The sequence below is a fragment of the Callithrix jacchus genome, chromosome 6, assembly GCF_049354715.1.
Source record: "Callithrix jacchus isolate 240 chromosome 6, calJac240_pri, whole genome shotgun sequence".
NCBI lineage: Eukaryota > Metazoa > Chordata > Mammalia > Primates > Cebidae > Callithrix > Callithrix jacchus.
Genome location: NC_133507.1, coordinates 38,931,119 through 39,219,476, shown reverse-complemented (window position 1 = coordinate 39,219,476; position 288,358 = coordinate 38,931,119). Strand labels below are relative to the sequence as shown.

The 288,358-nt window shown below is 37.2% G+C and overlaps 6 protein-coding genes across 43 annotated transcripts; 4 read left to right on the top strand and 2 right to left on the bottom strand.

Moving 5' to 3' along the window:
* The first annotated feature begins 61,194 nt into the window (after window positions 1-61,194).
* Window positions 61,195-66,927, top strand: ASDURF (ASNSD1 upstream open reading frame). Of its 2 annotated transcripts, none has more exons than XM_078327123.1 (4): window positions 61,195-61,352; window positions 63,612-63,665; window positions 65,143-65,172; window positions 65,722-66,927. In XM_078327123.1, the coding sequence occupies exons 1-4, from the start codon at window positions 61,263-61,265 to the stop codon at window positions 65,737-65,739; spliced, it is 192 nt and encodes a 63-aa protein (XP_078183249.1). In that variant the 5' UTR covers window positions 61,195-61,262; the 3' UTR covers window positions 65,740-66,927. The 2 variants fall into 2 exon arrangements, with proteins under 2 accessions (XP_078183249.1, XP_078183248.1); XM_078327122.1 differs by having other exon boundaries at window positions 65,097-65,172.
* On the top strand, window positions 61,195-70,994 carry ASNSD1 (asparagine synthetase domain containing 1). 2 transcript variants are annotated; one of them, XM_035304266.3, is made up of 4 exons: window positions 61,195-61,352; window positions 65,722-67,277; window positions 67,869-68,050; window positions 70,623-70,994. In XM_035304266.3, exons 2-4 carry the CDS (start codon window positions 65,814-65,816, stop codon window positions 70,906-70,908), a joined length of 1,932 nt encoding a protein of 643 aa, XP_035160157.3. In that variant the 5' UTR covers window positions 61,195-61,352; window positions 65,722-65,813; the 3' UTR covers window positions 70,909-70,994. The 2 variants fall into 2 exon arrangements, with proteins under 2 accessions (XP_035160157.3, XP_078183217.1); XM_078327091.1 differs by lacking the exon at window positions 61,195-61,352 and adding an exon at window positions 65,107-65,172.
* Window positions 70,995-74,769: 3,775 nt separating this feature from the next.
* On the top strand, window positions 74,770-136,421 carry ANKAR (ankyrin and armadillo repeat containing). Its single transcript, XM_078375626.1, is given in 21 exon segments — window positions 74,770-77,404; window positions 93,660-94,034; window positions 94,037-94,096; window positions 96,347-96,510; window positions 97,161-97,264; window positions 101,414-101,520; window positions 101,523-101,593; window positions 102,914-103,133; window positions 112,710-112,911; window positions 114,614-114,822; window positions 118,528-118,632; window positions 120,192-120,433; window positions 120,747-120,943; window positions 121,737-121,780; window positions 122,325-122,431; window positions 124,604-124,872; window positions 129,790-129,796; window positions 130,443-130,589; window positions 130,591-130,640; window positions 131,891-131,937; window positions 133,555-136,421. Coding segments are annotated over 21 exon segments (3,630 nt in total). The 5' UTR covers window positions 74,770-76,749; the 3' UTR covers window positions 133,803-136,421.
* On the bottom strand, window positions 115,888-154,845 carry OSGEPL1 (O-sialoglycoprotein endopeptidase like 1). 29 transcript variants are annotated; one of them, XM_078327102.1, is made up of 12 exons: window positions 147,785-154,845; window positions 147,589-147,699; window positions 147,173-147,473; window positions 146,753-146,824; window positions 145,152-145,387; window positions 141,135-141,522; window positions 140,097-140,301; window positions 139,872-140,020; window positions 138,823-138,953; window positions 138,582-138,698; window positions 136,847-136,953; window positions 133,839-135,341 (listed from the first exon to the last, which is right to left on the bottom strand). In XM_078327102.1, the coding sequence occupies exons 6-11, from the start codon at window positions 141,300-141,302 to the stop codon at window positions 136,875-136,877; spliced, it is 849 nt and encodes a 282-aa protein (XP_078183228.1). In that variant the 5' UTR covers window positions 141,303-141,522; window positions 145,152-145,387; window positions 146,753-146,824; window positions 147,173-147,473; window positions 147,589-147,699; window positions 147,785-154,845; the 3' UTR covers window positions 133,839-135,341; window positions 136,847-136,874. The 29 variants fall into 29 exon arrangements, with proteins under 29 accessions (XP_078183223.1, XP_078183240.1, XP_078183227.1 ...); XM_078327118.1 differs by lacking the exon at window positions 133,839-135,341 and adding an exon at window positions 121,099-128,500 and having other exon boundaries at window positions 138,627-138,698; window positions 147,589-154,845; XM_078327099.1 differs by having other exon boundaries at window positions 147,589-154,845.
* Window positions 153,288-166,842, bottom strand: ORMDL1 (ORMDL sphingolipid biosynthesis regulator 1). 3 transcript variants are annotated; one of them, XM_035304249.3, is made up of 4 exons: window positions 166,320-166,842; window positions 164,904-165,084; window positions 158,328-158,479; window positions 153,288-154,872 (listed from the first exon to the last, which is right to left on the bottom strand). In XM_035304249.3, exons 2-4 carry the CDS (start codon window positions 165,075-165,077, stop codon window positions 154,737-154,739), a joined length of 462 nt encoding a protein of 153 aa, XP_035160140.1. In that variant the 5' UTR covers window positions 165,078-165,084; window positions 166,320-166,842; the 3' UTR covers window positions 153,288-154,736. The 3 variants fall into 3 exon arrangements, with proteins under 3 accessions (XP_035160140.1, XP_054113336.1, XP_008997328.1); XM_054257361.2 differs by having other exon boundaries at window positions 166,399-166,842; XM_008999080.5 differs by having other exon boundaries at window positions 166,765-166,842.
* A 96-nt stretch (window positions 166,843-166,938) lies between these two features.
* Window positions 166,939-257,753, top strand: PMS1 (PMS1 homolog 1, mismatch repair system component). Of its 6 annotated transcripts, XM_035304246.3 has the most exons (14): window positions 166,939-167,079; window positions 167,809-167,930; window positions 174,475-174,626; window positions 178,656-178,838; window positions 188,204-188,306; window positions 200,387-200,550; window positions 224,069-224,185; window positions 233,068-233,190; window positions 234,064-234,207; window positions 234,356-235,245; window positions 243,026-243,508; window positions 246,679-246,809; window positions 252,628-252,788; window positions 257,405-257,753. In XM_035304246.3, exons 3-14 carry the CDS (start codon window positions 174,495-174,497, stop codon window positions 257,567-257,569), a joined length of 2,796 nt encoding a protein of 931 aa, XP_035160137.3. In that variant the 5' UTR covers window positions 166,939-167,079; window positions 167,809-167,930; window positions 174,475-174,494; the 3' UTR covers window positions 257,570-257,753. The 6 variants fall into 6 exon arrangements, with proteins under 6 accessions (XP_035160137.3, XP_002749606.3, XP_035160136.3 ...); XM_002749560.7 differs by lacking the exon at window positions 167,809-167,930; XM_035304245.3 differs by lacking the exon at window positions 167,809-167,930 and having other exon boundaries at window positions 166,939-167,100.
* The last annotated feature ends 30,605 nt before the right edge of the window (window positions 257,754-288,358 follow it).

Genomic DNA, 288,358 nt, shown 5'->3' with positions numbered 1-288,358 from the left:
CCTGAGAGGTCAGGGGTGTTTCAGTGTTGAGAGGTTCCAATAGGACACATTCAAGCACCTCCTCTACTTTGGCTGCTTAAATCTAGAGTAGCCTTGAGTATTGGTACTTTAGCCATTTCCAGGCAACCCTCTGAGAGTCACTTGTTATTGCAACACTCAAAGGCCCAATTTATAACTGGTGCAGAGCTACCTGTCTTCGCTGCTGAAAAGAGGGAAAATGCTCAGAGAAAACCAAAGAAGCCATGAGCCAATAATAGATTCGAAAAATGCTTATGTCTGTTTAAAAACATTTTTTGAAAAATCTACAGTACTTATGCACATGTAATTTATTTCAATAAATAATAATAAAGTGACTTTTATAGGTAGGAGATACATCAGCACTATAAAGATTAAAAGGGTGACTAAAATAAAGATTCTAATCCATGACAGTTATTCTTACACTTAAAGGAGAGGGAGTTGGGAATCCAATCCTTCTCCTTTAAAGGTAAGAAGGGGGTTGGGAATTCCAACCCCCTTCTTTCAAACAGAGGCAGGAAAAGCCAAAGACTCACTTTACCAAAGTCCCTTAACTGTTAGATGGATGAGTCCCTCAACTGCCGTGTGACCGTTTTGGCCAGTGAGATGTAAGAAGTCTGCTGGAGGTGTTGGGAGATATTTTTCTTTTGTGTTGTGCCTAACCCCTGCCCCTTCACCTCCACCTTGCCTTGAATGCTGACATGCTGCCTGGAGCTGTGGCAGGCAACTTGCAATCAAATGGGAAAGAATGGGAGTGTCGCCATGATGCTGGACCTGACAACACTGAGCTGCTGATGCAATGTCATCCGCCACCTCTTCCCAGCTTTTCTGTCATGTGAGAAAAAAATAAAGCCTTATCTTTTTAAGCCACTGTCAATCTTTGTTGCTTAAAATGGAAAAGCATTTGTAACTGATAAAGAATTAGTAAAAGTATTTTTTAGGTACACAAATAACCAGGTTCAAAGAAAGAAATTACATGAAGTAGGTGCCACCATACTCCAGCCTGGGTGACAGAGTGAGGCCCTGCCTCAAAGAAAAGCTGCTTGACTTTGAGTAGCTTATATTTATTAAAGTTCATTTTATGCTTATTTTATTTATCTTTCTTTCCTGTGTTTCTTAAACTTGAAAACAAAAACATCATAAACCCATTTAATCATGATAAATTATTGTTTATTAAAAAAATTAAACTATCGGTAGCCAATGATTCATTTCACCCTTCACACAAAACTGATTATTATATGTATATATTCTAAAAATAAATACAATAATGAGCTCCTTGCTTCTGCATAGATGCGACATCAAAATTATAGGTTATGTAGGCTTAAGGTCAGAGCAGTAAGTCAGAACTCTGATCCTAACCAGCCCTGGACAAAGCTGTTGATAAAAAGCAAAAATTATTTTAAATAACATCAACAAAAATCCTATCCCAGTGCAGGGAAATGCATTGTGACTAATTATTAGATTCAAATATCTTTGCTGCTTATGGGCAAGTCCATTAAAGATGCTAATGAAAAGCCAATTTTTCTTTTAAAAAATGAGAATTCTCCAAATTTAATCCAATGGTGAGGATGATCAATTTAGTTATTTATTTAGAGTGTAAGAACACATCACTTGAATACTTGGCATTAGCAGGAAGGATTGATTTATATTCTCTGAAATAATCTCTACATAGATAATTTTGGAATTTTCCAAATCTGTACATTGTCAGATTACTGTGAATATGCTTAATTCTGCAACAGTAATAATCAGGGATATTTTGTGCCAAGGTATCAAGACTAAAAATTCTGTTTTGTGCCTTAGTTTTCCCAAGCAAATTAGTCTTGAGAAGTTATTTTAGTATAGAGTTAAATACTAAGTTACATTAAAAAAAAGTTGACGTAACTTTGGGAGGCCGAGGCGGGTGGATCACGAGGTCAAGAGATCGAGACCATCCTGGTCAACATTGTGAAACCCTGTCTCTACTAAAAATACAAAAAATTAGCTGGGCACGGTGGTGCATGCCTATAATCCCAGGAAGGAGGCTGAGGCAGGAGAATTACCTGAACCCAGGAGGCGGAAGTTGCGGTGAGCGGAGATCGCGCCATTGCACTCCAGCCTGGGTAACAAGAGCGAAACTCCGCCTCAAAAAAAAAAAAAAAAAAAAAAGCTGATGTATTATAGCCTCTAATATTGCTATGCATTTTTAGTATTCTGAATAGTTCAAAACAGAGATGACAGATTAAACCTGTTAACATACATTCCCTGTTTTTAGGGGAATGTATGTTAACAGGTTGAATCTACAAAATATGTGAAATCATTTTTAATAAATAAAATTATGCTTCAAAAAGGGTACATGCTAGAAAAATGTCTAACTTTACTATGTTAGTTAATGGGCATCTAAAAAAATTAAGAAAATAATTTTTTTCTTCTTGCTTAATTCATATTTACTAATTTGCATTTGATTTGATTTTGTTAGTATTTACTTTAAATACTTCACCCATAGAACGTGTGTGTGTGCATATATGTGTGTGTGTATTTGTTCTTTTATCCCTCCATAGCTTCAGAAAGCTGATCTATTTATAGCTAAAATACATTAGTCTTGGAATATGCAAGTATTCATGACTCTCAAGTATCCTAAAATCAAAAGTTAATTTATTTTACTTTTAAAATATCTTTAAGCCTCTAAACATTATCCATATTTGCTTGTGTCTGTTACAGACTGAATTCTATTTAGCAAATATCGCACAACCTGAGAGCAAGGGACTGTCCCTTCTTACATGCACATCATTCTCAGCCTCCTCCACTCCCAAACTAACAACCACAATATATGCACAATGTTTTTAACAAAACCGAAGAATCATACCTTGTTTTTTTCAACATTTCTTTGCAAACAAAAACTAGTGGCTCATGTTTAGGGGTGAAGGTGTCCAACTTCTCAAGAAAGGCACAGAAGCTGTGGATCTTCCATCCACTCCTGGCTGATATGGCGGAAGTCAGGCAGAACTAGTCGAGAGCGGGATCCCAAATGTGTGTGCATATCTGTGCATACATATACATCTCTCTCTCTTTTTTTCTGTCTTTCTTACACATTTCCGGCTGGCTGTCGGCCTAAGTAATTTGCTCCATGAAGTAAAACTGATTTCAGAATAAATTATGGAGACTACTAAATTACCGAATTCAACTTTGATACCTAAAGAGTTTAACAAACCTTTCTAAATTTTTCCTAGTCAATTGCAATCATTAGGTTTCCATTTAACTTCTTTCATCTCATTCAGAGGCTGATCTTTCATGCACCATTACTTGTTAACACCCACAGTTATCTTCTATTACAGAGGGAAATTTTTATAAATATATATATTTAAAACTCATTCTTCAAAAAAATTTGAATCATAATCAAATTCTTTCAACTCTTGCTAGGTTCACCTGAGCCCATATTGGTGTTACCAATAACTTGTTCCAAAGCCTCAACTTTTTTGACAGAATTAACTGGCACTGTCAGGATTTGGTTGGGAGTTTGTTTTTCTTTTGATTAACTGTGTTTATATTTATTTTTAACCAATTCAATAAAAATAACCAAATTAAAATAATATATTACTAAATTAATCGTTTGTTTGATTGAACTGACCAATTCAACCATGAGTGTAATCAAATACAGTGCAAAATACCAAGATTAAAATTTAAATTTGTTCAGAAATTTGGAAATTCAGAATATGTAACTACATTTATACTACACACACACACACACACACACACACACACACATGCATATTATGGTAAGGTATTCTCATCAGACAAAAAGGTACTACCATAGGACATGATTAGATAACCTGAAAATACTGTGTGCTTTTAAGAGCTTTGAATACATGGAACTGTACAGAATAATATTTATGCTACTAAACAATGTGTAACAAGGTGTGGCTCTTGAGTGCCACATCATAATTGTTATTTAGACTTTTGAGCTTGTTCAACCATCATTTATAAGTATCAGGAGAGAAGCTAAGCTGAGAGCATGGCAGACTGTAGCCTGGATGGGTAGATTGTCAAGTGGTCCAAGTTTGTCTTCCAAGCTTCCCTTCCCTTTGCTGGGCCTTCTTGGTGTGTCTCCCTCATTTGCCCTCCAAGTACACCCCCATATACTTCCTCCACTACCAAACCAGTCTTCTGCCCCTCAGCAAAACATGCTCCAGAAAATGATGGAATACATCCCCTTTCATGTGTAAATAGCTAACAAAGCTTCATTTGTTATCACCCCTGAATTATTTAAATTTTAGTTACACAACACATAAGTAAAGAATAAAATATTTAATTTTCTAATTTCAGGATCCTGGCAAATGAAGACAGTATTTTTGTAGTAGGAGGTGGCACTCTTCCCAGCGAAAGGGTTAGGGGAAGCATAGTAACCTCAAATTATTTTCAGAATTTGCTATAGATATTCATATAAACTTGGATCAGGTCAAACATTTCCATGTAAGATGTGAATGCCAATATTTGCTTACGTCAAGTAGTTGGTAACTTTTAACTTGATAACTTAAATGATGATTACTTTCAAGACTCATTTTACCCTGAGTCGCCTCCAAATTACTATAATGTGTAGAAAAATATTTGGTTGTCCACTTCCCAGGGATATTAATCTGTCATTTTTCACTCTGTTCCTGTTGCCTATTTTGACACATTATAATTTGGCTCACAGACAAAAGAAAAAAGTTCAGTTTTCTCATGTTAATATTAAGATAATTAAAATAGTAACTGTGTACCAGGTTAAGCAAGGAACATCATGTGAGACAAAGGGCAGGAAAACATGTTAGAATTAGGAGGATGATTGCCATACAATTAAGCATTCAAGTTTCCCAATATGTTGAGGCTGTTAAATCTTTCCAATACTTCATGAACCGCATAAAGAAAGAGCCACATCCAAAGCAGCATTAACCGATATCCCAGTACCCATCTCTCTTGTCTCTGACACTCGACATCATGGTGTGAGAGCTATCCAGTTCTTCAGCAGTTTGTGTAGCTAATGAGAGATGTTCATACCCCAGGGCTGCTCAAGTTCCATGTTTTTAACATGAGCACTGAGGATTGTTGGCGTTTTAGGCCGCATTGTTATAATGTGGCTTTCTCTCCCTCTTTTTCTTTCTTTTTTTTTTTTTTTTTTTTTTTGCTTCTTATCACCTCCATCCAGTGGCCCTTCAGTGATCCCCACTGTGGTTGTATTTACCAGGAGATCCAACTAAAACAGGGACAAGGGTTTCCGGAGGCTTCCTCAGAATTTAAAGAATTTTTTTTCTTAGATGGAGTCTCACTCTGCCACCCAGACTGGAATGCAGTGGCTCCATCTCAGCTCACTGCAGCCTCAACCTCTCAGGTTCAGCCAATCCTCCCACCTCAGGTCCCTGGGAGCTGAGACTGCAGGCACACTACACCGTGCCTGGCTATTTTTGTATTTTTTTGTAGAGACTGGGTCTCACTGTGTTGCCAAGGCTGGTTCCAAACTTCTGAACTAAAGCAATACACCTGCCTCAGCCTCCCAAAGTGCTGGGATTACAGTTGTGAGCCATCGCACCCAGCCTAGGCGCAGAATTTTTAAATGAGCTATGTTTGGGGCATTCTGAAGTGTTCTTCCTAACCGCATACCAGTTTATTTTGGCAAGGGAAGCTACTGTAGGTCTCAGGTGAAGAATTCAGACAGATCGAATCTTTAGTGAGCAGTCAACAAGCAAGGGAAGCAGCATGATATGCTGAAAAGAACACTGGTCCAGCAATCAGGAGATCTGAATTCTAGACCTGGTTCTGCTGCAAATAGAGTAATTTAAATCAGCATTTATTTTCCCTGGGCCTCATTTTCCTCATCTAAAAAATAGATGATCATCAAGATCCTCTCCAGTATAACATTTTTTTGAAATCTATAAATTCTACCAATCTGTAAGGTCCTATAAAAAAGCAACCGATTAAATTATTAGGTAGAAGTCTGACTTTCCAAGTAATCATAAAACCTTCAGAAAGGAAGAAAAAAATGACCAAAACGACAACAGAACAGCAAAGAAGATTCACCCCATTCTTTTGAAATTATTCACTGTCTTTCCAGTAACAGCTTTGACTATTACAGGCTAACACTTGTCTTTTGGCCTACTCATATGTTGAATAGTTAGCATCTGAGTCAAAGGAACAGAAGTAGTTTCAGTTATTGGTACCATATTCTTAAAGCTTATACCACAGTTATCCAGTTTGGAACTCTGGCAATATAAAGGAAATTCTTCTCTTATATAATTCACAGAAATAATTTGTTAAGACAGAAAACAGACTTACCAATTTGGAGATCAATGAACTTCTTGGTCGATTTAGAGATGGCTTTCTAGAAGGCTTTAGGGATCTTCAATTTCCTAGTAATAATATGTTGCCCATACACAAAGCACTTTAATATAATTCTTTATGCTGTGTTATTTTTGTCTTTCTTTTCATCAAGTTGTACTATTTAACCTCCTTTGTAATCTATATTAAAACATTGCATGATGTTCTAATAAAAGTAATAATGATCAAAAATTAAAATTATTTAACAGGAAATTCATCATTTTCTGACTTTTTAATTGGTTGCTTAGTATCCAGATAAATTAAAGACATGTTCTCCTAAAGAAATTAAGCTTATATTTATTTATACTAATTCACTTGAGGTTAGAACAGTTATAAAACAATGTAGGGCAGGTTCCTCAAAGATAAAACTATCAAATTTGGCCTTCTACTTGAAGATAATACTGTGGTTTGACATAAATAATGGACATTATAAAAACACACAGGAGAAACTGACATAGAAAAGCTGTCAAAATCTGATAGGCAATGCAAAAACGGTGCTTATTGGAAAAACAGAACATACTTGATTTAAATAAAACTGGAAAACCATTCTAAAATAATAAACAAAAAACCAACAATTTTATTTCGCCATCTCTGAATATTTCATGATTGTGTCATTGGATTTTCTCATTCATTCCGGTGACTGTCTTCCTCTGCCTTTGCCCTTATTTTGTAGGGCTCAAATGTACTCAGATCACCCTGTTAGGAGTCTAGAAGATCACATTCCCGCTGAATCAATTTTTAAGAAAAAAAAAAATCTTACCTATAAAACCCAGTAGTGTAAACAGATACAAGAGTAGGGGTGTGTGTGTGTGTGTGTGTGTGTGTGTGTGTATGTCCATGTGTGTAGCATCACAGGATGAGAAAGGGCAGAGCCCTATCCACTGGGCCTCTCCTCCTCTACTTGATGACCACTGAACCATCACAAAGTTTGAGAATAACCGTGATCTCTTAGCTATTTCTCCATACAGGCTCTGACATTTGACACATATTTGCACTCTGTTTAGTACTACAATTATTACTGCAACAGAGCCAACTACATAGCAATGTTTTCTCAATTCTACAGAGGTACCTCTGGACTCTTGGGGGTAATGAGATTCAAAAAAGAAGCCTCGTACCTCTGGACTCTTGGGGGTAATGAGATTCAAAAAAGAAGCCTCACCACTGGGGTTCTGTAACTTTCCTATCCCCCTCCCCGACCATTTCAACCAGAGCCTGTTAGTTTGAGAAAAAGACTCCGTGGCTTAAAAAGTTCAAAATCTACTGTTCTGGAACAGTGTTTTAACCATTGTTTTACCTTGAAGTACAAGAAAAATGGCATTGGCATGCACCTCACAGTTTTGTAAGCAGAGACATAGGCAGTAGCTCCACTCCTTTTCCTCCCTCTCAAGAACACATAAAAACTTTCAAGAGGGTAACCTCAATATTACTACAGGGTTTGCCTTGAATATGTGTATTTGTTCCTCCTTTGTGGCTTTTAAAATGATTGCTGTTCCCACCATTGCTTGTGAGCAAGAAATGAATTGGATATATTAACTTTAACTTAGTTCTTTATTTATAGAATTATTGTATCCTGATGCAGGAAGTTTAATAAACACAAAATCTAAGTTTCGTAGTTAAAAAGAACTAAAATGCACCACTAAGTACATTCTTAGTTGCTTCATGATTTATAATTCACCTTTAAGGCTGCATTGGCAAGTCAGCAGGTCAAAGGGGCCTGATAGTAGCTAGTTTCTTTTTTCAATTCTTTCTAAATGATAAGATTTAAAAGAGATGAGAATCACCAATACTTGGAGCAAGGTGAAGGGACAATATGGAGGATTTAAAGATATGATTTGATATGTTCCTGTTTTTAAAGCCTGGCATATTTAAAAATGCATGTGTGTGTAAATATATATGTGAAATATTAACTGATATTCTAATTACTGCCTACAAATGGTAATCATCGAGGTTTTTAAAAATGAAGTTGTGTATATAACCACAATATTCATAATCAACGATCAAATGTATAAATTAATCAGAGCAAAATCAACCATTACTAAATTTGAGGCCGCACAGCCTTTCCTTCTCTTCCCAGTTTCTTCATGTACTGTATGCACTCTACATAGTATTGGGGTGGGATGGTGTACCCCACCACTCCAAATTCGGAGTGTGTATCTGTTGTCTCTGAGAAGCTACACAACTTGGAGCTAGAGGGAAATATTGGTGGTTTTGATACCTTCCTGACCTACCTGAAATGTGAGGTGAGACGTAGTGACTCCCTGAACTCTGTTTCATAACTTAAACATGAAAAGGTCTTGACTGCTTAGGAAATGCAATAAATAAATAAATAAAAATAATTTTTAAAAATATGAAAAGGTCCATCAAGTGTGTATACAGGATGACTTAGGGTTATAATCCAGGTCTTCTCTTTCAGATTATTTCTTAAAATGTCCAACCTTCACATATTATCAGTTCCAGGGAAATTATTATCCACCATGCCTGAACAAAAAGAAAAGTCAATCTGGCCTTTTGTTTGTTTGTTTGTTTTTGATAGAGGGATACCATGATCTAATAAAAATCTAATTTAAAATCAGCTAATCACAAATGTATTAGAAATCAAATCAATTATGTTTGTATTAGATAGGGTTCAGCTATAGAAATATATATACTTATTATAATAACATATATACTTCTTTTTCTTCCCTTCCCCCAAAACAATTTTTTTCAGAAGACTAAAAATTTCACAAAAAGAAAATATCTTCTACTGTGGAAATTTGGTAAAATTAATTTTATTGCTATGTGCCAAGCTTTCCATGTAAAGTTAGATACCAAATGATACTGGCAATATTTAAATTTTTATAAATTCATTTTAAAATTTACATAACAGACAATTTAACTGTAATATGTTTGTTTTCCTAAAAATATGAAATAGTTGCTTTTAGAATAGAACGGAATCTGAATTTGAAGGAACTACTGAAGTCATTTTGTATTTCTCTGTCTGTGTGTGTGTGTATATATGTTTATATATATGGTTATACACACAGAGAAATACAAATATGTATATATGTATATGTACATGTATATATGCATCTTTTACAACTCTCATTTTTTCCCTTGCCAATCAAGCCAAAATTCCATGAAATTATGGTATAGAAATAGTGAATAAAATCTGTTAGCCAATAACGTTAACAAAATTGGAACCCAGATTTTGGCTACTGAATTTGGAAATATTACAACTTTAAAGCTGTGGTGAAAAGCATCAAGAGAGTCTTTATATATATCTACCTGATTTGAGCACTGTGAGCATCCAAGTCAAGTAATAGGGGATAGAGACCTAAGAACTTGGAGAAAAGGAGGCCAGGAAAAAATGTTTCAAATATACAGGGCAGCTGAACCCAACAGCAGGCTTAGGAACCAAGGAGAGAGCCTGGAAACACCTCCTGTTGGAGCCTAGGGAGGGAATTTAAGACAATCTAGTGTCCACCTGTCCTCACACTGCCTGAGAACATGAAGGAGGGGCTCTGGCCCCATTTGGAAGCTGTGAAAAAGAGGATTGACATGCAGTATGTCAATGGATCAAATGGCCAGTGACAACCAAGAACTGAGAAAATAGTTTAATAAAAAGTGGCAAGTGACAATAAAACAGGCAAGATTCGAAGTAGCTCTCAAAAATACCCAGAAGGAGACTCAGTTCCTTGTGGGCAAGCAAATGAGAGTGAACAATTTTTATTTGATTTTTAATAAAAAAGGACTATCCCAGAAGGCTGGAAAATGTAAAGCACTCCCGTTACATTTGTATTACCTAAAACATTCTATGTGCAATTATGAGTTGTATTCTCAATGAAACTGAAGTTACACTGTGAATACATTATGGCAACAACTTGTTAAAACCATTCTAACTTCTTTACTTGAAGAAAAAAACACTACTCTTTCTAAAAATTAAGTCATTTATGTCTCTTTTGTGCTCCTATATATCCCCTGAAGAATGAGGAAAAGGACCTCACAGAAGGAAGACAACTATTATTTATGGAGCACCCACTAAGTCTCAAGATGCTTTATAGACATTGTCTTCACTTAATCCAAAGCAACCTTTGGAAAGAGTTACTATAAATCCCACTTTATTGGGCAAGAAATTGGGGCTCAACGTCAACTCACTTGCCTGAGGTTGCACAGTGTTTCCCACACTTGAGTATAGAACAGACTCCTTTTATAAACTATCACCAAGAATATGTCAAGTCCCTGGTTTAAAATACACTGATTTATGACATAATTCATGAAAGCATCGTTCAGTTATGAATTATCAGTATGAAAGAAAATTTTCTTTCATGTAAGGGTAAACAATAATTTTATTTTATTTATTTATTAATTTGAGATGAGGTCTTGCTCTGTCACCTAGACTGGAGTGCAATGGTATTATCTTGCAACCTCCACATCCCAGGCTCAAGTGATCCTCTGGCCTCAGCCTCTGGAGTAGCTGGGACTACAGGCTTGCACTACCACCCCTGGCTACTTTTTTTCTTTTTTTAAGAGATGGAATTTCATCATGTTGCCCCTGGCTAGTCTTGGACTCTTGGACTTAAGTGACCCGCCAACCTCAGCCTCCCAAAGTGTTGGGATTACAGGCATGAGCCACCGCGTCCGGCAGTAAACAATAATTTTAAATACCATCATTGAACTGAAAACAGCCACATGCATGTGTACGTGCATACACACCCCAAAATTCAAAATACAAGTATCTGAGAATGTCTTCAGACTCTTAGATGTCAACAAATCCTTAAGAAACATTTCATTTTTACCATACTCCCAACATTCAGGCATCAATAAGAGGACTGAGCTGTGCTATACAATAATAAGTAGACTGTAAGATCGTTAGAACTCATTTTTAAGCTTATAATCTGCAACCAGACATGAAAATCCATACCCCTATTTTCTAATTAGCACACAAACTTCCACTGTAGCCAAGTTGTTGCAAAGCTTTGCTAAAATGGGTCAGCATCAGAAGATCAATGTTAGGATACCCTCACACAGTGTAAGGCCATTATTTTTGGACCTAGTTTCATCCATGGTGCTTCCTGCTTCCGTAAGCATGTTTGACTGGTTTGAACAGTCTTAGACCCTTGCTGGCAGGTTTATCTCACCCTTCTTTTCCTCCCCCTCACAGATCTGCCTTGCACTAGCCTCTGTGTAAATAAACTAGTTAAAAGTGGCTCTCCATATATCCTATGCTTTAGGAGCAATTTCATATAGAGTCATACCTCCATGTCCACTGGGGATTGATCCCAGGACCCTCCTCCACACCCTGATACCTAAATCTACAGATGTTCAAGTTTCTTTTTTTTTTTTTTTTTTTTGAGACAGAGTCTTGCTCTGTCTCCAGGCTGGAGTGCTGTGGCACGATCTCGGCTCACAACAACCACTGCTTCCCAGGTGGTTGCGGTGAGCCGAGATCGTGCCACTGTACCCAAGTGACTCTCCTGCCTCAGCCTCCTGAGTAGCTGGGATTACAGGTGTGCACCACCACACCCAGCTAATTTTTGTATTTTTAGTAGAGACAGGGTTTTACCATGTTGGTCACACTGGTCTTGAACTCCTGACCTCATGATCCACTGGTCCAGGCCTCCGAAAGTGCTGGGATTACAGGTGTGAGCCACCCGCCTGGCTGAGATGCCCAAGTTCTTTATATAAAATGATATTTGCATTTGACCTACACATACTCTTCTATATATTTTAAGGCATCTCTGGATTACTTAAAATACCGAATACAATGTAAATCCTATGTAAATAGTTATTAAACTATTTTTAAAATTTCTATTACTTTCATTGTTACATTAGTCTTAAATTTTTTTGAAATATTTTCCACATGTTGTTAGTTGAATCCATGCATGCAGAATCCATGGATATGGAGGGCCAACTGTACAAATTCCAGGATACAACTCATGCAATACAAACTTAAGATATAGGAACTCTTTTACACTGTTGGTGGGAGTGTAAATTAGTTCAACCATAGTGGAAGACAGTGTAGCGATTCCTCAAGGATCTGGAAATAGAAATTCCATTTCATCCAGCAATCCCATTACTGGGTATATACCCAAGGGATTATAAATCATTCTGTTATAAAGACATATGTTCATTGCAGCACTGTTTACAATAGCAAAGAGGTGGAACCAACCCAAATGCCCATCAGTGATAGACTAGACAAAGAAAATGTGGCACATATATACCATGGACTACTAGGAAGCCATTTAAAAAAATGAGAGTTCATATCCTTTTTAGGGATATGGATGAATCTGGAAACCATCATTCTCAGCAAACTGACACAAGAACAGTAAACCAAACACTGCATATTCTCACTCATAGGCGGGTGTTGAACAATAAGAACACATGGACACAGGGAGGGGAACGTCACACACTGGAGTCTGTTGAGGGACAGTGGGGGGTGGGAGGTTGGGGAGGGATAATACTGGGAGAAATGCCTGATGTAAGTAATGGGGGGATGGAGACAGCAAACCACCATGGCATATGTGTACCTATGCAACAATCCTGTAAGATCTGCGCATGTACCCCAGAACTTAAAGTACAATTTAAAAAATTTTTAAATTAGCATGATGGTCCACACCTCATAGTCCCAGCTACTCAGGAGGCTGAAGTCGGAGGATCATTTGAGCCCAGGAAGTCAAGGCTGCAATGAGCCAAGATAGTACCACTGCACTCCATCCTGGGCAACAGAGTAAGACCCTGTCAAAACAAAACCGACTAGTTATGGTGATGGTTGTACAACTTGGTGAATTTACTAAAAATCATTAATTGTCTATATAAGATGGATGAGTTTGTGGTATATAAATTATACTTCAATAAAGGTGTGTTTTAAAAGAGAAAAGAAAAAAAAAAGAACAAATGGGTCCATTTAAACGGGAATTTCCTTTATCCCAGAGACTGTGCAGCCTACTTTACCAAATATGTGATTTGGCAGTCTCCCAAAACTTCAGTATGATCCCTTTTTGCACTGCTAGAGATAGAATAAATATGTATGATAAAAATGCATGTAATAACTAAAATAAATGGAAGTAGCAGAGCCTAATTACATTTCCAATAGGAAAGAGGTAGTTATGAAACCATAAAGACATGAGTTTTTTTAAACAGTAAAATGGGAATTGTAATTTACAGTCCCCAAAAGTATGTTTTCAATTGCTTTCTAGGAATTATTAAAGGTTGACTTTCTGACTTAAGAGGTTATTTCCATCAAAAATGTCTAAACATGCCAGTTTAAATACATGGTGTCAGAAAAAAATGAAAAACTGCATATATTTTTCCTCTCATTAATAAGAGTTGAGCCAGGTGTTCTCATGTGCCCACTCTGGCAGGGAAGCTGAAAGCAAGTATGTGAGAGGGAAGGAGTGGTGTCAAGGCTCACACTTGCCTGCAGATGCCATAGTTGGCTTTCAAGTTGTAGTGATTCATATATTATTATAATATTGCAACCTCACCAACTGATTTCAACTAAAAATATAGTTTGAGTTATATATGACTCTTTCACCTCTATCTAGGGAAGAGAATGCATATTAAATTAGTTCATGTATGATATTTTTTTCCGTTGTGGTAAACCCTGAAAGAGCAATTTGCCAAAAAAAAAAAAAAAGAAAGAAAGAAAAGTATAGCTAATAGGTTTCTTCCTCTTTCTTCCTTCGTTCTTTCTTTTTTCCTTCTTTCCTTCTTTCTTTTTTTCCTAGCAAGAAGAAACCTAACCAAGGACATGTACTTTCCAAATATCCATATATTGACTATTAAGTTAGTTCAGAAAGATGAAATTGACAAAACACTTTTTCCCTTAATACTAAACTCCAGGCAACGACTGAGTTGTTTTCAGTCTGGAGTGTGTTTGTTTTTGACCAGTATGAGTCTGCAGTCCTTTAAGAGGCTGCAGCTGATATCTGACACACGTCACTGGGCATGTCAGATAGTGAGAGTTCCAAGCTTGTGGAAGGCTGAAGCATGCAAGGTCGTATCTTCTCTTTGCCTTCTACTATTCAGAGCTCCACTTCCTGCAATTCTTTCCTAATGTGCTTCTTTGCCATTTTGCAAGTGTTGATCAAAAATGTCAGGATTCTTTGCTATCTCAAATCCCAAAATATCCATGACCTTGAACAGCATATACATGATTTCTAAAAGGAAAACAGCAGAACTGATGGGAAGCATTTTTATATAGTCTTTTTTTTTTAATTTCCCTTGGGAATAATAGATATCTTGAAAGAATAACTTTAAAAATGTTATGCTTTATTGGGAGATTGATAACTATAATTTGAATAAGACTCAAATAATCAATTGATAAATATCAAGTTTACAACTTTTAAGTTAAAAATGAGATTTTCACCCTCCCTGACCTACCTCTTAAATTAACCCATTTAATTCTCACAGCAACCCTATGACCTCCTGCTTTATTTTTCAGTCTATATGTGTAGAAAATGAGATTTCTACCCCTTCCCTCAAATATGAGCCAATTTAAAATAAAAAACGTACAAATGCTTGTTTCCTCAAGCAAATCTCAAGGATAGTTTAACTTTCCACCAGAAAAGGCAAACGAACCTGATTTGAGAAAGATAAGGCTGTTTCTAATGTTGAAATAAAGTATCAATCCAGAAGCTAGCCCAAGACAAGATGTCAAGGTATGCATATTTTGCTGGGCATGGTGGCCCACTCCTGTAATCCCAGCACTTAGGAAAGCCAAGGCGGATTGATCACTTGAAGTCAGGAGTTTGTAACCAGGCTGCCAACTTGGTGAAACACTGTCTCTACTAAAAATACAAAAATTAGCCTGGTGTGGTCATGGGCACCTGTAGTCCCAGCTACTCAGGAGGCTGAGGCAGGACAATCACTCGAACCCAGGAGGCAGAGGATGCAGTGAGCTGAGACCGCATGACTGCACTCTAGCCTGGGTGACAGAGCAAAACACCATCTGAAAAGAAAACAAAACAAAGTATGCATATTTTTGTGTGTATATTTCTCCAGCATTTCGGATCTGCATTGTGCAACCCACGTGATAACACCCTTTCCCTGGCCCCCCAGCTGCTGGGAGGGCTCCACCAGGTTTCCTGTACACCACTCAGCCCTTTCCAAAGCTACTCTCAAATGAGGACTGAAGAAGAAGATTTCCTTCAGTCAATGTAACTATTGAGTCAGTCTGAGTAAACCTGTTAATCTCACAAAATGTGTTTTGAGTCTTATCTTTAATCATAGAATGAAAGGTGTTTGCTTTGTTAAAACATCTTCAGGCTTTGTTGTATAGGCCTAGAATTGTGATAGGGGCTACCAACCAAGAATTCCCTGTACTACTCTCCAGACTGACTTCTATAATTAGGTTGAGATCCAGGACCAGCAATGGCAATGAATCTGTGCAGACATATCCCATACAATCTGCATTTGAGAGAATTTTGTGAGTTTGTGACAATTGCACTTTTCAAGCTCCATTTCCCTGGCAGAATAAAAACACCTATTCTAAATTTCCTTTCCTTGAAAATACAAATAGTAAAGCATTTTGCCAAAATGTTTTCACAGCCATCAGCCTCACAACACCTGTGAGGTGGGCAGAGCTGGCCTTGTTTCTTCATTCTGCAGATTGGGAAGCCAATGCTCAGAGACACTGATGATCATGGTAAGGCTAAGAGAACCCAAGTAATCTCAGAATTCTTCTGTTTGCCACAATGCAACCCAAATACAACATCAGGGTCAGATTCCTGAATCCTGCCCCAAAAAGTTCTGGAATAGATCTGGGAATCTGCATGTTTGTAAAGGCCTCCCTAATGATTCTACTGCTCAGACAGTTCATCCTAACGAGGTCATCATCAGCCAATAAGTGAAGAGAATCCTGACCTATCATGGTGAGGGACTTATCCCCTCATCAGCTCTATGTTCCATTGGATTGAATCTCAATGGAACCTACTGAGGGAAGGCAGAACAGAGATACTAAAAAAGCAGAGAAGTAAGTGATTTGGTTCCAGACTGCCTGGCTTCAAATCCCTGCACCTTGACTTAATAGTGTGTAAGCCAGATCAAGTTACTTTTCCTCTTTGACCTTCATTTTCTTCAGGTCATACATAGGGTTTCTGTGCAGATTAAATGGGTTAATCCAGGTAAATCACCTAGAGCAGTGGCAGGTACTTAGTAAATGTTATTAGGTATTATTATGATTCCAGTTTTTAAAGCTAATGAAAAAATAGAATATTCAATGTTTCATTTTAATGAAACACATATAATCACCAAATATATCAATTGGGGTTCTTTGTATACCAACATAGATCAGCTCTGGCTAACAAAAGCCAAAAGAGGAATTAATATGAAGTCATGAGACAACTTGCATAAAAGAAGGAAAAGCTGAAGAAGGGGATCTCAATTAGGACAGTATCAAGACTGCTATGAATATTTAGATGTCAGGAACCACTTGACAGTCCCTTAGAGTCCTGTCCTTGGCCTCACATACGGCCTATCCTTGAGAAACATTAATGTGCTGAGGAGAAAAATGTGTATTCTGCAGCTGTTAGTTGAAATGTTCTATAAATATCTATTAGGTTCATTTGGTCTATAGTGGCTATTAAGTCTCATATTTCTTTGTTGATTTGTCTAGATGATTTGTTCAATGCTGAAAGTGGGGTGTTGAAGTCTTCAGCTATTATTGTATTGGGGTCTATATCTCTCTTTAGTTCTAATAATATTTTCTTCATATATCTGGGTACTCCGGTGTTGAGTGCATATATGTTTACAATTGTTATATCCTCTGGCTTAATTGACTCCTTTATCATTATTTAATGACCTTCTTTGTCTCTTTTTGTAGTTTTTGTCTTAAAATCTACTTTGTCTGACATAGGCATAGCTATTCCTGCTCTTTTGTGGTTTCCATTGTCATGGAATATCTTTTTCCATCCCTTTCAGTCTATGTGTTTCTTTATACATGGAGTGTATTTCTTTTTTCTTTTTCTTTCTTTTTTTTTTTTTGAGATAGAGTCTTGCTCTGTTGCCCAGGCTGGAGTGCAATGGTGTGATCTCTGCTCACCACAACCTCCACCTACTGGGTTCAAGTTATTCTCCTGCCTCAGCCTCCAGAGTAGCTGGGATTACAGACATGTGCCACCACAGCTGGCTAATTTTTTGTGTTTTTAGTAAAGATGGGGTTCCACCATGTTGGCCAAGTGGGTCTTGAACTCCTGACCTCCCAAAGTGCTGGGATTATAGGTGTGAGCCACCATTACCAGCCAAGTATATTTCTTGTAGGTAACAGAATGTTGGATCTTGCTTTTTTAAAAATCCATTCAGTCACTCTACATCTTTTGATTGAATAATTTATTTACATTCAGTGTTGTTATTGGTAAGTAAGAACTCACTCTTGCCATTTTGTTATTTGTTTTTTAGTTGTTTTGTGGTCTTCTCTTCTCTTTTCCCTTCCTTTCTGTTTTCCTTTTAGTGAAGATGATTTTCTGTGGTGGTATGTTTTAATTTCTTGCTCTTTTTTTGTCTGTGTGTATCTTTTGCATGTTTTTTGAATTGATGTTACCATGAAGCTTACAAATAATATCTCATAACCCATTACAAATAATATCTCATGACTTTAAACTGATGACAACTTAACATTGATTGAGGGTCCTGTCCTTAAGATGAAAGAACGACATTCACTGTTTCAGATGACACATTACTCATTTAAGACTCAAATTCCAGATCATCTACTTATCTGGTTAAGGTCATGTGCCCACCCCTTGCCTAAGAGATAAAAGAGCATTTTAACTAAAACTCCCACTAAGACTCTAAAGATAAGTAAGTAAAATCAGGGTACTGTTACTAGATGAAGAGATACATACTGGGAAGGCAAAGAAAACAGATATTCATCATCTAACTAACCTCCAAACTTGATTGGTTGGAATTTGTTTACATTTTGCCACATATGCCAAAATAAGTGTGCTAAAGTCCTCTGGCTAGCCCCAAAAGAAATCCAGTTTGACTTACAATATGCTAGAAACAATATTAGCAATATTCTAAAGCTAAGATACTCAAGGATTCTTAAGCCTTACCCTAAATATGAGCCCTTCTCTAAAAACTGTGTAAGAATGTTGGAAAACAGGCTCAGGAGTATATAGACCTATAAAAATTTCTAGGAGGCTGGCTGTATTAATGACATGTTGATGTAGAAAGGAAATAATACCAGAATAAGAGATGAGGGATGGGCAGGGCCTGGATTCTGTGGCTCCACTGGATATAGCAATGAGAAGCTTCAAAGAAGACATAAAGTTTTCAAAAAGTTAAAACATAATTCATACAAATTAAGAATGCAAATGCATAAAGGTTTTACTCAACTTATTAACTAATGTGAGAACCAGGAAAACAGTATAACTGGTGCAGAGAACATTTTGAAGAATTGAATATTTATAAGCATTTTGAGGAGGAATGCTAGAATAAGATTCCTAGATTAAATAACAAACTGGTAAATACCTTTCAGGAAAATAAAACCATAATCACCATAGTCTTTGAGTTCCCCTTTATGCCAGACAGAAATAATGTGCATCTCTATGGGAGACAAATCTATAAATTAAAATGTAAGTTCCCAAAGTCTGGGCCAAATAATAAGTAGCTCATCTCAAACACAGGTTAATGACTCTAAGATAATTGAATAATCCTTGATGATGGGTGAGAGCTTATTATTAGACATTGTCTTTTATGACAAGAAGGGTATGTGAAGAATTCTCTTGATTTTATTTTCAAGTTCTTATAATGTTTCTTAACAAAGATATATCAACAGGAAACTAGAACTCAGGGAGAGAAAGCAACAGTGGCTGCCAGGGTATCACAGGTAGGAGAGGTCTTTGACTAGTGGCCAGAGACCAAAGGGGAGGCCTTCCTTCACACAAGGTGTTCCTATGTCAAGTGTTTTTGAATAAGAAACCATAATTAATATTTGCAGTGGTGACAAGTCACAGTGTGTGCTTCATGATTAAAGAAGAACATCAAAAGTCTTGTGTGTGTTACATACTAGAATAATTGGATTTATTAAAATGTTCTGGTTGATTAAATATCCTGTGTGTCTGATGCCACAAGAATTTATTAATTATTTAGGTTTCTGAAGCAGAAAGCATTTTTCTTTCTTAGTTCTTTGGTTTTTGAAATTCCTAAAAATCCAATTTTCTCTTTTTAAGTTCTGTAATTCAAGGATAAAGCAGAAGAAAACCAACAATATTATGCTGTGATAACTTTATTACCCCAGAATAAAATCATAAAATCATTTTTAGGAGGTTACATTTCTCAAGACATTAAAATGAAATGGATTTTTATTTTCTAGAATTTTTTATGCTATTGTGCTCTGACACAGGGAATGAATTCAATGGTCTCCAGGATTCCTTTATTTTATTGTGATCCAAGGAATCTACCTTGACTAGGTTTTCCAAATGGTCACATACACATTTTTGTGACAGATAATTAAAACTGTACATGTGGCAGATTTTACCAATTCATCTTTTAAATGTCATGTCATTAACACAATTAAAATATGAAATATATCCTGGCTTATTCCTAAGAACTTTTACAAATACCATACTTATGTTGGTCCCCCAAAAATTGAAAACCGGTTTGTGAGAATAAAGATAAAACACATAATTGAGAATAACCTCTGCTTCCTGGGTTGTCTCAGCCTTCCAAATAGCTGAGACTACAGGCGCATGCCACCATGCCGTTAATTTTTATATTTTCAGTGGAGACAGGGTTTTGCCATCTTGGCCAGGATGGTCTCAAACTCCTGACCTCAAGTAATCTACCTGCCTTGGCCTCCACAAGTCTGGGATTACAGGCATGAGCCACTGCACCTGGCCTGCAGCAGCAGCATTTTTTTAAGAGGCTGTCTTTTCCCTATTTAATTCTCCTCTGACCTTAATTATGTCTTTTAGTCTTTCCCCAGTGTATATTTTTTGCACCTTCATTGAAAATCAGTTGGCTATAAATACATGGATTTATGTCTGGGTTCTCTATTCTGTTCCATTGGTCTATGTGTCTGTTTTTATACCAATACCATGCTGTTTGAGTTACTAAGCCCTTGTAATATATTTTGAAGTCAGATAGTGTGCCTTCAACTGTGTTATTTTTGCTCAGGATTGTTTTGTCTATTAGGGTTCTTTTTTTTTTTTGGTTCTATATGAATTGTAGGTTTGCTTTTTTTCTGTTTCTGTGATGAATGTCATGGGTAATTTGATGGGTATTGCATTAACTCCGTGGATCACTTTAGGTAGTTTGGTCATCTTAACAATATTACTTCTTCCTATCCACAAGCATGGGATGGCTTTCCATTTGTTTGTGCACTCTTCAGTTTCCCTCATCAGTGTTTTGTAGTTTTCCTCGTAGAGGTCTCTCACCTTCTTGGTTAAATTCGTTCCTAGGTGGGTTTTTTTTTTTTTTTTTTTTGTAGCTACTGAAAATATATTATAAATTTTTGTGGAATTGCCACACTGTCTTCCACAGTAATTGAACTAATTTATATTCCCGCCAACAGTGTAAAAAGTTCCTATTTCTCTGCAACCTTGCCAGTATATGTTGTTTCTTGACTTATTAATAATTGCCATTCTGACTGGCATGAAATCGTATCTCACTGTGGTTTTGATTTGCATTTATCTAATGATCAATGATGTTGAGCTTTTTTTCATATATTTGTTGGCCACATGTATGTCTTCTTTTAAGAGATGTCAGTTCATGTCCTTTGCCTACTTTTTAACGAGGTGGTTTTCTTTTTGTAAATTTGCTTAAATTCCTTGATATTCTGGATATTAGACCTTTGTCAGATAAATAGCTTGCAAAAATTTTCTCCTATTCTGTTGGTTGTCTATTCGCTCTGGTAATAGTTTCTTTTGCTGTGCAGAAGCTCTTTAGCTTCATTAGATCCCATTTGTCTTTACTGGGTATATATCCAATGGAATATAAATCATTCTATTATAAAGACACATTCATGTGTGTGTTCATTGTGGCACTATTCACAATAGCAAAGACATGGAATCAACCCAAATGTCCATCAGTGATAGACTGGATAAAGAAAATGTGGTACATATACACCATGAAATACTAAGCAGCCATAAAAAGGAACAAGACCACTCCTTTACAGGGACACGGATGGAGCTGGAAGCCATTATCCTCAGCAAACTAACACAGGAACAGAAAACTAAATACCACATGTTCTCACTTATAAGTGGAAGTGAACAATAAGAACACGTAGACACAGGGAAGGAAAAAAAATATACTGGGGCCTGTCAGGGGAGGGAAAGGGTGGGTGGAGAGCATCAGGAAAAATAGCTAATGCATGCAGGGATTAATACTTAGGTGATGTGTTGATAGGTGTGGCAAACCACCATGGCACATGTTTACCTATGTAACAAACCTGCCCATCCTGCACATGTACCCTGGAACTTAAAATTTAAAAAACAAAAAAATTGACTTCTTTATTTCTTTTTCACATAGTTCATTATTGGTGTATAAACACACTATTGATTTTTGTATGTTGATTTTCTATCCTAATCCTCCAACTTTACTGAATGTATCAGATCTGAGTTTTTTAGTGGAGTTTTTCTTGGTATCTGCAAAGAGGAACACTCTGACTTCCTCTTTTTCAATTTGTATGCCTTTGATTTTTTTTTTCTTTTGCCTAATTGCTTGGCTAGGGCTTCCAATACTAGGTTGAATAGCAGTGGTGAAAGTGTGCATCTTTGCTTTGTTCCACTTCTTACAGTAAAGGCTTTCAGCTCTTCCCCATTTAGTATATGCTAGCTGTGGGTTTGTCTTAAATGAACTTCTATACATAGTTTGCTGAGAATTTTTATCATGAAGGGGTATTTAATTTTTTTTTTTTTTAGATGGAGTTTTACTCTGTTGCCAGGCTGGAGTGCAGTGGTCCAATCTTAGCTCACTGCAACCTCCGCCTCCTGGGTTCAAGTGATTCTCCTTCCTCAGCCTCACAAGTAGCTGGGACTACAAGTGCACATGACCACACCCAGCCAATTTTTGTATTTTTAATAGAGACAGGGTTTCACCACATTGGCCAAGATGGTCTCGATCTCTTGACATTGTGATCTGCCCACCTCGGCCTCCCAAAGTGCTGGGATTACAAGTGTGAGACACCATGCCTGGCCAGGATATTTAGTTTTATCAAATGCTTTTTCTCTATTGAAATGATCATATGGTTTTTGTCCTTCATTTGTTGATATATCACATTTATTGATTTGCATGTTAATCACCCTTGCATTCCTAGTGTAAATCCCATTAGATCATTGTGTATTATCTTTTTGATGTGCTGTTGGATTCAGTTTGCTAATATTTTGTTGAGGATTTTTGCATCTATGTTCATCAGCGATATTGGCCTATAGTATTCTTTTTTGTTGTTGTTGCATCCTTGTCTGGTTTAGGTATCAGGGTAATGCTGGCCTTGTAGAATGAGTTAGGGAGAATTCCCTTCTCTTTAATTTTAGAATAGTTTGCAGAGAACTGACATTAGTTCTTCTTTGTAAGTTTGCTAGAATTTGGCCGTGAAGCCATCCAGTCCCAGGCTTTCCCTTGCTGAGAAACTTTGATTACTGATTCAATCTCACTACTGGTCATTGTTCTTTCAGGTTTTCTGTTTCTTCCCGATTCCATCTTGTTAGGTTGTGTATGTTTCCAAAACTTTTCCCAGTTCCTCTAGATTTTCCAGTTGATTCACATACAGTTGTTCATAATCATCTCTAATGGTTCTTTGTATTTCTATGGCATCGGTTGTAATGTCTCCTCTTTTTTCTGATTTCATGTATTTGAGTTTTCTCTCATTTTTTTTCTTAGTGTAGCTAACAGATTATTGATTTTATCTTTTCAAAAAAACAATTTTTAATTTTATTGATCTTTTGTAATTTTTTTAGTCTCTATTTCATTTAGTTCTCATCTTACCTTTATTATTTCTTTTTAATCTATTAATTTTGAGTTTGTTTTGTTCTTGCTTTTCTGGTTTCTTGAGGTACACTGTTAGATTGTTTATTTGAAATATTTGTATTTTTTTTGGTTGCAGGTGTTTATTGCTACAAATTTCCCTCATTGCACAGCTTTTGTTGAATCTCATAAGTTTCTGAATGTTGTATTTCAATTCTTATTTGTTTTAAAATTTTTTTATTTATTTCTCCCTTAATTTCTTCAGTGACTCCATGGTCAATCAGAGCATGTTATTTAATATTTATGTATGTGTACACCTTCCAGAGTTCCTCTCATTATTAATATATTCAAAGTGTGATTAACTACTCACTATTGTGGTTATGTAAACTCTCTTTTCTTAACACAAAAGGTAATTGAGAGGAAACATGTCAGTTCCAGGGTAACCTATCAACCTTGAATTGACTTCCCCATATTCAGATATTTTCCTTGGCATAATAAATAACTTCATATAAGCTAGATTAAATAATATATGATCATAGTCTAGCATAAAATGTAATATATAAAATTATTCTATATAAATCCTATATGTGATCATTATTCAGGCAAAATTATGAAACTTCTGAGTGAAAATAAATTTTCTTGAATGAGTTGGTAAAAATTTGCTTGAATTATGGAGTTAATAGCAGCAACAACAATTGATTTTGTAATATATATAGTAAAATGAGCATTAAGTGGACAGTAGCATGGGCCTCACCTTAAATGCTGTATCATGAGTTAAACTGAAATTGAGTATTTTAGATTATTATTTGGTTGATTTCTGAAATTGCATAGTTCAATGGGAAGAGCTGGACTAATTCTGAAGTCAGATAGGGCCTCAATTTCAGCTTAGCCACTTAACAGCTGAGTTTGAGCAAGTCGGTTAAGCCATCAGAGCCTCAGTTTGACCATCTGTAAAATGGTGCACCACTATGCACTCCTCCGACATGTTTTGAAGATTAAATGACTGCATGCATGTAATAGCATCCAACACATAGAACATGCTCAGTAAATGTGGTGGTTTCCTCTTCTTCTTTCCTTTAGAAATCTTGAGCTGAAATAATGATCATTAAGTGAAAGAAAACTAAATTAAGTAAAATATGTTTCTTCTGGCAAGAAGATCAGTTTAAGAATCTGATTTAAGAACAACCTAGCTCTCAGAGCACATAATGCTGAATTCCCTAAGAAACAATATACAAGTATTTGACTTCAGCAATCTTTAAAATTGAGTTGCACTACTATAGCTGGTGCTGAAATTTAAGGCTTCAACAACTCATACCTTAAAGAAGCTTTTCAGTTCCTACATATGAGTTATTTTCCACAATGATAACGACCAAAAACCCACAGGTAAATGAGAGAACAGTAGATAAGAAGGAAAAATTTATTAACTTTTGTACTTTTGGGAAAGAAAAAGACCCTGAGGGATTCTTAGAAATATGTATGAATTTGGGAATATCAAACCTTTAAAAAAGTTACACAAGTATATACCCATTACACAGATTTATCATCTTAACCATTTGTCCTTTGGACTCTCTTGCTCACTCACATTCTCTTTTTCTCTCTATCCAGATGGATAGAGAAATGATTTTTTTTTCAAACATTTAATGGTAGGTTGCATATAGCCCTTTCCCCCAAACTCCTAAATACTAGTTTCTTTGTATTATAAGAAAGATATTCCCTTAAATATACACACAAAACATAATCAATTTAACATGGATACAAGATTTATCTATTGCCTATTAAAATCTTGGCAATTTACACAGTAAAGTCCCCATGAGGGTTAGTTTTTTGTTGTTTTTCTTTTTTGTGTTTTGCTTTGAGTTTTGGCTTTTAGTTCCTCAGTTTTTGCCATTTAGAACATGATCCAGTAGGATAATTACATTCAGTTTTCATGTCTCTAGTCATCCACCACAAAATTTTCAGATTCAAGGATCAGGCAGTATGTCCAGATCATCCCCATTCCAGGAGCCCCAGGGAGCCCATTTACCCAGTCAGGCTCTGCCAACATGAGTGAAAGAGGAGAGGTTCCTCAGTCTGCCCTCTTCACTGTCTCTGGATTTGTCTTTAGGGATGGTCATCAAGAAAGTCTTTCATCTCCTCTGAGGAGAGAAATTTCCATCAACAAAATGTTTCTGTACAATTAGACAAGATTAGCCATATGCTGCCACATCCTCTGAAAAACATGGTCTCTGTTATGTTTCTCATAACCAAGGATATTTATTCTTTCCAAATGTATTTGTTCTTCTAGTAACTGAGTCCTATCTTCTATCTCTACTGTGTTTGGAGCATTGTTTTGGGAATTACAGAAGTGTGAGCTCAGGGGAAGGAAGGAGTCCTCTTCAGCTCTTCCTGAGTGCCTGCTTTGGCTTCTCAGAGGTGATCAAAGGTTAGGAGGAGGTTGACAGTAGGTTTGCAAACCCTCCCAACTCACTGATAAGTAGCCAAGAGAGTAGGCAGCACAGGGGCGGTACTAGGTCTTTTTCACCCACCTAGATCAAGTGAACAGTGACTCATTCCCAATAGTCAGTTTTGCAGGTTACAGACCTTCCCTTCTTCACTCAGAGAAGGTAAAAAGGGCTCAGTGTGTGAGGCACTGATATGTATGTGCATAGTAACCATGACCTTGATTATAAGATTCTGTGTACTCGTGGTGGAATGAGAGGAGTAAAGCAATATCTATGGTTTCCTTTTCCTCTTTATGTCAGAAGGAGGACAAAGAGAGGGGAAAAAAAGACCAGGAGCCACAAGAAGACAAGGACTGTGAATCTCTATATGTTTTCATGTAGTACCAGGTCACTTTCCACCACTAGACTATGACCTGGATTCTAAGATTGGTACATAAAAATGACTCTTGACCTGGGCTGGCTCTCCCCACCTCTTCTCCATGCTGCCGTCTCCACTCCAAGAAAGCCTAGCTTCATAGTGGGTCAGGAACAGAAATATTTCTTCTGAATACTGTGGGTTTTTGCATTTTAGAGAAGGTCTTCAATATCTTTGAACCCAGAGCTGCATACACATTGGGTGAGAGTTTGGGTGGTGGATGATATTGCTGTGTTAGATTGTGGGCTGGCCCAAGGTACAGTGTATGATCAGGGTATGTTTCATTAAGGGTCTGTCATATCTGTAGTGTTAATCTGTCTGGGAAGCAAACTAAATTCATCACAACAATATCCCTCTGAAGTAGGCCCCCTTAGAAAATGAAACTTTTCCCCATGGAGTCTGCCCAAGGTGCCTGAATTGATGACATCATTGCTGAATGAAGGTATCACCTGGGTATCAATAGTGGAAAGGTTCATGATGCCACCTCTTTGTGCCTAGTGGAAAATGAGGCAGAAAGTGAAAAATTGGCTTGGGTTTCACTAAATAAGGGGAAAGAAAGAAGAAGAAAAGGTGTGGAAAGAATGATCCAGCTGGTAGGGAAGAAAGGTAATGTTGCTGTTATCCCCAGTGCTGTCAGCTCCATACACATACAACCTGGATCCCACCTCCTGGAGCCTCATCAGGCACTGTGAGTATATTGACACCATCCTGGAGGAAACATGCAATGGCCTAGTTTTTGAGCACAAAAATAATGTTTATAGAAATATTCTCAAGTATGGCATGCCCTCTTTCCTCTCTGGGGATGGTGGCCTTGGTATGTGCCTTCCAGCTATTCTTGATGACAAGATGCAGAAATTATCTTCTGTACACAGTTCAACCATCAGGGTTGAGGCATCACCATGTGATTTTCATGCTCTGGGTGGAGCACTGACAGAAATCCTCCAGAGATAACCACAGTTCATGTACCACAGGTGAGTCCTACACCTTGCTCTCAGCAGGCAATGTTTCTACAGGTTGCCTTGGGCCCCACTTCAACACTTTGAAGCCAAAGCAGTCAAAGATACCAAGTGAGTCCTCATCCTTTCCTACTTGTAATCATTTTTCTGTCCATTGGACTCTCTTGCTTCTTGTCATCTGGATTAAAGCCAGAGACTTCAGGGGTGTCAGAGAAGGCAAAGAAGCTGTCAAGAGGATAGAGCTGCAAAGAATGGAGCAAAGGATGAAGCAAAAGTGGTTTGTAGAACCCAGGGAAAGGTAGAGCAAGAAGAGCCCCTTGAGCCACCAGATACACCACCACTGCTATTCTGTAGGCTTGGCAGGAGACGTTAGGGCAGTGTCGTTCATTCAGTCTCCACCCCAGTCTCATCACTCTACCCAAGCTCTAAATGGGTCTAGAATAGTAACCATTATCTTTTACAGAGAGAGCGATTCTTAAAAGGAAACGAAGCCTACAGACTGGCAAGATTAATTTCAACTCTTAATAATATCACCTAGTACTGTACATCCTTCATTTTATTTGAGTCTCATTTCTGACCTTTAAGTTCAGAAAGGCTGAGTTATCCAATAGGTGTAAAATCAGTACTGAAGAACTCAGGGGATGTGACTGCTTATTTGCCGATGTTCAGCATGAACAATATAATTAAAGTCATCCCTGGCCCCCAGATTTTTGCTTATCTCTAGAGACACAAAGATGAAGCAATCAGGCAGTTTTTTGTTTTTTTTTTTTTAATTTTTTATTGGATTATAGGTTTTGGGGTACATGAGCAGAGCATGCAAGACAGTTGCGTAGGTACACACATGGCAGTGTGCTTTCTTTTCTTCTCCCCTTCACCCACATTTGGCTTTTCTCCCCAGGCTATCCCTCCCCACCTCCCCCTCCCACTGGCCCTCCCCTTTTCCCCCCAATAGACCCCAGTGTTTAGTACTCCCCTTTCTGTGTCCATGTGTTCTCATTTTTCATCACCCACCTATGAGTGAGAATATGCGGTGTTTCATTTTCTGTTCTTGTGTCAGTTTGCTGAGGATGATGTTCTCCAGATTCATCCATGTCCCTACAAAGCAATCAGGCAGTTTTAAAACAGGATTAAAGGAAGGATTTCCCCAATCTTACTCTGCTTCCAGCACTGTGTTTCTCCTTCCCAGGATCCATTCCACATGAAAAAGCAGGAAAACAGGCCAGACACGGTGGCTCACACCTGTAATCCCAGCAGGTAGGCTGAGGCAGGCAGATCACAAGTTCAGAAGATACAGACCATCCTAGCCAACAAGGTGAAACCCATGATGAAAAAGCAGAACAGTCCGGTTGTGGTGGCTCATGCCTATAATCCCAGTAGGTAGGCTGAGGCGGGCGGATCACAAGGTCAGAAGATAGAGATCATCCTGGCCAACATGGTGAAACTGTCTCTACTAAAAATACAAAAATTAGCTGGGTATGGTGGCGCATACTTGTAACCCCAACTATTCCAAAGGCTGAGGCAAGAGAATTGCTTGAACCCCGGAGGCAGAGATTGTAGAGAGCTGAGATGGCCACTGCACTCCAGCCTGGTGACAGAGCAAGACTCCGCCTAAAATAAACAAACAAACAAACAAAGCAGGAGGATGCTGCATACTAGTGGGAGAGATGAAGAGCTCTTTCCCATGTAAAATACAATGTTGAAACAAATTTTGCACCTAGACCTAGGTCTTACAGTGTTGCTTAATTCCAGGGGTCATCTTTCACTTTGTATAGATGACTCTGATATAGAATACAATGGGAATGGGCTCCCTGGAGTCATAGGATACTAAGCCCTATACCCCACACCTAATAGAGGGCCAATCAAAAATGCATAAAGGGACTAGCACAGTGGCTCATGCCTGTAATCCCAGGGGAGGCTAAGGCAGGTGGATCACCTGAGGTTAGCAGTTCAAGACCAGCCTGGCCAACATGGTGAAACCCTGTCTCCATTAAACATACAAAAATTAGCTGGGTGTGATGGTGGGCACCTATAATCCCAGCTACTCAGGAGGCTGAGGCAGGAGAATCGCTTGAACCCGGGAGGTGGAGGTTTCAGTGAGCCAAGATCATGCCATTGCACTCTGGGCAACAAGAGTGACAATCCATCTCAAAAAATAATAACAATAAAATAAATAAAAATTTTAAAATGCATGAATGGACTGGAGCTTGGAGATGGAGTGGTTGTGGCTTACACATTTTGGGAGGTTGGTATTCTAATGTTTTAAGAATGTTTTACATTCTTTTATCTATTATGAAAGAAAATAGAAGCATCTAAATGAGGCTCCAAACAATTACATTTTTACATTTCATCTGCCATCATCAGAACAACCCTCTAAAGAAATTTCCTTTAAAATGTTCCTCTTCAACAAATGTCCACATAAAAACTTGTACATGAGTCTTCACAGCAGTATTACTCATAAAGGCAAACAAGGGAAACAATAAAATGTTCATCAACTTATAAATGGATAACAAAATATAGCATACCTATACAATAGAATATTATTTGGCAATAAAAAGAAATGAGTAGTGATACATGCTACAACACAGACGAGTCTTGAAAACATTACACTAAGTGAAAGAAGTCAGTCACAAAAGCCACATATTACATGATTCTATTTCTATGAAATGTCCAGAATAGGAAAGGAGATCAGTGGCTGCCGTGGGTGAAAACAGGAAATGACTGCTAATGCTGCTAATGGGTTTGGAGTTTTGTGCTGAGGTAATGGAAATGTTCTAGGATTGTATTTGCTGATTGTTGTAAAACTTTTTCAATATACTAACTCAATTAATTTATACAATTTAAAGGGTAAATTTTATGGTATGTGAATTATAGTTCAACAATTAGATGCAAAACTCAGAAGTACTAGTAAATAGCATTTCAACAAAGCAAAAAATAAATGAAAAAAGAAAACCCTGCCTGTACCTTAAATAAAGATAGAAAAGAAAAATATCAGAATTGGTTTACTTTGAGTTGTGGAACTCTCAGTCAACATTTTCTTTCTACGATTCTGTATTTTCTACATTTTAAAAAAATAGGCAAGTATGAATTTTTAATGAAAAACAAACACCAAAACTAATGCACACAGAAAAAAAAAAATAAGTACACCAAGAAGTTAACAGACTTCAGTTTGGGGGAGTGGGATGGTAATTGATTTTTAATTTCGTCTTTGTGTGTATCTTTATTCCCAATTTTTAAATATAGCAAGTATGCATTGCTCACTTAAATAAAGGAAGAAAATTCCTAGATTATGGACATGGCTGAGCTGATTTTCATGTGCTCCCAGATCGCTAGCCAAGGTGCCATAGGCCTTCATGGAAGGGCATGCACCATCATGCTAGGCTTGAGGATTCCTGAAAAGGCACACTCTGGAAGGAACCCCTCATGACCAAACAGAAGAAGGTGTGACTTGCCCACATAGAAATTAGCCTTTAACATGTCCATTTTGGTACAGCGGTACTTGCTGTTTTGGTACAGCGGTACTTGCTGTTAATCCAGCTTTTATGCTGGGGATAGCCGGCAGTCCAGCATAAAGGTAACTCTTCAGTAAATATCTCCAAAACTGAGAAATTGCACTGGATACTGGTTGTAGTAATTATTATTTTTTTTTTTTTAGAATGTAATTTTTCTTTTTTTTTTTTTTAATTTTTTATTGGATTATAGGTTTTGGGGTACATGAGCAGAGCATGCAAGACAGTTGCGTAGGTACACACATGGCAGTGTGCTTTGCTTTTCTTCTCCCCTTCACCCACATTTGGCATTTCTCCCCAGGCTATCCCTCCCCACCTCCCCCTCCCACTGGCCCTCCCCTTTTCCCCCCAATAGACCCCAGTGTTTAGTACTCCCCTTTCTGTGTCCATGTGTTCTCATTTTTCATCACCCACCTATGAGTGAGAATATGCGGTGTTTCATTTTCTGTTCTTGTGTCAGTTTGCTGAGGATGATGTTTTCCAGATTCATCCATGTCCCTACAAACGACACGAACTCATCATTTCTGATTGCTGCATAATATTCCATGGTGTATATGTGCCACATTTTTCCAATCCAGTCTATTATCAATGGGCATTTGGGTTGATTCCAGGTCTTTGCTATTGTAAACAGTGCTGCAATGAACATTCGTGTACATGTGTCCTTATAGTAGAACGATTTATAGTCTTTTGGATATATACCCAGTAATGGGATTGCTGGGTCAAATGGAATTTCTATTTCTAAGGCCTTGAGGAATCGCCACACTGTCTTCCACAATGGTTGAACTAATTTACACTCCCACCAACAGTGTAAAAGTGTTCCTTTTTCTCCACATCCTCTCCAGCATCTGTTGTCTCCAGATTTTTTAATGATCGCCATTCTAACTGGCGTGAGATGGTATCTCAATGTGGTTTTGATTTGCATCTCTCTGATGACCAGTGACGATGAGCATTTTTTCATATGATTGTTGGCCTCATATATGTCTTCTTTCGTAAAGTATCTGTTCATATCCTTTGCCCACTTTTGAATGGGCTTGTTTGTTTTTTTCCTGTAAATCTGCTTGAGTTGTTTGTAAATTCTGGATATCAGCCCTTTGTCAGATGGGTAGACTGCGAAAATTTTTTCCCATTCTGTTGGTTGCCGATCCACTCTAGTGACTGTTTCTTTTGCCGTGCAGAAGCTGTGGAGTTTCATTAGGTCCCATTTGTCTATTTTGGCTTTTGTTGCCAATGCTTTTGGTGTTTTGTTCATGAAGTCCTTGCCTACTCCTATGTCCTGGATAGTTTTGCCTAGATTTCCTTCTAGGGTTTTTATGGTGCCAGGTCTTATGTTTAAGTCTTTAATCCATCTGGAGTTAATTTTAGTGTAAGGTGTCAGGAAGGGGTCCAGTTTCTGCTTTCTGCACATGGCTAGCCAGTTTTCCCAACACCATTTGTTAAACATGGAATCCTTGCCCCATTGCTTGTTTTTGTCAGGTTTATCAAAGATTGTATAGTTGTATGTATGTTGTGTTGCCTCCGGTGCCTCTGTTTTGTTCCATTGGTCTATATCTCTGTTTTGGTACCAGTACCATGCTGTTTTGATTACTGTAGCCTTGTAGTATAGTTTGAAATCCGGTAGTGTGATGCCCCCCGCTGTGTTCTTTTTGCTTAGAATTGACTTGGCTATGCGGGCTCTCTTTTGGTTCCATATGAAGTTCATGGTGGTTTTTTCCAGTTCTGTGAAGAAAGTCAATGGTAGCTTGATGGGGATAGCGTTGATTCTGTAAATTACTTTGGGCAGTATAGCCATTTTCACGATATTAATTCTTCCTAACCATGAACATGGAATGTTTCTCCATCTGTTTGTGTCCTCTCTGATTTCGTTGAGCAGTGGTTTGTAGTTCTCCTTGAAGAGGTCCCTTACGTTCCTTGTGAGTTGTATTCCAAGGTATTTTATTCTTTTTGTAGCAATTGCGAATGGCAGTTCGCTCTTGATTTGGCTTTCTTTAAGTCTGTTATTGGTGTAGAAGAATGCTTGTGATTTCTGCACATTGATTTTATATCCTGAGACTTTGCTGAAGTTGTTTATCAGTTTCAGGAGTTTTTGGGCTGAGGCGATGGGGTCTTCTAGGTATACTATCATGTCGTCTGCAAATAGAGACAATTTGGCTTCCACCTTTCCTATTTGAATACCCTTTATTTCTTTTTCTTGCCTGATTGCTCTGGCTAGAACTTCCAGTACTATATTGAATAGGAGTGGTGAGAGAGGGCATCCTTGTCTAGTGCCAGATTTCAAAGGGAATGCTTCCAGTTTTTGCCCATTCAGTATGATATTGGCTGTTGGTTTGTCATAAATAGCTTTTATTACTTTGAGATACGTTCCATCGATACCGAGTTTATTGAGGGTTTTTAGCATAAAGGGCTGTTGAATTTTGTCAAATGCCTTCTCTGCGTCAATTGAGATAATCATGTGGTTTTTGTTTTTGGTTTTGTTTATGTGGTGAATTACGTTGATAGACTTGCGTATGTTGAACCAGCCTTGCATCCCTGGGATGAATCCTACTTGATCATGATGAATAAGTTTTTTGATTTGCTGTTGCAATCGGCTTGCCAATATTTTATTGAAGATTTTTGCATCTATGTAGTAATTATTAGTAAATACCTTCAACTTCTCTTTCCTTTAAAGCCACTCTTTCACCCTTTGCTTAGCTACTTTTTATCCCTTCCTGTCTCATCTGAAGTCTTCCCATCAGCTTGCCCTGACCTCTCTGTGTTCACCTCAACCCCTCTCTGGTTTGAGGCTCCTCCTATGTGCTCTCACAGCAAACTGCACTTTCCACATCACAGCATTTAAGAAGGGAATTTTCTGTTCAGTTCTCTGCCTCTCTAACTACATCATGTGCTACTTGAAGCAAAGACAGTTGTCTGTCTTGTTTATTATATTCCCAGCACTTAGTTTAAAACAGAGTAGAAGCTAATATTTACTTGTGGGATGGATGAATAATATGTGTATGGCTCTATAGGAAGCACTGCATCGGTCTCATATTTTCGTTCTGCACAGGAATTTGGAAGGCATAGTGGATTAAAAGTGGTCTTCCATGATATCACAAGACACGCCCTCTGGATGGGTAGTGATACAGACTGTCTTCAACAGAAATCCAGAGAACTACACAAACAAACATGTGGTCATTTGAATCAATCTCCCTGTTAGTTAGGGAGAGCTCCATTTTCATTCCAGAGAATCACCCATGTTATTCTTATTGTTTGAGTTGTTTTGTTTTTGCTTTTGTAATTGAAACCTGAAAATGAATCAAAACACTAACAGGAAACATACGCTGCTAAACAACATCAAGAGCTGGGGGCAGGGAAGAAGAGACAGAATTGGGAAGGGAGAATGAAAACAAGCTGAATAAAACAGCATTCCAAAACATACTCTTATTCTAAGACAGCAGGAAGTTATCTGACTGTGGTTCTCATGATGTAAAACATTTGACAAGTTGGCTGATCTTCAAGAGAAAAAAATGAAAACAACTTCTAGATAGAAATCTAGACTTTTTTTAGACATCAAGCAGATAAAAAAAAAAAAATCTTTCTTTTTCCAAGCTGGGATCTTAGCCAAAAAATGAAAGACAGAAAATTCTGAAATTTTGTTTTCATTAATAAGATTATGTCATCTAGGTCAGGCCTGGTAGCTCCCACCTGTAATTCCTAGCACCTAGGGAGGCAGAGGTGGATGGATTGCCTGAGGTCAGGAGTTCAAGAATAGCCTAGGCAACATGGAGAAACCATGTCTCTACTAAAATACAAAAAATTAACTGGGTGTGGCGGTGCATGCCTGTAGTCCTAGCTACTTGGGAGGCGGAGGCACAAGAATTGCTTGAACCCAGGAGGTGGAGGTCACAGTGACCCAAGGTCACATCACTGTCCTCCAGCATGGGTGACAGAGTGAGACTCCTTCTCCAAAACAACAAAAAAGAAAGGATTATGCTAAATAAGCTAAACAAAAACACTGAGAAACAGTGAAAACACTGGATTAACAGAATATCAGCTTCAGAATGAACATTAAAATGTTGGCTGTTTATCTTGATGATTTTTTAAAAACCCTTTTAATGCTCTTAGAAGACAAGCATGCTCCTTCATTGCTTGAGTTCAGCAGTTACTATAGGAGACAGATATATTTGTATATCTGGCCCCTTCCCATTCTCTCCTCACTCACCCTCCCATCAACACTTGCTAGCACCATATCCCCTGTAGGAAAGATGAATCCCATGAAACAATGTGATACCTCCTCCATGACCACAGGTGACTAAATCAGCATCAACACCTTCCCTCACTGTTACCAAACAGATGTTCTCAATTTAGAGCATACAGATGGCAAAGTCAATTTGGTTTTCATTCTTCCCCCTTTATAGCAAGAATAAATGTATGCTGCTTTGAATCACTAATTTAAACACTATTCCATTCCAATATAAAGAAAGAAGGAAAAGGAAGGGAGAAAAACAGAAGGAAGGAGGCAGAAAGAAAAGGAGAAAGGAAGGAAAGGTGGAAAGAAGGAAGAAGGGAAGGAAGAAAAAGGAACAGAATCAGATTAACCATTTCCAAAGAGGTGGAACAAATACACATTACCCTGAGTTATGTTCTCAAAGTGAGTCAATACATTTTGGCCTTTCAAAAGTAAAATCTTGTTATTGGGATTGAGAATTTATAGATACTAAACATATCTATAAATTCTGCTCCAATTTAAACAATTGTACTATATTAGGCAGTCTAAAATTGCTCATGAACTTTGAATTTAAGTGTGAATCCAGGCAGCAAAAAAATGAAATAGCTCTCCTATTTTGAGAAATAGGGAATAAAACTCAATAAGATAAAGCCATTTTCAAGAGAATTTATCTACCTGGTAAAACCAAAAAGAATCCTTTAATATGTAATGATGTGAGAAATTTAACTGAATTCTAGTTAAATCCAACATAAGTAATAATAAAATTACATTCGTTTATTTAACAATCATTTATTAAAATCTACCACACCAGGCCCTGCAGTAGGCACTAAGGATATAATAACAGACAAAACCGACATAAATTACTGACACGCGGAGCTTATATTTGAGATGGGAAAGATAAACAAAATTAATAAAACATACAACATAGTCTGTTATTTGTGGTGATAAAAGTAAAATAGAGAAAAGGAAACAAGAAAGGGATGGTCAAGAAATTCCTCAATTAAAAACTTACATTTGAGTAAAGGTCTGAAGGGACCTTTAAGTTTATCCGCACAGTCTAAATGTTTAGATTGAAGTGACACTTTCTGAAAACAAAATATGAAGGGCAACTCTTCCTCATTAAGAGTAGACTTTCTGTCCCTAGAACGAGGATACCATCAAGGTGGCATCATCCAGCCTTTGTCCAGCTGACAAACACCATCAAAGTTTTGTGGAGCTTTGCCAGACTCCCTTACTCTCAGACAGACTTAATCATCCCCTCCTCTGTCTGATGCCTCCTCACTACATACAGACTTCTATGACATACCAGGCATTCTTCCCTAGTAAATTATATGCTCCTTAAGGTTTTTTATGGCTCTGTTTATCCCTAACATGTAGCACAAGGGCTTATTCATTATAGGATTCATTATATAACTCTTTTTTTTTCTTTTTATATTGGGTCTTGTTCTGACGCCCAGGCTGGAGCACAATGGCACAATCTTGGCTCACTGCAGCCTCCATTTCCTGGGTTCAAGTGATTCATGTGCCTCAGCCTCCCAAGTAGCTGAGACTACACACATACGCCACCACACCTGACTAATTTTTTGTATTTTTAGTAGAGACAGGCATTTCACCATGTTAGCCAGTCTGGGCTTGAACTCCTGACCTCAAGCGATCTACCTGCCTTAGCCTCCCAAAGTGCTGGGATTACAAGCATGAGCCACTGCACCTGGCCCTGATTTTTTTTTTAATTGAACAGATGCACATAACCAAATAGTTACAGTAAACACAATTATAAAACAAACATCTCAATATCCAAAGTCAGTAACCACTAAATAAAATATCAGTTGGCTAGATTATCTTTGAATTAGAGAATAGAGCACTCCCACCTATAAATTCTTCAAGCGTTTCTCATGGCTTGTAGGAGAGACCATTCAGAGACCTTAGCCAGGCATTCAAGGCCTACGGCAGCTGGATCTTGCCCATTTTCCCAGCCTCCTCTCCAACCACCATCTTCCATCTCCCCTATTCCAGTCATACCACCACGTTTATCATCCCTTAAAAGCCATGCCTCTGAGCCTCTGCAAAGGCTGTTTCCTTTGCCTGGAATCCTTGTTCTTTCTGTGTGCCTGGGAAACTCATAGTCATGTTAAGCATCTGTCCCTGCTTGGTTTCCTTTTAAAAGTCTTCCCTGATGTCCTCAGGTAGAGTTACTCTTTCCTCTTAGCTCCCAAATTTCCATTCCTCAGCTACAATATTTATTATGTTGTGGTATAACTATTTCCTTGTCTGGCTTCTCTACTTGGCTGAGAACTCTTTGAGGATAGAGACCATTTTATTCATCTTTGTACCTTCAGTAGGTGGCAACAGTGCCGATCATATAGTAGTAGCTTAATAAGCCTAGGCTGACTGAATGTTGAATGTATTTTAAGTGCTTGATTGAGAACATTCAGGGACATATTGTCAGAGAGAAGAAAAACAAGTCTCTAGTTACTTTTTTCTATATACCATTCGCCACTTTGAGTAAGGTGGCTCACATTGTAAAAGCGTAAAATCTAAACCAATAACATCATTTATCTAAAAAGCAAGAATCTCTTAAATCCCTGGTGATAGAGCATGTATGTAGCATACTCTATTGCATATGGCATTAAAGATTTAAAATATATTCAAAATTAGAAATGTAAATAAGTGTAAGAACTTTATAAGCAAGTGGTTTTGACTGGGGATGAATTTGCCCCCTAGGGGACATTTGGCAATGTCTGGAACCAGTTTTGGTTGTTACAACTTGGAGGATGGGGCTGCTACTACCATCTAGTGGGTAGAGGCCAGAGATGCTGCCAAACATCCTATAAAGCAGGGGTCCCCAACGCCCAGGCCATGGACCAGGCTGTGCAGCCGGAGATGAACGGCAGGAGAGCAAGCAAAGTTTCACCTGTATCTACAGCTCAGGTGGTAACCTGAGCTCCACCACCTGTCAGATGAGTGGTGGCATTAGATTCTCATAGCGGTGCAAACCCTATTGTAAACTCCACATGCGGAGAATCTAGTTTTCGTGCTCCTTCTGAGAATCTAATGCCTGATGATCTGTCACTGTCTCCTATCACCCCCAAATGAGACCATCTAGTTGCAGGAAAACTATCTCAGGTTTCCCACTGAGTCTACATTATAGTGAGTTATATTATTACTTCACTATATATTACAATGCAATAATAATAGATATAAAGTGCACGATAAATGTAGTATACATGAATTATACCAAAACCACTCCTGCTCACCACCTGTCTATGGAAAAACTGTCTTCCATGAAACTGTTCCCTGGTCCCAAGAAGAAGATTGGGGACTGCTGCCATAAAGCATAGGACAAATCCCACAGCAAAGAATTATCTGGGCTTAAATGTCAATGGTGCCAAGGTTGAAAAACTCTGACCTAACCCTTTTATCTCGAAAAACAATATATTTTTTGCAAATTAATTTGCAATTAATGACATTGAAGTTATGATGGGTTCTTAGGGTAATGCAATTGGTTCACTAATCAACTTTTAGGAATGTACAACTTCTAAAAATTATTGTAAAATGTTGTACTCTGAACTCAGGGAAACATCAATCTTGAAAAAGGGAAGGGCTGGGTTTCATCTTCCGCATTTGATCAGTAGTAATCTGAACTCTGCTAAAACAATTAGATGATAATAAACATCATATTCAATCTCAAAAACATTTGGATAATTATTAATAAGCATTAATGAAAGCATTATTGCTGATAAAATGGATTACGACTTTGGAAAGAATCACTTGGCTACTTAGCAATAAGCTTACCAACCTTTGTAACATTTCAGCAACACATACAAGACTAGGGTAGTTTAAAAATCAGAAAATACATCAAAGCAGAATCAGAAAATGTGAAAGTACTCTAAATGATGACAACTAAGGTAAACTTGTCATCCAGACCCCAGAATATAGGTTAAGAATGTGGTGAGAGTAGCAACACTTCAAACTTACTTACCTTATTGCAGTGACACAATAGGAATGTGATGCAAAAGAAAATCTCTATCTCTGTCTCTAACTTGTTACTGGCCATATTTTGAGGACCTATATGTGGGCTTCACCTAGATTTACCTTTGATATGCAAATACAGATTGAGCATCCCTAATTTGAAAATCTGAAATCTGAAATGCTCCAAAATCCAAAACATTTTGAGTGCTGATATGACACTACAAGTGAAAATTCCACACCAGTACTTTTGCTTTTCGATGGTTCAATGTACACAAGCTTTGTTTCATGCACAAATTTATTGAAAATATTGCATAAAATTACCTTCAGATATATGTATAAGGTATATATGAAACATAAATGAATTTTATGTTTAGACTTGAATCTCATCCCCAAGATCTCATTATGTATATGCATATTTAATCTAAAATCAAAAAAACTGAAATATGAAACACCTGCCGTCTCAAGCATTTCAGATAATACTCAACTTGGTAACACTTCAAAAAAAATGAACTTATCATTTTTCCATAATGAAGTGAAAACTCCTAAATTATTTTCAATGGCGTCACCCAATTTCTGGGTACCTAGGCTCATAATTCTATTATCTTTCATTTCATTCTCTATATTTCAGCCTCAATATCCAACTACCCTCTGGATTTGTATCATACAGTAGCTTTTTGAATTGATCCTTTGCCCAGTTTATCCCTGCTCTTAAAGCCACTGCTTTAATGAGGTCATTATCATTTGTTTCTAGATTTTTGTAACAACCTCAAAGGTTTCTTATCTCTAGTGTCTCCCTGCTCCACTCAGGTTATTACATGATAATGAAATAATAACAACCACAATTATAATACTGACAATTCTAGGCTACTGTAGCTTGGGGGTTTATAGCCCAAGGTTTGGAATCAGATTGCCTGGATTTCAGGCAATTAATAACAATCCTATGAAGTAGCTACTGTGATTATTCACATTTTACAAATGAGAAAGTGAAAGTGTAGAGGATGGAAGTCACTTACCCTAGGTCACATATCTAGTAAGCATGTAGCCAAGACTTGGTCTAGTTAGTTAAGCCCATGCCCCAGCCTATTTTCACCCAGGACTTGGTGGGTCCTATATCCATACCATGGAGCTACTCTCCATACAACGTGACCAATGTGCCTAACTTGTTTTCTCTTTCAGTATCACTTTTGCATGTAATAGGCTAGTCACATTTGTTTCCTTTTGTATATGGGAGTGAATCATTTTGAAATTGTTCTCAAGTAGCTCCATTTATTTATTTTTTGTTTATTCATTTAGGCTTAAGTTTTTTTTTAAGAGTTTTGTTATTCTCTCAAATTATGTAGTATAATACCAATTATTAAGTACTTTGAGACTATCTTTAACTACACTTTGCAAGGCCGAGTCAGGTGGATCATGAGGTCAGGAGTTCAAGCCTAGCCTGGCTAACAAGGTGAAACCCGTCTCTAAAAATTAGCCAGATGTGGTAGCGTGTGCCTCTAATCTCAGCTATTTGGGTGGCTGAGGCAGGAGAATTGCTTGAACCCAGGAGGCAGAGGTTGCAGTGAGCCAAGATTGTGCCATTGCACTCCAGCTTGGGCAACAGAGCCAGACTCTATCTCAAAAAAAAAAAAAGAAAGAAAAAAAAACCCTTTACAAATAAAAAATGCAAGAAATTGAGGTGAGTACCTAATATGAGTTATTATTATAAAGATCGAATTAGAAATTCCCAACATTTCCTAACGAATAACCGCAGCAAGCTAAAATTGGGGATCCTGAAAAATAGTAAAATTTTTAGGCTTCATTTGCTAATGCCAAATACAAGGGCTGAAAAACCAAAAACTTTTTTCTTCCAATTAGTATAATGGGTCCAGTTCTTCCAGAATGTCATCTAGCTTGAGAGCATAAAAGCTTTTGACACTTTCAACTGAAATCACAACCTAGATTGGAAGTCAGCAGTGATAGTTTTTACAATAATTGTAAATCATTTGAGCAAGAGCATTTGAGCAAGAATCTCAGGAAGGATAGAGACTAACATTTTTCTCCATTTAATACCACTGTTAACACTGCGGCCACCATTCAGAAACCTTCCACTGGAATGACAGCTGCAACAAGTCTTCAGTGTGGCTTATAGAGATGAGAAGCTTAACTTATCCATTAACATAAGTTCAGTCTTGTTCATTGCCGTCCACTGTCTTATACCCAGAATGGACCTTGCTCATAGGTACTCAATTTGTTGAATCAAAGGCATGGGTTCAGATATTTACATTCCCATTAGATAACAGTAATCATAACAATAATATCTGCCATTCATCAAATTGATGATATAGCACGGTGGTTAAAAGCCAGCTCTCTAGAGCCAGACTGCCTGAATATACACTCTAGCTGTTTGTCCTTGGGAGAGTTATTTAATGTTTCAGACCCCCAGTTTCTTCACATGTAAAGTTGGCCCAATGAATGTAACAATCTTCCACCAGACTTTTGAAGGGATTAAAACAGAAAATCAATGCTACACACTTAGTATAGTATTATACAAACTCAGTGCTCTAAAAACTGCAGTTATTTTTGAGTGCCTGCTCTGTGTCAGGGACTATACCAGGGGTTCTCAAATTTACCACGATTGACATATTGAGCCAGATAATTCTTTCTTGTGGGGGTTGCACTGTGCATTGTGAGAGGTTTAGCACATTCCTAACCTCTCTACCCACCAGATGCCAGTAGCATATCCTCAGTCATGATAATCATGACTGGGGAGCAGAACCATCCCTGGTTAAGAGCCACTGCACCAAATGAGCTCTTTCTTTACAAATATCTTATTGATTCCTCAATACAATTTGACAAACATGCCAATAGTATTGTCTCTATTTTACAGATAACAAAACGGCAACTGAGAGATGTTATCAGCTTGGCCCAGGTGACTCAACCTGCCCAGCTTCAGCTGAGCCCCATGGTTTTTTGTTTTTGATTTTGTTTTGAGATGGAGTTTAGCTCTTATTGCCCAGGCTGGAGTGCAATGGCATGATCTCCGCTCACTGCAACCTCTGCCTCCCAGGTTCAAGTGATTCTCCTGCCTCAGTCTCCCAGGTAGCCCGCCACCACACCCAGCTAATTTTGTTTTTTGTTTTATTTTTTTTGTAGAGTCAGGGTTTCACCATGTTGGTCAAGCTGGTTTCGAACTCCTGACCTCAGGTGATCTGCCCACCTTGGCCTCTCAAAGTGCGGGATTACAGTAATGAGCCACCACACCGGCCTGACCCCATGGTCTTGACTATGCATTGCCACCTCTTTAATGTAGGTGATTTTTGGTTTTGTGCCTCTCTCTCTTGGTTTCTCACCCACAAAGGTACTACCTATAGGCAGAGGCCACAGAAGGACCTTCAGAAGATAATAATGAAGACAAATCTCACCTCTACAGGGCTGTGAGATGATATCGGGAATCCTCGTATTATGCCTAAAAACCTTGATCCATAATTTTTCTATGCAGAGCAACAGAATTTGGTAAATCCTACCTGGAGTGGGTAAATAAGGAAACATGGCATTATTCTAAAAATATATTTCAGGAATGTGAACTTTGCATAAAGTCCCACCTTTAATCCCCCCCTCTTCCTCAGTTTCCCTGCAAAGTTCCTCACCAAGTAACATGGATGGCTCTTCCACTCAGCTTCCTTTTCTGTTCCTACAAACTCCACTGCATCCCTGGCCCTCACAAGCCTGCATGGCACTGTAGTTTATTTAGCTTCTTGCTGCCAGACCAATCTTTCACAATAATTAAATTCACCAGGTTACTGCCCTGCTAGAAAAGCACTAATAAATCCTCATTTTCTGAAGCATCATCTTTAAATTTCACTAAATTGATATTCCAGGCCCTTCAAATGCTGTCTCTGTCTACCTCTTGTCATATTGTCTCTCCTCCCTGCAGCAAATTCCTCACTATCCTACATATTTGCTGAGGAGAATCCTGCCTTTTTAAGCCCTTCATCCTATGGCTTCCTTGCTTGTCAATTCCCTCCCTTTTCTGCATCTCTCTGTCAAAATCCTGGCCGTTCTTTTAGGCCCCGCTCAGCTGAAGGCCCTCCAGAGAGTATCGTTTGACTATTTCAGCCTCATCAAGGCCTTTAAAGATATTCACAGCCCTGACTGTCCAAGCCATACTGGCTAGAATCTCAATTTTAATTCGGTATCTGCTGGAGTTTCATGTTTGCCCAGATGGATTATAATTCTGTTGCATATTGGTACTGTATCTCACACTTATGTGCTATGCTCAGAGAAGGTCCTCAGTGAGCCCTTACTAATGGAATTCATAGAATTCGCCTGCTGCTGTAGGAATAGAAGGAATACTTCAGAGAAATCCGAACCTGTAATCTTATCTTTATGTCTAGGGCTCCACCCAACATGAGGTCACCTCATGTTCACTGCTACTTGGAAACACTATTACCAGCACACCTGCCAACTCATTTCCTGCTTTGGCCCTTTGTCAGTCCTTAACTTTCAAGACTCCTGGTCTCCTTTTCTTATCAGCACACTGTGACTTACTTCTGTATCAAGGTCTTTGACACTGGCCTTCCTTGGGAGTAAACCCAAATCATCATGTTGAGATTGTGCTTTATGGCCTCTTTACTGGTGTCTGGGAATGGAAATTATGACATCATCTAAGTAAATGAGTCCCAACATAACTGATTATAAGATCAGTTGTGTGCTTACTAAACATTCCAGTTCCCAGGTCCTGCTCCAGACCTACTGCATCAGAATATCCAGGGTAAGGGCCTGGGAACTTGAGAGATTAATAAACATCCCAGGTGATTCTTATGATCAGATGAGTCAAGGAAGCACTGAGCTCAGCTACTGGGTAATGTTTTACCAACTCAGCTGATGAGACATTCAGATTCAACTGAAAATCAGAAAATAGGCATCCTGGAGAAGGAAATCATTGATTTCAGGAGCCTGGCAGCATTCCTCTTTATCAATTTCCATTTTTCTAGCTATTAATATAAGGAAGTGTATTAGTCTGTTTTTACACTGCTGAAAAAGACATACCCGAGACTGGGTAATTTATAAAGAAAAAGAGGTTTAATGGACTCAACAGTTCCAAGTGGCTGTGGAGGCCTCACAATCATGGCGGAAGGTGAGGAACAACAAAGGCATGTCTTACATGGCAACAGGCAAAAAAGAAAGGGGAAACCCCTTATTTACAACCGTATGATCTCATGAGACTTATTCACTACCACGAGAACAGTATGGGGGAACCATGATTCAATTTTCTCCTAGTGGGTTCCTCATACAACATGTGGGAATTATTCAAGGTAAGATTTGGGAGAGGACACAGTCAAACCATATCAGTGAATATGTTTTATTAATGAACCACTAATATAGAATCTAGCTGTGGTTCCTTCAACAAGTCATCTAGGAATTCCAAACTTCAATTTGTTAACTTATACAAAAAGGGAGGATTGGATCATATCAGTATTTTTTTTTAATGAATACGCACTGCATTTGCCCTTAGAATCACCCCTGGGAATTCTGTTATTGATCCCATCTGTTGTATAATTGAGGTTAAAGTAAACAGGTGATTTTTAAGATGACTTACAGCTCTAAAATAAGCCTTTGATTTAAGAACTCCATTTTTAAAAAATACTTGTGTCAATTCTAGACATTCATTTCATACCATATGTAAATATATATACATACTTTTTATTCCATTTTTTTCAGTATCATTTTTGTTAAGTGACGTTTATGAAAAAAGAGGCTGAATAATTCTTTCTCTCTCTCTCTTTTTTTTTTTTGAGACGGAGTTTCGTTCTTGTACCCCGGCTGGAGTGCAATGGCGCGATATCGCGGCTCACCGCAATCTCCGCCTCCTGGGTTCAGGCAATTCTCCTGCCTCAGCCTCCTGAGTAGCTGGGATTACAGACACGCACCACCATGCCCAGAGAATTTTTTGTATATTTAGTAGAGACGGGGTTTCACCATGTTGACCAGGATGGTCTCGATCTCTTGACCTAGTGATCCACCCGCCTCGGCCTCCCAAAGTGCTGGGATTACAGGCGTGAGCCTCTCTCTCTCTGCCTCTCTCTCTCTCTCTCTCTCTCTCTCTCTCTCTCTCTCTCTCTCTCTCTCTCTCTGTCTCTCTCTCTCTCTCTCTCTCTCTCTCTCTCTCTCTCTCTCTCTCTTTTAAGATAAGGTCTTGCTCTGTTGCCCAGGCTGGAGTGTGATGGCTCAATCACAGCTCACTGCAGCCTCAACCTCCTGGACTCAAGTGATCCTCCCACCTCAGACTCCCAAGAAGCTGAGACTACAGGTGTGCACCACCATGCCCAGCTATTTAAAAAAAAATTTTTTTTTTTAGAGATGGGAATCTCCTTATGATGCCCAGGCTGGTCTAGAACTCCTGGGCTCAAGCTATCCTCCTGCCGCTGCCTGTACAATTTGTATGAGTTATTATTACTATACAAAAACATTCAGGAGTATAATAAAGTCTTTTAAAATATATAAGCCAAGAGACACATGAATAACAACCTAGCTGTTAATCCAATCAAAGGTAGGTGTATACTTATCCATTCCTTCAGTATTTTGACTAATATTTATTGTTGAATGCCTGCTAATTCATCAGCTCCAGTTACAGTTACTGTGGATACAACAATACATGAGAAACAGTCCAATCCCACATTGGAAAGATAAGCATACTGTCACTAAAACAAACATGATAAGTATCACAAAGGAATCCAAAGAGCTACATGAACATATAAAGAAAGACTTCCTCCTCTGCTCAGGAAAGCCTTGTAGGAAGAAGTGACAAGTAGGGCGAAACCTGAGAAGTTAATTGGAATTAAGTGTCTACCTTAGGGCAAGGTAAACAGCATGTCGGAAGAACCTGAAGTAGAAAGAGCTTGAGAGTACTAGGAAGAGAAGTAGGGTCAAAAAGGCTGGAAATAGTCAAGGACGGGGACAGTGGCACAAGCAACTACCATGTAGGCCCAGGTAAAAAAATTTAGCATTTAAGAGCACTAGGGAGCCACTGAATACTTTATGCAAGGGGCTGAAGTAATCTTATTTACATATTTAAAAGTTCCCAAAGTGCTTGGAGGGTAGAGATGCCTGAGTGGGTACATGGAAAACAGGCTGTTGCAGTAGTCAGGGGAAATACGACAGGCTAAAGGTTAGGAGCAGAGATGGAATAAGGGGAATGGATTTAAGAAATCTATCTAGGGCTGCGCGCGGTGGCTCAGCCTGTAATCCCAGCACTTTGGGAGGCCGAGGAGGGTGGATCACGAGGTCAAGAGATCGAGACCATCCTGGTCAACATGGTGAAACCCCGTCTCTACTAAATATACAAAAAATTCTCTGAGCATGGTGGCGCTTGCCTGTAATCCCAGCTACTCAGGAGGCTGAGACAGGAGAATAGTCTGAGCCCAGGAGGCGGAGGTTGCGGTGAGCCGAGATCGCGCCATTGCACTCCAGCCGGGGTAACAAGAGCGAAACTCGGTCTCAAAATAAATAAATAAATAAATAAAAATAAAGAAATCTATCTAAAGGAACTCAGAAGAGCTCAGTGATTGGCGGGCTGTGGGAGGTAGAAAAATCCATGAGTCAAGGTTTCAGACTTGAGTAATTGGGTGTGTGCCCATGTCATTTACTGAGAGACAAGAAATCCTGGAAGAGAAAACATAATGAGTTCAGTCTGGGACACATTGAATGTGAAACATCTGTGAGTCAATCAAGTGCAGGTCTTGAGTAAAATGAATCTAGAACTCAAATGAAATATCTAAACTCAAGTTACAAATTGAGAGTTGACAGCATATAGATTAAAAATGGAAGTCATTAGATGTGGATGAAATCATCTACTATGGAAGGTGCTGGAGCTAAACTTATATACCTGTAAGACCTATTCACTGTCAGGGGGTTCACAGTCCAACACATGCAGCCATGTATGAGCAAGGCCAGAATTTTAGTTCAATTAACATGCAAACTACGCTGAAAAGCCCTATTATTGCTCACTACAGGTACACCCCTTGTTTGTTCTACCCTCCTGAGGCATATTTCCCAATTCAACCCAAAACTAGAAATGCATCTAAAAGTGAACTAGCCACCACCTTGTTTTAGTAAAGTAGGCTTCAACAGAGAGTACCTCTTGAGTCACTAAGAGATTTCAGTTAACTCTTAAAAATAAAATTTAGAAGTTGAAATATATTTACATTGATGATATGCTTTTCTAAATCATTAAACAAGAAAATAGAGGGAGTGAATTGCAGATTTTGTGTGCAGACATTGTCACAGTGATGTGAACTTTACAGTTTACAAGGCTGTGATCACAAAGCCCAGTGTCTGCTGCTAGACTTGTGCTGCATGTCAGTCAGTCCACAGTCTAAGGGGTTTTGGGGACACGGTCTATATTTTAAATGTACTTTGTAGCTTGAAAGAGCAGTTAGGCTTTCTGTTTGAAAGCTCACTTAATATCATAAATAATTACTAATTAACCTAATGAATATTGACATTTTTGAGATTTGACCCAATTGTCCCTTTTCCTCCCTCCATTCCTTTCTTTCTTCTCCCACTTCTTCCCTCAATTATTCCCTCCTTCTCTTCATTCCTTTCATCCTACCTCTTCTTTTTTCCTATTTTTACCTTTCTCAACAGTTTCTCCTTCAAAGCTTTTTTATGGCATCAGACAGAGCACACATATAAAATCTACACACCTAATACAGCAATGTTAAGCAAGCTCTTCTATGGAAAGCACTTTGACGTAACCACAGATCAGTATTAAAATTAGAAGAGTTCTTGTGGATCATCTTACCCAATTCACCTATTTTACAAATCAAAAAAGGAAAACTTCTATCCCATTGATGTGCTTGAGACTCATCTTAAGGCTTTTTTGGCCATCATGCTAGATTTCACATAATAATGGCAGACATGCTTTTTTATTCTTTTATTAAGTTAGCAGGCCTAGACCTATACTAACGATACAGTTAACCATTGACACATGTGCCAAATGAACCCTTGAAATCCAGCAAGTTTGAATTGAAATGTGCTGTAGTATAAAATACGCAACAGATTTTGAAAACAGCATAAAAAAGTAAAATGTCTTAATAATCTTTATATTGATTTTATGGTGAAATAGTAATGTTTTAGATACATTAAGTAAAATATATTCCTGAAATTCATTTGACCTGTCTCTGTTTACTTTTTAATGTGGCTACTAGAAAATTATATATGATGCTCACATTTTGACTCATTTCCATTCTGTTGCAGAATAATAGTGACTATCTCATTTAAATTTTTGTTGGTTAGCTAATATTTCAGGCCTTTATCGTAAGTTCCTAAACTCATCCCACATTGATAAGTAAAGAAATTCAGTCACCTTACCAAAGAAAGGGGGGGAGGGATCACATGGCCTAAAGAATGCTGAGAATCCAAAGAATGTAATGATTTGTCCAACATCACAGATATTAGTACAGAGATGATTCCAGGGCTTAGGACTTATATTTTCTTGTTGACCTTTTATCTTGAAGAGTTCAGTGAATAAAACTGGGGAATGGTTTTCAATGGCTGCAAAACTGATTTCAGTTGAATTAGACAAATATTTGAAAGCCTAATAGGTGCCAGGCATTTTGCTAGGCAGCAGTAATTGAAGGGCTTAAGTTTTATCACTTTAATGTGTGGAGAACTTCCCTTGAGTTCTAAATGAAAAATAAAACTACTCTTCACACTTTTCTCATATGCTTAATTTAATTATGACCATGTCTGTGTGGGCATGTTTCTTAATTTTAAAGCTCTAAACAGAAAATTACATCAATGTAAAAAAGTTTTTAAAAATTTCATAAAATGTGGCTGGGCTCAGTGGCTCATGCCTGTAATCCCAGCACTTTGGGAGGCCAAGGTGGGTGGATCACTTGAAGTCAGGAGTTTGAGACCAGCCTGGCCAACATGATGAAACTCTGTTTCTACTAAAAATACAAAAATTAGCCAGGTGTGATGGTGTACACCTGTAATCCCAGCTACTCAGGAAGCTGAGGCATAAGAATCACTTGAACCCTGGGAGTGGAACTTGTAGTGAGCTGAGATCACACCACTGCACTCCAGTCTAAATGAAAGAGTGAGACTGTCTCAAAACACAATACAATTTGATTATATGTTAATAAAAAATTAGTTTTAACTTTTAAAAATACATTAAAGTCATTATCAAAGTTTTTTCACAAAATGGTCTATTTCTTCTGGTTATATTTTAGTTGAAGCTTGAAACTGAAGTGTATTATCTGAAATATACTATTTATTCTTTCCTTAAAAGACCAGATTTTGACATCTATTTATATCATCTGTGGTCATGAGATTTATAAATGTTCTGTTACCAAACAGCAAATTTTTGTTTTCAACTGTAGGCAACTCATAAATATCCTTGGCAAATTTAAAGGAATCGCACTTTTTTCAGAGTAATTCTTCATTGCAAGAATAGTAAAAGAATTACTTAAATAACTTGCCTTAAACATTTGGACACTGTGGCTTAGTTCTTCTATTATCATCTTGGCTTTGACCGCTTATTGTTTATATCATCAACAAGGAAATGCACCATCCTTAACTACAGAACTAATCCTACTTTGCTATGAGTCTCCTAGTATGGTGATGGATTCAACATATCAATATTTTAGTTAAGTATTTACATCTATATTCATAATTTTGGGGGCTATTTCTATCAAGTTTTGGTATGCAAACCATGATGCTGGCTTCAAAAATTGGAGGTTTTCCATAATATTTCATAATTATCTATGTATTAGGCCAATCCAAATACATGAAATTCAGTTCTTTGTAGATGAGAAAAATATTTTGACTATTTTGACCAGTAGTCAAAAATCACTCAGCCTTATCCGTTTTAAAACAGTATTTCTCCAACAATCTTTTCAATTTCTTCTATGTTTATTAGTCTTTCACCATTTACTTACTTTTCTTGAGTTACTTGTGTTCATTCATATTTAGCCATAAACAGTTTTATCTGGACTTTCAAATTTATTGCCACTGAATCACAAATAATCTTCTCCTTAAAAGATTTTCTTTTTAATTTTGCCATGCCTGTTCTTATATTCCCTTTCTCATTTCTAAATTTATATATTTTACTTTTTTTCCTTTTAACTTAATCAGGCTTACTAATCTTTTCTAAGAACCCAGGCTCGGTCAGGTACAAGCCTGAATCCTAGCACTTTGGGAGGCCAAGGTGGGCAGATCACTTGAGCCCAGGAGTTTGAGACCAGCCTGGGCAACATGGTGAAATCCCATCTCTACCAAAAATACCAAAAACTTAGCCAGGCATGGTGGCACATGCAGGTAATCCCAGCTACTCTGCAGGCTTATGTGGGAGAATCACCTTAGCTCAGAAAGGTGGAGGCTGCAGTGAGTTGTGATGGTGTCACTGTACTCCTGGGTGACAGACTGAGACCCTGTCTCAAAACAAAACAAAACAAAAAACTTTAAAAAATCTGTTTTGCACTTTCAAAGTTTATTATCATTAAATCTCTGTTCCTACTTGTTTTTATTATGTTGCTCTTCTTCAGTCTCTTTATTGGAATTTTAAAATCATATATTTTCAGCGTACCTGCTTTGAAAATAAGCAAATAATGTTTTAAACACTCAGATGGGGGGTGGGAAAGAGGAAAAATAACATGTTTTCCTTGGTACTTTTCTTTGTCATTTCACTTATTGCCGAAATATAATCTTATCTTGCCTCTGTAGTTTGACAGAAAAACAAAACAATAAGCATATTTTTTAATTTGTGATTTATTATCTCAGGTCCCACAGAAATTGTGGTGGGTAGGGAAGAAAAAAATCTTTGTATCCCACATTCATTCAATAATCAGCCCACTAAAATATCTGTCTCCAGTCAAAAATCTCTGTCCCTCCCTGCCCCCATGAACACTGGCATCTAGGCCCAATAATGGGTGGTTAATTTCTGGCTAAACTGGGTTGTTGGAAACATTAGTGTAAATAAAATGAAAACCTATTTCAAAGTGATATTACAAATGTCACAAGGCTGTGAAGTGATGTTTCTGGAATTACTGAAAAAGCCTTTGACTAAAGAGAAATTCAAGAAGCCATATATGTAATACAGTAGGTGCTTCAAAAGAGAATGTTTTGAATACCAAAATACTTAGAGTCAACTTTGAGAAAATTGATAAAGTATGAAGTCTGCAAATATTTTTGGAAAATCAGCACTTTTTGGTCATTTCAGGCAAATCAATTGTGAAGTGAAAGATGTTAAATCAGGTCCTTATATGTTGTTGGTTTTTTTTTCTGGTGCCTACAAAAGCCAACACAATTCATTCTTTGTTCAATCAAAAAATTATGGCATAGTTGACATAGAATTCTATTTTGTTAAATATCAGATGATATGAATTTATTTGCATAACTGTTCATATTCAAAGCTTTTTATGTATTCACTATAAAATTTGTTTTCACTATAAACATATTCAATTTAATAAAGCTTTCATGTACAAATTGTCCCATAATTAAACTTAGCAATGTTCCTAGAAAATTTAGCAACATTCCCAGAAACCAGGTGAAAACCATTCTTTCCTTCTTCATACAGTAGAATAAGAAGTAAAAAGGAATGAAGAGAGCAGGCATCGAGAAATAATTTAACTGCTTCCTAGTCCCTCTCCACTAGGCCTTTCTCACATTGCTTTATTATTAGTTTTTAGTTGAGTTCTGAAGACAATGGGAAAAAAAACCTGTAACCATATCAGGAACGTAGCTCCTGGAGCAAGGTTGCCTTAATTCATGTCTCACATTTACTATTTACTGACTGCATAGTGTTGGGCAAGTTAACCATTCCCTATGCATCCTCATTCGTAAAATGGAGATGATACTGACTGCACTTGCTCCTTATGGCATTATTACAAGGATTACGTGAGTTAAAATATGAAAAGTTATTAAATCAGTGCCTGGTATGTAGTGATAAGTTTCCAGTAAATTTAGCTGCTGTTTTAATTCATATATTCATGTTTAAATGCCAAGTATAAAAGCACATACCTTTAATTGTGTAGTATCATTAATTATCTTTGGTTGCCTGTGAGTGGTGTCATTGGAATAGATAAATGAGAGTTAACTGTAATAGTTCCTCAGAAGTTTTATCATATTTTTTTTTACCAAGTAGAAAAAATAGCACTAAACAACACGACATTTTCAATTATTTAATTTGGTTATAACAATAGATGACAACTTGATCTTGAAAATAAGATTATATTCCATAAAAAGATTATAAATAAATATTTTTCTATTTCAACAATAGCATCACTATTCATTTTCAATCTGTTGTTTTCTAATATAAAACAACTTAGTTTTATATTAGAAAAAACATAATTCCAAAGAACAGTGGAAATATCTGGTAAAATGTATTATCTTACTCTCTCTGTACTAAGAGAAGACAGTAAAATCTTAGGGATACACATGATCCTTTGCTATTAAGTATAAAAATACCATGTAATGGAAGGATAAGGACAGAAAACAACAGTATGGAAACACTAAAATTCAACTGTTTTCCAAGTGTATAATAAAAATGGCAAATATGTTTGCACCTGTGTGGACAATTCTATTCCTTCTGTCTTTTTCCATCCCTTCTACTTATTGTTTTATTCAAATACATTAGTTACAGCAACACGGAAGCTATAAATTGCTTTTAAAATCTAGGTTTTATTTTACTAGGTGTCATATTGCTACACCAAATCTATTTGAATGTATCTGAAAATGTTTTGATTGATTATTTTAAAACATACCCTAATAACTTGTTTCAGAGGCTCTAGGTTCTCTCTGGAACTTTTAAAAATATATGCTTGCTTTCCCCCACAAACCTGTCTTTTTACAAATTCCCAGGGCTACAAGTATAACATTCTGACTGGTTGCAAATTAAAACTATTTACCCATACATTTGGCAAATACTTAATAATGACCTATGTGCCAGATGCAACAGTCACAGTCTGCCCTCGTTGAGGTTAATTAAGTAAATAATTATGTAAATAAATACATAGTTACAAACTGCTACAAATGAGAAGGAAGATTTTCTAATATAATTCAGAAGGTCAGGAAAGGCCTCTCCAAATCTGGGAAAGCTATTGCAATAGTATATGCAAGAGATGATGAATTGGCCTTGGATGGTACCTATGTAATGGAGAGAAGACAGCAGGTTTGGATTTATTTTACCAGTAGAATAATAGGACTCTGATAGTTTGAAAAGAGGGATGAGAAAGAGGAAAGAACTGAAGATGACTCAAAGGTTATGACATGTACAACTTTTTGGATGAAGGCACCCCATTTACTGAACTGGGGAAAATTGAAAGAGAAGTAGGTTTTCAAGGGGATTACATAAAGTTCAATTTGGAATGTGTTTACTACAAGATGTTTGTAAGGCATTTATCATGTCATGAAATGTCAAATGAGGATTTGATATAACAGGCCTAAATCTCAGAAGAAAGCCATGGGCAAGATCAAGTTAAGCTGTTGGGATTTAAACACATTAAAAGCCTTAGAAGTAAATGAGCTGTTAAGAAGAGAGGAAGGCTTACAACTAAGTCCCAATTAATTTCAACATTTAGAGATTGGATAGGGATGGTCAAAAATGTCTAATTTGACTAAGAAATCAGATAAAACACTATTAAGTAGGAGTTATTATCCCCATTTTCCAAAGGAGAAAATCTAGGATTAAAGAGGTTAAGTGACTTACCCAGTTGACACAGCAAGTAAGTCATCCCGACACCAGATGCAAACTAGGTATGTGTGGTACCAAAACTTTATTCATTTCCTGCACCATATTGTCAGACACACTACTCTGAAATTGTTGCTTTTCCATCTGCTAATTTAGGGCTATATCTAACATGTTCTTCTATCAATGTAGACTTTTCTCTGTTCCCTAAAATATATTCATACTATAAGTTTAGTCACTAATAAGAATACATCAGTAGAATGCATAATTGTATGCCCTATTTTTGTAAATGAAAAATAAAGAACTTTTCCTTGAGAAAATAAAAGTCTTAGCCTCATACGCCCTTGAAGTGTGGACTTAAATACGTCATTAATTACTTTGAGCTACAGATTCCTCATCTATAAAATAAGCAAAAGAATACCCATCTCACAGGATTGCTAAACATTAAATGAAATGACACATATTAAAATGGTTATAAACTGAAAAGTGTTTTACAAGTAGCCATTTTTATTGATATTATTATTTTCATTTCCAAGGTCACTATAGGCTGCTTCTACCAAAACACTAAAGTTTTCTAATCCCACAGTTCATCTCTCTAAAACAGTATTATAACATGATATAAATACAAAATAGTTTACTTACAGTGAAAGAAGACACATTAGATTCAATATTTAAAACCAAATGAGCAATCATCAAAGCTAAAATAATTTCTAGATGTTATATGCTTTCACTTAAACAAGTTTTTAAACTTTTCTGTGACATTTGCCATTTTTATCCCTTAAATAATTTTCACATAGTTATAATAGTTTTATTCAACATTATTTTAGATGGCCATACCATTCTATGTGTCTAGATATCTTATGTTTATTATAATGAATGAACAGTGTTTCATACAGGTAAAGCCATAAATTATTAATTAGGCCTGACCTACAATTGAAAATTTAAAGTATTTTCAGTGGATATTTGATTATATTAAAGAATTACTTAATTCTTAATTATTTACCTGTGATAATTTCTGTGTTTTAAATGAGTCATTATTAAAGATTCACAATGAATGACTCATGTACAAAATGATGTAAAGTCTGGGGTTTGCTTCAAGCTAATGATGGGGGAAGATGAGTGGGTGGAGAGATACATGAAACATGAGGTCATGAGTTTATAATTATTGAAGCTTAGTGATGGGAACACAGAGGTTCATTGTCCTCTTTCTGGTTTTTGTATATGTTTGAAAATTTTCACAATAAAAACATTTTTAAATGAGAAGGCTAAATGTCCACTAAGAAAAAAAAAACTAAACTAAACTAAAGCTTAGGTGCAAACCAGAGCAATGCTTTTCAAACTGTGGTTGAATGACTGCATGCCTCCTCACCATCATCTGCAGGACTTACTACAAAATACAAGTCTTCTGGAAATCTAGAACTTCAGGAGATGAAGCTTAGGAATCTAATGGGGAACTTCAACTACAGACTGGATTTTGAGAGCTACCCTTTTATACCTAAAGCACTTGGGGGAAAAGAAGTCTTTCTAGGCAACATTTAAGACTGTGTTCTTAGAGATGACCTGAGTCCTCAATTATAGAAGAGAAGTTTAATAACTTTTGTTTGAGTATTCTGTATCCAAGGGAGTTGCAATATCAGTTTGTGTTTCTTCTTTCATCCCAGCTATGTTTAAGTAATCCTTTAGGAAGCTTCATGTCACTCTTATAATTCAGGTAAGGTACTAATTATAAAAGAAAATGGAGGCACAGAGTTTCTGGAACTTGCTCAAAGTTACACAGTGAATTAGGGCTATCTTGGATTTAGAAGTTATAATTTCACATTTTTAGACTAGAATATACTTCTTCTAGGGTATGAAATAACTTCCACTTTGAAGAGGGATCAAAGGGATATTATAGAATTGTTGTGACTGTTGCATTTTGTTTTTGTTTATCAATAAGGATTAAGTTAACTTTTTATGAGTATTTTTATTAGAAATTATAATTTTAGAATTAAAAACAGCAAAGCATAAACCGTAAAGAAAAAAATGAGATAGTGTAGAGTTCAGAAACGCTTATCACTCTAAGAGAGTTTATCACTCCAAAAAAGGACTACAAAAGATAATACTGGGCCAGACGAGGTGGCTCATACCTATAATTCCAGCACTTTAGGAGGCCAAAGCAGACAGATCACCTGAGGTCAGGAGGTCAAGACCAGCCTGGCCAACATGGCAAAACCTTGTCTCTTTTAAAAATACAAAAAATTAGCCAAGCCTGGTGGCACTTGCCTGTAATCCCAGCTACTCAGGAGGCTGAGGCAGGAGAATTGCTTGAACCTGGGAGGTGGAGGTTGCAGTGAGCTGAGATTCTGCCACTGTACTCCATCCAGCCTGGGCAATGCAGCAAGACTCCATCTAAAAAAAAAAAAGAGCCCAAACAAACAAACAAACAAAAACAACAACAGCACAAAGATGGTACTGGCTTCAGATGGCTGGTTTCCAGTGGATTTAGTTCCCAGCAAGAGTATCCCTTTCCTACAGATTCTTTTCTGGTTCTTCCTCTAATAGGTAACCTTCCTTGTATATAACAAGGGATATAATAGTCTGGTTTAGGACATGCTTAGGAAATTCATTAAATATTTTACGACCTTCAAGAAAGTAAAATTTATGAATGACAGAATTCTTGAATGGAATAAATGGGAAAAAAATGATCCAGGGACTTGTGTGTCTTGTGGGAAAAATGTTCAAACCTACATAACTAAGTTTTCTCTAAATAGTTTCACTAGATTCTTTAAACCATGTACCTTGTAGAAAAAAAAAAAACCAAACCAGTTATTGATTTGAATTCACAAGGACTCTCTCTACCTGCTTGTGTTTTGTCTTCACTAACTTGACTCCAAAATCATAACTAGTTCAAATAACAGTACCAGTGGTACAACAATATTTTCTGGTTCTTGGAACAAGTCCGCCAAGTTCTAACTGCTCAACTTCCCTCCTACCCTTTCACTTCCCCCCGTCCCCCTGCTCCCTTTATACATTTCTCCTTCTGCAAAAGCCCTCCTGTGCCCTTTCTTTCAAGAGGTTTCAATCACAGTGGCAGCCACACCTATGATTATAACACTAAACCAGCAGAAAGTATGGCTTTAAGAATTTAATCTCAACTTCCGTTAGAAAATAATCAGAAACGCAGATACATAAACGTGTTGTTTTGTTCTGTTTTACTGGGACAAGCCAACAACCACAGCATAGCAATGGTTTTACAACAAAAGCAACTGAACCTACAAGCAAACACAGGTGAACGGAGCTAACTTGCTTCTTTCACTCTCGTAACAGAAGTCGTATTTTTCTGACTAATTGTTAAGACCCCAACACACAGTTACTTGTGACCATAAACAGACATTAATTAATCATTTTGTAAAATTTTACAGAAATAGGGTAAAAACAGCTCAGCTATGAAGAGCTCTGCATTATCGTGAAGGCATTATGTGAAGAAAAACATCATCTGAATACACAAACAATTATCGCTAATATGTCACTTAGGCGCTATTTGTCTCTATTGCTTCACTCAGGTGGAAATACTTATACATGTTTTTTAAAGCATCTCAATTCGAATTCAGTAACAATAAATCCCTCATTATTATTTGCAACTCCTCGGATAGTAAACATTTCACAACTATTTTATTTAAAGGGACCAGCCACGTACTGTGACCTAAATAATAGACTATTACATTTAATTTTGTTTCTTCAATAATGTAGACCAAAATATTTCGAGCATGTCCTCAGTGTTTGGGAAAGAGGTGGACAGTGGTACCCACATGGAAGAGTTCTAGAAGAAGCCAAGATAATTTTGATTAACCTGCTTTATAGCTGTCTGACATGTAAAGATACAACAGGCATGGGCGGTACATAAAAGCATCTTTCACTGGTGTCATTCACAAGCCACACTGACCTCTAGGTTGTAAAACAAAACTACCAACAATGAAATCTGTAAATCCAACTGGCAGGAGAGCAGAGCTGTGACTGAGATGAGGCATGTGAGGCACCTGGGGCGGAAAATCTGAAGAGGCACTTATTGCAGGACTCTGAGAGTCGGTGCATCTTCAAATTTTGCGCCCTGCCTCACTCGCCACATCCTAACTTTCTGCCCTGCACAAAACCCCAAGGAGAAGTTGGCTGCAAGAGTCAAGGAGGCCTGATCTCCACATTCCACAGCTTTGAAGCAAAGCTTGAGAACCAGCCTTACCGCAAGTAAAAAGGATTTACTCATCTCTACACCAGTACTTGGAGACTGCCATTTCCCTTGGGACCAGCCTGTTGTGCCTTGTTAGGACAACAAAGCCTTCTCCCCTCATTCTCCCCACAAAGAGTTTCTGATAAGGATCCAGTAGTTCCTCTCCCAGATCCTAGAGCCCTGCTGGAGAACAGCAATCCAATATCTCAGGCCCTGTCACCTTCTGACAGAATTCACCTACAGATCACCTATTTAGACTGATATTACCTTCCCTTGACTTCACACCTTGGTCTTACAGCCTAGCTTACTTCCCCCTCCCCGCCCCGTGCAATTCCCAGTACTGCCTACTTGCTGAGATTTCCCTTTGGTCTCCTAGTCTATGCTTCTTAGAAGAGTCTGTAGTTGAGTCTGTCTCCTTTCAAATGGCTCCCAGTTTGTCCTACCCCATCAAAGTTGACAGAACCATCCAATCCCTGTGACAACCAACGGTACCTCCACACATTTATTAAAAGCATCTGCTAGGGAAACCGCTAGCTCTGTTGAGACGCCCTGGAAGAGAAGACATAGCGTCTGGTTGTATGGTGGGCTGCAGATGGGCAGTCCCGAGCCAGTTAGACATGACACATAGTACCAGCTAACCCTAAAGCTGACTTCAAGCAATGCAGGAGTTAGAGCAGCTGAGGGTGGAAATAGAAGCAAATAGGTAAATACTCCAAAAATAAGATAAATCATGAAAGCATTTTAAGACAGTTTAGCATCATATTAAAATGATTATCACCACTTTGTTGAGTACTATGTTGTCTTGGGCAGCCCCTGCTGTGAATAAACAAAAACGTCAGAACCTGGCAGAGCCATAAGCAACAGCCCACTTCCCAAAATGGGGCGAGCAGCTATAGACCAATCAGCGGTGTCGGGTGTTTCCGGCTACTCAGTATGGACATGATTGTGAGTCAGAACCAGTCCCAACTTTAACCAGAGCTTCCACTCTGCCAGACACTACAATAGAAGTTGGGGTACAAAGACCAATATGCTGGAATGCTCAGTCTCTTCAGCTTTACAGATAAGCCTCACTATTACCTCTAAACAAAGTGGAAGCCAGGGCCAGCAGCACACACCAGGAATCCCAGCACTTTGGAAGGCTGATTTGGGCAGACAGCTTGAAGCCAGGAGTTTGAGACCAGCCTGGCCAACATGGTGAAACCTCCATCTCTACTAAAAATACAAAAAATAGCTGGGCACGGTGGCACAAACTTGTAATCCCAGGTACTTGGGAGGCTGAGTCAGGAGAATCACTTAAACACAGAAGGCAGAGGTTGCAGTGAGCCGAGATCGCACCACTCACTGCACTCCAGCCGAGGCAACAGAGAAAAACTCTGTCTCAAAACAACAACAACAACAGCAAGTGAAGTGACACTTCACTTTAGAATTTTCTTTTTCCTAAACTTGGATTTCTAAAATGTTTCTAAGCTAGCAGTTTGTAAAACCTTTTTTTTTTTTTTCTTAAAAATCTAGCACATTTAAAGTATTGGAAATTCTAGGCTTTAAAAAATATTGGGATTATACCAGTGCTTATTTATCTCTGTAAACTAGTCAGAACAGAGGCCCTCTAACTAGAGACATTAGAGTAGAATTTATTAACACACTCCAGAAGTAGGGAAATAGTTTACATTCACATGGTGAGACATAAAGCCTGTTCTAAATTATAGACACACGACACAGAGAGGTTATTGCTTCTGTTTTACAACTTCAATCTCAGGTCAAAAGTAAACACAAAACCACAAAAATTCACCAGCACTTCTGCTTGAGCTGCCTTTATGTTAAAACAGACAGGCTAAGTGTGGTGACTCATGCCTGTAATCCAGCATGGGAGGCTGAGGCAGGCAGTTCACCAGGTCAGGAGTTCAAGACCAGTCTGACCAACATGGAGAAACCCTGTCTCTACTGAAAATACACAAATTAACTAGGCGTGGGGGCATGTGCCTGTAATCTCAGCTACTCAGGAGGCTGAGACAGGAGAATCACTTGAACCTGGGAGGCGGAGGTTGCAGTGAGCCAAGATCGTAGCACTGCCCTTCAGCCTGGGTAACAATGCAAGACTCCATCTCAAAAACAACAAAAACAGACAAAACAAAACCTCACCAGCCCACATCTCAAATACCTGTCCTCCTTCCCTCTCAGTGGACACAAAAGTAATTAATTTGAGCTCACAAATGATAAACAAAAAGACTTACAAACTGGATTCATCACCTCTCTTTATTTATTTATTTGAAACTCTGGCTTCAAGCAATCCTCCCACCTCAGCCCCAAGTGGCTGCGATTACAGGTTTGTGCCACTGCACCTATCTACCTCTCTACCAGTGGAGACTAGACATCCATCATCCAACAGGTATCACCAAATAGTTAGACCACAAAACCAAACTCCCAATCATTGCTGCTATCAGTGTATCAGTAATGTGTAACTTATACCTGAATAACGTATTGGGAATGTACAAATCAGAAACAAAAACCAAAATTTTAAAAATCAATAAAAAGGAAAACAGGATAACCACTTGGGATTTCTCTAAGAGCAAATAAAAAACATGCCTCAGCTTGAACAATCTGTGATGTATACATTTCTTTAGCCAGACAGTTTGATTCATCACATAAGTCCACTTGGGCATCTCTGTGGAATCTTAAGATTTCCAATATTATAGTATAATTCTCAAAAATCTAAAATCATGTCTCTAATGTGAACATAAAATGAATATACGTCAAAGTTTTATTCAACTCATTAGTTAATGAGGGAACTGATAAGACTTTAAAACCAGTACAGATATTAGAGACGCTAGGCATATATCACTAAAGAAATGTTAAGATAGAATTGCCGGGTTAGATACAACACTGACTAATGTGTTACAGAACAATAAATCATAACCTGTGTTGGTATCTGGTGCACCAAAAAAAATTATTTGCATCCCTATCAGACCAAAATTCCAACCAAAGCTAACCTTTGTCCCTACAGAATTGTCAAACAGCCCAGTCAATATAATAAAGTCCACAGCAGCACTGAAACAAAAACCAGTAAATCTCTTTTGCCTATTTCCAAGTTTTAGTCATTTTTTCCCACAGAAATGAGATATTGCAAATATTGCATGGAACATAGATGTACTAAAAAAACTATCAATTCATCTGAAATTCATACTGCATTTATCCGGCAACCATACCCACGAGTTAACCAAAACTTTACCAAGTTTGTACAGTTCTGTTGCCAACATGGTATCTCTTAAATCTGTTCCTCAGCTTCATCTTTCCGTAGATAATAAATAATACATTAAGTGCTATTTCTATTGCACGACTATTCTTCATATTTACCACTGGAGGGCGCACATAACTCGTAGTATACTAGATAAGAGGTCTTGAAGAAACCATCTGAGCGTTTCTGCATCCCAACCACTAGAGGGAAGTACAGGAACATCAGATTGTGCAACCAGATCCTTGACTCGCGCCCTAAGCAGCCATGCGCAGGCGCAAAACTGCTCCCCAGGCCAGACCCGGCCTGCGCATGCGTTTAAGTGCGCGCGCAGACTCTGTTGTTAACATTAGAGGAAAAAGGGTGCGCGCGGCTGGAAGCGCGCATGCGCCTTGGCTGCTGCTGTAGGCTCTTTTTGTGCTGAGCATCCCGCCTGTCTCGTGCCGGGTGGAAATGCCCAACCGAGGGACGCGCCCAGAGGACAGCTCTGTGCTGATCCCCACCGACAATTGGACCCCACACAAGGAGGATCTTAGCAACAAGGTGAGGGTGAGACGCGAGGAAAGGCTCTTGAACTCGGCACCGGGCGCCACTGGACCCTGAAGTTGGTCCGCAGGGGGCAGCCTGGGGCCTGCCCGGGTCTCGGTTTTGCCCTACTACTTTGCTCTTTTTATTCTTAGCACTTGACAGCCACAGTTAGTCCTTTTATTTTCTGAAAACAGTTGCGATAAAGGAGATCTTGAAATTTGTCCCGGGATTGGACCCTCCGGTGGCAGTGGGGCGGAGTTTTGGTTCAGGGTTGTCCTCCCTAGTCTTTTTAAACTTTTGGAAATACCTCCCACCCCAAACCTGTTCCACCGCAGATATTCTCCATCCAGTTAACCATGCCAGCAACCCGGGGTCCATCCTTGACGCCCCTCACGGAGGCTTATCAGTTCTACCTGTGAAGGTCATCTCAAATACGTCCCTTTATCATCGTCAACACTCTCAGCACCCCAAATAAGTCACCGTCATCTGCCGTCGGGAACTCCCCGCCACCCCCGCCGCGAAAGAGGAAGCCAATATAATATAAACCTTAACTGCCACAGACAAAACCTTTAAAGATAAATGGGGGTGGGTGGTGAGGAGGGATAAAGTGGGGAGAAATGCCTGATATAGTTGTTGGGGAATGGAGGCAGCAAACTACTTTGTCATGTATGTAACTATGCAACAATCCTGCATGATCTGCACATGTACCCCAGAACCTAAAGTACAATTTAAAAAAAGAACATATTACTATTTAGAAAATACATCTTTATTGACAAGTTTGAGGGGTAACTGCCCTCTGCAATATAATAGGTCAGCACTTTTTTTGGTTCAAATTTTATTGCATATTAGAAATCACCTGAGGAGATATTTTTTCCCAATAGTTTTTAGGGAATAGGTGGTTTTTGGCTACAAGGATACGTTATTTAGTGGTGATTTGTTAGATTTTGGTGTACCTGTCACCCAAAAAGTGTTAAAAAACAAAAACAAAAAAAAGATAAATGGGGGTGGGGAGGCTTATAGCCCTTCAGGTATTACACATCCTAGATGCTACTTCAGTTCGGTCCCAAACTTACAGTGACGTCTTGGGCAAGACTCTTTAATCTTTCTGTATCAGTTACCTTATTTGAAGTAAAGTGAAATGTAACACCTGTCATTTCTAAAATCGGAAAGCACTGTACAAATGTAAGTCTCAACGAATGTTTACAAATTCGGTCTTGGAATTCAGCCTCATTACTGCAGCTCTGCCAATGGGGACACAAAAAGGTCACACTCATGGGGATGGGGGCTGAATTTTCAAAAGACACACAGCCCATTCTGATTACCACCAAAACAAGCCACTTATGCGTACTGATGGATACAGATCCCTGAGGCGTGTGAGGTAGCACAAATATTGTAAAAGCTGCTTTTAGAGGCACTTATGACACTACGTAGTGAGTCATGTTCACAAAATAAAGAGTTGAAAAGAAACTTAGTTTTCACTTAGTTGAGCCCTCACCTACAAATAAATAATGCCACGGCCAGAACAGACACCCAGGCCTGTAGTCCCACCTACTCTAGGAGGCTAAGGTGGGAGAATCACCTGAGCCCAGGAAGGTCAAGGCTGTACTGGGCCTTGATGGCGCCACTGCATTCCAGCTTGGGCAACAGAGCAAGACCCTGTTTCACAAAAACAGAAGAAGCCTAGTTCAAGAGCACCAGCTCTTTGCTAATCATTGAGATAAAAAAAGGGAAAAATACAAGGAAGGAACGTGATAGGTCTTACTGGCCCCAAATAGGGCATTGCTTGATTTGAATGTTTGACTATACCACTTAGTACACAAAATCATGAAAATGTTGAAAAAAGTAACCCACCTCTCATTCTATTTGCCTTTCTTTTAAAAAAAATCTAAATCACAACTTAATTGAAAGACTGGAATGGCTTTTGGTGTATATCATATATTTTTAATAAAGATGTAAACATCATTTAGTAACTGTAGTCCTTGGCGTGATTGCTGGATACGAATACCAAATCCCCTGTCAGGACTTAATGGTTATCTAACATTTTGCAAATGTGATCACTGTTTTTTCTCCTCCAGCTTTTCCCCAACTGTACCCCCACACAGACTGCTGTGGAAAATAATCTGTATATTCATGAACTGCTCATTTGGAAAATCAGTACATCGTTGCCTCTTATCCCATCTCTAATTTTAAAACAACGCCTTAAGAGGGATTCTCATTGAGCATACTTTGAAAACATCTAACTTAAGGAGTTTTTTTTCCCCATTATTTCAATAGATTAAAGAACAAAAAATTGTTGTGGATGAACTTTCTAACCTTAAGAAGAATAGGGTGAGTTATTATAGGAATTTTGAATAATATGTGGGAGGTTTATTTAAGTTAACTGCATATTAAAATTATAAGAATTATATACAAGATATAATACTTTAATAAAATTTATAGTATTTCAGCATCTTTTTAGTTAAATTACAAGTGTCTAGATTCTTTTTTAAATGGATAGATCTCATGGTTGAAGATGTCTTTTTTTCTATTATATGCCATTCACATTGCCTTTGCAACAAATGATTCTAGTTGTATTTTGTTATCTTGGAGCTGTAATCATTAATGATGTTTATTTTATACTTGAATTTGGTGTTTTCTTTGGATATACATGAACTTTGTATTGAGATGAGAAGAAACTTTTAAATGAATGTGGATAATTAATGAACAAAAAAGGATACATTGCTTCCCCTTCCTCTAAAAAATTTTTACATAGATTTTTCTAAATGTGTAACATGGTTATTTAATGTCATTTCCATTAATATAAACAAGCAAACTACTGCTTTGTGTATAATTATAGTGTCAAATTACATTTTAAAGTTCAGGAAGAAATGAGTTTGACCTCTTAAAAGCATTTTAAAGATTATTTAATAACTGGCAGGTGAGATATTTCTCATATTGTCACTTATGGAATATTAGAAGTTGAGGCACATACAAAAATTAGCTGGGCACATCTTTGTAATCCCAGCCTTTAGGAGGCTGAGGCACAAGAATCGCTTGAACCTGGGAAGCACAGGTTGCTGTGAGCCGAGATCACACTACTGCACTCGAGCGTAGGTGACAGAGCAGGACTCCATCTCAAAAAAAAAAAAAAAAAAAGTCCAGGCACAATTAATACAAACTTTCTCTAGAGGCCAAATTGGCAGAAAGTCTCAACAACTCAAAACTATAACACTTTGACTCAGCAGTTCCATTTGTAGTAATTGATTCTTTGGAGAGAATCACGGGAGTGCACAAAGATTTGGTTACGGAGATATTCATCACAACATTGATTAACAGCAGTAAAGAGTTGGTGACACCTTAAATGTCTAGTATTTGAACGCTGAGCAAATAAACTGTAATATGTTATATACCTATATGGCAGGAAGTATGATTTGGTTGCCGCAGCTTGTTTTGGCATTTTAGTGTTCCTGTAAAAGAACACTTAAGAAAAAGTGTTCTCAATGTATTGCTCATTGATAAAAGCACAAATCTGCAGGCATAGTAAGAACCTTTTTTGGTAAAATGGTATATGGAGAGAAAATCGTTTCATTTCAGTAGTAGCAATTTCTGGTGTTAGGGTAATGGGTGACTTTTACTTGTCTTTTTGTTTATCTGTATTTGCTAAAGTATTGTGCTGAATATATATTACTGAAGTTCAAGAATTAGTGATAATAGGGTTAAGGATTTTAACATCTACTTTTTAGATCAAAACTTGATATTAGCCTAAATTATGTTTTGCAGAAAGTATATAGGCAACAACAGAACAGCAATATATTCTTTCTTGCAGACCGAAAAGAAATGCTGTCTGAGAGCAAAAGTAAGTTTTTTTTTGTGGGGGGAGCAGTTTGGGAGGGGTGCCTAAATTATACTCATCTGAATGTTAAAATATATATCTAAAGAATAATGCAGCAGTTTGGTTTTCTTTAAGTTAGCCTTCAAAGATGAGTCAACAGTTTTAAAAATATATATATATCATAATATGTGTTAGAAAGCAATAGTTATTAACATGTGCTTTAGAGTCTCAAACAGGTCTAAGTATGACAAACTGTAACCATCTTCTACGTTTGTAACTTCAGGTGAAATACTTTAAGCCTCCAAGGTATTGTGGGATCTAAATAAGATGCTATATATAAAGTGCTTAGCCAAGTGCTTGGGCCAAAATGAGCACTCAGCAAACAGAAGCTATTTTTCTAAAACATAAATATATTTTATTGGTAGCCTGTTGTTAATTATTATTGGCACTGGCACAGTGCGTGTGTTTATATGGTTTGATTTTGGTAAACAGACTTGTTTACCCTATGATTTACTAGGTAAAAGTTCAAAAATTTTTATTTTATTTAATATTTATTCTCCTTCCCTGCAACAGATATATTGGATGAACTGAAAAAGGAATACCAAAAAATTGAAAACTTAGAGAAGACCAAAATCAAGGAATAGTCAAGCTGATTTCACGTGGCAATGTGTGGCATTTGTTGTTCTGTAAACTTTTCTGCTGAGCATTTCGGTCAAGATTTAAAAGAGGACTTACTGTATAATCTTAAACAGCGGGGACCCAATAGTAGTAAACAATTGTTGAAGTCTGATGTTAACTATCAGTGTTTATTTTCTGGTCATGTTCTCCACTTGAGGGGTGTTTTGACTGTCCAGCCTGTGGAAGATGAAAGAGGCAATGTGTTTCTATGGAATGGAGAAGTTTTTAGTGGAATAAAGGTTGAAGCTGAAGAGAATGACACTCAAATTATATTTAATTATCTTACCTCCTGTAAGAATGAATCTGAGATTTTGTCACTCTTCTCAGAAGTGCAAGGTCCCTGGTCATTTATATATTATCAAGCATCTAGTCATTATTTATGGTTTGGTAGGGATTTTTTTGGTCGCCGTAGCTTGCTTTGGCATTTTAGTAATTTGAACAAGAGTTTCTGCCTCTCTTCAGTTGGCACCCAAATATCTGGAGAAACAAATCAGTGGCAAGAAGTTCCAGCATCTGGACTTTTCAGAATTGATCTGAAGTCTGCTGCCATATCCAGATGCATTATTTTACAACTGTATCCTTGGAAATATATTTCTAGTAGGGAGAATATTATTGAAGGAAATGTTAATAGCCTGAGTCAAATTTCAGCAGACTTACCAGCATTTGTATCAGTGGTAGCAAATGAAGCCAAACTATATCTTGAAAAACCGGTTGTTCCTTTAAATATGATGTTGCCAAAAGCTGAATTGAATACTCACTGCAGTAATATTTCCAATGTGCCACTTACGAGAGAAACACTTCAAGTCTTTCTTACCAATGTACACATGAAAGAAATAATTCAGCAGTTCATTGATGTCCTGAGTATCGCAGTCAAGAAACGTGTCTTGTGTTTACCTAGGGATGAAAACCTGACAGCTGATGAAGTTTTGAAAACGTGTGATAGGAAAGCAAATGTTGCAATTCTGTTTTCTGGGGGCATTGATTCCATGGTTATCGCAACGCTTGCTGACCGTCACATTCCTTTAGATGAACCAATTGATCTTCTTAATGTAGCTTTCATAGCTGAAGAAAAGACCATGTCAACTAGCTTTAACAAAGAAAGGAATAAACAGAGAAATAAATGGGAAATACCTTCTGAAGAATCCTCTAAAGATGTTGCTGCTGCTGCCTATGGCAGTCCTGATAAACATGTCAATGTGCCAGATCGAATCACAGGAAGAACAGGACTAAAGGAACTACCAGCTGTTAGCCCTTCCCGAATTTGGAATTTTGTTGAAGTTAATGTTTCCATGGAAGAACTGCAGAAATTAAGAACTCGGATATGTCACTTAATTTGGCCATTGGATACAGTTTTGGATGATAGTATTGGCTGTGCTGTCTGGTTTGCTTCTAGAGGAATTGGTCAGTTAGTGGCCCAGGATGGAGTGAAATCGTATCAGAGCAATGCAAAGGTATGACACAGTATTTCTTCTCATAAGAATTTCTGAGACCTATTTTTGACCCTCAAAGCTTTTAGTATTTTGATTGTAAGAATAGCGTATTTTACTTGCATTTAAGCTACAACACAACATGTATGACTTCTTTAGAATTGGATATATTTTACTTTATCTGGTTTTTCTCCAAAAGTGTTATCTTTAGGTTTGTAATTTTTTAAGCTTTTCTTTTCTTTTTCTTTTTCTTTTTTTTTTTTTTTTTTTTTTGAGATGGAGTTTTGCTCTTGTTACCCAGGCTGGAGTGCAATGGCGCGATCTTGGCTCACTGCAACCTCTGCCTCCTGGGTTCTCCTGCCTCAGCCTCCTGAATAGCTGGGATTACAGGCATGCGCCACCGTGCCCAGCTAATTTTTTGTATTTTTAGTAGAGACGGGGTTTCACCATGTTGACCAGGATGGTCTCGATCTCTTGACCTCGTGATCCAACCGCCTCGGCCTCCCAAAGTGCTGGGATTACAGGCGTGAGCCACTGCGCCCGGCCAGTTTTTCTTTTATTTTCTTTACTGTGTAGTTGATAACATTTTTATATGGATTTCTTTAAACTGCTTAGGTAGTTCTCACTGGAATTGGTGCAGATGAGCAACTTGCAGGTTATTCTCGTCATCGTGTTTGCTTTCAGTCACATGGGCTGGAAGGATTGAATAAGGAAATAATGATGGAACTGGGTCGAATTTCTTCTAGAAATCTTGGTCGTGATGACAGAGTTATTGGTGATCATGGAAAAGAAGCAAGGTAATTCTAATCATTTGAGTGTTGTTATGATATTTTTATAAAAAACAGCGGAGTGTAAATGGAGACTTGTAAGTTTCTTTTCTCTTGGAGCTTATTCAAATGAGTAACAGTAGCAGCAATTATAGCTTGCTTTATGTTATAAACACAGAAACAGAGCTGGGAAGAGCTAGGAGAGCAGTTGTTTTCTAAAACTCATTCTCTAAGAAATGTCTTTTCAGCAATTTTCAAAGGTGACATAATACGTGATTGTTTTTAAGACTATAGTGAAAAAGACTGTCAAAGTAGGCCAGGCATAGTGGCTCACATCTGTAATACCAGCACTTTGGGAGGCTGAGGTGGGCAGATCACCTGAGGTCAGGAGTTCAAAACCAGCCTGGTCAACATGGTGAAACCCCGCCTCTACTAAAAATATTTAAACAATTATTTGGGTGTGTTGGTGTGTGCCCATAGTTCCAGCTACTCAGGAGGCTGAGAATGAATTGAATCCAGGAGGTGGAGGTTGCAGTGAGCCGAGATTGTGTCACTGCCCTTCACCCTGGGCAATAGTGTGAGACTCTGTCTCCACACAAAAAATAAATAAATAAAAGACTGTCAAAGTAAAACTGAGTTGTGAAATACTAAGAGAAAGTATTTAGAGGGTTTTGTTCAGTTTTAAGTGTTTGCTTTCCTCCCAGTAAGGGCATAAGCTCCCCCTGCAAGCTTTTTTCTTCAATGTTATAGAAACTGGCCTTGTCTCTATAGACATTTCTGTATGTATAGATCCATACTGATTTGAAGGTAGTCCTTAAACTGGATATTCCTCTGCCACATGTTTTTTGAACACAATTTAGTCACATACTGCAGATTACCTAAAACCTTCAAAGAGACCAAGGCACTTTCATGTATGTATTCTTGCTTTTCAGGTTTGTTTTTACCTATATCCTATTTCTGGTGGTAGTGAACAAGTGCAATATTTAAATATCCTTAAAACCTTAAGGATAAAGGAAGATGTGACATTTAAAGAGCAAAAATCCATTCAAGTAGGCTAATTTATTAAGTGGTAGTTTATTACAAGGGTACAAGCATCCAAGAACAGGAAGTCCAAGTAAGCTTCATACTACACTTTCTCTTTCTCTCTCTGTCTGAGACTTCATTGTTTCTTGTCTCTACCTGAGTCTTTTCCTCTTTCCACTGACTCTTGGTTGTCTTTACACAGTTGTCATTGTTAAGTTTCTGATCCTGGTCCATGTAAAATTTTGGCTACTACGTCATTATTCTGTCATAATTTTCAAGATTTCACTATAAAGAGATAATTAATACAATAATTCAAAGTATGTAAACTGTTTTCTCTTTGAAGAACATGAGAGAGAAAGAGGAGAAATTTAGTTTTATTTCAGCTAGGTCATAGAGAAGGGAATTTGTCTAGTAAAGTCACTTATGAAAGTATTATGCTCAAATAAAAATGCATATGAAGAATGTTTAAAGCAGCTAATACAGAATTGTGATCTAACAAATATTATAGTGGCTGGATCTAAATAATTTATTATGTATCTTGACATATATATTAACAATAGTGTGTTGATTTGATTCTTTATTTAAATTTGCTTTTTGCAACTCATTGATTTTTATGTAATATTCCCTATAACAAATGTCTTTACCATTTCCAATCTCTTAACCTAGAATAAGATGTAATAAAACAGAAACACTAGTGTAACTGTATTGCATTTTGAGGCGTGGGATGGAGGGTGTTAAGTATTTTAAACAGAAAAAGAACAGAATTTTGTAAAAATTGGGGAAGCAAAAGGGCAGAAAGTTATTTTTTTTAATCTAATATTTTGTTTCTAGATCATCCCAGAATTTAGGGGGAAAAAAATCCAATATTTTGTTCTACCAATTTATCACCGTTTAGTTGGTTTAAGTATAATTTAAACAATTTTGATTAACAAAGTTTTACCATAGGTAACTGTTTTTTAGGTTCAGGACTGTGGAGCCCTTCTATATTCGTTCCATATCCCTAAAGTGTCATTTCTTTAGAAGGGATAAAGGTCAGACACAGATTGAATAGTTAACCAAGATCATGCTTGTAGGCCAGGTGCAGTGGCTCACACCTGTATTCCCAGCATTTTGGGAGGCTGAAGCAGGTGGGTTACTTGCGTTCAGAAGTCCGAGACCAGCCTGGGCAACATGGCAAAACCTCATTGCCACCAAAAAAATACAAAGATTAGCAGGGCGTGGTGGTGCTCACCTAGGCAGGACGACTGCTTGAGCCTGGGAGGCAGAGGTTGCACTGACCTTGATCCAAATCACCCCACTGCATTCTAACCTGGGCAACAGAGCGAGACCCTGTCTCAGAAAAGAAAATCATGCTTTTTTTCAGGGCGTCCACAAAGATACCTTGTAAAACAATTTGAAATTATTTCCGGACACCATAAACCTAATTTATTTGAGACTTAGACTATTTTGTAGTATATATATTAAAATTAGTCATACATTATGAAACACTTTTAATGTGACTAAATTTTAGCTATAAGTTATTATAACAGGTTGATTTTATTTTTATGTAGTGGTTATATTATCTGTCTGTTTATTTTAGATTTCCTTTCCTGGATGAAAATGTCGTCTCCTTTCTAAATTCTCTACCAGTTTGGGAAAAAGCAAACTTGACTTTACCCCGAGGAATTGGTGAAAAACTAATTTTACGCCTTGCAGCTGTGGAACTTGGTCTTACAGCCTCAGCTCTTCTGCCCAAACGGGCCATGCAGTTTGGATCAAGAGTTGCAAAAATGGAAAAAAATAATGAAAAGGCATCTGATAAATGTGAACGGCTCCAAATAATTTCCTTAGAAAATCTTTCTACTGAAAAGGAGACTAAATTGTAATGTGATTCACAATGTAACTATGTTTATATAAAAGTAAAAATACTCTGCTGCTTTATTGCTGTATAATATAGTAGTTTTAAAGGTTATTTGGGTGAATTTTCATTTTTTCTTGTCACAGAGCTCCTAAAACCATGGGATTTCCTTAGAGATAGGGAGTATCTTTTGTTATTCATAACAAGCCCCTTTTGATCACACCTGAGTTGATGCTAATGAGGTGACTTAGGGTGAGGTCTCTAAATAGCCTTTAAAACCTGCAGTTTGGGAGGCCAAGGTAGAGGGATCTCTTGAGTCCAGGAGTTTGAGATTAGCCTGGACAACATAATGAAACCTCATATCTACCAAAAAAAAAAAAAGTACAGAAAATTAGCTGGGCATGGAAGAATGTGCCTCCCTGTTTGGGAGGCTGAGGTGGGAGGATTACTTGAGCCCAGGAAGTCAAGGCTGCTGGGAGGGGTAGGATCACGCCACTGCGCTTAAGCCTGGGCAACAGTGAGACCCTGTCTGAAAAAAAACAAAAACAAAAACACAAGTGATTAGAAAAGTTGGAATTTCATCTCCACCCACCAGCCTCTGGGAGAGAGGGTGGTACTGACGATTAAGGTCTGTTAAACTCTATAAAAACTGTTGAACAAGATTTGATGAGCCTCTGGTTTGTTGAACATATATAGATGCTGGGAGTGTGGCATGCCCAGAGAGGACATGGAAGCTCTCCCTCACTTTAATACTTTTTTAATACTTTGCCTTATGCATCTCTTCCATCTGGCTGTGCCTGAGATGTATCCTATATTATAAGCCAGTAAACACAAGTATTTCTATGAGTGCTGTGAGCCATTCTAGCAATTTATTGAACCTGAATAGAAGGTCATGAAAACCCAATTTACATAGCTGGTCAATCAGAAGTACCAGAGATCCAGACTTGAAATTTCCATCTGAAGTAGAGACAGCTTATGGCACTGAGCCCTTAACTTGAGGATCTAACACTAACCAGGTAGATAGAGGCAGGACTAAATTGTAGGATACCCAGCTGGTATTCAGAGAGCTGGAGAATTTCTTGGTGTGGAAAAAATCCACACATCTGGTGTCAGAAGTGTTGTGTGAGAGTGAAGAGAAAGTTTGTTTTCTGAGACTCAGTCTTTGATAGCTCCATCCAGAAATGATTCAGTTCCCTCTCTTCGGGGATCATGGTTTAGATAGGGTCCTGTTTGACAGATGACAGAACTACAGGTTTAGAGAAGCTAAACAATTTGCTTACGGTTCATCCTCCTGAACAGTACTTGTTACTTCTATTACATTTAGGCAGTTCATTTTCCCACCCCAAGAACTTTTGAAGACTACAGTTGACCCCTGAACAACACATTTGAACTGTGCAGTTCTGCTTACATGTGGATTTTCTTCTGCCTCTGCTGCCCCTGAGACAGCAAATCCAGCCCCTCCTCCTCCTCAGCCTACTCAACCTGAAAACAAGGATGAATACAACTTCTACTTACTGTGTTTTGCCTCTCATCCACAGTCACTTTCTCCACCTTTTTGTCTATTCACTCAAACCTGATATCCACCCACATTGCTTAACTGTAAACTGCCATACCAATGTCACTGTGAAATTTGTCCCCAATTAGGGTCGACACTGTTTCTGGATCTGGCCACCCTTTGATTCTTTTAATCATAGTAGCAAAGAAATTTTAGGATCCTGACAAACAGGTCAGTAAACTGGCAAAGGCTTTCACAGGCCCCAAATTTATTTCCTGGAACATTCAATGTTCGGCCTAGATTTAGATACTACCTACATAGCTTTCATCCCTCCATCTCAAAATAGACAACTTCGAGTGTCTGTGTGATCCTGAGCACTAAATTGACATTGCTTATATCGGGACTAGATGAACTTCAGAAGTTTGCCCCATGGCCTAGATAGATTATTATAACAATACAGTTCAATACTGAAAACAGCTATGACTTATATAATACTGTATTTTAGGTGCTACTCTACAAGATTTAAATGTATTCATCAGTTGAACTTTTATAAGGAATTTCCAGGTCATCGGTTCCACCAGGATACTGTGAGAGAGAGAGAGGATAGACATGCATTTATGTGAACCCCAAGAGGGCCTGGGTATTTACAGCCTTCTGCTATTCAATCCCATTAGCTCTGGGATGAAGTTCTGTGTTGATCCTTTAAAAAAGGAGGCAACTTTTTTCCAAGATTTGAGACATATGGAACAAACAATTTGGCTATCTGGAAAAAAAAAAAAAAAAACACACAAATCCTTGAAGTAGGAGATTCATATTTCATGAGGCAAACATGCAAATCTTTGTTTTAAAAAGTCCTGGAATAGTCCTCATAAGTTTATTAATATTTATTTCCATAGTAGCTAAAATAATGACATGGTTCCTGGAGGAGAACTTATGCCCCAGTCACCAAGAACTGCTGGTGCTACATTCCATGCTGCTACATTCAGTGTCAGAGTTTTTGTTCTCACCTCCCCTGACCCAGCAGCAGCATCCAACAAAGTTGGCTTTTCCTTTTTTTTTCCCCCTTTGGCTTCTGTGACCAATTTTGGTTTCCGTCCTGCCTTCTTGGCTGTTCTTTCATTGTCTTCTTTGCTGACTCCACTCTCTACCTGACCTTTAAATGTTAAATTCTCAGGTCTAATCCTTGGTTCTCAACTCCTCATTCTGTACGCTCTCCCTTGGTGATTTCAACCTCACTCCTGTCTTCAATTACCACAAACTTGCCAAAATTTATACATCTAACCCCTACTGCCATTCTTAGCCCAGAACTGTTTAAGGCATATCTCACATCTCTATTTATTTCTCTCACAGCTACTTCAGGGCCAATTATGTCCACAACGGAACTCTTAATCTTGCCCTGATATCCTGTTGCTCCTGACAGAAATTTGGTTCTTACTTGGACACCACCTTCTCTTTCAACATATCCCCATTCAATCTGTCACCAACAATCTTCCTCATTATTTTTCAAATCTGTCCACAGTCCCCGAGCCCCCACCTCCACTGCCACTACTGTAGCCTAATCCTTTGGGATGAAATTCAAAATCATTACTCAGCAGCCTGCAGGATCTGTCCATCGCACACCTCTGCAGCCTCGGTTTGTGCCCACATCTCTCTTGTTCTCTGCCAGGGTTTTGCTCTGTTTCTCAAACATTTCAACTTTCTTCTCACTTCAATTCTTTGTCTCCTCCTGTTGCCTGTTCCTGAAAAGCTACTTCTCCAGTTCTTTGCTTGGATAGCTCTTTTTCATTTTCCAGGCTTGCGGCGGTGGCGGCGGGTGGGGGCGGGGGAGGGAAGAGGGTGGGGGATGGGGAGTGGGGAGATTGGTGGGGGGTGCTAAGGGCACTTTCTCAGGCAGCCTTTCCTAGTCCTGGGCTAGGTTAGCTTTCATTCGAGTGCTGTCATTCCATCTCCTTTTGGCACACTGTTAAATATAGCTGTGAGATGATCTTTTTAACTGTAAGCTCCTTGGAGTTTTGTGTCTGCCCTGTTTTCTAGGGTTTCTAGCTTGTAGCTCAGTGCCTGGCTCATAATAGGTGTTCCATAAATGCTTGTTGAATGAAAGAATGATGATGGAGGTGGCATTCCAACTCGGGACTGCCTCAGAGCCCGGCGCTTTCTCCTCTGCCACTCTGTTACCGTGTTTTAGAGGCAGATAGTGAGTGCGGCACATGCCCAGGGCAAGCAGCTGGATTGAGCTTTAAACTGGCTTGGGAAGATGAGCACGCGGTGGTCTGAGCCGCTGAGGGGCCGGACGCCGCCTGGGGGCGCTGCAGCCCCCGCGGGACGCCAGGCCTAGTCGCCCACAGGCTCCGCCCCAGGAGAGGCCCCGCCAGCCCAGGGCCCGGAGGACCAATCGCCTCGACCCGCGCGGGGCGGCGGTTGTGTTGGCTGGTGAGGCCAGGAGGGCCGAGTCGCCGCGGTGGGGCGAACCTCCCGGAAAGTTCCTCTCAGTTTTTTCCGGTGCGCCTCGGCTCGCCCATGCGGGGGCCTTGAGGGCGGATTCAAGGCCCTGCGAGAAGCCATTTAAGGCGGCGGCGGCTGTTCTCAGTCCCACAGGAACGGCGGGGACGCAGCGTTCCTCTCCCGGACAGGAAAACAGTCATTCTAGAGCAGGTCCCTCTCCTTGTTCTTTCCCCTTTCCCGTGCCCATGGCAGACCCGAGCTGCTTGTGGACGTGGGTTCTGTTTCTGAAAGGCGTGAAACCTCAGACATGTCTGCAACCTCCTGGTCTCCGTTTCTGCCTGTAGAAAGAGGGCATAACAAGGTCTAACTCACTCACCTGAGGTCTCAAGTGTGGCGCCCAAACCAGCAATATCAGCATTTGCTGTAACTTTTCCAAAATGCATATTCTCTGGCCAACTCCAGCTGACTGAGTCAGAAACTCAGTGGTGGGATTCAGCCATTTGTATTTGAACAAGCCCCAGGTGATTTTGATACAAGCTAAATTTTGAGACCCACTATATAACAGAGACCTGTAAGATAAAATAAATAAAACTATTATATAGTAAAGAGTCTGGAATATAGTAGATGCTCAATAAATAGTAGTCATGGTTATTATTATTTATTCCAGGAATAGAGACACATTCAGTGACACAGAAATCGAAGGTTAAGCAAATTGCACAGATGCTTCTTTTCTTTTCCTTCTTTCCTCCCTCCTTTCCTCCCTCTTTTCTTTGTTTCTCTCTCTCTCTCACCTCTCCCTACCTCCTTCCCTCCCTCCCTCCCTCCCTTCCTTTCCTTTCTTTCTTTTCCTTTTCTTTCCGGAGTTTCGCTCTTTTTGCCCAGGCTGGAGTGCAATGGCGTGATCTCGGCTCACCACAACCTCCTCCTCCCGACCTCAGGTGATCTGCCCGCCTCAGCCTCCCAAAGTGCTGGGATTACAGGCATGAGCCACCATGCCTGGCCCTTTCCTTTTAAGCAGGTCATTATAGTCTTGCTTTTAAAAAAGAAAAGAAACATCCATATGGCTTGGATATTTACCCACTCCAAATCTCATGTTAAAATATATTCACCAATGTCGGAGGTAAGGCTTGGTGGGAGCTGTTTGGACCATGCGGGCAGATCCCTCATGAATGGCTTGATGCTTTACAGGCAGAGTGAACTCTGCCTCTGAGCTCATGAAAGATCTGGTTAAGAGTCCCGTCTCTTCTAAAAATACAAAAAATTAGCTGGGCCTGGTGGCGCGTGCCTGTAATCCCAGCTGCTCAGGAGGCTGGGGCAGGAGAATTGCCTGAACCCAGGAGGCAGAGGTTGCGGTGAGCTGAGATTACGCCATTGCACTCCAGCCTGGGCAAGAAGAGCGCCAAAAAAAAAAAAAAAAAAAAAAAAAAGAGTGGACATTTCCTCTTTCTCTCGATTGCTCCCTCTGTTACCATGTGACACGCTGGCTCCCCTTCGCCTTCCACCATAATTGTAAGCTTGGTCTCACCAGAAGCTGAGCAGATGATAATGCCATGTGTGTATAGCCTGCAGAACCATGAGCCAAATTTCTTTATAAATTATTCAATCTCAAGTATTCCTTTATAGCAACCAAACAGACGAACACAAACATATACAAAAGAAAGCCTCTCCAACAACAAAATAGGTATGTAACAGTAGCTTCTCACACGTAAACTTAATATTTCTTTTTGACATACATCTTCTTTTGACTTCTTTGAAAAGCAGAACATGGTTAATGTTAAAGGTTTTATAATTCTAATTATTTAATTCAAATTTCATCTTTCATGTACTGCAGTTATTTTTAATTTGAACAATGTAATGGTTGACCATGAAAAAATTAACCTTATGTAGGTGAAAGGTACAGATTTATTTCTAGAGAAATCCAGCTTCATTCCTATGTCAGATTTCTTTGATGGTCTTTTCCTCTTTATTCATTGCAGAAACTTCAAAAAGGACACACTGGTTTTAATTAGTAATGTTAAGATTGCCCAAAAAGTTCAAGATGAAGAAACCTTCCTGGAAAATTTAGCAATACAAAGAAATGCATTTGCTTTTTTTGAAAAATATGATCGGAGTGAAATACAAGAGTTAGTAACTACTGCACTGGTTAGCTGGTTGTCTACCAAAGAGGATGGTCGCTCTCAAGTAGACATGCCATGTGGAATTATGAGTCAAATGAATAACATAGGCTTCTCCACTGCAATCCTGACTCCTGTGGACCCTACTGCCCTCTTAGACTATAGAGAAGTCCATCAGATAATAAGAGAGTTGGCTATTGGAATTTATTGCTTAAATCAAATCCCTTCCATCAGTTTAGAAGCTAACTATGATCAGAGTTCTTCTTGTGGGTTACCTCCAGCTTATTATGATACCGGAATTGGGCAAATTCTGATCAATGTTGACTATATGCTGAAAGCACTATGGCATGGAATATCCATGCCCAAAGGAAAACGAGCTAGATTCTCTGAATTGTGGCGTACCATCCTGGACATTGATCCTGATGGAAAACCTCAAACAAATAAGGACATTTTTACAGAGTTTAGTTCAGCAGGTAAGAGAATTTAACACTTCTTAAGTCTTTTTTTTTTTTTTTTTTTGAAATGGGATCTTACTGTGTTGACCAAGGTTGTCTTGAACTCCTGCGCTTTAGCCATTCACCCACCTAGGCCTCCAAAAGGGCTTGGATTACAGGGGTGAGCCACTGTGCCTGGCCACTTCTTAATTATTTTTATTAAAAATCATTTAAAATTTTTAAAAATTTTATTTTGATAGTTTTGGGGGAAACAGGTGGTTTTTGGTTATATGGCTAAGTTCTTTAGTGGTGATTTCTGAGATTTTGGTGCACCTGTCACCCAAGCAGTGTACACTGTACCCCAAGTGTAGTCTTTTATTCCTCACCCTCCTCCCACCAGAGTCCCCAAAGTTGATTATATCATTTTTATGCCTTTGCATCCTCATAGCTTAGCTCCCACTTGTAAGGGAGAACATACAGTATTTGGCTTGCCATTCCTTAGTTACTTCACTTAGAATAATGGTCTCCAGCTCCATCCAGGTTGCTGTGAATGCCATTATTTCATTCATTTTTATGGCTTAGTAACATTCCCTGGTGTGTGTGTGTGTGTGTGTGTGTGTGTGTGTGTGTGTATCACATTGCCTTTTCTTTTCTTCTTTTCTTGTTAGAGATGAGGGTCTCCCTTTGTTGAACATACTGGTCATGAAATCCTGGCCTCAAATGATCCTCCCATCTTGGCCACGCAAAGTGCTCGGATTACAAAAATGAGCCACTGCACCCAGCCACCACATTTTCTTTATCTACTTGTTGGTTGATGGGAGTTTAGTCTGGTTTTGTACTTTTGCAATTGTGAATTATGCTGCTATAAACATGCATGTGCAAGTGTCTTTTTCATATTGTGACTTTTTTACCTCTGGGTAGATACCTGGTACTGATATTGCTGGATCAATCTACCTTTAGTTCTTTAAGGAATCTCCATACTGTTTTCCATAGTGGTTGTACTAGTTTACATTACAATCCCACCAGCAATGTGGTAAGTATTCTCTTTTCACCACATTCATGCCAACATCTATTTTTTTTATTTTTAAATTATGGTCATTCTTACAGGAGTAAGATGGTATCTCAGTGTGGTTTTGATTTGAATTTCTCTGATAATTAGTGATGTTGAGCATTTTGCATATGTTTGTTGGCCTATTGCATATCTTCTTTTGAGAACTATCTATTCATGTCTTTTGCCCACTTTTTGATAGGACTGTTTGTTTTTTTCTTGTGATTTGTTTGAGTTCCTTGTAGATTCTGGATATTAGTCCTTTGTTGGAAGCATAGTGTGCAAATATTTTCTCCCACTCTGTTGTCTGTTTACTAATTTTTTTTCTTTTCTGTTTAGAAGCTTTTTAGTTTAATTAGGTCTCATCATGTTTGTTTATGTTGCATTTGCTTTTGGGTTCTTGGTCATGAACTGTTTTTCTAAGCCAATGTCTAGAAGGGTTTGTCCAAGTTATTTTCTAGAATTTTTATGGTTTTAGGTGGTCTTAGATGTAAGTATTTAATCCATCTTGAGTTGATTTTTGTATAAGGTGAGAGATGAGGATCCAGCTTCATGTGGCTTGCCAATTATCCCAGCACCATTTGTTGGATAAGGGTGCCCTTTCCCCACTTTATGTTTGTGTTTGCTTAGTCAAAGATTCAATTGGCCATAAGGACTTGGTTTTATTTTCATATTCTCTATTCTGGTCCATTGGTCTATGTGCCTATTTTTATACCAGTACCACATTGTTTTCATAACTATAGCCTTGTAGTATAGTTTGAAGTCAGGTAATGTGATGCCTCCAGATTTGTTCTTTTTCCTTAGTCTTGCTTTAGCTATGTAGGCTCTTTCTGGTTCCATATGACTTTTAGGATTGTTTTTTTCTAGTTCTGTGAAGAATGATGATAGTATTTTGATGATAATTGCATTGAATCTGTAGATTACTTACGGCGGTATGATCATTTTCATAATATTGATTCTACCCATCCATGAGCAGGGGATGTGTTTCCATTTGTTTGTGTCATTAATGATTTATATCAGCCATGGTTTGTAGTTTTCCTAGTGAAAATAGTTTACCTCCTTGTCTAGGTATATTCCTAAGTATTGTATTATATTGTATTGTATTGTATTGTATTGTATTGTATTGTATTGTATTGTATTGTATTGTATTGTATTGTATTGCATTGTACTTTTTGCAGCTGTCGTAAATAGTTTCTTGGATATTGTATTGTATTGTACTTTTTGCAGCTGTTGTAAAAAGTTTTTTGGATGAATCTTTGGAGTTTTCTAGGCAAATGATATTATCATTGGCAAACAGCCACAGTTTGACTTCCTCTTTACCAATCTGGATGCCCATTATTTATTTCTCTTGTCTGATTGCTCTGGCTAGGACTTCCAGTACTATGTTGAATAGAAGTGGTGAGAGTGAGCATGCTTGCCTTGCTCCAGCTCTCAGGGGAAATACTTTAAACTTTTTTCTGTTCAATATAATGTTGTCATTGAGAGCTTTTATTACCTTGAGGTATGTCCTTTCTATGCCCATTTTGCTAAGGGTTTCAATCATAAAGCAATGCTGGATTTTGTCAAAGGTTTTTTCTGCATCTATTGAGATGATTTCTGTTTTTAATTCTGTCTATATGATGTATCACATTTATTGACTTGCATATGTTAAACCATCCCTGCATCCCTGGTATGAAACCCACTTGATCATGGTGTATTATCATTTTTGATATGCTATCAGATTTTGTTAGTGTTTTGTTGAGGATTTTTGCAACCATGTTCATCATGGATATTGGTCTGTAGTTTTCTTTTTTTGTGATTTTTTTTCCTGGTTTGGGTATTAGGGTGATAAAGCACTTTATTGTAAACACACCCAGCACTATCCCAAGGCACATGATAGTAGAATGACTGGATTTGGAGAGGTTCCCAGCCTTATTTATAAATAATTTTAAAAAGATTTGAGGCAGAGAGCAGTCAGAATGCTGTTGCAGTGGAAAGGGGTGTTCTATATTACAGTGTTGCAGTAGAGATAGGTCGAAGTAGATGATTTTGAGAGATATTTTAAAAGTAGAATGACAAAACTCAAGACATAAGTTTTATACCAGGAAAGGACTGATTTTGGCTGATATGCATCAATAACACCACATTGTTAAAATATTGAACCCTTCAATTGGAAAATTGAATTACTGCAGCCCCAAGCTCTTTGAATGCTTCCCTCCCCAGGGATACCCTGAAAAGCTGCATGATCCAGAAAAGGGTAAATATGACAAGCAGGAGGTCTCTGAGATCCTGCTTCAGCACTGTGGCTAATGTCTATTCTTATTGGTCAGTGCCAGTGCTATGCTGGTGGCTGTTTTGAGAATCACCCCTGAAAATGTAGGTGTAGAAAAGACAGCATTACTCTTTTGGTGCTCTCCCTTTCCACCTACAACTTGATTAGAATGTCCCTATGTGTCTCAGTTCACCACTGCAAGGGAATCCTCATAGAGGATGGCCCTCAGATATGACAGAGAGCTGGGTGAAATAGACCAAATCCTGGGCCATGACGTTGCTTGATGTAACTAACTTTGCCATCAAGTAAGCAGGAGTCTAACAGCTGTGGCAGAGAAGGCTCAGGACAAAAATAAGTATCCTGTGGTGCACTTGAGGAAAGGTGCAGTCAGGTCAAGCCTGTATGGAGCAAAAACTACAGTTTAAAAGTGTGGTCTGAAAGAATGTGAGGCAAGGAACAAAAGGTGGCTGGTACACAGTGTGACTCATGTAAATTAGGCTGTAGCCCTTTCTTCCAAGCTTAGTGTCAGAGATTGAGGGAGTGTACCCCCTCTCCACTGGTATGATCAGAGAGCTGGTGTCCAAGCTTTGTAATTGCAGCTACATGGCAGCAAGCTAGAAGCAGTGTAAGTTGTTACATCACCATTCATGTTTGGGAAAACAGCAACTCCTCTCTTGGCATGACTGGGAAACTGGGTTCACACCCTGCACCTGACCATATGATTATCTTAAACACTGTGCTACAGTGGATTTCCAAGAAACTGTGTAGAAAGCCAACTCTTTCTGGGAGGGCAGACTGCTAGGAATCAGTCTTGGTCAAGTGAACCTTTGCCTCTCACATAGCTTTGCATTGTACAAATCACCAGCAACACCATTCTTTAAAAACGGTAGCAATTGTAGAGAATAGAGCACATCGAAAAATCTGGTCATGTTATCCAGTTTTCTCAGCAGGGATTTTAATCAGGGTGGATCCCTTGATCTAATTGTCAAATTCTTGGACTCTTTCCAGAAGGCTAGGGGGATGGAATGAAAGAAGAAAACATTTCATGATAGCAAAATAGGAGAAGGGAACTTTTAATTGAAATATTGAAAAAAAATTATTATTTTTCTGTTCATTCCCTGTTCTCTCTTGGGAATGCCTTCTTCCTGCTCACCTCACACCACTCATCCACATTCTTCCTAGGGTTATTGCTATTCATTTTTTGAGACTTGATTCAGACACTACCTCCTTTATTTGGACTCTTATCTATGCACAGAGAAATACTTTGTATTCTGAATTGAAATTATTGGCTTAATTTTCTTTCTTCCATAATAGACATTAAGCTTTTTCTTGAGAGCACAGAAAATTGTCTCGTTTTGGCTTTATTTTAAATTCTCAGAACCTTGTACAGTGTATGACATATAGTAAAGTTTCAGTACATGTAGAAATTAAATGGATAATAGAATAGAAGGGAATTGGCCAGGCACAGTGGCTCACGCCACTTTAGGAGGCTGAGGTAGGTGATTCACTTGAGCTCAGGAGTTCAAAACCAGCCTGGCCAATGTGGTGAAACCCCATTTCTACAAAATTAGGTGGGCATGGTGGTGCATTCCTATAGTCCCAGCTACTCGGGAGGCTGAGGTGGGAAGATCACTTGAGCCCAGGAGGTTGAAGCTGCTGCAGTGAGCCAAGATCATACCACTACACTCCAGCCTGGGTAACAGAGACCCTATCTCAAAAAAAAAAAAAAAAAGCAGAGAGATTAAAGCTGTGGAAAGTTATATTTCCCCTCATCCTCCAAATTTAGTTTGATCCAATTTTGTATTAAATTCTTTTTCATTGTGTACTTTCCTATGACTTTGTACATATTCCTTCCAGTTAATTTATATAATGTGCACTTTCTATTTTGAATTTTTTCTTAAAGGGACAAGCTCTCACTCTGTCACCCAGGCTTGAGTGCAGTGGCGTGATCTCAGCTCACTGCAGCCTCAGACTCCTGGGCTCAAACCATCTTCCCATACCAGCCTCCTGAGTAACTGGGACTATAGGCATGTGCCACCATGCTCAGCTATTTTGTTGTTGTTGTCATTTATTTTTTGTAGAGATAGGTCTTGCTATGTCACTATGTTGTCCAAGCTGGGACATTTCCTTTCTTTAATAACTTTGTTATTGTTATTCTTTACTTCTGGTACTTGATTCAAGGAACTTTATTTTTTCATGATATAAATGATCTTTTTTTTTTTAAGTAGCTAAGTTTTCCATGTACTTATTACTAGTTCAGTTCCAGTCTTTTGAAGGGAAATGTTTGAAGGGAACTCTTCTCAATAAAAAGTGGGATATCACGTTCCATTTTTTCTTTAGAGATGTCTCTCTGGATACCTTCATCTTCCTCCTTTGGTTAGCACTCATTGCTTTAAGCCTACTTCACTTTCCTTTAGGCCCTCTCCCTGCCCCCGGCCCAGTAATTCCTGTGTCTTTCATCTGTGAGGCTCTCCTCACCCACCAGGTGACCCTTGCTGCTTGTTTTCATTTGGGAGTGAGATAGGAACACTGGTAGAGCTCAGTGTAGAGTGATGAGGAGGAAGCCCTGACTTTCCACTGGGAAGCCTGTCCTGCAGATGTTATATCTGCAGGTCTGTTTCCTCCAGTCTCCTGCTTGGAGGGAGGGCCATGAGTCTGGGGCCAAAGGAGGAGAATGAGCTATGGATCTCTCAGTTCAGCACTCAGACTCTCATTTAACTCATTTTCATCACAGCTGCGCCTCGGCTGTGCTTTGTACCCTTTTAGTGAGGAAGATGAGAGGGGCTGTGCTATCTGGGGAAGATGATCTAGGGGTCTCACTACACCTTTTCTTTTTTTTTTTTTTTTTTTGTTTTGTTTTCACATTTTATTCTTTTTTTTTTTTTAATTTTTTATTGGATTATAGGTTTTGGGGTACATGAGCAGAGCAATGCCAAATGTGGGTGAAGGGGAGAAGAAAAGCAAAGCACACTGCCATGTGTGTACCTACGCAACTGTCTTGCATGCTCTGCTCACTACACCTTTTCTTTAAAAAAATTCTTATGCCATGGCCGGTCCTTCACAGCCTCCACATAATGCTTTCAATTTCAAAGGCTTCTTGTGGTTTTTGTTGGCTCTCAACTACCCGAAGCAATGAAGTTTTAGTGCTATCAACAATCCCTCTGGCTTTTTAGACTTCTTTAAATTGCCAGAGTCCCTTTCATAATTTATCTACCAATTGTGCAGAAAGGAAATTAATTGTATTGACCATTTAAAAAAAAAAAAACCCAAGAGTATTCCGGCCTTTAAAAAAATTTTTTTGAAAAAGAAAAAGGAAAAAGATACATTGACCTGTCATTTATACTTTAAAGCATTTATGTTACAAACAGTGCCACATGCTCTACAGGCATGTCTTATGACTCCAAGGAGTTTTCTCAAGTCTATATTAAGGGTAACATTGTAGATATAACTATCTTAAAAAGACCATTTGACAACAAGAAAGTCCTCAATTTCTTTGTAAGTGGCAAGAAAATGTAGCATGGGAAATTTGTCATTTTTTAATAAAATAAGATCAAGTTTTAATTCTTTTTTTTCTTATATCACAATCATAATCACAAAGTTATAATTCTTATTTATTAAGTGATGATTACTTAGCTGGCAGGTTCTTTGTTTAATATGTCTATCTTCTCATTGGCAAAAAAGAAAGAAAGAAGAAGGAAGGGAGGAGGGAGGGAGGGAGGAAACAATACTGGCCTGAAAAAAACAAACTATGCTTTTGGCTCAAGTGGGAAGCTGATTCCCTGCTTATAGAAAAATCACATTTTCTTGTTGTTCCATGTTTTCTTTGATCAAAGGTGGGACTTATGTTTTCTCTTTCTTCATTCTTTTTAGTAACCTGCTCATCTGTCTGCTTTCCTCTTAACACAATTTTATTGGCATTGCTAACTTAAGAATTATGAGATTTACAAATTTGGAAAGGAGACTATTTTTTGAATTATTTTTAATTTATGTGGGTACATAGTAGGTATATATATTTCTATGACCTATTTTGACACAGGCATGCAATGCCTAATAATTACATCAGGGCAAATGGAGTATTCATTACCTCAAACATGTATCCTTTCTTCGTGTTACAAACAATCCAATTACACTTTTAGTTTTTTAAATGTACAATAAATTGTTGTTGTGGTAGTCATCTTGACTGTAGTCATCTTGTTGTGGTCAAATACTAGATCTTATTCATTCTATCTAACTATATTTTTGTAACCATTAATTATCCCCACTCTCCTCCAACCCCATCATTCCCTGCCACCTTTCCCAGCTTCTAGTAACCATCTCTATTTCCATGAGGTCAATTGTTTTAATTTTTAGCTCCAACAAATAAGTGAGAACATGCAAAGTTTTTCTATGTGTGATTTGTTTCACTTACCATAATATTCTCCAGTTTCATCCAAGTTATTGCAAATGACAGGATCTCATGGCTGAATAGTACTCCATTGTGTGTATGTACCACGTTTTCTTTATCCATTCATCCGTTAATGGACACTTAGGTTGCTTCCAAATCTTGGTTATTATGAACAGTGCTGCAGCAAACATGGGACTGCAGATATCCCTTTGATATTCTGATTCCCTTTCGTTTGGATTTTTTTGTTTTTAATTTTTTATTGGATTATAGGTTTTGGGGTACATGAGCAGAGCATGCAAGACAGTTGCATAGGTACACACATGGCAGTGTGCTTTCTTTTCTTCTCCCCTTCACCCACATTTGGCTTTTCTCCCCAGGCTATCCCTCCCCACCTCCCCCTCCCACTGGCCCTCCCCTTTTCCCCCCAATGGACCCCACTGTTTAGTACTCCCCTTTCTGTGTCCATGTGTTCTCATTTTTCATCACCCACCTATGAGTGAGAATATGCGGTGTTTCATTTTCTGTTCTTGTGTCAGTTTGCTGAGGATGATGTTCTCCAGATTCATCCAAGTCCCTACAAACGACACAAACTCATCATTTCTGATTGCTGCATAATATTCCATGGTGTATATTTGCCACATTTTTCCAATCCAGTCTATTATCAATGGGCATTTGGGTTGATTCCAGGTCTTTGCTATTGTAAACAGTGCTGCAATGAACATTCGTGTACATGTGTCCTTATAGTAGAAGGATTTATAGTCTTTTGGATATATACCCAGTAATGGGATTGCTGGGTCAAATGGAATTTCTATTTCTAAGGCCTTGAGGAATCACCACACCGTCTTCCACAATGGTTGAACTAATTTACACTCCCACCAACAGTGTAAAAGTGTTCCTTTTTCTCCACATCCTCTCCAGCATCTGTTGTCTCCAGATTTTTTAATGATCGCCATTCTAACTGGCGTGAGATGGTATCTCAATGTGGTTTTGATTTGCATCTCTCTGATGATCAGTGACGATGAGCATTTTTTCATATGATTATTGGCCTCATATATGTCTTCTTTCGTAAAGTATCTGTTCATATCCTTTGCCCACTTTTGAATGGGCTTGTTTGTTTTTTTCCTGTAAATCTGTTTGAGTTCTTTGTAAATTCTGGATATCAGCCCTTTGTCAGATGGGTAAACTGCAAAAATTTTTCCCATTCTGTTGGTTGCCGATCCACTCTAGTGACTGTTTCTTTTGCCGTGCAGAAGCTGTGGAGTTTCATTAGGTCCCATTTGTCTATTTTGGCTTTTGTTGCCAATGCTCTTGGTGTTTTGTTCATGAAGTCCTTGCCTACTCCTATGTCCTGGATAGTTTTGCCTAGATTTCCTTCTAGGATTTTTATGGTGCCAGGTCTTATGTTTAAGTCTTTAATCCATCTGGAGTTAATTTTAGTGTAAGGTGTCAGGAAGGGGTCCAGTTTCTGCTTTCTGCACATGGCTAGCCAGTTTTCCCAACACCATTTGTTAAACATGGAATCCTTGCCCCATTGCTTGTTTTTGTCAGGTTTATCAAAGATTGTATAGTTGTATGTATGTTGTGTTGCCTCCAGTGCCTCTGTTTTGTTCCATTGGTCTATATCTCTGTTTTGGTACCAGTACCATGCTGTTTTGATTACTGTAGCCTTGTAGTATAGTTTGAAATCCGGTAGTGTGATGCCCCCCGCTGTGTTCTTTTTGCTTAGAATTGACTTGGCTATGCGGGCTCTCTTTTGGTTCCATATGAAGTTCATGGTGGTTTTTTCCAGTTCTGTGAAGAAAGTCGATGGTAGCTTGATGGGGATAGCGTTGATTCTGTAAATTACTTTGGGCAGTATAGCCATTTTCACGATATTAATTCTTCCTAACCATGAACATGGAATCTTTCTCCATCTGTTTGTGTCCTCTCTGATTTCGTTGAGCAGTGGTTTGTAGTTCTCCTTGAAGAGGTCTCTTACGTTTCTTGTGAGTTGTATTCCAAGGTATTTTATTCTTTTTGTAGCAATTGCGAATGGCAGTTCGCTCTTGATTTGGCTTTCTTTAAGTCTGTTATTGGTGTAGACGAATGCTTGTGATTTTTGCACATTGATTTTATATCCTGAGACTTTGCTGAAGTTGCTTATCAGTTTCAGGAGTTTTTGGGCTGAGGCGATGGGGTCTTCTAGGTATACTATCATGTCGTCTGCAAATAGAGACAATTTGGCTTCCACCTTTCCTATTTGAATACCCTTTATTTCTTTTTCTTGCCTGATTGCTCTGGCTAGAACTTCCAGTACTATATTGAATAGGAGTGGTGAAAGAGGGCATCCTTGTCTAGTGCCAGATTTCAAAGGGAATGCTTCCAGTTTTTGCCCATTCAGTATGATATTGGCTGTTGGTTTGTCATAAATAGCTTTTATTACTTTGAGATATGTTCCATCGATACCGAGTTTATTGAGGGTTTTTAGCATAAAGGGCTGTTGAATTTTGTCAAATGCCTTCTCTGCGTCAATTGAGATAATCATGTGGTTTTTGTTTTTGGTTCTGTTTATGTGGTGAATTACATTTATAGACTTGCGTATGTTGAACCAGCCTTGCATCCCCGGGATGAATCCTACTTGATCATGATGAATAAGTTTTTTGATTTGCTGTTGCAATCGGCTTGCCAATATTTTATTGAAGATTTTTACATCTATGTTCATCATGGATATTGGCCTGAAGTTTTCTTTTCTTGTTGGGTCTCTGCCGGGTTTTGGTATCAGAATGATGTTGGTCTCATAAAATGATTTGGGAAGGATTCCCTCTTTTTGGATTGTTTGAAATAGTTTTAGAAGAAATGGTGCCAGCTCTTCCTTGTGTGTCTGGTAGAATTCGGCTGTGAACCCGTCTGGACCTGGGCTTTTTTTGTGTGGTAGGCTCTTAATTGCTGCCTCAACTTCAGACCTTGTTATTGGTCTATTCATAGTTTCAGCTTCCTCCTGGTTTAGGCTTGGGAGGACACAGGAATCCAGGAATTTGTCCATTTCTTCCAGGTTTACTAGTTTATGCGCATAGAGTTGTTTGTAATATTCTCTGATGATGGTTTGAATTTCTGTGGGATCTGTGGTGATTTCCCCATTATCATTTTTTATTGCATCTATTTGGTTGTTCTCTCTTTTCTTTTTAATCAATCTGGCTAGTGGTCTGTCTATTTTGTTGATCTTTTCAAAAAACCAGCTCTTGGATTTATTGATTTTTTGAAGGGTTTTTCGTGTCTCAATCTCCTTCAGCTCAGCTCTGATCTTAGTTATTTCTTGTCTTCTGCTGGGTTTTGAGTTTTTTTGGTCTTGGTCCTCTAGCTCTTTCAATTTTGACGATAGGGTGTCAATTTTGGATCTCTCCATTCTCCTCATATGGGCACTTATTGCTATATACTTTCCTCTAGAGACTGCTTTAAATGTGTCCCAGAGGTTCTGGCACATTGTGTCTTCGTTCTCATTGGTTTCAAAGAACTTCTTTATTTCTGCCTTCATTTCGTTGTTTACCCAGTCAACATTCAAGAGCCAGTTGTTCAGTTTCCATGAAGCTGTGCGGTTCTGGGTCTGTTTCTGAATTCTGAGTTCTAACTTGATTGCACTATGGTCTGAGAGGCGGTTTGTTATGATTTCAGTTGTTTTGCATTTGTTGAGCAGTGCTTTACTTCCAATTATGTGGTCAATTTTAGAGTAGGTGTGATGTGGTGCTGAGAAGAATGTGTATTCTGTGGATTTGGGGTGGACAGTTCTGTAAATGTCTATCAGGTTTGCTTGCTCCAGGTCTGAGTTCAAGCCCTGGATATCCTTGTTGATTTTTTGTCTGGTAGATCTGTCTAGTATTGACAGTGGAGTGTTAAAGTCTCCCACTATTATTGTGTGGGAGTCTAAGTCCTTTTGTAAGTCCTTAAGAACTTGCCTTATGTATATGGGTGCTCCTGCATTGGGTCCATATATGTTTAGGATCGTTAGCTCTTCTTGTTGTATCGATCCTTTTACCATTATGTAATGGCCTTCTTTGTCTCTTTTGATCTTTGTTGCTTTAAAGTCTATTTTATCGGAGATGAGAATTGCAACTCCTGCTTTTTTTTGCTTTCCATTTGCTTGGTAAATCTTCCTCCATCCCTTTATTTTGAGCCTTTGTGTATCCTTGCATGTGAGATGGGTTTCCTGGATACAGCACACTGATGGGTTTTGGCTTTTTATCCAATTTGCCAGTCTGTGTCTTTTGATTGGTGCATTTAGTCCATTTACATTTAGGGTTAATATTGTTATGTGTGAATTTGATACTGCCATGTTGATGCTAAGTGGCTGTTTTGCCTGTTAGTTGTTGTAGATTCTTCATTATGTTGAAGCTCTTTAGCATTCACTGTGATTTTGGAATGGCTGGTACTGGTTGATCGTTTCTATGTGTAGTGCCTCTTTTAGGAGCTCTTGTAAAGCAGGCCTGGTGGTGACAAAATCTCTGAGTACTTGCTTGTTCGCAAAGGATTTTATTTTTCCTTCACTTCTGAAGCTCAGTTTGGCTGGATATGAAATTCTGGGTTGAAAGTTCTTTTCTTTAAGAATGTTGAATATTGGCCCCCACTCTCTTCTGGCTTGTAGTGTTTCTGCTGAGAGATCTGCTGTGAGTCTGATGGGCTTCCCTTTGTGGGTGACCCGACCTTTCTCTCTGGCTGCCCTTAGTATTCTCTCCTTTATTTCAACCCTATTGAATCTGACGATTATGTGCCTTGGGGTTGCTCTTCTTGCAGAATATCTTTGTGGTGTTCTCTGAATTTCCTGCAATTGAGTGTTGGCCTGTCTTGCTAGGTGGGGGAAATTTTCCTGGATGATGTCCTGAAGAGTATTTTCCAGCTTGGATTCATTCTCTTCGTCCCCTTCTGGTACACCTATCAAACGTAGGTTAGGTCTTTTCACATAGTCCCACATTTCTTGGAGACTTTGTTCATTCCTTTTTGCGTTTTTTTCTCTAATCTTGGTTTCTCGTTTTATTTCATTGAGTTGGTCTTCGACTTCAGATATTCTTTCTTCTGCTTGGTCAATTCGGCTATTGAAACTTGTGTATGCTTCGCGAAGTTCTCGTATTGTGTTTCTCAGCTCCTTTAATTCATTCATATTCCTCTCTAAGTTATCCATTCTTGTTATCATTTCCTCGAATCTTTTTTCAAATCTTTTCTCAAGGTTCTTAGTTTCTTTGCATTGATTTAATACATGATCTTTTAGCTCACCAAAGTTTCTCATTATCCATCTTCTGAAGTCTAATTCCGTCATTTCGTCATAGTCATTCTCCGTCCAGCTTTGTTCCCTTGCTGGTGAGGAGTTTTGGTCCTTTCTAGGAGGCGAGGTGTTCTGGTTTCGGGTGTTTTCCTCCTTTTTGCGCTGGTTTCTTCCCATCTTTGTGGATTTGTCCGCTGGTCGTCTGCGTAGTTGCTGACTTTTCGATTGGGTCTCTGAGTGGACACCCTGAATGTTGATGATGAAGTATTTCTGTTGCTTGGTTTTCCTTCTACCAGTCTAGCCCCTTCGCTGTACGAGTGCCGAGGTCCGCTCCAGACCCTGCTTGTCTGGGGTGCACCTCTAGCAGCTGTGGCACAGCGAGGGATGCTACCAGTTTCTTTTTCTGCTATCTTTGTCCCAGGATGGTGCCTGCCTAATGTCAATCTTTTGGATATAGAGGGGTTGGGGAGCTGCTTGAGGAGACAGTTTGTACTTTATAGGGGTTTAATTGCTGAGCTGTGAGCTGTGTTGTTCATTCAGGGCTGTTAGGCTGCTATGTTTGATTCTGCTGCAACAGAGCTCATTAAAAAAAACACTTTTTTTTCTCAAATGCTCTGTGTTGAGGGGTTTGGGCTTTATTTTTGGATGTCCGTTGAGGTCCTGCCCAGCTAGGATGCAGACTAGCCACTGTTTGCCTGCCGAGGCTCCGCCCTGCTGTTGTGAGGCTCGCCCTGGCTCCGCTGTTCTGCTGTTCTCCGCCACGCCCTGCGGCGGAGTCTCTCTGTTGTAGCGGGTTGCCTCGGCGACGGCAGGCTGCGTCAGCAGTGGGCGTGTATCTCAGTAGGGACGGGTTGCCTCGGCAACGGCTGGCTGCGTCAGCAATGGGCGTGTATCTCAGTTGGGGCGGGTTACCTCGGTAATGGTGGCTGCCCCTCCCCCTCAGAGCGTCTCGCGCCGTCTGCACGGGGCTTGTTTGAAATCGCGGTTTTGTTCATCCCACTGGGCCAATCCTAATGCTCTGTTCCTGCAATCCCCTGGGCTGGCCCACTGTTCAAGTCTAGCTCAGTCTCAAGTCCAGCCCTCTCACGTCTCCAGTTGCCGGTTCAACGGGGCACCCGGACAAGTGCGCCCTGTGGGGAGCGCTGGGTAGGGCCGGCCGCCGCCACCCCGGCTGCCGGCTTTGCCAGGCGGAATATCTGCCTGGCGTCCCGCGTCTCCTCTTCACTTGGGAATTTTCCCGTTCCGTGAGCAACAAAGATCAGTCTGGAAATGCAGCTCAGACTCACCTCTCCGCAGACACAACGAGAACTCCAATCCTGGGTTGTTCTCACAGCGCCATCTTGAGTCCTCCCCTCATTTGGATTTATAACCAGCAGTGGAATTGCTGTATCATATGGTAGGTATATTTTTCATTTTTTTTGAGAAACCGCCAAACTGTTCTATATAGTGACTGCACTAGTTTACATTCCTATAACAGTGTACTAGGGTTCCCTTTTCTCCACGTCCTAACCAGCATTCGTTTTTGCCTGTCTTTTGGATAAAGGCCATTTTAATTGGATTGAGATGATCTCTTATTATAGTTCTGATGATTGGACATGTTGAACACTTTTTCATATGCCTGTTTGCTATTTGTATGTCTCCTTTTGAGAAATGTCTATTCCGATCTTTTGCCCATTTTTTAATCAGATTAGATTTTTTTTTCTTATAGAATTGTTTGAGCTCCTTATATAGTCTGGTTATTAAGCCCTAGTTGGATAGACAGTTTTCAAATATTTTATCCCATTCTGTGGGTTGTCTCTTCAGTCTGTTGATTGTTTCATTTGTTATATAGAAGATTTTTAAGTTGATGTGATCCCATTTGTCCATTTTTGCTTTGGTTGCAAACTATGCTTGTGAGATATTACTCAAGAAATCTTTGTCCAGGCTGATATCCTGGAAAGTTTCTCTAATTTTTTTTTTTAGTATTTTCATAGTTTGAGGTCTTAGATTTAAGTATTTAATCCATTTTTATTTGATGTTTGAATATGGTGAGAGACAGGGGCTAGTTTTATTCTTCATATATGGATATCCAGTTTTCCCAGTGCCATTTATTGAGGAGACTGTCCTTTCCCTAGTGAATGTTCTTGGCACTATTGTTGAAAATGAGTTCACTGTATAAGTATGGATTTGTTTATAAGTTCTCTATCCTGTTCCTTTGGTCTGTGTGTCTGTTTTTATGCCAGTAGCATGCAGTTTTGGTGATTTTCACTTTGCAGTATAATTTGAAGTCAGGTAATATAATTCCTCCAGTTTTGTTCTCTTTGCTCAGGATGACTGGCTATTCTGGATCTTTTGTGGTTTCATATAGATTTTAAGATTATTTTTCTATTTCTGTAAAGAATAGTGACTGCTATTTTGATATCGATTGCAATGAATCTGTATATTTCTTCTAAAGGATTACAGTTTTCAAACTGGCTATTCTGACAGGCACTTCAAGGAAGGGAGGAGCAAGACAGGAATTTAAGCTGAACTGTTTGGCCAAGTATACATATGCAACAAATTATAGGAAGAGGTATGAACATTCATGAAGTGGGTTCTAACATGCATATTATTACATATTCATGTTTGCTTTGGGGTGGAGACTTAACATTTAAATGCATTACAATTAGGCCCTTACTATATGTCAGAAGGTGAAGCAGGGACTTGAAGGCATTCACTGTTTATAGCCTCTGTAAACAGGCCAGAACCACATTATGATCAGTGGTCTTATGAGGAGAAAGTTATTAAAATCAGTTTCTTCTCCAATCAAAGCTCTAGTTATGGCTTGGGAGACAGGGAGGTCAATTATTCAGCATCTGTTGGTTAACGAGCTATAATTCTTTTAAAATTGCTTTTCTTGAGGACAGTGCTTGTTTAACTGTGAGAGAAAAAAGAAAAACCTTGTGGAAGTTAGAACCTAGTTTACTCTTTAAGTAGAGGGGTTTGTGACTTCATCCTTGCCTGGCATGGCCCTAGGTTTTGTTTATAATTTGGTATATTATTGTTACAAATAGTTCATTCTGTCAGTCTTATGATCTGTATTTTGACATTAATGCTGGTCAGTTGGTTGTGTCTAAACCACAAAAGGAAAGGAGTATAATGAGGCATGTCTGACCTCCCATCCCATCATGGCCAAGAACTCAATTTTTAAGGTTTCTCTTGGGTCCCTTTGGCCAAACAGGTTTGTTCAGTAGGTTGTAGGTAGTGCTTAGAATTTTGTATTTGGGTTACAGCATCTAATTTTTCCTTTACTGTCATGTTAGTAAAATTTCACAATAAAATCTTGTGTTCAGTCTTCCATATTTATCCAGAAGCCAAATATGAAATTTTCACTGTCTGAAATTTTTGTTTTTTATTGTAAAGGTTTGACTGATATTACAAAGGATCCAGACTTTAATGGAATCTATGATGAAGACACGAATGAAGATCCAACATATGATCCCAGTAGCCCTGAAGAAACAGCTGTATTTATGAAATATGCTGAAAATATTATGCTAAAGTTAACATTCAGTACTACACAAGTTCAACAGTATGAACATGTCTTTATATTTAAAACAGACTATTGGCTTACTAATGCTATAAGATATAATCAAGATTATCTTGATATTTGTACCTACCAGAGACTACAGCAAAGATTATATCTTCAAAAAAAGATTATTCAAAAACACTTTGAGAAGAAAGAAGATATCAGAAGAGGGATAGGATACCTAAAGTTAATATGTTTTCTGATTCCATTTCTATGAGTTTAAAGAAGAAAATGAAAGTTCCATATTTAAATAGTCTGCTTCAGCATTTTTCAGGTAAGAGTATCACCAGAAATGAAGTATAAAATATAGGTATATATTAAATATATGTTTAAATACAATTTTGTTTCTGGTATATGGGTACAGGCAGTAACCTAGCTATAACCTGTTAAAGAAAACAAAATTTGATGTCTCTAATGTAATTTAAAACACTCAGTATCTGTACATAGTACTTTGTATATATTTATACTAATTACAAAGGCTATTGAAAGATTCAAAATAAGCTAAAATAAGTTCGTATGAATAGGGAAATATGCCATGTTCATGATGGGACAACACTGCGAATATATCATCTCATTCAAATTACTCTATAAATTCAATGTACTTCTATTCAAAATCCTGATCATATTTTTCACTGAAGTTTACACACTTACTCTAAAATTAATATAGAGCAGCAAAAGGTCATTAATGGTCTTTCAGAAATTAATGACCCTTTGCTGCTCTATAATAAAACTACAGTAATGAATGTAGAATTACATTGAAATAAAACATGTTAAAACTACAGTAATTAAATGAAGATAGTATTGGCACTGTAATAAACAAACAGAGCAATGTAATAGAATAGAGAGCTGAAACAGGGCCATAATTAATGCAATTTGTTGGGACTTCAGTATAAGCTCTTCATCCTATCCAGATTAGCATACAATTTATACACTTTCATTGCTGTCCAAGCATGTAGGTTTATTATAATGGGCTTTTTTTCAGATGGCACATTTTCAGCAGAAATTTTGCAAATTATTTAGTAAAAGTTGGTGCCATGAGAATTCAGGTGCTGAAGATATAAATTATCTGTGAACTATTAGAAATGGAATCATGACTCTTGGGTGATGGGGAGCATGTATAGAAGTGGGAGGGACTTGCTTAAAGAGAATGTTAGCTATATCTACAATATCTTATTACTTAAACTATGGGAAGCAAATATGACTAATGTTAAATAGTTAATTCTCAGTGTTGAGATCAGGATGTATAGTGTATATTACTTTTTGTACTTTACTTTACCGTTTTTATTTCCCAAAATACATTATGTACCTTATGTTGATGAAACCGTATTCTACCAACCAGTCAAAATATTGAAAAACCTAATCTAATCTTTGCTGGAATTTGAGGTTTTTTGTTTTTGTTTTTGTTTTTGTTTTGAGACGGAGTCTTGCTCTGTCACGCAGGCTGGAATGCAGTGGCATGATCTCAGCTCACTTCAACCTCTGCTTCCTGGGTTCAAGCGATTCTTCTGTCTCAGCCTACTGAGTAGCTGGGATTACAGGCATCCACCACCATACCCAGCTAATTTTTCAATTTTTAGTATAGACAGGATTTTGCTATGTTGGCCAGGCTGGTCCAAACTCCTTACCTCAGGTGATCCGCCCACCTCAGCCTCCCAAAGTGCTGGGAGTACAGGTGTGAGCCACCGTGCCCGGCAGAGAAAATTATTTTTAAAAATAAGTTTTCTGTGTAGTTTTATTACTTTTTAGAAATATGGGCTGGTTATTTTTGTATGTGAGATATACCCATCTATTTCTTTACAATGTCTCCTTTTACACGAGATAAGCTTTTGTTTATTTAACCAAAGATTCTCTTAGGCATAGAGTTTCTAGTCCTTTCTTATAATTAGAGTAAGATATTAATCTTGAGCTCACTTACAAGAAATTAATAATTAGAACAATGTTTTGAGCATACTTTTGAAATGTCTGTATAATAAAACTACAGAAAATGCTCAAAATGTCAATATTTAGTGTGTGTGTGTGTGTGTGTGTGTGTGTGTGTGTGTGTGTGTGTATAAGACAGGGTGTCACTCTGTCACCTGGCTGGAGTGCAGTGGCATGATCTCAGCTTACTGCAGTTTTGACCTCCTGGGCTCAAGCAGTCCTCCCTCCTCAGCCCCCCAAGTAGCTGGGATTACAGGCATGCACCATCACACTCAGCTGGTTTTTGTACTTTTAGTAGAGACAGGGTTTCACCATGTTGCCCAGACTGGTCTTGAACTCCTGGGCTCAAGTGATCTGACCCCCTTCGCCTCTCAAAATGCTGGGATTACAGACATGATCCACTGTGCATAGCCAAAAATATATTCTAATGTTAAAATATTTATATACATTAACAGCATAAATAATTTTATGGACTATAATTACTAAGATTTTTATTTCATCTGGAATTTTCTTCGTTTACACGAATGAGAAATTAGATCTCTTAAAATATGATTGTTTATGTGCTGTTCATGTTTTAAATAAAAGTTTGTTTTCATTTCTGCAGATGACAAGGTCAAGACAGAGCGAGAATTGCCTCCATTTATTTATGGAAGAGATTTTAAATTCCAGAATTTTCACTACAAAGAGAATCAATATTTTCATGTTCACAGAGGAATTGAATTTGATAGCAGCACCCCTTCAGTTGAAAATGCTTTGGAATATTTTCAGGTTTAAATGATCATTCCTTAGACAGTTTGTCATTTCACAACTCTTTTATCCTATTCTCCAACCAAAAAGAGCCTCTGTTGATAGAGGCACTAAACAGCTCTCCAAATGACTATTCTTACAACTCACTCACTCATTCATGTATTATTTTAACATAAATAAATTAAGTACAGTTATATGTAATGTACTGTGTTGGATATTTGAGATAAAATTATAAATAAGCTAGGTACAGGTATCATCCTCACAGAATTTACAGACTTCTAATGGACCATATTTGCCCTAGAATAGGTAACCGAAGAGTGCGGTAGAAATCTCTAGACACTCATTCTTCCATTTTTTCTCAAAGAATTAGGATTAGAACAGAGATCCTCTAAAGTTCTAGAACAGTAATTCTTTACCTGGAATTTAGTGTAAACATTCTACTTTTCAATTGTTACTGGTTTTCCACCCTCTGTATACTATATGTCTTCCCTTTTGTATTTTTTTCCTAATTCTCAAAGTAAGGATTAGATACATTCAGCTGCTATCAGGGTCTTCTGGAATAGTAAATTTAAAATTTGTCATTTACATATATACTATTTCATACAAATAATTCTTATAATTGTTTAGATGTGTTTAAAGATATGTCTTTAGTAACCTAACTCATATTTTAGAAAAATTTAGAAAAGATACGAGATTGTGCTGCTAATACATTTATAGAAGATTCAGGATCCAAAGAATATTACTCAATACCAGTCATGGAATTTCATGGAAAAAGGTAAGGAGTTTTCACTAATTACTGACACTAGCTACAATTTGTTGAAAGTTTGTAGCGAACAAAGAAAATAACAAAATGCAAAGGTTAATTTAAATGTTTACAGTGGTGATTCCAGAATAGTAACCACCATGAATGACAGATTGACTCAATAAAGTATTAAATGTTATAGTTACTACTTGATGTATTTGATACAGTCCGTGTAACAATCCTTAAGATCTTGTAATTAGTTCTTATAATTAACATAGTGGTTAAAAAGGGATAGAGATGGGGATCAAATCCCAGCATTTTTTGTCTTTTATGTTTTGTGTTCTTAGATTTTTAAATCTCAGACACTGAATTTGGAAATATGGGAAGCAGAACTCAGAAGAAACATTTTAATTAGAGGCAAAGATTTAAAAACAAATAAGGAAGTTTTGCTTGTTGGTTCATTTTTTTGTTTGTTTTTTGAGATGGAGTCTCACTCTGTCACCCAGGCTGGAGTACAGTGGCACAATCTCGGCTCACCACAACCTCCACTTCCTGGGTTCAAGCAATTCTCCTGCCTCAGCCTTCCGAGTAGCTGAGATTACAGGCACGCACCACCATGCCTGGCTAATTTTGTATTTTCAGTAAAGATGGTTTCACCATATTGGTTAGGCTAGTTTCGAACTCCTCATCTCAGGTGATCTGCCCACCTTGGCCTCCCAAAGTGCTAAGATTACAGGCATGAGCCATTGCACCTGACCCATTTGTTTGTTTTTAAGGCATGCAAGCAGTTGAGAGGATAGGACCAAGTCTGAAACTTTGGAGAATAGTAACTGTTAAAGAGGGTAGGGAGAAGTAGAGGAGAGAGAACAAAGGAGACTGAGAGGGAATGATACAGGTAGAGGAGGAACAAGAGCATATGATAGCATAAGGCTAAGGTGGGAGGATCACTTTAGGCAAAGAGTTCAACTCTGCAGTGTGCTGTGATCATGGCTGTGAATAGCTATTGCACTCTGGCCTGGGCACCATAGCAAGACCCCATCTCTTAAATAATAATAAATAGAGAGTGAGTATGAAAGCCAAATTTCAGAATATAGAAATAGTAAAAAGCATCAAGTGCAACACAGAAAAGGGCCAAGTCACTTTAATCTTGGAGAGAGCCCTCTAAATTTAGCTATGACTTGCTAAGAGAATTTTAGTGGAGTTTTGGTTAAAGGAGGCTATTTTCAGCAAGTTGAAGTGTTACGTACAGTAGAGTTATAAGTCATAAAAAAGTAAAGACTGAATTTCTTTCAAGATACATGTGAGTGAGAAGAATAAGAGAAATAAGGCAGAGAGAGTAGTGGGATAAAGGAGGAAAGAGGGAATCTTTCTACTGAATTACTCTCAGGATACACATGTCGTATTGAAGCTGAAGTCAAAGACTATGTAGCTAATGACCTCCATGATTTTGAAGGGAACCAAGTAGCAGATCTCATGCCTCTGGAATGGACAGGTGATGTGTACTCCCTGGAGGAAGAATCTCTTGCCCAGGGTCCCAGCACCTGTTTACATGCTCCACATACAATCCTTGCCAAAGTAAATAGTTTTTTTGAGTCACTTTTCAATAAACCTTTATTCTTCAAGTTCTATCAGGCTTCTGGGGCACCAGTGATCCTGGGAATTCAGGGAAGCAGCTGGGACAGAAGCTGTACTTGGTGAGAGGCTGTAGTGCGTGAATGAGTATGGTTGCTGTAAACACAACACCATTGTACTATTAGAGATTGGTCATATCATAGTGGAATTGTTTTTCCAGTTTGAACTAATGCACAGCATTTGGTCATCAGCATTGGTGAATGGTAGGCTGATACATACCAATTTGCTGGTTTTGAAATTTAACATAAGCCTGTATCCCAGACCCAGACAGCATGGAGTAAAAGTAAAAACCACAAGTTGAGTTATAAGCAGAATTTTTTGGCTCATCTACCAATCACTAGAGAACTTTCAGTTCCTTCTACAACCCAATCCACACACAATTTTTTTTTTTTTTTTGAATCTCATATGTCAGCAGATCAGCATTCTCAGCTACCATGGAATATCTTCAGTTTCCTCCTTTCCTGCCTGGTTACATAAAGCCCAATAAGCCCCAGGAGCTGTTTTCTTCTAAAAATTTAGTTTAGTCATGTAGTGCCAATCAAGCATCTAGGTCTGATCCAAACAGCTCCTTAAGGTCCTAGAGCCTATCACCACTGTGAGTCAAAGACTGTTCAAAACTTTCAAATCTAAGTAAGATACAGAACACCTGTTCCTTGATTTTGGAGGCTAGAGTCTAATAAGCTAGCAAGTCCCCACTGATGACCATGGCACCTCTACAAGCTGGGACCTATGAACAAGTGAACCGGTAAGCTGTGGGTCGAGACAGCCTTTAGTTTATATTCTTGTGGTCTAGTTTCCTTTTAAAGGAAGAGGATGATGTATGGGAAGAATAACACCCTCAGATAAATGTGAAGAGGACCTCAGACATACCTCCATCCATGCACTGAGGTCCCTTATATTCAGAAAATTGGAACTGAAGTACAGATCAAGGAAGACTATTAGTCTCTGACTAATTTATAACAGTGTTTCCCTGTGACCATCCTGTAACTGACTCATGAGACCCAGTGATTCTTCCTTAGCTACTGGGCACAGTTTTCTTAGCATAATCACTAACTTCCTTCTCAAGATATTAATGTAATGGAACAAATTTTTAGCTCTCTTAGGAAACCTGATCATCCCTGAGCAGCAGTAAAGAGCCATAGGACGGGTTACCACTGTCAAGAATACTGTATTTGGGCCAGGTGCAGTAGCTTATGCTGGTAATCCCAGCACTTCAGGAGGCTGAGGTGGGAGGATTGCTTGGGTAGGCTGAGGGAGCCTAGGAGTTTGAGACCAGACTGGGCAACATAGTGAAGACCCTATCTTTGTTTATTTATTTGTTTGTTTGTTTTGACAGAATCTTGCTCTGTCACCCAGGCTAGAGTGCAGTGGCACAATCTTAGCTCACTGCAACCTCCACCTCCTGGGTTCAAGTGATTCTCCTGCCTCAGCCTCCTGAGTAGCTGGGATTACAAGCATGCACCACAATGCCTGGCTAATTTTTGTATTTTTAGTAGAGAAGAGGTTTTGCCATGTTGGCTAGGCTGGTCTCAAACTCCTGACCTCAAGTAATCTGCTCACCTTGGCCTCCCAAAGTGCTGGATTACAGGCATGACCTACCATGCCTGTCTTTAAGACCCTATCTCTACAAAAAATTTAAAAGTTACCCAGGCATGGTGGCACACACCTGTAGTCACAGCTACTCAGGAAGCTGAGGTGGGAGGATCACTTGAGCCTGAAAGGTGGAGGCTGCAGTGAGCTGTAATTGCACCACTGCACTCCAGCCTTGGCAACAGAGTAAGACCCTGTCTCAAGAAAAAAAGAATACTGTATTTACAGCAATAAATAGTTGCATTTGGAAGAGAAACCCTGGCAATATTAAGAGCCTTCCCACTGTCAGAGGTAGTTCAGCAGCTGAAGTATTCACTTCTGAAATCCAGACTGGGGAAAGGTAGGTACCTCACGGCGGGCAGGGGAGGAAGGTTGCCATTTTCCTTCACCTGTGCTGATAAGAAAACGTAGGGAAGAGAATAACTCAAAATTTTATCAATTTTCCATTCCAGAGTGATAGGGATCAGGGCTGTTTCAAGCCCTAACTCTGTGCCAGGGACGTGGTAGGAGGGGGGTTTCTCTAGTTCACTGCTGCGGTGAGTAAAAGACAAGAAGCCATTACCCAAAGCATCATTCCAGATCACATTCAAGGTAAACTCTTGAGAAACCAAATATAGATGTAATTAGCTTAAAAGAATAAGAGGTGGGTAAGCAGACAGTTAGATGACCTAGAACTTCACCCAGAGTTAGGCCTTTGAGGAAATTTCAGACATTGTCCCAGATCACTGACATGAAAAGGACAGAGTCAATACAATATGAAGAAGGCATTTTTATATAAAGACTTGATTAATAACTGTTGATAACCATTAATGTTATTAATACATTTACAATTGAGTACAATTTAAACTACCATTTTGTATTTAATGGTTACAGAATAAATGAAGTTTTGCCAGCACAGAGAAAAAAGTAGCAAATTACTTCAAAGGTAGAGAAATATCTTTTTTTCTTTATTTTTTATAGGTACTATGTGATCTATTTTGAACTTGAAACTTTCTATCAGCAAATATATAAGACACAGTGGTGGCAAGCCATAAATGAAATAGTGAACAATCTGAAACTGAAAAGACTTCACTAACAGATGCTCAATTACATGAACAATTTAAGAAAAAATTTGGTTTCAAAAAAGCTATGAAATGCAAGGTATTTCAGTGACTACCACATCATAAAGTATATGAAGTTATGTATTATTGATAAGTATATGTCTCAAATGAATGTTTATTATAGGGGTAAATAATACATTAAAGTCTTAAATATGAAAGAAAATGTCACCTTTTTTTTTTTTTTTTTTTTTTTTTTGAGATGGAGTCTAGCTCTGTCACCCCAGGCTGGAGTGCAGTGGCATGATCTTGGCTCACTGCAACCTCTACCTCCTAGTTTCAAACAATTCTCCTTCCTCAGCCTCCTGAGTAGCTGGGACTACAGGCACACACTGCCATGCCTGGCTAATTTTTTTTTTTTTAATTTTAGTAGAGATGGGGTTTCACCATGTTGCCCAGGCTGGTCATGAACTCCTGAACTCAGGCAATCCACCCACCTCAGGCTCCCAAAGTGCTGGGGATTACAGGCATGAGCCATTGTGCCTGGCCAAAATGCCACATTTTAGTAGCTGAAAAGCTATATAATTCTGGATCATAAATTTCTGGCAGAATACCTGTTAATGTACTGGACTGTGATTAATCTCAATAGTGGCTCATACTTATTGCTTATTCTGTATATTAGGCAATATTATAAATCAATGAACTCTTTTAAAGTATGACTAGTTTTATTATTGTCATTTCTGTTATACAAATGAGAAATTTGAGGTATAGAGAGGGATCTTTCACAAATCATATAGTAAATGGCAGAGCCAGGCCTCAATCCTAGGAACTAAAGTCTAAGGAGAAAATCTAGCATCCTGAATCAAATCTCCATGTCTGTTTCAACAACCCTTGATGTACAGCTTCTAGAACTGAGCAATGAAGCTCATCAGCTTCAAAGGTTAGACAGGTATTTACTTTCCATTTATTTGCTTTCATGTCCACAAATTAAAACCTTAAAAATTTGTTAGTTGAATTTTTAAATATTAGTCAGAATATCTAAAAGAAGAGGGTGATATTTTTATCTTTTGATGACAGCTGTATTTCTATAGCTATATATTTCAAGTTTCTACACTTCTAAATTAGGTTTTTCTACAGTCAGACAAGGAGCACAATGATCTCCATTTGTTTTTAAAATATTTTAGAAAAAATAAAAATAATAAGAAAAATTCCCCAAAATATTTTTTAAGTTCTTAATAGTTGCTTATAACTCTAACAACTTTAATCATTATCCAGTAAGAAACTTTCCACGTAGATCTTGTGAAAAGTCTGCTTAATTTTAGCAGCATTCATGTGATTCCGTTAATATATTTCATGTCCTTTTTTCCTTAAACCAAACTTTAGGTATGTTTTGATAAACTGAGTCTGGCCTTCTTAATTTTAGAGTATTCCATTTGGTATGAAGTCTGCTGTTGAAAGATGATTGTCTGCAGTTTTCCATACATTTAGCTGTAAAACCTCAAGCTCGACAATCAATGTTGCAGATGAAGCAGGTTATACTATTTTTCATAATGCTGCCCTGCACAACAGAGTTTCTATTATATGTCAACTGTGCAATGCTAATTTTAGGGTCAAACAGAGGCACTTTGTTACATTCAGCCAAGGTAACATGAAGTTTTTAAACCTAAAATGTTGTTATTTTATTTGCCCTAATTGAACAGTAGGAATGCATGTTGATTTTAGAGCAGATTAAAATTGGAGTAACTAGAACAAAGTTGAGGGTTTTTTTCATTTATCTAAGCAGGGCTCCTTTTAGTTTTCTAGGTATCATTTATAGCCAGCTTATATAGTTTTATATTTGCTCGCTGCATTTCCTTCATTTGAATATAAGCTCTATCAGAGGGCAAAGATTTGGTCTACTTTATTTGTCATTGTATCCTGTGTCTAGATGAAAACTTGGCTTAGTGGTTGCTCAGAAAATAATTAATAAAATTAATGCATGGATGGGGAAAGGCAAGATATCATTTGATAAGCACTGGCAAAATTAATATACACTGACATACTACAGAAATTCAGAGAACAGCAATAGATATTACAGTCAGGTCCCAGTAGAACAATCATTCTTTATTCCAGGATCCTCAAACAAGGAATAGTTTTTTCATATTACATATATTTAAATTACGTTTAAGAACAAAAATTTCTTGATAATAATAATGTTTAGAATTAATAGCCCCTTTAAGATTAACCTCATTTAAACTTTAAAAGCTATTTTTGTGGTGATTAAACATGCATGCATATTTTATAGTCATTGAAATAAACTTAGCTAGTATAAAAACAAACCTGAAAATGAAATTGGTGGCCCTCTATAGCTGGAAAGGAAAATATGAATACATTGTCAGGGGCAGGTGTAATGGGTCACTACTTTCATGCCCACACTTTGAGAGGCTAAGGCTGGAGGATCACCTGAGACTAGGAGTTCAAGACCAGACTGAGCAGCATAACGAGACCCCTATAAAAAAAAAAAAAAATTAGCCATGCTTGGTGGTGTATGCCTGTAGTCCTAAAGAAGTGGTGATTTTATATTTAATGAAGCAATCTATCTTAATAAGCTATGTTAAATTTTTACAGACATCAAACAAAATGTTGTGCTTTAACCCTATTGAATATTCATAAATTCTGTACTCTATTAGTATGATTAAAATGTTTTGATATTTAGATTCTTCTGTTACTCAAAATATTCAATACATAATGAACCTGGTTAAAATAGGGCACAGTTCAATCACATTTAAATGCAATAAAGTTATTTAAAGATGTATTACTTTAAGCCTATTTTAGTGTGGAGAAGACTTTGGTAAATTAAAAGTTTCTCATGCACCCTCTGATTGAATTTCCATTTGCTGAGATTTTGGTAGATTTTGAAGTGTCGAAAACATAATACTCTACTGCCAGTATTATTGCTTAACCAACACAAAATTGTCCCACCTGTGAGTTTGAAGCAGCCACTCAAGGGGCAGAGTTTCTAGGTCTGCTTGGATGTGTTGTCATATGCATAGGACATGTCCTGATGACTTGACCAAAAGTTATTCTCAGTACTGTGCAATGTAATCTTGCCAGGTACAGCTACCTAGACATTTTGTTCCTATTCATATGAGTCTTTTTGAATAACTTAGGAAACCACTGTATATAAATAATCATACTTCTATGTGCATTCCCTTTTAAAACAGAGTCATCCAAAGTAGAAGTAAAAAAGGAAAGAGATGGTAAGACATAAATAAAATATTTGGTGCATTTAAAAAGACTATTGCATATATTAGAATCTTTCTTTATAGTATATAATTTTCAAAATGCTGTTGCATGTTGCATAATGATGTTTTGTATTCATTTTGAAGTATAAATTACTTTCTACCTATAGTTATTTATTGATATTCCTCTTCAGTTTGGGGAGTTTTCTCTTTTTTTTTCTGTGGAATTTGCTGTCACCTCTATTTTTATAAATTCAGGCCCAAAAGTGGTTTCTCCAACTTAAAAAAAAAAAGTGATTATAATGTAATTCAATATGCTGCCATCTAATGGCAGTTACAATCTGAGGTCTGAGGAATGAGTCATTCTTGACTGAGGTAATAGATTTGACCTAAATGTTGGATATGGAGAAAAACAAAAATTTAAGAGGTTATACTTTCTGTGTCTATATTGAAGAGACTATACTTTCATACTCTATATAAGAGGATTCAAAAAGGCTTTTGTTTTAAAGAAACAACTTACAATGACCTGAATTGTCAAGGGACGGGGGATAGTTAGTCAAACTGGCCATCTTCCAACAGGTGTGCTGTTGTACAGCAAACCTGAGATGACCTCAGAGAGGGAGCCCACCCTCATTCTTCCTCCTTCTAGTTTCCTGCCAGGGCTACACATTGGTAGATACTGACAAGGAACAGAGGACAGGGGTTGCTTAATATGCAGGGGCAGGAGAGCCACGGTGGTAAAGGAGGTTAGTGGACCTGGAAGGGGTGAAGGAAGCTAGGAAGCTTACCTGTCTCATCCCTGTAGAAATTTCCAGTTGAGTAATGATGTGCCTCCTACATTATTGCTCTCTTTTTCTTTTATTTTCTCTCTCTCTCTGTCTCTCTTTATTGTACTTTAGGTTCTGGGTACATGTGCTGATCATGCAGGATTGTTGGATAGGTACATACTTGGCCAGTGGTTTGCTTCCTCCATTCCCCCATCACCTGCAATTGGCATTTCTCCCCATGTTATCCCTCCCAGCCTTCTCTCCCCATTGCTGTCCCTCCCTTAGCCTCCCCCAACAGTCCCCAGAGTGTGATGTTTCTCTCCCTGTGTTCGTGTGTTCTCATTGTTCAACACTCGCCAATGAGTGAGAACATGTGTTGTTTGGTTTTCTGTTCTTGTGTCAGTTTGCTGAGAATGATGGTTTCCAGATTCATCCATGTCCCTACGAAGGACACGAACTCATCATTTTTTATGGCTCCATAGTATTCCATGGTGTATATGTGCCACATTTTCTTTGTTCAGTCTATTATTGATGGGCATTTGAGTTGGTTCCACATCTTTGCTCTTGTAAACAGTGCCGCATTGAACATTCATGTGCATGTGTCTTTATTGTAGAACGATTTATTGTCCTTTGGGTATATACCCAGTAATGGGATTGCTGGGTCGAATGGAATTTCTATTTTTAGATCCTTGCAGTATTGCCACACTGTCTTCCACAATGGTTGAGCTAGTTTACACTCCCACCAACAGTGTAAAAGTGTTCCTTTTTCTCCACATCTTCTTTAGCATCTGTTGTCTCCAGATTTTTTTAATGATCGCCATTCTGACTGGCGTGAGACGGTATCTCAATGTGGTTTAGATTTGCATTTCTCTGATGACCAGTGATGATGAACATTTTTTCCTATGTTTGCTGGCCTCATAAATGTCTCCTTTTGAAAAGTATCTGTTCATATCCTTCACCCACCTTTGAATAAGTTTGTTTGTTTTTTTCTTGTAAATCTTCTTTAGTTCTTTGTAGATTCTGGATATTAGGCCTTTGTCAGATGGGTAGATTGCAAAGATTTTTTTTCCCATTCTGTTGGTTGCTGGTTCACTCTAATGATTGTTTCTTTTCCTGTATAGAAACTCTTAAGTTTAATTAGATCCCATTTGTGTATTTTGGCTTTTGTTACCATTGCTTTTGGTGTTTTAGTCATGAAGTCCTTGCCTATGCCTATGTCCTGAATGGTTTTGCCTAGGTTTTCTTCTAGGGTTTTTATGGTTTTAGGTTTAAATCTTTAATCTATCTGGAGTTAATTTTAGTGTAAGGTGTAAGGAAGGCGTCCAGTTTCAGCTTTCTGCATATGGCTAGCCAGCTTTGCCAGCACCATTTATTAAACAGAGAATCCTTTCCCCATTGCTTGTTTTTGTCAGGTTTGTCAAAGATCAGTTGGTTGTAGATGTGAGGTGTTACTTCCATCCACACTGTAGAAATTTCCAGTTGAGTAACAATGGTGTGCCTCCTACATTATTGCTCTCTTTCTTTTCTTTTCTTTCTGTTTCTTTTCTTTTCTTTTTTTCTTCCTTCTTTCTTTCTTTTGTGTGTCCTCTCTCTCTCTCTTTCTTTCTTTCTTTTTTTTTTTTGACAGAGTCTCGTTCTGTTGCCCAGGCTGGAGTACAGTGGTACAATCTCAGCTCACTGCAACCTTTGCCTCCCAGGTTCAAGTGATTCTCCTGCCTCAGCTTCACTAGTAGCTGGGAAAGTAGGTGCGTGCCACCACACCTGGCTAACTTCTTTGTATTTTTAGTAGAGATGGGTTTTCACTGTGTTAGCCAGGATGGTCTCAATCTCCTGATCTCGTGATCCTCCACCTCAGCCTCCCAAAGTGCTGGGATTACAGGTGTGAGCCACTGCACCCAGCCTCTCTTTTTCTTTTCTAAGTATCACTTAGGCCTACCTTATATAAATGTATTTATTTATTTAGTTAGTCTCCCTCACTTGAATATAAGCTCCATAAAGGACAAGAATTTGGTCTATTTTGTTAGCCACAGTTCCCTAGCACCCAGAAAAATGCTTGGCCTTTATAGGTGCTCAAGAAATTTTTTTTGAGGGCTGTACATTTTATTGGAAACCTTAAATACTCTTCAGACAGAACATGTCTTCAACCAAGGCTCTTATGTAGTCTACATAGAAAACTGAAGCTTTCCAGATTAGGGGCAAGGAGAGGGACAGTACAGAGGACACGTGCTTAGTTTGCCACAAGGGCCTCTCATGATTAATGCTCCTCAGCCAGCTTATCAGCTTCTTTTTCCTTTTTATGGTTTTCTTCTTAGCATATTCATTGTACTTCTTTCTAAATTTTTGTTAGTGATTGCCCTACACTTTATAACATTCATTTACAATTATTCCAAGTCTACCTTCAAATAACACTAAGCCATGTCACAGGCAGTACAGGTACCTTATAATAACAAAATATTCCTAATTCTTCCCACCTATCATTCACTAACCTAGAATTCTAGGTTAGGGGTTCCATTATCTCAACACTTTATTTTCCTCCACTAACTTCTTGCTTGCATAGTTTCTGAGGAGAAATCGGGTATAATTCTTATTTTTGCATCTCCATAAGTAATGTGTTTTCCTCTGGCTTCTTTTGGGATTTTCTTTTTAAAATAAGTTTTAATTCCTGTGTGTACATAGTAGGCATATATACTTGAGGTCCATGGGACTTTTGGATACAGGCATGCAATGCATAATAGTCACAGCAAAGTACAGTATCCATCACCTAAAGCATTTATCCTTTATTTGTGTTACAAATAATCCAACTATACTCTTATTTTAAAATATGCAATTAATTTTTTTTACTATAGTCACCCTGTTATGCTAGAAAATACTAGGTCTTGTTCATTCTTTCTCTTTTTTACCCATTAACCAACCCCACTTCCCCCCACTACCCTTCTCAGCTTCTGGTAACAATCATTCTACTCTGTATTTTCATGAGTTCAATTGTTTTAATTTTTATGCTCCCACAAATAAGTGAGAACAGGCAAAGTTTGTCTTTCTGTGACTGACTTATTTCACTTAACATAATGGCCTCCAATTCCATCCATGTTGTTGCAAATGGTAGGGTTTCATTCTTTTTCATGGCTGAATCCTACTCCATTGTATATCCACTTGAATGGACACATTTTCTTTATCCATTCCTCTGTTGATGGACACTTAGGTTGCTTCCAAATCTTGGCTTTTGTTAATAGTGCTGTAATAAATAGGATGACTTTCTTTATGTTTGTTTTTCTGTAATTTGGAAATGATATGCCTCGATGTCATTTTTTGTATGTTGTTTGTTTTTTTTTGGCATTCATTTGGCTTGGTGTTCTCTGAGTTTCCTGAACCTGTGGTTTGATATGTCACATTAATATGGAAAAATTCTCAATCATTATTGTTTTAAATATTTCTTCTTTTCCTTTATCTCTTCTCTTTCTTTTCTTATTTTACCTAACCTTTTAAATTTATTTTTATTTTTGAGATAAGGTATTTGTTTCCCAGGCTGGAGTGTAATAGCATGATCTCAGCTTACTCTAGCCTCCACCTTCCATATTCAAGTGACCCTCCCACCTCAGCCTCCCAAGTAGCTGGAACTACAGGCATATGCCACCATATCTGGCTAATTTTATTTTTTACAGAGATGAGGTCTCACTATGTTGCCCACGCTGGTCTCAGACTCTTGGACTCAAGCAATCCTCCCTGCTTGGCTTCCCAAAATGTTACAATTACAAGTGTGAGCCACTGTACCTGGCCTGGAGGATTCTACTGATATATCTTCAAGATTAGAGATTCCTTCCTCAGTTGTGTCCAATGTCTTTATAAGCCTATTAATGACATTCTTCTTTTCCTTTACGGTGTTTTTTATCTGTAGCATATCATTTTGGTTCTTTCTTAGGATTTCCATCTCTGCTTAGATTGCCCATCTGTGCCCATCTGTTCTTGGAGGCTGCTTTATCCATTAGAACCCTTAGCACATTAATCATTGTTGTTTTAAATTTTAAACAACAAAATAAATCATTGTTGTCTTAATCCCTGCCATGTCTAGTTCTGATGCTTGCTCTATCTCTTTAAACTGTGTTTTTTTGCTTTTTAATATACTTGTAAATTTTTCTTGATAGCAGAACATGATATACTGGGTAAAAGGAACCATAGTTAAATGGCCTTTAACAATGTAATGGTGAGGTATGGGGGGTAAAGCATTCTATGTCAGTCTCTTGGTGAGCCTGCATCCCTCTACTTTGAACTTCACCAGTTCTTCTCAGTCCTCTCCCCATGTCCCTGGCCAGGCAGGATGATTAGAGGTGACTGGAGTTGGGCATTTCCCTTCCCTAGGTAGCTTAGGCTCTGATAAAAGCCCAATAGGTTAGGCTCTGGTAAAGCAGTTTCTCCTGAGAGCAGGCCTTGTTCAGAACAGAATGCCCATTTCAGAATGGTTCTTTTTCTCCCTCCCACGGCTGGAAGTATGAAGGGATTTTTCTTTAATATGCACTGTGAGGACCTGATAAAACTCCTAGAGGTAAAACACATGAAAGCATGGGGCCTCACTATGATGAGTCTTACTAGAGTTTTAAACTCTCATCCTTGTCCACACTGAGCTAGCAATTGTAAATTAATGTTAAGGTTTTCTTACCCCAGTAATGATTCCTTAGGAAGTTTCTGCTTGTGAATTTCTGCTCTACTAAGTTATGATTCTCTGAATCCACCTGTCTCTCCAATTTTGAGGAAATCAGTTAGCCTGTTACCTCAATTCTCTGATGAACTTAAGGGTTGTTGATTTCTTTAGGGTTGGTTCAGCTTTTTACTTGTTGTTAGGACGAAGTGGTGACATCGAAGCTCCTTAAATGCCAGACCAGAAACTGGTAGACTAAACAATAATTTTCTTCTTTGAAGAAACTGGAAGACTAAACAATAATTTTAAATAAATAGATTTGGGTCTGATTTTCAAGGCTATACTATCAAGCTCCAACTATGAAGGCAGGTAGGAGGACACTGGAGGTTTCTGATGTGAGAGATTTCATGAAAACAGTGCTTCATTGAGAAAATATTATTTAAATTGCGAAATGAATAGGAGTTAGCTAGATCCTGATAAGGGAGAAATTGTTGGGGAGACGGAAGGTGTCAGAGAGCAGGAATAGCCCAGGGTGACAAGATAATTCACCATCAGAATCAGGGAGACTTGAAAAGTGAAAGGGCACTATTAATAATTATGCTGGTGCAACAGGCATTGGCCAGTACTTTCCTGGGTAACCTGGGATGTGTAATTTTACTACATTTGGGGAGCTACAAGAAAGTCAGAATGAAGAGAACAATGTGTGGATGGTTTTATTGGGAGGTAGGTGAAGAAGGTACTCGTAGCTGGTGTTTCAAGTTAAGTTGGAGCCAGTGAATTGTGTCATTGTTCCTCATAAACAGATGGCCTTGAGAAGCCATTGAGCAAGGAAATGAAAAGATCAGATTTACGTTCTGAAAAACTGGATTGGATAAGGGCAAAACAAGGTGGAAATAGCAGTTGGGAGATGATTATGGCTTGGATTAGGATGGTGATGGTGGTAGAGATGGGTTCTAGAGATATTTAGACTTGGGGATGGGCTAGTTATGGAGAAGAAAATGAGAGGGAGGTGCCAAAGAGTCTTCTAGATTTGTGGTCTGTAGAACTGGCTGGATCATGATCTCTCTCACTGATTTAGGAAGCAATAAAAGAGGACCAGGTTTGGAGGTAAGGACAGAAGTTCAATATTTAATACATTAAGTTTGAGGGGAAGTGTGAAGACGCTTTACGAGATGTCAAAGATACAGATCTGCAAATCAGAAGAAATCAGATCTAGAGCTATAATCCTTGGAGTCATCAATTTGTATATGGTAAGCAAAGTTACTGAGAAGATAAAAAGGCCCAAGATTGAGCCTTAAAGCTCATTTGGATATTAGGACAATGAGAAGGTTCCAAAGGAGACTGCCAAGAAGTAACCAGTAAGGTTAGACAAAAATTGGGAGTGTGATATCACAAAAGCCAAGAGAAGAAATTATTTGAAATAGGAAGAAGTGGACCATGGTGTAAAATGTTATTGAGAAATAACTAAGGTGAAAATTGAAAAATGACAGTTGCACTCATGTGACAGTTTACTTGCTATCATTACAACAGCATGGGGGAACTGTCCTTGTGATCCAGTTACCTTTCTCCTTCGATATGTGGGGATTACAATTCAGGATGAGATTTGGGTGAGGCCACAGAGCAAAACCCCCATATCAGGTGGTAAAGGTATGAATTGCTATTATGGTTTGGGAGAATAATTTTGCAATATATATTACTGGTAATAATGATGCTATGGATAATTATATACTTTCACCCAGCAACTCCCATTTTTGGGATTTTTTTTTTTTTCTTTTTGAGGTAGAGTCTTGCTCTGTTGTTTTGCTCTGTTGTGCAGTGGCACAATCTTGGCTCACTACAACCTCTGCCTCTTGGGCTCAAGCAATTCTCCTGCCTCAGCCTCCTGAGTAGCTAGGACTACAGGCATGCACCACCATGCCCAGTTAAATTTTCTTTTTCTTTTTTTTGTATTTTTAGTAGAGACGGAATTTCACCAGGTTCTCTCCAGGCTGGTCTTGAACTCCTGACCTCAGGTGATCCACCTGCCCTGGCCTCCCAAAGTGCTGGGATTACAGGCACCAGCCATCGTACCTGGCCCATTTTTGGGAATCTACTCAAATTATAAAGACCTATATACAATGGAAAAAAATAAAAGAAAAGTGCCCATTGGATTTAGTGAAATAGAGGCCTTTGTGAAAATCTATATGTTTTTCAATTTGAAAGGCTCTTATCCTCTACTAAAATACTTGAGTCAAATGGAAAATAAACAAGAAATAATTTACCGTAAGACTGTTGTACATATTGACTTAAATTTTCAAATATTTAACATTTTATTTTTTCAAATATTTAATATTTTAAATGTTACTCATTTTTCTTTGCTTATAAAGAAGTTTGGATTTTTAAAAAAATTTTGGGTTTTGTTTCTAAGTATGGATTTTTAATGGTTGGATATCACGAGTTAAATAAAGGAATATAGGGTTACCTAAGTATTTTTTTAATGCTTACTTTGGAGATTTTATATTATACAATACTAAGCTCTGTGCTTGGATAGCAATAAGGCATTTAGGCTTTTTTAGGAATGTTAGTGCTTTGATCACTGTAGTAATTGTCCAACCGTTCTAGGTCCAACACCTCTACACCTTGCCGCACAGGCTTGCTCATTAGAAACATCAGTCTGTCTACTCTGTTTCAAAGCTGATTACACGCTTTCTGAAAAAAGAGGCTGGATGCCGATTCACTTTGCGGCTTTCTATGACAACATTTGCGTCATTATTGCTCTCTGTAGGAAGGATCCTGGTTTGCTAGAAGCTGAGGCAACAGCTGAGTAAGTCATTAAGCACTTATATCAGGTTAAGGTTCATGTCTAGGCAATAATAAAAAAACAAGAAGAAAGAAAATTAAATCAAATATAAAGTTCTGCTTTTCATGGCTTGCCGAACACACTGCCACTAAAAGGTGATTGGCATGGGTAATTTGAAAGATATGTAAAGTTTACTCTGCTATCCTTTCTACTCACTGTCTCTAGAATTTAAAAAGACAAGAGCTTCTATCAACCTATGCATGTTTTCTGAAAGAATAAGGACTAATTCCTAGGGAGTTGTTCCTAATCTTGTTCCAATAGTATGGTTCTGCAGATTAATTTTTCATGTTAAATGTTTTACTCAGTGCCCTGGAGAAGCCTGAGACTAGGGAGGGGAGAATTGCTCTACACTGGATCCTACACAACCAGATGGCAGCCCTAGGACTTCAGATCAAATGGGATAGGTTTTGGATTACAGGAGAACTATCTAGTGCTATTTGGAAGAGAAATACATTAAAAAGAGTAAAATAACTTTGAAATTAAAAAAAAAACCAACAGTCTTTTGTTTTACAATTTAGCTATGGATCAGCATTTAGGATATAGGTGTAACTTCTCCAGAAAGTACATTCTTGGCTGGAAATCTAAAGCCAGGTTATTATTTTGGATCTCTGAGCCTGATTTAGAGCTACTTTCATTCAGGTTTTTTAGGTTTTCTAATAACCTGTCCACTATTATTCAGTGGTCTAGGGCTAGCATAATGGCTTGTTAGTATGAGGGACACCAGCTTCTTCTTGACACATTTAATATGTGGAATCCACCAGAGGAGGCAGGTGTCCCTCAGATGCCAAGTCCCACTTTCACCATAATGTCTACATTGTAGCTATGAGAAGAAAGAAGAGGCCAGGTACAGTGGCTCACACCTATAATACCAGCACTTTGGGAGGCCAAGGCAGGCAGATCACTTGAAGTCAGGAGTTTGAGACCAGCCTGGATAACATAGCAAAACCCCCCTCTACTAAAAATACAAAAATTAGCTAGGCACGATGGTACATGCTCATAATCCTAGCTCTTCTGGAGGCTGAGGGGTGAGAGTCACTTGAACTGGGGAGGCAGAGGCTGCAGTGAGCTGACATTGTACCACTGTACTACAGCCTGGGCAACAGAGTGAGACTCCATCTCAAAAAAAAAAAAAAAAAAAAAAAAGAAGAAGAAGAAGCTGGGAAATGGATAACCAAAGAAAAGATCTTCACTATCTAAAAATCAGATAAGAGTTTTTGAGCAAAACTCTTAGTTTTTGCCACAATGAATAAGCTGGGATTTGAAAACTGGACATGAAGTAATGGGTGTAACTAATTTCTGAGCTTCAGTTACATCGTTTATAAAATGGACTGATAATACTTGCTTTGCTTTTTCCTTCACTTACAGAGTAGTTGTAAGACTTAGATAGGATAGGGTATTGTAAGAACTTTGTGCATTATCATCTTCCAAACAAATTTTAAGTCATGATAATTAAGTTGGAAAGGTGGGTAGGGACCCATACTAAGGATGGCATGGCAAAGGGGCAAATTCATTTACGTGTAGAATACAGAAGATGGGAATTCCTAAGACCAGAAGGTGGTGGTGTCAGTCAGACTTACTCCAATTGCAATTTGAATACTTTTACAAAAAGCAAATTTGACACTATATGTGTGTTTTTTCTTGTTACAGCATGTTTCTTAATTTTTAGGAATCAGTGCACTCCGCTGTTACTTGCTGCCACTTCAGGAGCACTGGATAGTATTCAGTGCCTGTTTTCTGTCAGTGCTAACTGGAGAAAAACAGATATTAAAGGAAATAATATAATCCATTTATCAGTGTTAACTTTTCACACAGAGGTTCTCAAATATATAATAAAGTTAAATATTCCTGAACTCCCAGGGTGGAAAACTTTGGTAGGTGAGTATAATCTCTTTATAAATACATGTTCTGATTATTATTTAGTTTAATTATTGATACTCTGAAACAAAGAAAACATATGCATTATATTTTAAATATTTAAAAATCATGAAATAAACATTTTATTAATTAAAACTAGAAATAAAAATACAAATAATAAAGAGCTAAATTTTTGTGTGTGCAAACATAGTTTTATTTCCAAGTTAAAATCAAAGATGTGACCCAAACAGACTGTATTTTACACAACTACATTTATTTTTATTTTCCAACTTTCTCCAAAAGTTGAAACATCTCCTTCATTAAGAAAAAGGAAAGAGGAAATTTTAAGTGAAAAACATTCCCTCCAATTTATTCTTGCCTCCCAATTGTAGAGACAAATTTAGCAAAATCTTTTGTTATATTTTGACAAATGTTTTGTGAAAAATTCCACCTGAGTTTTTTTTTTCTTTCAAATTTGCATTCAGTCTAGCCAAAATAAGGGTAAGTTACTAGGCCACTTATATGGACATATCTAATTTTACTCCCTTTAATGACCCTCACTAAAATTACATGGTGATTAAACAATAATAATACCACCAGCAGCAGATAAGCATGGAAAAACAAGAAAGGATACAACAGCAATAAAATACTGGAAGATGGAAACAGTCAGGCAGGGCTTAGGACTAAGCCTAAAAAGCTGAGAACCCCTTAGACTCACACATAAATCCTCAAAAGGCTTGAGAATTGGCAGTGCCCATCAGGAATGCTCTCCTCAGAGCCTAACTTGGCAAGACCTAAAGATGTCAAGGCTAGAATTCTCCCCAATAAGTAGAAAGGAGAGAGACTCAGGAAACTAGGAGTCTTACCCATGCGTAAAGCATAGGGAATTTCAAGGAAGATAGCAAAGGGAAGTTCCACAATGGAACTGTGTATCCAGTCTAGAGGAAAAAGATGGAAGGAATTATCAGTAGGTAAAAGGAAAATTAAGCAGATGAAATACAGCAGTCTCGCCTTCTCAGCGGCTTATCTTTTGGTGGTTTTGGTTCCCTGCAGTACTGTACAATAAGATACTTTGAGACAGAGGGATAGAGCACATTCATATAACTTTTATTAATATATATTGTTGTAATCTATTATTAGTTGTTGTTAAGCTATTACTATGCCTACAGACTTTATTATAGATGGGTGTATGTTCAGACAGTCTGGTTTGACTTACGGTTTTTTACTCTACAGTCATGCAAAAGTGATGCACATTCAGAAGAAACTGCAGTTACAGTCCCCATACAACCATTTTGTTTTTAACTTTTAGTACAATATTCAATAAATTACATGAGTTATTAAACACTCTATTATAAAATAGGCTTTGTGTTAGATCATTTGGCCAAGCTGTAGGCTAATGTAAATATTCCAAGCACATTTAAGTTAAGCTAGTAATATTCCAAGCTCATTTAAGTTAAGCTAGGTAAGCTATGCTGTTTGGCAGATTAGGTTTATAAATGTATTTTCAATTTATGGTATTTTCAACTTACAATGAGTTTATCAGGACATAACCAATCATAAGTTGAGAAGCATCTGTCAAGAAAAAAACATAGTATATACAGGGTTCAGTACTATTTACAGTTTCAGGCATCCACTGGGGGTTCTGGAATGTGTCTTCTGCAGATAAGGGGGGAACTATTGTAAAATAAGGAAATTATTTTTAAAAAAACAAAAATAAGAAATGAGACACAACCATAGTACATTACAGTCCTCAGCTGTGAATAATGTAGAGACATCATCATATAAGTACCTAATACTGATTCAACAAAAAGCTATAAATACAGAGAGAGGAAAGTGAGAGGAAAGAGCAGAGCAGTGTTGAAAGAGTTAATTTCCCATTTTTCATAATATGAAGTCAGTCAATGAAGTCCAAATCAATGTAGCAAAACACAGCAGTGTATGTAAATATGTAGAAATAAGGAAATTTATAAATCATAGAAGGTATAGGGAGGAGTCCAAACTGTATATGGAGAGATGAACCCAGAACAGTGGGGAGGGTGGAGCCAAGAATTACTAAGTTTTGTTATAGATCTTTTAGTAACATTTAACTCTGAATCATGCACATGCTTAATTTGATATAAATAAAAAATGAATTTAAGCCAAAAGAGAGAAATTAATTGGAGAATGAGAACTGATTTTTTTCCAACAACTCATTTTAGGATCGGATAAGATATGTTTAAGATTTTCAACCCCATTCTACTGATTCAAGAAGTCTGTATATTCGGTTATAAACTGGCTCAATACCTGATCTTGGAATTTAGTGGGTACTGGGAACATATCCCAAATACTGGATACAAGCTCCAAGAGATATTGGAAAGTGTTTTTAATATTTATTTGTGTGCATTTAAATCATTTTGTAGTATTGTTAGGAGGAAGTGAGAGGACTATCCTGTTACTTTTACTAGACTAAATCATTGTAAACACCTACCTTAATAGTGGGAAGCTCTGGCCCCTAACAGGAATGACCTAAAAGAACATAAAAATTCACCAGAGCTGCTGCTTCCTACAGCCATTGTGGAGAAGTCCTGACAATGACACAAAGAACAGACAACAGTGAGCGTCTGGCCACTGCTGTTTTGCCTTGGCCCTGCAATAGCTCTCCTTCCTCACACTGCCCATTTCCACTATGCATAAAAGAAAAATCAGTTAATTAGAGGTCTCAGGATTAGCTCTTGGAGTAGAAGCTGAATTTTAAGAGAATGCCACAGAGTAATGTAGCCAAGGTAGATTCAGGATAGATTTGGTAGTAGAGTAGCTGGCTAAAGACATGAGGAAAAGATAGGCTGTGTGTCTTTTCTAATGAGGAAAAGATAGTCTGTGTATCTTTTCTAATGAGGAAAAGATGGTCTGTGTATCTTTTCTAGCACAATAGACATGTATATTTGTAATATCTTCTGTCTGTAGTAAAACTTCCCCCAAGATTGTATTTAAAGTATCTTTTTCATACTGAGGAAATGTATAAAGCCTAATTTCTAATTTAATGGATATTAGATTTTTATTAACAGTACTATAGATTACGTTGCTATTCTTGAAAACCCACATTGAAATTTTATTTAACAGCTTATTTTAGACAAGAGAGAGATGTACTATTTTCCAAGGAAATTTGAAGTATGTGACCAGCCAACCTAAGCTATTCGGACCAAAGATGAAAAATTTTGGCTAGGCACAGTGGCTCATGCCTGTAATCCTAGCACTTTAGGAGGCCAAGGGAGGGGAATTGCTTGAGCCCAAGAGTTTGAGACCAGCCTGGGCAACATCGCAAAATGCTGTCCGTGCAAAAAATATAAAAATTAGCCGGGTGTGGTAGTGCATGCCTGTAGTCTGAGCTACTAGAGAGGCTGAGATGGTAGATCACCTGAGCCCAGGGAGATCCAGGCAGCAGTGAGCTGCGATTATGCCATTGCACTCCCGCCTGGGCAACAGACTGAGACCCCATCTCAAAAAAAAAGAAATTTCAGAATTTTTTCATTAATTATGTAGACTATAAACCTCAAAGATCACGGGCTGATGGAATTTGTGAGTAATTCACAGGGAACCATGCAGAGAGGGGAATTTAATCCATGCATTTGGTGGTAATACTCGTGACCTCAACCCTTGGTTTTACTTAGCTGGTGCAAAAACAGAATTAAGCATTTCATTGCCTCTTGTGTAAATTACAGCTGTGTTTTTCTGTTGAACTCTTAACAGAAATGTTACAGTGTGAAAGCTATAAACGAAGGATGATGGCTGTCATGTCCTTGGAAGTAATTTGCTTAGCAAATGATCAATACTGGAGATGTATTTTGGATGCAGGTGATGCAAACTCTAATTATTTTTAATGCTATTTTATGTAATGCTATTTTAGTCAGCAGTCATTTTAAAATATATTTTTAATTGTAAAGGAAAAATTTTAGTTGATTTTAGGTTTCTTTTGCTCAGATTACTTCATTTACCTGTCAACAATGTTTTATTTTCCACATGGAAGCTTCATAGGATCAAAAAACTATATAAATTCTATTCTTTTAAAAGCTCACAAAATTAAAAACTGATGTTAAGTAATAATTTAAGTATTAAATTACTTTACCATACTACTCTTATTTTTACTTTTATTTAGAAATTATTCCTAGTATGTAATCTGCACAATTTACTTTTGAAATTATAAATAGCAGATTTAATGTCAGGCCTGGTTTGTAACTAGCTCTGCATTTAGAACTTAAGATAATTGCTTAACCTCTCTTAGTTTAGTTTATTCACTAATAAAATGGCTCCACCCCATAGGATTGTTTTGAGAATAGCATTGTCCAGAATAACTTACTGAAATGATGAAAATGTTCAGCTAGGCACGATGGTTCATGCTTGTAATCCCAGCACTCTGAGAGGCCAAGGCAGGAGGATAGCTTGAGCCCAGGAGTTTGAGACCAGCCTAAGCAACTTAGTGAGACCCTGTCCATATCTATATCTGTCTACCTATCTTTCTGTCTGTCTATACACACACACAAACATACATATATATGGAAAATGTTCTATTTGAAAATGTCCAATATGGTAGCCACTACCGTAATGTACTCATTGAACGCACATGAGATGCTCCATAAATATTATATGAATAAATTAAAATTTGATTGTAGGTGGTTCCCTAATATATTCCTGAAAACATGTACAAAAAGCTCTATATCCAAAAGGTGAACTATAGACTTAAAGAAGTAATGAGGGATATTTTATTTCAGGTAGCCAAATAAATAAGGTTTTTTTATACCTATTATATTTTCTAGCATTTTGTGTGTGTCCTATAATGTGCTTTCTGTTTTTCATTGAGTTAATATAAGTAAAACAGGCATCCAACTGAAGCCAGATTTTCTATTTTTACTATACCCAACGATTTTCATCTTTGAGCCAATTGTAATTGACACTGATGTTGCATTTTTACTAGATTCAGCTTTTTGTTTTTCACATGCTGGTATAAAATAAGAATAAATTATAATAAAATGCTCAAATAATTGCTATATCAGTGTCATACAAAGTTGATGCAGTAACCAAAACTGAACTCTACAATGTCATAGCACAAATAATTTATCAATAATCTTAAGCCAGAATTCAGTGTTTCAAAGATGGCATAAGGTTACTAATATAAAATGTATAATTGTGCTACAGGAAAATCAAATGTATGAACAATGAGAGCTGCCCATGCCAAAGACAAGACGGAAGGTTTCTTCATGTAGTTTCAAATAATTTAATAAATAGTTTATGAAATTATTTGCTAACTGTTTATATGGCAATATCCACAAATATTATTTAAATATTACCATGGTATATTGATCACGAATGGTTACCAATAATTTATGTTTTTTTCTTTATTGCTCTTTTCATTACAGGCACCATTCCTGCCTTATTCAATCTATTAAAAAGTTCCAAAATAAAACTGCAGTGCAAAACTGTCGGGTTATTAAGAAATATCTCAACCCACAAAAGTGTAGTGCATGCTTTGGTGGAAGCAGGAGGCATTCCATCTCTAATCAACCTACTGGTTTGTGATGAGCCTGAACTAAACTCTCACTGTGCTGTCATTCTATATGATATTGCTCAATGTAAAAACAAGAATGTTATTGCCAAATATGTAAGTTCTTTTTATAGACCATTATTTTTAATAATAAATAACTCCCTCATATAGAAGTTACAAAAATAGAAACCCATGTTATTATTCAGTGACAAAACTCTCAGGGAAGGATACAGCAGGAAAAAGGGAGGGAGAGGGAGCCTGATGAAAAATATTCCTCTGAGAAGTTGGCATTTGAGTGCAGTCAAGAAGTAGATAACAGAGTATTTTCTTAAGTTAGCATATGTTGATTACTTCTTGCTGTTTACCAATTACCAGTGAAGTATCTATAATGGCAAATATTTCTTTCTTTTTTTTTTTGGTTTATTTTTAGAATGGAATCCCAAGTCTGATAAATCTCTTGAACTTAATCATAGAAAGTGTGCTAGTAAATGTAATGAACTGTATACAGGTATTATGCATAGGAAATGAAAACAATCAAAGAGCTGTGAGAGAACATAAAGGCCTCCCATATCTTACCAGATTTCTGAGTTCTGATTCAGGTGAGCTCTATCTCTGTATTATTTTATAGTGACCAGATATATTAAGTGAAGGAAATATGGATTTGGACTTGTCATATATGAATAGATGTCCTGAATCTATCTTTGAATAGATCTAAACATGTGTAATGTAACCTAAATATCGAAAACACAAATGTATGTTTTCTAACTGCTAAACTATGTAGAAACAGTTCTATTTATTAATTTATTATTTATTTATTTATTAATTTGAGATGGAGTCTCACTCTGTTGTCCAGGCTGGAGTGCAATGGCACAATCTCAGCTCACTACAACCTCTGCCTCCCGGGTTCAAGCAATTCTCCTGCCTCAGGTTCCTGAGTAACTGGAATTACAGGCATGCACCACCACACCTGGCTAATTTTTGTAGTTTTTAAGTAGATACGGGGCTTCACCATGTTGGCAAGGCTGCTTTTGAACTGACCTCGCCCACCTTGGCCTTCCAGAGTGTTGGGATGACACTCGTGAGCCACAGCGCCCGGCCTCTTCCCAGTTCTTTATCCACATCCTCAATGTCTTTCCTGAGCTTTAGAGCTAGTTTGGATTACCGAAGAGCCAAGTAAAGACACTTCACTCCTTTCAGAATTTGGGTCCAGATGAGAAACAGACAGGAAACAAATAGAGATCAAAACTTCAGCCTTATTGTTGGAAAGCTTGCTCCAAGAAAACAACAAAAAGTGCCAAAAAGAACCTAAACCATGCATTTGCAATGACTCATTCTTCAAACTAAAAAATTAGGTAACTCACTACTCTTCTCATAAGGAAGGATGAATAAGGAGTAAACTTTTATTCTTAATACTTCTGAGTTTGCCAGGGGTGGAGGAATTTCTACTTTTTGTACTGATGCAGGGTAAGAGAAAGAATGGTTTTCCCCACATTCTCTTAATTTTATTAATCTTTAAGGGTTAACATTCGAAGTGTTACTTGAGTGATCTATCTAAAATGTAAAGTTGATTATATCTTCTTGTTTAAGTTACTCAGTGACTGTCTATCACCTAGGATATGGTCCACATTTCCAGCATGGCCTATAAGCCCTTTTTACTTTCCTACTTCAAGAGGAAATGACCTTCCTGTCACTCCCCTCTGATGTAACTGTCAAGTAATATTGAACTTATTGCTATGTTCTTTACTTTGGCCTTTCCTTTTGTTCCACAAGGAACCTTGTTTTATTGGTTCACCATTTTTTCCCTGGTGCCTGGGACAGTGTCTAGCACATAGTAGCTATTTAATAAATATGCATTGAATAAATAAATAATTAGATGATTAAATGAAGAAGAAAATACTCATAACAATAAAATAATATATTTGACATAAATTGATATAAAGTGAGTATAGAAGTTGGTATGAACAATAAGACTTTAATAGAGAGATGATTAATTGATAATACATAAAAAAACAAATGCATTATGGAGCATCTAAAGGATATCAGTATATTATAGATGAAAATGCCTTTCCAATACTTATCCAACTGCTAAGAAATCACCCTTCTCCTAACATTAAGGTATATATAAAGGTTTACTTTTTTTTCTGATATGATAAAAATTAGCAAAAATATAATTTTAAAGAAAACTTTGTATCTTTATGCAAGTTCATAAATGTAAAAATATTTAATCTTTTAGACTAAATCCTATTTTTCTTGGAGAAATAAGCCAAAAATAAAAATAAACAAAATCCTAGAAGTTTTAAACAAAAAGGTTGCTTCAAACCATAAGATAACTAGTAAATTTTATTAAAAGAGAATTTCCTCAAATATGACAAGAAAATTTTATGTTTTTACTCTTCAAAGAAGTTTTTACCTCAGATATTTGATTATTTATTTACAGAACTTCTTCCCTACCTCCCCAGACATCGGTTGCTAAAACTGGGCAGGGATAATGGGAATGTGTGACTTATATGGCAATATTTCTCAAATATTAGTGAATCTTGTCAGTACTATACCTCAAACCAGCCCTGCCTGCTGCCAAACAGCCTTTGCTGGCTGGAAGTAATAGTTTTAAAGGCAGGACATTACAAAGAATTACTGTGAGTTGTTGGGGTTCATTCAGTCTTCCATTTACTTCCACTAAAATGCCTTTAATAAAATGACATTCACATCTATTCAAATAGTTTTAACCAGGCTTTAAAAATTCAGGACATCTATAGTTAGCTAGGCAAGAAATTATAACAGCAAAAAATTATTTTATCTTCAAAATTTGGTATGTACACTGTTAGAGATGAGAAAATAGAGTAACATAGGTGAACAATATCTAAGTAAATACCTTTTTTTTTTTTTGAGACAGAATCTCGCTCTATTGCCCAGGCTGGATGGAGTGCATTGGTGCCATCTCAGCTCACTGCATCCTCCACCTCCTGGGTTCAAGTAATTCTCCTGTGTCAGCCTCCTGAGTAGTGGGGATTACACGTGTGTACCACAACGCCTGGCTAATTTTTATATTTTTGTAGAGATGGAGTTTCACCATGTTGGCCAGGCTGGTCTTGAACGCCTGACCTAAAGTGATCTGCCTGCCTCGGCCTCCCAAAGTGCTGGGATTACAGGTATGAGCCACTGTACCCAGGCTGTTTCTCTTTTTAATCTTTATTTATTTATTTAAATTGAGATGGGGTCTCTCACTCTGTCAGCCAGGCTAGAGTGCAGTAGTGCAATCTTGGCTCACTGCAGCCTCTGCCTCCTGGGTAAGGTGATCCTCCCACCTCAGCCCACTGAGTAGCTGCGACTACAAGAGTGCATCACCACGCCTGGCTAATTTTTTGTATTTTTTTTGGAGATGGAGTTCCGCCATTTTGCAAAGGTTGTTCTTGAACTCTTGGGCTCAAGAGATCCTCTTACTTTGGCCTCCCAAAGTGATGGGATTATAGGATTGAGCCACCACATTTGGTGCATTTTTTTAAAACAAACGTGTTTGTTATCAGAAAAAAGTATCCATCTATATTTCAGTGCATATTTTCAATGAGTTCTGAACTTTGTTTAAATAGACCGTAAACATATTTCAATACTTTTTCTCAAAATAAGATTCTATAATGGACAAAATGTTTTGCAATAATTCAGTAATCATATTTTTCAAAGTCATAATGTTTTTCATATAAATGCATAGTATAGCACTTTAAAAACCTATCTAAGTCCCAATAATATACAAGATTCAGCTTCCTAATGGGCTTCAGAATGTGCATTAAATGGTTCCAGAACTAGAGGAGGAAAAAATAGCAGTACTATTCCTTAGTACTACTCCCCAAAGCTTTGCTTAAATTAATAGGTGCTGCATCAAAGCCTTACAACTCAATGATCAGTAGTTAACAAGCAGTTCAAAATAGCTTTTTAATCCATGTCAAAAAATTAAAACTTTTTTTAAAATATGGAAGGGATACAACTATGCACTTAAAATAATACCTTTTTACATACTTTGTTGGCCTTTATTCCCTTCTCCAGTGCCCTCAAATGGACCTCTGTGGTTGGTCTCTGAACACAGAGAGAAAGAATATCTTCTCAGCTGTTAAAAATTATGAGGGAGTTGTTAAGTGCAGCTATTTCACTAGTAAGATAACTGGAATCAATGGATTATATTTTATCAGATTTTATAGTATCTTTCCACAATGTATCCTATATAAATGCCTGCACAATGAAATGTGTAATTTCATAAAGCTAAGTGAAAAATAATTTCTGAAAATATATATTTAGGTTGAAGTGGCATTTTCCTTGGCATGCATTGTCCTAGGGAATGATGTGTTACAGAAAGACTTACATGAAAATGAAGGATTTGAGTATGCTGATGTTTTTCATCTTCTTCACTCAACAGAAAAGGTAATGCCTTTACAAAATATTGAGGGTCATTTAGAAAAAAATGGTTTTTATACCACCTCCTCAAATTATCTTCAAGTCTTCTTCATGGCAATATTCAGTGTATTATTTAAGAAAAAACATGTAAAAGATCTCTTTGTAGGTCATTAGTTTATAATAATGTGATAATACTGCTCCATATTTTTCTGAGTTGTCCCATTTCATTATTGAAATGCAGTAATTTTAATATTTGGTGATGAGTCAAAAACCAAATCTCTTATGTCCCAAATCAAATTTTAAAAATAATTTTATGTGCTTTCAGCCCTCAGTCATTCACTTCTTATCCAATATGCTAAAGTGGTGCTTCTCAAACTATTTGTGATGAAGAAGTAGCTTTTTCCCAGCAATCTATTATGGAGGGATTTTTTTTTAACTTTAAAACTTTTGAAATAATCTTAGACTTTCCAAAAATTAATAAAACTAGTATTCTGGCATATCCTTCATCTAGTTTTCCTAAATGTCAACTAGAACATTAACACTGATACAATACTATCAACTAATCTGCAGACATTATTTAAATTTGGCCAGTTTTCTCAGCAATGTCCTTTCTTTTGGTTGTTTTTATATATTTTTAATTTAAAAAAATATTTTTATTTTTTTAGTGTCTACTTTTTGTTCCAGAATCTAATCCAGGGTCTCATATTACATCTAGATGTCTTGTCTCTTTAGCCTCCAGTTTGTGAAGCCCAGCCCTTCTTTGTTTTTCATGATTTCATTGGTCTTTTATGATTTCAACATTTTTTATGAATCCAGACCGGTTATTTTATAGAATATCTCCCAGTTTGACTTTGATGTTTCCCCGTAATTAATTGAAGTTAGACCTTTTGGCAAGAATATCACAGAAGTAATGTAGTCTTCTTGACTCACCTTCCCAGTACATCGTATCATGAGGCATATAATGTTGATGTATCTTACTGGTAATGTTAACTGATTACTTGGTTAAAATGGGGCTGCCATATTTCTTCACTCATTGTTTTTCCTTTTGTAATGAATAAGTATCTTAAGGTGAGACACTCTGAGATTATGCAAATATTTTGTTTTGCATCACACTTTTGCTCACCAGTCTTAACATCCATTGATGCAACAATAATAAATGTAACATTTGCCTAAGGGCAATAAAAAAATTCCCTTCTTCCTCCTATGATTATTAGTTGATATTCAACGATAAAGATTTGTTTCTGTTCAATGTTTTTTCTCAATTTTGTTATCCCACCGTTAATGATTTGTGGACTGTCACTTGTTCACAGGCTACACTTTTAACAGCACTACCCTGGAGAAATGAGAACTATTTTGTACAGGGCATTTCACAACCAGAAAGAAAATTGCCAGTGATGTTTCTCTCAGTTCTGTGAGATTTTAAAGGAATCAAGGAGGGTCAGGAGGTGGGTGGGAATAAAGTCATGTTATTTTTTTAATATAAAAGTTTGCTCTACTGTGGTACAAAAAAAGGAAAGTGCTGCTATAAAAATATGGGAAATATTTTGGGAGGTCAAGGTGGGCAGATCACCTGTGATCAGGAGTTCGAGACCAGCCTTGCCAATATAGTGAAACCCCGTCTCTACTAAAGAGACAAAAATTAGCCAGGCATGGTGGCACATGCCTGTAGTCCCAGCTACTTGGGAGGCTGAAGCAGGCGAATCACTTGAACCCGGGAGGTGAAAGTTGCAGTGAGCCAAGATCGCACCACGGCACTCCAGCCTTGGGGACAGCACTAGATTCATTTGGTCTCAAAAAAAAAAAAAAAGAAAGAAAGAAATATATATGAAAAATAATAGGGTGAGGAGACTAAATGAATGTCTGAGTGACTCTCTAAGCCACATTTGACCCTCTGTTCCTTCTAGATTTTACTCTCATTACTTTACTCATGTGCACCCTTCTTCTCTCTTTTCTTTTACTACACATTCCACTATCAAGTATTCTGCCTTCCCTCCCACTTTGCTACCACCAACTTCACTCTCTAGACCCTTGATTTGTCTTATAATAGATATATTCAGGTGGATCAGTTCTACAAATGCTAGAGAATCTTAGAGAACTAGAAGGTTTAAGTATAAACCAAAGGATTTATCTGGATGTGACTAAAATTTTTAATTCTAAGGATCATCACAAGGCAAGTTAAAAGTCCTCTAGGGTTTCTTGTATTTTGTCTCAAACTACCTGCACTGTAGAGGTACATTAGTGCTCTTAGGGCTTTAGAAACAGTACCGAATTACTGTGGTCCTTCATTAAACCTATAGTGGGAGACTTCAGATTACAAAGACATGTTGTAGAAGTTAAAGGGGAGGGAGCGATGTTCAGCAGTTAAATATGTCACTGAATGAATCGCTATCTTATGGATAATAATAGGAATGCAATAAAAACTAGGTCAGGAACCCAGGAACCTAGGCACATCAATATTGTCACATGGAGATGCAACAAGTTATGTGTTGTTTTTAAATTATAATTTAATTATTGTCATGCTACCAAACTAGAATAATATATGAAACGAACCATTGAGATTGATTTCCACAAGCCACATAAAATTAGTCACATTAATTTAGTTACTGTTATTCTACTCTTTTTAATCAACTCAAATATGTGGCCTAATTAATTATGAATATACTTTTGAAGAAATGTTAGTGAGCATAAATAACAGGCACTCTTCTCCCATTCATAAATCACAGTGTGTATAAAGTGAAAATAAGTAGCCAGTGGGTATAACCACCTTGATAGATAGGTAAATGAAAATATACATGAAGTAAAGAGTTTAAGAAAGTTGACATTTGGGAAAAAAAGGTATGGAAAAATATATCTTTCCTCAAGGATTAATTTCTAGCCCTCTGAACTGGGAATAGCCAACTTGGTTCTTATCCTGTATCTGATACTAGCTGGCATGGTAGAAGTAATCAAACTATGGGATTCATTTTGAAACATTAATATCCACTTTATAATCTAAATTATTTACTGTAGACTTCCACAGTGATACCGCAGGAGTGAACCCTACATGGAAAAGAAGTGGAAATCGGTCAAGTCTTAGCATGTTTCTCTTACTTCCCTCTATCTGACGTCCTTTGGTACATTTCCCATTGCCATTCTTTCCTACTTGGCTCTAGGTTCTATTCTGCTATCTGTTAATCCACACTTTGACCAGGACTGAGACCTAGTTTCTCAAGCTTGAGAATACTTTTCCTTCTGCCTGTTGCTAGGTGACCATTGTGTGTGAGTGTGTGTGTGAGACTTTTATTATGGGAAATTTCAAATATATATAAAATGAAAGGGTAGCATAATGAATCTAAATATTCCTGTGACCCAGTTTCAGCAGTCATCAACTCATAGCCAATCTTATTTGATCTGTACATCCACTCACTTCTACTAAATTATTTTCAAAGCAAATTTCAAGCATCATATAATTTTATTTATAAATATTTCAATATGTACATGCAGCATTTTAATATTATGATTAACAGTGGCAGAAGAAAATTCAGGGCTGGCTGTGGTGGCTCATGTCTGTAATCCTAGCACTTTGAGAGGGCTGAGGCGAGCGGACAGCTTGAGCTCATGGGTTCAAGACCAGCCTGGGCAACGTAGCAAAACCCTGTCTCTACAAAAAATACAGGAAATTAGCCGGGTGTGGTGGAACACACCTTTAGTCTCAGCTACTTGGGAGGCTGAGGTAGGAGCACTGCTTGAGCCTGGAAAATGGAAATTACAATAAGCCAAGATTACACCACTGCACTCCAGCCTGGGTGACAGAGAGCGACTCTGTCAAAAAGAAAAAAAGAAAATTCACTAAGATTAATGAGTTCTCTCTGTGTGTACTCCATTGTTGAAATAACATACTAATCATACAATATAATTCAATTATTTTTAATATTAAAAATAAAATTTAGTAATAAGATTTTATCTTTTGAATCTTTCTGGAAGATATACCATACTTATATAGCTTTGGCAAGCAGACTAATTCTACAGAAGAAACTAGCTTTTGCTGTCTGCCCAGCCTCAGAATGTTAAAATATGATTTTAAAAATATTTTTCTCCTATTCTTCCTTAAAATATAGTACAATGGAATTTTACAAATGAATTTAAGAGACGATATGAATACCTAATAATGCATGGAATGCAATAGATAACATGCTATATAAGATGAGTTTTGATTTATCAACTCTACTTTGAAATGTTCCTAACTCAATACTAATTAGTCATACATATCTGCCATTTACAATTTTAATTCCTATAAAAATATACATTTGTTTTAACTCTAAGACTTAGAATTTTAATAACAAAAGCAGTATAAAACAACTGTAATTAAAGATTTAAAAAGAACTAACTACCTGTTCAAATTCGTTTCTGATTTAGAAAACAAAAAACCCTATATAATAGGTGATCTAAATGCTGGAATTGAGAGTCAATTTATAAATACGTTGATGACAAAGAAATTTATAATTAAAATGTTTGTCAAGTAACAAAAACAGATGACTCTGATCTAAGTCATTTCTATGATTTGAAATGAATGAAAATGGAATACATAGGATAGTTTTCCTTATGTGCCAAGCAGGGTTAGATGTAAGGGTGTGTGTAAGAGGCTGTGCTGGTCACAGCAGTGGCTTGCCTCTGAGTGTTCCCCAACTCTCTTCCACTAAGGTCTAAAGCAGTGTTACTCCACCTTTAGAGTATATCAGAATCACCTGGTGGGCCTGTTAGATTGTTTGGCCCCATTCCTGGAGTTTCTGAGCCAGTACATTTGAGGTGGGCCCTAGAATTTGCATTTCTAACAAGTTCCCAGCAGCTGAACTGCAGGTCCAGGGTTCAAGGTATAGAACACATATGAGCATACAGAGCAACTGGATACCAACATAAAGACCAATATGTTTACTCGATGAAACTTTTTATGCTACCACCTATCGTATTCCATAACAACTGCCCAGAGCATACTTTTAATTAGTCTTATGACCAACCTATGGGTCATAGACAGAGGGAATTTTCCTCAAAGAACTATTTTTTTCTAGAGTCCTGTGGTCTGATACTTGTGCTTCTTTCTTTGTTTTGAACAGTGGAAAAGTGAGTTGCTTTAGTAACATCTGAATGTTAAAAAAAAAAAGTAATAAGTAAATAAATGAGTTGCTTTCCCTAAGATTTCTGTTGCCAAGAGTTCAGGTTTCCTACATGTACCACTTAGCTATTCTCCAGTCAAAATATCTGGTCCTACTTCTGTGAGAACTATAAACAAAATAATTAAATAAGAGTTTCTAGGGGTGGAACACAGGCATAACTGTCAAAGTTATATGCGTGATGCTAATGGACTGTCAAGGTTGTGCTCCACTGCCTTAGTTCAAACTCAAAGGTTCTTTCTTGGGCAGTACATTAGAATTACCTGTCACACCGTAAAAAAGAAGAAGGAAAAAAGCCCAGATTCTACCCTCAAAACATTTTGATTTACTTGGTGGGCTTTAAAAAAAAAAACATTCTGAAAGGTTCTAAAATTTAGTTAAGATTGAGAACTAATAGAAATCAATGGCAGTTGACAGCTCTCGGTAAAAATATGACTGTTAAGCTTCCATCTATACATTGCCATTTGTTTGCATACATATTTGCTTACACTTGCTCCCTCCCTTACAGAGACTTCCCTATGCAGTAGCTAATTAGATCACTAAGATATTTTAAGAACAAAGCCCATTGGTTAAGAAAGAACTGTTTCTTCATTTAGGTTCGTGCAGCTTGTTCCACTGCTCTTGGCTACTTAACATACAATGCAAATGCTTTCCGCATCCTATTAAAGGAATGCAGGAATAAACCTAATCAGTTCATTTGTATAAAAAATAATATCAGCAGAGATGCGAGTATTAACCCAGCATTTTTTAAAGGAATTTCAAATGCAACAAATGATGGGACTTCCTCCCATAAGGTATGGTCCTATATTAGAAGTCACAGTAGTCAAATTATTGATAGAGAAAACTTTAAGGAGGTTTAGTAAGAGCAAACAAGAGGAACTATTCTTTATAGGAATATATCTTCTATATAGCAGAGGATAAACTTCATTCTAAATGGCCATTGCCAAAACCTGTTTTAATTGCAACTTAGCACCAGAGTTGTGGGTGCAGACAAGAATACACCTAGATCTTGAAGATCCTCTCTGGCCAGGATTATTCATATTTTAGAAAGTTTTTGGGAGACTGGTGACCACCACATCTGATTCAAGAAGTCACTTTTTAGTAGACTAGGGGTACATTTGACAGTTCTGAGACAAGACCATCACCCCGACCTTAGCATCAAATGAGTCTTCTAGACTAGGCCAAATTCTCAGGGTAGAAACAGGGCTAAATTAGGCTTAGTGGTTAAAATTATGGTGAAGTTTTCCAGGAACTTAATTCAGAGGATTTTAACTCAGTGTTGTGGTTTTATCACAAACTTAAGTCCCCCACAAAAAGGAAGAGAGGAGAATCTCTTTAAGTAAATTATCTGTTCTGTAAATGGAACTGAATTACAAGTTTTCTCTGCAAGTAGTGATTCATACATAGGAAATAGAACTACTCAAAATACATGATTAACTCTATGATAATGGAAGAGAATAGGATCCAATAGAGCATCATGGTTATCTATGATTGTAGATAGCCATGTACAAACATAGATTCTCCAGCAATTTTAAGTAAAGAGAATGATGAGTACATCTTTGGATCTACTTTAAAAAACTGAAAGTCTGAAACAGGTGACCTAATTTTATGATAAGCCAAGGAACTTATATTATAACTGTTATAATTGATAATGCTAAATAATTTTCATTGGTTCAAAGAATTACAATAAATAATGTAAGTAGTATTTTACACAGTCACTCCCACGGCTAGCCCATGTGATGACTTTGTGGGAAGTAGAAAAATATACCCCTTTTTCAGAACTATCTTCTTCAAAACCCAGCTGAAGTCTCTTTTTCTGTAACACTTCCCCTGATCACTTCAAGCAGATTTAATGTTCCAAATGCTTAGAGTAAATAAGTGACTGAATATAAAATACTTACATGTAACATGCAGTTAGTGGAGGTAACATGTATGAATTAGGTCATTAGTCATTAAACCTGGTACCATTATTTCTTCATATATTTTTTCTGGGTGCATTATGTCTTTATTTATTTTAATAATGATAAAAATGTTTTTCTTTTAGTCTGGAGAAGAATGGAGGACCATCCATAATTCCTGTCTTTAAAAAAGGTAATTGATTTTTCTTTTATCTATAAAGTAACTCCTACTCCAGATACTTTATAATTCTGTATTCCATCTCTAAAAATTATTCAAAATGTAGGCCGGGTACAGTGGCTCATGCCTGTAATCCCAGCACTTTGGGAGGCCAATGTGGGCAGATCACTTGAGGTCAGGAGTTCAAGATCAGCCTGGCCAATATGGTGAAATCCCATCTTTACTAAAAAAAAAACAAAATCAAAAATTAGCAGGGCAGGGTGGCACATGCCTGTGATCCCAGCTACTTGGGAGGCTGAGGCAGGAGAATTGTCTGAACCTGGGAGGCAGAGGCTGCAGTGAGCCAAGATCACACCACACTGTACTCAGGCCTGGGTGACAGAGTGAGATTCCATGTCAAAAAAAAAAAAAAAAAAAAAGATAGAGGCTACTCCCCAGAAAGAGTTTACCTACATACTTTTCTTTTGTAATTCCGTCTACCTAAAATATCTTCTTATTTACAAGTCCATGATAATCATTTTCTTTAAGGCCTTCCCTACTAGTATCACTTGAAAGTGATCCCTGTCTTATTTTGCTTTTCTCAAACCATGCGTAGAAATAAGTCATTATTTAAACAACCTGTAAGTATGACTTAAATTATGGTCTTGCTATTGTTGTTTCATGTACAACTTACTTATCTGAATTCTTAGGGCTGAGACATTTTTTTTCAATTGATATTCTATTATATAGTTTTGTAAATAGTTGGTACATTATACTTGAATGGACTAGATTTGCAGAGGTCAGGGTCTAGATCTCATATTATTTATCCCTTCCAGGGAATAGGAATTACTTGTCAATTTCACATATATTCTTAGTGCTTGTTCATGTAGGACCATAATCAGTCCTTACTTGGAATGTTGTCCTATCATGAAAATCAGGGATAGAAACATTCAGAAGTCAAGATCAGTTTGCTAGAGTCACAAACAGAAAGGGAGAGAATTTAAAGACAGTAAAAGGAGAGGAAACAACTTCATGTATTCAGCGAGTTTATGAGGGAAGCTAGGTATGTGAGGAGGCTATGTAGAAATATACATAGAATATCAATATAGAAATCTATATAGAAATATATATATTCATTTTTAATATAGCTTCTTTAATGTAAGAGTAATTTACACACAAGAATAAAGTCAGTCTCACTCTTTCTTCACTTTAACACTGGTTTCTAAACAACAACCTGTTTATCAGTCATAATCTGATGAAGTTTTCACAGGCTTGTGGTAACATAAGAAAAAATAAGGACAAGGTAGCAAGTTTCTGATGAAATTCATTTCATTCAATGTCAAGTCTATCATTTGAGATGATGCCTTTTATATTTTCTTTTGGTACTAAAATATTCTTTATTTTACATAATGATGTTTAAAGTAGTATTTGTTCTTTTATTAATGATAACTTGACATATTAACAAGCTAGCAAACCATATAGTGGTCCCCACAAATTTTTGGCCTCTGACATCTAAAAGTCTGGAAGCACTGATTGGTTCTCTTAGTATGTTTTAGTTATGTAAAGAAAATAAAACTACATAGAACTAGAAGTAATGAGACTACACCTAGGGCTCTCAGTAGAGACATTTAATTGAGGCTCTCTAATTTTTAGGGAAAGAGCACCGAAGAAAATTAGAACCTAAAATTCAACCAAAAGATTCTTTGACTTTATTACCTACTGTAACTAACTTCGTGGGATGCTTCAAAGCAACAAAAAAGACCAAGGATTCCCATATTATTTTTTCTTTTTCACCTACACTTACATCAGATATCACAAATGTATCAAGACCAAGAATAGTGTGTTTGAGCCAACTTGGGAAACACGTCCAGAAAGCCAACCCAGAGCCTGAAGAAAGCTAATAATAGCACTTAGTATGAAAGGATTCCTGAGCCATCTTTAAAAAATTTTTTTATTTTTAATTATGGTAATATGCAAATAACACAACTGAATAATCTTTTTGAATAGAAGTTCTTGATCTCGATACTAAGCAGATTTTCCTTAGCATGTCTATGGAATTTAGTAACAGGTCAGAGTTACGGTTTCAAAAAATAAGTAGGATTTCTGTAAAGATAAGTAGGATCTCTGCTTCCTGGGTTCAGGCAATTCTCCTGCCCCAGCCTCTTGAGTAGCTGGGATTGCAGGTGCCTACCACCACCCCCGGCTCATTTTTGTATATGTAGTAGAGATGAGGTTTCACCATGTTGGCCAGGCTGGTCTTGAACTCCTGACCTGAGGTGATCCACCTGCCTTGGCCTGTCAAAGTGCTGGGATTACAGGTGTGAGCCACTGGGCTCTGCTTCGCTGTGTACTTTAAAGCTCCCCTTTTCTCCATCCACTTGCTCAATTGCCTCCATACAGTCTGAGGGTCTTGCTATAATCCATTCTCTACCTGGGCTGCAGTTAGATTGTAAGCATATATTAATCAGCAGTTATTTTCCCCAATATGTACTTAGGGCTTTCTATGTGGCACAGTCCAGAGCCAGTGAGTGAATGAATGATTATTTATTTATTTTTTGGAGAAAGGGTCTTGCTCTGTTACCCAGGCTGGAGGGCAATAGTGCAATCACAGCTAACTGCAGCCTTAAACTCCTGGGTTCAAAGCAATCATCTCACCTCAGCCTCCTGAGTGGCTAGGGCTACAGGTCCTCGGTCTCTGTTATGCTGAGTGTGGTGGTACAGGCCAGGAGCCCTAGCTACTCAGGAGGCTGAGGTGAGATGCCCAGACTGGTCTCAAATTCCTGGGTCTCAAGCGATTCTCCTTCATTGGCCTCCCAAAGCTAGGATGACGAGTATGAGCTACCATGCCTGGCCCAAAGCTTGTGTTCTTAACCACTGAAAAGTAAGAGACCTCTTTAATTTCATATTTAATTCTAAATTATCTTAATGGTGCTGAGTCACAACTTTCTGGTAGATCAACTAAATTAATAGAAAATGTGGAGGGAAATTGTATATTTCGTACTAGAAATCAATACATATTCGAATGATAAACTGTGTTATCCAGCACCATTAAGGATAAGAATTCATAAGAATGGACATATTAAGCTTCTATAGATATTTTTTAAAGCCTTTAGAGAGCAACTTTTGAGCTCTGAAACTGGTTTCAGGTATGCTGAAGACTGTATTTTAGAACTATTTTCAGGTTATCAGAGTTTCTTTGCATTCAATTCCAGGAATTTCCTCAGTATCTTGGCCTAGCCAGACCATCTTACCACTCCTAAAATATATACTATTTCTTTCTCCTAAAGTACAATGCCCCCCCATAAAGATTATTTTTATTACTCTACATTTTTTACTTTTTTAAAATGATGTGTGAGAAGTTGGCCCTTGGAGGCTGAAGTTGGAGGATTACGTGAGGCCTAGAGTTTTAGTCCAGTCTGGGCAACATAGCAAGATGCTGTCTATAAAAATAAAAATTAAAAATTATGTCTGAGAAAGGCCTCCAAAAATAGAGTGTTATATTCAAAGAACAGTACATTTAGTTACTTTAATCAAGACAGAAAAACAGTGATAAGCTTATGATATTTGCAGTACAAAGTCTGGATTCAAAAAAAATTAACCAAAAAAACTCCCAGATTTATTTCCATCTGATTATATACAATTTCTCAAATAACTGATGTGAAAGTATATGGACAACTAAAGTGTACAATACATACACTTCAGGGATTACTTAAATGTTAAAATTGTAAAACCTCAAATTAGATGTATTTTAAAAAATGCATAGACATCCTATTTACTCCACAGAGCATACCTAATAACAAATTCTTTTTTGTTGTTTTTGTCTTTTTGAGATGGAGTCTTGCTCTGCCACTCAGGCTGGAGTGCAGTGGCACTATTTTGACTCACTGCAACCTCTACCTCCTGGGTTAAAGCAGTTCTTCTGCCTTAGCCTCCCAAGTAGCTGGATTTACAGGTGAACGCCAGCCACCATCCCTGGCTAATTTTTTGTATTTTTAAGAGATGGGGTTTCACCATTTGCCAGGCTGGTCTCCAACTACTGACCTCATGATCTGTTCACCTCAGCATCCCAAAGTTCTGGGATTATAGGCAGGAGCCACTGCGTCCAGCCCGTAATGAACTCTTAAAATTAATAACATATTATGTTAGAGAAAGTCAGCTTTTGTCTTGATTTGGAAATGTCTGCTTTTATATGACTTTGATCTAAAATTGCTCTCTCACACACACCTGTAATCCCAGCACTTTGGGAGGCTGAGGCAGGCACACTGCCTCAGCTCAGGAGTTCAAGACCATCCTAGGCAACATGGTGAAATCTTGTCTCTACTGAAAATACAAAAAATTAGCTGGGCATAGTGGTGGTCACCTGTAGTCCCAGCTACTCGGGAGGCTGAGGCAGGAGAATTGCTTGAACCCAGAAGGCAGAGGTTGCAGTAAGCCGAGATCACACTACTGAACTCCAGCCTGGGTGACAGAGGGAGACACTGTCTCCAAAAAAAAAAAAAAAAAAAAAAAGGGAAAGAAAAGAAAAACAAATAAAATTACTCTCTCATTATAAAGTCAGGTTCATGTTTCAATAGAAGTCAAAAAATAGAAAAATAGCTTCTCCTATTCTGATTTGAGGAAGTGGGGATAAGTCCTAGGCCCATATGATACAAAGCCAGGATTCAGCAAAATTACTGTACTTCTTTCAAAGTTTTTCTTTCTACCTGCCAACATCAATACATTCCTTTCTCAAAAGATGTTTTATTTTGGTTTTCTAATGATTAAAAAAAAAAAACTATGTTTTCTTGTAAGACTTTAACATTACAGTATCTCAGAAGAGCAGGTAAAACATCAAACATAAGAAAAAGAAATAACAAAAGAAAGTCTTGATAAATAATTAATATTATATTTCTTCTACAATTTGATATATAAAACAATAAAGACTTAATTTTAACATTAATACTACCTGTAGGGATTTTTTTGAACAGCAAAAATCATAGGTTCATTTTTAATCGTGGTACTTTTATGGCAGCTTCTTCAACTTCTTTTGATATGTCTACTCCAAGAGGACATCTACATCAGAATCAGACAAATCACATTATTTGTTTGCTTCATGATCCATCACTAGTTCTACAGACTATTTGCTTAGAATTCTGAAGGTACAAGTATCTAATGTATTATTCATCATATGTGGTGATGATTCTTAAACGCATAGAAATATAGTGAGACCTCAAGTCAGGATCATGAAAGCTAGCCTCATTAATAAGAAATCTAAATTTTGAGACTTTTTTTGAGAACATCTGTTTTCTTGTTCTCAAATACTGTACATAAGTAAGTTAAAACATAAAATAAAATATAAAAATAAGAAAAATATCTTATAAATCTCTACAGAGCTAAAAAGGTAAAACATTTTTGCCACACAGCTAAAGTCAAACCTGCATTCATTCACATTTTACAAATGTCCCAGGTTTCTATAGGTTCTTCTCTATAGCACAACTGTCTAGTTATGAAATATAATGTTGACAAGTTTTTTTGTTTTTGTTTTTTTGTGAGATGGAGTCTCGCTCTGTCACCCAGGCTGGAGTGCAAGGCATGATCTCAGCTTACAACCTCAACCTCGCGGATTCAAGCAATTCTCCTGCCTCAGCCTCCTGAGTAGCTGAGATTAAGGCACCCGCCATGACACCCAGCTAATTTTTTGTATTTTCAGTAGAGACAGCGTTTTACCATGTTGGTCAGGCTGGTCTTGAACCCCTGACCTTAGGTGATCTGCCCACCTCAGCCTCCCAAAGTGCTGGTATTACAGGCATGAGCCACTGTGTCTGACCAATGCTGACAAGTTTTAAAACATCAGATGAAAAGATGTTTAAAATATAATTATGTTAGATTATGAAAATAATTGTCTTTTCCTATTCCAGAATTAACTTATAACAGAATTATATAGTAAATTGAAAAACCAGCTAGGCATGGTGGCTCACACCTGTCATCCCAGCACTTTGGGAGGCCAAGGTGGGTAGGTCACTTGAGGTCTGGATTTCGAGACCAGCCTGACCAATGTGGCAAAACCCAAAAACTAAAAATACAAAAAATTAGCTGGATGTGGCAGTGCGCACTTGTAATCTCAGCTACTCAGGAGGCTGAGACATGACAATCACTTGAACTCGGGAAGCAGAGTTTGCAGTGAGCTGAGAATGGGCCACTGCACTCTAGCCTGGGTGACACAGTAAGATTCTGTCTCAAAAAGAAAAAGTAAAAGAAAAAACTGTGCTATTTGTTGGAACTTTGATTTGGGAGAGGAAATAAGGCTTGCAGGAAATAGCAATCTTTTGGCCAATTCTCAGCTGCCTGTGTAAGAGCATAATCACAACCCATTTTCACATCTGAATGCTTTCTGCAGGTTTCCCTTAAATTTCCCAGCACGTTAGCTGGTTTTGAGATGTTATTGACATCGCAAAAGTCCAGGCCATGAACATGGTTTCCACTCTAGTTCCAAAGGAAGGAATTCATCATCCTTACTCATGGTTTGTTTCTAACTCACCTAAACTTGTCAAGATTTTTATAATTTGATGCTGCAGCAAAAATACTTCTTATACAGTATCAACCTTAACTAGGTTTATGAAAGACATTTATGTCACTTTCCTTCAAGTACCACCAGAATGTCAATGAAAACCTCATATAAAAAACAAAATTCAGGCACTGACCTAAGTAATGTAACCTGCATAAAGAGCATGAATGGTACCACATACTTTGATTCATAGCGGATGTCTTCTATGTCATGTAAGATGCCCACGCCAGCACGTAATCTTTCAATACCGTTCCTAAATAAAAATTATTAAAATAAAATCAATAGCTCCAAGATCTGAAGGAAGAAGGTTTAGTATGATAAAATGGCAATTAATATTTAGATGATTATGAGTGAAGCACATATATCTTGTGGCCTACCATGCAATCATAATGCCATTATCAGTGCACAGTCTGGGAGGAGGACACAACAAAGTGCACTGTGTTGCGTTTGTTAAAATTTCCAGAGCTCCGTGGATATAGAAGTTACTTGCAACACCTCCAGATGCAACCTGAAGGAATTGAGAAAACCAAAAACGATCACATGGATATGAATCAAGCTGTTAATTAAACCTGGGGGGAAAATATCAGCATTGTACAATAATAAACTATCTCATTTTGAGATGAGTAATGGGCAAGTTATATATCTATATAATAAAAATTTACAAAGAAAAAATCACTAACATTTCTAATAGCATAGAAACATTACTAGCATTTTTTGTATATTTTCTTCACACCTTTCATCTCAATATTTAATATAATTACCATCAAACTATTATTTTAGACCTTGAATTTTTTATTTTGTGCATCTTACTATATAACTCTTAAAAAATTATTCTTTGATATCAATGTAAAATTCCATCTATGAATTACCACCATTTAAACATTTTCCCACTTTAGTTTATAATTTTTAAAAGAATAAAGTTTCAGATACAGTTAAATAGGATGTTTATCAAGGTTTTTAAGCACAATTAAAGGGATTTCAGCTGGTACAATGGTAGTGGGTTATCAGAACTTATTAACATTAGTGTTTCATGAAAGTTTTTGTACAACCTCCCACTGCTAAATTTGACTGGCTTATTTAAAAACAAAAAGGGATTTCCTCAAAGGATGAAGGAAATCTGCCTATTTTTCTAAAAATAATGACAGCAATTACTGCATTTGCTTTCTTTATTGTAAACCCTCTTTTAAATCCAATAAGAAGATGCCGTCTTGGACTTTTGTGCTATAAAACTATATAGATGTTTCATGAAGCTGTCAAACTAGTACAAGAAATGGCGTTAGTCTTTCCTATCCTGCATGATTTCATACTGTCAGGGCTAGCACAGCGTATAAAGATCTGTTCACCTAAACACAAGGTCAAAGTCTTGGGGAAAAAAAGTAACATATTGCAAAGTGTAACTATTACAATAAAATGAGATAAAACTTACCAGTACTGCATTATTTTGAGGTAACAAGTTTCTCTGCTTACAAAACAGAATAGCTCGATGTGTTCTTTTCACAATATGACATGCTGTTATGTGCTGTACTGCGGCAGCAATGTCTGCAGCTGAAGACAGGATTTGTCCCTGCTCAATACCTGCAGAAATGAGCAGGTATTTTTAGAAACAATCCAGGAATATTTATCTGTTCAACTTTACTAATTAGAAATATACCTTCCTCTTTTTCCTTTTGTATTATTATTTTATTAAGAAGGTGTTGAAGTCCAGTAAAAGAAAAATCACAATTTTTAGCACATTGCAAGGGAGGTGTGGTGTCAAAATGAAATCTGTTTCCTTGTTTGGCCAAATGTTCTATGGCTTTCCCACCACTCATGATGGAGCACTCTGGATGTTTGATTAAAGAAAGTCTTCTTGCCACCTATCAAAAAAATATATTTTTTTAATGAGTCATAAAATTAAATACTTTGAAACCAAAAGAGGCAAGGGAAATAAGTTGAAAATTGCTAATAGCCTCCCCCTCCACCAAATGAATAAAACATGCTATACTTTGAGAAATATAGACTATAGCTGATATTCAGGTAAGCAGACAACCCTGTTCCTTATGATGACCTGAACAAGGCCAATCACTGCCCCGTCTGTTTGCTCTTCTATTGGGGTTGGAAAATAGGCTTGAAGTTGACAATGACTGCTTAATGATGAACATCAGTAATAAGAACTTGCCCTATACTTTCTTCCTATCAGTTCACTGTGGGAAGCAGTGGTTTTTTGTTTTGTTTTGTTTTGTTTTTTTGCCCCCTATATATGGCAGTAGCCTCTGCAGTATTCTAAAACAAAGGGGGAGAAAAAACCCTATCTGTCTCTGGTGTCAGCAATTATGTGATTTAATCATAGAACTCTGTCCTTATGTTAATCTTTATATATTCTCTTATTTTACCTTTTTGCAGTATGTTAGTTTACAAAGCACTTTCCTTCACGTATATTATTTGACAAAATACATAACTGTATCTGCCAACTATTTCAGCCTTTATGTATAGATACTAACCTCTTACCATTTTATTAGGAAAGGCTAAGAAAGAATTCTAAAATTGTGTACTACTTTTTATTTTTTCTTACCATATGTGAATTTTTTTCAGTTTACTAAGATATCATTCAGAAATATTTAGATGAATGGTGGTAGCACATCTATTGCTACTTAGTTGAAATGGACAACATAACAAAAAAGAATGGAGAAATTAATTCTTAAATAATAACCTTGTCAAGCATGTCACCTGGTGCTATGTCCAAAGACTTTCCAAGAAGCAGAAAATCCGAAACTCCTTGAACTAATGCCAGCAGACAGTGACCTCCAGAAATCAAAAGAACGAAAAAAGGAAATTCTACTTTATTGGTCAATGTAATAGTAAGTGCATGAGCCTCCATATGATGAATGGGAATGAATGGCTTTTTTAACTGTCCTACCAGCTGTAAGCTAAATGATAAGCCCACTCCCAGGCTTAAAGCAAGTCCTGGTTTTATGGTAGTTGCAATTGCTGAGAGGTCACTTGGAGAGATACTACTGGCAGAAAGAATTTCCTGTACTGTTCGTTGAATATTTTCTCTGTGAAGCTGTTGAGCTACTGGAGGAATAATTCCACCTGTTCTGAAAGAAACAAAGACAGCTTTTTGTAGTTTTAAGAATGTAAAAATGAAGAAAAATGATAATATATTACAACTAAAGGCATGTCCTCAAGTTAATCATTATATAGCTGAGTAAATCAAGTATTTTCTAATGTGTACTTTCTAATGTAGTATACTGTGGTTATAACTCAGTATGCAGTAATTAAGGGGATAATGTTTCTGACTTTTTCAACTTATTCACAGCAAACTCACACGGATTTATTTGTTGATTAATGAAATCAGCAAAACAATCTTGCACAGTATTCCACACAAGGTTTGAGCATGGGAAGGACAGGAAAAAAAATTGTATTTAAGGAAAATTAATCTTCTTGCTGACAGGAGATTTTAAGAGAGATTACTGCAAAAGTATTTGTGTAAAGTGATTATATCTTAAACTGGGTGATTGCGGGACTGGAAAGAAAGGGACAGAGAACCTTGAGAACTGTAATAACTAATTGAATATAAGGTCCGCGGGACTAAGACATCAAAGTTTGTTCAGCTATTCAGCTGGAATGATTGGGTGAAAAGAAATTCTAACAGAGAAACATGAAGACAGTTTTATAAAGATGAGCTAATTTTAAAACACATTCCACTTGAGGTCACAGCAGGACAGCAGATAGCTTGCAATCCTGAAATACAGTTTGGGAATCTGGTGTTCAGAACTGCTAATTTGGATTTTTAGTCCATGTAGGACAATGGATGGCCACTCCAAACATCAAGTGTAAAGAACTGAGGCAAATTTGCTAGCAGCAAATTTGCCATGTGACTGAGTTACTATATGAGAAGTAGAGCATTAAAATACAGAGTCTGCAAAATGCACTGCTAGTCTCAAAAAAAAAAATCCTCAAATATTTGATGTTATAAAACCTACTAGTTCTATATGTAGAAATGAAAATCCTCAGTAAGTGCATTTAATGAATATTTGCTGAATAATTAAAATATTGTTTCAGGAAATGAGGGGGATATGAATGAAATGATCTGATTTCAGCACATCTACACTGTAATATAATTTTATTTTATTTTTCAAAGCTACTTTTTCTCTTATCTCTGTCATCTCTGTTAGCAGCATCAAATAACCCTCCAGTTTCAAAGTTCATCTTTACCTCCTTTCTCTCCCTCATTCTCCACATTAATCTCCACTCCCACTGCCCAGTCTCAAAAGCCCTCATCTCAGTCTATTCAACAGTCCTCTAATTGCACTTTCCTAACTATGTCCTTTGATCCTTAGAGGCCATCCTATATTGCTGCCAGAGAATAAACTAAAGCACAGTGCCACCCATTATTCCCCTACTCAAAACCTTTAGTTTCGCAGAATTTGGGAGACATCAAATCTAAATTCTCTCCCTGTCACTCATTTCTTCCTTCTCTGTCTTGCCCCCCTCCTTTCCTTTCTGTGCCTTTTCTGTGTATTTTATCTTCCAGAGATTATGCTAAACACTAGGGCCAAATAAGAACATGGTTTTATTCTCAAAGAATTAATAATAACAATGTATTTTTGTCTTGCTATGATTTGTAGACAGTATGGAGTGTGGATTAGGGAACAAAGCTAATAAAGAGGCAGAGAAACCATTGAGGCTTGAAGCTATATAGCCAAGAGTCTATGTGAGCCTACACTCTAACCCACCTATATGGTGAGCAGTTCAAAGCAAGGGTCATATGTGTCATTCACATTTGTACCCCAAATGCCCCAAGTATTGCCTGGTAACTATAGGTATTCAAAAAATGCTGAAATGAGCTAGGTGGATGGTATCACTGAAGCCTATTTTTCTCCTCAAGTGACCTATGCTGTAGCTAAATTGAATGTCCAGCACTTTCTCACTTCTTTGCCTTTGCTGACAATGCTCACTCAGTGATACGGTTTGGATCTGTGTCCCTGTCCAAATCTCATGTAGAATGGTAAGGCCCAGTGTTGGAGATGGGGCCTGGTGGGAAGTGACTAGATCATGGGGGCAGATTTTCCCCTTAGTACTGTGTTGTGATAGTGAATGAGTTCTCATGATCTTGTTGTTTAAAAGTAAAAGCTCCCTGGGGCCTCCCAGAAGCAGATGCTGCTATGCTTCCTGCACAGCCTATGGAACCATGAACCAATGAAACCTCTTTTCTTTGTAAACTGCCCAGTCTCAGAGATTTCTTTAGAGCAGTCCAAGAATGAACTAACACAGCCAGGTTATAATATTCTTTCCATCTCCATTTACGGAAGGCCTAACAAAAGGCCGCTGAATACCTGTGATGTGTCAAACATGTTGGGTACTAGGTAAAGCATTATTGATTAATACAGACATGGCTTCTGTCACCATGGCACTTAGACTCTACTAAGAGAGATGATACATAAATGAGCAAATGTATAAATTATGAAAGTATTACAAAGTATATATGCAGGGTATCCTGACACAGAATAGAATTTAGATAAAGTGGCCAGGATAGTCCTTTCTATTAACCTTTATGTGTTCAAAAGTTCAGTGCACTCAAGAGAAACTGAAAGGGCTATGAAGTTGAGACATGGTAACAATAGTTACTGTTTGCACCACTTGTTTGATATTTACCTTATGCTGCCTTGTACTATTAATTCTCCTTGTAGTTCTAGACATCATGTTTCCATGATCAAGTTAAGCTTCCTGAAGCCAAGGACTTTCCAGTACTTCATGGTGCCTTATTAATACCCAACACAGTCCCTCCCGCATATTGTTTGAGGCTTAATCTGCCTCTTCACATATATTATTTCTAATGCCACCCTCCCCTAATTCTATGAGGCAGATGTTAATTTTCTTATTTTGCTGATGTAAAAACAGAATCAGAGAGGATACGGAACTTGCCTACAGTTACAGAGCCACTACTAAGTACTTAATTCAAGATTCAAATACAGGACTATGATTTCAAAATACCAGGCTTTTTCACTATTCAGATGTTGTAAATTGATGGCTTAAAGACATACTCATCTGCAGAGTATTTTAATATATTTTGAATTTGCTACTAATTTTAAAAATCTCAAAATATGACATTAAAAATTTGGATTTCCATTTTTTCTTAAAAATTACGATACTCTAATAACACAAGTCCTGCATTCCTGCATGACAATTGGCTAGAGCTGAGTAGTGACCTCCTCCAGACATTTTCCTCTTTATATCTTGTCCATTTATTTGGGTATAACCTGGTGGTCCTCTACAAACATCTCAGTTTATAATCCTTGCACCATTCTATGCTTATTATAATTTATTTGAGTACTAACACAACATATATGTATAAATATGAATAGGGCTTTTTTTTTTTCAGTGATTAACACAGTTTTCCTAGGACGTCAGCTGAGACCATGAAACACAGAAGTGGAGAAAAGAAGGAATGCATTACTGAAGGAAAATCATCGATAAATACTGAAGCTGAGAATGAGCTTATTTTCTTTTGGCAATAGGATTAGTTAACGTTGGGAGCTTATTGTGAAGACTCTTAAAAGCCAGGATGAGGTATTTGAGGTTTTCGATAGCAGTTGTTTAAAGTGTTTGCAAAAAGGAATAAGACAGTAGCTCCTGAAAACTTTTATATATGACAAATTGAAAAGATGGTTTCATTTTACTTTTTCCAAAAAAAGTGGAAATGACTACGATAATGTCTACTTACTTTAAATGAACTTCAGTTTGGGAATGTATTGCTTCTCCCAACACATTTCCAGTTTCATCCACCACAGCAGCTGCTGTATCATCACAACTGGTTTCAATTCCCAATACTATTTTATGAAGAAATGGTGTTCCAGGATGAAAATTAAAACTTCTTAAAAATTCATAAACTTTCCTTTTTGATGGTTTAAAAACTCCTGCTGTCTTATTCAAGATTAATACTTACTCTATAGATAATTCCTGAAAAAGAATTACAGAAACAACTTCTTATTTGCAACTGACATTGGCCTGCCAATCTTTCAATATATAGTTTTACAGAATTACAGGAAAGTCTGTAAAAGTCACCAAAATTTTGTAAAGGCTATAGCAACATGTGAATATAAATAACATTATGAATGGATATAATGTTCCTCAAGAGGGAAGACGAGTCAGATATAAAATTTTTTAGTATTACTTGCATGCTGTTCATACCAAAAGACTTATTAAGACAGCTAATATTACAGTACAATAATGATAGAGTCCTCTGAAAAGTGCTATTTATTTTTTGACAGCTAAAATTAAGACAAAATGTGGATTTTCTAAAAAGAATAAATAACAAAGGCAGATGTAACAGATAAAAATAATGTTAATGTATTCTGTTTCCTAAAAACACCTTTCAAAATAAAACTTGATCATTTGGTTCAAAAACAAGAGTTAACATAAACACACACCCATCAGATTTAGTCTCTGGGTTATAAACAATAGTGTTCTCATGAAGCTCTTCTTAAAAGAAGTATTTCGACTAAAATGACTGCAACCTAACACCTATTTTATCTTTAATTTTAATCTTTGAAATTAAATCTCCACTTTTTGCTACAGGCTTTATCATAACACGCATCTTCCCAAATCCTTTCCCCCCAAAATAATAGCCCATCACTAAAGCACGGTAGTATCTTCCCACTGCGAAGTACCTAATTTTATGCCCCCAAATCATCCGTTCTAAAACTTTCTGGGTGTTAAAGCAGATCGTTTCTCCACCACACTAAAGGGATACAGGGAATCCCAGGGATTCGAGGTGAGCGACCTACTTGCAGAGGACAGTTGCGGGCAGTGAAGCCCAGACAGACAGGAAACCCTAGAGGAATTAGATTTGCATTAACAAAATCTGGACAAGGAGGGCTATGCAAAGCACTACCCTTTGGGGCCAAGAAAGCTGCAGGGTGAACCCACGTGAGTTGGGAAGCGCTGGTCTCTGGTCTGCTATAAGGCGGCGAAGGGCGCGAACTAGAACCGCGTTTCCAGGTGCATACCATCATTGGGGTGAAGAGTGAGCAATTTCACCTACCGTCCTCTTGGGGAGCAGGTGCTAGCACTTGTCTCCTTTCCCTAGTAAAGACTGTCGACTGCCCCTATTGCTGCTCCTGGAATAGGTGGAAGCCCGAACCTGGCGCTCTGAAGTGATAACATCAACGCCGTGCCGGGTCCCTTCAGAACTGGCTGCTGTTTCACTAGAGCGGCATTCTTAGTAAAAACAAAAGCTTAAAGGCCGTCTTTGCCCAAAACGTCCTGCGTGCCCGCATGCATTTTTCTTCAGATTTGCAGGTGATGGGAGTTCCGTAGACTTACACAGCTAGTGACTGATCCAGCGGAGACCGATTACAGGTTTGTCTGACGACACATCAAGTTGCAAACACTAAGCTACAAGAAAAAGAATTTTTTTTTTTTGCCTTTTGCTGGAATTTAGTTGATATTGTGATAAAAGGATGGGGTAGATTGTTCACTCCATTTTTATGGGAACTATCACCAAATCTAAAGGTAGCGGTGGGGTACCTTATACCTTCATCGGAGAAATAGGATGAAACTAGCGACGCCCGCTACCGGGGCGAGGGTTGGGGTGGGGGGGGTGGGTGTGGGGGGGTGGTCCAAAAGAACGGAAGTGTTTCTGGTCGGACAGTGTAAACCGTTACTCCCAATTCACTTGGAAAAAAGGGGCTGGCTTATTTTTGTAATTTTTTTTTAAAAAGGCGGTGGTAAATATTCTGTTACCTTAAAAAATCCTATTTTCATATTGTTCTTTGTACACGAAATTCAGCATGGTATGTTTTCAGAGTCTTGCACCTGCTTTTTTTTCTTTTATTGGCTTATGAACTTGTTACCATTGTTTGAACAGATTGATTCCAAGAGTCTTTCTTCTCCCCTGCTGGTATTTAAGATTTCGGTAAGCAAGGATCTTAGAATGCACTGTTGTACAGGGCTGGCATATATACCTGTACTTTGCACGTTGTGAAGCTCTGGGTATAAAAGATGAGTAAATCCCATAACATGTTGGGAAGTCACAGAGTAGAGTCTAGAGGTAGATACAGAATAAGTAAATAATTACCAGAATATTAGTGGAGCTTATGTCTTTCAAAAATTTCAATTATGTGTAACGATAACAATAATAATAAAGGGTCACTATGTACCAGGCACTGTTGTAGATTAATTTAATTTTTTCACCATCCCATAATGTAGTTATTGTCCTCATTTTACAAACAACTGGGCCAGTGAGTTTGGGTGCTTTGGAGGTCACACAACTAGGAAAAGTGAGCTAGGATTAGAAGTCAGGCCATCTGGCAATGGAGTCTGTTTTCTTAACTGCTAGAAGATAAAATAACTCACATTTTCTTTAGGGTGAATTGTTGGCCTAAAAAAAGGAAAAAAAATTAAAACCTAAAGTTTAAGAAAAATTATATTGTTTGATTACATATGGCAGGTCAGAGGTTATTTCTGTTATACACTGGAATCCAGTTTGAATATAAAAACCTTTCGCATCAATTATTATTTTTCTTACAATTCAATTATGTTCAGCAGGTGTATCCCAATACTCTCCTGTGCTGTCAAGACAAGCAAGATCCTGTTGTGTGTGCTATCATTGGTAGATTCCTCATCTAGGCACTCTTTGGCCAGTGTTTAGTCCAAATGCTGTATTATGTGAAACAGCAGAACTCTAGGGCACATTAGAAAGGAATTTTATCTTTCCTTTGACCTAATATATGTGAAGTGGCACTTATACAAGTCCCATGTATTTAGCAAGTGAAGGTATACATTTTCTATGTTCTTTATTGTAGCACAGAAGAGGGTTATTAGGGAAAAGGCAAGTATGCTCTCTGAGGCCTGTCTGTACTTTATGTAGATATCCTATGGCTAGAGTGCCACTCATGGGCATTCTAACAAATATGGCCTATGTAATTTCAATATAAATCAAGAGTTCCAGCTCAATCTAGATATGCTCATTTTGTCTCAGATATTGTGTGTCTATCGTAGCCTTCAAGGAAATTTTAATATCTAAATATGTATTAAAACATAGAAGAATCTTATTTTCAATATTTATTTCCTAATTATGTCCTACTACATTAGGTTTTATTTTGATTTATTACATTTTTATCGGGTTCATTTCTTTGTGATAGGAACTTTATTAGTTGCTAGCGATATGGATAAGGTCGATTCTCTGTTCTCAAGGATCTACGTCTATAGGCAGAAGACAAAAGGCAATACAGAATTGTATGGAAATACATATGGAAAGTGCATTCTGAGAGGGGTATCGCTTGGGGAAAGCCACGTCAGCTTGCCACAGATGTATGCAGTCTGGCAGGTCCACAATGTGATTCCTTAAGTTTCAGTATCTGATTTTTTTTTTATATAGGCTTGAAATTGGTTTATCAGGTCTGGAAGTGACTGGACTTGGGAGTACTCAGTTACACACCACAAATTGCTAATATAATACTGTGTGAAAGCCATTAATACTAATGTAATTATTTATGAGAAATGCAATTATGGGGGAGCTAGGATAGTTGAGTTTGCTGGTTATCTTCCTTGTATTGACCAAATTGCAATGAAGGCTAAATCCAAATTATAATCAGAAGATTGCTTGGTAAATATGGAATGGAAACGATAGAAATGAGTTTGGTGCTTTTAACGGCTAATATTTCAAGCCTGCTGCGGCCCTATCCACTTGAGTCACATACATGTCTTACATTCTTTGAGTTGGATAGTGCTAAAAATACACTGCCATTTTTTCTCCTTTTAAATTTTCTTTGCTGACCCGTATCTTTTGATGTGGAACATTCTTTCATTAGTAGTAATACTGTCAATCAGGTCTTTGGAAGATACTTCAGTTTTTGTTTGCTGAGTGTTATGCTTATTTCACAAATTAACTTTCCTGAACTTTATTGTGGTAGAATTTACCTAACAATTTACCATTTTAACCATTTTTTTTTTACCTGTTACTAGCAATCTCAGAATAAAGACATTTTAACCATTTTTAAGTTAAAAGAAACTAAGTACATTCACATTCCTACACAACCATCACTGCCATCTGGCTCCAGAACTTTTTCATCCAAACTGAAATTCTGTACCCATTAAACAATAAGCTTCTGGCCAGGCACAGTTTGCTCACGCCTGTAATCCCAGCACTCTGGGAGGCTGAGGTTGGCCGATTACCTGAGGTCAGGAGTTTCAGACCAACCTGGCCAACATGATGGCTGTCTCGACTAAAAATACAAAAATTAGCCATGTGTGGTAATGAATGCCTGTAGTCCCAGCTACTCAGGAGGCTGAGGCATGAGAATCACTTGAACCCAGGAGGCAGAGGTTGCAGTGAGCTGAGATTGCACCACTGCACTCCAGCCTGGGCAACAGAGGGAGATTGTCTCAAAACCAAAAAAAACCAATAAGCTCCCAATACTTCTGCCCTCCAGCCCTTGGCAACCACATTCTACTTTGTCTTTGAATTTGATTAAGTAGTTCATAAAAGTGGGATAACACAATATTTGCCATTTTGTGACTGGCTTATTTCACATATCATAATGTCTTCAAGAGTCATCCAGGATGTCATATGTATCAGAATTTTCTTCCTTTTTAAAGCTGAATAATATTCCAATGTGTGTATATTTTAACCATTTCTTTTAACCATTCATCCCTTGATGGGCACTTGGATTGCCTCCACCTTCTGGCTATTGTGAATTGCTGCTGTGAACATAGATTTACAAGTATCTGTCCAAGTTCCTGCTTTCACTTCTTTTGGGTATACATCCAGAATCGAAATTGCTGGATCATCTAATTTTAATTTTTGAGGAATCTCCATACTCAGATGATCTTATTTCCTTATTTTTCAAGTGTGTGGGTCTATCTGTGGTTTTGGCAGGGAAGGGACAGGATAAGTCTCTATCGTTCCCACATACTCCCCATGACTGTTAAGGGCCGTGATAGAAGCATATGGTTTCATGAGAATTCTAGGAGGGACAAATGTTTCAAAGGGTCTCTGTATTTTCACCAGCAATAACTAATAAATCATCTGGCTTCTCTGTTCCCACTATAAAAATTATAAAATGAAGAAAATGATGCATGTTTTAGCATCTTGGTAATATGGTCAACATAAATGCAGAATATTTAAACATTCCGGGGTTTTCAAAATAAGACTGTCAATAAAAATTTGTAACTGCAGAAAATTTATATACTGTAAAATTCCTTTCATACTTTATATCTTAAAACTATTCATTTTACAATGTTAATGAAATGGCTTATTTACGATAGTCCTTGTATTTAAGACTATTTTATCAACACATACTTATGCAATCAGAGTGAAAGAACACAGTGATAAACTGCCTTATCTGCTAAACTTAACATTATTTAGAACTTGAGAGCTACATGTAAGTTACTCCATAACCATTGTTTATCAAGGGCTTAAATAATTAGTCAAGAAATGAAATAAATTACTATGCTGAAAATAAAACCCAAATATTTTTATTTTTCTAATTATGATATTTCAGATTTTGAAAAAATTAAATACTATAAACAGCTTCTGTGAGGCCAACATTCAACTTGAGATAAAATCATCCAATACAGTTGAAGCCATATTTCCTATATATACTGGATACATTCAGGATTCCGCCTTTGATGCTTATATTCTCATGCGATCATTTGTAGTTAAATGAAAAATTTTAAATCCCATGTAACAAACTACTTGCTGAATCACTAGATCATTTTTTACCTAGAACTGAAATTAGGGAGTAAAATAAAAATGTGATACATCTCATTATTTTCACACAATAAAGGAGAGTTTCTCTCTGCTATTCTACTTACCTTCCCCTTCCCTGCCCTGCACTATTACAAACCTCCTTTTAGGGAATTTTACTGGGACATGTCTTTTTAGTTCACATTTCAACTTGTTCACATTTCTCACATAAACATGTACTATCTATGTTATTGTTTTGGAAATTATTCTTTTCTATCCTGTTAGACTATTAAGTTGCACTGATTAACACTGGGTTCCTCTGTTTGTGTTCTTCATGACTAGCATGAGGCCATTTTTGGTGATAACATATATAACATTTAAGATACAGGAGAAATATACTGAATGAAAATCAAGATTCAGCTTTAGCTAGACAAGATGAATCAATAAACTAAAATCTAACAAGATAGAGTTCTATAGGAAAAATGTCTTAAGAGTGGTTTACAGCACTACCTGCTGACAATTTAAGGTTTTAGTGACATAAAGTCAATCAGTGATATGTGGTTGTCAAAATAACTAAAGTAGTATTTGGCAGCATTAAAAAAAAAAAGCATCCAGAACAAGGGAAGTGGTACTCTTTCACAGTATATCTGATCACCTCTTGTATTTAATTCTTGTGCTATATAATAAATAATAAACTAGAACTTAGAGAATTACCAGGATAGTGGGAGAAATCTGAAACCGTATCATATGAAAAATGGTAAAGGCTCCAGTTATATTTATTCAATGCTGTTGACACCAATTTAAAAGTTATCTTTAAATAGTTAAAGAGTTATGTAAAGATAACTTTTGACTCAATATATAACAAATTGTAAATTCCATTACAAAAATAGAATATGGTATCTTATAAGTCCTCCTCTATTATTATAAAACAGAACTAAATGGAAGGGTGATAATTAATGAAGATTTAAGCTAAAGTAGGGGGCCAGGTGCAGTGGCTCATGCCTGTAATCCCAGCACTTTGGGAGGCCAAGCCAGGCAGATCACTTGAGGTCAAGAGTTTGAGACCAGCCTGACCAACATGGTGAAATCCTGTCTCTACTAAAAATACAAAATCAGCTGGGTGTGGTGGCACGTGCATGTAATCTCAACTACTCAGGAGGCTGAGCCAGGAGAATTGCTTGAACTTGGGAGGCAGAGGTTGCAATAAGCCAAGATCACGCCACTGTACTCCAGCCTGGGTGACAGAGTGAGACTCTATCTCCAAAAAAAAAAGGAAAGGTAGGAGGTAGGTGGTTGAATTATATAGTCTCTAAGGGCTTCTCTAACTTAGCATCAGCTAGTTCTATAAGATAATTCATACAGGTGTTAGTCAAGGAGATATTATTATGCCCCTTAGGATCTTTATAATTCAATAGACTATAATACTGTAAACCTAGAAAAAGGATGGAGGCAGGTCAAAGGGACACAGTAGTCAACTTGTAAGAGCTCCTAATGGTCAAAGCTGGAGGACAATTTGAGCAACAAATCATGATAATGGATTATAACCCAAAGAATGAAATATCCATGAACCCAGAGTTTAAGTGATTTAATAAATAAATGAGGGAGAAGAACAAATCTTCCTTATAAAAGATACCAATAAATAATTATAGATGGAATAAGGAAAACAGAAAATCATCACTAGAACTCCACAGTAATAACTGCTGCAGGAAAGATCCACCAATGTTTGCTAAAATTAGTGGCATTTCTGAGCTCAGGACTCCTTAGAAATTGCCATTAGTCTCCTGACTTGAAGTTAGGTACATTTATGACATGGCAATTTATTTTGTTCGAAGTAATAGTCATTACAGATTTTGTTTTAATGGAATGTAGGCATCGAAGGGAAGGGAGTTGGTTTCTCTTGTTTACAAACTATCCTCAATACCTAAAATAATTCCTATAACAGAGTGGGTCCTTCAAATATCTACTGAGTAAATATTTTTAAAACACTGACAGGAGAAAGCAGAAAAGAAAGCATGTGTAAGAGATTTCTATCTGATGTTAGAAAAATGTAAGCCTTTTGAGATAAACTTTAAAGAAAAATGAATGCTTTTGTTACTTTAATTTTATAAATTCAGTTGCTCAAGAACTTGAAAAATGTCGCTTTAATTCTGATGACTAAATTTGGAGAGCTTTTCAAATAATCTTACACCAAGGAAAAATTTTATTATGGATACCAGTTATTTAAAAATACATGGGAAAAGACAATTACAAAGGTAGTATCACACAACTGATTTCTAAACTCAAAACTTTTGAAATACAAAACAATGATCATTACCCCCAGAAGTCAGCTTACTGACACAGATTGATGTTTAACTTGATCTATAACTTTTTTCATTCAACTTTGTTTATAAATGTTACTAAATTTTTAAATTTCATCCCATATCTGAATTTTGTGGGGTTTTTTTTTGAATGTTTATTTCTTAAAGTAGTATATAGTTATTTCTTATAGTTAATGTCAGCAACTATAGGAAGCTTTCCTAAGTCACAAGAATTCAGTGTGGTTGCTGTTCTGAAGACAGTTATCATTTTGAGCTATCTATAGGAAGACCCATGTATTCAAAGGCAAAATATTAATGGACAAAATATGGGGGCTGAGAGCAGGAGGACTAAGAAAAGAAAATGTTATCTTTTATTGCAGACCTGCCAAAAAGTCTGTTACTTACTTTGGTACTATTGCTAGAGAAGCAGTTTCTGCCAGACCAGAGGTTGGCTATACGGTTGTTCCTTTTATATTTCCTTTTCCAAATGATGACAGACTTTGCCAACTAAATTGTTCTAGCAAATAAGCAGAAACCCTTAAATTACCATATACTTTTTAGTTGCTTGAAATAAAGTATTTTCTCAATTGGTTTAGCAGCCTTGTGTCTGGAAAAGCAGTAAAACCCACTTTGTTCCAAAATTAGAACACTGACTCTGAGGCTGCTTGTAAAATGCTTGGCTATCTCCTATCACCTATCAGTCATGAAGGTCAACCTCCATGAATTCTGTAATGTAATAAATGTAAAAATGACCTCATTGATCAATACAGAATATTGAGCCAGCAAAACCAAAAAAGTACCCTCATAAGTAGGAACTGGCTTGTATAAAACAAGAGGATATATATCCTCTTACATAAAACAAGAGAAATATGTATGGTAATAAAAACAATCTTTAATAAACCTGTATAGAGATGATTCTGGTTTACATGTAAATCTGCTTCAACCATATCTGAATGATTGGAAATGTTCCTTTCTTAACACAATTCCCATTCATTATAAGTTAAGCTGGTCCTAGTTTCTTACAAATACTTATTTCCTTGAATTTATCTACTACATCTTCACTGTGTTGCCCTTTAACTTATAAGCTGGGCCTGCCCAGCCTGCTTATAAAGCCTCTCTTCAGATACATGTATTAAAGAGAAGCATCATTTAACAGAAATCTGCACTTCAAAACAGCACATGAAGGACCAGCCAGCCATTGGCTCTCCAATGTAAATACCTCTCATTTCACATTATCACAGAAACAGTGCAGTTTACTAACCACTCCTTCCTTATAAGAAATTCAGTAGCTATAAAAATTTTTGTTCAGTTTCAAAAAATGTCAATACTTATTAATTCCAAAGATCCGAACACCATGTAGTTGTGGCATTTTGGGAATTAGCACACTCAGGAGAGAAGCTGTGTTTAGGATGAAGTGAGTTGAATCATACTTCGTATAGAAACTTGCCAGAAAATATCTGTAGAGATAAAAGTTAAGAATATATATATATATATATATATAATATGTAACATCCAAAAATAAAATTACTTAGAAATTAAACAATTTTAAAGGTAGAAAAAAAGGCCAAAACACAAATACCTAAAAATAAAACTATTTTTGAACTCTAAAACAAGAGGAATCCTTTTAGTTTGGCCCCCAGTTTATCTGATTAGGAACTAAAAAATTTGTTTAATGGAGGTCCATATTTTCCATTTCTGTAATTGTGTTAAATATGTTTAACAGAACACATTGCATCCTTTAAAGCAGAAGGTTTTCAAACTAGGGTTCATATGCCCTCTGAAATAGCAAATATAGTTCCATACTTCTATATGTTTCTGAAAAAGATCTGGATGCAAAGCATTCATCTTATTCTCAAAAAGTTGTGTGACTCACAGGTTAAGAACCTCTACTGTAAAGCTCTGAAAAATGGGGTTTTAGTGCATTAGTACAATTCCTATCTTTGAAGAAAATAAATATTTGGTTGCCCTTTTGATGTTCTCATTTTTGTACTGTAGTTGAGCAGGTCTACAGCCAGTTACTGGTAACTTGAAAGACACTGTTGTACCATTCCAGCTGCTTCTTAATAATCAAATGCATGTATGTTTTTGGATATCCAACTGAGAATTTGTTTTAACAAGCCCCAAGCCTAAAGCACCTTTAAAACCATAAATCACCACTGCACCCAAGTGCTACCTTTTACTAGGGGAAAAAAAACACGTAAATCACTCAAATCCAGAATGTTTAGTATTACCTACGGGTATATCAAGGTGCAGACACATCATATGATTACTCAACAAATAATACAGATAAGATATAAAGAATAAAACATCCTATCTTATTTGTTCATAAATAAGAAGTTAGTTTACATATAGGTATTTGTCTATTTTTGCAGTACACAAGGAAAGTATTCTAATCGTGTTTACTGACATTAGTTTCTCATAAGGGAAATAAATACCTTATGTAATATGGTTAGAAGAGAGGAGCTATTTCCAAGTATGACTAAAAACATCACAGTCAGAGAATTTTATATATTTTCAGAACCATCTGGATTGAGAAATTCTACAATCCTCCACCTATTTTACAAACTATAGTCAGAAAATTCTTTCTCGAGAGTAAACCATATTTTTCAATTTTGAAATCCTTTCTTCCTGGTTTCATACATTTGAAAACAATATTTATACTTCCTTTACTGAACAAAATAGGATATCCCTGCAAGCTCATTTCATTTGCCACCATCATTATAGGTTTAATCTATAAGCTGATAGGTTAGAAATAATAAATCTTGTAACAGGTTCTTCTGACTACAACATAGCATTATGTCCGCTTTTTGTCTTTTAATTAAAACTAATTTTGTGTGTAGACTATAAGAAAATTACTTGACTCTTTCAAAAACTTAGACAACCCTCTGATGGTGTGCAAAACCCAGGTGGCAATCAGTGTGACAACATTTATTTTCCAACAGCTATACTGGAAAGAGACCTGTATTACAAGATAGCAGTTTAGGGTTTAACCTGGGCTCTTAACTCCAACTAGGTGCAAGATCTTCAATAAGGTAATGTATTTGAGTCTGTTCCTTTACTTGGAATAACACTCCATGTCACACCTACCTGACAAATGATGATCAAATAGGAAAATGTGAAAGCACTTTGAAAAGTCTTAATGCTATTGTAGATGGCTTTAATGCTATTTCTTCAGTTAAGTAAGCAATTTAATCAGAATATTTGAAATCCTACCTGCCAGTCAAAAGTATATTTTGAGAAATATAGACACTGTATAGAAGTACATCTCAGCTGACCTTCTGTGTGATAGCTGTGATTAAAATTCAGAATATGTAAGGTGTTTTGCATATATTATAATGCTATATAGATGAGAAAACTGAGGCTGTGAAGAAATTGCCAGAACTCACAGAACTTCAAAGTGGTTGAGCCAAAATCCAAATTTAGGGCCATCTAAATAACCAATATTTTTGTTATTACATGCATGCATGCATTCATTATTTATTTAATAAATTAGGTCTTGCTCTGTCGCCCAGACTGGAGTACAACAGTGTGACTACAGCCCTCTGCAGCCTCCAACTCCTAGGCTCAAACCACCTTCTTGCCTCAGCCTCCCCTGTAGCTTGCATTTATTTTTGTTAGCTCACACCAACACTTTTCTTTGAGGTTAATTTTACATGGGACTAAACCAATTCAAAATTTCCTCAAAGCGTTACAAATTAAGGAAGAATAACCCCATTATTTTATGCTCAGTTTATTCCTTTCACTTGAAAAATGCCTTCCCTTACTTAACTATCTATCTAAAACCTATCCTCTCTTAAGTTCTAGCATAAGGACTGCCAACACCTCTAAGCAGTCTTTTGTGCTACACCAGGCTACACTGACTATCATGGACATTATTATATATAACCTATGTGGTACAGAGTATTACAATATATGAGCAATACTTCTATTATGTGCAGGCCACTGTACTTTGGAATTCAAAGCAATCCATGTCCTTATAAATTCTTTAGAGGGACAAAATAAAACATACATACAATTTTTATTTGTCAATTATACCTCAATAAAACTGGAGGAAAAAGGAGGTGGCATTTCAGGTAGGAGACAGGATTTGAACAAAGAAACAGAAATAGGACTACACGTTAGGGTTAGGGTTAGGGTTAGGGTTAGGGTTAGGGAAAAAAAAAAAAAGAAATAGGACTACACATGAAATATTCAAGAAATGTTGCTTAGAAGGCCACGTAGGAGTTGGGTGGGGATAAAATATTTACATTAAGGGAAAATGAGGCAGGAACTATTTTCTGGAAGGCCCAGAATATATGACAAGAAGAAGAAATTAGATACCAGATACAAGGTTACATGCAATCGAGATAGATACCTCATTTATTTCTTACAACATTAGGATTGAATTAGGTATCACTAGCTAGAATTTTATATACGAGCAAACCAAGCTGGCTGAGTGATATATATAGGACTCCACCCAGGTCTGTCCTATAATGAAAGCCTGACCTCTTTTTTTCTAAACCATACCAAGGCGTCTGAATATGTTAACACGTTGGGTGGCCAACAAAATTCTTCTGATTGTCAAAATCATTGCTAAGGGAGATTAATCTGATAGTGTAATATAGAACATGATTATGTATTTTGTGTTCTTATAAGAAACCAAAGGACAGGGCCTGGAATACATGTGACCTGTGTATCCTAAATGTCCAGGTGCACTGATTAGCATGTAATATTGTCTCCATATGTACTGACCGAAGTGAAAACTAGTTTATTATCAACTTGTTAAAAATTTTGTCTATAATTTATATTCTATCTGAGGTGCTACTTATTGATAGAAGTTTTCAACAAAATATTTTCTAATTCCAATTCAATCTTCAAAGGATATCTTCCTCTTATCCAATCCTCCTCATATCTAAAAATTTCTGCCACTTACAGAATTATTGGAGAAATTGTGAAAAACTTCCGTGAAGATGTAAACTGTACTCCATAATCCAGCTGTTCCCAATGAGTTAGGAGTCTTGCTTTACCCTGGTCGGGAGTTTCGAAAGGTGTTCCTTTCACTGCATGCAAAAATACATACATCCCCTGGAAAGCAAGCAAGGAAGTATAAATGATCAGTATCAAATACAAAATTAGTCTCTGTCAGTAAGCATTAATGAGGTTTCAAGCTGTTTGTAAGAATGTGATTTAACTGAGTTCGTTTTAAGCTTGTATATAATAGTGACAGGCTGTGGCCAGTTTCTTTATAATAAAACAGAGCTTTCTGGGGTATGTAAATATGTGAGAATTGGTAAAATGAAAGTAACTTGTTTGCATTTCTTTTTCATTAAACTGAAATTAAGTATCAGAGTAGCTTCATATTTTTACATTCAGATTTTCTTACACTTTTTCTATTAGGAAATAGGATTACTTTTTCCCAGTGTATAGGAGGTTTTTCTTCAGGGTATATTAATAAATTTGATGATACTTAAAAAATAATAAAGACATACAAACTGGTAGAAAACAACAAAATGATTAAAGACTATTGGGGAAAATAATTTTTACATATTTAACGATGACTGCCTTTGCCTTGATAATTCTCTTCCAAAGCAACAAAGATATAATAGGTATAATGTTCTACTCAATTCCCTTTTAAAATCACCATTGTGCCTCAATAGTGTTTCTTCTGAGGCCAGTTTTTAAAACTCAAAGCAAATAACATTACTAAAAGCCATTCTGTCAGATCAAAATCTAAACATGTAATTTTTTTTTATTAATAGGGTAGAAAATCCCAATATATACTAGATTTGGTTTCCTTGAGAGGATGATACCCAGTGATTGATAGGCAGTGTTTCCTTCAGGATCACTGCTTGAGGCACTATAACAGGATAATGCCTAAATATTATCATGACACAAAGTTTTTCCTTCTAGATACTACAATGTGATGTCATTTTTCCTACCTCAACTTTTAATGATTATATAGACAAATTAGGGATTTGAAATTTTATATGACACCAGGTTAACCAACCCTTCCTTTTAAGGCTTAGTCTACTTTGTAGTTATTCCATTAGGCAATTCAAAAGTTGTTTAGCTACAATTACAAAGCTACGGAGGAAAGGACTCATATTCAATTGGAATTAACCCACCAAACATTTAATAAGTGGTTTATATGTACAAGACACAGGACATATATGCACATATGAAATTAAATGATATATACCCAAGCCTTGGAAAAATTCAATCTGCTAAGAGATGGTAAGGAAAAAAAATAAACATGAACAACTAGAAAGTAGGGCAGAAACTGCTATCAAAGTACAACCAGAGTACTCAGCAATGGGAGAGGAGGGAAAGGTTCCTTGTTGCTGTGGCAAAAGTCTTGATGTGACCTTGTTAATCACCTCATTCTTAAAGGTTCAGCTCAAATACAATTTCTTAGAAAAACCTACCTCATTAGTAATAATTTCTTGTCTATGTGGTTGTATACAATTTTATTGAAAATACTATTACAGTACAATATATCATGTTAGAGTTGTTTGCATGATGTTTATTTTCCCATTAGCCTAAATACACTAGGAATAAGCACTGGTACACTGCAAGCATTAGAAATGTTGGAACACGACATTACACCAAGGAGTATTTATTCTGTAAGCACTAGGAAACCATTTTCATATGGGCTTTAAAGTGAATTATAAAACAGAAAGTATATGTTTTCAAATTCTCAGGGGGTACAGGATCCCAAAAAAGTTAAGAACCTCTATTCCAGACCACATACATGTTAGAAGCTAAGAGAATCATCATCCTGTCATTATTTCCTCAAACCACCTGTACTTAAATTGTGTTTAAAGTATTTAAAGTATTTAAACAGTTTATTTTATATATCTTTTCAGTGAAAAAGAATAAAATCGTATCTGGCCATATATCTTCTACCCCAGTATTATTTTTAAAATTGTTTCTATACAGGAAAGTCTGTGATGATTATTTCTATATTAAAAGAATTAGGGAACAAAAGCATGTAGCTCATGGCTAGTCCTTACTGAATACCTACTGAATCAAAATGAATCATTCATTTTTACAGCTGGGCCAAGAATCTTGTGATTAATACCTCTAAGGGTGAACTGCAGCACTTAATAAAACAACCAGTGTAGGTTTCTACTCTATGGTTCAGAAAGGCAAATACACTGTATTTTTCTGACCGGGTGTAATAATTAGGTCCATTTTCTCATCAGTATGTATTTCAGATTTTTAATCGGTTTAATGTAGGCTATTTTCAAAGTAAACTTAAATTTGGAGTCACGTAATTACAACTCCTATAGCTAATTAGTTAAGTTTTTAGTGTGGTGAACTAATCACAAGTAAATCACAAGTTTGCTTTTCTATACAATGTCAATTACCAATCATTTGTCCATGGTCAACCAACTTGAAACATGGTTAGGGGCCAGTGGTGGTGCAGAGGATAGCTTCTAAAATATATTTAATACATGTGCCACTGGAGAAAAGACTAACTTATTCAGCAAATGTTTAAAGACATTTTTAGAGATATAAAAATTAAAACATAAAAGAGATAAACTGCTAATTCTAAAACTATGACAAACACATGATTAAAGAATGCAGCATGGGAGTTGTGTAGATTCCTGGAGGGATAGTTTTGCTGGGCAAGTAGGAATCAGGCAGAGGAGAAAGAAGGGAGGAGTATTAACATAGTAGAGACTGAGCTGGGCGTGGTAGCTCATGCCTGTAATCCCAGCACTTTGGAAGGCCGAGGCAGGTGGATCACCTGAGGTCAGGAGTTTGAGTCCAGCCCGGCCAACATGGTGAAGCCCCATCTCTACCAAACATACAAAAATTAGCCAGGCGTAGAGGTGCGCACCATTTGTCCCAGCTATTAGGGAGGCTGAGGCAGGAGAATCACTTGAAGCTGGGAGATGCAGGGTGCAGTGAGCTGAGATTACACCAGTGCACTTCAGCCTGGATGACAGAGAGAGACTCCATCTCAAAAAAAAAAACAGTAGACACTGAGTGCCATGGCTCACTCATGCTTTGGGAGTCTGAGACAGGAGGATCTCTTGAGGCCAGGAGTTTGAGAGTAGCCTGGGTAACATAGCAAGACATCCCCATCTCAATCAATCAATCAGCTGAGCATAGTGGCACACACCTGTCTATAGTCCTAGCTACCTGGGAGGCTGAGGTAGGAGGATCACTTGAGACCAGGAGTTCAAGGCTACAGTGAGCTATAATCATGCCACTGAACTCCAGCCTGGGTAACAGAGTAAGGCCCTGTCTCTATAAAAAAACAAAATGGCTGGGCATGGTGGCTCATGCCTGTAATCCTAGCACTTTTGGAGGTGGTACAGGACTGCTTGAGGCCAGGAGTTTAAGACCAGCCTTGGCAACAAAATGAGACCCTATCACTATTAAAATAAAAAAATAGCCAGGTGTGTTGTCATGTGCCAACATAGTGAGACACTATCACTATTAAAACAAAAAAAATTAACTGGGTGTGATGGCACATGCCTGGAGTCCTAGAATTTCTAAGGAGGCTAAGGTAGGAGGAACTATAATCATGCCAGTCTCTTAAAAAAAAAAAAAAGAGTATTTGGTTGAAGGGAAAAGAAAATACAGTAGAAAAGTTTAAGCCAAAGTAACAAAATGAGAGCAAAATTATTTTCTTTACTGCTAGTGTACCGCCTGTATTTAGAGATGGTTGAGATAAGGTGAACTCTCCTTCTTGTTTCTGCGCTGTTATCACCTGGTCTTCTATGTCACACAAGAAACTTGAATTTTACCATGACTACAATGAATAATCTCTGAAGGACTTGAGTATGACTTTAAGCAAACATGCATTTTTAAAACATCACTCTGCCAAGTTGGAATGGAGAAGGGTAGGGAAGCATCACAAAGGCCATTTGATTTATTTGAATAATTTACTTGAGGAAAAAAATGAGGGTATGGGGTTCAAGTTGAGAATAAAGCAGAAGACATGCTCTGAGCAAATGGATATGGAATATAAAGGAAAAGAAGTTATCCTAAGATTTAGGTGACCTTGTTCTTGTTTGCATAGGATGATTCTACCTATTCTTTGTAGTAGTTATTACCAGAGCTCCATTTTACTCTCAAAACAGTCTGTTTGGACTATACATTACAGATTGAGTATCCCTTATCCAAAGTGCTTGGGAGCAAAGTGTTTCAGATTTTGGATTGTTTTGGATTTTGGAATATCTCCATATACATGAGATACATGACTGGGGACAGGACCTCAGTCTAAACATGAAATTCATTTGTTTCATATACATCCTACACATAAAACAATCTAAAGCTAATTTTATATGGTATCTTTAATAATTTTGCACATAAAGTTTTGACTGCACTTTAATTGCAACCTCTCAGGAGGTCAGGTATGGAATTTTCCACTCGTGGCATCGTACTGGTGCCAAAAAAGTTTTGAATTTTAGAACATTTTCTATTTTGGGTTTTCCGATTAGGGATGCTCAATCTGTATATTAATTGCTTTACCATTAACATTCAGCTGTCTGGCTTGGCCTTTAGATAAGATTAACAGTGAAGTCAGAGGAGCAGATTATGGGTGGTAAGGGACTAATCAGGAGTAAGATAAGTACCATTTATACTTGTTTGGTTTAAAGTGCAAGGTAATCTGGTGATATAAATAAATACAAGCATCCTATTCTACAGGTAGAAACTGAAAATATGGGTAGATGAAGTAACGTAGGTAGAATACATAGCATAAGAAGAGATGAAGAAAAGAACTTTGGGAATAGCAATATTTAAGAGAAGAAAAGAGAAGGAAGACCCCATCAGAAGAAAGAGAAGGTAATACATGCAGGTGATCCTATGGAAGCCAAAGGAAGAGTGCCAACAAAAGGGAGATGATGATAAGTCACTATTTAAAAGAAAACATCGTTTGCCCTTACAAAGTCTATCATATAAAATGGACTAAACGGACACATATTTATCATGTCTACTAGCGCATCATTCCTGTCCTCCAGTCAACTTCAAATATCCTCCAGAAGATAGAAAATAAATATTATTGTTATTATTTGAGACATGGTCTCACTCTGTCACTCAGGCCGGAGTACAGTAGAACAATCTTGGCTCACTGCGACCTCCGCCTCCCAGGCTAGCCTCCTGAGTAGCTGGGACTAGAGCCCCCCACCTCAGCCCCCTGAGTAGCTGGGACTACAGATGTGCCACCACCACATCAGCTAATTTTTTTGTAGAGATGGGGTTTCAAGATTTCACCATGTTGCCCAGGCTGGTCTCGAAATCCTGAGCTCGAGTGTTCTGCCCACCTCAACCCCGCAAAGTGCTGGGATTACAGGCATGAGCCACCGTGCCTGGCCAAAATAAATGTTAATTTTTAAAAATTAGTTTCTCTTGTTTTCCTGTCTTAATGCTTTAAGTTCATTAAAAAAAAAAAATTTTCAATGAATGTTCTGCTAAACTGGATTCAATTAAAATTCTCAACTAGCTGTATTTCCTCCTTTACACATTACTTTAATAGGCTGTTAAAGACAAGGAAAGTTGCTATCAGGATTGTTGTGTGTGTGTGTGTGTGTGTGTGTGTGTGTGTGTGTGTGTTTTGTAAAAGGCAGTTTCCAAGGCTGCATAATATGTCAGTAGATTCAATCAAAACTTTGATGCTTTGTAGAGCTAATATGAAGAGAGTGATATTCAACAAGCAGCAGCTAAGGCATCATAAGATCCTGAATCATACAAGATATGATTAAGTTCAAAACTTAAATACTGAAACAGTATAGTATACTTACACAATTTAGACAGATATGTTAACAAGGATTGAAACTAAAATGATCTATTTTCTAGAGTTTATACAATAAGAGAAAGAAAGTCTTACTTAGAAAAAGGCCCAATGTAAAGTAAAAGAAAGAGAAAATTCTATCCCAGATTAGAATTTTTCTAAATTAAGTCCTATATACTAAAAAAAACTAAACTATGCACTTTAAATGAGTAGTTTTTATTGCATGTTAAAAGCTGTTAAAAAAAAAAAGTCGTATATATCATAAAACCTTAAGCTTTTTTAAAAACTGTGTTTAAACACACATATCATGACATTTACCATCTTAGCCCCTTCTTTTTTTTTTTAAAACGAGCAGTCTGGAGTGCAGTGGCACAATCTTGGCTCACGCAACCTCCGCCTCCCAGGTTCAAGCGATTCTCCTGCCTTAGCCTCCCCAATAACTGAGACTACAGGCATGCAGTATTTTAAGTAGAGATGGGGTTTCACCATGTTGGCCAGGCTGGTCTCAAACTCTTGACCTTGTGATCCACCTGCCCTGACCTCCCCAAGTGCTAGGATTTTAAATGTACAATTGAGTGGTATTAAATACATTCATATTGTTGTGCAATCATCACCATTACCATCCACATCCAGAACTCTTCATTTTGCAAACCAAAAACTCTGTACCCATTAAGCAGTAACTCTCCATTCCTTCTTCCCTTTAACTTCTGGCAACCACTAGAACTAAAGCTTTTAAGTAGTATGATGTGAAATTCTTACCAGATTATGTATAATATTTGTTAAAGTCCAAGCAACAGGAACACTGAAGAAGGGAATGCTGAGTAAGACAATATGAAGCAAGCCAACTCCCAATGCATATGTCAGCCACATACCCCGACTGTTCATGACACGGGTATTTGGATTCACTTCACTGTGGGCGACTCCAACATTCATGTTTGCTCTGTAGGAAAGTAATGAAATGAATCAACACTGATACAACTGGCAAAACTAAACACCCTCAATTCTGACATGACAAGGGACATGTATTATGAGGATTATTTTTTCCTAGTTATTTTGAAATAGCACACAAACACCATCCAAAATATGCTACTTGAAGATGCTGACAGCAGTAAAGAATCTTCAACATTTGACTTGATGGTAACATGCGGCTTTTTATGGTTCTATTTGAAAAAATAATTAAAATGCTTTTCCTAAAGTTTGTTTTCTAGCATGTTGTTTTACTGAATAAGATTCAAATTCAAAGAGAAAACCTACATTGTCTTATATCATGAGCAAAGTGAAACGCCAGAAGCTAAATTTACCAATGAATTTATATTAAAAAGAAAAAGCAGAACTCACCCAGCCAGTCTGTCAAGTAGCCAGACTCTTATATCTGACTTAATGTAGCCATAAAGAATGGTCAGAGTTCAGATCACTTCTTTCTAAATACTGAATGTGAAAGGTACATGCTGTTGATATTATGTAGTGTAAAATTTACATGGTCAAGGGATAGTATTTCTCAACTTTGTGATACAACTAGATGAAAGCAAGGAGTCTTCTGAATATTTCTCTAGTCAACTCCTCAAAAACTTCAGTTTTCTTTCTTTTTAAAAGGTTTTTCCCTGGGTATGTCTTTGTAGCAATAAATAAATACATAATAAATAAAAAAAAGTTTTTCCCTTCTCCTTTTCCATTGAAGATGGACTCCAAAGGAAGAACTGATAATAGTTTTCAGTTCTTTTAATGATGGTGTTTACTTGGGTCTAAGTATTCCTTAAAATAAAACTGTCCTGAAGAACACCTATTATCCGAGGGAGGGGGGAAACAAGGCTATGTTATATTTGGAACAGCTGTGATTTTAAAAAATAAACAAACGCTTGTATTACGGAGAGGAATTTCTCATAACCCCATCCAGCAAGTGTTTCCGGAGTATAATGCTCCTTTGCCTCTAAAAACCCATGGAACAGGCATCAAGGCTTAAGGTGACCAAAAGTTAGATACACTAAGAGCCGCTAAAGTCTCCAATTTACATGTGTAAATCTTTCTTCTAAACATCCATCATTTATCATACATTATTTTTAACTATTATGTCATACTTAGAATATGCCAACACTCAAGACAGTTTTCCCACTTTCTACAGGATGGAGGCCTGAAATTCACATCTCAGCTGGAAGGCAAAGCTGGTGCGGTACTCACCCTACTCCAACCAGAAAACCTCTCCCCCCAGCAGGTTTGCCTGGCTGCCCTAGGACTGGCAAACAATGATCTTACAGACCGTGAAGAGGCTGTCGGCTCTACCCTTGTTGGTGCCTCCGAAGGCGGCGACCCCTCAGGGAAGTCCCCCTGCCAGACGGGCAGCCCAAGCGCTCCGGGCCAGAGAAACTCAGCAAAGGCCGCCACTGCTACCACCTCCCCACCCGCCCCTTCCTTCTCGCGGCCGCACGTCACGTCGGACCCCGGCAAAACAGCAAGGATTTGCGTAGGGAGCGAGCTTCTGAGGCCACTTAGACCGCGTGGCCACGCACGCCGCCACAGATGCAGCCGGAGCCCACTTTTTCCTCTCAGGACGACCCTAGGTGGCCAGCAATTCCCTATCGACGACGGCGACTGTACAGCGTCCGTCGCGTTCTTGCCCACTTACCCGCCGCCCTACTCCAGGCCTCCGGCTCGTAGCAGGTCGAGCCCCGCGGCCACGGCCGCGGATTGACGCGCTCAGCCCGGGCGTTGCGCAGCTCGCGGAAGCTTTCACCGGCAGACTCGCTGCCAGCTGATTGGCTGCAAGCAACGCCAATCCTACGTTCGGCCAAAGAGAGGCGGGACTAAGTGCCTCGCTCCCAGTGTCTGCGCCGCCGTGCGCGCGTGCTGGGGGGCGAGTTGGGGGTCCGGCCTGCGCTTCGGCTGAGACACTGGCTGCTCGCCGCTGGTGGATGGTAATTGCCTGCCTCGCGCGAGGAAGGTAGTGTGGTGTGAATAATGGGTATTTATTATATTCTCGATGGCTCGTGGGCCCCTTCCCCTCTACTACTCCAGGTCCGAGTGCGAACGCTGCTGGCAGCTAAGGACGCTCCCCGCTCGGGGCGGGAAGCAAAGCCGGGCTTGCGGGCGCGCTCACCTGGAGCGCGTTCTCTGAGCAGGTCTGGGCTCCCGGGTGTTCTGGTTTGGTCTTTGTTGCGGCCCATTCCCCAGACCCTTGCTTTTGTTTTCCAAGCAGCAAACCCATGACTCCTATAACTCATCTTGTGAGGGTGGCAGTTATTTACTATCGTATGCCGTGGCATCATACAGGGGGTACAAGTTAAACTCTTCAAAGTTAATCACGATTTTTGCTCGTGGCCTTTTCGATTTATCCGTACTCTGAAGACAGGCACCTGTATTACATCCTGAGGAAATGTGGATGCCAAAAATTGATCTTGAGTAAAGTCTTGATTAGATTTTTTTTGAATCGTCTTTGAAATGTAATTTCCCTCACCTTTGCAGTGCGGGAAGTTTGTGATTTTTATTGCCGACATAGCTTTCAACATTTTGAAGTTGACTTAGAATGTTGACTATGTATATGCATATCTTGCATTTCTGTTGCCTTTATGACCTCAATTGTTTTGAATTTGGTCTGATCTTTAAGTAAATTATTTGTTTGTTTTCTCTCTAATGAAAGTCTGTGATTCTCTGATCTTTACTTCTTTTTTAGGCACACCTGTTGTCCTTAACTGACTTTCCTGGTCATCAGCACTCTTTCAGAAGTGTTTTGTTTCCCTCTCAGCAAATATGGAAGACTATCCTGATATGTCCAGACATTCTTTGCTGTGATTTGTGAGCTCAGTATAAACCCTTCCACTTTTTCAAAAACGGTCATTTGGTACACATACAGTAGAGCGCTATATTCCAGGGGTTATGCTACGGGTGTGTGATTGATATAAAACTACTCTCCTCAAAGAACTCTAAGTCAGAAGTTACAGACAGAAACACATATTAATAGAATAACTTGTGATAAGGTTAAAGTTAAGAATGAAGTAAAGGGGGACTGCAGAGGAAAGAATGCCTAATCTGTTGGCAGGTGAGGGAGAGGAGGCTGGAGCACGGAAGAAAAGCTTTCTTGAAGAGTTGATACTTGAATTAAATCTGGAAGGATGGTTAGAAGTCAGCCTAGAGTGAGATAACTGTATGAGCTGAGGAAGGAGTGAATGTTACCGCTTTAAGAGAGACAGTTGGCTGGGAGCAATGGCTCACACCTGTAATCCCAGCACTTTGGGAGGCTGAGGCAGGCAGATCACCTGAGGTCAGGAGTTTGAGACCAGCCTTGCCAATATGGTGGAACCCTGTCTCTAATAAAAATACAAAAATTAACTGGGTGTGGTGGTACACGCCTGTAATCCTAGCTACTTGGTGGGGGCTAAGATAGGAGAATCTCTTGAACCCTGGAGGCGGAGGTTGCAGTGAGCTGAGATTGCTGCACTTCAGCCTGGGAGACAAAGTGAGTCTCTGTCTCAAAAAAAAAAAAAAAAAAGAGAGATGAGTTCTACAGTATGATTGCTGTAGTGCACATTTGGGCAATGATGGGTTGACACTGGGAGAGAAGGCAAAAATCCAATTGTTAAGAAATTTGGACTTAACCTGATTGGCGATTGGAAACCTTTATAAAAATTTTAAGTGGGGCAGCAACATGATGAAATTTAAATACAGAAAGAACCCAATAGGTGGTTGAGATTCGAGTCAAAATATCAATTAGGTAGATTTGCAGTAGTTCAGAAGAGAAAGGTTGAGAGGTTGAATGGAGGTAGCACAAAGAAGAGAGGACTAGTTTGGGAAACATTTAGATAGTAGGAGAGGGAGGACTGGGTGGCAGGATATAGAGTGAGTAGAATTTCTAGGATGACTTCAAAGTTTCTAATTTTGCTTTATGTACCTCCATTGAAAGTGTTCGGCTGGGCGTGGTGGCTCACGCCTGTAATCCCAGCACTTTGGGAGGCTGAGGTGGGCTGAAACTCCTGTTTGAGATCAGCCTGACCAACATGGAAAAACCCCATCTCTACTAAAAATACAAAATTACAGGCACATGCCTGTAATTCCAGCTACTGAGGAGGCTGAGGCAAGAGAATCACTTAAACCTAGGAGGCGGAGGTTGCAGTGAGCCGAGATCATGCCATTGCACTCCAGCCTGGGCAACAAGAGCAAAAACTCTTGTCTCAAAAAAAAAAAAAATCTTCAAGGGCATGGCCTTTGGAGTCAATGCCAAGGTGTGCATCTGCCACTTAATAGTTTTGTGATCTTGAGCAAGTTACCATGCCTTTAAGTCCGATTTGGTGATAAAGGATGATAGAATATGTAGAGTTCTTGTGACGATTAAATAGGATAATATATATAAAATTCTCATGTTGGCTGTTTTTTTATTATCAAACAAGAAATGTAGGAAGAAAGTTAATTAGAGGCCAGGTGTGGTGGCTCACTCCTGTAATCCCAGCACTTTGGGAGGCCAAGGCGGGCCGATCACCTGAGGTTACAAGTTCGAGACCAATTTGACCAACATGGTGAAAACCTTGTCTCTACTAAAAATACAAAACTTAGCCAGGTTTGGTAGTGGGTGCCTGTAACCCAGCTACATGAAGGCTGAGGCAGGAGAATCACTTGAACCAGGGAGGTAGAGGCTGCAGTGAACCAAGATCACGCCATTGCACTTCAGCCTGGGCAACAAAAGCAAAACCCAAAACTTCATCTCAAAAAAAGAAAGTGAAAGATTCTCTGATCACTTTGGGACATGTTATGTTTAGGTTCCTTCAGATCAAATAAATGATGATATATAGAATGTAGATGGAAGTAAGGCCCTGGAGTCCAGAAAAAAGTTATGATATGCAGGTGAACTGGAGGATGATATGGAGGCCAGTTAAAATTATGTATATAAAGGGAAGGAGGTTACTTTTTCTAATGTTTGTGTTAGCATAAGAAAGATGCTGACAAATTATATTTAGTGGTCCTTCATAAATATTCATGAAGTAAAGGGCTTGCCAAGAGTGAAGCGTTTGATTGTTCTGCCTGGCACCCAGAGATACATAATATGTAATTTCCTACATTCAAAAGTTGTACAGCAGGAAAAAAGGAAGAAAAAAAGTTTTACAGTTCAGGACAGGGGTGTAGTAGGTTCAATTATACAATTTAATTAATTTAATCTTTACAGTTACAAGTTAATATTTTACATTGATTATAGGACAAAATGATATTTGATATTTTGAATATACTGGATTATCCAGTACATAATTAAAATTAACTTCACTTTATTTAAAACCTTTTTTAATGTGACTACTAGAAAATTTTAAATGATATATATGGCTTACATTATAGTTCTATTAAACAGTGCTGGATAGAGTAGTGGTTAAAATGGCAGGCTCTGAAATCACACTACTTTGGTTTTATCCTAGCTCTTACAGCTGCATGACACTGAGGAAATTAAACTTTCTAAAATTCAATCAGTTAATCTATAAAATGGAGGTAATACAGATACAATATGCTTGTGAATTTGGGAGAGACACAAGTATTCAGACTGCAATAATTAGGAGAGAAGAAAGATGACCTGACGTATGAAGAGAGATACAGACATCTTAAGACACCAAAGGACACAATGGGATGGGGTAGATAAGTGATAGAATTCATGCTATGAATTGCCATGGTCTTAGTAAACTAGAATGAGGAATATTGGGATGAAATTTAAAAGAAAAAGATTTTAGTTTTGTCATTGTAGGGGATGAGGTTATTATAGGGAATGAGACAAAGATGATGAGATTGAGACTGTTCAGAAGGAGTCAGTCTTGGTTTGTTTTGTTGATCAGTGTTTTTCTGATCAACAGCTAAGATTTTCTAGCTAAGGTAGAAGACTTCTTGAACCCAAGCCCCTGTGGGGTAGGGGTTAAAGGTGAAAGGATTGTTCATTAAGAGGTTTAGAGGAGCTCAATTTAGAACAAGTACCCTGGGATGTTTTTAGTATTTATATAGCAAACACTGTAATAAGTTACATATATACTACCTTATTTACTTCTCACCACAATCATGTCATATCATTATTATATCCATTTTGTAGATTAGGTGATTGTATTTTAGAGAGTTTAATTTTCTCAGTGTTATATGCCTGTTAGTGTAAGAGCTAGGATAAAACCAAAGTAGTGTGATTTTGGAACCTGCCATTTTAACCACTGCTCTATCCACCACTATTCAACAGAACTATAATGCAAGTCACATATATCATTTTAAATTTTTTAGTAGTCACATTAAACAGACTTTTTAAAAGTTAGTTTTAATAATGTGTTTTATGTAATCGAATGTATCCAAATAGGATAAAATGATTTCATCTTCTAATCAATGTAAAAAAAATAGGATTTTTATTAATATTGAGTTGGAAATTAAGCATTTATTAGCATATCTCAGTTTGGACTACCCACATTTCTAGTGCTTAGTAGCTGCATGTGGCTAAGTGGCTACCATATTGGATCGTGCAGATCTGTCCCTTAGATCGAGGTAATTTTGAAGCTTTGGAAGAGTGCAGAGGTACCTTTGCTTGTGACAGCACTAATTTGTGTGAATGTTATGATGATGCAGTAGCCTACAGTCCACTGTTTCCCTGCATGAGTGGGATGGGAAAGCCTCCCAGCCATTGAGAACAACAAAAATAACCACTGAGAGGTAGTTGTTCACAGCTACTCTCCTGAGAACTGGGTACTCCAAAAATAAATCAAATACATAGATTAATTAGAGGGTAGTTAGTATTAAAAAAGAATTCCCAGCATTCCTTTACATAATGATCTCTCATCATAATACTCTACATTTTATAAGGCCTTATCGTTTGTAGAATAACATTTTACTGTGATTCCTCACAGTAAACCAGTGAGGTGTTAGCTCCATTTTTATAGGTGATGAATTGATTTATGGAGGGATTTGAGTGATTTGCTGAGTTTATGTGTAATAAAGGTGAACCCCCAATACCTATTTTATAGGTTCTGATATGTATGTTTTTTCACTGTGCCAGTCACTTTTGCCTTGTATATAGCCAAATATACTGTATTCATGAACTGTGATCAGTTAACACTTTCAGAACCCAGTATGTCGGACTTCTTCCTGGAAATGCATTCCTTAAACTCCTATATAATTGTTATAGTGCCTGTGCTACATTTCCTTCTCAGTTACTGAATCTTTCTTTACATGTCTTTATTTGTCTTAGGCTGCCTGAGAAATAATCCTAAACCGATGACTTTCTGTTTTGTTTTTGGTGTTTTATTTATTTTATTTGCATCTAGATTCTATAGGATTAAATTATCATGGGATCTAGTCATGGAAAATAAAGGAAGTACCTTGATGTCCACCCCAACCCCCCTGCTTTTTTCCCCTAATAAAATCTTGACTCTATAGAGGAATTGCATGTTGTCAAGCTTGTGCTTATTTTTCCCGTAATCTTTTCTGAAATTAGGCAGTAAGATGCAAAAAGCCCTTTCCCTGCATGCTTTACAAATGGAATTTCCATAGGGCATTTTTGGATTTTTTTTTCATTTGTTTGAACAAAGGATTTCTAGTTACCAACAGATTTTGGATCTGCAGGTTGGAGCTATAAAGGACCTCAAATGCCAACCTAGAGATTTGAGCTTTATCTTACTGGCTTTGAGAAGCCACATGATTAACATAATGTTTTAGGCAGAATAATGTAGAGGATAGTTATCTGACATATCTGGTATAAGACTATTTCAGGTTAACAGTAATCCTAACTCTAGAGGAGCTTGGTGATTGAAACAGACATTATAGCTTATGAGAATTTATGGATGACTAATGATGTTTAAATGAGACTGTTGATAAGGCACATAATGGATTGTCATTATTCACTTCCCAAGGTCATATTATCACTTGCTCATTCTCAGCCAGCTACACTCATTATAGCACAATTGTTCTTATCATTCTTCAATTATTACTATAGTGTTTGTTTTTAAGAAATCTCTCTAGAACATGCATGTCTTGATTCCAATATTTATGAGCTTTCAGTGATCTACTATAATGAGTTTGGACCACGATGTAGTTGGCACAGACATTTAAGAAAATAGATTTGATATGAAAATCTCAAATGAGAAGTACTTGCCTTGGGTCCAGTTACTTACTTGGCTTTCAGCCTCTTAAATGGTCATAACAATAAGTATAAGTCTCAATGAAGATGATCTACATAGTACCTACTTTTTATGGTTTAGAGGTTTAAATGCAGTACCATATGTAAAGTGTTTAGCATAGTGTCTAGCATACTATATATTTAATCTAATAGTTGCTGTTTCTATTGTAATCATCATCATTTTAATTAATGGGCAGTATAGACTGGGTGGCCAAAGGTTAAGAGTCATTGAGGCGAATTAGGAAATTATATTGGGAACTAAATGTGAGAAATACTGAGAAAAAAATGGTTGGGATTTAGGAGTTGATCGGATTTGAGTTAGGGTGAATGGATTATTCCTATAGGAAAGTCATGGGTTTGAGATAGGGATTGGTTAATTATATCTTTCTGCATAAGATAAAATTACAGTTTGAGCTAGCGATTATTTCAACAGGCAGTTGGAAATACAGGGTTAGAGTTAAGTTAGAATTGGTGATAATTAGTTCTATAAAAATTCTGGAAGAAATTTTAAAAACGCAACTTCTTCCTCAAATGTTATTGTGGCCTGTTTGTTTTTAGGTCTATTGTGGATTTTTTGAACCCATTTTTTTGTCATTTTTATCCATAGGCATTTATATATATTCATATATTACGTATCAATAGAGGAATTGTTGAAGGACTTGCCTTGGCTCTGCCTCTTAACTGGATGACCTTGGACAAGTTTTCTAATTTCTTTGTGCCTCAGTAGTTTTATAAAATTGAGGTGATGATGGCACCTATTTTCAAAGGATAATAGTGAGAAATGGAAGATTTATGGCTGGGCCTGGTGGCTCATGCCTGTAATCCCAGTACTTTGGGAGGCCAAGGCAGGCGGATCACTTAAGGTCAGGAGTTCAAGACCAGACTGGCCAACAGGGCAAAACCCCATCTTTACTAAAAATGTAAAAATTAGCTGAGTATGGTGATGAGCACTTATAATCCCAGCTACTCTGGAGTCTCAGCCAGGGGCACATGAACCTGCAAGGTGAAGGTTATGGTGAGCCTGGGTGACAGCAGGACTCCATCTCAAAAAAAAAAAAAAAAAAACAAGGAAGAAATAGAAGACTTAATATTGTATGTGCTAACAGTTGAGCCTAGCATGCAGTAAGTCTTAATGAGGATGGTCTATTATTTATCATTATTATTTCCATCTGTTCTGTTGGTCGGGCATGTTTAACAATTGTTACAAGTTGCATTTTTATCTTCTAGCTTCTCTGTTAAAAGTGAAAATGAAACAGTTGCCTGCGGCAACAGTTCGACTCCTTTCAAGTTCTCAGATTATCACTTCAGTGGTCAGTGTTGTAAAAGAGCTCATTGAAAACTCCTTGGATGCTGGCGCCACAAGCATAGATGTTAAACTGGTAAGTGTCCTTGAGAAGCCAAATACCATTAAGACAAAGAAAAGGGGCTGGACAGATGTTTTCTCCTTTAACTGTTACCTTTATTTTATTTCTTTACACCAGTAAATTATTCGTAGGATATTGGACCCTTTGTCTTAAAAGTAAATCCTTAAAAATAAATTTTAATTTAGATTAACATTATAGTAACACTAAAGGAAATACGTTATGAAAGAAGACATGTTCTTTAGGAATCCGTCACCTAAACCATCTAATGTTTGTATTTTCTACATAGATATGTCCTTGGTTATTTATATTTTCTTGTTTTAGTTATTTTCTTTTGCATTTTATTTCTTCCATCTAATCAAATTTCAAACCATTTCCCTTGTTACTTTTTTCACATTTAAAAATATAAGTGCTATATATTAAATCATTTGGGTAAATATGACCTACATCACTCATGATTTATTGCAATTTGTTTGCATGTCTAGTTCCTCTGTTCTAATTGCTAACACACAGAGGTATGTTTTATTTATTTTTGTGTCCTCTATACCTGGCTAGTACCTAGTACATAGTAGGAAGGTAAATAAATTCGTTGGATTGAATATAAGAACACATTTTTTAAAATCTCCTAATTATCAGATATTTATGCTGCTTCTGGTTTTATAGAACTAGAAACAATGCTGATAGAGATACATTTGTAAGAAAGGGACCTAACTTTTTGTTATCTACTAGGTAAGATTCTATGACATGGACATACTATATATATTTTGTGTAAAAATAAAATCCCAGTCACTTTTTATAAAACTCTGTGACTTATCTGCTACTATACCCATTTTATTTGTTATTGTTATTATTTTTTAAATTTTTTGAGACGGAGTCTTGCTCTGTCACCCAGGCTGGAGTGCGGTGGCTCGATCTTGGCTCCCTGCAATCTCCCTCCCCAGTTCAAGCAGTTCTCCTGTCTCAGCTTCCCAAGTAGCTGGGATTACAGGTACGTGCCAGCATATCTGGCCAATTTTTATATTTTTAGTAGAGATGGGGTTTCACCAGGTTGGCCAGGCTGGTCTCGAACTTTTGACTTCAGGTGATCCGCCCGCCCGCCTCAGCCTCCCAAAGAGCTGGGATTATAGGCATGAGCCACTGTGCCCAGCCATACTATACCCATTTTACAAATAATGTTCTGAGAAGTTTCCCAAAGTCACATAATTAGTAAGTAGTAGAGCCGAGACTGGAATCCAGGTCTTTCTCGCTCTGAAACCCATTCTAGGTTTTCTCTCTGTGCCAGTGGTTCTCACGATGTTTGGGTGCATCAGAATTACTTAGGATGTTTGCTAAAACCATTACTGAGCCTTACTCATAGAACTTCATAGTCTGGGTGGGGCCTGAGAATTTGCATTCTAGTAAATTTCTAGTTGACGCTGATGCTGGTGGGTTTTGGAACACACTTTGAGAATCCTTCTATGTCAAACTTCTGTTCTGTTTTTAATACACTCTAAGCTTTATAAATGTGAAAAAAGTACATTAAATCAAATCCAAAGAACGACAATTTGTTTTTGTTAGGTATTTCATATAGTCAGTTCAGTCTGATTGGAGTACCATTGATAATAATTAAGTAGGATTAGATAGTTATAGCTGACAGAGCTGTGGCAGGCAAACCTCTTTTTCTTAAACATTTCTGGAAGGAAAACTGGTTTTTAAAATAGTGTTACAAAGCCAACAGAAGTCCTCTATAAAACTAGGTTAAATATTTTAATCTGGCTGTAAATTATAGTCTCTTGACATTAAAACAGTATTTGCTTTGTAGAATTTTAAGATACACACCTTAAATATGTGGCTCTTCATAATAAGACTTGTTTTATTGTGGTTTTATGCTATAATAGCTGTCCTGACTAGGTATGTTTTCATATTTAGTTAATTAAATGTGATGATACTATTTTAAACATCTAAACAAATCTTTATATTCTTATTACGGGGTTTCGAAACCATGTTGGCCAGGCTGGTCTCAAACTACTGGCCTGAAGTGATCTGTCCATCTCAGCCTCCTAAAGTGCTGGGACTACAGGCATGAGCCACCATACCCGGCCTGATTTTTTTTTTTTTTTAAATAAAAAAGACAGACTGTTCCCAGAATGTAAACTTAACTTTATTTAGAGTCAGTCTCACTGTTCCCCAGGCTGAAGTGCAGTGGTGCATTCTCAGCTCACTGCAACCTCTGTCTCCCAGGCTTAAGTGATTCTCCTGCCTTGGCCTCCTGAATAGCTGGGATTACAGGTGTGTGCCACCTTGCCCAGCTAATTTCTTGTATTTTTAGTAGAGACTGAGGTTTCACCATGTTGACCAGGCTGGTCTCAAACTCCTGACCTCAAATGATCTGCCTGCCTGGGCCTTTAAAGTGCTGCAATTACAGGTGTGATTAAGTTGCACTCAGCAAAACTTAATTTTAGATTGAGAGAGGTGCGAGGAACAAAATCTTAGGTGTCTCCCTCCAATGCTTTGTATATCTAATTTATCTAAAAATTGCTGATATATACAGTATTATATCATTTTAGGTTATTAGAAAGACATAATATTATTTTAAATACCAGAGTCATTATAATTATAGAAAGATTTTTTCCCCCCTTTATAAGTTGCATCTATGGTCATACACATAGGACTTTGTGGAGTAGAGTCAGGCTTATTATGGAAGTTGGCTACCAGATTTAGACTATGGTGTTCATACAAATGAACAACATGGGAATTTAAATTTTGTTTTTGTTATGTATGCATATTTTTAGTATTAGAGTATAAAACTGTGAATTGAGATTTTGAAAAAATTTTCTTTGCCTGATGTGATGGCTCACACCTGTAATTCCAGCATTTTGGGAAGCTGAAACAGGAGGATTGATTGAAGCCAGGAGTTTGAGATCAGCCTGGACAACAAAGTGAGACCGCATCTGTACAAAAATTAAAATAAAAATAGCTAGGGACTATGGCGTGCACCTGTAGTCCCAAGCACCTCAGAAGGCTGAGGTAGGAGGATCACTGAGCCCAGGCGTTCAAGGCTGCAGTGAGCTATCATCATGCCACTGTACTATAGCCTGAGTGACAAAGTATCTAAAAAAAATCTTGACTTTTTTTCAGATTAAAGAACTCACTGGTTGCCAAATCAGAGGTGTTATCTCAGCAGTTTCCTGTTGAATGGCTATAGATTTTTATGTGAGCAATAAGGGAGAAAGTATTAAAAATCAGGTTGATTCCTGCCATAGAAAAAAGCAAAATGAGTAAACAAAAAAAACAAAATAAATAAATAAAAATCAAGTTGAATAATGATACTTGCTAGGTTCTTCCTGACTTTGTTGCTGTGTTACTTTGTTGCTGATGGACTTCTGTTCTGTTTTGTTTTGTTTGGGGGCCAAATATATAAAAGGTATATGTAATTCAGAATAATTTTTTTAATCAAGTTTAAACAAAGTATGGTATATTATAAATACCCATGATAATGAAACAGTGAAAAGAAACCTTAAAGATCAGCCTAACCTTATTCTACAGTTGAATTGAGTCCAGAGAAAATAAGGGAGTTGCCCATTGCACCATAACTAGAAATTAGTAGAGCTAAAGAATTTAAGCTCTTGGCCCAGCGCAGTGGCTCACTCTTGCAATCCCAGCCCTTTGGGAGACCAAGGCAGGCAGATCACCTGAGATCAAGAGTTCGAGATCAACCTGACCAACATGGAGAAGCCCCGTTTCTACTACAAATACAAAAATTGGCAGGGCATGGTGGCACATGCCCGTAATCCCAGCTACTTGGGAGGCAGAGGCAGGAGAATTGCTTAAACCCAGGAGGTGGAGGTTGCGGTGAGCTGAGATCATGCCTTTGCACTCCAGCCTGGGCAACAAAAGTGAGACTATCTCAAAAAAAAAAAAAAAAAAAATTTAAACTCTTATTTCTATAATGTTACGTTTCCATAAAAGTAAATCAAAATGTCAAAATTCCTTCACTTGTGTTTCTTTCTGAGTGTGATAACAGTTTAATATTTTTATATACTAAAACTGTTTGTTGACATTTTATAGGAGAACTATGGATTTGATAAAATTGAGGTTCGAGATAACGGGGAGGGTATCAAGGCTGCTGATGCACCTGTGATGGCAATGAAGTACTATACCTCAAAAATAAATAGTCATGAAGATCTTGAAAATTTAACAACTTATGGTTTTCGTGGAGAAGCCTTGGGGTCAATTTGTTGTGTAGCTGAGGTAAGGTAATTATATTGGTTATTTAGCAATTTCATAATCACTGAATGTTACAATTGAAACTAACCCAGTATTTGGTGAAGTCTGGTTTTAAATATTTTTATTATGGCAAAATATGCATAACATAAAATTGATTATTTTAACTATTTTAATGCTGTGCAATTCAGTGGCAATGGCGTTATCTGCATTCACATTGTTGTGTCTCTATCACCATTATTCATCTCCACAACCTTTTCATTATCCCACACTCTGTACCCATTAAACAATAATGCCCTTTCCCCCATCCCCTAGTATTCACCGTTCTACTTTCTGTCTCTATGAATTAGACTATTTTAGGTATCTCATGTAAATGGACTCATAAATTATTTGTTCTTTTGTATCTGGCCTATTTCTCTTATAAGGTGTTCAGGGTTCATCCATGTAGTAACATGTATCAGAATTTCCTTCCTTTTTAAGGCTGAATAATATTCCATTGTGTGCATATACCACATTTTGTTTATCTGTTCATCCACTGGTGGACACTTGGATTACTTCCACCCACCTTTGGATTATTGTGAATAATGTTGCTGTGAACATTGGTGTATAAATATCTGTTTGAGTCCCTGCTTTTACTTCTTTTGAGTATATACCCAGAAGTAGACTTGCTATATCATATCATAACTGCTTAAAATTTTTTGAGGAGCAGCAAAGTGTGTTTTGCATTTGAAAATTAAACAGATATTTAACTGTAGCACTTCTCAGAGCCTTTACTATATTCAAGCACCTTGTAAATCTCTAAGGTTGGTGGTCTATATAGGTACATTTTCCTATACCTACTTGACCATGAAATTCTTTTATTGACAAAGCATATCATTTTTGTTTGTTTGCTTGCTTGTTCTGTTGACTACACTTTGGAAATGCCACTCTAATCAGTACATTTAGTGAGATTATGCTCTAGATATGTGAATTGATTTGGTCTAAACCATAGCTAGTTAAGGGCAGATTAGAACTTTACCCTTCTGACCATGGGTTAGGTGCTCAGTGTCTATAAACTCCTGAGTTTAGTGCTTGGCACAGTCAGTTCCATAGTACCAATTATACTATACTGTCTCTGCCCCAGATTTTATAACTAGTTTGTGGCAAAGCCCATCTAGAACCTTGATCTTTTCATTTCTTTGTATTTCAGTTGTGTTTGATTACATGACTCCGTACTACTTTTTTTGTACTATACTATTACTCTGGGTGTTGGGCTCTTTTATTGTGTGACAGTATCTATGTGCCAGTGAGTGATAGGATGATTGTAAGGGTCTCTTGAGCTATTGAAATTTGCCCAGTAGCCATGTAATTCTTCATTTGTGCTTAGGCTGGCAGACCCTATTTAGGCAAGAATGTTCCAGTACAGTGAAATGATAGGACTTCATACCTGTTGTTCTGAAAAAGTGGCACAGTCGTGAGATATTGTTGCTATCTCCTCTTCTGGTCTTTGGACATCTGTTTAGTAGTCCATTCTTCCCAGGAGTGACATAGTCTCTAGGTTCATTGTGGCCTTCCCTTAGCCCTTCTTCCTTTGAAGTGCTGGCATAGTATAGTGTAGGTTTTCTCCATTTTTTTGTGGATAGGATTCCAGCTCAGTACAGATTCTCCTTGACTTATGAAGGAATTACATTCCTGATGAAACCTTTGTAAGTTGAAAATATTATAAATCAAAATGCATTTAATGTGCTTAATTTCTTGAGCATATCACAGCTCAGCCTAGCCTACTTTTAACATGCTCAAAACACTTACCTTGGCCTAATTTACTTACCTGGCTAACACTTACCTGGGCAAAATTATCTGACAACATAGTATACTGGAGAGGATCTGTTGTTTATCCTCATCATCACACGGCTGACTGGGAGCTAGTGGCTCACTGCCTCAGCATTGCTATTGTATCCACCACTTTTTACTCGATGCATATCACTTCCATAGCACTGCAAAGTCAAAAAAATCCTGTGTAAGTAGCACCGTTGTTAAATTGGTGACCATCTGTATTCAGTTTTTTACTTTTGCACTTTTTTGGCTGTATAACATGATGTCCTAAGTAGGCCAGAAAATTTGCAAAGGAGATAAGTTTAAGTGGGAGATTTTGCTGTTAAGAGCAAGGAGGACTAGGGGCCCTTGTTTACTAGAATTCAGATGTTTAGACATCATTAAAGGGAAATTATCATGTGTACTCTTAAAACCTCTATTCAAAATGTAGCACTCTGTGTACCTCTCTATTTTCCTCAGCACTTGCTTTAGAGTTCACTGAGCCTCCAAATAAATAGATTTTGGGGAATAGTGACTAGAAGGTTCAACTGGGCATTGTCCATTTTTCTCCCGAAGACTATAAATGGGAATCTACAACCCTGGATCTTGTACAAAGAGTTTGTTTTTAAGATGGAATGGTGTTTGCACCTGGGAACCTCTGAGTCTCCATGCTGTTTAGCTGTTAGTGGTTGCTTTAGAAGTCATCTTTTTGTCTGTTTAGAACATGAGTATTTGATTTTTTTTTTTCAGCTGTTGTTCAAACTTGGCAGATAGGCTTTAAGCTTTATTTGGTAGATTATTATCAAAAAATAATTTGATATTTCTGTATTTTCTGCAAGATATATGTATATAAAACCCTTCAGAGCCGAAATTGGTCATAATTAGCTTTGCCTGCTAGATGGCAGCACTATACTTGGTTTTTAGAAATATGTTTTACAAGAGCCATGTGATTTATTCAAATCTTCACTGTAGTTCTGAGTTTAGATGGCAATTTTGTAAGTCTTTGTCCATTGGTCACTTTCTATCTTGTTTCCTTATTTGGTTACTTAAACCCACTTCATAGGCAAGTTTATCATTTTGTCAGTCTTATTTTTAAGCACTCAAGTGGCCTTGAGTATAAATAAAATAATTTTTCTCATCAGAATTACAAAACAGTTGTCAGAGTATCACAATATTAGAAAACTATAAGGTTTTCAAAAAATGTTTGCAATGCCAAGCATTTGTTTATCTTAGAAAATACTAACAGTATTTTATGGAGTTTCCTTTCTTACAGGTCTTTGGGAAAATCGTATATAGATGTGTGTTATGTATGCGTGCGTATACACACACAGACACTAACAACACAATGAATTTTTACGTATATATACTCCTGATCAAGATTTAGACCATTATCAGAACCCAAGAAGGTTCCCTCATACCCACTCCCAGTCAGTACTCCTCAGAGGTAACTGCTACTCTGACCTCTGTCAACACAGATTACTTCTGTATGTTCTTGAACTTGATATAAATGAAATCTTACAGTATGTATTATTTTGTCACAAGAGTTTTTGATGATGATTTAGGTTTGGTTATACGGGCAACCTAAAGGAAATACAGAGCTAGCTGGAAGGAACTCTGATAGTAGTAGGGGCTCTAGTACACCATTAGATTCCCCCACTTCAGGACTGAGCAGTCAGCCCCCAGCTGCCACAAGTGTTAGTGACTCACACCTCGGTCTCCCTCTGGAGCCTTCCCTTTCTGCAGCTGAAGAGAACTGCCTTACACCTGCATCCAATGACTGGTTGAGGCCTTATAAAGGTCCCAGTTTAGGACAACGTTGTCCTATGCCCACTGGTGATCATCCCAGAGAACCTGCCAATAAGTTGCCTGCTCACTAATCTCCATCTCAGAATCAGCTTCATGGATTAGCCAGCCTACAATGTAGGTCTTCTGTGCTTCAGTCTCTTCATAGTACTCATGAGAAAACTGAGATCTTGTGAAGCCAAATGCTAAGTCTTCTTACCTCAACTTTAAAACTCCATCTCTAATAAGTAATGTTCATTGTTTACTCCATGCAGGGTGCTGCGCTAGGTAGTTGATTTCAGAGGATTTGTACACAGTGAAATATGAAATTTGTAACCTATTCAGGGATACATAGTGTGTTCAAGGCAAAATCCAGAATTCAGTTCTAATTTCATGCCTTTTATTAGTGAGTTTTCCGCGGTAGGTTATATTACCTCCTTACTAGCATGATTACAAATGAATTTATAAAGTTTAAAAATACTTCCATATTAAATATTAAATTATTTACAAATTTACCCAGGCTTGCAGTGGTAAGTTCAATAGCTAAGTTGTTAGGAGTAGGTGAGTTGAAACTTATATGGGAGGACTATGAATAGTATTTCAGAAAAACAGAAAATCTTATATGTTTGTTGAAGTCAGTTACATTTAAAAATAAATTTTTTTAAGTAAGACCTATTTAATGGCTGCTTTTTTGGGGGGAAAAAAGTTCAGTTTTTAAACTGAATGAATATTCCTTAGCACTCAGAATTGAGGTTTCATATATAGAAAAAATACATTTTCATGACTGGCTTATTGTGAAACTTTTCTGATGAAAATTACAGTGAACACAATAAAAATTTGTGATTTGGTTATTTTATCTACCAAACTGATGCATATAATTTTAAAGTCATAGAGTTGTAAACCATCCCAGGCTCAGTGGATTGATACGTAATTGGGCACACTATTAAACAGCCATCTCCCATAACTCCAGTTGTTGAAATTACTTTCTCTTTATTTTTTAAATGTTGATAATTAAGAAGAAAAATTAAGTTAGACTTTTCAGCAAAATTGGCTGGAGAAATCTAAAATACATCTAATTTTATATTCTTTATTTATATACTAGAATGGTCAATTTTCCTAATTTTTCAATTATAAAATAACTTCCAACCTTAAACAGTTAAAGGAATAAACCTTTATTTTTGTTTTGTTTTCTAATTTAAAAAATTTTTTGTAGAGATAGGGTCTTACTCTGTTCAGGCTGGGCTTGAAAACCTGGCCTCAAGAGATCTTCCTGCCTCAGCCACCCAAATTGCTGGTATTACAGGCATGACCCACTGTGCCCAGCAGGCATTATTTTTATATCTACAGAGTAAACTGTTGGTGTTTAAAAATGGAATTACTGCTCTCATGATCTGTGATGAGTGTAAGTATATCAGCAACTGACACAAATTTACTGGTAATGGTTTTCTTTAAAATCTCACCAGCAAGCATAACTTCTTGAAATTGTTGACTGTAGAGTAGTAATTTTGAGATATATGTCATCTTTAATGTTTAATTACTAATACTAATTACTAAGCACAGTGACTGGGTTGAATTAGAGATAGTGAAAATCCTGTTTTGACCTTCTCATAAAAATTTTTATAAAGATTGTAGGTATTTATTATTCCTATCATAAAATACACATAAAATATTTTATTCCTTTTTAGGTTGATATTTTATATGTGTTATCAAAGAAATGTTTAAGAAACTAACAACATTTTTGAACTGGATTTTATATGGGTGCTAAATTATACTTTGCTTTTAGGAGAAATAAATAAAGAACGGATTCTGAAGTAGGAGTCATAAGCCTAATTGTAAATTCTGAGTATTTGGATAGGAGACCTGGCCAAAGGCCAAAAGTAAGGTTAAATTTTCTGAGGATCTTTTTTTTTCTTTTTTAAATCAAGTGAGGATCAAATAAAATAATACATATTTCAGTGTCGTGAATATTGTGTGCATACAGATGAAAGTTATTTCTACTTTGGACTTTTATGTGAAAAGCAGTATGCTGCTGTGTCATGTAGGTGATAAGATCATTAGACTTGCTTATTCCTTTCTGCAAACAGTATTTTACCTCAACATTCAATGTTTATGTATACTTTTCCACATTTGGGGAAAATGCTTTCTAAAATGTAATAGCCATTTATAGGTAAATGCCTTCAAATGTCACCAAATGTCTTTATTCTGTAGTATTAGTTCATTTTTTTCTCTTGTTTTTTCCTTAGAAGTATTAGTCATCCTCCGTATAAGATTTATATTTATTGATTCATTCATCCACCATTTAAATGGTTACAATGTACTGAATATTATTCTGACCATGTCAAGCTCATTATGCAGTTGACCCTTAAACGTCAACTGGTTGAGGTGCAGACCCTGCCCCCCACCACTTCATCATGCAGTCAAAAATACACATGCAACTTTTGACTCCTTTAAAACTTTACTAATAGCCTACTGTTGACCAAAAGATAACATATTTTGTATGTTACGTGTATTATATATACTATATTCTTACAATAAAGTAAGCTAGTTTTGTTATTAAGAAAATTATAAGAGAAAATATGTTTCTGTTTATTAAATAGAAGCCGTTGATTAAGTGTTCATGTTGAGTAGGCTAAGGAAAGGGTGGAAGAGGAGAGATCGGTCTTGCTGTTTCTGGTGGCAGAAAATCTGTGAGTAAGTGGACCTGCGCAGTTCAAACTTGTGTTGTTCAAGGGTCAACTGTATAATTTTATGATGAGATAATGTAGGATCTGTAGGTTTGTTTTTGTATCACATCACATTAGGTCTCCATAGCTTAGAAGAGCAGAATGAGAAGCTGAGTCAGTCTGTTTTGAAGATGGAAGTTGAGACTCACTTATTTGTGGGCCTACATGTTATAAAAGGATCAGGGGAAGCCCCTAGCATCATTGTGATGGTTCTAAGCTTCTAAGAATTCCTGACTCCTTTTCCACAGTGTAGGGTGGTCTCCTATATCCTTTACAGCTGTGATGGTAGAGCTTCAGTCAGAATAGGTCTGGGAAGTTTCAAAGCAGTTGAATATTTTACTTCCTAAATGCAGCTTCCTCACAGGTGATGGAACTCTGTTGAAGGGAGAAAAGCCAGGGCTAAGATCTCCCTGTTGGTAGGCTCCCCACAGTGGGTAGCTGGGAACAAGTTCTATGGTCAGAGTACTTTAATTAGTGCACAATACTTGTATATACTCACATACAGAAAAGAAAACATTTCAGCCATTCAGTCAAATGTCTGTATTTCACCTGAATCATAAAGACCTTTAGTTTTAGACTCGTATTTGTGTCAGTGTTCATCTAAAAGTTAGCCCCCCAAAAACTCAAAAGGCTTTATCATAATTAAATGTATTTTTGTCAAGAGGATTTTTACTCGAATTATCAGAATATATATTTTTTCTTTAGTTTTTATCTAAACATTGAAGAAAAACTGTTTATCTAAAGTTTAAATGCTTTTATGTAATTTTAATTTTGTAATGATACTACAATTTCTTGAAACTCAGTAAACTGGACAAGAGTCAGTTTTAATAACTGATAGTCTCTGAGGTTCTCTGAGGACTTCTAAAACTTCTTTTTTTTAAAATACCGGTTTTCTTTATTTCTTCTCTTGACATCACAAGATTCACTCTCTGTCACCATTCCTCAGTGTCTCTAGTAAGAATCACCAGTAATAGTGTGTACTGTTAGAGATGCTAATAGTGTATACTGTTGGAGATGCTCCTGATGGTGGAGTTACTGCAGGTTCAAATGCTGAATTCATTAGCTTTCTGAACCTATGCCTGGTCGAAAAAAGTTTCCTGTTCTGGACACAGGGTCATATGATGAAACGAACTCTTGAAATACAATTCCCTTTCCTTCCTCTGAGGAACACACTGTATTTCATAAGTTTATGAAATACCCTTATGTGTTTGCTTTATGATTTACTGTCTTTAGCCATGAGTTCCAAAGCATTTCCTATCTAAATAAATTTTCATAATCTATAAATTGTAATTTTACAAAATTTTAATGTTGGAAAATAGAGGGTTTTATTCATTTTAACGTAAACGTTGCATTATGAGCCCTAAGGTCTTACTTTGCTTTTTAGCACTTCAGTTTCTTCATCTAGGCTGGAATATGTTTGTTATTCACTAATATGTTTAAAGGATGAGACCTTTAATATCTTGTAAGATACTTTGAAGTGGTTGAAACAAGATCCCATGTAACCTTATAAAGTATTAGGATCATCTTCATCTTATCACCCTCCCCTTAAAGATGATATGTGTAATCATTTATTCAGGACCATCTAGAAGCCACTGGCAGGGTTAGTACTGGAACTCAGAGTTCTAGGGCTGCCTTTGCTCAGTGACACCAACTTTAGGTCAGGTGGCTAGTTCTTTGGAGAAGAGAAATAGAATTCAGTTAACCTTGGCATTTTGGAAAAGCAGTTGGTTAAATGTAGAATTGTTTTTAAAGGAATAATTATAGAATAATTAAACAGAAAAGAAAATCTCTGGCAGTTTCTGTCCTCTAAATTACACAGCTTTTGAACCATGTAATATATTTTGGAAGAAGTAGATCCCTTAAGAGTACTCAGAAACTCATAGTTTTTCATTTCTGCTTTTTTGGGGAATAGTATCACAGTAATAGCAGCTTGACATAGTGCCCCATAAAAGTTGTATAGACTTTATTTTCAGAGAGAATCTAATGTCCTCCGCTAGTACTGTGAGCTAGAGAAGCTGTTTCTTTTTTGTTGCTCTGATATTCCCTGCATGGTACCAACATGTTCCACAGAGCTGTAGGCCCTACAATAAATCTGCTTGGTTAGGGCAGGGTAACAGAACCATCAAGTGTAGACCCACCTGGATTCAGATGAGTTCTAGCAGTGGGGTTGGATCCTTATGGTGTCTAAATTATATAGAATTACTTTAGAATATTCAGCTCTGCATATAATGATGGCCAAGGAATATTACTCCCAATTTTGGGTCATCATTGCTCACCAGGTGTGTGAGGAGGCTACCTACTTCCCAGTGCTTTCCTTGCCAGCATCCCCACTCACCACTTTGTTTCTTTCTGACAAAGGTATATTTTATTATTGTTATACTTCCATACCTATCTCATGAGGTAAGTAAATAGCTGAGGATGAACCTAGCTTAAAAGAGGGCAGACACTTTAAAATTTATATTTCTATGACTAACATCTGAGGAAATACTTGCATGCCAAATGAAATGTCTTCTTAACATATGCTTACATGTTTTAAAGATTTTTAGTTAATAAAAAATTTACACTTAATAAGTTTAAAGCTCAGGTTTAAGAAAAAATATCCAAAACTATATGTATAATTTAAATTTTATTTTATTTTTTGGACCATAAACTTGAAATACAGAAGTCCAGTTTTACACATAATACAGAAGAGGGGAAGGAATGATCACTTTACCAAATAATTATTCACTTACCAACAAATTTATAGAAATAGTTTGTTAAAAAGCAAGTTCCCTTAATACAGTTGAAGTACTTGCTTTTACAGACATAATACATATAATACAAATAGGCATTTCAGGTATACTTGTTTGTGTACGAGTATTTTAATAAAGTGAAATACTCAAAACAGTAATTTGCGACATAAAAAGTATAAGCTGGCCTATTGCTTATTGGTGTAACTCTAAGGAGTATTACAAAAGAACTAGTCACAAATGTTTATTAGGTGAAATACAATATTGAGTAAATATATTATGCAATAATTATTTCAAATCTACTTTGATAATGAATCCATCGCAATATCAAAAGTGTTAGTTTTATTAGATGGTTTTTTCTCTCCAGGTTTTAATTACAACAAGGACGGCTGCTGATAATTTTAGCACCCAGTATGTTTTAGATGGCAGTGGCCACATACTTTCTCAGAAACCTTCACATCTTGGTCAAGGTAAGAGAGTAGCTTTGTATATAAACATTCTTTACCTTTTCTGTCTTAATAGTTTGTTTAAAAAAAAAAGTAACTCCTTGAGTACAAACGTATTGCTTTGGGCTTGGTCTTGACAAAGGCTAGTAACTTCCAAGTAAACATTCAGCCGTTAGCCACCAATTTCTGAAATATTTAGAATTGTTCTCAAAAGGAACTGTATAAGAGACTGGACACCTCCATGGACTAGTTACTCTTCTTTAAAAACTAAGAGTATTTATTTTACTAGTGCTGGATCACCAGTGTCATCCTTATATATGAAGGTTAATATTTTATTGAAACATATAAAACATAATGGATTTGGTAATAATGGTACTAAGCCATACCCCCAAGATATGATTAAATAGACAATTTAAAATACATTTGTTTATTTATGGAAAACTTCAAACATATGCCTAAGAAGTTATAGGACTTACCACTCAGTTTCAGTAACTTATCAACTCATTGCTACAGTTCTTTTGTGTAATACCCTCACCCATTTCTTCCTTTTTTGTATTTTGAAGCAAATACATGTATTAATTATTGTTTCTACTTGTAATGTAGTTATATAGTGTTTTATATACTTTTATGTAATGTTATTACATTTTAATATCTTACATTTTCTTTTTTTTGCGTGGCATTTTTTTTCTATACACTTGGTTCTCACAGTGTATTTTCATTTTTTATTTTTTATTTTTTTTCCTGAGACAGGGTCTTACTCTGTCACACAAGCTGGACTGCAGTGGCATCATCTTAGTTCATTGCAATCTCTGCCCCACAGACGCAAGTGATCCTCCCACCTGAGCCTCCTAAGTAGCTGGGACTACAGGTGCACACCACCACCAAATTTTTGTGCTTTTAGTAGAGACAGGGTTTTGCTGTTTTGCCCAGGCTGGTCTCAAACTCCTGAGCCCAAGCGATCCACCTGCCTTGGCCTCTCAGAGTGCTGAGATTACGGATGTGAGCCACCACATTTAGCTGATATCTTATGTTTTTAAGTTTCTCTGAAAACTATTTACTTATAAGGATAAAAAAGATCTCTTTAGGCTTGAGTTTCACATGTATCCTTTAATCTTTTTCTAATAATGTCTAGTAATGGGATGATTAAGAGACTCTTAAAGTTATTACTTCTTTAGAGTCATATTCAAAATAGTTATTAGATCTGAAAAGGGACTTGTGGGTTTTGTTGTTGTTTATACTGTATAGTTTCTGTGGTTTCTTCCTTCACTTTTAATGTCAAATTATTGAATTTGTTTTTTTAAAATGAATTCTGTCTTCATTTCATATATAAAATATAAATTTCTTACATTTTAATACTGGTACCAAATTCTTTCACTCTTTCTCTTATTTTGTAAATCCTTAGCTTAATTACGGATTACTTTTGCCCATTAGAATTGATATTTTTGTTCCACGTAAAGAAAAGAGTTAACAGAAACTCCTAAGACAAAGCACTTTTTTTCTCATTTATTCATTTAATGAAAATGAGCTCAAGTCTAACAGCTATTTTATTTGACATAGACTAGTACAAATATTACATATATTTTAAAAATAATAGATTATAATTATTTTATTATATATCAAAGGTTAGGACAGAGAGAAGGCATTTTTAAAATATGGTTCCTATCTAGAAATACTCTGACCCCAGCTCTTACGAGTTCAAATTAGGAAACCATGAGGAAATATTTGAGTGGCTATCTAGTAGAGTACTTTGAAGTAATCTAGTCGCCTTATAAAACTTAAAAGAATTTATTTTTATCTTAGTAGTAACCGGTCTAATCTGGATGGCCAATGGCTTTGCATTACTCATACTTGTCATGCTTTTCTTTATTCATCTCCATGGGAACTATGAAATAACAATCCTTAGATATGGAATCCATCTGATCTTTGCCCTTTTGCTGTTGATTTTCCTTTTCCTGCTGACCTCAGTCTTCTACCTTAGATAAGTGAGGTATGCATATTAAGGAATATCTGTTGTCAATAAATGAACTTTATTTTCTTCAGTGTATTTCTTTTATCTCAAGAAACAAGACTAAATACTTAGAAGGTCAGTAGTTACAAAACTACTAATTGCTTTTCATAACTCAGTTTTTTTACCTAATTATAGTTGATTGGTTAGGAAAACAGCAGAAAATCAAAGTTTTAATTTTAAGTGGTTCTAGATGGACATTATATGTATCTACAAACACTTTCAAAAGCCTTTTATATTTATATTGCCTTAGTGCTGATAGTTTTTGAGTGATTGAATCACATACTCACATTTCACCAGCTGTCATTTAGCTTCCATTTAAATATTTTCTGCATAAGATAAAATTACAGTTCAACCATCCTAATTTATACCTGTACATGTAGGGTTCTTGGACTAATTTCTGCTGTAAAGTGAACATCCCTGCTTAGCATTTACATTTCATATTATCCAATATAATGATATTTATGAGTGGCATAATTGTAGGTAAAGAAACAACTTAAAATTTTATTTAGTTATTGTAAAATTTATTACCCATTTAAACAACATATTTTATTACTATTTTGAGACAGAGTCTCACTCTGTGGCCCAGACTGGAGTGCAGTGGCGTGATCTTGACTCACTGCAACCTCCACCTCGCAGGTTCAAGCAATTCTTGTGCCTCCATCTCCCACGTAGCTGGGATTACAGGTGTGTGCCACCATGCCTGGCAAAAATTTTTTTTAGTAGAGACGGGATTTTGCCATGTTGGTCAGGCTGGTCTCAAACTCCTGACCTCAAGCAATCTGTTCACCTCGGCCTCCCAAAGTGCTGGGATTATAAGCATGAGCCACCGTGCCCAGCCTATAAAACATATTTTTAAATGTTTAAAAATAGTTTAATAGAAATTCCAGCTCTGGCTTTTCTAGGTGTAGATATTTGTTTTCTGAATTAATTTAGTCATTTAAAATGATTTATGTGTTTAACAGTATGTCACCTTAAGTTGCCCTTATCTTCTGTTCACTTCCATTTTAAAGCATTTTTTTTAAACTAAAAAGAAAAATCTCTGTCTTTTAGATTATTTTACCAAGTATGTGGAGTAAATTATTTGTGTTAGTCCTATCATTTTCTGTCATCAGATCTATTCCCTTTACCCTGGGTAATCAGTATGAAGCTTTCTAAATTGATTTACCCTCCTGGACAAATTCTTTTAATACCTTTCAGTACTTCTGCCTTAGAAATTTCTCATATATCAAAAGTATATTTAAAGGGCTCTGATCAGGGTATTTCCTTTCTCCGCCGTGTTACTAGAGTAGAACATCATGTTCTTTATAAATTCCTACTGTGTGTGATTGTGCATGTATTAAAAGATCTTTTCATCTTAATTTAAGAATGGAACTTTTATTAATTAAATATTTTAAGAAAACATTCTGATGTATTCAACAACCATACCTTTCATTAGGAATATAAATAGCTGCCATTCTAATAAATGGCATACCATAGGGTCATGTAAAAATATAACAGGGAGCATATTACAAGACTGCAGTTTAATTTTGGTGTTTGTAGGATTGCTAAAGTTAGAGAGCCGAATGATTTTCTTGTAAAACATAATAGTATAAAGGGACCTCCTCCCTATTGGCCAATATTACCTGGTACTTTTAAGGAAACACAGTTTTTGTTTGTTTGTTTTTCATTTTTTGGTTTTTTTTTCTTGAGACAGGGCTCATTTGGAAAGAGAAAAGACTTTTCCATCAGTATGTTTTATTCAAACATATAATTCTCATTATTCTCAATTGGCTGAATGCAGTGGCTCATACTCCAGCACTTTGGGAGGCCAAGGTGGGCAGATCTTGAGGTCAGGAGTTCGAGATCAGCCTGTCTGACATGGTGAAACCTCGTCTCTACTAAAAATACAAAAAATTAGCTGGGCATGGTTGCTGGCGCCTGTAATCCCAGCTACTCAGGAGGCTGAGACAGGAGACTCACATGAACCCGGGAGGTGGAGGTTGCAGTGAGCCAAGATTGTGCCATCACACTCCAGCTTGGACACCAAGAGCAAAACTCCATCTCAAATAATAATAATAATTCTCAATTTAGTTTCACAGGATATTTTTAGGTGATGAAGCAATAATTTATCAATATACAGATTAGGCATAGTGTGGTCCTAGATAGATAACATATATTTAAAAATCAGGTCTCTCTTTTTACTTTCGTATACACATTTATATTTTGCCCTCTTGATTTCTGTCTTCTGTCTAGTGCGTGCCATTATATTTGTCATCTAGGAACTTACAGACTAGTGGGGAACACAGATGAGCGAATAATGACAAAATGAAGTCACTGACTTTAGAGAGAGGTTAGCAAGTTTTTCAGAAAAGATGACATTTAAGTTTGAAGATGGTAGGAGTTTGAAGATGATAGGTAAGAAGACATGGAGTATAACCTTTCGGCAAGAGAAAAATGATGGATACAGAGTTCAAGACACCATTGTAGCAATGGAGGAAAAGCATCATTTTAAAAATTTGTATTCGTTAAACTATGAAGAACTGTGTCACAGAGAAGTTTAAATGAACTAAGCCCAAGAGAAAGACTACCTCTTCCTAGAAAAGAAGTGCCTGGGGCCATTTGCATCCCTGGGAGTATAAACTGAGTCTGGAGGAATAGGTGGATAAAGGAGCAGTCCTTCTGTAAATAAGGGATCTTTTATGGTACTAGGAGAAACCAGCTGAACTTTTAATAGCCACTTGTGGGCTGACATGACTGATTGGAATATGGGATCCTCAAACAGGGCTAGCCCACCCCACACACTGAATCTCAGCAGGACTTTTGTTGAGTAAAACGTGATGAAGAAAATTGGGACTGAGCTAGAGAAAGAAAGATCTTAAAGCCTTGCTAGAGGAAGAGACCTGATTCCATCTTCAAGACATTTGAAACCAGAGGTGAACCGAAACTAATAGGTTCAACTCAGATAACTAGTTGAACCTATTAGTTAGATTGAAGAGATCTGTTCTTCATCCTACTTGCTTGGCAGGAAACAAAACACTTTTTCTGGGAGAAAATATTTTCTTCTTCCGTATCTATTCTTTTATACACGAGTTTTGACAAAAATAAAAATTTTGAGAGACTTGAGGAAAGTGGGATCCATAATCAAGAGAAAAAACAGTGTAAACAAACTCACCAATAACCCAGATGTTTGAATTAACAGCAAAAAACTTAGAAAAAAAAACTTATGTTAAAGAATTTAGAAGAAAAGATGGTCAAAATTGGTAAGAAGGTAGCAAATTTCAACAGAGAAATGGAAACTAAAGAACTAAATGGAAATTCTAGAATGAAAAAAGTACTATGTCTGAAGAATTAATTGGACGGACTTATTGGAGTCAGGTCAATAAAAATGTTGTAGACAAAAGCCCCAAAAGTAGAATGAAAAAAGAGCATCAGAGACCTGTGGCAACATTAAATGGTATAACATGTGACTGAAATCTCAGGAGAGAGAGACAGTGGGGCAGAACAGAATTCGAAATGAAAATAACTGAGGGCTGGGCACGGTGGCTCACACATTTAATCCTAGCACTTTGGGAGGCCGAGGTAGGCAGATCACTTGAGGTCAGGAGTTTGAGATCAGCCTGGCCAACATGGTTAAACCCTGTCTCTACTAAAAATACAAAAATTAGCCAATTTTTTGTATTTTGGTATGTGCCTGTAATCCTGGCTACTTGGGTGGCTAAGGCAGGGGAATCTCTTGAATCCAGGAGTTGGAGGTTGCAGTAAACCAAAATCATGCCACTGCACTGTAGCCTGAGCCACAGAGTAAGACTCTGTCTCAAAAAAAATAAAAATAAAAATTTAAAAAGTTTACAAAAAAGGAAAATGTCTGAGAATGTTCCAAGATTTTTGAAAAGTTGTAAAGTCACATACCAAGGACAATAAACAGAACCAAGTGGAATAAAAATAAACAACCATAGCTAACCACATCATAATTGAATTACTGAAAACCAGTAATGTGTTGGACAGGACTGTTGTTAAGGCAGTATATTATGCTTTAATTGGAAGTGTTTTTTTCTTTTTTAGAGATTCATAAAAATATGATGCTGTTTACAGCTTTCAGGAAATATTAAAGGTAGCCAGAGAACAAAATAACATTGAATTCAGAGGAACAATAAAAATGACAGCTGATTTCCCATCAGAAACATGTAACCCCCAAAAAATGGAATGACATCTTTTAAATATTTAAAAATTTTTTGGCCAGGGACAGTGGCTCATGCCTGTAATCCCAGCACTTTGGGAGGCTGAGGCAGGCGGATCATCTGAGGTCAGGAGTTCAAGACCAGCCGGACCAACATGGCAAAACCCCATCTCTACTGAAAATACAAAAATTAGCTGGGTGTGGTGGTGCATACTTGTAATCCCAGCTACTTGGGAGGCTGAGGTAAGAGAATCACTTGAACCCAAGGAGGCAGAGGTTGCAGTGAGCCGGGATTGTGCCACTCTACTCTAGCTGCTTGGGTGACAGAATGAGACTCTGTCTCAAAAAAAAAAAGAATTTTTTTTTCATTGTAGACTGTTATAACCAGTAAAATGCCCTTTAAAGAATGAGGACAAAAAGAAGGCAATTTCATACAAATAAAACAGAGAGAATCTGCCTCCATGTGCAATAAGAAATACTAACAGAGTTTTTAAGCTGAAGGAAAATGATCTACACAGCAACCTGAATCTGCAAGAAGGAAAGAAAAGCACTAGAAAATGTGTGGGAAAAAAATGGAAAGAGTATTTTAAAAATTTATTTTACTAAAGCAAAATCAGCATACTGTGGAGTTTATAACAGAAAAGTAAAATGTACGACAAAAACTTTACAAAAGGTAAGAGTAAATGAGGTAAGCGTATAAAGTTGTGATTATATGCCACTAAAAGTAATACAGAATTATTTAGCTAGAAAGCCAATAAAACGAAGTACTAAGAATGATGTGGCAGAGTTCAGTGTGAGGATTTAGAGTAATAGAAGCAGTAGATTTAGCTTAGAAAATGGTAGCATAGATGTTAGATTAGGAAGGGCCTTTTACATCATACCAGGTAGTTTGTACCTTACCATCGTAAGCCGTTGGAATTTATTTTAGGCAGAAGGTTGATATGATGTTATTTACAAAATTAACTAGTAGGATTGATATTATGTTATTTACAAGATTAACTGATAATTTCTACTATAAATTTTGTCTTACTGTAAGAGATACTAGAACTGCTAGGGTTTGAGGGGAGGGAAAGGACTTTACATAAATTTGAGAGAGACTTTTAGGATAGAATAAGCTAGACCTATAAGACTTATGCAATATTGCAGTAAGAAGTAGAGGAAAGGATCAATTTATTCTGTAGTATCTGCCTTTGGAAACTGTTGGATGTTGATGTTATATGAGGGAAAAAAAGGTTAGGTGTAGTATCCGACCCAAGGAAGAAGATAATGAGTTCCAGCCTGAGTGTGGTTGATTTCAGATACCTTGAGGATAATCAGGTGAAGATACTGGGTGAGCATCTGTCTATAAAACTTAAAAGAGGCCAGGTGTGGTAGCTAAAGCCTGTAGCTTTGGGAGGACAAGGCAGGTGGATTTCAAGGTCAGGAGTTCAAGAACAGCTTGGCCAATATGGTGAACCCCCCCCGCCCCCGTCTCTACTAAAAATACAAAAATTAGCCAGGTGTGGTGGCGCGTGCCTGTAGTCCCAGCTTGGAAGGCTGAGGCAGAAGAATCACTTGAACCTGGGAGGAGGAGGTTGCAGTGAGCTGAGATTGCATCACTGCACTCCATCCTAGCGACAGAGCCAGACTCTGTCTCAAAGGAAAAACGACACAACAACAAAAAAAACTTAAAAGAGTAGTGTAGGTCTTAGTTAATTCTAAGATGCACATTTTGTCACATTTAATATCCTAAAAACAAATTGTAGCTTATAATTAATGGCCTCCCAAAATCCTTTTTGGAAAGACAGCAATTTTGTATGTTCTTAGTGTTGTATCAATTGAGTTTTGTGCAATGTTGATAACTCATGTGTTGATTGAAGGAATAAATATCTTCATATTTTATTGCAACAAATGCTTTATGACACTTAAAAAGGGAAATAATCACAAGTAAATGAAGTGAAGCTGTGTTAAATGCCAAAGGATTGCTGTCATATATAAAGCATTGAAATTGAGGGCACCAGAAGAAATTGCCACATTTATGGGGATAAAGAAATTTCAAAGCAGTGAGAGGGTGATATGACCATTTCATGTGTTGCACAGGACTGATGTTAAGGCAGTATATCATAGTTAAATTGGAAGTGGTTTTTTTTTGTGTTTTTTTTTTTTTTTTTTAGAGATTCACAAAAGTATGACTGCTGCTTGCAACTTCTGTGAAAAGAATCATTGGCATATAGGTAGTAGTTGACGACATGAGAATGGAGGAAACATCTAGGGAGAACAAAGAATGAAGTGAGGTCTCTGTGAATAGTGTCTTGTATGGATTCTGGTGTGTATGTGTTTTCCGTTTAGCAGTGGAGGCAGAATGCATACCTGCTGTGATTGCTAAATGCGTACACTTCTAAATTCATCAGCTTCTGCTCCAAAATTTGGCAGTGACCTGTTTACTTTCCTAAGGCAAAGAATAGTAGCACCAAAGTGTTACTAGTGAGAAATACCATGGTATTCCAAGGAATTTAATCCGGCCTTTGGAAGTAATGTGTGCAGTTAAGCCAAGGAAATGCTCTACATAAAAATAGATGAAGACCCCCCTTCACCAAAATCGTTAGTAATGTTATATGCTGACGAGGACCCGATCAAGAAAAAAGCAGGAAAAAATCAAGTGTGAGCAAAATAGGAATATTGCCCTTCCTTTAGTCTTTTTCTACAAAGATTTTTTTCCTCCAATCTTATTTTTTATAGTAAATTTCCTTTCAAAAATGACAAATACTATGTATCTTCCATAAATAAATAAATAATTCAAATACAAACTTTATTTTTATTACTTTCTCTTATTTTCTTTCTTCAATATATTCATTTAAGACTTTTTTGTTAAATGCCTACAGATTATTGGTCATTGTTTAAGGTGCTAGGGATATAATGGTAAACATGGTAGTCCTTTGCTCTTTTACTTGTATCCTAAGAGGGGAGGTAGACAAAAGTTTTTTCAACTAGTGACATTTTCTAAAAAGAAAGGAACCATAATTCCAGTGTAGAAGCAGCAGCCTTGGATAGGGCATTTAGGGATGGATTTTCAAAAGACATACTCAAGCTGAGATCTGAAGGAGTTAGCTATGGCAAGGTTGATGGAAGAACATGTACAAAGGGTCTGTGGTGGAAACAAGTCTGACGTGCTGTAGGAACAGAAGGAAGGACATTGGTAGGAGAGAAGATAGCCATGGACCAGGTTATGTAGGATCATGTAAGCTTTATACCTCTTCATTCCCACCCCTTTTCTCCAGTTAACCAGTGTTACTGATATGGTTTGACTCTGTGTCCCCACCCAAATATCATCTCAAATTGTAATCCCCATGAGTTGAGGGAGGGACCTGTAATCCCCGCTAGTCAAGAGAAGGTGGTGATTGGATCATGAGGGTGGTTTCTCCCATGCTGTTCTCAGGAATAGTGAGTTCTCAGGAGATCTGATGGTTCTGTAAGTGTTTGACAGTCCCTCCTTCATACGCTCATACTCTCTCCTGCCACCTTGTGAAGAAGGTGCCTGCTTCTCCTTCCGCCATGAATGTAAATTTCCTGAGGCCTCCCCAGCCATGTGGAGCTGTGAGTCTTAACTTCCTTTGTCTACAGATTACACAGTCTGGGGTAGTATCTTCATAGTAGTGTGAGAACCAAGGGACTAATGCTGATAATAGCTTAATAATAGTTTATAACATTGAATTACGAGCTATTGTTAGGCCTTCACTTACATTATATATCTTTCTTTTCATGAATCCTTATTTAAGTTATATTGAAAAGTGCACCCACATTAGGATCTTCTGTTTACAGTCAATCTTTTAAGATGCTTTGCTTACCACATTTATTTTCTCATCATGTCATCATAAAATATGTTTTTTCCCACTTAGAAACAGGGTCTTGCTCTGTCACCCGGGCTTGAGTGCAGTGGCATAATCATAGCTCACTGCAGCCTTGAACTCCTGGGCTCACAGGATACTCTCACCTCAGCCTCCCATGACACGATGGCATGTACTACCATGCCAGGCTAATTTTTTATATTTTAAAGATAAGGTCTCACTTTCTTGCCCAGACTAGACTGGTCTCTACTTCCTGGGCTCAAGCCATCCCTACTGCCTAAGGCTCCCAAGTAGTTGGGATTATAGGTGTACCCACCACACCTGGAGAAATCTCTATTTTGATATTATTGTCGTTTGGTTAGAGTTTATCTTCCATTATTTTCATCAAATACATTTGGGTGATATGCTTCTGGATCTTTGCAAGTCCAAAAATGTCTTTATTTTGCCCTATACCTGGGTGTCAGTTTCTTAATTTCTTCTTAATAGTTTATAAATTGTTTGTCTTCTAGTGTTATAGGTGAGAAATTTGATGTTAGTCTTTTTCTAAGAAACTTGTTCTTTCTCTATGAGAGTTTGTAAAATTATTTTCTTGTCCTCAAAATTTAGAATTTCCAGTAGAATATAGTTTTTTTCTTTTTAAGATATTCCTTATAATGAAGTAAGCTCTTGAAATCTGTACTTAAGCCTTTAACACCAGCAAGTTTTCTTCTATTATTTATTTAACTACATGTCCATTTCTTTCTTTTTCTCCTATTAGAACTTTAAAACTACTAGTAATTTCTTTTTCTCCTCTTGGAACTTTAAAACTACATAAAATTTTATACTAGGGTTTCAAAGTCTTACATGTTCTTTATGATTACCATTTTCTTTATGTTTTTGCCCTATATTATAAGCAGTAGGACAAAGATTGACCTATTGCGACAACTTTGGCCTTTTTGACTGATTCATGGTAATAAATATATTTTACGTAACAACCCATTTCACACATAGCTAATCAAAACAATGTCATGACATATTTAATCTAACTATAGGTGATGCACTCTGTTTTATCTTTTTATTCTATTTTATTTAAAAAGAAAAAAGATGGTCATTGTTAAATACGAAATCAGTGGTTCTCAACCAGGACAACTTTGTTTCCCAGGGAACATTTGGCAGTATCTGGAGATATTTGATTGTCACAACTAGGGAGGATGTTACTGGCATCTAATGGGTAAGAGGCCAGAGATGCTGCTAAACATTCTACAATGCTCATGACAGTCCCCTACAACAAATTATCTGGCCAAATGTCAGTGCTACCAAGGTTGAGAAATACTACATTCCACATTTATTTCATTACTCCTCAGTGTAATGATTCTCTACTCTGACTGTACATTCACAAGAATCACCTGGGAAGATTGATGTCATAACTCTGAGATTAACTGGTGACTAGTAGTTTTAAAATGTTTCTTTCTTCAATGTTTTAAAAATATTGACCTATCGTATATAGCTATGACAAACAGTCAGTCCTAATTTTATATGGCAGTGGCCTTTTTTTTTGAGTAAAAGCCAGTGGTTAACCTGATAGTACAGCAGTATAATATTTACACCTTTGTTCAGCTTTTCAGTTAAATTAATTTATAAGTTAAGGGAATTCTTTTGTTAGATTATCCTGTGTTTTTGAATGTTGTTGAAAATGAGGTAAATTAAACTAGGTTACTAGATATTATTTCAGGCAAGAATTTCCAGTGACATAAGGTTATTACATACACTGTGTAATCTTTTGTGTCCTGTAGATTGTGAAGTCCAGAGTAAGCCCCATTCCCAGGTAGTTTGAGCACCAGCAGATTTCTTACGATACTGCATTATTGTAAGCCCATGTTTCCCCACAGTGATAGAAGTAAGATTCTGGTTGTTTAGACCACATAGAAGAGGTCATACTTCATAGTTCAGTATAGTTACAAAATAGTAGAGTCTAGCATGGAATCAGAATAGTTTGCAAAGTTGGACCTTTGGGTTTCTAGAATTGGAGAAGGAGGCTTTCAGTTATAGAAGGGGTTAATTACAAATTGTATATGGATTTGAAGATCTGTGAAGTTCCTTCCAAATCTAAGTATGTTTTTCTCTTGTCCGCCAATAGGTACAACCGTAACTGCTTTAAGATTATTTAAGAATCTACCTGTAAGAAAGCAGTTTTACTCAACTGCTAAAAAATGTAAAGATGAAATAAAAAAGATCCAAGATCTCCTCATGAGCTATGGTATCCTTAAACCTGACTTAAGGATTGTTTTTGTACATAACAAGGTAAGCATTATTTTATTTTTATAAGTTTTTTGGTATATGATATAATAAAAAGAACAATGTTTATTTTCTAAATCAGTTAGATAAGAGCTATGACTAAATGTTTGTGTGCCCTCACAAAATTATTTGTTGAAAACCTAATCACTATGTGATGTTATCAGGGCATGGGGCCTTTGGGGAGTGAAATTCATGCCCTTAAAATAAAGGAGACCTGAGAGGGGCTACCTGTTTTCTTCTTCCATGTGAGGAGGCCACTACATAGTCAGAGGCACCATCTATGAACCAGAAAGTGGGACCCCACTAGATACCAAGTCATCTGGTACCTTGATCTTGGACTTTTCAGCCTCCTAAATTTTGAGGAATAAATTTCCATTGTTTATAAGCTACTTGTTTATGGTATTTTGCTATAGCAGCCCAAAGATAATATGTAAAGAGTCTTTTTTTTCAAAATATTAGTCCACATTTGTCTAGTTTTATCTTTATTACGTAAAGAGTGTCTTTAATTTGTTGCCCTATATCTATATGAAATATGGTTGAACCTTTCATTTATTAATCTCTAAAATCAGGGATTTCCCCCGACAGACTTTTTCGTCTAAGAAATGGCTTGAGTGCTTACTTTTATCAGGTGGTATGATCTGGAAATATGAAAATGAATAAGATGGGTTCTTTTCCTTTAAAGACTTCACAGTTTAGTGACATTTTTCACCTTCTAAACTGTTTATTTTTTGGAAGTGTGTGTGTGTCAGAAGGATACAAGTGTAATTTTGTTACATGGATATGTTGTGTAGTGGTGAAGTCAGAGCTTTTAGTATATCCATCACCAGAATAACATACATTTACCTTTTAATAGTTTGTCATCATCCAGCCTCCTCCCTCTCTAACCCTTCTGAGCCTCCATTGTCTGTCATTCTACATTCCACACTCTATGTTCATACATATGGTTTAGCTTTTACTTTTAAGTGAAAACATGCAGTATTTGTCTTTTTCTGAGTTTCACTTAAGATAATGACTTCCAGTTCCATTGTTGTTGCTGCAAAAGATGTGATTTCATTCGTTTTTATGGTTGAATAGTATTCCACTGTGTATACATACACATTTTCTTCATTCAGTTATACATTGATAGCACTTGAGTTGGTTCTATAAATTTGCTGTTGTGAATAATGGTGTGATGAACATATGAGTGCAAGTGTCCTTCTGGTATAACGATTTCCTTTGGGTAGATACCCAGTAGGGAGATTACTTGGTCAAATGATAGTTCTATTTTTAGTTCTTTTAGAAATCTCTGTACTGTTTTCCATAGAGGTTATGCTAATTTACATTCCCATCAGCAGTGAGTAAATGTTCCCTTCTCTCTGCATCCTCGCCAACATCTGTTATTTTCATCTTTTTAATCATTGCCGTTCTAAGGCAAGATGATATCTCACTGTGGTTTAATTTGCATTTTTCTGGTGATGAGTGATATTGAGCATTTTTTCATGCGCTTGCTGGTCATTTGTCTTCTTTTGACAAATGTCAATTCATATCCTTTGCCCACTTTTTAATGGGATTTTTTGTTTTTGATTTTAGTTTTTTGAGCTCTTCATACATTCCAGATGTTATCTCTGTTGTATACATAGTTCGCAAATATTTTCTCCTATTCTGCAGGCCATCTAATCACTCTGTTGATTATTTCTTTTGCTGTGCAGAAGGTTTTGAATTTAAGGGAAACTCCACCTCCTTTCCATTTTTCGAAGCAGGGCTGATAAGAGAGCGTAGTCATCATGTTGCTTGATGAATCTTAAAGGAAAGGTTTATATGTTTTCTAATTCTGTTTATCTGATGAAATTTCACATGGGTATCTTGCAGGAAAGCGAACTACACAGCAGTGTGGAAACCTGATGTAGAATAAGGAATTAACATTTATTGAGGACCTGTGCTTGTTGCATTTAGTTTTCTGTACAATGCCAGGACCTGTGCTTGTTGCATTTAGTTTTCTGTACTCCTTACAGCAACAACCAAGTGATGTAGGGATTGTATCCGTTTTGTAATTGCTCTCTGAATGGAATTCAGATAGGTTTAATACTTTGCTTATTGTTATGCAACTAGTAAATTGAGATGGGATTTGAAACTTAGCATTCCTTCAGAGTGCTTTACACGCTACTGTGTTCTCTTCCTTTTTTTTTTTCTTTCTCTTTTTTAATTGAGAGGATCTCGTTCTGTCACCCAGGCTGGAGGGCCATGGCACGAACACAGCTCACTGAAGACTTAGACTCTGGCAGTCCCTTCCACTTCAGCCTCCAGAGTAGCTAGGGCTACACGTGAATACCACCATGCCTGGCTCATTTTTAATTTCTTTTGTAGAGATATGGTGAGGTCTCCCTACATTGCCTGGGCTGGTCTCAAACTTCTGAGCTTCCAAACTGTACACCCTCCTCGGCCTTCCAAAGTGCTGGGATTACAGGTGTGCACTCCTATGCCTGATCTTTTTTCCTATTTAAATACTACTTTATATTTATATAGTTCTTTCCCAGGTTTCAGAACAGTTAAAATAACTTTATGAGCTAGAAAGCATTATCTCTGTTTATATGGGAGAACTTAAAGCTCAGAGCAATTAAAGGAATTGTTTTATATATTATAGTAATAATGCTGAGGTCAGAACCATTTTTGATTCAGTTTTCTTGTCAGGAAGATTATTAAATAAAGCCATGGTAGAATATTGAATGTTTTTGAGCAAGATCTTTGATCATTTAAAATAAAGGAAAAAGTTAAGAATAGTAACCTTTTCCTGCTGGCGTGGAGCTCAACCAGATAATACCTTGAGATCCCTTCCAGCTCTATGATGCTATGATTCCTCAGGATGTTAATGGATGGAAGCTCATCCTACTAATAAAAATAACCCTATGGCCTCTGGATCCCGAGGATATTTAGTAATAATTTCGTTTGTCCACAAATTAATAAAAGACCAACATCAGAAAAACATAATAATTAGGAAGAAAAAACAGATGAAAAAGGTAACATATAAAGAGAAATATGTGGTGGCGCGTGCCTGTAATCCCAGCTACTCAGGAGGCTGAGGCAGAATTGGCTGAACCCAGGAGGCGGAGGTTGCAGTGAGCCAAGATCGCGCCATTGAACTCCAGCCTGGGTAACAAGAGCGAAACTTGGTCTCAAAAAAAAAAAAAAAGAGAAATACGAATTATATATTTGTAAAAGATAAGTGAGTACATGAGAAACATTTTAAGCAAGAAAATATAATAAGTGAAGGCCAGGTATGGTGGCTCATGCCTGTAATCCCAGCACTTTGGGAGGCCTAGGTGGGTGATCATTGAGGTTAGGAGTTTGAGACCAGCCTGGCAGACATGGTGAAACCCCATCTCTGTTAAAAATATAAAAATCAGATGGGCGTGGTACCTGTAATCCCGGCTACTCAGGAGGCTGAGGCAGGATAATCGCTTGAACCTGGGAGGTGGAGGTTGCAGTGAGCCGAGATCGCATCACTGCACTCTAGCCTGGGCGACAGAGTGAGACACCGTATCCAAAAATAAATAAATAATAATAGGTGAAAACAAGATTATTATCTCACATGATAGAAATGAATATATTAGAAATATTTGAAATGACAGAGTTCTTACTCATTTTAAGTCAAATATATGTCTTCTAAGGTTTTTTGAGAGGTTTATATCATTTTCCCAACCAATGTAAGATTATCAATGTAGGTATTTTCTTTAGAAACTGGAAAACAGGGGCCTTGGCCTCCACCCGCCTTCATGCCCCCCCCCCCTTGCGTGAGGGGGCAGAGGTGGGAGAGGTGGGGTGGAGGTGTTGGCGCTGCCACGTCTGGGCCACGGTTCCCAGCTGTCACGCGGGCAGTAGAGGAGCTGGGGCTGGTGCTGAAGCCGGATTTAGATCCGGTGCTGTTCATGCTGGTTGGGGAAAGTCTTACGCGCCTGGGTAGGAGCACAGACTGCCGGGCCTGGGGATCTTACTAGAAAGATAAAACCTGATGAAACTCCTGTGTTTGACCCAAGACCACTCAAAGTAATGAACTGGAGTCAGAATACAGCTACATTTTCTCCAGCCATTTTCCCAGCATCCTGGAGAAGGCTTGGTTTTGAGGCCTCTTTGTACTGCTGACTTAGAGATTTTTTTTTTAAGGTATGGGTCAGCTGACAGAGACTGGAGTTGCCAGCCCTGAACAATTTATGAAATCTTCTGAGCATATGAGGAAATCTGGACATTATTATGCTACAGTTGCAGAAGATGTGACTCTAAGACAGATTGTTGCTACAGCAACTCTGATAATAAAACAAATTCATCCATTCCTGTGCTAAGGGAGGAAGAATAGGAGATGTTGTCCTTAGTGATGAATGCAGAGGGAAGCAGCTTGGTAAATTGTTATTATCAGCCCTTTGCTAAGCAAGAAACTGAACTGTTAAAAGATTACCCTTGAATATCTACCAGAGAATGTTGGTTTCTGTAAAAAGTTCAGATGTACTGTATGTGAAGAAAACTACATGTGTCAGAGGTTTCTAAAGTAAAAATCTTATAAGAAAATTGTCAAAGGAGCTAATGCTTCAAGGCCACACTCTTCCTGAAGTTGAATTATTTTGTTGCTGCAGCCAAGTGGCCTCCATAAATACTGGATTGAAAAAATATTGTAATACTACAAATATAATGACATTTACAAAATTACTTTGGGCTGGTGGGACATGCTGTGAATTTAGATTACAAATGAATATTATAAAAGGGATGATTTTTAACCAAAGCCATCTGTTTTTAACTTGAATATTTTCTTGCATTGTATTTTTCTACAAGTTTGCCTTCATTTCTGAATGGTAGTCAAGAGTATGGGTAATAAGGAGTCATATGTCTGCTATCTGTATTGCTCATTTTAAAACTATATATATATTGAATAAAGGCTGTTTCTTATCAAATGCATAAAATTAAATATTTTTCTTTCAAAGAAACATCTCAATACTAAGTCAGCCTGGATAAATTAGTTGTTACAACTAAACATAGTGTAATCCAACATTGGTTGATCCCAATACAGGCAAACAAACTGGTCAGCCTTTTAAAGAAGTAGAAGAAATGAAAATTATTTGACAAGATTAAATGTAAAACAATTTAAATGTCTTACTGAAAGTTTAGGTAGGTCTATGTAGATAAAAAGTACCATTTGTCTTATCTGTGAATTATAATTACTCATTTGTTAAAAACACCTAAGAGCAATTGTAGTGGGACATCAGAGGTACTTTTTAAGCAGTGAATTAGCAAACCTCAGCATGTGTTTCTACCCTAATTTATTCTTTTCATGGATATCTGAAGCCTCTCTTCTAAGTTTTTTTCAAAAATGAAATATCACGAAATTGAGTGAAATACAATATTTAAAAATATATTGGACTGGATTTGTTAAATTCATAAAGTATTGATGGAAGCTTTCCTTTTTAATATGGCACTATCCTGGTCATTATCCTGTTTTTTTTTTCTATTTAATTATTTTTTAAAGTTAAAGAATTAAATACTTAAATGGTTCCAGTCTTTTGCATTCTATGTTATGTTAAACCTGTTTATTTGATGAGTAGTCTTCTGTTAGAAAAAAAGAAATTGAAAAGGAGTATTTATATTGTACTACATTTTATCATTTTTGGAGGACACTATATCAGAACTTATATTTAGCAAACACAAGTTCCTCTATAGCCTTCAGTAATTTCAGATGCAGTTAAATCCTGGAGAGTATGTTGAGAGTATTATACAGTGTAAAAGTAATGCAAAGTTACCAAAAGTCTTTTTTTAAAATTAAGTATTAGCTATTATTATACATTGAAATCATGGACTGACTTAGAATAAGCTATGTTCAAGCTTTTTTCTCATAGTAGATTTTAAAAATTTTTTATATTTTTTAATAGTGCTGTTGCACCTTTGAAATGTTAATATATATTGTTAAATCTCCCAGAATAGCATTGACATTATAAACTTTTTTGAACACTGAGTCCTGCTTTGCTCTTAGCCTTTTTCTTTTAAACATGCCTGCTTTCATCATTCTTTATGTACTTTTTTAAAGAATTTTTTTGTCTGCTTAAATTTAAACAGGGCAATATTGTTGTCTTTATTTTTTTTTCTGCATTGGAAACAATCATATTGCACATAATATGAGAAGTACTATTGCTATTTTGATAACTTGGATTAGGTAGTCTTCCTTCTTTTTATGAAGGTTTAACCTGCCAAGACATTCTTTGAATACTGATAATGTTGATGTTCTTGCCAGTATGGTTATGTTAGAAAGAGGTATTTTTCTTCTTTCATCACCATGTTCCTTGAAAGCGTAGTGAATAATGAGACAGCCAAAGGGAAATAATTTACAAGTGGATTCAGTGAGTTTATTTAAAGTAGATATCATTTGGAGAATTGCTAGAGCCATTCCTTAATGAGCACTACAGTTTTCAGCTTTAGTTGTAATAACTGAATCCCTGTGAGGTTCTACCATAAACATTTTTATTTATAAAGTAGTTATTTTGCAGAATTAACAGTTTTTCTCAATATGATAATACTTGAAACCAATTTAGGTTTCAGATATTATCTTAGCTATTTCATATGACCAAGCTTAATTTCATAGACCACTAGTTCAGAACATGTGAAATGTATGATTTCAAATAAGGGCTTCTCCTATATACATTATAATTGCTGATTTGTGTGTGTACTTGTTTTTCCAAAAATATTATTTGTGATTTTAAAAACTGTTTTGATTGAATTTTGTTTTGATGATTAGAGGCCCACTGGTACTGCAAACACTGAATTGGATGTCATTGATATAAGAAGGTTTTAACTGCTATGAAAGAGAGACATGAATTAAAGAATGTTTTCCTTCCTATTCCCACTTCCATATCACATGAGCATTAAGGCTTATTGAGGTGCTGGTTTTTCTGTGTTTTTGTTGTTGTTTGTTTGTTTTGAGGTCTGGAAGAATGAAGTCAGCTCTGAAGGGTTGAATCTCTCTGAATTCAGTTAATCTGGGAAGAGGCAGGGCCTTAACCAGGAACAGAGACCCAGAAAACTGGCCATGGAGATTTGGTAGTGTTGGCTGAAGATTTGGATTATAAGATGAAGATAAATAAGTGATGCCCTATAATATATATCCCCTACATTTATGATATTCTCCATGGTCATTTTTTCTTTCTCTACCTTTTACTCAAATCATCTTGAATGTCCCAAGTTTGCTTCAGCTGCACTATAGGGAATCAAGGAAAATTCTTTTGCCATGATTGGACCAATGTTAAGAGTCAGCTTTCCTCCCCCAATTCCAGCCAAGCTTGTGGAGTCAGTATAATCAGAGAGAGGCTCCAATTCAGGAGTGTGGCTCAAATGCCCCTTCCTTAGGAAGAAATTATTCCAGTGCCAATCTGGAAAGTTTGGGTGTGTTTTGTTTTTGGTTTTGTTTCTTTTTAAATTAAAGAAGGTGGATATCTTTTCAGATACATTTTAAGATTAGCTTGGGGCTGATTATCAATATGGTTTTGTTTGGGGACTTTTTTTTTGCTACTTACATATTAATAATGACAACATTTATTAAATTTTTTCATGTTTTCTTTTTTTTTTAAGGATTTTTTTACTTTTCACCTAAACTCTGTGAAATACGGAAAAGATAAAAGACATAGAAGTCAAATTTTAGTGTAGTTTCATGTTTGTAAGCACTGTTAGGAGTCTCTGAAGTCTTCCATTATCTTTCAATAGGACATTATTCCTCAACTGTTCCCATTGTGTTTTCCACATACTTCTGTTATGTCATTTTGCGTTAGTGGCAGTGATTTGCATCCTTTCTTTATTTGACAGCCTTTGTGGGAGGAAGGGCTGCATCTAATTCATCTATATTGACCTTATTACTGAGTGCATAGTGCAGGATGGAATATTAAATGAATTAGGTGGTACTAAAGCCAGTAGTAAGTATTTGAAACACTAGTTTTAAACACTCTGGCCTCTCTCAGACCTTTTTCATAATATTTATTAATAAAATTCATTCTTGGCCGGGTGTGGTGGCTCATCCCAGCACTTTGGGAGGCTGAGGCAGGTAGATCACCTGAGGTCAGGAGTTTGAGACCAGCCTGGCCAACATGGTGAAACCCTGTCTCTTAAAGATAAATAAATAAAATTTATTCTTTGAATTCCCTGGTGACCTCTTATGTATTTAGAGAGTATATTTTCACTTGTATTCATATGTACAATTCTGGTCCATTGCCTTTGCTAGAAGCTAAGTCACTGATACATCTTCTTTAGAACTAATAAGGAAACATATAAAGACTGCATGGATGGTGCAGTTGGGGGAAAACATTGATGGATAGTCTCTAAGAGCTGTGAATTTAATGGATTTTGTTGCTATTAATAGTCAAATAGACCACATAATTATTCCTTTTATTCTCTAACCAAATACATTTTATGTACTTAATATTAATCCTAACACACATTTCTCTATTCCAATATTGTAGATTTCTCTTCCAAACAATAATACACAGGGAATCTTGCACAAATCTAGCTTTTTGAGATTAGGCCAGTGAAAGTCAATGACATGGCCTTTAAGGCCTTTTTTAACTCTAAAACTCTTTGATTTTTAAGGATGTTTACATATGTATACCTTGAGTACTTAATTTCTTTTTTACAAAATTGGAATTTCACATTTCTGTTACTTGGTTCTACCGAGTTCATATATCAAATTGTAAAATAATAGAAGGTACAAAGTACTACAATAAACATGGTTATGCAGATCTCTTTGACATACTGACTTTCAACCTAAATGCCCATCAAATGATGAATGGAGAAAGAAAATGTGATGTGTATATTCTATACATAACAGAATTCCATTTAGCCATATAACAGAGTGAAATCCTGTAATTTGCAGCAATATGGGTGATCTTGGAAGACATTATGTTAAGTGAGATGAGCCAGACACAGAGAGATGAATACTGCATGATCTCACTTATATGTGGAATCTTAAAAAGTTGATTTCATAGAAGTAGAGACCAGAATAGTTGTTACCAGAAGCGGGGGAGTGGAGGGAGAAGGAGGAAAGCTGGAGGGGATGGTCCATGGGGATAAAGTTATACTTAGGAAAATTAAGTTCTGAATATTCTGTCACTCTGTAGGGACTGTATAGTAAATAACAATGTATTATGTAGTTCAAGATAGGTAGAAGAGCTTTTGAATGTTGTCATCACAAAGAAGTGAGAAATGTTTGAAATGATACGGTAATTGCCCTGATTTGATCATTGCACTATGTATACATGCATTAAAACATCACATTCTACCTCATAAATATATGTAATTATTGTGTGTCAATTATAAATTTAAAATCATAAATGTTTTAAAGACTGGATTACAGAGTTTACTGGTAAACAGTTCAGTTCACTGTAATAAAGCATCTCTCAGTGTATCTCTGAAGAAACATTCTCAGATTTAGCTTCTTAACCTGTATATGTAAACTCTTCACAATGTCACAATGGTAAAAGAGTTAAAAATCATGCTGTAGATGAAAAAAACTAGATTATGGAGTTTACTGGTAAACAAGTTCACTGTAATAAATAAACTCATAATGCATCTCTGAAGAAACTTGCCCAAACTTAGCTTTTCAACCTGTGTATGTAAACTCTGCTATAAATTGGAATGGTCAAAACCATGGTTAAAAAGCATGTTCTAACCACTTGATTACAGAGTTCACTGATTGGTAAACAGTTCGATTCACTGTAATAAGGCAGCTCAAATTGCATCCCTGAAAAAAAAAAGAGGACGTAGAAGGGATCCTTAGGTCTTTAAATCTGAAAAGACCTCTGAAAATCTTTTTTGTCCTGTGTCAAATCTTTTAGCGAATAGTGTTTATAATCCTGTCCACCTCCCCTTTTATCTTTATGTGACCCCAAGAGTTTGAGTGGATTGCCCAATGACTTAAACATTGAATATATTAGAAGATGAACTACATTTCACATATCTTAATTTTTAAAGCAGCATTCATCCTCTCTTATTGTAGCTTCCTCACACCAATTATATTTAAGAGTATTGAGTAGGTGCTTTGGAAGGGTTAAGTGATGACTTGCACTCTGAAGGAGCTTAGGATGGAAATGAGATAAGATGTGAAAGTGTATAAACATGACATAAATATACCGTAGGCCTTGTCATTGCCCAAAACTGCACTTACTCCGTAATTTCAGTGTTAGGTGTTACTTCTCTAATCACTACCTCCTGTCTCTCCATCTTACTGTCTTCAACAATCCTTAGATTCTGTTGAACCGATGATCTGTTGATCCTACCGCCTCTTAACTGTTTCTTGTCCTCTGGTGTCCTTGCCTTACCCTGCTTAAATTTTTGTGGTCCATCATTATCATTCTTCTTTTGTGTACTCTGTCAGTTCTCTTGGTCCTTTCTCACTTAATTGTACTTGTTTGACTAACCAAATCCTGATTAAATCAATCTTCTCATCATTTTGGTACCAGAGCCAGTATATAGGGGAAGAAAACACACACCCATGCTGAATAGTGCCTCTGTAAATTCATGAGCACTAATGTTCATGTTGTCAGACAGTCATACTCCTGTTTTTCCAGTTAGCAAACCAGAAGCCTTAGGGTTGTTCTTCGCTACTGATTCTCTCACACTCTACTGTGATTCCAGAGTAAATTCTGTAGATTTACCTTTAAAATACATCTAGAATCTAATGACTTCACCATGTCTATGACTACCACTGTGATCCAAGCCACCATTATCTATCACCTGGATTTTGTAATAGTATCCTAATTAACTCTCCCTGCTTGCTTCTTGTGGTCTTCAGTGTATTTTCAGCCCTGTAAAAATGTGAGTCAGATCATATAACTCCTGTTTAATTAGTTCCCATCTCATTCAGAGTAAAATCAAAGCCTTTATAAGTGGCTATGAATTCTCTATTGGGGTCAGTAAATTTTTTTCAGATGGTAAATATTTTAGGGTTTTCAGGACCATATAGTTTCTGTTACAGCTATTCAGCTCTTGTAATGTGAATGCAGCCATAGACAATAATACCTTATGTACAAAAACAGGAGGCCCCTGGGCTGTAGTTTGCTGACCTTTGTAGATCCGACCCACCTTCCTTACCTCTGATTTCATTATCTTTTTCCTTTTGCTCATTTTGCTTCAGTTGTTTCTGGATCCTGTGAGTCTTACTTTCAGCTCAGGACTGTTGCATTTGTAGTTTCTTTGTCTAAAACATTTTTCCTCCAGTAACTTGTTCAGTACTTATCTTTTGGGTCTTCACTTAATAAACTCTCAGTGAGGCTTTCTTTAGCCATCCTAAAGTTGCAACCATTTCCCTTCCTTCCCCCACCCCCATGTTCCAGCTTTATTTTTCTTGTTCAATATGCTCTATATTTTATTTATCTTGATTTATTCTCTCTCTTCCTAGAATATAATATCCTTGAAGGGAAGGACTTTTGGTTCTTTTTTCAGTCATATGCCCAATGCTTATAATAGTGTCTCAAGTAGGTGCTCAAAAAATATGTCAAATGAATGAGGGCTGAGAACAGGAGCACTCTATTATGCTGGTGGTACTAGCCCAACTGGACTTTAAGCCTAGGCCTAAAAGCACCTGAGATCCAGAGGCAGATGGTGTCACTGAAGATTAAAGGTAACAACTGGACAGAGAGATGGCAAAACAGCAAGTATTAGCTCTCATACTCTTGACACTTTCCTCTCCTATTGGTTGGAAGACTTCTAGATAGTCACCAAAAAGTGGGGGCTGAGTCTGGCCACTTGGCGCAGGTGGTATTATTCATTCAGTGGAATAGGAACAACCTCTGAAAGTGGTATCATCTACCACCCCAGGTAGTTGGGTCATAGGGAAATTCTGTTACAGCAGAATTTGGTTATATGGATAAATGGATCAAGATTATTCTAACTAGAGAAACAGTTTAAATATAAAGTATATAAAATACACAGTCGGGAGAGCACATTTAGAGGTAGTAAAGAAGTTTATTTAAATGAGTTGGTATTTGATATGAGGGAATGAATAGAGGAAGATAAATCCAGTAAGATAATTTAAACTTTTTAAATTAGAAAATCGGAAGCCATTAAAAGCTTTTAAGTATGGAATTGATGTAATCCAGATGCTACCTTTGAGAGTCAGTTTGATAGTACTCTACAGGGAGGAGTTAGGGAGACCATAAATATTTTGGAAGCTACTGTAAATTGTAGGCTCTAAGGACCTGAATTCAGATAAATGCATTAGGCATGGAAAGCACAAAGTGTCTATGGTCTGTCATAGCTATCATAAGGAAGAATCATTGGGACTAGTTGACTGGCTGTGAGTAGAAAAAGACCAGAAGAGGTCTGAAGATACCTGATTTATTTAACTTACATGCCTAGAGAAATAATACTATATCATTTTTTAAACCCTGAATACATACATCTGAGTTTCTCCTATAATATATTACCTTCATGAATTACACTGACATAATTTTGATTTTACCCCTAAAAGAAGCTTGTAGAAACAAGCAAAACTTTTAAAGTGAAATTATTACTGCACCAGTAGGGAGTTCTTAACTATTCAATTCAGAGAGAAAAGCTAATCAACTCTAGACTGGATATTATTATTATTACTTTTGGACAGTTTCTGCTCTGTTGCCCAGGCTGGAGTACAGTGGCTTGATTTCAGCTCACTGCAACCTCCACCTCCCAGATTCAAGCAATTTCCAGCCAATGTTTGTATTTTTAGTAGAGACGAGGTTTCACCATGTTGGCCAGGCTGGACTTGAACTCTTGACCTAAAATAATCTGCTCTCTCGGCCTCCCAATGGATATTATTTGTTATCCTTAAAACTTGCTGCTTGCTTTGGGAGGGAAAAGGGCCGAGAAGTAGAATAAAGAACCGTATTGTTTAGAGGTTTGCCTGAACAAAATAGGGTGCATGGGAAGGGAAATAACCCTGGGTATATACCAGGGAGCTGGCTGGGCGGGGTGGCTCACGCCTGTAATCCCAACACTTTGGGAGGCTGAGGTGGGCGGATCACCTGAGGTTGGGAGTTCAAGAGCAGCTAATCAACATAGAGAAACCGCGTCTCTACTAAAAATACAAAATTAGTCGGGTGTGGCAGTACATGCCTGTAATCCCAGCTATTTGGGAGGCTGAGGCAGGAGAATGTTCTCAACCCGGGAGGCGGAGATTGTGGTAAGCCAAGATCGCCATATTGCACTCCAGCTTGGGCAACAAGAGTGAAACTCCATCTCAGAAAAAAAAAAAGTACCTACCTTACAGAGTAAGGTTTTTAAATGAGAGAAAGCATTCATAGCACAGTGCTTACTCCATAAGTACTCAGTAAAAGTTAATTGTTATTGTTATTGATGGTGTGAATATTGTAAAAGTCTGATTAGATTCAAAAATGATCATTAGAGGAAGTGGCCTTAGGACTGGTTGTGGGAAAGACTAGGTGGGCAGAGGGATTCAAAGCAGGGAGAACAGCATGTGCAATGTCAAGGAGTCATCAGAGGTCAGAGAAAGCTGGTCTAAGAAATGACAGGAAGCAAGAAAGTTTGCTTGGAGCCAGATTCTGAAGGACCTTGTGTACCTTACATGGGAATGTGTACTTCTTGTTGAAGTGACCGATAGGGAACTAATTGAGAAGTTTCAGTAGGAGACTAACAAAAATAAGATAATTCTCATAGCAGTTTGAGGATCGACTAAATTATCTTAATTGTTGTGTAAGAATGTGGAAACTGATTCCATTGTCTGGTAAGTTACACAAGAAATGGAGAAGGGGGCCTAGACAAGAAAAATATTTCTGATATAAATAAGACAAGATTTGATTACCAGTTAGAAATAATCTTTCTTGTTTTTAAAGACTGCAAAGGAATGAGTCTCAACAATCTCTTTGAAAATTCTGTAAAGATTAATGTTATACCTTTAAATTTTTATTATTTCATGTTTTGTTTTATTTTTAGAGAAGGGCTCTCTCTGTCACCCAGGCTTGAGTGCAGAGGCATAATCATAGCTAACTTCAGCCGCAAACTGCTAGGCTCAAGCAATCCTTCTGCCTCAGCCTTCTGAGTAGCAAGGAACACAGCTACCTGCCACCACATCTGGCTAATTTTTTTAGTTTTTATAGAGACAAGGTCTCATTGTGTTGCCCAGGCTGGTCTTGAACTCCTGCTTCAGCTTCCCAAAGTGCTGGGATTACAGGCCTGAGCCAACATGCACAGCCTATTATTTAATTTTTTTAAAAGATCCTACCTTTACATCGTTCAAAACCCAGAAATATGTGAAAAGGCAGAATGAAAAAATTACTCTTATCTTTTTCTTTCATCTGCCTAGCTCTTATAAACTGTCCCTTCTGTAGGTAAAATGTCTATTATTTTATTTGCAATCTTCAGGAAAATAATTATGCATGTTCTATTTCAAAAAGAGAATATAAAATTAAATAGAGTAAAAGTAGGAGATTTTAGAACTCATTTGTGCTGCATAAGTTTTTCCAAGAAAGAATCATTTTTGAAACTCTGAGGCTGCTTAGCAATAATCAATTCATATTAATGTTTATTATGTCAGTAGAATGTGGTTTGATCTTTTAACAATAGTGTTGATAATGTGATAGAATAATCTATAATTTTATACTAAATTCAAAACATTTAGTATTGCCTTAGCGATTAGCTGCTATAGCTAATACTGTTCCTGTATTGCCAGTGTGGGAAATAAATAACCTTTTTAATATTGTGTTTGTACCTCTGTCCTTTTTGGAGTCAGAGTCAGTGCAAGTACATACCCTGGAGTAAATAGTAATAGATGTAGATCCAGTTATAGTAGCTTGTAAGATCTTAGAAGTGGCTAAAACTTATGATACTTAAGACATTTGGCTGGGCATGGTGGCTCACACCTGTAATCCCAGCACTTTGGGAGGCCAAGGTGGGAGGATCGCTTGAGCCCAGGAGTTCAAGACCAGCCTAAGCAACATGGTGAAACCATGTCTCTTCAAACATAGAAATAAATGAGCCAAATTAGCCAGGTGTGGTGGTGCGCACCTGTAGTCCCAGCTACTCGGGAAGCCAAGGCAGGAAAATCCTTGAGTCCTGGAGGCTGAGGCTGCTGTCAACTGTGATCACACCACTATACTGTAGCCTGGGTGACAGAATAAGACACTGTCTCAAAAACAAAACACAAAAAACAACAAAATTCATTGGTGCTGCTTTTTGTTTGCTGAAGAAAAAAAAAAAACATCCAAATATGAGTGAGTTGCAGCCTAGGCCAGTAATGTATCCTCTTTATTTCACTTTCTAGAAGGCGTTGACTTTGCTCAAACAGTTTTAGCATTGTATTATTCACTTAATTATTCATTATCTGTGTGCAGCCTCCTTTCTCTTTATCACAAATTGCCTTTACAAAGAATTGAGGTTTACTAATTAAAAATTGAGTAGTCTCAACTAACTTCATTTTCTTCAAGTAGGGTATGTTAGTGAAGTAGGAATGGGGCAAGATATATTTGGCTAAATTCAAGCAAACTTAAGTTGGTGTGCCTGTAATAATATATTTTTGATTAAAGTGCTTTTGCGCTGTCATCATACTGACTAGAGTCAGATTCTTAGTCGGCACATCTAGATGCTCCAACTTTGTATGACCTAGATAGAAAACATATGGAGGTTTGTGTGTATTTTTAGCACATGTTAAGCTTTCAGCCTAAGGGTAAGATTTACAAAAACCTTCAGGTAGTGAAAAAAAATCTCTGTTTTGGAAAATAACATAGAATTGATGAAATGGTAGAGAAAGCAAACTGAAAACTGTATTCGGGATTTCCAGTTTTTATTCATCACATTTTATAGTTTAGTTTTTTAATGATGGATCCTGTTTTGAAAATGAATCTTAGTTGCCTAATGAGGAGATTTTACTTGTTGGCAGACCGCTATCATTTATTGCTGGCCCAAGCGTAGCTAGTTTTTAAAATGCTCTTAAATTAGTTCCTTGATCTGATGCAATAATTGCCTAGTGTGAAATAATGCTCTTAGACTCCTTGCATGTTTACTTTAAAGTAAAATCACATTGCATAGTTCTCATGTTTCACAGCTTTTCTAGGACCCGTTTCCTGAAGTGATCTTTTTACAGTTCTGTATACTAACTATTCAGCAGGTCAGGCAGTGAAATAGCATCCTTGCATTAATCAGCAGCTAAGATTTATATCTGTATCTAAGGCATCACTCTAATATAAACTAAAATAAACAATATGATGTTTATATTAGTAATACCCCAGGCTTTTTAGCTGTATTCAGTGCAGGAATTTTAAAACATTAGTTTTTTTGAAATATTTCCTTGAATGTTTTATTTTAAATATGTCAATATCAGAGAGTTAGCATTCCTTTAAAGAGGTACAATTTTTGTGTATACGTTTGTTGTTGTTGTTGTTGTTGTTGTTGTTGTTTAGAGAGGGAGTCTCGCTCTGTCACTCAAGCTGGAGTGCAGGGTAAGTCACTCCCACCTCAGCTCAGCCTCCTGAGTAGTTGGGACTATAGGCATGTGCCACCATGCCCAGCTAATTTTTTTTTTTTTTTTTGAGACGGAGTTTCGCTCTTGTTACCCAGGCTGGAGTGAAATGGCGCTATCTCGGCTCACCGCAACCTTCGGCTCACCGCAACCTCCGCCTCCTGGGAACAGGCAATTCTCCTGCCTCAGCCTCCTGAGTAGCTGGGATTACAGGCACATGCCACCATGCCCAGCTGATTTTTTTTTTTTTTTTTTGTATTTTTAGTAGAGATGGGGTTTCACCATGTTGACTGGAATGGTCTTGATCTCTTGACCTCGTGATCCACCTGCCTCAGCCTCCCAAAGTGCTGGGATTACAGGCGTGAGCCACCACACCCGGCCATTTTAAAATTATTTTTATAGAGACAGGATCATACTATGTTGCTCAGGCTGATATTGAACTGCGGGCCTCAAGTGATCCTCCCACCTCAGCCTTGTGAATAAGTTTTTATTGTTAGCTATTCTTTGTCATAAGTAACTTCTAATATAGAAAGTATGAAGCAGGGGACATTTCATTTCCTATAATTGCAGATTATTCAAAATCTTATCTACTTCCTTTTATTTTGAACATTGTTCCTAAATTATTAGCTGTTGGCTGGCTTAAAACTAGAGCCATAAAAGCAGAAGCCAGTAGTTTGCCTGTTTAGAGACTTAAGTGCACATGCACACAAAGATTACAGTCTGGTAGTTCTTCCAAAAACATGGAGCTACCATGTGACCCAGCAATTCCACTCATAGGTATATAACCAAGAGAAATGAAAACATATGCCCACACAAAAACATGAACATACATGTTTATGGCAGCATCAGTTATAATAGCCAAAAAGTAGAAACAGCTCAAATGCCCATCAGCTCATGAAAGGATAATTCAAATGTGTTATCTACAATGGAATATTATTCAGCCATTTAAAAGGAAGTAATGATAGAAGTAAACCTTGAAGTGGTTAATATTGTATGATTCCATTTATATAAAATATCCTACATGGGCAAATTTTATGTAGAAAGAAAGCAGATTAGTGATTGCGAAGGGATGGAATTTGTCACTGATGGATACAGGATTTCTTTTTGGATTGATAAAATTGTTCTAAGATTAGATCATGTTGGTGGTTGCACAGCTCTGTAAACCCAAAAACCATCGAACTGTAAATTTAAAGTGGGCAAATTTTATATGAATTTGTATATGAATTATTCCTTAAACTGTTACGTTAAAAAGAAAGAAATGCAAAGATTGGTTTGGATTTCCTTGAGTCAAGTAGAAGACAAAAAGTGTAATTTCAACAGGTATGCTGGTGTGACAACTAGCAGCCTTAATATTTAAAAACAAAGAGCGAGTTTTCAGTTCTACTGGGGTTGCTTTTCCCTGGGGGGAAAATGTGTTTATTTTCTCATTCTTTTAACAAGTAAATATTTGGTGGGCCTTACTAGGTGTCTGGTACTGTTCTTGGTGCCAGAGACTCAACACTCAACACTGAACAAGCTGAACTCGTCATCTTCCTGCCACTAAACCTGCTCTTCTGAATGTCTATCTTAGTGAGTGTTACTACCACCATTCCAGTGTCACAGGTCAGAAATCGAGGAGGCATTCTTGATTCTTCTCTTTTTATTCCCTCTCCACACGCAGTCAGTCATCAAGCCTGTTTCGTACCCTTTAGTCTGTCCCTGTTTTCTCTTTTCTTCCTACCAGTGTGTTGGTTCTGTTAACACAGCCCAGTGATTGTCAGCCATAGTGTATTAATATTAGTAAAGTACCAAAGTTTGCTTATGGTTTATCTTTAAAACACACACACACACACACACACACACACACACACACACAAACACACTCTCTCTCTCACCCCTACCCCTAAGGGAATAATCCTGTCAGTGTCACTTTCACTAAAACTTGCATTCCACTGAACTTTTACAAGAGGAAGAGAAAGCAGTAGCATGATATCTAGTATACTAGGAAGTAATTACACATAGTTTTCAGGTCACCTATGGGAATATTTTTTAAATGTGAACTTTCAGTTTTGCATGTCTTCCTTAAAAGTTGAGAGTCTCTGGGTTGGAAGAATATAATCACGTTTTTGTTTTTTGTTTTTTTTCCGAGACAGAGTCTCTGTTGCCTGGGTTGGAGTGCAGTGGCTCGATCTTGATTCACTGCAACCTCTACCTCCTGTGTTCAAGCGATTCTCCTTCCTCAGCGTACCAAGTAGCTGGGATTACAGGCATGTGCCACCATGCCCAGCTAATTTTTGTATTTTTAGTAGAGATGGGGTTTCACCATGTTGGCGGATCTTGAACTCCTGACCTCAGCTGACCCACCCGCCTCTGCCTCCCAAAGTGCTAGGATTACAGGCACAAGCTACCGTGGCTGGCCTTATGATCACATTTTAAGAAAATCACATTGCTGTAGTTTCAGTTCTCACTAAATCATTCTTGCCAAATATTTTTTTCTTATATCCATCTCTAATAATGGTATTTTCCCAATTAGATTTATCTGGTGATTCTGCATTGCATGTAAGAGAAACTATAAACTCTTTCGCAGGATATGTCAGGTCATTCATATTTTAGGTCCTTTCTGTCTAGCTTCGTCTCTAGCAAGGCATGCTCACTATATATTCATGCTTTGGCATGTACTGTTCTGTTTGTCAGGAATGTGCTTGTGATTTTTCTTAGAGACAAACTCCTCCTGTCAAGTCTCATTGCCATAAGGCTTCTCTGTGCAACTGACTTTGGTTTCTTCTGTGATGCTCCCAGTGTGCTGTAATAGTAGTTTTTATAATGTATTATAATTATTTTAAGATTTTGATTTCTTTGTATGTTGTTAGCTCTTTTAGAGCTAAGACCTCATCCTTTTATCTTTATATTCCCAGATTTCCAGGAATCTGGAAAAAAATGGATAATAAGTATTTATTGAACACATTCAAAATTAGTTACTTTACAAATTTTAATTTAACCAAAGCATTTTATGTTATAATATCAGATGAAATTAAGGGATTAAAATATGCTTATGGTGACTCTATATCCCATTTCCTGGAGCAATTCTAAATTTGAATAGTCTACTTCATTGGCCTTTAAATGTAATTAACAAAACATACAATAATATTTTGTTTAGAAGTACAATATACACATTGAACCTGTACCTTAAATTTAAAATTGTATACAATTTATTTTCGTAATTCGATTTCATGTACTTGTTAAAAGAAAAACTTGAGATATAAATTTAACAGTGTTTAATTGAGCAAAGAACAATTCACAAATCAGGTAGCCCCCGTAACCAGCGTAAGTTCAGAGCAAGGCCGGGGCTGCCTCATGGTCAGATGATATTTCTGGACCAAAAAAACCTGAAAATGATGGACAGAAAATGGAAGTGAAGTACAGAAACAGCTGGATTGGTTACAGCTCACTGTTTGCCTTATTTGAACACAATTTGAGCAGTTGGCTGCCTGTGATTGGCGGAAACTTTGTGATTGGTACCAGAGGAGGTTTCAGCCTATTGACAGATGCATTTAGGTTACATTTCATTATGTATGGAGGAACTTTTAGGCCAAACTTAAAATATACAAGGAGTCAGCTTTAGTCTAAACTTAACATACTTTATGTCTTTTTTGTTATACAGGTCACTATGAAAGCAATAATAGTGAAAAGTTGAAATTCAGGATGGAGAAATACCTGAATTATTTTTTAGCTCTGCTATTTTGCTGTGTGTTATGGTACTAATTATTGCATATCTATAGGAATACTGATGAATGTAAATTTTTGAAAATTTATAAATCCTTAGATATAAGGATCTGCATAACATGATTAAGGTTGTTACCAAGAACTGTGTTCTCAAAAATATTCTGACGTTAGTTGCTAGGATAGTAGCTTTCAATCTTTTTGGACTTTTCTGTTCTGATGTGCTTTTTTCAATTTGAGAACCCCAGTGTACTCCTTGCCCTCCTTCTAAAGGCAGATTGTTTATGTGAATAGGTTAAAAATAATTTTGTTTTGGATTCTTTAATATGCTCAATTGGAGATGACATAGCATATCACAAGGCCATGGGTGATAATTATACATAAAAAATGCATTTATCAGTCAGACCCTTTACTTTTTGAGAATTCCCAATTAGAGTCTGGAGCTGCTTCTAAGCTGTTATTGTCATTGACTAGAAAGGGGATAAATATTGGCAAAGTAACAGGAATGAATGTTTAGAGCCGAAAAGATGGAGTGTAGATCTTGGTTCCATGACCTGCTATTTGTTTCTTTGGATGTGACCATTTCTTTGAGTTTGTTTGCTCATCTCTAAAATGATATAATAATACCTACCTAAAATGGTTACGAAAATAAACAGTAGTTTTTATAACAGTAGTACCTAACAAGGAATAAGGTTTTCATAAATTGCAGTTCTTATCGGTATCAATAAAACTTGAGGAATAGGTAAAAGATTTTCCTGTTATACCAAATATTGAGTTATTTGTCTTATTGAGTAGTTGTTACACTGTCTCTGCTTTCCCAAGCAGGTTGCTCTTTGAGACTCTAAAAACAAAGTGGTTTGAAGATGGCACAGATCAACAAGCAGAGTAATTGATTGTTGTCACCTTGTCTGGGAGAGTGCATTCCTTCACTTCTGTTCCTGATATGCCAATTAGAGAATATGAGTCTGTTTACTTCACCTTTCATCTTACTAGACATGATATCATTACCACTACTTCCTGCCTACATAGATTCCTGGTTATGGTTAAGGAGTTCCTTTGACCAGAATCCTTTGGTCCAGTCTCCTCTTTTTTCCCCTGTTATAGACTTCTGCCTCTTTTAGACTATAGAAACAGTGAGACTCTCCCAAGAGTGTGCTGACATCACTGGTTTTTTGAAATGGCTAAACAGTGCAACCTCACACATGGAATTGGAAGCAGAGTTTTATTACTCAGTTTCATTAGCTTTGTTCACTGAAAAAAGGACTTCCAGCTAATGAAACTGAGTAATAAAATTCTGCTATTTTGTACCTCCTCCATAATCTTTAAATATCACTGTCATTTTGCTTTCAACAAAAGAACCTCCTTTCTGCATTTGAGAACAAAGGGGAACTTTCTCAACCTCCAGCCACTGAGTCTACAAACCTACTTGCTAGTGTACCCATTAGTTTCCTGGTCAAATGTGTCATATTCCTGCTTCCAGTTATTTCTCTGTCTGCTTGCACTTCCCAGCCAGACTTTCTGAAACACTTGTTTAAGAAAAGTTTTTTTTTTATATTCACTACCCAAATTGGTTCCATTTACTTCTCTAGAACTGCTCTTACACTCGATTGCCACGTAGCCATCCACGTCTGTTCCTACCATACTCACTTGACATTGGAGACATATGATGACTGCTTTCTTCAAAAACGTCCTTATTCTGTCTGCCACACACTCCTGCTGCTCTTTCTGCCTCTGTGACCACTCCTTTTAGGTTCTTCTTCTTCCTCTGCCTGTACCTGAATGATGATATTGATGTTTTCTCCTAAGCCCTTTCCACGGTTTCCTCAGGACATAGGAGGGAGGTGCTAAGTGAATTTGTTGAATTTACCTGTACTGATGATTTTTTTCAAGGAATTTGAGTGTAATTGAACCTTGTTTAACTGAAGAAATTGCAGTATATCATATCTGATTATATACTTCACAGCCAAACCTTGGTCTGGTCTCTGTGGACCATGATTCTCTTAAACTCTACCCTATGTTGATCTAAAAGGAAAAAGCTGAGGCAGGATTAATATAGACAGTTTATTTGGACCAGCGCTGAGGACAGCTGCCTCAGACACTTCCAAATTGCCTTGGGGAGTGCTCCCATTAGGCTTTTATTACAAGCAGGTTTTTAAAAGCAAAAACGGAGACAGGAAGTGGGCTGATAGAGTTGTCTGTCAGGAATTTTCTTCTCGTTTACAGAAATAATGCTGATTAGTAATTAGCTGTACATCATTGAGCTATAGGGTATGGGTTATGGTGTCTGGTTTGTGCCATTGTCAAGTCAATGGCTACTTGTGGCAATAGCAGTCAGTTTCAGTAAATACTTAGCTCAAGGGGGAAATTGCTCTCATTTTAATTCCTCTCTAAACCTGATAATTTAAAAGGGCTCACATTTTTCAGATGCGAAATATTTTTTAATGTATACGTGTCTGTGTGTGTGTTTATTTTTTTAAGACAGAGTCTCGCTTGTTACCCAGGCTGGAGTGCAATGGCACAATCTTGCCTCACTGCAACCTCTGCCTCCCCAGTTCAAACAATTCTCCTGCTTCATCCTCCTAAGTAGCTGGGATCATAGGGGCGTGCCACCATGCCTGGTTAATTTTTAGTATTTTTAGTAGAGACAGGGTTTCACCATGTTGGCCAGGCTGGTCTCAAACTCCTGACCTCAAGTGATCTGCTTGCCTCAGCCTCCCAAAGTGCTGGGATTACAGGCGTGAGTCACTGCACCAGACCTATTTTTTCTCTTTAATCTCCAACATACATACAGTGAAAAAAATCCATTATTCAATTTTTATGTTTATGAGATTCAGTTAACATTTTGTGAATTCGCTATATAAAAGGTACAAAGGTAGTATTAAATTATGATTTAATTAAGAATGCTTTTTTCAAAAATTTTATACCTGTTTGACTGTCCTATAGCATAGCTGCCCATCCTTAATAAAATAGTAATACCTTACTTGGAGCAGCAATTTGTTTTTAAATATACATAGAAGTCTATATTTGAATGTGAGGATTAGCGGTGGAGAGACAATTAATATTTAATGAAACCGTTTTATACTGGGCACAGGCATATGTATGTGCTTGTCTATGTATGGATTTTTATCTTCTAACAACTCTGAGAAATCTTGTGAAGAGAAAATCAAGATAAAGGGAAGTTAGATTGTACACTGCAACATATACAGCTTCTAAAATTCAGAACTCGAGTTTCTTCTGTCAGATCTCATAGCTCGTGAATCTAAGTGATACTGAAATTTTAAGTTGAGGATGAATGCCCAAATGTAAGAATAAAATACTGAGTTCTTGAGTTTAATAAATCTAAATTGTGTTAAAAGTTGTCTGTATCATTTCTGTCCTTAGGCAGTTATTTGGCAGAAAACCAGAGTATCAGGTCACAAGATGGCTCTCATGTCGGTTCTGGGGACTGCTGTTATGAACAATATGAAATCCTTTGAGTACCACTCTGAAGACTCTCAGGTATACAGCAAAGATGTTCTCTGATAATTCTGATTTACTAATGAAGCTGTTCACATATTTCCCTTTGGGGGAAGTGCAGTGGCAAAAGGTTAGTCTTTTAACATTTTAATCAAATATGTGTGTAAGGTAAAAAGAAAATATGGAGCTTCTGTTAAACCTCTTTCCCCTGCTTCCCTTTTTATCTTTTCTGTTTGTTGCTTACATTGATTTTCAAAAAAATTATGTTCAATTTGGAATCTTTTCTGTTTACTTTCTACTATAAAAGAAAAATAGTTGGCTAGGTGCAGTAGGTCACGCCTATAATTGTAGCACTTTGGAAGGCCAAGGCGGGGGAATCACCTGAGGTCAGGACTTCGAGACCAGTCTGGCCAACATGGTGAAACCCTGTCTCTACTAAAAATACAAAACTTAGCCAGGGGTAGTGGCACATGCCTATAATTCCACCTACTCGGGAGGCTGAAGGAGGAGAATCACTTGAACCAAGGAGGCAGAGGTTGCAGTGAGCCGAGATTGTGCCATTGCAGTCCAGCCTGTGTGACAGAGTGAGATTCTTTTAAAAAAAAAAAAGGAGAAAAAGAACGATTCCTCTCCCATTTCCCATTCCAAATATGTACTTAAACTTTTTCTTTTGTTTTTGAGACAGAGTCTTACCCTGTCACCCTGGGTGGAATGCAATGGCGTGATCTCGGCTCACTGCAACCTTTGCCTTCCAGGTTCAAACTGTTCTCCTGCTTCAGCCTCCCGAGTAACTGGGACTACAGGCGCCTGCCACCACACCCAGCTAATTTTTGTATTTTTAATAGAGGCGGGGTTTCCCCACATTGGCCAGGCTGGTCTTGAACTCCTGACCTCATGATCCACCCCTCTTGGCCTCCCAAAGTACTGGGATTACAGGCGTGAGCCACCACATCCAGCCAACTTTTTCTTGATCTATCAGTTTTAGACAGTGCTTTTTCACTCCCTAATACTAGATTAAGTTATTAACTCAAACTTTTCCTCGTACTCCTTCCTCTTTCAATCATATCAGCAATAGTTTTATATTATCAAACTTAATTTTTTATATATGTATATATTTTTTGGTTTTGTGGTTTTTGGTTTTTTGTGTTTCTTTTTTAGACAGATTCTTACTCTGTCACCCAGACTGGAGTGCAGTGGCAGGATCTCAGCTCACTGCAGCCTCTACCTCCTGGATTCAGGTGATTCTCATTTCTCAGCCTCCCTAGTAGTTGGGATTACAAGGGTGTGCCACCCCATCCAGCTAATTTTTATATTTTTAGTGGAGATGGGGATTTCACCATGTTTCCCAGGCTGCTTTCAATCCCCTGGCCTCAGGTGATCTGCCTGCTTCGGCCTCACAAAGTGCTGGGACTATAGGCGTGAGTCACCACACCCAGCCTCATGTTTTCTCATGTAGCCATTTTTTAAATCTTCTATCTTTTGTCTCAGGATTGATTCTAAAAGTTGAAAACTTGTATGGACTATAAAACAATCTTCATTAAAAGGCCAGTGTTGTAGTAAGATTACATTTTACCTCTAAAGAGCCAGTGTTGTATCGCTTATGCCATACAAATGAGAATATTCCTAGAACCCTGATTAAATGGACTCTCTGTTCTTGTACTCCCATCATTGCTCTGAATTTATTTTTTCTTTGCTTTAAAAATGGACTATCTTACATAGTTTTTCACTTTTTCTGGGGTTTTCAAAAAAATTTTTTTTTTATGAAAAAGTTTTTTTCATCATGTTAGCAATAAAATACAACTCTTTTTAGTCATCCCAGCTAAAGTTGGTGATCCATTTCATTATATCTTTTTGAAGATATAATGTTTTGTTCTTAGACCCCACTTATTTCTTATTTGGATCATATCTTAGGCCTTCTACATAACTCTTATCTTCAGATTTCTTTTTATAGGAATAATGCTTGGTTCCATTATTTTTGGTATGCCATGCCTTCCTCTTTCTTGACACCCATATTCATTTTTATTTTTTTTTCTTTTTTTTTTTTTTGAGATGGAGTCTCACTTTGTCACCCAGGCTGAAGTGCAGTGGGGCACTCTTGGCCCACTGCAACCTCCAGCTCTGAGGTTCAAGCGATTCTCCTGCCTCAGCTCTTGAGTAGCTGGGACTACAGGCACATGCCATGATGCCCGGCTAATTTTTGTATTTTTAATAGAGACGAGGTTTCGCCATGTTGCCCAGACTGGTCTTGAACTCCTGACCTCAAGTGGTCCACCCACCCCCGCCTCCCAAAGTGCTGGGATTACAGGCGTGACCTACTACACCAGCCCCATGCTCATTTTTCTGAGGCACATCTTTAAGTAACTTCCACAGAAAGAGGGGACATGAGAGATAAATTTTCATGTTTTTGGCTGGACATGGTGGCTCACACCTGTCCCAACACTTTGGAGGCTGAGGCAGTTGAGGCCAGAAGCTTAAGACCAGTCTGGGCAACACAGTAAGACCCTATCTCTAAAAAACAAAACACTGCCAGGTGTGGTGGTTCACGCCTGTAATCTTGGCACTTTGGGAAGCCAAGGCAGGCAGTTCACTTTGAGGTCAGGAGTTTGAGACCAGCCTGGCCAACATGGTGAAACCCCATCTCTACTAAAAATACAAAAATTAGCCAGGCATGGTGGTGGGTGTCTATAATCCCAACTACTCAGGAGGCTGAGGCAGGAGAATCTCTTGAACCCGGGAGGCAGAGGTTTCAGTGAGCCGAGATCCTGCCACTGCACTCCAGCCTGTGCAACAGAGCAAGACTCTGTCTCAAAAAAAAAAAAAAAAAAAAAAAAAATTAGTCAGGTGTGGTAGTACATTCCTGTTGTCCCAGCTACTTGGGAAGCTGATGTGGGAGGATCCCTTTAGCCCAAAAGTTCAAGGTTGCAGTGAGCTATGATCATGCCACTGCACTCCAGCCTGGGCCAGGAACAGACCCTGTCTCAAAACCAACAAATTTAAAATATAAATAAATAAAAATTTTTATCCCTGAGAATGATTTCATCTTGCGCTTTTTCTTGTTGATAGTCTGACAGACATAGAGTTAGATTGAAATTAATTTTTGTCTTGGGTATTTTTTTACTATCCATTTTTGCTAATGGGAAACAATGCATTCCACTTTTTTTTTTCTATGTGGTAAGTTTTCTTCTATTTGAAAGTTCTTAGGATCTTTTCTTCATCCTTACAAGGATGTGTCTAAGTGTGTGTCTTTTATTATTTGTTTGTTGTGCAGAGCACTTGATGTGGATCTTTGGAGTCTGAAGACTCATTTCTCTCTTAGCCCCACGTTATATACTTCCTTCCATTATCACTTCATTATCAGATTCTTCATTTTGTTGATGCTCTTTACCATTTGGTATGTTTTTGGAGTGGCTGGTACTGGTTGTTACTTTCTATGTTTAGTGCCTCTTTCAGGAGCTCTTGTAAAGCAGGCCTGGTGGTGATGAAATCTCTGAGTACTTCCTTGTTCGCAAAGGATTTTCTTTTTCCTTCACTTATGAAGCTTAGTTTGGCTAGATGTGAAATTCTGGATTGAAAGTTCTTTTCTTTAAGGATGTTGAATATTGGTCCCCACTCTCTTCTGGCTTGTAGGGTTTCTGCTGAGAGAGATCTGCTGTGAGTCTGTTGGGCTTCCCTTTGTGGGTGACCTGACCTTTCTCTCTGGCTGCCCTTAGCATTTTCTCCTTCATTTCAACCCTGGTGAATCTGACGATTATGTGCCTTGGGATCGCTCTTCTTGAGGAATATCTTTGTGGTGTTGTCTGTATTTCCTGGACTTGAATATTGGCCTGCCTTGCTAGGTTGGGAAAGATTTCCTGGATAGTATCCTGAAGAGTATTTACCAGCTTTGATTCATTCTCTTCATTACATTCAGGTACACCTATCAAACGTAGATTATGTCTCTTCACATAGTCCCATATTTCTTGAAGACTTTGTTCATTTCTTTTTACCCTTTTTTCTCTAATCTTGCCTTCTCGTTTTATTTTATTGAGTTGATCTTCAACCTCTGATATCCTTTCTTTTGCTTGGTCAATTCGGCTGTTGAAACTTGTGCATGCTCTGCGAAGTTCTCATATTGTGTTTTTCAGCTCCAACTATTCACTTATATTCCTCTCTAAGTTGTCTATTCTGATTAGCATTTCATCAAATCTTTTTTCAAGGTTCTTAGTTTCTTTGCATTGAGTTAGAACATGTTCTTTTAGCTCACAGAAGTTTCTTATTACCCACCTTCTGAAGCCTGATTCTGTCAATTCATCACACTCATTCTCCATCCAGCCTTGTTCCCTTGCTGGTGTGGAGTTGTGATCCCTTGTAGGAGGAGAGGCGTTCCGGTTTCGGGTGTTTTCATCCTTTTTGTGCTGGTTTCTTCCCTCTTTGTGGATTTATCCACCTGTCGTCTTTGTAGTTGTTGACTTTCAGATTGGGTCTGTAAGTGGACGTCCAGTTTGTTGATGATGAAGTTATTTCTTTCTGTTTTTTAGTTTTCCTTCTAACAGTCTGGCCCCTCTGCTGTAGGACTGCTGAGGTCTGCTCCAGGCCCTGCTTGCCTGGGGATCACCTGCAGTGGCTACAGAACAATAAGGGTTGCTGCCAGTTTCTTCTTCTGCTCTCTTTGTCCCAGAAGAATACCTGCCAAATGTTCGTCTCACCTCTCCTTTATTAGGTGACTCTTTTGATATATGGGGGTCAGGGAGCTGCTTGGGGAGACAGTCTGTTCTTTATAGGAACTCAAATGCTGAGCTGTGAGCTCCGTTGTTCATTCAGAGCTGCTGGGAAGAAGGTACGTTTAAGTCTGCTACAGCAGAACTCATAAACCCTTTTGTTTTCACAGGTGCTCTGTCTCAGGGAGTTAGGGCTTTATTTATGAATTTCCGTTGTGCTGCTGCCTTTTTTTTGTTTTTCAGGGCTGCACTGCCCAACAAGGAGGCAGCCTAGTCACTGTCTGCCTGCAGAGGCTTTGGCTGCTGTGGGCTCTGCCGAGCTGCCGTGTGAGCTTCCCTACAGTCCTGTTTATATGGGTGTAGTTAGAACTGCCTCGGCAATGGTGGCCCACCTCTCTAATGGCGGACTCTCTCTGTAATGGCGGGTTGCCTCGGCAATGACAGGCTACTTCCGTAGCAATGGCAGAGCACTTCTGTAGTGGCGGAGTGCCTTGGTAATGATGGACTCCCTCCCCACAGAGCTGGACCTTCCCAGGTTCAGCTGTGCTTGCTGTGAAACTCTCAACCCAGAGTGTTTCCAATTGCTGTTGTTGTTTTTTTTTTTGTGGGGGTGGGACCAGCCGAGCCTGATCACCTGGCTCCCTGCCGCAGAGCCTTTTTTTTTTTTTTTTTTTTTAGTTCAATGGTCGACTCTCTCCCAGGTGTTCCAGTCGCCCTCTGCACTTTCACTGGGAGGTGCAATTCTGAGCTGCTCCTAATCGGCCATCTTGGATCTTCTGATCTGATCTACATTTCTTTTTTAAAAAGCATGTTACATATACTAATAATTTCAAAGTCCTTTTCATATTGCTCTATCATTTTTACTTTCTTGAGGCAAAATTCTCTAATTCTCTGATATTTTATATGCTTTAAAAATTTAATTTCAAAATCATCTTGAATTCAGGTTTATTGTTTTTGTTGCTTTGTTTTTGCTTTCCCGAACTTCCCCCTCCTTCCCATAGTTTGGCAGATAGTTCACTCGCTGGCCCCAATCCAACATCAGGTATAATATTAGTAATTCATGCTGCGTCCTGCCAAGATTTCACAGGCCCCTGTTCTTAGCCAGTTTGGCTTAGCCTTGTTCTTGGTTTGGAGTTGTCTCTGTTTTTTCTTGTGACTCTGGCAAGCAGCTCCAGGCAGTTGGCCACAGTATTTTTAAACTTTTTTTTTTTTTTGGGAGAAGAGGTGCTATATGAGGCCCCTTTTTTAAATGGAAAGACTGGTTTCAATGCCCTGTCTTAAATAGGGTGTTTTCTGTCCTTATTTCCGGACCAGAATTTAATTTCCAGCTGATACATCTTGTTTCTGATCCTAGACCACACAGGACATTTGACTCCCTGTTAAATGCTTTGCAATCATAACATCTTAAATTACATTTATGTGGGTGGCCTTTGGAAAATTTGTATTTTATCTATCATTGTTATATATTTGCAGTTGGGATGGGAGAGAGGGGATTTTCACATGAACTTGTTTCATTGTCCTGACTAAAAATAATTAAATTACTGCTTTAAAAATGTAACTTCATGGTGTTGTGGAGGTTTACTGAAAGAGGAGAAGGATTAGTGTAGGGGACCAGCCAGGATTGCATCAGTATAATCAGGGGTAAGAAGAGGAGATGGGTTTGACAGATTGGGTAGCTGGCAGGGCTCTTATCATAATAAAGGAGTATAGGAGGAGCTAGCAGGGTAGAGGTAGGATGAAATACTTTACCAAGTTTTGAATGTGGTGAGATTGAGAATATCTTTTGTGACAGCCAGTTGAAGATAGTGAGCACTGGGGAGTGAAAGAAATAGAAGCTGTACATCTGTATATCTTAGCATCACTGGTGTATGGGTAATTGTTAAAACTATAGATGTGAGTGAAATTACTCAGGAATAGTAACTAGAGAGCAAGAAAAAGGGGCCTGGTAATGGAAGTTGGGGATCATCATCATTTATAGGGGGTAAGGAAAAGGAGAGAAACCAGCAAACCAGAATGAAGAAGAAGCAGAAAGACCAAGAGAAAGTTGCAACAGATTCACGCAGTGAAATGCTTCCCAGACAAGAGAATTGTTACTGTTGTCAGGGGCTGCAGGGAGTCAAATAAGAGAAGGGCTGAGTAGTGTCCCTCAGAGTTGGTTATTGAAGTAGAAGCCTGCGTACAGAGGATTAAAGTGAGGGAGCAGCCCACAGTGGAGATCAGTTAGGGAAGAGAGCCTTCGATATTTGTTTTGCTTTTTAGGTTGAGGAATACTTGGGTACAGAATTTTGTAAAATCATATCTAATTTTTAATTTTGTTGCACTGATTTGGTGTCTCAAGTTACTTCTCTATGAACTGGCCTAATTTTCACTTTTTACAGCATTTTATAAGAGCTTACTGTTTTATTTTACTTTACCATATAACTAAAACAGTCTGTTCTTTTTCTTTTTTTTTTGAGATGGAGTTTCACTCTTGTTACCCAGGCTGGAGTGCAATGGCGCAATCTCGGCTCACCGCAACTTCTGCCTCCTGGGTTCAGGCAATTCTCCTGCCTCAGCCTCCTGAGTAGCTGGGATTACAGGCACGCGCCACCATACCCTGCTAATTTTTTGTATTTTTTTTTTAGTAGAGACGGGGTTTCACCATATTGACCAGGATGGTCTCGATCTCTTGAGCTCGTGATCCACCCACCTCAGCCTCCCAAAGTGCTGGGATTACAGGCTTGAGCCACCGCGCCTGGCCAGTTTGTTCTTAAGATTATCCTAAACCATTTTTAAAGCTTAGTATCTACAATAGTGATTATACAGTGACCAACCAAGATGGTGTGAAAGGAAATCACTAGCAAGTTACATATTTCTTCTTCATTTTATTCTTTCTTCTTATCCTCTCAGGGCAGACTTTTTTAAAGTCACAAACCCAGTAAGTCTTTCAGAGGCTAAACAGGCTCTTTCCCTGATGCCCAGCAGGTGCTTTAAGAAGGGTCTCATGTTACCTGGTAAATTATACAACCATTTTTAAATGCTGTGAAGTTTTGCAGTTAAGTAAGTAGTATCATTTTATAATGGATTATACAGATTAATTTATTTTTTCAAATTGGCAAAATTTGGCATTGTGACAATAATGCACTTAGTGTTCTAAAATTGGTAATGCATCTCCTTAAACACTTAGTTCCAAGGGCAGGGATAACCATAGACATAGGTGGCAGCCTACAGGCTATGTTAATAAGGAGCCTCATGGTTTCTGCTTAACTAAAAATCGTACCCCCACTGACTTACTTGTTTTTCTTAACCTAAGCTAAAACTTTACTGTTAATGTTCCTTGGCAGATTAATAACACATCTAGTTGTTTCTGATAAGAGATTTTTAAGCCTATGTTTTAAATAACTTAACCAAAATCACATAGCTAATGGTAGAACTGGGATTCAAACCTTGTCAATCTGACTCTGTCTTATATTTTTAACAGGACAGTATATTGTCTTTAGCTTTGTTAGTTAACTAACGATAAAAGTGGGAGCATATTCCCTACTTCCTATTCCTTCAGTATCTTTCTCTTTTCTCTGATATTCTTTTCTACTATCCTTCTTTATTTTCTCCCTCCTCTTTATACATTTGTAAAGTAGAGAAAGAAAGCATGTAAATAATCTAACATTTTTATACAAGGGAGTTTTCTAAACAAAAATGAAGCTAAAGTACAACAGTGCAATTAGCATTTAACTCTGAAGAAATTAATATAGAGTAAAAGAGATTTTTTTTAACTCAGAAATGAAAACCCAGTAAGATTGGTTTTATATAGCATACTCAGAATGAAGATAAAAATAGCCACTTCTTCATAGGAAAAGATGGTTAAAGAGAAAAGGACAGAGAGCCAGAGAAAAGTCACAATATGAGGAAAGAAACTTTTGAAAGACAGAAAAAATGGTTGAGTAGAGAGTGAATGCTGTATGTCCGATGGCAGTTAAATATCTGAAAGTATAACCATTCATGAATATTTTTATAAATGCCAATTTTACCTTAGAGTTGAAAAAAAAAAAGGCAGACAGCACCAGTGTAGCATGCGTCACTATTTTATTTAAAGTTAATACTTGGCACATGGTTATCAGGAAGTATGTGGCTTTTTAAACTTAAGATCAAAATCTGTTTTTAATTTTTTTATGCCTTTCAAAGTGTTTTATATAGCCAGACTCATGGAAACACATTGCCCACATTGCATATTCTGTAATTACTATATAGATTTATCTCAGTGGATTTCTTCCAAAGTGTGATGCAGACCACTCTTTCACCAGTCTTTCAACCCCAGAAAGAAGTTTCATCTTCATAAACAGTCGACCAGTACATCAAAAAGATATCTTAAAGGTAATCTGTTTTAGGAAACAAAAATTATTTGAATTGGAAATTTAGAACTACCTCTATCATTAGTCACATTGTAATAAGGACTAATTCCAAGAATTTGCTCTAAAATAAAGAAAAAGAGATATAATATCATTTATTAAGCATGGTGCCTGATAAAGAGACATGTGATATCTCTCTATTCTTCACAGCAATTCTATGATGCATTATTATCCCTGTTTATAGTGAGGGAACAAATGTTCAGTTTTTCTCTTAGGCCACCTAGCCAGGAAGCTAAGAGTTAGTAATTTTATTTGAACCCTAAGCCTTCAGAACTTCCATGACATTGTGATTTTTTAATTATTCAGCCAGTTTCATTGGACATTTGTACTTGCTCTGAATGCTTGTGCTTCATTTAGCTTCAAGCCTCCAGAGGAGTATTACTACTTATATAATGCTTTTCCTTTTTTTTTTTTTTTTTGAGATGCAGTCTTGCTCTGTTCCCCAGGCTGGAGTGCAGTGGTGCAGTCTCAGCTCACTGCAGCCTCCACCTCCTGGGTTCAAGCGATTCTCCTGCCTCATCCTCCCAAGTATCTGAGATTACAGGTTTCTGCCACCATGCCCTAGCTAATGTTTGTACTTTTTAGTAGAGATGGGTTTTACACGTTGGCCAAGCTGATCTTAAACTCCTGACCTGAAGTGATCCACTCACCTCGGCCCCCCAAAGTGCTGGGTTGACAGGCATGAGCCACTGCACCCAGCCATGATAATGCTTTTCCTAATAAGCAGTTGCATCTACTCAATTTCTCAGCTGAAACTGCTCCTTTTCATTGTACTTTAAGGTTGGTGATATTATCTTTATTTACATATTTTGCTTTTATTTATTACATGTATTTCTAGTTAATCCGACATCATTACAATCTGAAATGCCTAAAGGAATCTACTCGTTTGTATCCTATTTTCTTTCTGAAAATTGATGTTCCTACAGCTGATGTTGATGTAAATATAACACCAGATAAAAGTCAAGTATTATTACAGAATAAGGTAATCCTTTTCAGATAATTTTTGTTATGCTATTTATAAACATATTCCTGTTTTCATATAAAAAAGCTTTGTTTATATTTTTCTTCATTTAAAATCTTGTCTATTATTTTCATATTTTCCCCTAAGATTTGTTAATTTGTATTTTTAGGAATCTGTTTTAATTGCTCTTGAAAATCTGATGACGACTTGTTATGGACCACTACCTAGTACAAATTCTTGTGAAAATAACAAAACAGATGTTTCCGCAGCTGACATCGTTCTTAGTAAAACAGCAGAAACAGATATGCTTTTCACTAAAATGGAATCATCTGGAAAGAATTATCCAAATGTTGATACTTCAGTCATTGTTTTCCAAAATGATGTGCATAATGATGAATCTGTAAAAAACACTGATGATTGTTTAAATCACCAGATAAGTGTTGGTGACTTTGGTTATGGTCATTGTAGTAGTGAAAATTCTGACATTGATAAAAACACTGAGAATGCTTTTCAAGACATTGCAATGAGTAATTTATCATGGGAGAACACTCAGATGGAATATAGTAAAACTTGTTTTGTAGATTCCATTAAGCACATCCAGTCAGAAAATGGCAATAAAGACCATATAGATGAGAGTGGGGAAAATGAGGAAGAAGCAGTCCTTGAAAACTCTTCAGAAATTTCTGCAGATGATTGGAGCAGGGGACATATACTTAAAAATTCAGTGGGAGAGAATATTGAACCTGTGAAAATTTTAGTGCCACAAAAAAGTTTACCATGTAAAGAAAGTAATAATAATCATCCAAGCCCTGAACAAAAGAATCTCAATGAAGGTCCATGTAACAAAAAATCAAATGTAATACATAATAAATCTGGACAAGTTACAGCTTATGATTTACTTAGCAATCGAGCAATCAAGAAACCCATGTCAGCAAGTGCTCTTTTTGTTCAAGATCGTCGTGCTCAGTTTCTCATAGAAAATCCTAAGACTAGTTTAGAGGATGCAACAGTACAAATTGAAGAACTGTGGAAGACACTGAGTGAAGAGGAAAAACTGAAGTAAGTTTCCAGAGCTTGCATGTGACCTGAATATTCAGCTGTTTCCATTCTATATGACTCACTGTTTAAAAGGAATTATTTACGGAAAAGCAGAATGGAAAATAATGGCTTGGATAGAGTACCTTTTTTGGTAACACTTTTTTGTTGTTAATTTAGGTTTTTTGCTGGGCAGGAACTTGTATTATTTTGTTTAATATAAGCCTTAACTGCTTTCTGATTTATTTATTGTTAAAGATTTTCCATTCATCTGAATTTTAAACCACCATTATCTTGTATTTCTTTTTGTTTTATGTCTAATAACTTTCCTGTGGTAGAACTTTTTTAAAAAGCTTTTGCATTATAGCAGTTATAACTGATGTTTATAATACCTCAACTGTTTCCTTTCTAAATTGGTCTCCAAAATATGTAACACAACACGAAAAATTTAGTATTGCAGATTCAATTTAGTGTTGTTCATTCATACTGTTTCTATTCAGTATAACTTAAGGCTTGTTTCTAAGACGCATTATTTATTATAACTTATAAATGATAGCGGGTGTTTTTATTATGTAAATAGGTGGTTTGATCTGTCTTTGATTAAAATAATACTTGCCATCTTTAAATTAGATATCTGAATAAATGTTCCAAAATAACATGATGAATGTTCTAATTGACTTAGGACACTAAATATAAACACAAAGTATATTCTGGTGATCTAACCCAGCAGAAAATGAGAGTGGAATTATACCTCCAATCATATACAGGTATCTAAGTATCTCAATATTATGTCAAATATGTGGACGCAATTTTAAAGGTAATTCATCATCCAGAGTTTTTATTTGGTGTTATACTACTTAAATACTTGACCAATATTTTTATTTTTTTTATTCTTTCCTTAGCTTCTTCAGTATTATAAAAACAATATCAATTTAAAATGACAAAGACCACTATTAACACCTTTTCTCTTCAGCCTTTATAAGCCTTTTTTTTTTTAAGTGGGAATGGTTACTGTATTTTGTTCTTTTGGAAATATCCACAAAAGTAGACATTTTGAAGTGCGAAGCCATTACCGCATTTCACCACACATCATCTCATGGTCAGTCCTGTTAGTCCTGTTTTAGCCATACTTCCATTCACTTTCTTTCCCTTTATTATTCTGCAGCAAATCATAGGCATATCATCTGTTTCAGTATATTAATTCTAAAAGATAAAGATACTCATATTTTAAAACCATAATAAAATTGTTATAGCTTTTTTTAAAGGTATATATTCCTTAACATATCAAATACTCAGTGTTCAAACTTATAATCGTTTCAAAAATGTCAGATTTTTAAAGATTTGTTTTGAATCATGATGCAAATAAAGTTCACATAATTGTGATTGTCTTTAGTTTTATATAATGATACAGCTATGCAATTTAAAGGTGAGGGGACTTAACTTTTAAATGCAGTAAGCCCACAAAAGTTGAATTGCATTGCCCAAGGAAATGAATTGACAATTGGGAATGGGAAAAAAGCATAGATGTTTCAAGTTCTTATGGAAATAGGGACAGTGTACAGGCTTATGATGAAAACTTACTTTGCTGACTGTTCCTTGCAACCTCACAACAGCAGGTATCTTTCCAGTTGCCTTTTGGGGAATGTTTGCATTGTTTCTCCTTGTGGATCCCAGGGTGTCAGGTTACTAGGGTTATGATTAATAGGCCTCATCTAAAAGTCTGTTTACCATCAATTACCAGAATATTTTAGGTGATATTCTGGAATCAATCTTACTTTCTCTCATGTTGCCGTAAAGTAGACAAAAGAGACATTGATGATCAAGACAGGCCTCTGAAGCTTCACCTGGGTTCTAACCACAGTTCTTTGTTAGCTTTTTATTAAAAAATATCGACAATCTCCCTTGGATTGTTGTGAGGATTAAATAAGATATTGTGTGTTATGATATAAGATCAATTACCAACACATGATTGCTTACAATGTCAGTATGATCAGTTTTTAATCTATGAAAGGGAGTTTTTCTGTTGAGAATAACATTTTTCATTTGCTGAGTCAAGATTAAATTGAATTTGGAGGCCAGAAATAGAAATCTGTGAAGAAAATATAGGTATCTTGGGATCAGAGGTCTACTGTATGTCACAGAGTACTGTGCTAGAACCATTCAGAGCCAGGGGTCCTGGGACCATGATCAGCTAAGTCTGGAATCATGATTAGCGAGAAGGTAGAGCAAAAATGGTATGACATCCAAGAATCACACCAACTACCACTTCTCTCCCTGTCTTTATCTTGGAGTTCTTTCCATGAATCTAAATTCTCTAAGTATATTAAGGGATATGAGAGTAGACTCCTGTAGACCTTCAGTCCATCCTTCCTTTTCTTTCTTCTCTTTTATTTCCTGTTTTCCTTTTCCTTTCTTCTTCTCCATCCCTCCTTTCCCTTCCCTTCCTTCAACTAGGAAGTATTAAGGGCTTTCTCTGTATAAGGCCTGATGTACTCTAGCTAGTCACTTCAGTTATAAATAAAACATACTTTCCTGACTCATGAATGGTGTAGGCTAGTAACAAGAATGTGATGAGCTTTAAGATATAAGTGTTAAATATAAGGAGTAATAAAAACAGACTTAATATTATCTGTGGGACAGGTAATGCTTCCCTGCATAGACATTAACCAGAAGGATTTTAGGGAATTGTGTAGGTAGGAGGAACATTATGTGAGAAGGCCCAGAAGCTACAAGAAGCATGGTATTATTAAGGAAATAAGATTTTCTCTATGACAGAATATGAGAGAGTATGAGTAAAGAAAGATAGGGGAAGGTGGGGGATGGACAATGGAAGGTTCTCAAAGCTATAACACAGAGTTTGAATAAGGAGTAGGATCAGGATTATTCAGTTATTAAAATCCTGATGAGAGCTTGGGACAGACTTTGGACTCAGACTTTGGGGTTACTTTCGTTGTTTTAGTTCTTCCTTTCTGGAGTTTGTTTCTTCTTACTCGCCTTTCTTCTAGTGAATTAAAATTCAGATTTAGGCACGTGCCCTACCACTGGTGTCTCAGTCAGTTGACATTAGCTTGAATTTTCATTTGCAGTAGTTAGGAATATATTTCTAATTAAACTAAGAAAAGTATTGCAATTATGAAAATGATAAACTTTATAACTAAATGCAATTTTTAGTCACAAGAACATTATTTGAACTGACTTCTGGTCAAATCAGTATTAACATTTTCCATTCAGGTTACTAAATCCCTTATTGACATTAAGTACAACAGTAGCAGCTGCTTTTACTTAACATTTTTACTTAATAGTCCTTTGGACATAACTTTTTATATTTCCCAAAGAACTAATTAAATTGACTTCTTCAGTAAATCGAAAGATGAATACCATATGTGAAAATTTGCACATTATAATTAATTACAAATGGTGACCTTTGTTTTGAACTCATTTTACCATGGCACAGGAAAAATATTTAATTTGAATGTCTAAGAGCTAAAAATACTATTTCTAGGACATGTAGAAAGTAAACTATTGAAAATCATGTGTTTTATACAGCTAATCCAGAATCTCAGATTCTGAGTAGAAAATAACTTTAAAATTGTGAATATGGGATGGTAATGTAACCAAAGAAGCCATTTTTTAATGTAGTTTACAAGAAAACATTCTCATCCAGATAACATTTCTTCATTCAGCACACATGAACTGAACACAAACTACATGCCATGCCATGGTCTCCTCTCTGTTAGATCTCACGTTTCACATTTAGCACTGTTCTCTCAATAATATTTTTATTTCTTCACATTCCATATTTTTCCTTGAGATTATTATATGCATATAATAAAATTCAGCTATTGTTTTAAGAGTATGAGACTAGAAATGGCCACAATTCTCTAGTGTCAAGTTTAAAACTTTCTTAAAAAATAATCTTTTAGCAAAGTTACTTAATTTCCAACCATTACTCGCACCTTCACTGTTAAGATTTCTGTTTCTTGGGAGAAAATAGTGATAGTAAAACATTTAACACCATTTACTCTGTGCTAAGTAGTATTCTACGTACTTGGCACACTTTAACTTATTTCATTTTTCACAACAAAACTGAAGTAAATGTAGATTATAATACATATGTTACAGTAGAGCATAGTGAGACACAGAAACATTAAATAATTTTCATAGGTTTACAGAACTACTAAGTGGCAGAACCAGGCCAGGTTGTCTTCAGGGTCTGTATTCTTAATCACCACACTTGGCTGAACACAAAAAAGCAGTAGTTTCCAATTCTGGCTGTGTACTGGAGTCACCTGTGGCCTAGGAATTAGAAGCTCTGAGGGTGGGATCCAGGTATCACTTTTTAAGAAAAGGGGTGACATTAACCACTGTGCTATGTCTTTGGCTCCAGAAGTTTCATTTTCCTCATATTATTGTTGACAAAAAGATCTCTTTAACTTTCTAACCAGTGTAATGTTTTTTAATTCTTGAGTTCTTAGAATCTGTCCAATACAATTTTTGAAACATCCATTATCTTGTATCTTTGAAATTGAGTTATAGGGAATTCCTCAGATTTGGAATTGACCCATTTCTGAATTCATTCTCTTTTTCTGATTGCTTGTGGCTCAACACTTTCTTGTGGCTCAACTAAAAAAAAATTTTTTTTTTCTTGAGGAGGGTCTCTAGTTCTGTCAGTTACTGAGGAAGGAGTATATACTGTTGCCATTCTGGCTTCTTATGCTTGCTATTTGCATGGTGTATCTTTTTCAGCCTTTTAGACTGCAGTGTTTTTGTATTTCAAATGTAATGCTTGTAGATAAAGTTGGGTGTTACTTTTTAAATTCAGTTTGATAATCTTTGCCTTTGGATTTCAATATTTAGTCCATGTAATATAATAACTGACATGGTTGGGTTTAGGTCAGCCATTTTCCTGTTTGTTTTCTGTTTGTCCCATCTCTGTTTTGTTCTTCTGTTCCTTCTTTCTGTGGGAGAGGAGGCCTTTAGGGTTAAAGAATATATACATTTTTTTTTTTTTTTTTTTGAGACGGGGTTTCGCTCTTGTTACCCAGGCTGGAGTGCAATGGCGATCTCGGCTCACCGCAACCTCCGCCTCCTGGGTTCACGCAATTCTCCTGCCTCAGCGTCCTGAGTAGCTGGGATTACAGGCACGCACCACCATGCCCAGCTAATTTTTTTGTATTTTTGGTAGAGACAGGGTTTCACCATGTTGACCAGGATGGTCTCGATCTCTTGACCTCGTGATCCACCTGTCTTGGCCTCCCAAAGTGCTGGGATTACAGGCGTGAGCCACCGCGCCCAGCCAAAAAATATATACATTTTAGTATCTAATTTTAATTTCTTTATTGAGTTCCCGTTAGTTTTTGCTTTGGTGATTACATTATGTATCCTTATCATAATCTACTTGGAGTTAATAAAATGGAAAAACCCTGTAAGTATAATTTCACTTATATTTGGTGTCACTCCTTAATAGTGCACATATACTGGCAACTAATTCTCATCTTTATCTGAAAATGTCTATTTCATCTTCATTTTTGAAGGACTTTTTTTTTAAATGAGATAGCCAAATTCTGGGTTCTTTTGCAATTTAAAAGATTTCACTGCCAGCTGTGTGCAGTGGCTCACACCTGTAATCCCAGCCCTTTGGGAGACTGAGGCAGGTGGGTCACCTGAGGTCAGGAGTTTGAGACCAGCCTGGCCAATATGGTGAAACCCCATCTCTACTAAAAATACAAAATTAGCTGGGTGTGGTGGTGCATGCCTCTAATCCCAGCTGCTCTGGAGGCTGACACAGGAGAATTGCTTAGAACGTGGGAAGCAGAGGTTGCAGTGAGCTGAGATCGTGCCAGTGCACTCCAGCCTCAGCAAAAGAGGGAGACTGTCTCAAAGAAAAAAAAAAAAAAAACAGGTTTCACTGTCTCTGGCTCTTCATGATAGCCTTTATTTTTGGTGTTTCCTCTTTGTACTGTTTTTTTTTTTCCTCTCTTCTTTAATGATTTTATCTTAATCTTTGGTTTTCAGCAGTTGAATCTCGTATACCTATGAGATTCTTTGCATTTATTCTATGAATTTATTCTTTGTGTTTATTCTGTGAATTTCTTTGCGTTTTATTCTGTTTGGAGGTTTGCTGATCTTGCATCTGTAAGTTTTACTTCCCCAAGTTTGCTGATTATCAACCCGAATATCTTCATATTTTATTTCTTTCCCAGTTTTCCATTTTTTATCTGGGACTCCAACGACATATATATTAGGTTGTTTGTTTTCCCATAGATCACTGCGATGCCTTTCCAGTTGTCTTCACTTTTCTGTAAAGTGAACACAACACATTTTATCATTTCTATTGATCTGTCTTCAACTTTACTGACCCTTTCTTTTTCCTTCTCTGATCTGCTGTTAAGCCTATCCAGTGAAAATTTAATTTTGGATACTATATTTTTTAGGTCTAGAATTTCCATTGTATTTTTTGTTTTATAATTTCCACTCCTCTGTTGAGATTCCCCTTCTATTCTGGCATGATGATGATCTTTTAATGTTTAATGCTTAAGACCTTAAACATTTATTAAAATTTATTTTTAAATGGTTTTTTGATAATCCTAACATCTGGGTCGTCTTGAGGTTGGCTTCTACTGACCACTTTTTATTTTACCATGACTCACATTTTCCTGTTTTTTTAGAGTAGTAACTTTTGAATGTACAGTGGGGCATTGCAGATGATATGTTTAAAACTCTGGGTTCTGTTATCTTCTTCTAGAAAGTGCTGATTTTTGTTCTACCAGGTATTTAAATTACTAACAGATCATCTTGAGCTTGTTTTTTTACTTTGTTAGGGAGAAGCTGTTTCAATTTTGTTCTTGGTCCCAGGGCAACTTCCTAAGTTTAGGACGTAGGTTTTTATCGTAGGATGTGGCCCTCTTACAGTTTTAATTGAAAGCCCAAAGTGTTTCCCAGGCCATGAAACTGGAATTCAGCTTCCAAACTTTGTTTCCCCTGCAATGGGCAGAAGCTGAAATCTCTCTTCAGCTCATTTAGCCTTGTAATGGCTGTTTTCCTTTGGGTTCCCACACATGGGATTTTCTTTCTCAATTTTCAGTTGTTTTGGAAGCAGACAGCTCTGTGTCTTGGTGACGGGCTAATAACATTGCAACGTTCTGATTGAGTTCTGACCACCCTGCTTCCTCTTAATACCGGGGATTGCCCCTCTGGGTAAAAGTTGTTTAAATGTGGGTCTCTTTCTCTTTTTTTCGCTCACCCAAGGAGTGAATCCGTAGCAAATTTTTCTACTTTTGGCTGTTCTTCAGTGCCCACTTTAAATAATTGAGTTTTGTTTTTGTTTTTGTTTTTTTGAGGCAGAGTCTCACTCTGTTGCCTAGGCTAGAGTGTAGTGGCACGATCTTGGCTCACTGCAACTTCTGTCTCCTGGGATTAAGCGATTCTCCTATCTCAGCCTCCCAAGTAGCTGGGACTACAGGTGTACACCAACATGCCTGGATAACTTTTGTATTTTTAATAGAGACAGGGTTTCTCCATTTTGGCCAGGCTAGTCTCGAACTCCTGACCACAGGTGATCTGCCTGCCTCTGCCTCCCAAGTGCTGGGATTATAGGCATGAGCCACCATGCCCTGCCAATAATTGATTTTTATATTTTGTTAAGTGTTTATCATAATTATATGCAGGAGAGTTAATCTAATACATGTTCCTTTGTCGTTACTATACCTGGAATGCCAGTTCTTTATTTTTGTAAAATTTACCTCAGATGGTTAATATGTTTCTGATTATGATCTCATTAGTTCTATTTTATTTCTGTTCTTAGATATGAAGAGAAGGCTACTAAAGACTTGGAACGATACAATAGTCAAATGAAGAGAGCCATTGAACGGGAGTCACAAATATCATTAAAAGATGGCAGAAAAAAGATAAAACCCACCAGCACATGGAATTTGGCCCAGAAGCACAAGTTGAAAACCTCATTATCTAATCAACCAAAACTTGATGAACTCTTTCAGTCCCAAATTGAAAAAAGGAGTCAAAATATTAAAATGGTACAGATCCCCTTTTCTATGAAAAACTTAAAAATAAATTTTGAGAAACAAAACCAAGTTGACTTAGAAGAGAAGGATGAACCTTGCTTGATCCACAATCTCAGGTTTCCTGATGCATGGCTAATGACATCCAAAACAGAGGTAATTTTATTAAATCCATATAGAGTAGAAGAAGCCCTGCTATTTAAAAGACTTCTTGAGAATCATAAACTTCCTGCTGAGCCACTGGAAAACCCAATTATGTTAACAGAGAGGTATGATGATGTAATATTTTTTAACTGTAAAAATATTTGTTATAATAGTTCATACTAGATTAGAAATTGAAGGTAGAAGGTTGAGAATGTTTTCTAGTAAGGATTAGTGGTTTGTTTTTTTTTTTTTTAATCTTTTAAAAATTTGACTTCTAGGCCAGGCACTGTGGCCCACACCTGTAATCCCAGTACCTTGGGAGGCTGAGGCAGGTGGATCACGAGGCCAGGAGTTCGAGACCGGCCTGGCCAACATAGAGAAACCCTGTGTCTACTAAAAATACAAAAATCAGCTGGGTGTGGTGGTGCACACCTGTAGTCCCAGCTACTTAGGAGGCTGAGGCAGGAGAATCACTTCAACCTGGGAGGCAGAAACTGCAGTGAGCCAAGATGGCGCATTGCTCTCCAGCCTGGGTGAAAGAGCAAGACTGTCTCAAAGAAAAAAATTTGATTTCTAATCCTTAATGGAATTGTTTATAAATAATATCAGAATACATAGTTCACTTCTACATTTAATAAATATGTAATTGGTTTCTCTTGTACATTAGTAACTTCTCTGGGGCAATTTTGAAGTTAGATTGTCATGACTTTATTCCATTATGTACTTATTGTTTTAACATTTTCCAACACATAATGAAATAGAAGTATACAATGAATATCTTTATCAGTAATTATCAAGACTTTGCCACATTTGCTTTGCCTTTCTAGATAGTATATACACATACATTTTCTTTCCTTTGCCAAAGAAGTTTAGAACAATTCCCCTTCCTACATCTTTCATTCTTCTCTCTCAAAATATGGCTCTTTTCTCACCTAACCGCAATACCTTTTTCATACCTTACATAATAATAACTCCTTGGAATTGTTCCTCATTATGTCAAAATGCCTTTTTTTACAGTCTTTAAAAATTTTTATATTTAATTTGTATCTAAACAAGATCCATGTATTACATTTGGTTATCTTGTTTATATCTCTTAAAAATCATTTTATTATTGTACATACTGAGTCATTTTTTTCAGTGGAATGTCCTATTGTCTCTGTTTGCTTTCTTAGGATGTTCAGCTTCTTTTTCTCTCCCCCATGTTTAATTGGGAGTTAGCTCAGGAGGACTGAATACATTTAGATTCTAATTCCTGGTGCATCTACTTAATAGATTGGCTGTGTGCTTTATACTTCACATCAAAAGGCACTGTCACTAGGTTCAATTCAGCTAATGACAGCCTATCTTTCACATGAAAGTTTCCCATCAACCTTTCCATGTAGTGGTGCCATTCATTGATGATTTTTGCCTGAAATAATTTTATTATTGGTTGTAATATAGGGTACTTTCTTTTCCTATTCTATATCAGCAAATTGCTTTCTGTAAAAATAATTAACCTTGGATGACAAAGCCTGAGGAGACAAAAATAAATTTAAAGATTAAAAAATAATGACTAACTTACTAACATTTCTCTTTTGTAACTTAATATTTCTTTTTCAGTCGAACACAGGTAGAAGAGAATCATGACGAAAATAATAAAAACCTGAAATTTAAAAAGATAAGAATTTGTTCACTAGGATACATCATTAGATAACTGTTTCAGAACTTCCAAGAATAAAGCAGAAATCATTTATAAAATGTGTTAAAAGTCTTGTTAAAGATACTGCGGTCTTGGAGGAGAAAAAAATAAGGACAGAACACAGAAAAACATCTGTTAAGTCTATCTTTTTAAATAAGGCAACAGCAACCATATTAACCAAAATCCAGTATCTTTTATTGTGGTCTCTTGAGATTGGCTTAGGAAACTATCGGAGGAAGAATTAGAAAATAGTTCCTTAGGCTACATTCAAACAGTTTAAACACCTGATGGTGCTTTTTGCTTTCTTCTCTAAAAAAGAGCTAGGGTACGTCTGAATTTTTAGACTTGACTGCTTTTCTGAATGGCATTTGTAAACTTCATTTACATTTCAAAAATCTTTTTGTGCTTTTTAAATTAGAGTTTTTAAAAAATATTTTTCTATGTGATATTCTGTTATTCCAAAAACAAACACATTAAAAACTATTATTTTGGGAGCCTGAAAATAAATCTTTCTTAATTGATCCTAAATAGGAATAAAGATTAATTGAAAATAGTTTTTTTTTTCTTCTTTTCGAGTGTGGTATCCCCATCGCAATTAATGATGTAAGTTTTTCAGAACAGAGTCATGGACTAATTTATTCCCACAATGTGACAATGTGGACAGGGTAATTATAGGTTGGGCTCAGTTTTCTTGCCAGAGTTCTAATGCTGTTTGTGTAACTCACTTCTGAATGGAATAATTTTGGCAGCTATAAAACATAAAGTAAGGGCTTAATAATTACAATGATGGCTAATATGTATTGAACATTTACTATATGATAGGAACTTGGCAAAGTTTAATTGTGGAGCCTGCATCATTAATTGCTATACAGTATCATAATCATTACCACAACTACCATCCCTACTGTCTCTCAGATAGATTTTTAGGATATTAGTTAGATGAAACAGAGTACATGTAAAATATAGCCAAAGCTCTCTTCTCTAATATCGGCTCTCACAGCCAATGACTGTAACACATCCAGACCAAGCCTAAAACCAGTATGTGAGGTTGATTTGTACCCTAGGTAATCTTTGGCTTCCTCAGAATTCTTCACCACTTAGAATCCTTTCATATGCCACCTTTGGCAAACATGCCATACCTGCAGTAGACCAAAAGAAGCTCTCCCAACCTCTAAATTGATTAATATATAAGTTCCTAGAAGAAAGACATATATGTTTATCTTTTTGTTACAGAAGAAACTTGGCATAGCAGTTATAAATCTGGCAGGATGGACCACCTAACTTGACTATTACTGTGTCTGTTTTGAAGGGATAAAATGGAATTATTTTTAAAGTTTTCATTTGTATTATATTTAGAGAGAGCCATTTTTAAAATTTCCCATTGATTTGTAACATTCTAGAAGACAGATTGTCTTCTTTCTGTTCCTCCTTTCTGTATACTGTGTGCAGTAGATATCAACAGAAATGTGAAAAAGTGGTTTCTCATAGGGCTACTTATATACCTTTATATTTTGGTTAATGATAACACTTGTTGAAAGGCCCTTGGATTAACTTTTTCTCATAAACCCTCTTATTTTTTGTATTTAATAAATTAAAGAGCCATAATTTCTTTTGCAGTCTGTTTGATGGATCTCATTATTTAGACATTTTATATAAAATGACAGCCGGTGACCAGAGATTCAGTGGATCAACTTACCTGTCTGATCCTCGTCTTACAGCAAATGGTTTCAAGATAAAATTGATACCAGGTATGATAGTGTGGTTTAATATTTTCTGATGTGGAAAAAATAATCTTGTTCCAAGAGTTGCATTTGGGTTTTATGATCTACAGATATGATGGTATATTTTTTTCTCACTGTAAGTACAGTGTTGGCTGTGTTAAAATATTTATTTCAAAAACATCACCTCTGCCTGAAACAAGCAAGTTTGGCATGTCTTTCAGTCCAATGCTTTACATTTGCATTTTCATAATGAATGAAGTAGTTTTATTGTAATTTTTGTCATTCTTTGACACAATACTCAAACTGCCTGCTTTGTTTAGATTATTAAAATACTCTTAGATGATGACACAGAAGTAGGGTACTAGAATGGCCTCACAGAAATGGACATCTTTTCTTTTTAAAAAGCATTTGCTTGTTTTGCCAGCTAGACATGTAAGATCAGCAGTCGTACTGTATGAGAATGGATGATTTGATACAAAAGACTCATAACTCTCTTTGCTCAGTATGGAAATTCATTGGGTGGAATTTAAAAAAAAAAAGAAAACTCATCTGGCTAGAGACTTCAGTTTTCCTGGCTGGCCCCTTCTTAGCTCTTTTGTAGTTTTCATACTCAACTACCTTCTGCTCTACCTTCTGTTACTTTCTCTTAAGGGTTACAGTGGGACCATGAGGATGGACTCCACTGCTTTCTTTTTGCCTCTAAACTTGTCATGCCCAAAGTATAGAAAAACAGAGTTCAACCAAAACAATGTTTGCAGATTTTTAAAGGAATGTTTTACTGAGATATGAAAATAAGTTAAAAGAATATACAAAAGCCATGGAACTGGGTATATAAAGAAAATACTTTGGTGTCTCAAACATAAACTAATTTTACTTGATTTTTGTGGTTTTAAGGATACCTAACCTAAACTTCTTACCTGTCACCTCAATTCTATTAGTCCATATCCCAGCACTACCATTTAAAAACAATGTGTTTTGGGGTAAGTCAGCTGGCCATACTGTGTTTTTATTGGTAACTAATAATTACTGAATTATTATGTACAGGGCTCTATTCTAAGTATTAAGTGCATTAATTTAATCTCCCTAATATCCCTGTAAAGTAGGTTCTATTACTGTCACCGTTTTACAGATGGAAAAATCAAGGCACAAGAAGTTAAGTTTGCTCAAAGGGACACAGTTATTGGTAGAACCAGGATTTGAACCTAGGCAATCTGCCTTTAGAGCCTAGCTGTTAACTCATTTATTATATTGCCTTCATGTCAAAATTTAGATATTTATTCCGTGAAGTATTTGTGAGCATTAACCAAGGTAACAGTTAAATCAGTGAGCATGGTACTTGGCAATGGGAGATGCCCACATAGTCTCTTTTCTTACCATCCTTCAGCCCCCTTTAGCAGACTTGCAGTCATTTAGTCTTCCTAGAAATATTTCTTCCTCAGGGTCCCTGGCATCTTAAAATTTATGTGAAGTGAATTTATTTGAAGCAAGGGATAGGTGGGTGTGTTTGTTTTATTGACTTAATCTGTTTTTCTAATTAGCTATATGGTGTTGTTGGCAAGTACCAGTTTTTTCATGAATGATATTAAACAGGCTGGGCATGGCAGCTCACGCCTGCAATCCTAGCACTTGGGAGGCTGAGGTGGGTGTATCACCTGAGGTCAGGGGTTCAAGACTAGCCTGGCCAATGTGGCGAAACCCTGTCTCTACTAAAAAATACAAAAATCAACCAGATGTGATGGCGAGCACCTATGATCCCAGCTACTCAGGAGCTGAGGCAGGAGAATCGCTTGAACCCAAGAGGCGGAGGTTGCAGTGAGCCAAGATCATGCCACTGCATGCCAGCCTGGGCAACAGAGTGAGACTATGTCAAAAAATAAAAGATGTGAAACAGCAGGTGGTGGTTGTTGTTTTAAGAATAGCTGTTCTTTCTTACCTCCCACTCAATTCCAAAAGCATATTTATTTTTGAGCTGCCCGGTAAGTTTATATCTGACAGATGCTTTCAGCTCTTAGATTTTAGATAGTATTTTTAAAATCTTATTGAATGCCTCATACTTTCAATAGTATCAAAGATGCAAAAATGATTAAGTCACCTGCAAACTGACTTTATTTGATTGGAATTAACTTTACTTAAATTCACATCAGCATTTTTTTCCTTGTCAATAACAGAGCAAGTTAAAGACACTTAGGTTTTCTTTCTTCATTTCTTTGTTTTTTCATTTAAAAAAAAATAAGTTGTATTTTCTTAACAATCCTATCTTGTGAGAGTATTGTTGTATTACACTAACTTTGAGTCAACAGTTTGCCTGTAGTCACAATACATTTTTGGATAAGGATAAAAGCATTTGAAAGAGAAGGAATACATCTGGCTTTGAGAGAGAAGATTCTCAGTGTGACCCTAAGAACTTTACATGCTAATGGGAATAGCTTTCTGTCTTGCATAAATAAGAATTCCATATTTTAGGAAGTGAAAACTGGTCAAACCATTTACTCATTTGATATATTTTCCCTGAAAATTTGTACGCATTTCACAGTATTTTATGGAAACTTTTCAAAGGTTATTGTTCCAAATGTCTCTAACTTTTCCATATCTGAATTTTGCAAACACAGAAGTAAAAATATTGCTCAATTTCCTTGTTTGTTGCCAGATACTTCTTACCCATTTCCACTAGTAATTCTGTGAAATGTGTAATTTTCCAGAGCAAATGTAGTTACTATTAGACTTTTCATTCTAATTATACTGTAAAAGATTTAGGACTACCAATAGTGAAAAGTCACTTAGACTGATATTTTTGGAAATTTTCATATCTATAGGTAAAAGGGAACTAGAATATTCCGCTACTACTTCTTTGCCTATCCACACACAGTTTTGAGTTCCATTTACATTCCCCCTGTTGCTCAAACTCACTTTGTCTCCACTTTTAGTCTGTTTGTGTTGCTATAAAGGAATCCCTGAGACTGTGTAAGACTCAGGTAGACCTGAGACTAAAAAAAATGACCGCAAGCAGCCTGCTTTATAAAGAAAATAATTTTATTTGGCTCGTGGTTCTGCAAGCTGTACACGAAGCATAGTGCTGGCATCTGCTTTTTTTTTACATGCAAGTTCCAAGTTTAAGTCATTTCTTTGCTCCCATATCTGATGGCAGCCATGCCACTTCTTGAATGATTTGCTGCTTAGAAATTCTTTCACTAGATAGCCAAATGAAATAGTGATGGCCTAGGTCATCACTCTTAAGTTCAAACTTCCACAGATCCTAAGGGCAGAGGTATCCAGTCTTTTGGCTTCCCTGGCCCACACTAGAAGAATTGTCTTGGGCCACATATAAAATACACTAACACTAACAGTAGCTCGTGAGCTTTAAAAAAAATTACAACAAAACTCTCATAATGTTTTAAGAAAATTTACAAATTTGTGTTGGGCCACATTCAAAGCCGTTCTGAGCCGTATGTGGCCCATGGGCCACAGATTGGACAGGCTTGCACTAGGGTATGGATACAGTGCAGCCAAAATCCTTTTGGAGATGTAAAAAGGGTGACATTTACTCCAGTGCCCCATAAATTCCTAAATATCATCTGAGACTTTATCAGCCTTTTCACTGTCCATATTTCTATCAGCATTTTAGTCAAAACCATTTGACCAGTTTCTAAGAAGTTCCAAACTTTCCCTTATCTTCGTGTCATCTTCTGAGCTCTCAAACTTTTCCAGCCTCTGCTCTTACCCAGCCCCAAAACTACTTCTAAATCTTCAGTTATCTTTATAGTAATGCCCCACTCCTCAGTACTAATTTTCTGTGTTAGTTCGTTTGTGTTGCTACAAAAGAATACCTGAGACTAGGTAATATATAAAGAAATGAGGTTTATTTGGCTTGTGGTTCTGCAAGCTGTACATGAAGCGTAGTGCTGGCATCTGCTTCTGGTAAGGGTCTGAGGAAGCTTACATTCATGCAGAAGGGGACGAAGAGCCAGCATGTCACATGGCAAAAGAGGGAGCAAGAGAGCGATGCCAGGCTCTTTTAAACAACCAGCTCTTGTGTGAACTACCACAGAGACCTCACTCATTCCCATGGGGATGGCACCAAGCCATTCATGGTGGATCTGCCCCTATGACCCAAGCACCTCCCACTAGGTGCACTTCTAACTGTAGAGGTCACATTTCGACATGAGATTTGGAAAGGACACACATCTAAATCATATCATCTTCCTTCATTGAACTCTGTATCTCATCCTGTAACGCTTGATAATACAGTATTATATATTATTCTCCAGTTGTTCTCTGGGAAAAATGTTAGGATACCGTCTCTGTAGTCTGCCACCATTGCACCTGCCATGACCAGACTAGTCAAGGATCTAGTCTGAAATTAGGAACAGGTAACGGATTGGATGATTGAAGTCTCAGGATTTGGAACTCTTCAAGTTACATCACGTGTCTTTTTTAAAAAAATTAATCCATTGATGGCTACTACTTATCCAAGATTGGGCTGTCCCTTTGCCTTTAATTCCAGGTAGCATTATGTAGACTTCATGAAAGAACACTGTTGCACAGATACAGCCAAAGAAGACAAATCTTTGCTATTTTCAAAAAACATGCATTCTAAAGCCAAATCTGATGCTTTGAAATATGTGCTGTTGTGGATATGTACCCAGTTTTGCATCCAATCCTGTAGCTAGTTTTTAGTTTTTATTTTTTGAGACAGAGTCTTGCTCTGTCGCCCAGGCTGGAGTGCAGCGGCACAGTCTCAGCTCACTGCACCTCTGCCTTTTGAATTAAGTGATCCTCCCATCTCAGCCTCCCAAGCAGCTGGGACTGCAGGAACATACCACCACACCCAGCTAATTTTTTTTGTATTTTTGGTAGAGATGGGATCTCACCATGTTGGCCAGGCTGGTCTTGAACTCCTGATGTGATTCACCTGCCTTGGCCTCCCAAAGTGCTGCAATTGCAGGTGTGAGCCACTGTGCCCAGTCATTTAGTTTTATTTTAATCACAAAGAGTAATTTAAGTAACAGTTAACATGTCAGTTTTTTTTTTTTTTTTTTTTTTGAGACAGAGTTTCACTCTTGTTACCCAGGCTGGAGTGCAATGGCACGATCTCGGCTCACCGCAACCTCCGCCTCCTGGGTTCAGGCAATTCTCCTGCCTCAGCCTCCTGAGTAGCTGGGATTACAGGCACGCACCACCGTGCCCAGCTAATTTTTTGTATTTTTAGTAGAGACGGGGTTTCACCATGTTGACGAGGATGGTCTCGATCTCTTGACCTCGTGATCCACCCACCTCAGCCTCCCAAAGTGCTGGGATTACAGGCGTGAGCCACCACTCCTGGCCAACATGTCAGTTTTTTTATACATTGTCCTGGTAAAATATTTTGAACAACATTAGTATTTTCTTCTAATTAGTAATATGTTAATAAATTACTGTGTGACTTTTTATAATTTGTAAGTTAAAATCACAGAAATAATTCAGGCCTTTAGATATTAAAATGGTACGGTAGAATTTGAAGAGCAGCAGTTGTTAAAACACTTAAACCGGTTTTATTTTAATAAATATCCTGGGTCTCCATTTTCTCTCCAAAGCAAGAAATGATCTAAACAAATGTAAGGAACAGAACAGCAATAACTGGGATTAAATTAAATTATATAAAGCACATGTGTTGTCAGTGAGCTCACTGCACCTCTCAATGTGAAGTCCTATGGGAAATTATGATTTGTTCTCCGACTATGGAACAAAACTTTGTCCTGACTATATTAAAATCTAATGAGTGTTCACTAAATTGTTTTAACAGCAATTTTTCTTTTTAATGGACATGTTCTGGAATATAAACTGAACTATGTGCATTGTTTTCTTTCAGGAGTTTCAATTACCGAAAATTACATGGAAATAGAAGGAATGGCTAATTGTCTCCCATTCTATGGAATAGCAGATTTAAAAGAAATTCTTAATGCTATCTTAAACAAAAATGCAAAGGAAGTTTATGAATGTAGACCTCGCAAAGTGATAAGTTATTTAGAGGTATGCATTATTTTATACATATGTTGTTATATACAGGGATCCCAACTCCTGGCCATGCCTGTTAGGAACCAGGCAACATAGCAGGAGGTGAGCGACCTGCCAGTGGGCATCACCACCTGAGCTCCACCTCCTGTCAGATCAGTGGCAACACTAGATTCACTAGGAGCACAAACCCCATTGTGAAGTGTGCATGCGAGGGTTCTAGGTTGTGCACATCTTGTGAAACAGTTTCCTGAAACCATCCCCATTTGCCATTTGTGGAAAAACTGTCTTCTGTGAAACTGGTCCCTGGTGCCAAAAGCTTGGGGACCACTGCTAATTCTATGTATAGAGGTATTATAGATTGGCCAGACTTTAAGATACTTATTTCTTAAAATAGTAAATTATTTCCAAATAGTAAAATATTTTCTGTAAGTTTTATTATGTATTTGCAAGAAGAACACTATTAAAAAAACACTTCATTAAAAGTTTTCCATCATAGACTGACTGTGGTAAACTCTATCGTGAATTCTTACCATAACATTTCTTGGGTACGTGAAGAAAACCCTTATGAATGAGATGTTTTGCAGTGAAGTTCTTTTAAAAAAAAATTGTGAATAATCCCCTTAGATGGGATTCAAAATAATTCTGCCTTTATAGCATATAGTTGTCTAAAAAGTATTGTAATATAATTCTAAGTCCTGATCTCATCAAGAGCAATAGAAGGGAAGGAAAGTGAAAGATCTGAATTGTTGAATAAGTAGAAATTTTCATTTTTGTGACAGTGTTCATCATAAATGAGAAATGTAACAATGGGTTAAAAAAATAAATAAAAGGATTAAGGAAGGTTATAAACTTTAAAATGTCCAAGTATAAGATAGTAGCAGGAAGACATAATGTTTGCATCTATATCTATATCTTGTTGTAGATATCCCTCAAGATTGACTGGTATTATTTAAAATACAAATGTGAATTCTAATGAAGTTTTTCTCCCTTTTTAAAAATGAGTTATTTTTGTTTACAGTTGATAGTGTGCCTGCTGTTTCTGAAGGTCAGACTTCCTTAACAGGAAAGTCTGCCTGTTACCCCTTCTGAAGTATGTATTCAGTAATGTTCTGTGAATCCTTTAGGAGCTTTGTCCCGTGGGAATTCCCAGCCTTTTGTGGGGGTAGCTTAACATTGATAATTTCTAGAGACTTCAAGGGAATATACTCTTGTGAAAGAGTTAGTATGAACCTTAAAGGTTGAGGGAGTTGTGGATAGTGTTTTCTGTGGTGAAGAACCCTGTGGGGAGAAATAAGATTTCAGAAATAACAGTAAAAAGGTAATTGGGACTGGTTTTAAATATTTGTTTGCTAATACTTTACCTTTCAGTGTATTAAGGCCCTAGTGGTATGAGTGTTAAGAAAAATGGCCTGGAAAAAAAGGAGAGAACTTAAACCACAGGGATGCTTCTATTTAAGGTCAATAGGATGAATCAGAGAGAAAGATAGGAAAGTGAAAGGAGAACCAAGAGAAGAGTGGATATAAAAGTCAAGGAAGGGGCCGGGCGCGGTGGGTCACGCCTGTAATCCCAGCACTTTGGGAGGCTGAGGCGGGTGGATCACAAGGTCAAGAGATCAAGACCATCCTCGTCATCATGGTGAAACCCCGTCTCTACTAAAAATACAAAAAATTAGCTGGGCACGGTGGTGCGTGCCTGTAATCCCAGCTACTCAGGAGGCTGAGGCAGGAGAATTGCCTGAACCCAGGAGGCGTAGGTTGCGGTGAGCCGAGATCGCGCCATTGCACTCCAGCCTGGATAACAAGAGCAAAACTCCATCTCAAAAAAAAAAAAAAGTCAAGGAAGGAACTAATTTTAAACATAAGCAGTATCACGTTCTGTATAGAAGACTATCAGATATGGCTGCTAGATGGAAGTGATAACATTGAAGAGAACCATAATGGCAAAGTACAATTGTCCTTCTGTATACTCGGGATTGGTTCCAGCACCACCTGTGGATACTAAAATCCAAGCATACTCAAGTCTTGCAGTCAGCCCTGCAGAGCCCACATATATGAAAAATTCCTCCAGCTATATGGATTTTGCATCCCATGATACTGTATTTTCTATCACAGTTGGGGTTGGAAAAAAAATCCATGTATAAGTGGACCCACACAATTAAAACCAGTGTTATTCAAGGGTCTGCTGTAGTAAGAATAGAAGACATTTGCCAGTGGTTAAAGAGTGGAGCAGTAGTCGGAAGGTAGGCAGCAAGCCACATGATAGTGAAAGGAAGGAAAGAGTATGTTTGGCATGTTTGTATTGAATTGGTGTAAGACTGACAATAAAAAATTGCAGAGGAGGCCAGATGCAGTGGCTTATGCCTGTAATCCCAGCACTTTGGGATGCTGAGGTGGGCAAATCACCTGAGATCAGTCGTTTGAGACTAGCCTGGTCAAATGGTGAAACCCCGTCTCTACCAGAAATTAGCCAGGCGTGTGGTGCACAGCTGTAATCCCAGCTACTCAGGAGGCTGAGTGAGGCATGAGAATTGCTTGAACCCAGGAGGAGGGAATTGCAGTGAGCTAAGAACACACATTGCAACACCAGCCTGTGCAATAGAGTGAGACTCTGTCTCAAAAAAAAAAAAAAAATTGCAGAGGAAATGTTCCCAAAAAGGGAGGAGAGAAGATAGGATATGAATGTAAGGTTTAGAAAGTAGAAACTCTCTGAATCAAGAGTGAAAAATGAAAATATTTGTATGTAAAATTTAAAAAAATTTTCTTAATCATTAGAACCTGTGGAATTTTAGGTGAACTTGAGAGACGTCATGTTGATATATGTGGTGAAAGAGTAGAAGTTACCTGCTGAGAGTGGAGGGGTTGTGAGAAGGCATTTGTAATTTTAGTACAGTAACAAAGATCTGAAAATAAGATCTGTAGGTTACTTAGAGAGGAGTAAGATTTCCAGGTGTCAGTGAGGGCTCATAAAAGTTAACATTTGTGTTGGGTCCAGCCAGAAGAGTTTTGTGACTCCCAACCGTGCTCAGAATTGGTCCAAGGGTAGAGATTAGCAAGTTAGATATGGTGGAAGAACAAGAGGTAAGTGAGGGAAGGAAGCTCGAACACATTGTATATAAGAAACTGTATTAGACCCTAGATGGGTATAAAGATAAATTAGATTCTAGTAAGAATGTAAAAAGAATGCAGGTTGCTCAAGCGAGCATCCTTAATGTCTTACTCACTATTCCTACCTTTAAGGAAAGATGACACAAGGGTGCTAGTAGGTCAGGAGAATAAGGAGGGATCGGCAAGATTAAAGGTCAAAGTGAAGGAAAACATGTTTAGTTGAAATAAAGGAATAGGATGGTTGGAAAGAAGAGGGGTGAGTTGTTAAAAAGAATGTTAGGACTCAAGATCTTTGAAGTACAGCAGTTTTTAAAAATCTTAAAAGAAGCCAGCTTTGCTAACACTATCTTATCCCCAGACCCTCAGTTCTCCTTTCCTCAGAAAACAGCATCACCATACCAAAAATATGGACATGATCCTTGATTCTGCATCCCTCATAACCAATCCATCAGGGAGTCTTCTTGATTCTACCTCCAGCTCATGCCAGGAATCTTTATACCCCTCCTCCCTCTAGGTTACCATGACACTAGTCAAAACCTCTCACCAGGACTGCAGTGGTTGCCTGCGAGACTCCTTGCTGCTTTTCTTAACCTGCCTACTTCAAAGCACTTGCCTCAACCCACAGCAGTCAGAGTGATTGTTTTAAAATGTGAAATATCAGGTTTTTGCTTAGATGCTGTCTGGTTACTTGCCTAGTCATTCAGATCAAAACACCAATTTCTTACCCTGTCCTAGAGGGTGATCTAGCCACTGCCTAATTTCCTTTTCTTGTTTTTCTCTTTTAACAACTATGTTGCACCCACACTGAACATTTGGTTCTTTCTGTTCTGTCTGCCTGAGATGCTTTTCTTTCCCCATGATCTTTGCATCAAGGTTTCTTATTTATTTTGAGACAAGGTCTTGCTTAAAAGCTAGAATGCAGTAGCATGATCCCACCTCACTGCCGTCTTGACCTTCAGGCTCAAGTGATCCTCCTGCCTCAGCCTCCTAAGTAGCTGGGACTACAGGCATATGCCACCATGCCCAGCTTTTTTTTTTTTTCCATACAGACTGGGTCTCACTGTGTTGTCCAGGCTAGTCTCAAACTCCTGGTCTCAAGCAATTTTCCTGCCTTCGTCTCCCTAAGTGTTGAAATTACAGGCCTGAGTCACCCCACATCCATCCTGGTTCCATTTATAAATTCAAGCTTAAAGCCATCTCCTCAAGTAATCTTTTTCCAACTCTACAATTACTCTATCATTTGGCCCAGTTTAATTTTGTGCATTAGTTATTGACTAAGATGTTCTTTTGTCCGTTTCCTATTTCTCTGCACTAGAATGTGAATTTGACAAGAGCAGGGGTCTTGTTTTTTGGTTCACCACTACATCCTCAGAGCTGACAACATAGTTGATGCTTAAAAAATATTTGTTGTGTTAATTCATAATAAGATGAAAATAATCAATATTCTGTATTCCTTCTTGTCAGGATAATATGTTTTCTGCTTCAGGATATATCATGGTAAAATGTATGACTTTCCTTTTGGACAGGGAGAAGCAGTGCGTCTATCCAGACAATTACCCATGTACTTATCAAAAGAAGACATCCAAGACATTATCTACAGAATGAAGCACCAGTTTGGAAATGAAATTAAAGGATGTGTTCATGGTCGTCCATTTTTTCATCATTTAACCTATCTTCCAGAAACTACATGATTAAATATGTTTAAGAAGATTAGTTACCATTGAAATTGGTTCTGTCATAAAACAGTATGAGTCCGGTTTTATCTTTGTATTATGCATCATATGGTTATTTTTTAAATGAGGATTCACTGACTTGTTTGTATATTGAAAAAAGTTCCAAGTACTGTGGAAAGCATAAATAAACTATTATAAACTATTCATTTTATTCTTAAGAACCAGCCATCATAATAATTACGAGTTATAGTCTCAGAATTGGAAAATAGGTAGTATTCCTGGGTGGTTGATTTACTAGGTCCGTTCTGTGCAGGGAGAAATCAAAACATCACATATACTAGCGTATCTGATAAACAGTGTCAATATTTCTTAAACTACGATGGAGAGACAGAGTGGGAGAAAATGAAAAAATGAAGTTCAGAGGAAGGAGAAAAAACCAGAAATCTTTCCATTAACCTCCATTTAGGGAGTAACAGGTTAGATGTTGCTATCTCTTTGTTATTTGGTAATTATTGGATTTTGGGGTCAACATTTGTCAGAGAACATTGGAAGAACTAGATTTTTAACAGAAAATTTAGGTGATTTGTTTTTTGAGACGGAGTCTCACTCTTGTCATCCAGCCTGGAGTGCAGTGGCACGGTCTTGGCTCACTACAACCTCCACCTCCCAGTGATTCTCCTGCCTTACCCTCCCAAGTAACTGGGATTACAGCTGCCCACCACCATGCCTGGATAATTTTTGTATTTTTAGTAGAGATGGGGTTTCACCATGTTGGCCAGGCTGGTCTCACTCCTGACCTTAGGTGATCCCCCCACCTCGGCCTCCCAAAGTGCTGGGATTACAGGTATGAGCCACCATACCAGGCCATTAGATGAAAATATTTATGGTACATATGCCCCTTCAAAAAACCAGGTCCCACAGTACACCAAAATCCCTTTACAAAAAGTTGAAACATGATTTTTAATGAGTACATTTGTTGTGTAAAGTAAGATATGTTATACTGGATACGATGCCTCCACACTCACATCATCTCCCATAATTTTCAAAGATCATCTTTAAATTCCTAAGATCCTTATGTTAAGAAGTACAAATTGTGAAATCTGGATTTTGCCTTTTCTTCTGGCAACATCATCCTGTTTTGCATGACCCAAAATCCTGCTTCCCCCAACTCTCCATTATCCCTTTTATAAATGTGGAGAGCTTGCTGGGAGTAATCATTTTAAATTAACTGGGGAAACTGAGGGAAGAGAGGCTATCAAAAGATGAAATTTGCATCATACATTTGCATTTGCCCTAAGTAAAACGACTCATTTTTTAATCAATATAGTCTGTACCAAAACAGACTATCCCACAACTATCTTGTAGATGAAGGAACATTTTTTCCTACCAGTTCTGAATTGTGCCAAAGCAGGTTGGTAGGAATGGCAGTAGGTATTTACCACCTATTTGCTAGATAGGTTAAGCACTTACCTTGGATTATCTCATTTAATGTTCACAAAGAATTTAAAATTGTAGGTACTGTTGAGATTCTAATCCCAGAGCTCTTGTTCTTAACCACCGTTATACTGCCTGCCATGAGAAATGGGCCCTAAACGGTTATTTCCGTCAACAAAGCATAGGTATTTGGGGACTATTAAACACTTCCTGACACCACTTTAACGACTGCTGGAGTAAATCAACCTTGGGGTGCAACTTTTTTTCCTTGATGACAGAGTCCCGCTTTGTCACCCACGCTAGAGTGCAGTGGGGCGATCTCGGCTCACTGCAACCTCCGCCTCCCAGCTTCAAGCGATTCTCCTGCATCAGCCTCCGAATAGCTAGGATAACAGGAATCTGCCACCACGTTCAGATAATTTTTGTATTTTTGTTAGAGATGGAGTTTCACCATGTTGGACAGGCTGGTCTGGAACTCAAGACCTCAAGCAATTCGCCCTTCTCAATCCTCCCAAAGTGTGGTGATTACAGGCGCCAGGAACGGCGCCTGGCCACGTTTTTCTAATGGTGACTGGAGTAGCAGCTGGGCGTGAGTCAGCTGCTTTTTCCAGAACAGGAATTGGCTTCAGGTGAGGGTCTAGCGTCGCCCCACGGACCAATCTTGGTTCACGAGGCCGAGGGCAGCCCAGCAACCACGCGGAAGCCCGGAATCACCCGCAGCGCTCCCGTCCTCCACAGGTCTTTGCAACAGCCCCAGCACCACCCGCGGGACGAAATGGCTGGAGCTGGGGGCGGCCACGGGGAATCGCTGGTTCCCAGGATGGAGGTAAGGGCCGCTGCGGGCTGGGACGCTTACCTGGAATTAAGGGCGAGGCGAGGAGATCCGAAGGAAAAGGAAAGCCTCACTCCAAGTTACCCATTTGCCTCTTTAATCTGGGTTGCTAGAGCCCTTGGCCTGGGGAAGGACTCTTAAGATGTGAGTTCCAAAGTGCTCTTTAGACCCAATTGTGTTGCTTAGGATCCCAGCCTTGGCTATAGCCACAGGGCTGACCCAAAGTCATATGGAAGTGAAGCTTTCAGGACCCTCTTGGATGCACTTTTTTTTTTTTTTTTTTGCTTGCCTGCAGAACTGATTTTGATAGCGTTCTCTTTTTTTCCTTTTTAAAAATTGTATTGTTATTATTATACTTTAAGTTCTGGGGTACATATGCAGAACGTGCAGGTTTGTTACATAGGTATACACATGCCATGGTGGTTTGCTGCATCCATCACCCCGTCATCTACACTAGGTATTTCTCCTAATGCTATCCCTCTCCTAGCCCCCCACCCCTTGCTATCCCTCCCCTAGCCACCATCCCGAAGGTCCCGGTGTCTGATGTTCACCCCCCTATGTCCATGTGTTCTCATTGTTCAACACCCACTTATGAGTGAACATGTGGTGTTTTGTTTTCTGCTCTTGTGTCAGTTTGCTGAAAATGATGGTTTCCAGCTTCATCCATGTGACTGCAAGGGACATGAACTCATTTTTTATGGCTGCATAGTATTCCACATTTTCTTTATCCAGTCTATCACTGATGGGCATTTGGGTCAGTTCCAAGTCTTTACTATTGTGAACAGTGCCGCTATGCACAGATGTGTATGTGTGTCTTTATAAGAGTATGATTTATAATCCTCTGGGTATGTACCCAGTAATGGGATTGCTGGGTCAAATAGTATTTCTATTTCTGGATCCTTGAGGAATCACCACACTGTCTTCCACAATGGTTGAACTAAGGTACACTCCCACCAACAGTGTAAAAGCATTCCTATTTCTCCACATTGGATGGACATTTTTTTTTTTTTTTGAGACGGAGTTTCGCTCTTGTTACCCAGGCTGGAGTGCAATGGCGCGATCTCGGCTCACCGCAACCTCCGCCTCCTGGGTTCAAGCAATTCTGCCTCAGCCTCCTGAGTAGCTGGCATTACAGGCACGCGCCACCATGCCCAGCTAATTTTTTGTATTTTTAGTAGAGACGGGGTTTCACCATATTGACCAGGATGGTCTCGATCTCTTGACCTCGTGATCCACCCGCCTTGGCCTCCCAAAGTGCTGGGATTACAGGCTTGAGCCACCGTGCCCGGCCTGGATGGACATTTTGCTGGGAAGGTAGCCATCCATGGTCCAGCCAGGCCTAAGAGGTTTTAGATATTTAACATACTGAAAAATATTAGGCCTGTATTCAGATGAATGGATTTTTGTTACTTTCATTAGCTATAGGATTCTCTGTGATAGTTTCCAGATTTTGTGGCTCAAGTTGTAGGAATTGCAACTCAACCCAACACAGCCTGTATTTCTCAACTAAAAATGTAAATAGGAGCTATTTTTCCCTCTCCAAATTATTACCTGTTTTATTTTCATCTTATGTTTGTCCTACAGCTTTTTTTTGGAGGGGGGCAGGAGGGAGGAGGAGCCACTAAATAAACTTGGGCTTGAGTCTACACTGAAAATCAAAAATAGATTTAACTCTTGTAAACCAAAAAGCATCTGAGGTAGGTCTCAATAAATTTAGAAGTTTGTACTGTAGCTTTTGAAACATAATTTTTCTACAGTTTCCCATTTTATTAAAGACAAATCACGGTAGAACTGATTCATTTTATTATACTTGTCCTGATTATTTGTATACAGTGCAGCAAAAATAATGATCTGTTTTTACATAGGATTTTAAATTGACTTTGATGGAATTTTATTCCATAGAAGGAATCTCAGATAAAAATTTTTTAAAGCTAAGCCCAGCCATGGATTTGTATCATCAAATGCCTATGAGTTGGGTGAATTCCTCTCTGAGGTTCCAAGATAAACTAGGGGCTCCTGGGTCTGTCAGAAAGTGGCATTCATTCTAAATTAATTGAGACCTGTCACAGATTTTCAGGGTTCACAGCTTTATTCTAGAACTTTTGTTTAATCTCACCTAAACTTTGTAAGTTTTATTTTTAAAGCCTTCTTCACTGTTTCCAGTAATAACTAGTATGAACCCAAAAGTATCTGAGAACAGATCTCAATCAATTTAGTAAGTTTATTTTGCCTAGGTTAAGGACTTGCTCATGACATAGCCTCAGAAGGTCCTTAGGACATGTGCCCAAAAGTGGTCAAGGCACAGATTGCTTTTATACATTTTAGGGAGACATGAGACATCAATCAATAGGCGTAAGATGTACATTGGTTCAGTCCAGAAAGGCAGGACAACCCCAAGCAAGGGGCTTCCAGGTCAAGGTAGGTAAGAGACAAAAGGTTGCATTATTTTGAGCCCTTGATCAGCCTTTCATTGAATATGCAACTTAGTCTGGCTCAGTGAATCTCCATTTTTATATAAGCAGTAGGACAGAGGAAGCAATCAGGCATTTGTCTCAGGTGAGAAGAGGGATGATTTTCTATCTGACACCTGTTAGGATAAGCTATCAGTTTACATTGCCAGGGTGAAATTCAACAGAACTGTTTTAGGGGAAAGATCTTGAGGCCCACAAGGATTGTGGGCAAAATATGAGGGAGGTTTGTAGCTTTTTAAGATATTTGCAGCTATCTTATTTAGGAATAAAATAGGAGGCAGGTTTGTCTGATGTATTATAGTTCTTGGCTTGACTTTTTCCTTGGCTTATTTTTGGGGTCCCAAGATTTATTTTTCTTTCACACTAGCAACACACTATTGGACTCTCATAACTGCTCTCTGAGGTTTTCTCTGCTTACTTGATTTTTGGTCACAACTTTTATTCTTCCTTAAAACACTACAAATTAATGTAGAGATATTTTCACTGGCTTTTGAAAATTCTGTCCCAGTGGTTAGCAACCTTGAGCATACATCAGAATCACCTGGAGGTTCTTATTAAGTACTGATTGTTAGACACCATGTCCACAATTCCTAATCTTGAGGATCTGGGGTGGGACTGAAAATTTCATTTCTAGCAAGTTTCAAGATGATGTTAATGCTACTTGTGGGGGAGCCACACAGGGAGAACCACTGCCCTATCTCATGTATCAAAATTCCCCTAACAATCTCAAGTTCATTTCTATAAGCCCATATTTCTTACTGACTTTTACTAAAATCTGCCAGACAAAAAACAAACCAAGACTTAGAAGATCTCAACCTGACTATGCTGTTCTAGACATCCATTTCTTCATCTCTGAAATTAAGATGCTGAACTTCTTGATCTACAAGTACACAGTCATCTCTAACATTCTGTTATTTTGTTTCTTCCTTTTTTTTTTTTTTTGATTGTCAGCAGCAGGATTTGGAGCAACCTCTTTTCCATTACTTATGTCTACTATTAAACATATTTAAATGCCTCTGAACTAGCTCACTTTTTCGTTAAATCTTTTAAACTAAAGAGGAGAGGAGCAGACTTCTTCCACCTTGTGTTAGTTGGACATGAAATCGCTGTATCAAACTCCTTCATCAGTAAGGTGATCAGCTTCATGAAGAAAAGTGCATTTGAGGTCAGCAATGAGGTCTGGGAAGGTTTTCTTATTTGTTTTTTAATTAGAAGTGAAAGAAGGCATTCTAGACATAGGGAACAAAAGGAGAGAGGTAGTAGAGGTGAAACATTCAGAACTGTGGCAGCAAGGTGTGAGGGAGAAACTCAAGTCCAGTTAGAGGCCTGTTGCAGTAGAGCACACACACAAAAAATGCATGAATTAAGGCAATGGCCCTGGAAACTGGAGGGAAGAAAAGAGACAAGTGGAGATAAATGCAACAGGACTTGTGCTTGCTTTTTCTTTTTTAATTGCTTTTTTAAAAATTATTCTTTAAGTTCTGGGATACATGTGCAGAACCTGCATGTTTGTTAAATAGGTATATACACGGGCCATGGTGGTTTGCTGCATCCATCAACCAGTCACCTATGTGATACTTTTCCTAATGCTATCCCTCCCCTAGCTTCCTACACCCTGACAGGCCCCAGTGTGTGATGTTCTCCTCCCTGTGCCCATGTGTTCTCACTATTCAGCTCCCACTTATGAGAGAGAATGTGTGGTGTTTGGTTTTCTGTTCCTGTGTTAGTTTGCTGAGAATGATGGTTTCCAGCTTTATCCATGTTACTGCAAAGGACATGAACTCATCCTTTTTTATGGCTGCATAATATTCCATGGTTTATATGTGCAACATTTTCTTTATACGGTCTATTTTTGATGGGTATTTGGGTTGGTTCCAAGTCTTTGCTATTGTGAATGGTGTGGCACTAAACATATGTGTGTACGTGTCTTTATAGTAGAATGATTTTTAGTCCTTTGGGTGTATTGGTAATGGAATTTCTTTTAATCCTTTGGGGGTATTAGTAATGGAATTTCTGGGTAAAACAGTATTTCTGGATCTAGATCCTTGAGGAATCACCATACTGTCTTCCACAATGGTTGAACTAATTTACACTCCCACCAACAGTGTAAAAGCGTTTCAATTTCTCCACATCCTCTCCAGCATCTGTTGCTTCCTGACTTTTTAATGACTGCCATTCTAACTTGCATGAGATGGTATCTCATTGTGGTTTTGATTTGTTTTTTTTCTAATCACCAGTGATGATGAGCTTTTTTACATCTTTGTTGATTGCATAAATGTCTTCTTCTAAGAAGTGTCTGTTCATATCCCTTGGCTACTTTTAGATGGGGTTGTTTTTTTCTTATAAATTTGTTCAAGTTCCTTGTAGATTCTGGCTATTATCCTTTGTCAGATAGATAGGTTGCAAAAATTTTCTCCAATTCTGTAGGTTGCTTGTTCACTCTGATGATAGTTTCTTTTGCTGTGCAGAAGCTCTTTAGTTTAATTAGATCCCATTTGTCAATTCTGGCTTTTGTTGCCATTGCTTTTGGTGTTTTAGTCATAAAGCTTTTGCCTATGCCTATGTCCTGAATGGTATTGTCTGGGTATTTTTCTAGGGTTTTTATGGTTTTAGGTCTTATGTTCAAGTCTTTAATCCATCTTGAGTTAATTTGCATATAAGGTGTAAGGAAGGGATCCAGTTTCAACTTTCTGCACGTGGCTAGCCAGTTTTCCCAACACCATTTTTTAAATAGGAAATCATTTCCCCATTGCTTGTTTTTGTCATGTTTGTCAATGATCAGATGGTTGTAGCTGTGTGGCATTATTTCTGTTCTGTTCCATTGGTCTATTTATCTGTTTTGGTACCAGTATCATGCTGGTTTTGGTTATTGTAGCCTTGTAGTATAGTGTGAAGTCAGGTAGCATGATGCCTCAGCTTTGTTCTTTTTGCTTAGGATTGTCTGGGGTATTTGGGCTCTTTATTGGTTCCATATGAAATTTAAAGTAGCTTTTTTCTAAATCTGTGAAGAAAGTCATGGTAGCTTGATGGGGATAGCACTGAATCTATAAATTAGTTTGGACAGTATGGCCATTTTCACAATATTGATTCTTCCTACCTATGAGCATGGAATGTTTTTCCATTTGTTTGTGTCCTCTCTTATTTCCTTGAGCAGTGGTTTGTAGTTCTCCTTGAAGAGGTCTTTCACATCCCCTGTTAGTTGTATTCCTAGGTATTTTATTCTCTTTGTAGCAATTGTGAGGTTGCATTGGGAGTTCACTCATGATTTGGCTCTCTTTAAGTCTGTTATTTGTATATAGGAATGCTTGTGATTTTTGCACATTGATTTTGTATCCTGAGACTTTGCTGAAGTTGCTTATCAGCTTAAGGAGATTTTGGGCTGAGACAATGGGGTTTTCTAAATATATAATCATGTCATCTGCAAATAGAGACAATTTGACTTCCTCTCTTCCTATGTGAATACCATTTATTTCTTTTTCTTGCCTGATTGCCCTGGCCAGAACTTCCAATACTATGTTGAATAGGAGTGGTGAGACAGGGCATCATTGTCTTGTGCCAATTTTCAAAGGGAATGCTTCCAGTTTTTACCCATTCAGTATGATATTGGCTGTCAGTGTGTCATAAATAGCTCTTACTATTATGAGATATGTTTCATCAATACCTAGTTATTGAGAGTTTTTAGCATGAAGGGCTGTTGTCGAAGGCCTTCTCTGCATCTATTGAGATAATCACATGTTTTTTGTCTTTGGTTCTGTTTATGTGGTGGATTATGCTTATAGACTTGTGTATGTTGAACCAGCCTTGCATCCCATGGATGAAGCCAACTTGATTGTGGTAGATAAGCTTTTTGATGTGCTGCTGGATTTGGTTTGCCGGTATTTTGTTGAAGATTTTCACGTTAATGTTCATCAGGGATGTTGGCCTGAAATTACATTTTTTTGTTGAGTCTTTGCCAGATTTTGGTGTCAGGATGATGCTGGTCTAAATGAGTTAAAGAGGAATCCCTCTTTTTCTATTATTTGGAATAGTTTCAGAAGAAATGGTACCAGCTCCTCTTTGTACTTTTGGTAGAATTTGGCTATGAATCCGTCTGGTCCTGGGCTTTTTTTGGTGGATAGGCTATTAATTCCTGCCTCAATTTCAAACCTTGTTATTGGTCTATTCAGGAATTTGACTTCTTCCTGCTATAGACTTGGGAGTGTGTATGCATCCAGGAATTTATTCATTTCTTCTAAATTTTCTAGTTTATTTGCATAAAGGTGTTTATAATATTATCTGATAGTAGTTTGTATTTCTATGGGACCAGTGGTGTTATCTTTTTTTTTTTATGGTGTCTATTTGATTCTTCTCTCTTTTCTTCTTTTTTAGACTGGATAGTAATCTATATATATTGTTAATCTTTCAAAAAACCAGCTCCTGGATTCATTGATTTCTTGAAGATTTTTTTGTGTCTCTATCTCCTTCAGTACTGCTCTGATCTTAGTTATTTCTTGTCTTCTACTAGCTTTTGATTTTATTTGCTCTTGCTTCTCAAGTTCTTTTAATTGTGATGTTAGGGTGTTGATTTTTGATCTTTTCTGCTTTCTCCTGTGGGCATTTAGTGCCATAAATTTCCTTCTAAACACTGCTTTAGCTGTGTCCCAGAGATTCTGGTATTTTGTGTCTTTGTTCTCATTGGTTTTAAAGAATTTATTTATTTCTGCCTTAATTTCACTATGTACCCAGTAGTCATTCAGGAGCAGGTTTTTCAGTTTCCATGTAGTTGTGCAGTTTTGAGTGAGTTTCTTAATCCTGAGTTCTAATTTGATTGCACTGTGGTCTGACACACTGTTATGATTTCCGTTCTTTTGTATTTGCTGAGGAGTGTTTTACTTCCAATTATATGGTCAATTTTAGAATAAGTGTGATGTGGTGCTAAGAAGAATGTATATTCTGTTGATTTGGGGTGGAGAGTTCTGTAGACCTTGTTCCAGAGCTGAGTGCAAGTCTTGAATATCTTTGTTAATTTTCTGTCTCGTTGATCTGTCTAATATTGACAACGGAGAGTTAAAGTCTTCCACCATTATTGTGTGGGAGTTGAAGCCTCTTTGTAGGTCTCTAAGAACTTGCTTTTTGAATCTGGGTGCTCCTTCTTTTTTTTTTTTTTTTTTTTTTGATCTGTGTTGGTTTAAAGTCTGTTTTGTCAGAGACTAGAATTGCAACCCCTGCTTTTTTTTTTTCTTTTCATTTGCTTGGTAAATATTCCTCCATCCCTTTATTTTGAGCCTATTTATGTCTTTGCATGTGAGATGGGGCTCCTGATATAGCACAACGATGGATCTTGACAGTTTATCCAATTTGCCTGTCTATATCTTTTAATTGGGGCATTTAGCTCATTTAGATAAGGTCAATATTGTTATGTGTGAATTTGATCCTTCCTTTAGATGCTAAGAGGTTATTTTGCCTATTAGTTAATGCAGTTTCTTCATAGTGTTGGTGGTCTTTACAATTTGGTATGTTTTTGCAGTGGCTGGTACCAATTTTTCCTTTCTATATGTAGTGCTTCCTTCAAGAGCTCTAGTAAGGCAGGCCTGTTGGTGACAAAAATCTCTCAGTATTTGCTTGTGTGTAAAGGACTTTATTTCTCCTTTGCTTATGAAGCTTAGTTTGGATGGATATGAAATTCTGGGTTGAAAATTCTTTAAGGATGTTGAACATGGGCTCCCACTCTCTTCTTGCCTCTAGGGTTTCTGCAGAAAGATCCACTGTTAGTCTGATGGGCTTCCCTTTGTGGGTAACCCAACCTTTCTCTCTGGCTGCCCTTAACATTTTTTTCCTTCATTTCAACCTTGGTGAATCTGACAATTAGGTGTCTTGGGGTTGCTCTTCTCGAGGAGTATCTTTGTGGTGTTCTCTGTATTTCCTGAATTAGAATTTGGCCTGTCTTGCTATGTTGGGGAAATTCTCCTGGATAATATCCTGAAGAGTGTTTTTCAACTTGATTCCATTCTCCCCATCACTTTCAGGTACACCAATCAAATGTAGGTTTGGTCTTTTCACATATTTCCATATTTCTTGGAGGCTTCGTTTGTTCCTTTTCATACTTTTTTCTCTAACTTTGTGTTTATGCTTTATTTCATTAAGTTAATCTTCAATCTCTCATCCTTTCTTCCACTTGGGCCATTTGGCTATTTGATACTTGTGTATGCTTCACATACAAAAGTGTGTTTTTTAGCTATGTTTTTTGTGCTGGTTTTTTTCAGCTCCATCAGGTCATTTATGTTCTTCTCTAAACTGGTTACTCTAGTTAGCAATTCCTCTAACCTTTATTCCAGGTTCTTAGCTTCCTTGCTTCGGGTTAGTACAGGCTCCTTTAGCTCAGAGGAGTTTGTTATTACCCACCTTCTGAAACCTAATTCTATCAATTTGTCAAACTCATTCTTCTTCTGGTTTTGTTCTCTTGCTGGTGAGGAGTTGTGATCCTTTGGAGAAGAGGTGTTTAGGTTTTTGGAATTTTCAGCCTTTTTGTGCTGGTTTTTCCTCATCTTCATGGATTTATCTACCTTTGGTCTTTGATGTTGGTGACCTTCGGATGGGGTTTCTGTATGGATGTCCTTTTTGTTGACGCTGATGCTATTCCTTTCTGTTTGTTAGTTTTACTTCTAACAGTCAGGCCTCTCTGCGGCAAGTCGGCTGGAGTTTGCTGGAGGCCCACTCCAGACCCTGTTTGCCTGGCTATCACCAGCAGAGGCCACCGAAGAGCAAATATTGCTGCCTGTTCCTTCCTCTGGAAGCTTCGTCCCATATGGGCACCCACCAGATGCCACCTGGAGCTATTTTGTATAAGGTGTCTCTTTGCCCCTCCTGGGAGGTCAGGAGGCACAGGGTCAGAGACCCACTTAAGAAGACAGTCTGAAGCGCTGTGCTGGGAGATTCACTGTTCTCTTCAGAGCCAGCCAGCAGGAATGTTTAAGTCTGCTGAAGCTGCACCCATAGCAACCCCTTCCTCCAGGGAGATGGGAATTTTGTCTATAGTCCCCTGACTGGGGCTGCTGCCTTTCTTTAGAGATGCCCTGCCCAGAGACAAGGAATCTAGGGAGGAAGTCTGGCTACAGTGGCTTTGCCAAGCTTCAGTGGGCTCTGCCTAGTTTGAACTTCCCAGCGCTTTGTTTACACTGTGAGGGGAAAACCACCTACTCAAGCCTCAGTAATGGTGGATACCCTTACCCCCATCAGGCTTGAGTGTCCAGGTCAACTTCAGACTGCTGTGCTGGCAGTGAGAATTTCAAGCCAGTGCATCTTAGCTTGTTGGGCTCCATGGAGGTGGCATCTACTGAGCTAGACCACTTAGCTCCCTGGCTTCAGTTCCTTGTCCAAGGGAGTGAAGGTTTCTGTCTCACTGATGTTCCAAGTCCACTGGGGTATGAAAATAACTCCTGAAGCTAGCTTGGTGTCTGCCCAAATGGCCTCCCATATTTGTGCTTGAAACCCAGGGCCCTGGTGGCTTGGGCACCCAAGGAAATCTCCTGGTCTGTGGGTTGTAAAGACTGTGGGAAAAGCAGTCTTTGCATCTGGGCCGGAGTGCACCATCCCTGAAGACACAGCCCCTCATGGCTTCCCTTGGCTGGGGGGAGAGTTACCCAAGCCCTTGCACTTCCCAGGTGAGGCAACACCCCACCCTGCTTCAGCTCCCCATCCATGGGCTGCACCCACTTTCTAATTAGTCCCATTGAGATTACAGGGTACCTCAGCTGCCTTCTGCATTGATCTTGCTGGGAGCTGCAGACTGGAGCTATTCCTATTTGGCCATCTTGCCAGCTACCCTTGTGCTTACTTTTGTATGTACAGCTGGCCCTCCCTAAACATGGGTTCTGCATTTGTGAGTCCAACTAACTGCAAATGAAAACTTTTGGGGAAAAAATGCAATAAAAAATAATAAAACAATAAAAAATCCAAATAAAAAATTAAGTATAAAAACTATTTACATAGCTTACATTGTAATAGGCATTATAATTAATCTAGAGATGACTTAAACTATATGGGAGTATGTACATACGTTATATGAAAATACTATGCTATTTATTTTATTTTTTGAGACAGAGTTTTGCTCTGTCACCAGGCTGGAGTACAGTGGCGTGATCTCGGCTCACTGTAACCTCTGCCTCCCAGGTTCAAGTGATTCTCCTGCTTCAGTCTCTTGAGTAACTGGGACTACAGGTGCATAGTAGTCCCAGCTCATTCTTTTTGTATTTTAGTAGAGACAGGGTTTCACATGTTAGCCAGGAAGGTCTCGATCTCCTGAACTTGTGAACTGTCCACCTCAGCCTCCTAAAGTTCTAGCATTACGGGTGTGAGCCACCATGCCCGGCTGCCATTTTATTATAAAGGACTTTAGCATCTGTGGGTTTTGGTATCTGGTATGTGGACTGGTCCTGGAACCAACCCCCATTGCATACCAAGAGATGACTATATATATATATATATTTTCAAGGTATCATAGGCATTGCAGGTGACTCAATTTTCATTTCTCTGCATAAATTATACTACCATTAGTGTAATGGTATATAATTATGGCCACATTATACTGGATGGACACTGGTGGAAGGGTCTGGGTTCAATAAAAACAATTATCTCTGAAAATCTGTTTGTCAAATATATATCCTTTGTACATTAGGTAATAGACCAAGAATGTCTTTAGATGCTGCTTTTAAAAATAAAAGTTAGTGTTACATTCATAACTTAGAAGAACAGAATGAATACTTCTAATATCAGATACTTAGACACAGAATCTTTGAAAGGTAAATGAACTTTGCTGCTAAAGTATAGATCAAAATAATTTTCTTTATAGCACATTTATGAAGTAACATTCAGTTTAATCTCCCTGATCTTATGCTTCTTTCTTATAGAATGGATATCTGAAGTTGTTTTTCTATTTTACTTATATCTTCCACAGGTAGAATTGACATCTACCTCTTTTGGGCATCCTCAAATAAAATCTTGTTTATTACTGAATTAGAAACAAGAACTAAATCTCACTGAGCTCACTAAGTTTCAATAATGCCTGAAAATAGCTAATCAATTTTAGACTTGTTTCTTCTCGGATCACCTCATCTGATCTCTCTCTTCTCATTACCATAACAGGCAATTACATTTTATTTATATAATTCTGCTTCTACTTTTAGTTTTCCTCTTATATAGTATTACATAATATTATTTATTACTACATTACCATTGGAATATATAGAAAACTAAAATTATATAGAAAAGTTAATATATCATTATGTAAACAATATAATGTTTCTTATGTTTGAAATAAGTCTCATTTTCTTTTCTTTTTTTTTTTTTTAATTTTTTATTGGATTTTAGGTTTTGGGGCACATGAGCAGAGCATGCAAGACAGTTGTGTAGGAACACACAGGGAAGTGTGCTTTGCTTTCCTTCTCCCCTTCACCCACATTTGGCATTTCTCCCCAGGCTATCCCTCCCCACCTCCACCTCCCACTGACTCTCCCCTTTTCCCCCCAATAGACCCCAGTGTTTAGTACTCCCCTTTCTGTGTCCATGTGTTCTCATTTTTCATCACCCGCCTATGAGTGAGAATATGCAGTGTTTCATTTTCTGTTCTTGTGTCAGTTTGCTGAGGATGATGTTCTCCAGATTCATCCATGTCCCTACAAACGACACAAACTCATCATTTCTGATTGCTGCATAATATTCCATGGTGTATATGTGCCACATTTTTCCAATCCAGTCCATTATCAATGGGCATTTTGGTTGATTCCAGGTCTTTGCTATTGTAAACAGTGCTGCAATGAACATTCGTGTACATGTGTCCTTGTAGTAGAACGATTTATAGTCTTTTGGATATATACCCAGTAATGGGATTGCTGGGTCAAATGGAATTTCTATTTCTAAGGCCTTGAGGAATCGCCACACTGTCTTCCACAATGGTTGAACTAATTTATACTCCCACCAACAGTGTAAAAGTGTTCCTTTTTCTCCACATCCTCTCCAGCATCTGTTGTCTCCAGATTTTTTAATGATCGCCATTCTAACGGGCGTGAGATGATATCTCAAAGTGGTTTTGATTTGCAGCTCTCTGATGACCAGTGACGATGAGCATTTTTTCATATGATTGTTGGCCTCATATATGTCTTCTTTCGTAAAGTATCTGTTCATATCCTTTGCCCACTTTTGAATGGGCTTGTTTGTTTTTTTCCTGTAAATCTGTTTGAGTTCTTTGTAAATTCTGGATATCAGGCCTTTCTCAGATGGGTAGACTGCAAAAATGTTTTCCCATTCTGTTAGTGGCCGATCCACTCTAGTGACTGTTTCTTTTGCCGTGCAGAAGCTGTGGAGTTTGATTAGGTCCCATTTGTCTATTTTGGCTTTTGTTGCCAATGCTTTTGGTGTTTTGTTCATGAAGTCCTTGCCTACTCCTATGTCCTGGATAGTTTTACCTAGATTTCCTTCTAGGGTTTTTATTGTGCCAGGTCTTATGTTTAAGTCTTTAATCCATCTGGAGTTAATTTTAGTGTAAGGTGTCAGGAAGGGGTCCAGTTTCTGCTTTCTGCACATGGGTAGCCAGTTTTCCCAACACCATTTGTTAAACAGGGAATCCTTTCCCCCTTGCTTGTTTTTGTCAGGTTTATCAAAGATTGTATAGTTGTAGATATGTTGTGTTGCCTCCGGTGCCTCTGCTTTGTTCCATTGGTCTGTATCTCTGTTTTGGTACCAGTACCATGCTGTTTTGATTACTGTAGCCTTGTAGTATAGTTTGAAATCCGGTAGTGTGATGCCCCCCGCTGTGTTCTTTTTGCTTAGAATTGACTTGGCTATGCGGGCTCTCTTTTGGTTCCATATGAAGTTCATGGTGGTTTTTTCCAGTTCTGTGAAGAAAGTCAATGGTAGCTTGATGGGGATAGCATTGATTCTGTAAATTACTTTGGGCAGTATAGCCATTTTCACGATATTAGTTCTTCCTAACCATGAACATGGAATGTTTCTGCATCTGTTTGTGTCCTCTCTGATTTCGTTGAGCAGTGGTTTGTAGTTCTTCTTGAAGAGGTCCCTTACATTCCTTGTGAGTTGTATTCCAAGGTATTTCATTCTTTTGTAGCAATTGTGAATGGCAGTTCGTTCTTGATTTGGCTTTCTTTAAGTCTGTTATTGGTGTAGACGAATGCTTGTGATTTGTGCACATTGATTTTATATCCTGAGACTTTGCTGAAGTTGCTTATCAGTTTCAGTAGTTTTTGGGCTGAGGTGATGGGGTCTTCTAGGTATACTATCATGTCGTCTGCAGATAGAGACAGATTGGCTTCCACCTTTCCTATTTGAATACCCTTTATTTCTTTTTCTTCCCTGATTGCTCTGGCTAGAACTTCCAGTACTATATTGAATAGGAGTGGTGAAAGAGGGCATCCTTGTCTAGTGCCAGATTTCAAAGGGAATGCTTCCAGTTTTTGCCCATTCAGTATGATATTGGCTGTTGGTTTGTCATAAATAGCTTTTATTACGTTGAGATATATTCCATCGATACCAAGTTTATTGAGGGTTTTTAGCATAAAGGGCTGTTGAATTTTGTCAAATGCCTTCTCTGCGTCAATTGAGATAATCATGTGGTTTTTGTTTTTGGTTCTGTTTATGTGGTGAATTACGTTGATAGACTTGCATATGTTGAACCAGCCTTGCATCCCTGGGATGAATCCTACTTGGTCATGGTGAATAAGTTTTTTGATTTGCTGTTGCATTCGGCTGCCAATATTTCATTGAAAATTTTTGCATCTATGTTCATCATGGATATTGGCCTGAAGTTTTCTTTTCTTGTTGGGTCTCTGCTGGGTTTTGGTATCAGAATGATGTTGGTCTCGTAAAATGATTTGGGAAGTATTCCCTCTTTTTGGATTGTTTGAAATAGTTTCAGAAGGAATGGTACCAGCTCCTCTTTGTGTGTCTGGTAGAATTCGGCTGTGAACCCGTCTGGACCTGGGCTTTTTTTGAGTGGTAGGCTCTTAATTGCTGCCTCTACTTCTGACCTTGTTATTGGTCTATTCATAGTTTCAGCTTCCTCCTGGTTTAGGCTTGGGAGGACGCAGGAGTCCAGGAATTTATCCATTTCTTCCAGGTTTACTAGTTTATGTGCATATTGTTTTTGTTTGTAATATTCTCTGATGATGGTTTGAATTTCTGTGGAATCTGTGGTTATATCCCCTTTATCATTTTTTATTGCATCTATTTGGTTGGTTTCTGTATTCTGAGTTCTAACTTGATTGCACTATGGTCTGAGAGGCTGTTTGTTATGATTTCAGTTGTTTTGCATTTGTTGAGCAGTGCTTTACTTCCAATTATGTGGTCAATTTTTGAGTAGGTATGATGTGGTGCTGAGAAGAATGTATATTCTGTGGATTTGGGGTGGAGAGTTCTGTAAATGTCTATCAGGTTTTCTTGCTCCAGGTCTGAGTTCAAGCCCTGGATATCCTTGTTGATTTTCTGTCTGAATACAGAAACCAACCCAGAACCGCACAGCTTCATGGAAAGTGAACAACTGGCTCTTGGATGTTGACTGGGTAAACAATGAAATGAAGTCAGAAATAAAGAAGTTCTTCGAAACCAATAAGAACGAAGACACAACATGCCAGAACCTCTGGGACACATTTAAAGCAGTCTCTTGAGGAAAGTATATAGCAATAAGTGCCCATATGAGAAGAATGGAGAGATCCAAAATTGACACCCTATCATCAAAATGGAAAGAGCTAGAGGAGCAAGATCAAACAAACTCAAAACCCAGCAGAAGACAAGAAATAACTAAGATCAGAGCTGAACTGAAGGAGATTGAGACACGAAAAACTCTTCAAAAAATCAATAAATCCAAGAGCTGGTTTTTTGAAAAGATCAACAAAATAGACCACTAGCCAGATTGATTAAAAAGAAAAGAGAGAACAACCAAATAGATGCAATAAAAAATGATAAAGGGGAAATCACCACAGACTCCACAGAAATTCAAACCATCATCAGAGAATATTACAAACAAAAACAATATGCACATAAACTAGTAAACCTGGAAGAAATGGATAAATTCCTGGACTCCTGTGTCCTCCCAAGTCTAAACCAGGAGGAAGCTGATACTATGAATAGACCAATAACAAGGTCAGAAGTCGAGGCAGCAATTAAGAGCCTACCACTCAAAAAAAGCCCAGGTCCAGACGGGTTCACAGCCGAATTCTACCAGACACACCAAGAGGAGCTGGTACCATTCCTTCTAAAACTATTTCAAACAATCCAAAAAGAGGGAATCCTTCCCAAATCATTTTACGAGACCAACATCATCCTGATACCAAAACCCAGCAGAGACCCAACAAGAAAAGAAAACTTCAGGCCAATATCCATGATGAACATAGATGCAAAAATCTTCAATAAAATACTGGCAAGCCGATTGCAACAGCAAATCTAAAAATTTATTCATCACGATCAAGTAGGATTCATCCCGGGGATGCAAGGCTGGTTCAACATACGCAAGTCTATCAACGTAATTCACCACATAAACAGAACCAAAAACAAAAACCACATGATTATTTCAATTGATGCAGAGAAGGCATTTGACAAAATTCAACAGCCCTTTATGCTAAAAACCCTCAATAAACTTGGTATCGATGGAACGTATCTCAACGTAATAAAAGTTATTTATGACAAAACAACAGCCAATATCATACCGAATGGGCAAAAACTGGAAGCATTCCCTTTGAAATCTGGCACTAGACAAGGATGCCCTCTTTCACCACTTCTATTCAATATAGTACTGGAAGTTCTAGCCAGAGCAATCAGGGAAGAAAAAGAAATAAAGGGTATTCAAATAGGAAAGGTGGAAGCCAAATTGTCTCTATTTTCAGACGACATGATAGTATACCTAGAAGACCCCATCACCTCAGCCCAAAAACTACTGAAACTGATAAGCAACTTCAGCAAAGTCTCAGAATATAAAGTCAATGTGCAAAAATCACAAGCATTCGTCTACACCAATAACAGACTTAAAGAAAACCAAATCAAGAACGAATTCACAATTGCTACAAAAGAATGAAATACCTTGGAATACAACTCACAAGGAACGTGAAGGACCTCTTCAAGGAGAACTACAAACCACTGCTCAACGAAATCAGAGAGGACACAAACAGATGCAGAAACATTCCACGTTCATGGTTAGGAAGAATTAATATCGTGAAAATGGCTATACTGCCCAAAGTAATTTACAGAATCAATGCTATCCCCATCAAGCTACCATTGACTTTCTTCACAGAACTGGAAAAAACCACCATGAACTTCATATGGAACCAAAAGAGAGCCCGCATAGCCAAGTCAATTCTAAGCAAAAAGAACACAGCGGGGGGCATCACACTACCGGATTTCAAACTATACTACAAGGCTACAGTAATCAAAACAGCATGGTACTGGTACCAAAACAGAGATACAGACCAATGGAACAAAGCAGAGGCACCGGAGGCAACACAACATATCTACAACTATACAATCTTTGATAAACCTGACAAAAACAAGCAAGGGGGAAAGGATTCCCTGTTTAACAAATGGTGTTGGGAAAACTGGCTACCCATGTGCAGAAAGCAGAAACTGGACCCCTTCCTGACACCTTACACTAAAATTAACTCCAGATGGATTAAAGACTTAAACATAAGACCTGGCACAATAAAAACCCTAGAAGGAAATCTAGGCAAAACTATCCAGGACATAGGAGTAGGCAAGGACTTCATGAACAAAACACCAAAAGCATTGGCAACAAAAGCCAAAATAGACAAATGGGACCAAATGAAACTCCACAGCTTCTGCACGGCAAAAGAAACAGTCACTAGAGTGGATCGGCAACCAACAGAATGGGAAAACATTTTTGCAGTCTACCCATCTGAGAAAGGCCTGATATCCAGAATTTACAAAGAACTCAAACAGATTTACAGGAAAAAGCAAACAAGCCCATTCAAAAGTGGGCAAAGGATATGAACAGACACTTTACGAAAGAAGACATATATGAGGCCAACAATCATATGAAAAAATGCTCATCGTCACTGGTCATCAGAGAGCTGCAAATCAAAACCACATTGAGATATCATCTCACGCCAGTTAGAATGGCGATCATTAAAAAATCTAAAGACAACAGATGCTGGAGAGGATGTGGAGAAAAAGGAACACTTTTACACTGTTGGTGAGAGTATAAATTAGTTCAACCATTGTGGAAAACAGTGTGGCGATTCCTCAAGGCCTTAGAAATAGAAATTTCATTTGACCCAGCAATCCCATTACTGGGTATATATCCAAAAGACTATAAATCGTTCTACTATAAGGACACATGCACACGAATGTTCATTGCAGCACTGTTTACAATCGCAAAGACCTGGAATCAACCAAAATGCCCATTGATAATGGACTGGATTGGAAAAATGTGGCACATATACACCATGGAATATTATGCAGCAATCAGAAATGATGAGTTTGTGTCGTTTGTAGGGACATGGATGAATCTGGAGAACATCATCCTCAGCAAACTGACACAAGAACAGAAAATGAAACACCGCATATCCTCACTCATAGGCGGGTGATGAAAAATGAGAACACATGGACACAGAAAGGGGAGTACTAAACACTGGGGTCTATTGGGGGGAAAAGGGGAGGGCCAGTGGGAGGGGGAGGTGGGGAGGGATAGCTTGGGGAGAAATACCAAATGTGGGTGAAGGGGAGAAGGAAAGCAAAGCACACTGCCATGTGTGTACCTACGCAACTGTCTTGCATGCTCTGCTCATGTACCCCAAAACCTAAAATCCAATAAAAAATTTAAAAAAAAAAAACCTTCTTAACTAAAAAGTGCCAATTAAAATTTAGAAAATTTAGAATCAGATATAAAATATTGAATATTAAACATTCATATTTAATATTTAAAACATCTCAGTACTGAATTCTAGTCAATTGAAAGAACAACACTAATGAAAGAAAAAAAGACTGAAATAAAAAGGTGACTTGAACACTATTTACAACAAAAATGCAATTGGTTACAATTAATGAAGAAATAAAATGAGATCACAACCATTAACATAGAAGAAAATATTCAAATGAAAGAGTAAAGAAAGAGAAAGTGGAAGAAAACATTCTGAGTAGAGAGGAAGAAAGGAAGTAAAAAGGAAGATCACCACAAAAGTTCTTCCCCCATTTTCTCCTCCACTAACATTTTATACGGTTCTCCACTAGTATGTAATCCTAATGCCTGGCCAAAGTCTCCTATTTTTATTTTTAACACTGAAGTAACTCTTATACCCTAGCACTTGTGTTTACCATTCATTCAGTGCTTATATTAAAGTCAGTAAGTATTGTGATTTTTCTTATATAGCTTCACTTCTGTTTATCTTTATTGCCTAGCATGAAGCCTTACCCAGAAGGCAATCTATTAATATTTGTGTATTTGAATAAAACATTTTATTTAGCTCTCTTTTTTTTCCATTTCCAACTCTGCAGGTATTAATGTACCAATGCTGGTCTTAATCCCCACACTCTCCAAAGGAGAAGCATCATGGGAAATAGGATTAATGTTTTATTTGGGACCCAATCTTGAGGGGACTTGAGTATCAGGCTAAAGGTTTTCAACATTGGAAAGAATAACTAAATGTTTTTGAATAGGAAGGTAACACAATCAGAACCATACAGTTTAAAAGCAAGTTTAAGATGAATCAGAATGAATAAGAAGAGAAGTGGGAGATCAGTTCAGAAAATCATAGTGCTATGCCAATTAGAATGGCGATTATTAAAAAATCAGGAGACAACACATGCTGAAGAGGATGTGGAGAAATAGGAATGCTGTTCCACTGTTGGTGGGAGTGTAAATTAATTCAACCATTGTGGAAGACAGTGTGGCAATTCCTCAGTGATCTAGAAACAGAAATGCCATTTGATCCAGCAATCCCATTACTCGGTATATACCCAGAGGATTATAAACCATTCTCTTATAAAGACACATGCACACATATGTTCATAGCAGCACTGTTCACAATAGCAAAGACTTGGAATCAACCCAAATGCCCATCAGTGATAGACTGGATAAAGAAAATGTGGCACATATACACCATGGAATACTATGCAGCCATAAAATAATGAGTTCACGTCCCTTGCAGTGACATGGATGAAGCTGGAAACCATCATTCTCAGCAAACTGACACAAGAACAGAAAACCAAACACCACATGTTCTCAGTCATAAGTGGGTGTTGAACAATAAGAACACATGGATGCAGGGAGGGTAACATCACACACTGGGGCCTGGGGGTTGGGGGACTAGGAGAGGAATAGCAGTAGGTGGGGGAATTGTGGAGAGTTAGCATTAGAGGAAATACCTAATGTAGATGACGGGGTGATGGATGCAGCAAACCACTATCATGGCACGTGTATACCTATGTAACAAATCTGCACCTGTACCCCAGAACTTAAATAAAATGAAGAAAATCATAGTGCAGTTACCCAGGCATGGTGGCACACATCTGTAGTCCCAGTTACTCCAGAGGCTGAGGTACAAGAATCACTTGAACTCAGCAGGCAGAGGTTGCAGTGAGCCAAGATCATGGCAATGCACTCCAGCCTAGGCAACAGAGCAAGACCCTGTCTAAAAAAAAAAAAGAAAGAAAAAAAGCATACTGCTAAAATTTCATTTATGTCTGTTTTAGTCATCTTACATTCATTGTGTTCTTTCAATATATTAATAGAAGAAGTTTCTTTAGAAGAACTTGAAAAAGAATTAGACTTTGTTGATGTATGCAGATATATTATTTCTAAACTTCAATTGTAAAATTTTAAAGCATATATATTTTTTCAGTTTTCTAGTTCTGATACTTGCCAGTAAAATGTGTTCGTGACTTTGGAGGATGACAAAATGGAACTTAACAAGAATGTTGCCATACATAGACAAAAAGATGCTTTAAATTTATTTAATTTTATCTTGATTTTCATAACAGCAAATATTCTTATATTTGCCTAGGGGAAAATGTACATTTTGTTATCTTTCTTAGTGTATTAGAATGATGTTGGTCTCATAAAATGAGTTAGGGAGGATTCTTTCTTTTTGTATTATTTGGAATAGTTTCAGAAGGAATAGTACCAGCTCCTCTTTGTACGTCTGGTAGAATTCAGCTGTGAACCTATCTGGTCCTGGACTTTTTTCGGTTGTTAGGCTACTAATTGCTACCTCAACTTCAGACCTTGTTATTGGTCTATTCAGGGATTCAACTTCTTCCTGGTTTAGTCTTGCGAGGGTATAAGTGTCCAGGAATTTATCCATTTCTTCTAGATTTACTGGATTATGTGCACAGAGGTGTTTGTAGTAATCTCTGGTGGTAGTTTCTATTTCTGTGGCATCGGTGGTGATATCCCCTGTATCATTTTTTGTTGCATCTGCTTCTTCTCTCTTTTTTATTAGTCTGACTAGCAGTGTATCTATTTTGTTGATCTTTTCAAAAGACTAGCTCCTGGATTTACTGATTTTTCGAAGGGTTTTTTGTGTCTCTATCTCCTTCAGTTCTGCTCTGATCTTAGTTATTTCTTGTTTTCTGCTAGCTTTTGGATTTGTTTGATCTTGCTCCTCTAGTTCTTTTTATTGTAATGTTAAGGTGTCGATTTTAGATCTTTCCTTGCTTCTCATGTGGGCATTTAGTGCTACAAATTTTCCCTCTCGACACTGCTTTAAATGTGTCCCAGAGATTCTGGTACATTGTGTCTTCGTTCTCATTGGTATCAAAAAACATCTTTATTTCTGCCTTTATTTCATTACTTATGCAGTAGTCATTCAGGAGCAGGTTGTTCGGCTTCCATGTAGTTGTGTGATTTTGAGTGAGTTTCTTAATCCTGAATTCTAATTTGATTGCACTGTGGTCTGAGAGACTGTTATGATTTCCATTCTTTTGAATTTGCTGAGGAGTGATTTACTTCCAAATACGTGGTCAATTTTAGAGTAAGTGTGATGTGGTGCTGAGTGTATATTCTGTGGATTTGGGGTTGAGAGCTCTGTAGATGTTTATTAGGTCAGCTTGGTCCAGATCTGAGTTCAAGTGCTGGGATTACAGGCATGAGCCACTGCGCCCAGACCTATATAGTTACTTCTCAAGACTACTTTGCTGCATCAAATATGTTTTGACATGTTGTGTTTTCATTTTTATTTATCTTAAGATACTTTCTGATTTTCTTTTGATATCTTCTTTGACCCTTTGGTTGTTCAGGAGCATGTAGTTTAATGTCCACATATTTGGGAATTTCAAAATATATTTCCTGGTTATTGATTTCTAGTTTCATATCATTGTGGTTGGTAAATATATTTGATATGAACTCCAGTCTCCTTCAATTTGATAAAACTTGTGTTGTGGCCTAACATGTTATCTGTCCTAAAGAGTATTTCATGTGCACTTTGGAAGAATGTGTATCGTGTGGCTATTGGATGGAATGTTTTGTGTATATCTCTTAGGTCTAATTGGTCTACAGTGTAGTCCAAGTCCAGTGTTTCCTTATTGATTTTCTGTCTGGATGACCTGTCTAGTCTTAAAGTGGGGTATCGAATTCTCTTGCCACTATTGTATTGCTGTCTATCTCTTCCTTCAGATCTATTAATATTTGCTTTATATATTTACATGCTCCAATGTTGGGTACATATATACTTACAGTTGTTATAGTATCCTGATGAATTCACCCTTTTATCATTATATGATTATCATCTTTGTCTCTTTTTATAATTTTTTATTTCAAGTCTATTTTGTCTGAGTAGAATAGTCACACTGCTTTCTTTTTGTTACTATTTGCCTGTAATATCTTTTCTTCATCTCTTTGCTTTCAGTCTATGTGTGTTCTCAAAGCTAGAGCAAGTCTCTTGTAGGCCGCTTATAGTTGGGTCTTTAAAACAAAATTCATTCAGTCACTGTATCTTTTTTTTTTTTTTTTTTTTTTTCTTTTAAAAATATGGAACGCTTCACGAAGATAACCTAATTTATTTACATTCAAGGTAAATTATTGATAAAGACTTACTGTTTATCTTATTAATTATTTTCCACCTGTTTTGTAGATTCTTTGCTTATCTCTCTTGCTATCTTCCTTTGTGATTTGTTGATTTTTTTGTAGTGGTTTGCTTTGATTCATTTCTTTTTATCTTTTTGGTATCTATTGTAGGCCTTTGCTTTGTGGTTACAATGAGGCTTACATGAAACATGTTATATTTGTAATCTATTTTAAGCCTATAACTGTCATTGCATACAAAAACACTATGCTTTTACTTCTTCACCCCTACATTTTATGTTTTGGATGTCATAGTTTACACCTTTTTATATTACAAATCTATTAGCAAGTTATTGTAGTTATAATTATTTTCAATATTTTTATCTTTTAAGATTTCTGAATTGTTTTTTGTTCTTGGGCAAGGAAGTCAACACTGATATGGTAACCTGTAATATTTACTGTATAAAACATTTGAATAGTTATTTTTATTAATGGCCATTTGTATGTTTCTTACATGCATCAACCACTTTGATGAATAACTGCTAGTTTCAGTAGTGATAATTATGTGTCAAGGTATTTTTTATAAGTATAAAACTGATTTCTGTAACACAGGTCACATGTCTGTAATAAAGAAATATGCTTTGTTTTAATTTATGGTAGGATAGGCTTCATATATGTATAAGGTCTTGTGTTATTGGATATATTTTAAATTTAGCTTTATTTCATTCAGTAATTTATTTGAAATTGATGGGACAGACATTTACATTTGTGTTTATGAAATTACTGAATAAACAAATATACAACTATAAGTGAAATGGTTATTTAAATTACTTTAGAACAAACATTAAAAGTTATATTTGCATAAAAGTCATGCTAATTTATAACACCTAGTTTTTATAAAAGAAATCTTGTAGAATGGGAAGCATGGTTTTAGGAACTGGTTTGACAGACATTAAGGATAATGGTTGCAGCCTTATGTCAGCATAGGGTACAGTGTATTACTTTGTAGTTTGTTGTTTTGGCTTCACAGTATCACAAAGTCTTGATTCACAGATAGCAATATTGTTGACCTTACCTGAATTCTTTCCTGAGAGTGAATATGGTCGGGTCAAACTACTAAAAACCAGTAGCTTCATGCAGAACTATACTTTCTTAACTAATTGTAGTATCATAAGAATTTGGAATGTGTGGAGAGATGGGAAAAAAAGATTTTAAGATCTATTCTCTTTTTCTCCTCTCTCTCTCCTGCCATCTCTAATTGTAAGAGCTAAAGCATAAACATTTTTTTTTTTTTTGCTGATAATCAGTACTTAAAACTGGAATTCAAATTAAATTGCTAATATGGTATCAATGAAAGTCACTTATTTAAATTCTCAATGAACACAAAGACACAACTCTTAGGTGATATATAGCATATGTAAACTTTTAAGAGGGTATTTATAAGGACTATTTTGTAACGTATTACTTGCACTAGAGATTGGATGTTATTTGATATAAGCCAAACCTCAGTACCTATTTTCTTTCTGAGCACTGTTCACATGTCAACTAAAGGAGAGGCATAGTTTATTCCACAGATTTAAGTTAAGCTTCTGCATATTTCTCTAAGGGACATTCCCTTTGTGTTATTTCTTTCTGTGGATTTACATATTGATTAAAGTTTATTTGAATTGTGGGAAACTAGAAAATAAACATGAAGAAGAATTTTACTCCCTCTGAGGAAATGTTGCATATTAGACAGTGGAAGGAAAGGAGACTATTTAGGCTTATTACTTAGTGTCTTCAGCATTTACCATATAGATAGCCACATCTTGGTTGTAAGAATTACAAGCAACACTTTGGGATCTTTGAAGTTTTATGGGACACAAAAATCTGAGGTGTGCTACTCTTCATACCATTTATTAGGACCCATTTGAACATATGATTATAATTATTTGTTACTAGTTTTAAAGGATGTATGTCAGTTTTTAAAATTGAAGTGGAGGTACATGCATTATGATTACTGAATTTTGAAGGGGAGTTCTAGATTTTATTGATCTCTTATGTTCTTAAAATTTTTTCAAGTGACAGCTGTAATTTATTATGTGATTGTTAAGTGGTTTATAGTTGCTACTGAGGTACTCTGTAATGTCAAATATTATGCCAGTATTTATCTCATGATTCTGATCATGTTTATGTGTGGTAGAAAAATAGTCAAGTGTTTAATGAAGAAATTTGACCAGATTTATAGTTTACTCTAGAAATTTGACTACATTTACTGCATACAGTATGAATTAGAAAAATTCAGGAAAGAAACGTTTTTGGTTATTTGAAACATCTATTCTATAGTTTCTTTAAAGGCTGATTGTTTTTAAAGCATTAAGCTGCCATTCTTGCTATCTTTAATGACTTAAATTCATTTTACCCCTTGATTACCATTTTGCCTTATTTTCTCTGAATTATTTGGATTGATTAATTGCTTTAGCAAACATTCTTTAAAAATTTTAGTTTTCTAAGCCTTCTTAGAAAAATCTTTCTACTCTTTGCTTGTTTTTTTTTCTATAATTACCTCAACTATTTCCTTTAATAATACAAACTGGTTGATTTACCCTTCCTTATGAACATAATAAGAATAGAAAATAAATATATAATTACTGGAATATATATATATATATGTATATCCAGTTATAGCAGCAACTGAACACTTTAATATATTTTTGCATGTTAAGGGAGCTTAAAAGTACATTGTACTTTTTGTAAGTTGATGCACCACAGCATGTACGTAATTACATATAATAAATCTTTCTCTTTTTTTCAGTTGTTTTTGTTTGTTTTTCATAGAACCAATTCAGTTTTCTTTTGATAAACATTCTAACTTATGCTGTTATAATTAAATATAATAAACATTAGGATTGTTTGGATATGGCTGGCCTGTAATCCCAGCACCTACAATCCCATACCTATAATCCCAGCACCTTGGGAGACTGAGGTGGGCGGATCACTAGAGGTCAGGAGTTTGAGACCAGCCTGCACAACATGGCAAAACCCTGTCTCTACTAAAAATACAAAATTAGCTGGGCATGGTGGCTCACGCCTATAATCCCAGCTACTCAAGTGGCTGAGGCTAGAGAATTGCTTGAACCTGAGAGGCAGAGGTTGTAGGGAGCCAAGATCGCAACACTGCGTTTCATCCTGAACAACAGAGTGAAACTCTTGTCTCAAGAACAACAACAACAAAAAGACAGTTTGGATAAATGATCACATGTAGTACTTTATGAAAACCAAGGACTGTATGAAGTTTATATAAACAACTCGTAAATTGATGTATCATGTGATTTATTATCTCTATACTTTTGATTAATTTATGAATCAGTCAATCACATAGTTCATGGTATGTTTCTAAGATGACATGTCAACATTTTACTGCATGTTAGGCAGAATTAAGCTTTATAAAATTTTGCAGTAAAATTAGTGTTTTTCTTGTCTTTTGATGTGAAAAATTACTTCCTGTGTTTCTTTTCAAAACCTAAGCAGTAAACTAAGAATTTTCATGTACCATGTTTACTTCCAAAAGGACAAGAAAAACTGTTGTAACATGATGGCTTGGCTGAGGACATGTACTGCAAAACTGCATAGTGTTTTATTTTATTTTAAAATCATCTATACCTGAGCTAAAGAGAAAAAGGATCTATTGGGAGAAGATCTGAATGTTTCATTCATCTTGAATAAGCAAATATATATATTATACTTTACATGTTTTTCCTCATGTGTATATTCAAATATAGTCTCAAGAACTCTTTATATGTACATGTTAATGAACTTCTTTTTCTAAACCTAATTTGAAAAATGTCATTAAGAAAAGAAAGCGACTGGAACACTTTTGACTCCTTTCATGTTCTCCCTTAACTTTTCCTCTCCAAGTTCTATAATTAAAAGTAAATATAAGGGCCAAATTAATATATTTCACAGTGTTCTTTCTCATCAATTCTTTAATGTTTTCATCAACATTGTCTTTTTTTTTTTTTTTTTTGAGATAGAATATCCTCTGTTGCCCAGGCGAGAGTGCAATGGTGGGATCTCAGCTCACTGCAACCTCTGCCTCCCGGGTTCAAGTGATTCTCCTGCCTCAATCTCCCCAGTAGCTGGGACTACAGGCATGTGCCATCATGCCTGGCTAATTTTTTTTTTTTTGTATTTTTGTTAGAGACAGGGTTTCACCATGTTAGCCAGGATGGTCTCAATCTCCTGACCTCATGATCTGCCCATGTTGGCCTCCCAAAGTGCTGGGATTACAGGCGTGAGCCACTGTGCCTAGCCTCAACATTGGTTTTGTAATTATTTTTCATCATCACTCCTGTAACTTATCTATTAAATATTAGTTATCCAAATTTATTAAATTACTAGAATAGTCACTTATTTTGCCCAAAACACTTTAATAGTAATATATTGTTTTCTTTAAAAAGTAAACAAAAGCACTCCTGAAACTATGTAAGGTACATTTATTGTATTTACCAATTTTGATTACTTTGTCATGCTACAGGGAAGTGAGTACTGAGAATTTATTATTAAAATATTGGCTTTCCTCATGGTTCCCTTGAATTAAATACATATGGCTACAGATTAACTGGAACACTGATGAAAATGAATTGTAAGCTCAAACTTCATTATCATTTGTAATTTAAACAGTGAATTTGATACAGTGTTATCTCACAATTTTGATGCTCTTTGCAGTAAATTTGATATAGAACAGTTGCTAAAGAAACCCTGTTCAAATGTGTGACCATTTTTATGGAAAACATCTGGGGTAATTTTAATTAGTTCAGGATGTGTATTGTTTAAAATAATTGTGAATTCATGGAGAAGGAAGCGTATCTTTTCCTTAATGACTAGAATAATCCAAATAATATGAAAAAAAAAACCCTTTAAGTTATTGGTAGCTGTACTTAGACTTTGCTTTAGAATATTCCATGAGGAAATGAGAAGTAACTTTTATGTAAAATGCCAAATTGGCACTTTACACCTGTTAGTGTGTTTCGTTTAGAACAGCTGTGTCTTTTATTATCAGTAAACAGATGCAGAAAGTAATGGAATGTTTTAAAGCAATATGTTAATCCTGTCTTCCACTACTGAACTGTCTCACTATATAGTGATTAAATATTGACTCTGCAGCTGTTACTTACAATTATAGAATTTCTTAGTTAATTTCTCCTTCCCAAACCCAAATTCTTTAATATTTAGAGATCTAGTTTCTAATCTTAAAGTGTTTCATAATGTAGTTTATTTATGACAAATGGATTTCTGAAGACAAGTTATCTCAGTACTACAAATTCATATTCATAAAATTCTTATTAAATGTTTCTATGAATTGATTAATGTCCTTTGTAGGATAAACAATTTAAAATTTTTGTTTATTTTTCTTCATTTGTTCATGAGTATGAAGATGATTATTGACTATAACAATTTTGTTTAATTTTATACTTGAAAACTGCCAGCAGTAAGCTAAATAGGAAATTGTGGTTCTTTCATCAGACATTTATGAACCAGAGTGTATAATACTTTCTTAGAATGATGAGTATGAAAGTTATTTCAGTTACAATAGCCCTTTTGCAGTTTAGTTATGATTTTAATTCTTATATTTTACTGTGTCAGTGAAGATATTTGAAAGGTTGCTTCATTATCATATTTATTCTTAAGCTTGAGGAGCAGTTGTATTAGCCAAGATTATTATTAATGTCTAACATTTATTGTGCTCTTAGTATAGGAAAGGTATTGTGTTAAGCACTTTATTATAATATTCTTGTCTGATTTTATAGATGAGAAAATTGAAGATTAGAGACATGAAATAAATTGACCAAGCTTTTACAGCTAGGAAGTAGTAGAGCTTGTATTTAAACCAAGGCATTTTCGCTCTCAAGCCTCTTGTTCTTAACAGCTTTACATTTTGCTTGCCATTAGCATCTGATATCAACATTATACTAATGGGAAATTATGTCAAAGTAAATTTTGACAGTGTTCTTTTTTGAAGCCACCTTGTTCACTGTGTGTGATTATTAAATTGTTTAGGCAACTTGCCTAAAAAGAAAACATGATTAAAACATGCA

Bases quoted from the DNA above. Each gene is read 5' to 3' on its own strand.
- ORMDL1 (XM_035304249.3), bottom strand. From the start codon at position 165,077: ATGAATGTTGGAGTCGCCCACAGTGAAGTGAATCCAAATACCCGTGTC. The intron at 158,480-164,903 runs GTAAGAATTTCA...CTTGCTTTCCAG, and splicing joins CAAATATTATACATAATCTG to GGGATGTATGTATTTTTGCA. The intron at 154,873-158,327 runs GTAAGTGGCAGA...TTATCTCTACAG, and splicing joins ACAATTTCTCCAATAATTCT to ATATTTTCTGGCAAGTTTCT.
- PMS1 (XM_035304245.3), top strand. The intron at 234,208-234,355 runs GTAATCCTTTTC...TTGTATTTTTAG, and splicing joins AAGTATTATTACAGAATAAG to GAATCTGTTTTAATTGCTCT. The intron at 246,810-252,627 runs GTATGATAGTGT...GTTTTCTTTCAG, and splicing joins CAAGATAAAATTGATACCAG to GAGTTTCAATTACCGAAAAT.
- OSGEPL1 (XM_078327099.1), bottom strand. From the start codon at position 141,302: ATGGAGGCTCATGCACTTACTATTACATTGACCAATAAAGTAGAATTT. The intron at 140,021-140,096 runs GTATATTTCTAA...TCATTTCTGCAG, and splicing joins ACAAAAGGAAAAAGAGGAAG to GTATTGAGCAGGGACAAATC. The intron at 136,954-138,581 runs GTCAGTGCCTGA...ATTCTGATGTAG, and splicing joins ATGCAGGTTACATTACTTAG to ATGTCCTCTTGGAGTAGACA.
- ASNSD1 (XM_035304266.3), top strand. From the start codon at position 65,814: ATGTGTGGCATTTGTTGTTCTGTAAACTTTTCTGCTGAGCATTTCGGT. The intron at 67,278-67,868 runs GTATGACACAGT...TAAACTGCTTAG, and splicing joins CGTATCAGAGCAATGCAAAG to GTAGTTCTCACTGGAATTGG. The intron at 68,051-70,622 runs GTAATTCTAATC...TGTTTATTTTAG, and splicing joins GATCATGGAAAAGAAGCAAG to ATTTCCTTTCCTGGATGAAA.
- ASDURF (XM_078327122.1), top strand. From the start codon at position 61,263: ATGCCCAACCGAGGGACGCGCCCAGAGGACAGCTCTGTGCTGATCCCC. The intron at 63,666-65,096 runs GTGAGTTATTAT...TATGTTTTGCAG, and splicing joins CTAACCTTAAGAAGAATAGG to AAAGTATATAGGCAACAACA. The intron at 65,173-65,721 runs GTAAGTTTTTTT...TCCCTGCAACAG, and splicing joins AATGCTGTCTGAGAGCAAAA to ATATATTGGATGAACTGAAA.